The sequence below is a fragment of the Patiria miniata genome, unplaced genomic scaffold (genome assembly GCF_015706575.1).
Source record: "Patiria miniata isolate m_02_andy unplaced genomic scaffold, ASM1570657v1 HiC_scaffold_5, whole genome shotgun sequence".
Classification (NCBI taxonomy): Eukaryota; Metazoa; Echinodermata; class Asteroidea; order Valvatida; family Asterinidae; genus Patiria; species Patiria miniata.
The window spans coordinates 39478144-39739044 of NW_024037072.1; the positions used below are offsets into that span (position 1 = coordinate 39478144).

The 260901-nt window shown below is 40.3% G+C and overlaps 12 protein-coding genes and 2 pseudogenes across 20 annotated transcripts; 9 read left to right on the forward strand and 5 right to left on the reverse strand.

Moving 5' to 3' along the window:
* Window positions 1–5345: 5345 nt before the first annotated feature.
* On the reverse strand, window positions 5346–6161 carry LOC119740904 (leucine-rich repeat-containing G-protein coupled receptor 4-like). Its single transcript, XM_038216379.1, has one exon. The coding sequence runs from the start codon at window positions 6025–6027 to the stop codon at window positions 5398–5400; it is 630 nt and encodes a 209-aa protein (XP_038072307.1). The 5' UTR covers window positions 6028–6161; the 3' UTR covers window positions 5346–5397.
* Window positions 6162–12325: 6164 nt separating this feature from the next.
* LOC119740905 (amino acid transporter AVT1I-like) lies at window positions 12326–30871 on the forward strand. Of its 2 annotated transcripts, none has more exons than XM_038216380.1 (9): window positions 12326–12357; window positions 18150–18340; window positions 21677–21773; window positions 23033–23189; window positions 24033–24218; window positions 26068–26333; window positions 28147–28368; window positions 29039–29225; window positions 29802–30871. In XM_038216380.1, the coding sequence occupies exons 2-9, from the start codon at window positions 18227–18229 to the stop codon at window positions 29959–29961; spliced, it is 1389 nt and encodes a 462-aa protein (XP_038072308.1). In that variant the 5' UTR covers window positions 12326–12357; window positions 18150–18226; the 3' UTR covers window positions 29962–30871. The 2 variants fall into 2 exon arrangements, with proteins under 2 accessions (XP_038072308.1, XP_038072309.1); XM_038216381.1 differs by lacking the exon at window positions 12326–12357 and adding an exon at window positions 13973–14171.
* Window positions 30872–37227: 6356 nt separating this feature from the next.
* On the forward strand, window positions 37228–50307 carry LOC119742019 (amino acid transporter AVT1I-like). Of its 2 annotated transcripts, XM_038218025.1 has the most exons (9): window positions 37228–37500; window positions 39678–39817; window positions 40487–40583; window positions 41338–41494; window positions 43205–43390; window positions 44385–44659; window positions 46819–47040; window positions 47669–47855; window positions 48489–50307. In XM_038218025.1, the coding sequence occupies exons 2-9, from the start codon at window positions 39704–39706 to the stop codon at window positions 48646–48648; spliced, it is 1398 nt and encodes a 465-aa protein (XP_038073953.1). In that variant the 5' UTR covers window positions 37228–37500; window positions 39678–39703; the 3' UTR covers window positions 48649–50307. The 2 variants fall into 2 exon arrangements, with proteins under 2 accessions (XP_038073953.1, XP_038073955.1); XM_038218027.1 differs by lacking the exon at window positions 37228–37500 and having other exon boundaries at window positions 39424–39817.
* Window positions 50308–50562: 255 nt separating this feature from the next.
* Window positions 50563–60915, forward strand: LOC119741224 (annotated as a pseudogene).
* A 3089-nt stretch (window positions 60916–64004) lies between these two features.
* Window positions 64005–75699, forward strand: LOC119741225 (cholesterol 24-hydroxylase-like). The gene is made up of 13 exons (XM_038216963.1): window positions 64005–64474; window positions 64850–64927; window positions 68867–68948; window positions 69817–69977; window positions 70486–70624; window positions 71142–71255; window positions 72244–72478; window positions 72697–72769; window positions 72910–72994; window positions 73418–73528; window positions 73846–73934; window positions 74420–74486; window positions 75415–75699. Exons 1-13 carry the CDS (start codon window positions 64320–64322, stop codon window positions 75553–75555), a joined length of 1530 nt encoding a protein of 509 aa, XP_038072891.1. The 5' UTR covers window positions 64005–64319; the 3' UTR covers window positions 75556–75699.
* A 3131-nt stretch (window positions 75700–78830) lies between these two features.
* On the forward strand, window positions 78831–91059 carry LOC119741226 (cholesterol 24-hydroxylase-like). Of its 2 annotated transcripts, none has more exons than XM_038216964.1 (13): window positions 78831–79006; window positions 79383–79460; window positions 83039–83120; window positions 83795–83955; window positions 84236–84443; window positions 85278–85391; window positions 86064–86298; window positions 86553–86625; window positions 87117–87201; window positions 87682–87792; window positions 88229–88317; window positions 88702–88768; window positions 89263–91059. In XM_038216964.1, exons 1-13 carry the CDS (start codon window positions 78861–78863, stop codon window positions 89401–89403), a joined length of 1590 nt encoding a protein of 529 aa, XP_038072892.1. In that variant the 5' UTR covers window positions 78831–78860; the 3' UTR covers window positions 89404–91059. The 2 variants fall into 2 exon arrangements, with proteins under 2 accessions (XP_038072892.1, XP_038072893.1); XM_038216965.1 differs by having other exon boundaries at window positions 84305–84443; window positions 89263–91057.
* Window positions 91060–95669: 4610 nt separating this feature from the next.
* On the forward strand, window positions 95670–103027 carry LOC119741436 (cholesterol 24-hydroxylase-like). Its single transcript, XM_038217183.1, has 8 exons — window positions 95670–95771; window positions 96420–96654; window positions 96910–96982; window positions 97989–98073; window positions 98273–98383; window positions 98789–98877; window positions 101168–101234; window positions 101996–103027. Exons 1-8 carry the CDS (start codon window positions 95670–95672, stop codon window positions 102134–102136), a joined length of 903 nt encoding a protein of 300 aa, XP_038073111.1. The 3' UTR covers window positions 102137–103027.
* Window positions 103028–106166: 3139 nt separating this feature from the next.
* On the forward strand, window positions 106167–120571 carry LOC119741773 (cholesterol 24-hydroxylase-like). The gene is made up of 13 exons (XM_038217669.1): window positions 106167–106392; window positions 107151–107228; window positions 109911–109992; window positions 110864–111024; window positions 111799–111937; window positions 112399–112500; window positions 112646–112880; window positions 113446–113518; window positions 114174–114258; window positions 114554–114664; window positions 115119–115210; window positions 116686–116752; window positions 117751–120571. Exons 1-13 carry the CDS (start codon window positions 106238–106240, stop codon window positions 117892–117894), a joined length of 1524 nt encoding a protein of 507 aa, XP_038073597.1. The 5' UTR covers window positions 106167–106237; the 3' UTR covers window positions 117895–120571.
* LOC119741775 lies at window positions 118843–132520 on the reverse strand (annotated as a pseudogene).
* A 1108-nt stretch (window positions 132521–133628) lies between these two features.
* LOC119741774 (cholesterol 24-hydroxylase-like) lies at window positions 133629–144805 on the reverse strand. Its single transcript, XM_038217670.1, has 13 exons — window positions 144484–144805; window positions 143248–143325; window positions 142576–142657; window positions 141583–141743; window positions 140427–140565; window positions 139889–140002; window positions 138493–138727; window positions 137606–137678; window positions 136517–136601; window positions 136019–136129; window positions 135583–135677; window positions 134766–134832; window positions 133629–134510 (listed from the first exon to the last, which is right to left on the reverse strand). Exons 1-13 carry the CDS (start codon window positions 144630–144632, stop codon window positions 134328–134330), a joined length of 1572 nt encoding a protein of 523 aa, XP_038073598.1. The 5' UTR covers window positions 144633–144805; the 3' UTR covers window positions 133629–134327.
* A 1365-nt stretch (window positions 144806–146170) lies between these two features.
* LOC119740416 (cholesterol 24-hydroxylase-like) lies at window positions 146171–161967 on the reverse strand. Its single transcript, XM_038215716.1, has 13 exons — window positions 161709–161967; window positions 159092–159157; window positions 158019–158100; window positions 157038–157198; window positions 154668–154806; window positions 154215–154328; window positions 153081–153315; window positions 152262–152334; window positions 151802–151886; window positions 150784–150894; window positions 149009–149103; window positions 148518–148590; window positions 146171–147256 (listed from the first exon to the last, which is right to left on the reverse strand). The coding sequence occupies exons 1-13, from the start codon at window positions 161846–161848 to the stop codon at window positions 147113–147115; spliced, it is 1518 nt and encodes a 505-aa protein (XP_038071644.1). The 5' UTR covers window positions 161849–161967; the 3' UTR covers window positions 146171–147112.
* A 6122-nt stretch (window positions 161968–168089) lies between these two features.
* Window positions 168090–201539, forward strand: LOC119740344 (SPARC-related modular calcium-binding protein 1-like). Of its 5 annotated transcripts, XM_038215609.1 has the most exons (13): window positions 168091–168431; window positions 170206–171339; window positions 179542–179719; window positions 179896–180141; window positions 180509–180550; window positions 180721–181056; window positions 182482–182559; window positions 183130–183192; window positions 183459–183728; window positions 192748–192838; window positions 196033–196256; window positions 198115–198153; window positions 200071–201539. In XM_038215609.1, exons 2-13 carry the CDS (start codon window positions 171256–171258, stop codon window positions 200085–200087), a joined length of 1668 nt encoding a protein of 555 aa, XP_038071537.1. In that variant the 5' UTR covers window positions 168091–168431; window positions 170206–171255; the 3' UTR covers window positions 200088–201539. The 5 variants fall into 5 exon arrangements, with proteins under 5 accessions (XP_038071541.1, XP_038071537.1, XP_038071540.1 ...); XM_038215613.1 differs by lacking the exon at window positions 170206–171339 and having other exon boundaries at window positions 168090–168431; XM_038215610.1 differs by lacking the exon at window positions 168091–168431 and having other exon boundaries at window positions 170139–171339; window positions 196036–196256.
* A 12479-nt stretch (window positions 201540–214018) lies between these two features.
* Window positions 214019–230760, reverse strand: LOC119740918 (dnaJ homolog subfamily C member 4-like). 2 transcript variants are annotated; one of them, XM_038216398.1, is made up of 7 exons: window positions 230720–230760; window positions 227520–227638; window positions 226627–226720; window positions 225177–225409; window positions 223718–223879; window positions 222333–222419; window positions 214019–218498 (listed from the first exon to the last, which is right to left on the reverse strand). In XM_038216398.1, the coding sequence occupies exons 2-7, from the start codon at window positions 227603–227605 to the stop codon at window positions 218414–218416; spliced, it is 747 nt and encodes a 248-aa protein (XP_038072326.1). In that variant the 5' UTR covers window positions 227606–227638; window positions 230720–230760; the 3' UTR covers window positions 214019–218413. The 2 variants fall into 2 exon arrangements, with proteins under 2 accessions (XP_038072326.1, XP_038072327.1); XM_038216399.1 differs by lacking the exon at window positions 230720–230760 and adding an exon at window positions 230625–230644.
* Window positions 230761–237758: 6998 nt separating this feature from the next.
* On the forward strand, window positions 237759–254637 carry LOC119742149 (globin CTT-VIIB-8-like). The gene is made up of 3 exons (XM_038218189.1): window positions 237759–238754; window positions 251246–251471; window positions 253291–254637. Exons 1-3 carry the CDS (start codon window positions 238564–238566, stop codon window positions 253426–253428), a joined length of 555 nt encoding a protein of 184 aa, XP_038074117.1. The 5' UTR covers window positions 237759–238563; the 3' UTR covers window positions 253429–254637.
* Window positions 254638–260901: the final 6264 nt, after the last annotated feature.

Here is a 260901-nt window from a genome sequence, read left to right on the forward strand (position 1 = left end):
TCGCTAAATCGTGTCTCTTACGCTCCTCGTCGGCATCACTCTGTTTCAGACTTGAAAATAAAAAGTTTGAACCCGTAAAAGCTAAAGCGTTGACGATCGCGCCTCCAACCATCATAGCAAAGCCAGACATATTATTATTATAAACGTCTTTTATATTAAATAATATGCAAACATTATCTAAACTGTATTATAGCCCGAGTGGTTATTGGAGAGGTGAAAGTGCAGTCGACCATTTACACGATAAAACCAAAATCGATAAAAAGGTAATCAGAGATTGGCTTAAAAAACAAGCGATCTGGCAAATTTATCTGCCGGGTCCTGCATGTGTACCCAGGCCTACGAGTACTTCGCGAGAGTTTGAAACACCAAACGATTTTCACCAAATGGATGTGCTATACCTACCCTGGGATAAAGTAAAACGCAAGACTTATAAATACGCTTTGACGGTTGTCGACGTTGCGAGTCGATACCACGAAGCAGAACCTTTGGTTTCTAAAACGGCGGATTCCACCCAAGATGCTATCGTCAAGATTTACGCGAGATCTCCTTTGAGTTACCCTAAAACGTTGAGAGTAGACGCCGGTACCGAATTTAAAGGCGCATTTAAAAAATGGATGACCTCAAAAAACGTCGAGATAATCGTAGGCGAACCTGGAAACCACCGATCGCAGGGTATCGTAGAAAGATTTAATCGAACGCTAGCCGAGAGACTGTTTGGTCATCAGTACGCTCAAGAAATGTTAAATCCCGAGAGTAGAAACACGCAATGGGTCGAGCGATTACCCAGCGTGATCAAAGCTATAAACGATGAAACGACGAGATTAATAGCTAAAGCACCGTCAGAGGCGGTTAAACTTGAACAGGTCCGGCAATCGCCGGCTAACCCCGTTAAAACAAAAGAGCAACAATTACCGCAAGATGCCATGGTTAGATATTTATATTACCCGGGCGAGCAAGAGGGTGGAACCTCGAGAAGAGCCACGGATCCCATTTGGAGCGTAGACATCTTCAACGTGGAAAAAAGAACGAGTCAATTTAAAATGATTAACGGTAAAAAAGTCACGACGGGTCCTACTCTTTATTACCTTCAAAACGGCCCAAAAAGGAGTTTTGTGAGACAAGAGCTTCAAGTCGTACCCGAGGACACGCAATTACCGCCTAATTAATATCTAGATTGCGGTGACCAAAAGCCAGCGTGTTTATACCGTCCGGTAAAATGTACCTCTTTGTGTCCAACGGACTCAACGATAGTTTATTTTGAGATACGGTGTAAAGAATATGGTTTTCCGATCTAATGTGAGTCATGGTTTCATAATGAGATTTCTTGTTTAAGATGCAGTCGTAATAGTGTCGGTGTTTTAATTTCTTAGAGGTAACCGATTTTGTGACACCCTTGGCTTTTTTCAGGTTGATGTCAGCGGTTAAAATGGAGTACATTTTAGGTCTTATACAAACAACTTCTTTGACTATTTTACCTCCAAACTCGTCTTTAAATTTACCGATCACTTTCTTATTGGTTGGGTCGTACAAAGGATGATCCGTCGGATAATTCGAAAGGTCGTATTGTTGCCCGTTTTGCTGCATATCTTTGTACACGTCGTCCGTGTGCACTACGAGTACCAAACTGTCCGTATCTGTGTACATCAACCTGATTTTCTCTTTGTACTTGTCTTTCAAATGGTTGTAATAAAAATCGTACATCAGCGTCTTAGATAGATCCAAGATACTCACTCCGCAATAGATTGGTTTGTTTAACACGGTTTTAGTCTTGTACTTTTCGACAAATGACAATTTGCATTCTGAAAATGACGTCGTCGTTTTGTAGCTCGGTTTCTGTATAATTTTTTGGTATTTATCTCGATCGTCATCGTTATTGTCTCTGAGCAGGTAACCGTCAATCCGGTTTCTGACGTTTTCCATCGTCTTACCAAACACGCTGTTATTCATCAGTTTAAAAAAGTCTTTCTCAAAATCAGAGGTCGCTTTTGTTCGGAGTTGCGTGTTTTTGTCTATGTAAGATGCCATCCAAGGAGCTTGTTTAAATTGCAACACTCGATGTACCTTTTTAAGTTTCAAGCCGAGTTTGAGATACAACTGCAACGTGACGTAGTGCAAAACATATTTTTGTTTAGGATTAAGGGTACACGTTAATTTTTGCACGTTGCTACTAGGTTCGGTATCCAATAACTCGTTTTGATAATCAGACATCCATTCTTTTGGTATGACGATATTTTCTGGCGCTAGGGGATAATCGTTGTGCAGGTCGTGGAGATTATCCGGGTAATCGAGGTCTACTTCAAAGCAGTAACCGGTGTTTGACGTTTTCCTGAGAGATAATATCTTAGACTCGGTAAACGTTTTTGTAGACGCCCATTTAAAGTCTTTGTACGGCAGGTATTGACTCATGGCCCAGCCGTACAGATTGTTTGCATCGAGGTAGGTGATGTAACTCGACGGCTCGTTTGGATTATGGTCGGGTAGGTATTTGTTGTTGGCTTTGTGGTATCTCATACCACCCACGCTTGAGATACCACCTCTTTTTGCTTTTTCAAAAAATAAATGTTTGTCTACGTCTTGCAATAGTTCGAGTTTAATTTCCGAGTGTTTTAACAAGGCATCCCACGACAATCCTGGTGCTGTATAGTAATTAGCCGGATCTAACGCGTAGTTTGTAATGCACGTTTTCCTAAAGTTTTCAAATACGCATGCCAGTAATAACGTATCGGTAGTGACGTACAAATCGTGATATTCCCCCATGTTTGTAACTTTAAACTCGTTCCACGTCAGTTTAGCTCTGTCGTAGTCCTCTCGCGATATATTTTCGTCTTTTAGGCTGCTGTAAAATTGTTCGATGGGGGGTAGGCTGGTCTCTTGAAATCTGTCAAACGAGTCCATGTATTCATACGGATAAACTCCTTTTTGTAACAACGAGTCGATATTTTGACGATTAAAATGTTCTCTGAGTAGTTTAAACGACTCTCTTGGACAAGCTTTAGATAATCTATCCAACGAAGACGCCATAAAATTAAACGAGTCTATAAATCGCATATTTCCGATCGAAAACGAAATATACTTTTCCGAATTTCTAGCGATAACTTGTATTTCCTTTTCATCGTACTCTGAAATACTCTGCATGATCAAGTGAGCGTCGTAATTTTGCAGATTGTGAAAGACGACCGGTATGGGGGTAAAACCTGGTTTAACTTGTAATTTTAGATTGCAGTAGGCGTGCGCGGCACCTCTATATCTACCCGTGACGTGGCAGTGATCTCTCACCTTTCTAAATTTGTTGATTTTCTTTTTGCAGTTGAGGCATTTAGACTCTGTAAATCCATTTTTGTTTTCGTACTGATGTTCTTTTATTTGTTTTTCTGTTTTTGGTTTTTTGGGTTTCTGGCACTGACAGTTGCTCGAGTAATTGGGATAAATTGGTTTCTCGCAAATCCAACACGTGTTTGTTGTATCATGATGTTCTTTAGCTCGCTCATTAAATTTCATGGGTTGGGGTTTTTTAAATATGCAATTTATGTCGCTTTGTATTTTTAACATTTTATGTACAAACGTTGATGCGGCATCTTTACCTCTATAAGTCTCTTGATACGCATTGGTGCCGTCGCATCTAACTACTACCAACGAGTAACCGCTAGCTTTGTGAATGTTTGTCTTTTGCGTGTTGTTCTTTTTATCGTCCGAGTTTTTTTCTAATATCGATTCAAAGTCGGCGTAAACTACAAACGGTGCTTTTTGTTTAAACCTGTAGTTTTTAAATTCTAATGTTGGCACATCGTTTTCGTCGACTATCCACTCGTTATTTACATATTTTTGCTTAGCGGTAGGAAATACAATCTTTGACGGATGTGTATCTATACCGTTACAATCGGCCATGTGTCTATCTAATTTTACTTGCGTTCTATAATGACTCAGGCACCTTCGACAAAAATATTTCTTACTTTTATCTTTTGTAACGTTGTGAATCAATCTCGAAAAGTTATTTATCCAGCAGTAGTGATGCTTGTCGCCCTCAGAAAACAAAAACAGATCGATAGGTCGTGACTCTGGTTTGTAGTTTTTAGACACGTATAACGGATATATTTCCCCCTCATAACCGTATACGTTTATCGTTAAATTATTTTGTCTTTCTATCTTTGGTATCTGGTCGATCGGTGTTGGAAAGTCTACGCCTTTAAATTTGAGTCCGTCGTCTTTGGTGTATACAACAGGTTCTTCTTTATGAATTTTATATTTAGGATCGTTTTTTATGTTATTTTTTACTTTATCCGTATACAACCCAAGAGCAGCTCTCAAACACCATCTCAAACACTCGTCGTCTTTGTTTTTAATGTTAATCATCGCCGTTTTCTGTTTGATACATTTTGGTAGGTCAATATAAGAACTACCTCTCACAGGGTTAAACCTGTTGATGTTGATATACAACGCCATTATCTTTTTTAAAACCCAACCCGATCCTTGATTCGTATACCTTTCATCCTTTTTAAATATCTGGTCGATGTCTTCTTTTAAAACCTGTTTTATTTGACTTTGATTTAAAACGACTCTCTGATCGGTAAAATGTGTAGCTTCGATCGTTTCGATCGTACCATCGGGTTTGGTTTTTTCGTATTTTATTTTGATTGTGAGCTCCATTTTTAAACCTCTCAGCTCTCTCAATTCTGACTTGATTTTATTTACAATTTGATCTTTGTGCGTATCAAAAAACTTGACTAAATCGTCGTTAAAAAGTCTAGGAATCAGTTCCCAGTTTCTAAAGTTATTTCTAAATCTCCTCGTCGCTCTAAACTCAGCCTCTTGAAAATACTCGGGTTGCCTAGAGTTTTGAATCGCCGAGAGTAAATCTTTTTTCAAAAGTCGACCCTTATAACCCGACGGGTTATATTCTAGATCATAATCGTCTACAATCTGTTTGAGCTCATGTAGCTTCTTTTTCCTCAAGTTTCTAAATTGAGCTTCGTATTTTTTTATCCCGTTGATGTAGACTTTACGCGTAAGAGCAACATTTTGATCGTACGGTATATTATATCGCTGGACGTAATCGCGCAGCGTGGCTTTATTCCATCTAGAAAATCCCTTAACGATTGGCTTGATCATACTCATCATTTATATATATCAATATAATTTTTTTTAATTTTTTTTAAGAGGTCAGACTTTTGGATTTATAAGCAATCAGACTCACCGGCTGGTGAGGGAGATCTTCAAGACGAGAGATATTGAGCCCCGGTTTTGGCTTGGGGCTGAGATATCGGGAGGGGCGGGTGGGGTGGGGGCGTGGCCAGAGGGTGGGGGAAAGGGGGAGGGATAAAGTCTGGTACCTGCCCCTCTCCCCATTGGCCCTGTACTACCCCCAGACCTATGGCAAAGTCTGGTATCCGCCCTTCTCCCCTACTGGTCAGTCAAGTCCAGCAAATTTAAGGACAGGTCTAGCGTATGAACCTTCCTTAAAGGCACGAAAGCGTCAGATGGTAGCACGCTCATCGAATTGTAGAACAGGGAGAGTTGGCGTAGATTTCCAAGGTCTCGAAATACTTCTGCAGGAACGGAGATGATACTATTCTTGGACAGATCAAGATATTCCAGTTCAAGAAGCCCAGCGAATGCATTGGAATTCAACGACTCTATGTTATTTTGGGACAGATCGAGAGTCTGCAGCGTGACCAGATTGCGGAAAGTGTTGTTACCGATAGTGAGGAGGACGTTGATGGAGAGATTGAGATATCTCAGACGTGGCAAGTTGGTAAAATCGTGTTCGGTCAATTGAGCGATGTCATTTGCAGATAGATCTACAGCCGTTGCGATTGGTAGGAGTTCGGCTGGAACTGAAGACAGATTCCGCGCACTGCAGTCCAGCATGGTAGAGTTCCAGAACTTACAAGGTAGCACCTGACTTGCAGTGTTTGGTGGAAGCTGGGTGATTGCACCCTCTGACGGAGGCACACAAAGTAGGCCAAAAACCACCGACAAATGCAGCGCCACTGCGATACTTAAACAAGAGACAGCCATGCTGTATATCATGCAGTGAAGTAAGAAAGTGCACGTCAGTGCAGTGTATTTACGTGCTATTCAGTTATAAGATTCTGTGTTTGTGCCGAACCGGTTCATACAAAATAATGAGTGTATGGAGTCAGAATTTTGTAAGTTCGAGTTTGAGTGAGGCTCGACAGCTTGAGGGTTGGGCGACTACAGGTGAATACGGTCTTACTTGCAAGATGTCGCGCTTAATTGTTAGTGGCAGCGTTGCAATCATTTGTAACTGTTTCGTGACAATGTACTAGAGAACGTTTAGTTTCGCTTCCTCTTGATGTGAAAGGAAAACGAGGAAGTGAGTTCCTGGAAAGTCGGGTCATTGTGTACCCATTTTTAAAGCTCAATGCTGCAATTAACCGATGCCCGTGATCTGACCAGGTGCACAATTATTGTTCAGTGTTTTGCGCAAGCCTGGGAAATATCAGGAAATAACGGGGGGGGGGGGGGGGGGGGGGAGCCCGACCTGGAAAGTGTGTTTTGTCCAGGGTGTCAGTGTTAAAGTTGCGCATGTCAAAAATCCAAATTTCCGAAGTTTGTTTACCGGTTCGCTCTCTGCAGATCACGCACACATTACCGCAGAGTTTCCCCTTGACTTACAGCCACCGTCACGCCATGTGATTCACACAGGGAAATGCTAGCAGAGAGGCGTTCTTTATCATGTTACGAACTAACCACTCTGTCACATATACAATAGACGGGGTTCAAATATGGCCTGAGGGAGCTATACAGAAGGAAACCCACTTTTGACAGGAATTTTAACCTACTTACTTGACTTATTTGAACTGTTTTTTTTTTCTATAATGTAGTGAAGCATAGCTCTTTAACCATATACGCGGTGACAATAAATCTGAAAAAAAAAATCGCAAGAATAGTGATATTATGCTAATTTGAATACAAGTCACCAAAATCACTGTTGTCCACGTGTAAGTCTAGTGCAGTGGTTTTTTCTTCTTCAAATCAAGCTCCGGGGCTCAGTCAAGCGGATGGAATAAAGCCGTCCGTGGACAAACAGGCTCATGAAAATCGTCATTTATGTTTAAAGATCAATATTTTAATACCATTAAATTGAATTATTGAAATATGCTCAACAAGTAGGTGAAAATTGCTGTCAAAAGTGGGGTTTTCTTCTTTTTGCCCGACCTGAATTGCAGGTGCAAAACTTCTTAAAAGTTAATGCTACTTGTAAATACAATACGTCGGCCTATAATTTACTGACTTTAACTTTTTCGCTTCACTTAGATTTTTTGTTTTAACCGTTTTATCTGTAGTGCTTGTTTTAAAAGAGTTTTTTGTAAGACAAACAGAAACATTAAACCACGACTTGATTGTAAACAACAGAATAGTGTGTCTATAAAAATAACAAAATTGTATGTCGTTCAAAAGAGTATCCAATATCTAACTAACTTCGATTTGTTCGGCAGGACAATTGGGTTTGGTGTGACGGGTAATTTTTCTTGGGGAAGAAATGACCTCCAATTTGTTCGTTAAAAAACAGGTGAAAAGCGGTTTCGTCTTTCATCAAGCTTTACATAAACTCGTATGCACGTACGAACATCTGAATGAGTTGTATGCCCATAGTCCGAAGGGTCTGGGAGCAGAACGAGGCAGGTGGGCTCGAGTTGGCTTAAGGTTACAGCCCAATAGTCCGAAGGTTCGATAGTCCGAAGGTTCTTAAGTCCGAAGGGTCATTAGTCCGAAGGTTCAATAGTCCGAAGGTTCGATAATCCGAAGGTTCGATAGTCCGAAGGGCCCATTAGTCCGAAAATAGAAAAAAGGTTAATTAATCCGAAGGTTCGATAGTCCGATAGACGATACGGTTTGATAGTCCAAATCGTCAATAAGGTTCGATAGTCCGAAGAGATGATAAGGTTTGATAGTCGGAATATACGATAAGGTTCGATAGTCCGAATTGACAATACGGTTCGATAGTCCGAATTGAGAATAGGGTTCGATAGTCCGAATGGGCAATACGGTTCGTCAGTCTGACACTTCGGACTATCGGACCTTAGTGTTGATTCGGACTATCGGACCTTATTGCCGATTCGGACTATCGAACCTTATTGTCGATTCGGACTAACGGACCTTATAGTCTTTCCGGATTATCGAACCTTGTTGTCAATTTGGAATAATGAACCTTCGGACTATTGAACCTTATTTTCGTTTCGGACTTTTGAACCTTCGGACTAATTAACCTTATTCTAAATTCCGACTACCGAACCTTCGGATAAATTAACCTTCGGACTAATGAGCCTTCGGATTAATGAACCTTCGGATTATTGCATCAAATGTTCGGATTAACGAACCTTATTTCATTTTCGGACTAACGAACCCCCTCTTATGGAAATTTTGTGCATTCGGATTATCGAACCTTCGGACTAAAGAACCTTCGGACTATCGGACCTTCGGATTATCGGGCGGCCCCCGAGTTGGCGGCGGAGTGCCAGCTGGAGCTGCCGTATCCTGGAAAGGGAATCTGCCACATGCGAGTTTCTGGAGTCGAAATCTATGTAAACGATGGCCGGATTGGTCCTGGCTCTTGCCTTGACTTTGACGTTGGACCGTTCAGACTGTCTGGAACAGTGTCCTGGTTTGCCGCAAGTGAAGGAGATGTCAGAAGTGGACGTGCCTGGACAAGGATAATGATTGAGAAAAGAGACAGCAGTGTTCCCTCTTTTTGGGGGAGGCTGGGTGTAAAATTCACCAGAGAAATGAAGGGTAGGGTGGGCGGGATATGCAAATCAGCAAACAACGGTATGGTGTACTAAAAAGGACACCTATCTGTTATCGTCGTGCGTGTGGGGAGCTCCGCCGTGCCTGTGAGCAGGTCCGTCGTGCCTGTGAGCAGGTCCGTCGTGCGTGTGAGCAGGTCTGTCGTGTTTGTGAGCAGACCGTCGTGCGTGTGAGCAGACCGTCGTGCCTGTGAGCAGGTCCGTCGTGTTTGTGAGCAGAGCGTCGTACGTGTGAGTAAAACCGTCGTGCCTGTGAGCAGGTCCGTCGTGTTTGTGAGCAGAGCGTCGTGCGTGTGAGTAAAACCGTCGTGAGGTCCGTCGTGTTTGTGGAGAGGTCCGTCGTGTTTGTGAGAAATTCTGTCGTGCCTGTGAGCAGGTCCGTCGTGTTTGTGAGTAAAACCGTCGTGCGTGTGAGTAACAAAAATTATTTATATATAATTCATTATTTATTATATAATTCAGTTTTCCGGACAATTATATGCAAATAATTGTTTGGCATTTTGCATTATATGTAAATAAATTTGCCACTGCAATATTTATATATATAGGTTTTTTTGCAACCTAATTATTTACTTATAATTTTGGGCAAACTAGAATTATTTATATATAATTTATTTGCAAACTTATTGTTTATATATAATTTTTGCACATTTTTTATTTATTTATAATTTATTTGCTACCTTTTTATTTATATATAATTTTTGTGCACTTTATTTATTTATATATAATTTATTTGGTACCTCATTTTTCATATATATATTTTTTACACACTTTAATTATTTATTATATAATTTATTTGATAACTTATTATTTATATACAATTTTTTTCACACTTTCATTATTTATTATATAATGCATTATATAATAATTATCTCAGACCACACACAAAAACACCTTGGAACAAAAGTTTGACTTTTTGGCATAGTTTTTTCGAGCCGCTATTTTATTTTGTTTTATTCAAATGTTATTAACCCAAACAGTTTGGGCACATTGGCCAGAAAAAAACGGGGGCACGTACGTTTGCCCCAAATCCTTGCCATGATTGGCATCACTGGGCCCAAATCTTGAAACGCTTGCCAATCATTCACTGCGAATATATCCACCGCTAGAAACTACGGTTGGATACTAAACCCATCAGAACAAATGGGTGTTAGTCACAGTGTAATTTTTCACGTGACTTGAATTTATAATATGCCTAAATTAATTAAGAATAAACTTGAAAAATGCCAAAATTTCTTAAGAATAAACTTGAAAAAAGACACGGCGATTTTTCCCACCGTTGGAAAATACGGTTGGAATAAGCCCCACCAGTACTAGAGGGTGCTAGGCGTAGTGTTTCTAAAGATTAAAACGAACTTGTGAAAATTGATCAAAATTCAAAATCTTACTTAAAAACTATTTATTTCTTTTGAATTGAGGCACTGCCCGTCGTACCCAGTAACTTCTCGCCCTTAATTAATTTCTTAATGTTGAAGGCGAAGGGGAGGTGGTGGGTTTATTTTCCATGTGTAGCGGCTTCGAAAAGCTAATCCGAAGTGAACTTTCTGGGCCTAATTAATGAACTTGACTTACACTGTATCTGTGTCTGTGCCGAATGATGCATTATATCTTGTAGTGATAAAATAAAATAATGCATTATATAATAAATAATGCATTATATGATAAATAATGAATTATATAATAAATAATGCATTATTATATATCAATAAATAAAGTGTGCAAACAATTATATTTAAATAATAAGGTGCCAAATATATCATATAATAAATAATTTAAAGCGTGCAAAATTATATATAAATAATGAGGTACCAAATAAATTATATATAAATAACAAGTTTGCACATAAATTAAATATAAATATTACGTTTGCATAAAATTATATATAAATAATAAGGTTGCAAAAAAAATTATATATATAAATAATGCAGTGGCAAATAAATTTATTTACATATAATGCAAACTGCCAAACAATTATTTACATATAATTGTCCGGAAAACTGAATTGTATAATAAATAATGAATTAAATATAAATAATTTTGTTAAATAATTTATTTACACATGGCGCCTCATAGGCACGACGGCTTTACTCACTTGCACGACGGTTTTACTCACAAACACGACGGTTTTACTCACAGGCACGACGGGTTTACTCACAGGCACCACGGTTTTACTCACAAACACGACGGTTTTACTCACACGCACGACGGTTTTACTTACAAACACGACGGACCTGCTCACAGGCACTACGGATTTACTCACAAACACGACGGACCTCTCCACAAACACGACGGACCTGCTCACAGGCACGACGGTGTTTACTCACACGCACGACGGTCTGCTCACAAACACGACGGACCTGCTCACAGGCACGACGGTTTTACTCACACGCACGACGCTCTGCTCACAAACACGACGGACCTGCTCACAGGCACGACAGAGCTCCCCACACGCACGACGATAACAGATAGGTGTCCTTTATAGTACACCATAAAACGGTGTAGGATTCAGTCGTGCACGCTTGGCTTGAGCTGATGAAACACAATGAAGGTACTGTTTAACACCCACGAATAGTGTGTTACCGCACGGCATTATCCGACTTTTCAACCACTGCGTCAAAAGAAGTATTATTGTCATTAACGTTCCAGTGAGTGGAGATGAAAGACTTGCATATTTCGTGTCGAGTTGTTGCCATTTGGGTTATTTACAAGGAAGTTCTTTTCGGGGCTCTTATAATCAAGCATTTTGGCGAGTTTTACATGTGTATCGCCACCCCAGTGTAGGCTCCTTCCGTCAACATGAATAGTTCAGAGGACGATTTCTTTCTGACTCAAAATAGATTTTTGGCGAGCTGCGAAGCAGATGCAAGCCTATGTAATATCAATTTCCGTTCGTCTGTCCGTCTGTCCGTCCGTCCGGCCGTCCGCGTTCGGATAAAAATGTTGAAGTTTTTGGTTCTAGCTATCTTGGGGGAAAAATAATGCAGTTTACATGTATTATCTCTAAACTTCAATTAGGTTCATATCGTTGCAGTTAATTTTATTATTTTATTGAGGAATTTAATTCAAGGAAATGTAAAAGTTTTTAATTGTTACATGTACATTGTATACCGGTATAACATGTACATGTATGTATACCGGTATAACATGTACACTATGCAATTTGGGATATGCATGAACTTCTGGTTTGATCACAGATCCTAGACACCAGGATAAACGACTGTTCTGAGCTCTAGTACAAAATGCACTCAGTGGACTTGCCTTAATTGGTTCCCGTTGGCGCGTAACCAACGTTCGGTGTTATTATATTTCATGTGACTCAGGAATGTGTTTGAACCAGTCCCATATATCACACATAATAGACCGTATTCCGTTCAAACAAAATGTGGTCTGCACCGCCGCGATTGTATACGGGACAGGGAAGCCTTTTGTTGCGCGAACAATTCATTCAGATGACTGAGGATATAAATTGTTTGAACGAATATACAGTTCCTCCTCCGTTCGCCTTAACATTACTGTGGTCTGCACCGCCCGTTTTCAGCAACTCATAACTCATAGTTCAGACATTGAAGGAGTACTTTCCTCCAGTGAGGTAAGTCAGTTTGGATGGTGTAGTTGAATGGACACATATCGCATGTATAATACAGAAAACTTTCATTGGTTGGGGTGATCATAACGCTCCAGTGATCTCGGGACAACAGACAGCAAGAAACTGAGTACACAATCACTTGGCTTGAGAAAGTCCACAGGAGTGGATGAAAGCTGCCCACTAATTTTCAGGTTGCTAGAAGCTTAAACTACATCATGTACATGTTATATCGCATGTAGTACATGACATGCACCAGCCTATTGTCTGATATAACCAGTTTTGTGTATGCACGTTACGATTTGCAGAATTCTCGACTTTTTGTTTGTTTAATCCAACTTCATTATTGATGTAAAACTTGCCCTTGTGCTGTACGCCAAAGATGGAATTAAATTCATCATCTTCCGGAGTGCATCATCTTTCAAACAGTTCAAACTTAAGGGCGGATCGGGGGGGGGGGTGTGGCAACGGAGGGCATTCCTCCCCCTCCCCCAAAACGAAACAAACCCGGGGGGGGGGGGGGGGGGCCTCGTGCCATATTTTCAATGGGGACCGCTGATAAAATCCTACAATCAGGCACACTATACTAACTTAAAGTGCACAAATGCACCTTTCTCACGACTATTTATTTAGGGGGCGATCGAGACCGCTCATATGTAAGTCACATCCTTACGTTTTGCTAGTGCAATTTTTTTTATGGAATTTCTTCTCTTTTTTTTGGGGGGGGGGGGGCTAGACACAATTCCCCCCCCCCCTCGTAGAACCGCCACTGGAAGAACCCAGAAAACCAATATCGAGAGCGACACTTTTAAGTAGTCGGGCTTAAAAGCCTGACTTAAACAAACAGTTTTGGCCCGGGTTCATCACAGTCATGTTCTAGTAACTGGGCTCCTGTTTGGGAACAATTCACCGCAACAATGTAAAGACATCCAACAAACGAAAAAAAAATGGACTGAAAGTTGGATTCTCTACTGGCTCGCGGGGGACCGACACCGAGGGGTCCTTACACAGAGGGAACCTCACTAGTGCCGGTGTCACGGTCTCACTTCTCCGGCGTGCTGGCTTCTCCGCAGAGGGCCATTTCGCCTCAACACGCATGCGCAAATTGCGCAGTAGTGTACATTTCCGCCAACTTTATTTGTGTGCTGAGTTCTTTGGGGTTGTACTGGTGCACGTGAGATCTTAGGATATTTGTGTGTATACATTACAAGGTAACAGTCGAATCCAGAATCGTGGCGCGCACAACTCCCAAAACATGCAACCAAAAAACTTGAAGGATACACTTTTACTTTAAATATAACCATGGTTGCAAAAATAAAGACAACCACGAACGAGCAAGGAACACAGACCTTGCACAGACCAAGGAGCTCGTTCTTAATTATTCCTCCATGAACACACACACGACGCTGGGTACACAAATCAGAGTGCTTGCAAGACCATGGAATGCAATGACTATACTCCTCTCTATAAGCTCAATAGCTTGACCCACAGGAAGTGTTACATAACACATTATTGGGTGTCCCTCACTGTGTTACATATAATATGGACTTGTAGACTTCAGAACAGCCCGAGGAAAAGTAAGCACAGCGGACACATGAGTATGTATCGTGCTCATGTAACGTGCACTGTAACGTGCTCAATTATCCACCGCGTTCACCCGGAGAATCTAGCACGCCGGAGAAGCGAGACCGTGACACCGGCAGAATACGCGGTAGCTATTTAAACTACCAGCGTTACAGCCAGCACCAGGCATCTCGGTGGAATCACAAACCGCAGCCATCGGCAAAAGCCAAAAAGTAGATTTGCCAAGCAAAAAACTGGTGAGGCATTGCATTGAAAATGCATGTACCAAAATTGCAAGTAGATTGGCCTACTATGTAGCCAAATGGCGAACTGTAACCTCGGACAAATGGGTCCTAGAGGCAATAATAGTATTACTTTATAGAATTTACAGAACAACCTGTCCAGTTGTATCAGCCGAGACAAATGGTATTTTCTCAAAATGAGACTGACATTATTTCGGCTGAAATAATTAAGCTTCTACAGGAGCAATCAGGCAAGTTACCCGCATGCCTGGGGAGTTTATGTCTACAATTTTTATTCGTCCAAAGAGGACGGATCTTTTCGGCCGATTATCAATCTTCGAGAATTGAACAAATCAGTGGCCTATTTCCATTTCAAAATGGAAACCATTCAGTTTGCACTGCAACTTGTACGGCCTCAGTGCTTTATGGCATCAATCGACCTGAAAGATGCATATTTTGCCGTGCCCATTGCAAAAGAACATCGCAAGTATTTTGGCGATTTCAATGGCAGAACAAATTAAAAATGAAACCTCTAATTGCCTCCCTAAGACAGAGAGGCCATGAGTCATGTGATTACATTGACGATTCATTGATGCTAGGTTCAACCATTAACGACAAATGTTAAAGCTCGTCTGACCCCTAGGGTTTATTATCAATGCTCAGAAATCGATTCTAGAACCCACACAGAACATTCAGTTTCTTGGGTTTATTCTGAATTCTGTCAACATGACCATTTCGATTCCTGTCCTGAAAGTACAGAATATCGTTATAGCCATTGATAATTTGATCACGATGCCACAACCAAAAATACGGGACGTTGCACACGCTTTTGGTTTCTTGCGAGATAGCCGTGCCATACGGTGCTTTATTCAGAAGATCCATTGAAATGGATAAGAATGAGGCTTTATCTCTTAATGTCAACAATTTTGAGGCAAGAATGTCTTCATCTGACAGAGCCAAGACAGATTAAAGTTGGTGGCATGCTAATTTACAGTACGCAAATGCCCCCATTCACAGAAATAACCAAGATTTCTTTGTTGAATCTGATGCGTTCAAAAGTGCCTAGGGCGCTCTCTGCGATGGTAAGGTATTAGGCGGACAATGGTCTGCCACAGAGATTGATTTCCATATCAATTATCTTGAGCTAAAGGCATGCTTTTTTGCTTTGCAGTCCCTTTTCAATAAACGCAGGGACATCCACATTCACCTAAAAACGGACAACACAACAATTGTTTCGTATATTCAGTATTTTGGTGGCACACATTCCCTCAGTAAAATGAACTTGCGAGGGATATTTGATTATGGATACGGCTAGATCTGTATCGTATTTGCCTGGGGTTGATAATGTGATGGCAGACTTTGCCTCACGGAATTTCCATGAAGATATAGAATGGAAAGTACACCCAGACATTTTTGCGCAAAATCATTGCGAAATTCATGGTGCCTGACATTGACATGCTTGCGTCAAGATTGAATTATCAAATTCAGCCATATATCAGGGCAACCTGATCCGGGTGCATTCAGTTATGATGCATTTACACTGGACTGATCTGACTACAAAAACTATGCATTCCCCCCCCCCCCCCCTGTCTAATTAGGAAAGCATTGGCGAAAATTGAATTCGATGAATCAATCGCCAGGCCTACTCATTGCCCCACGATGGCAAACACAAGTCTGGTTTCCAAAGATGTTGAAACTACTCATAAACAAGCATTGCCTAAAAGGGCTGATATACTTTCGCTTCCTTCTTAAGGCAGACTCCATCTGTGGCAAGAGCGGCTACAACTGATGGCATGCCATTTGTCTGGGAAAACCTGCAACGTCAGGGAATTTCACAAGATGCTGCCGACATTATCATCGCCTCTGCTTTTAGTGACCAACTTTTAAGACTTGTGATTAGCGGACCTGCCCAACAACGGGGTAACGGCAATATATTTCCCCCAACATACGGTTAACTATTTGTATTATCCACTTCTTGCGTAAATTATGCTCAACTTCGAAGACTCTTGAAGTATCCAACTTTTGTATTTTTCCAACAACGTCAATTAGCCATAAATGGGGAAACATTGACCAACAATTGCGTCATATTTACCCAAAGAATCCATAATCCATAATGCTAAATTTAAAATTTATTTTTTGTATTAGGTTTGTTAGATAATAGGTATATGCACATTTTTTTTAAATTCGTGACGTCACGATGACGTCATCAAAAAAAAATTGCGATTTTCCAAAACACATATAAGAGTCAGTCCGAATGTCTTGAAACTTAGTGGGTCGGTAGGCACCGTTACTAATATGCAAATCCCAAAGTGACGTCATGATGACATCATCGGTTGATTTTTTTATGATTTGTTTAAAAATATTAAATGCTTTATTCCCCTTACAAACCTTTACACTTCCGTTCATCCGTTTGACTTCAAATTTCGTACAACCAAGACTACAATGAAAACGTGTGTACTGACAAATGTTGTTAAGATGACGTCATCGCAGGGCATGTGGCGTCATCATGAAAGTTCATTTGTCAAAGTCTCGTATTGAGAAAACTGTCGGTCCCATTTTGTCACAATTAAGTAGGAACGTAGTCTATACACGTGTTGTAGAGGCAAATTTACCGAGATGCATGATAAACGCCATCAATGAGATTTTATATCAGATTTAAAGTTAAACAAAGTCCATATTTGTAACCAGTCGATGTCGTCTTTCTGATGAACACTGCTGCTTGGGAAAAGCAAGCAGTGCCCTCGTGTGGCAGAAAAGAAATGTTTGCCTTTTCGGTCAAGTTTCCGTATTTTTTTCTTCTCACAACTGGGGGTGTGTGAAATATTTGAAACATCATTTGTCAGACCTGAACATAATAAAGGAACACAGATCTAATTTTGCTTTTTACGAGAATTGATAGAATAATCCAGGGTCTTAATTTTTGATATAAAGTGCACAATCGCGTTACCATTCTTTCCGGTTGAAACAGGAAGTGCCTTATTTTTGCAATTGGTAAAAGAAGTGTACTTGTATCAACGATGTAAGTCTGTGGAAAGGGTGGCTTTTCAAAAATCTGACAAGTGACCTCATGCACTATACCAGCGCACTCTGGTGACAGGTGATCACGGGTCTAGCGATGTAGTCTTAAAAGTGCATCTAAAGAACCATAGGTCCGATTCGATTGAAACGTTGTACATGCATAGCCAGGGACGTGTTATTGATAAAAAAAAATCCCTATGTTCTGTTGCAAACAGACATATATGTCTAGTTTATTTTACAGGTTGTTCGTTGCAAAGTAACAAGAGTACATTCACTGTTTATGCAGATACCAGCAATACTTTATACCAACTTCGTTTGATATAAAAGTATACACGGTATATAAAAGAGTCAGTATTGGGCTATCCCTGCATGACCGATCAAATTCAGATAAAATAGAGCAACAAATGACAATGCTCGCGACTGGAGCGAGGGAACCCAACAAAAGAGTAACTGACAAAGATTGAATATTTCAATATACTAGCCCAACAAGCAGTGGCACAACGGCAAATTTGCTTAAACCCATCCGCCGAGCTCTTGAATAAAAGTTATACAAAATATTCTATATAAAAGCAGCCATAAAATTGGGGCATTGAAGAGATATGGCAATGAACCTCTGACCCGGACTTGAAGCTTCCAATCCTGAGCATTTTGGATGCAATTGGGCTCGAAAGTGGAGCCAGTTTTCCATGTTGTGGAGGGATCGTTTTTCAAGAAGGCTACTTTTCCGCTTTGGGAAAAATAGGGGTCGTCTTCTTTGGGTGAGAATTTCTCGAAAAGTCATTGGTCAACCCACCCAGTAATGAAAAGAAAATGAAAGATGACATTTTGAACATCATTTCTCTGTGCAGCTTAACCGTACGTGAGAGTTCTGTGTATTTTAAACATAATTTTGAAGTATGGGCATTTAGCACTGGTGTCCATGGGAGTTGTCTGCTAATTTTGGAGTCTAGTTTGTTGTGCCATTTTCTGTTGTAGTTTGTTAACTGAAGGCTGAAGGAAGAAAGGGCTCTGAACTTCAGTGACGATTTTGCCTATAAGAGGAAAACAGCAGAATGGCCGAATCAACAGACGGCCAAACATTAAGACTGATCGAGAGGTTGCAACATGTCAGTACGGGAAATACGTCGGGAGATGGAAAGGATACCAACGACGGCGAATCTTCCAATGTAAGTTATTGGTCAACTTCAAGGGCCCATTTAATAGAATGATTTTGGATTGTGCCTTGATGCTTTTGGATTGTGCCTTGATGCTTGTTTGGTTTTCATGCTAATACCCATTTCCATATTCATGGCCAAAATTATGATCCATTACCGTCACAAAAGTCAGTGTATTATAGGTAGGCGCGGAAATCCGGGAATTCTTTGCATTGGCTGATCTAGCTCCCAGACCTATGTTCTTGAAAGTCAATGGTTCTTGAATCTGGAGTGTTGAATGGTAACGCATAGCAACCGATGAAAACTGGTGAAGCAAATGAATAGATTTGTTTATCGGATGACATCACTCCGTCCCAATCTATACAACAATTAAATAGCTTGTGCATCAAAATTTTTGTTTTATGTTTCAAATTTGTTGGTAATTCATAGTTGTTAGTAAGTCAACAAGCATTTTTGTGTTGACTAAAACCTGAAGAGTGTGGCCAGGCAGCAACAGCGCACACCGTTGATGTCTCATAGTATTTCATGCAATCAAAAAATATTTGTGAAATAGTGTAAAATTCGTGTGATCGCCCGTTAATGTTGTTTAGATACACCGGGCAGTGGATAATTTACAGTACAGGTCATAAATATTTATTTTGTATGGGGTAATTGAGTGTAGATAATTCAACGCTTTGTACATGAACAGAACTACGGAGCCCCTAAAGGGACATCCACAATTATCTTTTTTATCTCGTGCGCACGACATATATCTCGTGTGCACGACATCTATCTGGTGCATTAGTGTTATTGTATATTATACAAATATTGAATGCTTGGAGTTGGGGTAGTAAAACTAGCCTCCCGAGGTGATGCATGGACATTTCATTTTCCCGAGGCGAAGCCGAGGGAAAATAGAATGCTTCATGGATCACCGAGGGAGGCTACTTTTACTTCACCACGAGATAAAGCATTCAATATTTGTTTTATTTCACCCACAGATTCTGCTTGGTAATAATATTTTAAATTATTTAAATCTGAACACAGTTAAAATAAACTTCAATTTCATTACAAAATCGGTGGAAAATGTATTTCTCTCTTCCAAACTACCCCTTCGCGAAATGTTTGAACCCAACTCTGTGGCGCACTCTCTTTGGAACAAAACGCGCTGCGTGCAACGCGCAACGCGCACACCAGCATGCATTTGCACACGAATGCCGCGCCGTGGAAATAGTACTTTGGTTGCTAATGGTATAGTATACAAATATTGAATGCTTCGAGTGGTGAAGTAAAACTAGCCTCCCTCGGTGATCCATGGACCATTCTATTTTCCCGAGGCTTCGCCTCGGGAAAATAGAATGGTCCATGGATCACCGAGGGAGGCTAGTTTTACTTCACCACGAGATAAACCATTCTATATTTGTTTTATAACACTTCAACCACAGATTCTGCTTGATTTTAATATTTTAAATTATTTAAATCTGAACACAGTTGAAATAAACTTCAATTTCAATACAAAATTGGTGGAAAATGTATTTCTCTCTTAATAACTACCCCTTCACGAAATGTTTGAACCCAAGTCTGCGGCGTGCTCTCTTTGGAATAATACGCGCTACGCACAACGCGCAACGCGCACACCAGCATGCATTTGCACACAAATACCACGCCGTGGAAATAGTACTTTGGTTGCTAATGGTATAGTACTTTGGTTGCTATGCGCATAGTACTTTTGGCCGTGCACAGAAAAATAGCGAAATTAGAAAGTAACATGTGACTCGCTCTCGGCCAATCAAGACACAGAATCTGTGGGTGAGGTGTTATAATACTTTGGTTGCTACGGGTATAGTACTTTTGGCCGTGCACAGAAAGATAGCAAAATTAGAAAGTATCATGTGACTCGCTCTCGGCCAATCAAGACACAGAATCTGCGGGTGAGGTGTTATAAAATTATATATCTACTGGCATTAGATTTTGTGCGTGCATGCTAGCTCCGTTAATACCTATAAAAATCTCGTTCGGACGAGATAATTATGTCCTGAGCACGAGATTATATATGTCGTGCGCAGGAAATATTATCTCGTGCGTACAAGACATTATGTTGTGCGCACGAGATAAAAACTCGTGCGCACATCATACTTAACTCGTCATAAAACCGGTGACGTCATAAAATGTTAGAATGCCCTCGAGCGGCAGGTTGAAAAATGTTTAAAATGAATAACCAGTTGATGTGTGTCGCGATGTTTGCTGAAAGCACTTTATCTATGTATATAATCAGCTTTATGCTAAGAACAAGTTGAAGGGGAGAAACATTGATGACGTCACCAAACCGGAAGTAACAATGAAAAGACCTTTAGACCTTAACAATTGTTGAAAAATCAACCTTGCGTAAAATTTGCTTAACAACGCTAGATGCAAAGCCTTCGCAATTACAAGGCTGAGAACGTCTTATTTTATGTTAAAGTGTATTTCAAAGAATAGAAAAACCAGGAAAATGGATGTTAAATACCGTTTTCATGAATTTGTATTGTTTACACACCTTTTTTTAAAATTTAAATCAAGCTTCGCCCCCCAAATGGGCAAGATCCAAGATGGGGCCCGATCTTAAAATAATTTGTAGCCCCATTTTGACCCCACGTGCCAAATTCCATGCTTTTAACACAAAGTGCACGATTTGGGCAAAAAAATGAGCTAAGCAGCTTCACTATAAACACATCCATCGGAGTCTGCTTGGGCATGGCGAGGAGAATCAACAAACACCAACAAAAGAAATATAAAGCAGCCGGAGAAAGATCTGACCAATCCCGTAATTTTCAAAAAGCGTGAAAATATGGCAAAGAGTATCTTTCTTTTAGCTGAAGGCTAAAAAGCTGTCAATCATTGAACTGATTGCTCAGGGCCAGGGCCTTATCTTAATTCCCACCCATAGAAAACCTAAAAGTTGACCATCCTTCGCTATTCCCACTCATTCTTCATCATGAGACTTCGTTTAAAAATGGCAGGGAGAGTGAGACCGTCTAACTCGCATCCATTCCAACTGCTGATGCTGATAACCAATCCTCATTGCCTTCCCGTTTAAATCAATCTTGATTCACGTCGGCAATTTTCTTGTTATTCGCCACCAATTCCTTGAACCTTGCAGGCACGTAAACTTTTTTCCCTGAACTTTGCACGCACGAGATATTATGTCGTGCGCACGAGATAAAAAACAACAACTTTTGGATGTCCTTCTAGGGGCTCCGTACAGAACACATGTTTTAGCATTATTTGTTTTGTTTAATTTTTATTGGGCTTTTTTCTTAGACTACTCGACTGTTAATTTATAATTTATTCACCGTTATGAAGTTCTGTATTAATAATTTGACACCACAGGCAGATGGCATCAATATTTGGCAGACGGCTGTTTCCATATTGGGTATTTGTGCCGGTCTGGGTTTTCTAGCCGTCGACGTTCTTGTCGTTAGCACCGGTGAGTGACAAATATAAATCCAAGGTTTTTTTTAGGTTTTTTTTAGTACGTTCCTTTTTTTACTTGTTTATCGACAAACAGCTTGTCTGGACGATAGCAGTGGCGAATATTTGTTCAAAACTTTTTTTTGTGGGTAGTCTTACAGGATTAACTTTTGTACTGTTCATACGCACTTTTGACACCTTGTGTAACAAAAGCAAAATAGCGCCCTCTTGCATGTATTGATGAAAGGATTTGCTAATAATTGAAAAACTACCACTTTCTTGTTACTTTCAATGAAAACAAGTATTAAAATCGTGTATGTATGGTTGCAATACATAGTAAAGTGCACGAAAACAAGGTGAGCTGAACTGTATGTTTCCTTTAATAAATAACTTTTCCTGCACGAAAATATATTTTATTACATGCATTTTGAGCGGGGAAATGCACTTGAATATCCACAAAAACTACGGTTTCTTCCAGTGGTCTCCTCCAACTTCCTTTTTTTTTCTTACCGTTTAGGCCAAAAAGGTTGCCGGTTTCTAGTCTGCGCGCTTCGCCGTAGCCATGCGGGTCGGCAAAATTTTAAAAAGGGTTTTTTTCAATGTAAGATGATGTCTCAAAACTGCCAAACACACTGGTTTGACTGGAATCCCGCTGCTGCACAATTTAAATGTGTTTTTAGATGGATATGCGATCGAGTAAAAGCTTTAGGTGGCCTCTCTGGGCTACAATATATTTTGCACTAAATCTGGCTAGTCTGGCACTATTTGCAAACGAAGTTGTAATTTTGTAATTGTGCGTCTGCATCTGGAAGCCAAATTGAGGGAGTGATAGTTCGAACCACAACTGGAACCTGTAAACGCTTTTTAATTAGCGCTATATGTAAGGGAGCAGACTTATGACCAGCCTTGCAGCTCATGTTCGATGTCGATGTCGTGGTATGGTGTAACATTACCGTGATCTCCGATTTTTGTCGTGTCGGTCGATATCGTATTCTCCAGCCTTATGCCTCTTTTTGAGAAAGCTCCATATACTAGAAACCGAAGACTTTTTTGGGGCCTAAGGGACACTTGCGCACAAAGCCAATAAGGCATAAACTCACTGATTGGTTTTCGATTGTTCAAAACAAATTTTATTGAAATATCCACACACACAATTATGGTATTTCCCAGTGGTCTCTCTTTTTCTTATAAAGTTTAGGCCGCACTTGCGCAAGTAGCTCATGAAGCATAAGATAACTATTTCTTTTGGTTTTAAATGAATGATCTTTCCTGAAGGTTGGGTTGGCTTCTTGCTCTTCGGCCTTTTGTATGCCGCCTTGCTGTACACGTCGATCATATTGGGTCGCTGCTGGAATATGGTACGGGCGAAGTGGGGCAGTGAGCGGCATCCGTACGGCGCTATTGGCCAGGAGGCCTTCGGCGACTGGGCACGGTAGGAATTTTCTTTCTTCTCTCAGAAACTGGAAGGGGACAAATTAGTTGGACTTCGTTTCATGCTCTGAAACGTTTACCCTGAAATAGGTCCTAGGCTTGAATGTTGATGATATTCTTAATCTGCCTTAACCTATGCATGTTAAGGATCATTTGCTTTTCATGTGAATGTTTTTTCCTTTGCTTCCAATAATATGCCACTCAAAATCCAAAGAAAAAATGTTAAAAAGCTAACCTGTTGCAATTTCAGCTCAGTGGATAAAACGCTTTTCGATAAACAAACAAACAATGAATACCATGTGTAACCTTTGGATCACGAAACACAATTTCCTCCATGGAAGTCTTTTTCCCAAAAATCAGTCGATTGACTGGTTGTTGGAAATCACCTATATTTCTTGATTTCTTCTAAAAGATGTATAGAGCCGTGATAGTCTGCTAGTTACAGATATATGTACATGTATACAGTGTAGGTAGAGTTTTAAACACTAACTAGAATAACATTATGGCACAAGTTTTCGAAGCTATACAGCTACTTCATCACATACAAAATGACAGCAAGCCAGACGGAATAATCTCACGTGGCGCTTAGTAGCAGTTCCATCTTTAATCCGAGTAATGTTATTGACAATAATTCAGAACGTCACTTTTGGGATAAATAGAAATGATCCTATATGTCTTTAAACATGGCAATGAAACATTCACTGGTCTCCACCACCGTCCGCACCCAAGTCCCACAACAAAGCCGTAAAATAAGAAAAAAAAACGGAAGTGTATTGACAATGTCTCCCATTACATCATAATCTTCGTAATCTAAAATTGTTATTTATTAATTTTTATCCCTCAGAGGTGTTGTCAATATTTTGGTGGCTGTCGCTTGCTTCAACGACGGTACTGTTTTTCTCATGGGTTTCACTGAAATGATCCTAACGATAGGCGGGCCCGCACTGGAAGGTACTCTGTGCTACTGGCCTCCTGTGTTTGGAGTAATCATCTGTCCCTTTCTGTGGTTAGCTACTCCGAAGAATTTCTGGTTAGTATTCTCAAAGGATTTATTCATTATAAGATTCGTGTGTCCAACCTCTGCTGGAACGTTGCATTTGATCTGGATTTTCCGAGAATTATTCTGAAAACAAGTTCGATCGGAAATATCTCGGAAGCCTGCGGGCCAACGAATTCGTTCGTGTTTGTACATGAGTCACATGGAAGGACCATAGTCTAGGGGCTAGAAGTTAGTTGGTTACGCGACAACCTGCCACCGCGAGAGGGTGCTATCACGACCAACAAATATCATCTCCCACTAGCCCGTGCGTACCTGGATCAACGTCTAGGCCATCTCCTAAACCCCCCCCCCCCCCCTCCGAAAAATGGTGGAAACTAGTGCGCATGCGCGACCTCTGCAGGCAATAATTTTCAGTCCCACACATACTGTACGACACGCAACCAATTAAAGAGCTGGCCAGTTAAGTTGTACATACGTCTTGTTGCATATTTCACATTGCTGGAAGAAATTTAAGAGTTTGCTTCGGAAGTACCATGATTTGTTTGAATGCGCTCTGCATAATATTAGGCCAAACAGTGCGCGCGCATTTCACTTTCAGTAGGACGTGGGTGCATGCAGTGATATTGTTTGGTCTTGACATCGCCCTGTCGCGCGGCGGCTCGCTATTGCTGCGGCGGGTTATCGCATAGCAAGCCGTCTAGCCGGCCGCGATATATATTTGTTTTACACAACTATCTGGAGTACTTTGTGCGCTTTCCTACGGAGCATGGTTTTATTACCAGGCTTGAGTGGAGGCTATTGTTATTCAACTTGGTGCGGATAACGGACTTTATTTCCTTCTTTAAATAAAAATCATCCAGAGCCTCGAATCGGAAAATAAAAAGAACATTGCTGCTATGCAATTAGTAACCGACTGCAAAATAATATTTTTAAGATGAACTCAAAATTGTTGAAAAAAAATAGCAAATTCTGAAGACTACAGAGATTCGTGCGGGTGACATTGGTTGGTCTTGAAAGCATCCTCTCGCGGCGGCTGGTTATTGCTAAGCTGGGTGGCGATTTGTTTTTGTTCCAAGCAAGATCGGACTATATCAAAAGAGGGCACTCTCTCTCTACTTTATGCTACAGGCTTTAGAGAATAAGTTATTTAACAAGGAATAATGTGTATAAATCGCCGACGATTGGTAGCTGATTGGTGGACTGGTTGGAAGTAGTCTTGCCTTCCCTTCCCTTCAGGTGATCCGAGTTCGAATCTCCGTGAGCGTTTTTCACTTCTTCTCATTTTACCTTTTAAATAACTAAAAGGAGGTAGGAATATTTCTCACAAGACGTAAAGCCTATCTTGGGTTTGCGTTCTGAATTATGTATGACTTGGCCCCAACTCTCCTAAAACAAAAAATACGCGCGCCGGGTTATCGTGTATCAAAGCATAACAACGTCTAGCCCCTAGATTAGAAGGAGTGGTGATTTTAATAGTAAAAAGTGACCCCGTGATGACCTTTGACCCCAGTTTGGTCATGTGACATGTTGGTCTATTCATTTGAGAAGATTCGCTGGTTAATTATGCAAGACAACCGCATCCTGACCTCTAGATTTTAACCAATCAGCGGGCGCTTTCTATTTCGGGTCTTCGGTCATTCAGCCGTTGTCACGTCATAGACATGGATAAAAAAAACCTGTGTCACGCGCTCTGTATTATGTTACGCGATATGCAATTATTTTTAAAATTTGTTTCCACCAAAATTGTAGCTATGTAGAAAGGGTTATGGTTATCAGGCTACCAAGCCCCATTGCCCGTGCACTTCCGATAAACCAAACTGTAGTGTTTTTTACCAGAAAAGAAACCGAATGTTGTTTTAATCGTTTTTCCGTTCGACAGGTTGGTATTAGCAGGCGGTTTCTTCGCTATCATCCTGTCTGTGATTCTCGTCATCATGTCAATATTTGTTGCTGGCGAATCCATGTCCAGGGGGACTAGCGACACCACAAAAGGAGCGCATTATGAAGAGAGCGATTTTCTGCACCTCGCTGAAATAGCCGGGACGGTTTTCTGGCTGATGGGACAGCACAGTGTTATTCCGACTTTGCAACAAGACATGCAACAGCCACAGGGCTTCACTAAAGCCATCATCATTGCTGACCTACGTGAGTGCAAGCGTACTTTTATCAACCTCGACCCCAGGGTGTCGATCAGTACGCACCCATGACTACCTAATCTCTCACCCTGGTATTGGATCATTTGCATGTGCAAGATTTTTGAACACGTATGCAAATGAGGAATAGTCTGGTGCCTGCATGTGCGTTACATTATCGTTCGTTTTTGTATGCGGTGTCTGGGGTAAAAACAGTGTCAGCGCGAGCACAGCGTGAGTTACGAAAACACGATTTATTTAATGAAACTGTTACGACCTTATCGAGACAATATGCAAGAAGGCGTGGACGAATGATCGCGAAAAGATGTACTGCACGTTGTGAATAACAACACCAAGTACACGATAAAAATCCATTACTAGCCAATTGCGATATCTAATCAGGATACAGGAAGAAAGTTTCCTATCCAGGGCTTACTATTGGAAACAAGGTTGGAAATAAAGTAAGCACTGGGGACGAGGTTGTACTACAATGTATATAGAACTGGTGTCTTCGTCTGTCTGTCCTATGAATTTCCGGTTGTTTGTCGGTGTTTCCTTTTATTATTGGCGAATCCAGAGTGAGGGATAGAATTGATGACAAGTACGTAATTTCTAGTGATCTCCAAACTTTAACCCACTTAAGCGATTATAAACAAGGTCTTTAATTGTACCTTCCAACAATAAACATGAATGGTTTCCATTGATATTCCCGCATGCGTTATTGGACAGATTTGATACGGGGCTGTCGTTGTTTGCCTTACTTGCTCGTGAACTCTGTTGTTTTTGGATAAATTACTTTTGTCAATTTTGCCTATGCCGTCAGCCACTAATTAAAGGCACCAATTTTCAAAAAAGAGTTTGATCACAGAAACTGACTGGAGCGGGACCATAACGCTAGGATTACGGGCTTCTGGGCTTGGGGCAATTCCATAGTAACTCACGTTGCATTTGGGTCAGCTGGGTCACGTTGCATTTGGGTCCAGACAAAGACTTAAGGGTCGATTTTTTTTCACAGAAGATCCCTTGAAATTAAGTGAGTAAACTATTTTTAAAAAGGCAAACAAAATGTACATCTGTTGGTTTGGCAATAATTTTTCTCTCTTTTATCGGTAACTCACGTAACAAGAAGATGACTTACAAAATTAAATACCTCGCATTTGAATGTGTGAGGATGTATGCTACCATTTCAGTTTTAAAAATTGATCAGGCGCAACACGATCAACATCTCTATAAGATATAAATTTTGGTAACTCACGATATGGTAACTCGCGTTATACAGTTTGTCCGCCCATTTTTGGTACCAGTTGAAACATATGCGAAATTAAAAATCAAACAAAAACTGAAAAACTAAAACACATAATACTAGCACTTGCATTGTGCATGTAAAAACAAGGTGCAATATCTAACTCAACTCCATAATTTTAGCCCAAGAAACTAAAAAAATTTTGAAAAACACAAATGAACTTATATCTTACTCCTTCCATCTCACTGCCACATCACCCAAATGAATGCTGTTCCCTTTAAGATTACCACATTTAAGGTTGTGATGCTTGCAGTTTTGAAGATTTCATAAAAATGTTCAATTTTTCAGCCATTCACGCTTTACATTCAGTATCTCATTGGTACGGCTATTGCGCCGAATTCATTAGCTATAACGCTTGAAGTACAGGCGCAGAAATCCTAAGTAAGCAGTTTCAGTTTCTTAGTACGAGGCCCTACTATTTTGCTTAGCCATATGTTTTCCCTTATTATTTTTCTCAACAAATGTCTGTGCTTAGGAAGCTCCGTTAAACTCCCCTTGTTCTTGTGTATCATAATTATTGCAGTGACGTTATTCCTCGCCCTGCCGATGATGCTGGTCTTGTTCATCATTTTCGGCAACACGCTGACCAACGTGACGGGCACCGCCATCGTCTTCGACTTGCTACCAGTGGACGCCCTCAAGAAAGTCGCTGCTCTGCTCATCTTGGTCAATCTGGCCGGTGGCATCTTGCTGATGAACAACCCACTGTTCCAGTACTTGGAAGAGGTTCTAAATATACCAACAGGTAAGCACATTGACCAATTTCTTTACACATTTCGTGTCCAGTCCCTGTAGTATAAAATCAATGAATATAGCCAATCAAAAAGTAATGGTTGCATTTATCAAGGGACAGCAAACTTGAACGACTTTTTCTGTGGGCCTCATGTCGGCCTTGCGACGACACAGATCAGTCGGCGACTGACTTTTCAGGATCAAGCTGCGTCGACCGTCGGGAACAACTCAGTCGCCGATTTTTTGCGACCTGAGTGTAGCTGCGACGATATTAAGATGATCGGCATCAGCCGGCGCTCAAAAGAATAAACAGTCGCAAGAGTAGAAAATTTCAACTTCTGCGACGTGTTCCGCGACCATCACACGATTTCTCAGTTTTGTGACCTGAGCATTATTTTTGTGCTTGATGGCGACGGTTCCGTCGTGGCGCAAAAAAATCGTTGGTCGACCCGAGGCCGGCTTTAGGTCACATACGCATTCCTGGGCTTCCACAAGCAATAACACGAGCACATATTGGGATAGAAGCAAAATTCCAGAGACGATTGTTAGTAGTGCCGGCTGGCCGAGCCACTAGTAGCTCCAACGAGGCTAGCTCAGATCGGCTTGCAGTTCCAAACTGGTAATTGAACATCCACAAAAACGGTCCAAAATTTTAATGGAATATCCCTCCCTTTATCCCTCAGATTTTAGTTGGAAACGAGTGGTTCTTCGCTCCTCCGTTCTCCTCGGGCAGATCTTCGTCACAGAGACACTGCCTCAATTCACGCTCTTGTCTTCCATCTCTGGCGGATTCCTTACGCCCATCCTTTCCTTTCTAGTGCCTTGCCTCTGCTACCTACGCTTGCGGAAAATATACCAAGAAGTACCCTCGTTTGTATCTCATTCAGTCTTTTCATAATGTTTTCATTTAACTCTTCATTGCATGAAGGCAATTCGATAATCGAGATCTTTATCATAAGTAAATGTTCTCAAAATTCTGTGTTGTTCGTACCAAAATCGTAGGTTTGATGATGATTATTATTTTTACCAACTGTAGCCGTTACAAAATTATGCAGAAATTAGCGATTGAACTATTGTTGTAAACATTCTATCTAAGATGTCTCGCATCATATCCAATTTCAGCAATTTCTCATGTTTTTGTATTTTTATGTCTATGAAAAGCATTTCCTTACAGATCCCTTCTTACACTAGCACGATAATTCAGTGTTAATTATGTCACGTGTGAACGTAGAATATTTTGAACGGGCCTAGGATGAAAGGCTCAAAATTGACAATATTATTTGTAGCCTCAAGTAGGTTTGATTGGTTCATCAAGGTCTTTAGTTGACTAGTGTCACATGAACCGACAGTCCTTACACGTGCATTATTTTCTTTTACCATGCCACTCCAAACAATCATAATCATTTAACTTTTATCTTTCTTTATATATAATTTCGATTGTTCCAGAAAATTCTCCACTCTCGAAACAGTCGTCTGCGTCATCATCATTGGAGCAACTCCTTGCCTCATAGGAGCCATTTTGTTCGGCACTGGGACATCCATCATCCGTGGTGAGACGACCTTCACGGTGCCGTGTTACGTCAACGCGACCCAAGCTAGACTGTGAGAAGAGAGAGCTTTTACCCTTTTTCGCAAGATCGACCCTTTAAACTTTTAACCCTCTTTAAAATTCTGTTTTTGTGTTTTTAATAAAACCTTTGTAATCTTTGTATGATATTACCGACTAATGAAGTTGTATATTTCAGGTAACTGGGACTCTGTCAACAAAACACACTGGGGCTTCCCACGTTTTTAGAAAGTATATTGTCTGCTTTCTTCGACTCAGATTTCTGCAGCATGGAGCTGATTTCAAGGATTAAATTCATTGAAGTTGATGTATACGTGCTTTTTGACTGTGGCACCTTCACAAATATATTGTCAAATTTAATTGATACATTTTTAGCATGCATGAGTTATGAGCTTTCCAATGAGACATCGTACGAAAAAGTCGGCCAATGACAAGACGACTTTTTAATTAAGAGTGGGACACTCCTAATTCGTTCTGAATAGTGTGCGCAATTTCTGAATTGGAGCGCGCTATTTAAAACCACTTTTTATAACTGTATAAAGGCCTGCAAAAGAAAAACCAGCTGTGTTTGTTATAGGATATTATACTCCTTTAAATTCGTTCGGAAAAGAAAATGCACGTATACACACATGATAGTACTGATGTGTTTGTACACACGAAATATACACTTTAGTTAAAAACCAGTTGGCTTTGCAATCAATTCGGCATTATCAAGCAATTGTTAAGTGAATGCTTCTCCGAAATAGTAAACAATAATTCATATGTATTCAAGCATTTGGATTTCTTTAATGCTTAATTTCCTTACTCCAAAGTAAACTAATAACTAGCATTTGCTTATTTTGTTTAATTAATATTTCTCTTTCTGACTGATGTTCTATTTTGTATTTAAGTGTACATAACATGTATCAAGCAGTTGTGCAAGTAAAATAAAACTCTTTCCAAAATTATATGTTATAATTTGTTCATGTTTATGTATACAAATAGTTCCTTTTATGTAACGTTTGGTTCATATTAATATTCTTCTTCTTGCGTGTGAAACAAACAAAAAACAAGAAAGTAGTTAGATCTGTGGGTGCTTGCTGAGAAGCCACTCTCGAGTTGCTGCATCTGCATCAACATCAATCATACCATGGTACTTGTTTGGTGGGCGATAGAGGGGGCACTCGGAGATGATGTGGTCAGCAGTCTGTTGCTCCGCTCCACATTCACAAGCTGGGCTCCCCACCTCCACATGTCAGCATTAAAACGCCCGATTCCGGTGCGAAGCCTGTTGACTTTAACCCGTGCCTGTCGTGGGAGATCATATCCTGGGCAACTTTGGGATGGTATAGGAATATATCTATGCAGATGGTTAGAAGATGACTGCCACTTCTGTGTCCACATCCTAGCTGTCCAGCGGGCCTTTGACTCAGTGGGTTGGATAGTTGACAGTATATCTTTTCCATTTGAGGCAAAGGGGCGCCAGGATTTGAGTCTGGGTTGTGTCTGTTCCCTGCTGATGGCTTGGTATAGGAGGTGATCTGGATCCATGGCGCGTCAGGCCAGTGCCATGCTTGCTGCCTGCCTACGGAGCTCAGCTGGTGGAATGCCTGCAAGCAAAGGAATCTGCTCAACTGGTGTAGGTTGTACGTATCCAGGGTGGAGATAAGGCTCACATCTACCAGGCTGGTGTGTCTGCTCCTACTCCATGCTGGTGCGCGATACTCAGCCGATGCGTACACGAGTGCCAGAGCGGAGGTGCGGAGTGTTGGACTTGCTCCCCATCCTGTGCCCACGAGTTAACGGATGAATGAACTGCAAACCATGACCATTTCTAAGAGTCCAGCAAGATGTTGGTGGCAGGAAAGTGTCCTATCGAGCTTGACGCCAAAAAATGTGGTGGTTGTCTGGAAGTCCAAGCGCCTCTTGTTGATGTACACATCCAGCTCACGTTTTGCTTCTTTCTTAAAGGTGGAAGGCTGTAGAGACTGTCTTACCCTCACTAAGCTTCAGTCGCCACTGTCTCAGGTATAGCGCCAAGGTGCTCATGTCCTCGCTCAGGGTGCTTTCTATCGTCTTCCGCTCTCTGTGTGTTGTCAAGATGACCAGGTCGTCGGCATATCCATACTTATTGGAGATTGTATCAGGGAGGTCATGGATGTCACGTTGAACAGCATTGGAGCCAGGACAGATCCCTATGGAACACCATTTTTGAGCCGGCGTAGCATGCATTGTTGCCCGTCGCTGGTCTTGAGCACGAAGCTGCGGTTTGAGATCAGCTCCAACATTAAGTGTACCATCCGTCTGTCTGGCAGCATCCGTAGCAGTTTGAAAGTCAACTCACGGTGCCATACAGTGTAATAGGCGGCCGTCAGGTCAATGAGTACAGCACCAGCTGTCTCCTTGCCCTCGAAGCAGTCCTCGATGTCCTGAGTGAGCAGGGCTACCTGATCCACGGTTGATCGTCCTTTGCGGAAGCCATGCCTGTTCCCGGGGTAGCTGGGGATCAGTGATGGGATTGATCGTCCGTGAATCATCCTTTCAAGCAGCTTGTATGGAATACACAGCAGTGTAATAGGCCTGTAATTTTTACGGCCGTCCCTGGGCTTGTTGGGCTTCGGGAGGGCGATGACAGTTGCCTTGCGCCAGATTTTGGGGAGTTTACATCTTTCCATCGAGGTAGACAAGTACTGATTTAACCACTCAGTTGCATCATCTCCTACATGTAAGAGGAACTCTGGGTGGATGTCGTCTGGTCCTGGGGCCTTACCCGCCTTCATTGACTTCAGTGCTTCTACCAGTTCTTCTGTGGTGAAGGGGTTGGTAATATTCACATTCCTACCATCAACCTTCCATAGCTCAGCTACTTCTTTTCCGACCTGTCTTGAGAAGTTTCGGTCTGGGTTGGTAAAATGACCATTCTGAAGTAGTTGCAATGCAAAATTTGCATTAGCATTTGACAGGCTTAAATGTGGTCCTTCCTGTGAGGCGGTTGATGGTGTGCCAGGCTTTTCGGCTGAAGTGTGTGTGAAGTCAATGCATTCAACTGTCTGTAGCCAACGTTCTTGGCGTTTCTTATCCAGGCGCTTCATCAAAATGTTAGCTGTGGCTTCAGATCCCTCTTTGGGTGTAGTTACTGTGTGATCTTCATACAACTTCTGCCATTCTGCGTGCCAGCATGGGATGTAGTTCCTCTGGTATCCATGGGGGGGGGGGTAACTGCTTGGCTTCGTTGGTGAACACTGATGTTACAGTATACCTTGTATGAGGTGTCCGCGTCTGTGCTGTCCGGTGGTGAACTTGTCCCAGTCAGCTTTTTTGAAAGTTCCATCGTCTCACTGGTTTGCTTGAGGTAGGAGCCACAAGTGGTACCGGTGTAATGAGTAATGGTGGGGGTTGGGACTTTTGGAATTTCTCCAGCATGTGACCGGAGCTCCACGGAGTTGGTTTGTGCTGCTAGCAAAACCTAGGTCTGGGTTCGAACCTGAATTCCACTGGGCAGAATGAAAGCTATCGGGCTCCTTTGGGTTGTGTAGGAGAGTCAAGTTGTTGGCAAATGCCAATTCTACAAGACAGGTTCCGTCATTGTTGGATCTGGAGAAACCCCATTCAGTGTGGTGGCAGTTGAAATCGCCGGCGCAGGGATGAGTGACCGCTGGTAGGGATGCTTTGGACAGGCGTGTTTGGGGTGGCTTGTAAACGTTGATGATAGTTACATCCTGAGCCTTCGCAGCAAGCCATTCCAGTTCAGAGTCATCTGCGGACTGTGCCTACAGAGACCACTCTTTATCCTGTCTGACAAAGGTAGCCAGGCCGTGATGTTTGTTCAAGATGTGTGCAGCGAGTGTGAGTTCGGGAATCGTTAGTTTCTCCGCTGTTTCACAGGGTGTTTCTTGCATCAATATAACACAGGCTTTGATGGTTTATGCAAGGTGTTCAATGATGGTGAGTTTAGCGGTGGTGAGACCCTCGACTTTTAACTGCAATATTGCGGCACCCTCGCCTTCGACAACAGCTGCCGTCCACTCTGAAAAGAGCGCCAGCGGGGCTCGGGGCCCCGGTCCTGAGTGTCCGTCCTATGTTTGGTTTATATATTTATATTCCGAGCAAAGGTGTAGCTTATCTATGGTTAGTAAAGACTTGTTTAAAATTTAATTTCGAAAAATATTTTTGCTTTGTTTTATCTCGTTGTTGCTGAATATTCCCAGCTAACACATTGATGTTTTAATGACGGGGTATACATGTTTGTTTAAATGTTGTCATGATAGTTTGCAATAATGTTATGGCGACACGGTCTTAGAAACGTTTTAACACCTTCCTGACACCTGACATTAATGTAAAACGTTTGTCTGATGTTTTTATTGACATTATGCTTCGACATCAAAATAATGTTTGAATGGCAACTAATGTCATAATATTTTGCAAAAAATGTTATGGCGACATGGTCTTAGAAACATTATTACTTTGTTCTTACGACTTTCCTCAAAACGCGCGTTGAACATTGTAAAAACATTACTCGCACATTTTGCAGGAATGCCATGATAACATCACAAAGACCATGTCGCTATAACATTATTAAATAACATAACATAAAGACCTTAAGATTAAGATAGTGTTACGCACATTTTTTCAGGAAAAACACAATAATAACGTCACCAAGACCATGTCTTGGTTGAAGACTTGTTTAAAATTGTATTTCGGAAAATATTTTTGCTTTGTTTCATCACGTGGTTGCTAAATATTAGGCGTATGGGATGTAATTCTTCAACATAGCTCCTAATTTTGATTTTAGATTGCAGAGTTTTGGGTCTTTGTAATTTGAACTAATATAAAACCATTATAGTGGCAGGACCTGGACCAATTTCATAAAGCTGCTTAAGCACAAAATTTGCTTAAGATCAAAAAACTTTGCTCAATATAATTAGGTTACCGGCGAAAACTCCATGCGACGTACATTGCTTGTGACTGTATTTAGCTGTTGTTTACTTGGCGTAACAATCGCATGGAGTTTTGGCCGGTATCCCTATGTTACTAAGCCAGTTTTTTTTGTGCTTAAGCAAATTTTGTGCTTAAGCAGCTATATGAAAATGTGGTGTTTGTAATTGGAACTATAATAACCGCTAGAAGTGGCAGGACCAGAGCGCAGCGTCTGACTAACATGCCGACGCTAGTATGACATTGGACACTTTACACGGTAAATTAATATGGTGCACATGCATATGGAGTCGTACGTAATACAGCTTAGCAATACAGATACTAGAAACAAACATATGGGTTTTTTTGCAGTTGGCAAAGTGTATCCGCATTCGTTCCCATTGACATGGGCTTCCAGTATCTGGGGCACTTGCTAGGAATTGGTTTTGGGTTTGTGTCCAAAGAACACATACAGAAAATAAAAATAAAAAAACACCCCGCTCGAAAATTTGGTGAAAGCTACGGCGACAGATGCTTTTACATGTTAAAGCTATTGAAAATGTTCACCTCCCCAGTGCCACTTTCAATTGGAGCCCAGAACGTCAGAAGCCTTCTAGAGATGTGATTGTCACAAAATGGGTGCTATTTGGAGGGGGAAATAATTTTGTATTTACCAAATTACTGATCAGGGGCGGATCTAGCAATTTTTACAGGGTGGGGGGTTTCATCAGCAAATCAATGCTGAAATGTAGACAGGTTTTTTTGTTATCTCGGCTCCGTAATCAATGGGTTAGGGTGGGGCTCGTACCATACTTTTAATAGGGGCGCTGTTCAAATCCGACGATTATTAACATTATAGCCAAATATCCCCTAAACCCAGCAGGCCCTGTCCATATTTTGTGCACAGGCGTATATTAATATCAGTATAATTTTTGGGGGGTCACAGCAGGGAGGGGGGGGGGGGGGAAGCATTGCTTTTTATGAATTTCTATGGACCCCCCTCCTGGATCCGCGTCTGAATGTATTCCCTCACAATAGCTCCCTATTTTTGTGTCCGCCATACAATGTAATTATATATCCGACGATTAAGATCCAACACGCCGTGTGTTTATAGTCGAAAATCGATAAATTCGCCACCAATTAATGCTTGACAAGGATAATACAGGGCGCCATCTGTTTTTTTTTACAATGAAGGTCGTCACCATTTTGTTGAACCACGAACATAGTGACGTACCTGTACACAATTGTGGACAATGGTTGTCGTTAAGTTCTTTTCTACGAAAGCCCGTTGGTGCCACCATTTTATTTTTTTTCCAGAGCAAATTTTTTCTCCAGAGCAGCTATAATTTTTTTTCAGAGCAGTTATTTTTTTTTTCAGAGCAATCATTTTTTTTCGCCGAGAGAATTTTTTTCCCAGAGCAGTTATTTTGTTTTCGAGAACATTTTTTTTTACCTCAGTAAACACACGTTTCGCGCGCGAACGCCTAGACTGTGCCTGTGCATGCGCATGCAGTCAAAGATGGGAGTCAGCTCACAAAAGTGAAGCAGGAAGTACTAGCTCAAAGGTCACGATGGGGAAGGGCGCCTCGCACGGCAGGTAGGTAAAAAACAAATAGATTTTCCCCATGCACTGAACGTGAAAACCTAGTTTAAGCCGCTTAACTGGTTTTTTGTGTGTGTGTGGAAAATCATGACAATTTGTAACATTTAAAATCAGTTAATTCTGTGATTAATAGGATCACACCTACCTGTTTCATTAGGAAATGCCTTATAGTGCCTATTATAAAAAGTTTTTTTTTTCTGTATTAAGCTTGTGAGCACAGGATATGAGTATCGACAAGATTCAGAATTAAGGTTGGTAATGTAAACAACAATTGACCCCGATTATTTCCATCACATTTATTATTGTTTATGGCTCAACCGTATTTTTAAGTAAACAATCCATTTTAAATAAATTGTTCATTTAAAAATGAAATTAATAAATGAAATTATGAATGAATTTATTTAAAAACCTGTAGCTGGTTTCCATTCAGGGAAGTTGGAGACTTTTTAAGCATTCGCCGCTAGAGTGTTTTTTTATCGCTTGCCTCTTCCCGGAAACCACCCCGCCCCCTGGCCCCCCTTCTAAAATAATATCAACTGCTCTTGAAAAAAAAACTGCACTGGAAAAAACAATTGCTCTGGAAAAAATAACTGCTCAGGAAAAATAGTAACTGCTCTCTTAAAAAACCCAATAAACTGCTCTGAAAAAAAATCACTGTTCTCGGAAAAAAACAACTGCTGCCAAAAAAAGGGGATGGCACTATCGGGCTTTCGTACTTTTCAGCAGGCTGAGTGGAAACCAACGTTCGGTGTTATTATAATTATTTCATGTGACTCAGGAATGTGTTTGCACACGCACCCGTCCCATACATCACACATAGTAGACCGTATTCCGTTCAAATCACGGTGGTCTGCACCGCCGCGATTGTATACGGGACAGGGAAGCCTTTTGTTGCGCGAACAATTCAAACTCATTCAGATGACTGAGGATATAAATTGTTTGAACGAATATACAGTTCCTCGTCCGTTCGCCTTAACATTACTGTGGTCTGCACCGCCCGTTTTCAGCAATGATTAACTCATAGTTTAGACCAAACGGTACATGTGCGACCAGACATTGAAGGAGTACTTTCCTCCAGTGAGGTAAGTCAGTTTGGATGGTGTAGTTGAATGTACTCGTGTCCAAATTATTTGGTAATGTGTGGAACCACATAAATCGCAGTGCGTGGCATGCCCCAGCATAGCTAGGCCAAGTCTGATGCAGCCAGTTCATTTATGTATTGATTAATTTATTTCAAAATCTTTATACAGGACACAAACAATCAGCTCAAAGGCTGTTTTACATTATGGTCCTGTGATAAGAAATGAAAACATTTAACAATAGTGAGAGAAAAATAATATAAAATGGTAAAATAGTAAAATGAACAATTAATATAACAATAATAATGATTAATTATTAAGATGGTAAAAATGTACATTAGGCCAAATAAACAAAAATATTCGGTGTCTGGTCAGACCAAAGTTCCAGAATTGACGCGGGGACGCGGCTTTTTTTTTTTTTTTTTTTTTTCCTTCAAGCTTGGATTGTACAGACAAGGTGGGGTACTATTTTGCTTTTTTGGTGTCCTCATGAACATTGGTGTCCTCCATAATTTGCCTTGGTTCTCTCGATCATTTGCCTTGGTGCAATTTCCCATTCCTCGGTGCTCTTTGGTAAAAAAAAATTGAGGAGGTGCGGCAATAGAGGGCGCTGTTGGAGCTACCGCGGAACATCTTTGAAAAAAAAAGATTGACGCCCATGGTTAAAATCGACGCGCGCGCTGACCAGAGACCGACTTATTTATTTTTTTTGGCCTTAAAGAAATATTTTTCTTCAACCCCCTCCCCGCCCATTACGTTTATAAAACCGTTCGTGATTCATTCTTGACCCAAACAGGTAAGTTGTTCTGTAAAATAGCACTGGTAAAAATTAATGGCAAAATAAGCAATTATGAACATGAAAAAAAAAAGACTTTTAACATGAAATTTCGTATTTACGTATATCAAACCATCAATAGAAGATCCATTCTGGACCTTAGCAGGTTAGCCGTTCCATATAACCGCACCAAAATTGCTGAAAACTGTCAAAGTTAGGTTTAGGGAAAACAACATAAAGTTTTGTGCACGTTGCAATTTGCAGAATTCTCGACTTATTTGTTTAATCCAAATTGATGACAGATGTAGAATTTGCCCGGGCATTTGATTGTTGCGATATCTCCTCATCATCTTCCGGAGTACATCATCTTTCGATAAATTCAAACTTAGTACTTGTCATTTTTAAAACAGCGTGTTTCCGTCATTTGGTAAAAGCGCAGTATATGGAATAGCCTACACTTAAGCTGTATTCATTTGTTACAAACGTCAGTGAGCAATTGTTGTAAATCGAGAACGCGTTTTCTAAACCTAAAATGTTGTTTTTTTCATCTCCCTCTTCGTCTTTGGCTGGCCCAAGGATTATATTTTAGAAGTCCTCAATGTCCACACAAAATTGAAACACTCGAACCGTTCGCCTCAACAAGTTTTAGGAATTGATGTTCCTAAATCATGAATATACATGTATATTGAGCTGAAGCCAAACGTTTCCTGAAACCCAAGCCGGAGACGGAAGAACCAAGAAAACCGATACCGAGAGCGACAATTAAACCATTTCTTATTTCAAATATGTACAAATTCTGTTCAGAACAAAATTAGAAATATTCTTTTCTTTAGCTACCCTTTGAAGACTGGTCACTATGACATTGTCATGACAGGATAAGTAACCAGAAAACAGCTCAGCCACACACAACGTTATGGATTCTGGCTGGTCCGACGGTTACAGTTAAAAGTTCATACTCCACTCATTATATCAGTGGTATTTATTATAACGTTTTCTCTTGTGATAGCTTTACAAAAAAAATGAAACTTTTTAACTGATCTGAAGATATGTCATTTTACAGGTTGTTCGCTGCGGGGCAAAAAAAATAAGTACGTTCGCTGTACATGCAGGTATACCAGCAATAATTTACACCTACTCAATTTGTCGTTTGATAGAAAAGTATACACAGTATATCGCAGACAATATTGTTATATCCCTGCATGACCGATGATCTGTAAATTCAGAATGAAAGGAGCAATGCCAATGCTGGCAACTGGAACGAGAGAACACAACAAAAAAGTAGCCGATCACAACGATTGAATATTTGAACTCATAGGGCCTACTTTATATTGCCTAACAGGCAGTGGCACTGTTGTAGGGTCTGCTGATTTTGGAGTCTTGTTTGTTGTGCCATATTCTGTTGTAGTTTGTTGATAAGAGGAAAACAGCAGAATGGCCGAATCAACAGACGGCCAAACATTAAGACTGATCGAGAGGTCGCAACATGTCAGCACGGGAAATACGTCAGGAGATGAAAAGGATACCAAAGACAGCGAATCTTCTAATGTAAGTTATTGGTCAAGTTAAAGGGCCCATTTAATATAATTTTTGGATTGTGCTTTGATGCGTGGTTGGTTTTAATTCTAATGCCCGTTCCCACATTCGTGGCCAAAACTGTGACTCATTAAAGGCGTAAAAGACAGTGTTATATACAATTACATATAGCTTCTGCTTACAAATATGCCAGAATCTTGCAATTTTTTTATGCTTCAAACTGTTGTTTTAGTACATGGCAGTAAGTCAACAGGCGACCTCTCTGCATGAATGCAGTTAATGAGAAAACAGAAAAGTGTGGCCATGCATGCAGCAACAGCATACCCAGTTGATAGTGTTTCATACACTAGAAAAAAAATATGGATATTTGGACACAATATGTGAAACAGTAAGACATTCAACTAACCCGGGTGAATCACACGAGTGTGATCTTCTATTATTGTTTAGATAAACCCTACAGCGGAGAATTTACAGTACAGCTAGACCATACACTTGTTGGGGGTTTGAGTGCATTAACACGTAGCATATGAACATATAAAACTACAGAACACAGGTGTTAGCATTATTATTATTATTTTTTTTTTATTGTGCTTTTTTTTTAAAACCAACCAGGACCACTCAACCGTTATTTCCTAATTTATACACCGTTATCAAGTTCTGTAATAATATTTGACACCACAGGCAGATGGCATCAATATGTGGCAGACAGCTGTTTCCATATCGGGTATTTGTGCCGGTCTAGGTTTTCTAGCCGTCGACGTTCTTGTCGTTAGCACCGGTGAGTGACGTCGTGAATCATATTTGAACTTTGGCATTACACAACGGATATTTTATTCATTTATTTATTTAAATAGGCTAAATTTGTTGTTCTATTTCTGGTTACGTGTACTCTTGTCAGTTTTTTTCCATATTGTTACGTCTATTTGTACATACATGTATATGTTTTTATGGTTTTAATGTGAAGTTTTTAAATGTGTATATGACTATACGTGTGCAGAACGAGGAGACAAGTTTCATGTTTTTACATGATGAGAATAAATAAATTGAATTGAATTGAATTGAAACCATAGTAAAATTAAGCCTAATAATTGTGCACTGCATTGCAGCCACAAATCCAAATCAATGCAGCAGTGCTTTCTACATCATCTGTGGGAATCACATCATAATTTTGTATGCTCATGAAAAGATATTTTATTATTTGCATTCGAGCGGGTCAATGCATTTGAATAGCCACAAAAACAACATGGTCTCTTCCAGTGGCCTCCTGCAGCTTTCTTTTTCTTACCGTTAAGTGGGCACCTTTGCACGAAGCTCATAAGACATTCTGGCATAGACTCATGGGGAAAATTGTTTTAAATTGCCCAAAATCAATTGAATTGGAATATGCACACAAACGATTATGGTCTCTCCCATTGGTCTCCCCAACTCTTATTTTCTTATCGTTGAGGAGGTACCTAAGCACGAAGCCCATAAACCATAATTTATAAACAAAAATTGGTTTGAAATGAATGTTTTAAAATCTTTCCTGAAAGGTTGGGTTGGTTTCTTGCTCTTCGGCCTTTTGTATGCCGCCTTGCTGTACACGTCGATCATATTGGGTCGCTGCTGGAATATGGTACGGGCGAAGTGGGGCAGTGAGCGGCATCCGTACGGCGCTATTGGCCAGGAGGCCTTCGGTGACTGGGCACGGTAGGATTTTTGATTCTTCTCTCAGAAACTGGCAGGGGAGAAAATGAGTTGGACTTTAGGAGTCAATGAGAGCTTTATGTTTCATGCTCTGAAACGTTAACCCTGAAATAGGTCCTAGGCTTGAATGTTGATACTATTCTTAAACTGCCTTGAAGGAGGCATGTATAGGATCATTGACTTTTCATGCATTTTCTTGATGTCAAAATCCAAAGAAGAAGGTTAAAAACCTAACCTGTTGCAATTTCAGCTCAATATAGATAAAACACTTTTCGAGACATTAGTACCATGGGCGTCCCCAAGATTTGTTTTCTAGAGGGCGGGGGGGGGGGCAAAACACGTTTTCCCCTACAATCCCTGTATTTCCCAACATATTCTCGATTTATCATTTTCCTCTGTTTTCCCCTCTTTTTTCTCTTTTTTTTGTGGGTGTCTTTTCCGGGGGGAGCAAGCGCTCCCTTGGCCCCCCCCCCCCCTTACGACGCCCATGTGAAGAACCGTGCACAATCTTTGGATCACGAAACACTATTTCTTCTATGGACTCTTTATTTCCAAAAATCAGTCAATTGACTGATCGTTGGAAATGAACTATATTTCTTGATTTCTTCTTAATGACAAAGATGAATACAGCTGTGTTAGTCTGCAAGTTACATATAGATAGTGAAGGTAGCATTTTAAAGACTAACTAAAACAACATTATGGCACAAGCTATCGTAGCTATACAGCTACTTGTCATTATGCAAAATAACAGCAAGCCAGACGGAAGAATTTCACGTGGTGTTTAGTACCAGTTCCACGCTCTGCGCCCCTTTTTAGACAATATAAAACACTGAATATTTTTGAACTGTACAAATACCATCTAGGAATCCTAATGTTTGAATTCGAAGGCAAACTACTACCTACAAATATCAGGTCCATGTTTGTGAGGAATCTAGATGTCCATTTACATAACACAAGATCAGCCAAAAAAATTCACATTGGCAAGGCTAGGACCGCATCATTCATGAAAACAGTTGGACACCAAGGCCCTCTTCTTTAGAATCAGCTTACCCCTATACCCTTCTTTCGGACTGTGCATAAATTCAAAAGATATCTAAAAAAAAACCTACTTATTTCCGGTATTATATAAGACGTGCACCCATAATTCGCATTTGTATAAGTCACACTCCATCATAATCAAATGTTATATTGTAAATTGGTACATGTATATTTTAATTTCCTTCAGTTTTTCTACTATTATGCCAAGTAAATAATTAATTAATTAATTTATTGACCACTGTTTTAAATTATAGCTATAATTGTTGTTTATTTCATAAGTTATTCACAAACGGGACCAGGCTCTGTATAAGCTTAGGCTTTTTTCCTGGTTCCCCCATCTGTCACCATTTATGTTTAATTGATCAAAGTGTTTTACATGTATTATCATTCTATTAATTTTAGTTATTGTTGTAGTAAATAATCTGTTGCATTTGCATTATATTAATTTGTGACAAATGGAAATAAAACAATACAATACAATATTTAATCCAAGTAATTTTTTGACAATAAATCGGTAGGTCACTTATGGGATAAATGCAAATGATCCTATATGCCTTCAAACATGCTAATCAAAAGGGAAGGGTCCCTTATTTAAAATCGACACCGATTGTCTCCCATTGCATCATAATCTTCGTAATTTAAAATGTTATTTATTATTATGTTTTTATCCCCCAGAGGTGTTGTCAATGTTTTAGTAGCTGTCGCTTGCTTCACCAACGCCATTGTTTTTCTCATGGGCTTCACTGAAATGACCCTAACGATAGGCGGGCCCGCACTGGAAGGTACTCTGTGCTACTGGCCTCCTGTGTTTGGGGTAATCATCTGTCCCTTTCTGTGGCTAGCTACTCCAAAGAATTTCTGGTTGGTATTTTCAGCAATATTTATTCGTTAGAAAATTCGTGTGTCCGAGCTCTGCTGAAACGTTTCATTTGATCTGGATTTCCCAGAGTCCCAGAGAATTATTCTGAAACTGACAAGCTGGATCGGAAATATCTCGGAAGCTCGGGCCAACGAATTCGTTCGTGTTCATGCATGAGTCGCATGACTGTGCCATGTAATTTCTGAAAGGAGCAGTGTTTTCAGTTTAAAAAAAAATCAATTTTTGACGCTGGTGACCCAATAATGAACTTTGACCCCAGTTTGGTCATGTGACATGTTAGAGCTGGGGTACTGATACTTTTGACAAAGTTCGGTTGAAATCGGTCAAATATATAATGAAGTGCAATAAACAATTGTCAGCGTTTTTTTACTAACTATCTCTAACGAACTAACAGAGAGACATGATGATTCGTTGAGCCGCTATATCCCGCAGCTAAAATCCTTTATTGTGAATAAAAAAGCACTTACCACACTTTGAACTCTTCTTGGTCTTTCAAAATTATTGCCTTTATTATGTGTTTCGATAGAGGAGTGATTTCCATTAGGTTATAAAACTGCATAAAAAAACACCCCTGTTGCAAATTCGCAATTTATTTCATCTGCTTGTAAAGTTGATCTTTTTATGTATTGTACAATTGAAAAACATGCCGAAAATAGCACTGCCGAAAATAGAACTTCAATGAGAATAAAAATGTACGGCCTTAGGTTGTTGCCATGTAAACATGTAGGCCCGAGCAAGCTTCATGCCCGCCTCCCTTATTTTTTAAAATTTATATATTTGCCATATATTTTGTAAATGTACTGTCAATGTTATTTTTTTGATTTTTAAATTTTTGTCCAACAAAAAATGTTAGCTGTATAAAAAGGGTTACAGCAGGCTTTGAAGCCACATTGCCCGTGCACTTCCGATAAACCAAACTGTAGTGTTTTATACCAGAAAAAAAATGTTGTTTTTAATTGTTTCTCCGTCCGACAGGTTGGTATTAGCAGGCAGCTTTTTCACCGTCGTCCTGTCTGTGATTTTCGTCATCATATCAATATTTGTGGCTGGCGATTCCATGTCCAAGGGGACTAGCAACACCACGGTCACCACCCATGGAGAGCTTCACGGAGAGAGCGATTTTCTGCACCTCGCTGAAGTAGCCGGGACGGTTTTCTGGCTGATGGGACAGCACAGTGTTATTCCGACTTTGCAACAAGACATGCAACAGCCACAGGGCTTCACTAAAGCCATCATCATTGCTGACCTACGTGAGTGCAAGCGCAATAATAGAACCAGTGTCTTCGTCTGTCCGTCCTATAGATTTCCGGTTGTTTGTCGATGTTTCCCTTGTTATTATTGGCGAATCCAGAGTGCGGAAGGGCTTTGTTTTAACTGCGATATTCAGCTTTCTTCAAAGGGCGAGTGAAACATAATTTGTTTTCATGCAATTCTTGAAAATGCACCTTTGTGTCCCATTATACCTTACTTTCAATTTTCATTTAATGATTAAAGAAGTGCACTTCTTAGTAAAATTAATCATAAAGTTATGTCAATTAGTTTTCATACACTTAAGGGTATTATAAAGTAGCACAAAATAGTTCCTAAGAAATATTCCCATCTTAGGCCATTTCATCCTTTTATTTTGAATAATTTTGTTATTGTGCCTGGAGAGCGCGCGCTTGATTCACTTCTTCAATTCTGGCTCCGACAATTAATGTTTGTGCCTACTACATCTGCGCTAATTTTTGTGGGCAAAATAATCATCACAAATAACTGTTATGCAGATATGCATCCAGTCATCATTATTTCTTCCAGTGTGATCTGATCCGAACAAAATGCTTCCTATTATAATATAGGCCTATAATTGCATATAATTGTAACCTATAAATATTCACTTTTGTTACACTAAACTGCCCCGATAGTTTGTTTTTATGGCTTTGCCATCTGGTATTATATTTGCATTATTGTACATGTACACTGGTATAATAATAGCATGACTTGTGTATCACTGGTATAATTATATCATTGTACTATATACATTGGTTAAAACACTCAACCGCAATGGGTGTTTTTAAAGGGTTTGGCGTCTGGTAGAGCATTTGCATTATAATTGTGCACTGGTATAATATTTCACCAATTCAAAGCATAATGAGCTTCCAAAAATGGATTCCCAAACTCGTACAACACTCTCAATCCGTTCCGTTGCGTTCCTTGCAAGCAGGATATTTTAAAATGAAGTCATATCTTCAACGTATGATCAGTGTACGAAGATATGGATCAACCTGTATTTTTTGGGTCCAAAGTGTGATCTTTGTCTGTCCCTGTTACCTAGGTGCTTTGTATTTTGCCACTGAAGTATCACTACGAATGGCTTCAAACATTTATTGTTTATTTGCTGGGTAGGTGGTTTGCTATATTCACAATCACTCTTGGAGGACGATTGCACTAAGGAGTGCACCAGAATTATAAAATCATAGATGTCAGATGTAACATGGACAGGAAACAAATTAACAAAAATTCAAATACCCTGTATTTGAAAGTTCCCCATACTGTGCATGCGCTTACATCATTAGGGTGCCAAGGGCGGATCCAGAACACAATTTTAGGGGGGGGGCCAAAAAAATTGGTCCCCCAAAAAAAGTGGGTCAAAAAAATTACGGCGTGGGGTTCGGGGCCCGCTTAAGGGCCCCGAAATTTTTTTTGGATTCTAGATGCTCTGTGGTGCGATCTGAGGCAATTTCTGACCACTTTAAACCAATGTTTTTTTGAGGAAAAGATGGTGGTGTACTCATTGCCTGCCTTTATTGCGATGTTACATAAAAAAAAAAAAAATGGTTTCGTTTTTTTTTGGGGGGGGGGGCATGGCCCCCTTTGCCCCCCCCCCCCTGGATCCGCCCTTGTAGGGTGCAAGCCACAGTTTGAAAAAAAATAAAGGAATTTAACCATACTCCATCCATCTCACTGGCACATCACTCAAATGAAAGGTTGTCCTCTTTAATTCATACCACATTTGAGGATTGCGATGCGTGCAGTTTCGAATATTTCATACATTTTCCATTTGTTCAGCCAAATGCCCGCTTGCATACATCCCGTATCTTGTCTGTGCTCATTGGTATACGGTAAGCGCAGAATTCATGTGCTCACGCTTGAAGAACAGGCGCACAAATCCTAAGTCAGCAGTTTCAGTTTCTTGGTCCGAGACCCTACTGTTTTGTTTAGCCGTATCTTTTCCGTGCTCAGCAAATGCTTGTACTTAGAAAGCTCTGTTAAATTCCCCTTATTCTTGTGTATCATTGCAGTGACGTTATTCCTCGCCCTGCCCATGATGACCCTACTGTTTTGTTTAGCCGTATCTTTTCCGTGCTCAGCAAATGCTTGTACTTAGAAAGCTCTGTTAAATTCCCCTTATTCTTGTGTATCATTGCAGTGACGTTATTCCTCGCCCTGCCCATGATGCTGGTCTTGCTCATCATTTTCGGCGACACGCTGACCAACGTGACGGGTACCGCCATCGTCTTCGACTTGCTACCGGAGGACGCCCTCAAGAAAGTCGCTGCTCTGCTCATCTTGGTCCATCTGGCTGGTGGCGTCTTGCTGGTGAACAACCCGCTGTTCCAGTATTTGGAAGAGGTTCTAAATATACCAACAGGTAAGCACATTGGCAAATTTCTTTTCAGATTTCGTGTCCGGTTCCCGTAGTATAAAGTTCATGAATATAGCCTGTAATAAATTTCAATCTCCCAATCCCAAACTGCCATTGTAAACGAATGATTTGAGCAACTAAAAATTTCCACACCAACTACATATAGGCCTAGATGTAATTGTAATCGTGAGATACTGTCTGTATCTTTGAGTGTAGTATATAGTGATAGAACATACATGGGCTAGCCTGGAAAGTATGAGGACAGATAACGGGAAAAATGTGGCATGAAACTTTTCAAACATTTTCAAGAAAAGCTTTAGGCCTATATTTCATATTATTATAATAATAATAATAATAATATATTAACAAGCAAAGGTTGCATTTCTCAAGGAAAAAAGCTAAGGACTTTTCCTGTGATTATTAGCTCGCTTCCGAATTTCTTGGCTACCACAAGCAATAGCGCAAGCGTCTGAATCTACAATCGAGAGAGACGTGTGTTAGTGCCGCCCGGAGCCAATAGTAGTTCCGACTCGGGAAGCTCAGTTCGGCTTGCAGTTCGAAACTGTAATTGCACAGCCACAAAGCGGTCCAAGAATCGCTTTTAATTGAATCTCCCCTTCCCTTTATCCCTCAGATTTTAGCTGGAAGCGAGTGGTTCTTCGCTCCTCGGTGCTCCTCGGGCAGATCTTCGTCCAAGAGACACTGCCTCACTTCACGCTCTTGTCTTCCATCTCTGGCGGATTCCTTACGCCCATCCTTGCCTTGATAGTGCCTTGCCTCTGCTACCTACGCTTGCGGAGAATATACCAAGAAGTACCCTCGTATGTATCTCATTCTGTCTTTTCATAATGTTTTCATTTAACTCTTCGTTGCATGAAGGCAATTCGATAATCGAGATCTGCATCATAGTAATGTTCTCAAAATTGTGTATGTCTATATGAAAAGCATTTCCTTCACATCCCCATGGGCATCGCCAGGAATTTTGATGGGGGTGGGGGTGGGGGGGGGGGGGGGGTGGGCAAAGCACATTTCCCCCAAAAATCCCTGTACCTTCTCTAGCATATTCTCAATTTATCATTCTTCGAGAGCGGGCGGGGACATTTTGTCCACCCCAGCCCCAATGACACCCCTGCGGGTGCCCATTTTGTTAAATGTGTATTAAATTCGAAGCAATATGACTTCACACCTCTTTTTTTGTTTTTCTTTCGAGTTTCCTCCCCCTTTTTGGGTTGCTTTGCCGCCCCCCCCCCCCGCGTCGCCCATGCACATATCTTGTTACACTAGCACGATTATTCAGTGTTAATACAATATGTTACGTGTGAACGTAGCATATTTTGAACGGGCCTTGGATGAGAGCCTCAAAATTGACAATATGAGAGCCTCAAAATTGACATGCCACTCCAAATAGTCATAAATCATTAAACACTTTTATTATATAATTTCAACCGTTGCAGAAAACTCTACACCCTCGAAACAGTCGTCTGCGTCATCATCATTGGAGCAACTCCTTGCCTAATAGGCGCCATTTTGTTCGGCACTGGGACAGCCATCGTCCGTGGTAAGACGGCGTTCACGGTGCCGTGTTACGTCAACGCGACCCAAGCTAGACTCTGAGTAGAATTTTACCCTTTTTCGCGAGACCGTCCTTTTAAACTTTTTAACCATTTTTAGTTATTTTGGTTTTGAAATAAAAAAACAAACTTTGTAATCTTTGTATGACATTGCTGACTGATAAAGTTTGATATTTTGGGTAACTGGGACTTCGTCAGCAGAACACATTGGAGCTTTACTTGTTTAGAAAGTATAGTCTGTTTTTTTTAACTCAAAAAAGCATTTAGCAGATTACATTCATTAATGTACTGTTTTGTGTTTGTACACAAAAAGGACTCCATTTTGTTAAAAAAAAACGGCTTTGCAATTAATTCAGCAGAATCAAGCGTTTGTTAAGTGAATGCTTTTCAGTAAGAGCAAAAAAGAAAACCCAAATGGCAGGACCATTTACTTAATAAAGTTATGCATTTAGCGTTATAAACCCAACCCAAAAATAAAGGTTCTGTCCACGGATCAAAAAAAGGCGTGTGTTCTTTTCAGCAAAACGAAAACAATTCACATTTTCGTTTTTCTGAAACAACATCCTTTTTTGTAATCCGTGGACAGAACTTTAAAACGGTAGTTGTGTTTAAAATTCCGAAACTGAAAAAGTACGTAAGTGATTTGAATGATTCTCGTACTAAAAAAAGCTTTGTATATAATTGGGCTTATATATCCTAGATTTTGATAGCGCTACATGGAGAACTTCGTTAAAACAATTGGTCCTGCCATTTGGGTTTCCTTTTTGACTCACCCTGTAGAAAACAATAATGAGTCAAGCATAATGCTTTTACTAAAAAAAAATGCAATTGTCGTTTGTGTAGACTAATAACTGGCATTTGCTAGTTTTTATGAATATTTCTCACTCTCATATTATTATGTTCTATTTTGTGTTTAATTTTACATAACATGGAGAAGGAAGTTGTGCAAGATAAATATTATTTATTCCAGAATTAAATCTCATATATAAGTCATTTTATGTATACATATAGCTTTTTTCTATGTAACGTTTTGCTCATTTTCATATTCTGAGCAAAGATGTTGCTTATCTGTAGTCAGTAGGCTAAAGACTTAATTGAATTTCGAAAAGATTTTTAGTTGTTTTATCACGTGGTTGCCAAATATTATGGGATGAAATCTTCAACATAGGTCCTAATTTTGATTTAACATGGCAGAGTGTTCTTTGGTGTTTGTAATTAGAACTTTAATAACCGTTAGTAGTGGCAGGACCAGAGCACAGCGGCTGACTAACGTTGCCGACGCTAGTATGACATTGATCACTTTAAACGGTGAATTAAAAGGTGCAAGTGGATTCTTACGTAATGCAACTTAGCCACACAGATATAGAAATAATCAAATTTATTTTTTTTATAACTGAAACTTTGGAAATGTTATGAGGATTTAAACCCCTTCCAAAAGCTATTTTAGACAAGAAAACAGTAAAAATATATTGTTTTATAGTCACCGACTATTTAGTTCTGAGTTTCGGCCTTCAATCATTGTAGTTTGGAACCACCGAGGTTCGAGAACGTTGAGTCAATCACAAGAGATGGGTGATGAAGTGTTTTCTTTTTTTTTCAGCGGATGTATTATTTTTGTGAATATTATTTGTTGTTATTTTAATTAGAAGTCAAGAAGAGGCCTACCCACACAGGCGCAGATCCAGAGGGGGATTTGGGTGTCGGAAACCCCCAGCTGTGACACATTGTTTTCATAGAAGTATCTAAAAATTAATGTGGAACCCCCCCCCCCCCCCCCACTGTGACACTCCCCCCCCCAAAAAAAAAAAAATAAATAACTAGGCCCTACTGGTAACAATTAATCTCCTCCTGTGCACAGCATTCGGACAGAGTACAATGTACATGTATATTGGCTTTCTTCATTGTGTTCATGATCGTCGGATTGAACAGTACGTGCCCCCATCGAAGTTTGTCATGGTAAATAATTGTAGGCCTACGGTTGGGCAAGTCCTTCATTTTCATTTAAAAAAACAAAACAATAGAGATGTATTGAAAACTTTAAAGAGCAAATCAAACTTGAAGTTTGACCCCGTATTGCCAACAGACCCGAACGCGTTTTGGGGCAAAGTGCAATGCCACCAATTCCTCACTTATTTGTGCGCATTCAAACTTTGACCTTCGAGGCACAATGCCTGTGTTTTCATTTCTTACGCTTGATCAGCTGTTGATAGGAAACCGCGTAATAGCCCAAGCAAACTGACTGAACACGAAGCCTGCTTCCGCGTGCAACATGGCTGCGCCGGCTCTCTCAATTCTAACCTGTCTGTTCGGACTGTTGGTTATAATACTGGTCTGCGGTGGTATATTGTTGATAGCCTTCGCGTTATTTGTCTACTACAAGCATCGCAAGTATGCGCATATCCCTTCCGCACCTACGAAAGGCTGGAAAGGGTAAGTATAATATTTAATCTATGTACATGTACCTTGTGGCATAGAACGAGTAGATCATTCCTGACGGCTGAATTATACTCATTTATTGTGTTTCCATGTAAGAGAAGCACATTGCACTGTTTGCCCTTGTCTTAGCCCCATAAATGTGGCCTATTTACTGGACTGCCTCCGTAAACATAGGCCACACATCCACATGTACAAAAATCGTGTCGACTTTGCCCAATTTTGATTTTCACATTAAGGCTTAGTTTGTAGGTTTTTTTTGCTTTAGAAGCATACTCACCCTCTTTATAGGCTAATCAGAAAGTGCTGCCTTTTTCAGATGTATATTTTTCGTGAAATTTCCAGATTCATTTTAACACGTTTGCGTATCAAAATTTCAACATGAAATTTCACAAAAATTAGACATCTCAAAAAGGCAGCACTTTCTGACTAGCCTATAAAGTGGGTTAGTATGCTTTTAAAGCAAAAAAATCCTACAAACTAAGCCTAAATGTGAAAATCAAAATTTGGCAAAGTCGACACGATTTTTGTACATGTGGACGTGTGGCCTATGTTTACGGAGGCAGTCCAGTAAATAGGCCACATTTATGGGGCTACCCTTGTCTGTGCAGGCTACTGGACCATGGGGGAATTCCTCCATGACTGGACCAAAGTACATGTAATTATATAATCTATAATTAGATATGGGTTCGGTACTTCTAAAGTATAGACCTACACTTGTGCATACCATATGCACTATGCTTGCATGGTGCAAACAGACTATGATTCCGCCAACAATGTCACTATATGGCCGTGCGTGATCTCCAGCCCTGTGGTTGCGCAGGCCGATCTCTAAAGGTTACGTAATACTTTATTTTCAATGAAACAACACGCACACAGGCATATTCACGTTGGCGGGCGAAATCTTTGCAAATTAATTTCACCCGTTTTGGAAGACGATATCTTCATGCAACTTTCAGGGTTGTTTCCCTTATAATGATCCAATTATGTGCTAAAATCGCTTTGATTTATATTCAGTACTTTTCGTTTCAAAAAAAAAATTAGGCATGTGGCTACGTGCTCTTAACTGTATTACACTGGCGTTTACAATATCTGTCAATCTTTTCAAGGCTCACGAATATTATTAAGGTTCCTATCCAGTATGGTGTGCAGTAAAAAGTTGCAGAATAGCCTCCTTCAGGAGTTATTGATTAATAAATATCACCCTTTTTGCTGGCTTCCATTGGTCGATACGAGACTCACGCGAAGTCACGCCGAGTCACGCTGATGAATATGCTAATATGCGCTTGTCATTGTTGTCCCGAAATTGGCCGAGCTATGAACCATGCACGTGAGTTGGTCTTGTATGACTACAACTTTTGGTTGAATTTAATAGAAATTCTTACCCAAACAATTGGTTGTAAAACAACCCATTTTTGGGAAGTTGCAGTTTTCACCCTTTCTTGGCCTTGTAAAATTAACCCAGGCAATTTGGTTTAATATTTTTTTTAAACTCGATATTTGTTTTTATTTCCAGGTTCTTTCTCGGACATGCACCGATGATGATGGAATACCATCGGAAGAATCAGTGCTTCTCCGATGCCATCGTTGACATGTACGTTTATGTCGTATATCTCAGTTTGAAGTTTCAAATACGCACCCGAGTGGGATTAATTACACCCGAGTGGGTACGCTTACCACAGGAGCGGATCCTGGTTTGTCACGGTTTTTTTTTGGGGGGGGGGGGGGGTAAGCATCAAGAGGAGGATTAGCATTCACGTATTTTTGTCACTGGTATTTTCATACATATTTTTGACGGCCAAAGGGGATGGTTTAGACCCCTACCCTGAGGATCCGCGACTGATTTAAGAAAAAGCATTTTTCCCCAATTGTTTTCAGGATGCGCCAATATGGACCTGTTTTAGTGATCTTTTTCTTCTTTCAACCGGTGGTATTTGTGATGGTTCCAGACTTTGTCAAGGTGAGTGCACAGCACTAATGTCCATAAATCATGATAGCTCGGGTGCCCGAGCTGTACAAAAGATATACAAAAAATAAATAAGGTACAAACTGGTTCCCGATCTTTCAATACGAATGTGGGGGATCAGCCTTAACTACCCATTATACAAATAATTAAAACAAAATCATCTAGGTATACGAAACCTTTTTTTTGGAAGGATATTGTATTAAACAAAAAAAATGGTATTGCCATTGACAAAGTCCAGGAAAGATGTCTGTCCGTATATAGCCTGTATTATGGTATATATTTTGGTAAGTTTCGTAAAATGTGTCTCATTTCAAAAGTGGGAGTCGAATTGAAACCAAACTTGAATCATGGATGCAACGTAAAAACCTTCGTACGATAATGATGTCAAAGATCACTTTTTAAGGTCAAAGGTTTTCTGAGGTCAAGTTGTAAAATAGGCTAAAAATGTTAAATTTGTCCCATTTGAAAAGTTGAAGACCAATTGGAACCAAACTTGGATCATAAATGCAACATGGGAACCTTCACATGATAATGATGTCATAGGTTACTTACCAAGGTCAAAGGTCGTCTGAGGTCAAGTTGTTAATAGGCTTAACATGTCAAATTTGTCGTGTCAAAACTTGAAGTCCAATTGCAACCAACCTCGGGTCATGGATGCAACATGGGAACCTTCACATGATAGTGATGTCAAAGGTCACATACCAACGTCTTATCTTTAAAGATAATCGCGAACGCAAGTGAGACGCGTGATTGGAGAACCGCCTTTTTTTTGGAAAACAAACAGAATAAGTGCAATTTTGATATTGAAGTATCTTCGATGCTGCTTGATGATAAGCTGTCCAATGCCAAACTGTTTGAATTCTTGTATACTGACTTTCAGAGCTGTATAGTCAAGGCACTATAAGTCCTCACAAGTCTGTTAAACATAACCGTTTAACGTAACCATTAATACATGTATTACAATTTCCAGTTACATCACGAGTACTTAAATGAACAGATGGACATTCCCAAAGTCATTCCTTTAATAACAACTTGACTTTATTTAATATGACTTTATTTGTGATTTGACTTGTGGTTTACTTTTCGCTTGACCTTTGTTTGACTTGCGATAGACTTGGAACTGACTTGTGATTGACTGGACTACAATGTGGAGCTAATTATTCAGTTTATTGGATTGTTTCATATCGTCAATTGGGTGACTAATCTTGAATTTTCCACATATTTGGACGAGTTTTGTCTTTTGGATGGAAATAAATTCTTTTCTTGTCTCTTGTTTCTGATTTTAAGGAAATTCTGTTGACCGATACACACCGGAAGCCTTACTCATTTTATAGGACCTTCATGAAGGTCCTTGGGACACGATTTATGGGGAATGGTCTCGTGTCTGTCTTGGATCCTGAGATACATGCACAAAAACGGGCGCTTATCAACCCTGCCTTCCATAGAAAGTAAGTCATCCAGATATTAAGCAACGGATATGAACTCGGGCAAAGGCATTTGTTTGCCCTTTTTTTTTCATCTTAATAATTGAATCACCTGTTACCTGGCTTGTGATTGGATATGTGATTGAACTGACTACAAACTCTGCAATGAACTGAGTCAAAGTTGTCTTGTTAGTGTAAGGGTTGGGGTTAGGGTTTCTTTCTCTTCGCCTGTTAAAGAGGATCCTGTTTTTATTACCGATGCGCGCGAGGTTCGGTGAATTTGCCCCTTGGTAAGTGCCTTTCGCAAAAACAGCACCCAGTTTGCTCTCACTTGTCTTGACTGAGTTCACTGGAGAAAAAACACCAATTGAGTAACCAATAACGCGAACAATACGAAGTACTGAAGGAAATTGTAGTACGAAACAAAACACAGATACAAGTCAAAAGCGTGCCCCAAAATGTTTGACTCTTCGTGTATATATTGAACCTTTATCGCTCATTCGAAAACTATTTTCCATTGTATATTCAGGTATCTTCAGGGATTGATGGGGCAGTTTAATGCAGGAGCAGATGTCTTGATCGAGAAACTAAGCCACAAGGCTGATGGGAAGACGGAGGTCGCCATGTTGGATGAGTTGAACCGAACAACGCTTGACATCATTGCAAAAGTAGGCAGTCAGTCGTCATTGCCGCACGATACACAGTTTTTACTCTTTATTCAGGAATTATATTAGTGTTTTTAGGTTGGGCACCGGACACCATTAAAATAAAATTGAAATTCGTCAAAGGAACCACAAAGGAGAAGTGATTAGGTTTGCTTTTAGTCAGCATGTCGAGGTATTAAAAACAGTGAATAGAGATGGGATTGAAAATGCAAATTCCTGGGTCAATTTGTTTGGTCGAAAAATGTTTACGAGTGTCTCTAGTGCTGCCCAATTGCAAAGAGAAAGGCGCTTCTGTTTGGGTTGAACTGTTGTTACAAACATCATTTATGCTGAGCCCAAACGGCCAGCATATATGTCCTCTACTGACCGACCAACCAACCGAGTGAGTAAATGAGCTACTGATCGAGTGACTGAGTGAGTTACTGAGTGTATTATTTCCTAATCTGAGACCTTCAGGTCCAACTCAATCTTCTAGGTAAGCCTAGTGTTTTTACTTTATTGCCATTTCATTTGGCGCCACTTGGAAAATATTAAACGAAACGCTTAAAGGTTATAGTACTCAGAATGAGCACAATAAATTCGGTCTTAGGGGAATTTTCTTAGATGGTCGGGTTTTTTTTCATACAACATTTTTATCGCGAGACGATGTATGATATAAAATTTAACCGAAGCGGGATTTCCTTCAGACACAAATTTTAAAGGTTAGTGAAAGAAATTAAACTTGCACAATCTGAACAAAAAAATATGTTTTACATCATGTATTATGCACACTTTGCGGGTACGGGTGACCGGGGTAGTGATTGAGAAATTTTGATAACATCAGAGGGGACATTTACTTCAAAATGGTAATCAATACGTGGCAATATCTTTCAGCTTTCACCAGGAGCTTCAATGGTATCCACGCACTTGTGCCAATTATGGTCACAATTCAAAGACTCTTTATTTCGAATCTCACATGTTTGTATTAATTGTTAGTCTTTCACGAATGATTGCGCAAAAACCTTTTCGCCGACAGGTCGCGTTTTCGATGGATCTTAACGTCACACTGACGACAATTCCCCCTTTAAAAAGGCGGTGGCCAAGTGCTTTGAAGGAGCAGATAAAGAGCGAACTAGCCTAACGTCATCGGTGAGTATGTTCAGAGGTGTAGCAAGCAAAATTGTCGGGAGGGTCCACCCTGATCTCGAGAGAAAGACGCTCAGTGTGACACCGAACTGCGGCATTGTCCCAATTATAGTTGAGACGATTCCAACTACAGTTAGGAATTCCCCAACTATAGCTGGGACTGTGCAAACAATAGTTGGGACTGTCCTAACTATAGTTAGGACCATTGCCATAGTTGGGGCATAAGTTGCGTGGGCACAGGTACCGTAGATGTGTTATGGCAAAGCCGCTGTTCTTTAGAAATCTTCTTTTTAAGCGGATGGAAATCGTTACAATTTTGCTATAACATTGTTAGTGTGGAATGATACGTTAAAAAACTGATTTGCAGAAATGTCCTTGATAAAGTCAAAAACTAGCTACGGGGAGAATTCTAAACACCGAATATTGATGTGGAATATGAATTAGAGAATTCCGTTGGTGGAAAGAGTTACGAAGTTACTACTTGACACTAAAACTTGCGATGACCAAATTATGGGTCGGACTGGCACCTGAGTATTTGGATAATTTCTGGTTCCTCTGAATTGGTCCTTTTTAAATCCATGTGTCTCTGACTATATACAGTCCCTGTTAGCAAATCTGATTTTGAATGACTAATTGGCATCTTCGTTGTACTAGATACTGTTGTTGTCAAACCATTCAGTTATAAGGGGTGTGCAGTGAACTTGAAATTGAAATAACCAATACAATGTTTGGATTTTATTTTAGTTCAGCCCGTTTCCAGCAGCTCGTAAATACAGAAAGGAAGTTGGAGACAACATCAACTTTCTTCGGGAGACAGGCCGTCGGTGCATTGAGGAGAGACTGCTGGCCATGGAGAAGCAGGAGGAGGTGCCCAGTGACATCCTGACTCACATCTTGAAGGCAGTAGATGGCTTCAAGAAAGAGAGTGCCATCGATCTGGAAGGATTGATTGATGAGTTTGTTACTTTTTTCATCGCCGGTGAGAAGTTGTTGCTTCAAAAGAAAAATGTCTTCTGTTGAAATTAATTTTGTTGATAATAATATCCAGTTACCTAAATTATGTTGCAGGCAAACCCTACTCCAAAAAGTTCTTCCAGTATCATATAATTATTGTATCCCTTCATAACCGATCCTTTTGCTTTAAACAATACTGCGATTTATAATGACTGGTGTCTAATTGATTTGCTGATTTCAATTGTGATAGTTTCATTTATTGATTGTTTATGTTTACCGATCTGATTTATCTCCACAGGTCAAGAGACAACTGCCAATCTTCTGAGTTTCACTTTGGTAGAGCTTGGTCATCACCCAGAGGTCATGCATAGGTACTCGCAACATATAATTGTTGGTGCTAGCAGGGGTGTGAAATCTCAGCTTTTAAGCTGATTTCAGCCTTGTTTGTTTTGGATTTCAGCTTTTTTCCACTCACTTGCTGTGAACAAAGGTATAGAAGATTTCCACCCAAAGTTAATCTTTTTACAGCTTTTCCAGCTGTTTTCAGCTATTTTTATCAGTGGTCACTCCATTGCTGGAAGTGGAAGCTGACCAAATGACTAGCTCTTAGCTCGTTAGGTTTTTTTAGTGCTGATGTGTGGGAGGAATAGCTGCAAGAAGTCGCACTAGCCAAACCTTTGTAACATTAAACAAAAAGGGACCTAACTGGTGGTTATCAAATCGCCACCAATCGTTCATGACGCATCTTTTGTACGTACAAGTTTTCGTCGAAGAATGTTAAAAATAGATATAATTACGTCTCTGTCTTACCAAAACTCCTTTCGCAGAAACTGTCCTTTCTCCTGTTTCCAGTCTAACACTCGCATTTGAATGTTTTTGTTGCAGACTGAAAACTGAAGTCGAGGCAGTCTTTGAAGACAAGGATTTTCTGGACTATGCAGACATCAGTAAGCTAACCTACATGATGCAGGTCAGCAAACGAAACTTGCATCACTTTAAACCCTGTGGATTTGGTCACAGTGATAAATTCCTTTTTTGTAGTTACTTTAATTATTACGGAATGCCTTGTTTTCAATAATCGAGTTTTTCTGAAAGGCATGATTGCATATAAGATGGAGCGTTCTTAGGCTGTTGAACATTTTCATCCTGTTAATTTGAGGCATTGGTGTTTTTGTTACTCTGTGTATGGGGTTATTCATTAGAAGTAGATAATGCTACTTTTGATGGATTATGAGAAGGACCGTATACAGGTCGCCTTGTGTTCACACTGTACACATGTTAATTAAAAACATTCGTTTTACATTGACCGAGTTTTAAAGGGATATTTTATCATTTGTTTGATTTGTCAGCACTACTTTTGTACTCTCTTAAAAAGGTTTTTAAAGAATCCCTTCGTCTGTGGCCGCCAGTGGCAGGTACATCTAGAGTTATGGCGTGTGATGTCATGGTCAAAGGATACAAGATACCCAAAGGAACTTCTGTATTGGTGAGTTCCCATCAAACTAGTATCGTCGCATCATGTTGGTTAATCGTCTTAATACATACTCCGCAGGGTGTCTTAATAATTAAATAATATACATGTACCAGAGATCGATCAGCTTTAAGTCTGCGTGGCACCATCGTTTTATTTTAGTTGTAATCCACCAGAGTACTGAACTTTCCAGTATGATAGTGCATGAGTGTTACGGTCTAACGCATCCCTTCAGCAGGCGTTTTGATGAACATTATCCCTTCTCATAGTGTCCAATTAAATGGATAGATTCCCTCTTTGCGCAAGAAAAGAATTTCAAAACAAGTGTATTCGTCAGTACGCGTGCAAATAAAGTTCAAGTTTTATCTCACTAGTTTTTGCCTGGCCACCCCCCCCCCAACACAACAGCCGAAGGCTATGAGGACCACCCGTTTCCAGGGTTCAAGACTGCGCCGAGTGACAGGATGATTGATGGCCTTGTAATAACAGCAGCTATACTTACAATGCATAACAATAACAATACTATGCCGGACAATACAAATCCTATGGCAGTTGTCCTGGGTCTGATCTTTGCCTCTCTTGGTGAACCAGGGTTAAAGGGGCACTCACGATGCTTTTAAGCTGTGTCTCTCAATTGGGTGTATTAATTTGTCTTATAAAAAATGAGGAGTAATTAACAATTATGTAAAAGTGTACTGACGATGTCAGTACTGTCGCACACCACAGAATTAATGAAACCTTCCTGTAAACTAATTACGACTGCCAACTTTTGACATCCGATCTTTTTTTTTTATATTAAGTATTACTTTTTATCATACGGACAATATATGCAAGCTGTTGTGATCGTTTTAAACTAACACTACTTGAAATTGAGGATGTTCCCTTTGTTAAGATTCAGTGACCACTTTGTTAATTTCATTCTGTAGCTGAGTTCGTACGCACTGGCACGAATGGAAGAGTATTTCCATGACCCATTTCAGTTTGAACCCGACCGCTTCAAGGCTAGTGATGACAAGTGAGTGTTTCTACCTTCATTGCGATTATTGTGATGTACGACAATATGAGTCTTTACATTTACATGTGTCTAATATTGAGGGTCCATCAAGTGAAAATGTCAGAAACGATTTCTTCCCAAGTGAAGGATTCATTAGCACACTATAGGCAGGGTTTTGGGTACTACAAGACAGTGCAGATCGTGACAAGGTTCACTGAACAATGGCCCTAGCTTGGCACCATCATTTTCAGGGGCATTGTCCAAAATTGTAAAGTATTTGTACGATCTAATAATTAAGGAATTGAAGTCACCAGACTTGACTCAAGTCGGATTTGTGTGACTGCGCAACATTTACTCTGAATGTTAGCCTTCGCAAACCCACTTTCATGTTGTATGCTGCTTGCGAGTTTAGCCTTAAAACAGTTAAAACCAATGGTTGTGTGTGAGACTAGTTTTGGCTGGTTGATGCCGGCTAGCTGACTGACCGACTTGCTTGCTTGTTAACCTTCTGTATATATACATTTGTATTTTTGTATTTAATACATTTGTATTGTATTTCTGGCAGATCGCATTATGCATATTTTCCGTTCTCGTTGGGTAGTCGCAACTGCATCGGCCAGCAGTTTGCATTAGTAAGTGTAATATGCTTTTATTATGAACCTACTTAAATATCTTTAAATCATCCAATTCTAAGAGACTGTACTTATATTAATTTGATGAGTATGCACATCAACGAAGCTAGAATTAAAAACAGTATAGCGCTACTACCGAATAGTCAAACTAATTTGATTTTTGTTGAGATATATTTCCTAATAAATCAAAATCAAATTGAACTAAGTCATTTTAAGACTGGTCTTTTTTATTTGTCACTGAATGAGTGTAGATGCCACGCTAATCATACACGTGCTTCGTAAACAAAAACTTACCATAGTGCATATTGATAAAAAAAAATACTTTGCGCTGCTTTTACCAATTAGGCGTTTTTCTTTTCTCAGATCGAGGCTCGTGTTCTGCTGGCCAAACTACTGCACAGGTTCAACTTTAACTTTGTCCCAGGACAAGGTTACGGGGTAGTAGATGAGATCACACTGAAACCTGCGGGGAGATGCAGAAACTACTTGACACCTGTGGAATAGAGGATGGAAATAATCCTCCCACAAGTCGGAATGTTTTGACAAACATGATGCGTTATCATATAAAGCAATGTCAGAACTTCATTGAAATCCATGACAGTCCAAGGGCGGGTCCAGGGGGGGGGGGGGGCCAAAGGGGGCAATGGCGCCCCCCCCCCCAAAAAAAAAACACGAAACCATTTTTTTTTTTTTATGTGACATCGCAATTAAGGCAGGCAATGAGTACACCACCATCTTTTCCTCAAAAAATCATTGGTTAAAGTGGTCAGAAATTGCCTCAGATCGCACCACAGAGCATCTAGAATCCGTAATTTTGTTGACCCACTTTTTTGAGGGACCAAAATTTTTTTTGGCCCCCCCAAAAAATTTGTGTTCTTGATCCGCCCTTGTGACAGTCAAGCAGTAATTTCCGTTGAAAGTTAATAGGCCTACATAAGTGACGTGGATGAAGAATTAGAAAGAGGGAAAGGCTAGTATTGTAGATAAAGAGTCAAAACTAGACTGTCTTTTGGAACACAAGTTAGGTCTAATCAAGGGTTACTTAGAAGAGAAATATAGGACACTTCGTACAATGTTTTATGAGCACATTTAGTAAAGAGATATATTTTGGTTACTTGGCCAGTCAAGGTTTTCCAACCCGTAGAACCCTCGGAAAGGTGATGTTTTCAACGTTTTGAATGTCATGAAAATGCTGTTTTCCTGATTGGTCGCATTTGAAGTATCGACTACATGTATAATATGACTTGTACACTTGTATAACATGAGTAATATTTTGTATGTTTTTACATTTTTCGTTTCCTGAGTTGGGAAAAATTATATTAAAGATGCTCTTCATGAAGGAGTTTGTTCTCATAACGAAAATTAAAAACCTACTTTATCCCAATTATGGGCGTCCGCAACCATCTGAAAATGAATATCATTTTGCGCACAAATGAACCCGACCTCTGAGAGCTCATTTATTGGCTGACTGTCAATAATTCGATTTTTATGAAGAAATAATTCAATAATTTAACGTCGGATAATTTTTTTGTTCAGTGTTTAATTCAAATATTGAAAAAATTATAAATTTTCGAGTTGAAACTCAAGAATAGCAATGGGAAATTATCTTTAAATGCAGGTGAAATTAGGTGGTAAAACCTGTTCGATAATTTTCGAGGAAATGATGTCCTTGGACAACTGATTTTAGATTGGTCCCTTCTAAATTAAGTATTATACTACTGTCTCATGTCCATTTTTTACCACATCTCTGAGTAATAACAGATACGAATGCAAAGACAGTAGTGAATTAGTATCGTTTCGGTTACCGGTAACACCGTGTGGTAATAACTACTGCTTAGAAGATTTAGTTCTGAAAAAAAAAACTTGTCCTGCTTATTATCAACTTTCGCTAAGTAGTTTTAGTTCTGATAAGAACAGTCCAGCTTTAAGTTATTAAAGAACTTGTCTTTAGAACTTAAGAACTTAAAGCATTTCTTATCAGAATTAAAAGAACTAAAATTACTTGGCGAAAGTTGATAATAAGCAGGACGAATTCTTTTCAGAACTAAATATCTTCTAAGCAGTAGTTTTTACCACATGGTGTTACCGCAAACTGAAAATATATATCGATACTCCATCTTATATCAGTAGTGAATTAGTTGTTCATTGTACGAGTTTTCTTTTGCATTCATTCTTTTGAAAGTACATATCGAAGAAATCCCCAAAAAGCAGAGTATGTCCAGTAGAAACCCCCGCTAACAAAATGACATATTATGTACATGATTGTTTTTGTAAATTAGAAAATTGATGACATGTACTTATGACAAGAATAAACCATTAAAACCAAGTTAATATGCCAGAATAGTCACACTCAGTTAGTAACCCAATGAGAAATTCAGTTACCTGATATGGAAATAAAAGGTCAATAGTTTAGTCTGAAGTTTATGTCTAAGTAATGAAAAGCCAGGAATGTTTTAAGGAGTTATACAGGGTGACCTCCATAGCCTGGGACCTTAACGTCATGAAATGTTGCGAGCGGGGCACTGATTGTGCTTTCGAGGGGTAGTTTTCCATCTCGAGAAGGTGCACAATCTTGTTAATGCGAGAGGGGTATACTTGTGTTTGTGAAGGGCCGTTTTGCATAACAAGAGAGGAGACAATTTTATTTGTAGCGCGATCACATGCTTTCCTACGTGTGCGTTTGACGGGCAGTTTTGTTTTCATCTAGAGGGGGCACATCTATAACCGCGGGAGGGGCACTTTTGTTGGCCTGGAAAAAGGGGGGGGGGTATTAAGTGGCCCCTGCCCCCCCCCCCCCCGGTTCCACCGCCCTTGGCAGGTTATGACTTGGTTTAAGTTGGTACTAGGGGGTTTGTAAACCACACTGATAAACAGGTTCTTACATTGACGTGGGGGGGGGGGGGTGATGATTTCAACAGATGCATTCAAAAGAATTATTACCTAGGTCATTTACATCAGGCCTCCGAATACATTGAGTATATTTCACCTCCCATTTTCCCCTCCTCATTTTTGAGTCTTCAAGATGTAGCCAGGTGCGTTTAGATTTAGATTACATGTGGCAAGCATAAATTATCAATTTTTTTTTTACTTAAGCTTCATTTATATTCAGACGCAAGAGGGAGAAATTATCAGGAGGATTTTGGTGAAAGAAATCAACAAACCTTTCAAAAGAAAAGAAATGTGTATTGTTCAGAGTCGGGGTGAAGTATTATCGGAGTCTTCAATTTGCAAGGGCTAGGCCAACATTATCCAGGGCTAGATCTATAAGGATTTCCTAAATTAGTAACTGGGTGTATGTCGAACTACTTGTATATCAATGTTAAAGTTCTAATGATTTCCCATGTAGGTTCTGATTGTACTTGATTTGTTCTGTCTTGTCCTGTTTGCGTTGGTCCCTTGTCTCTGTATGTGTAACTTAAAGTGTGTACTTCATTGTGTATAGTAAAGTTAAAGGAACAAATGTAATTAATATATACTTTTTCTACACACAATGGACTTCTCCACTTGACAAGCTTGCTTTTTGGAGAAGCCAACCGCTTATCCGTTTACCTAAATTATTGTCTTAACCTTTTCCCGTCAAAATGATTAAGTGGAAATAAATATGAATGAAAAAAAAAATGGTAAAGGCAGAAATTACTTGAGCCTGGGTTTAAAGATGAATCAATCATGTGTATCGACCCTGATTCGTACACAGTGTGATATCCGTCGTACTTCCTGCATTGTCTCTGCTCTGGAAATCTCAGTTGACCTTCAAAGCGAATGAAAACATTAATCATTAAATGAAATTTTCTTCCGTGCACCATAGTCGGTGCCAGGCAGCAACGCGACTCTTAATTGTTATCATATGTATCAGTAGGCTACTAGCATTATTGTGTCTGCTCGACAAAACTTTGACCTTGGCGAATGAAATCATTGTCGTTTCTTCCATGCACCACACTCAGTCGATGCCGGTCAACAACACGACTCTGACGGTCACCGCAGCTGCATTAGCGCACAACACACAAAACCCAGCGAAATACGTAGTATACTTAGCCAACCACTGCAACTAAAATGGCCGCTGTCACTATCGCAACTTGCCTGTTTGGGCTAGTGGCTGTCTTCCTGACCTGCGGTGGTATTATGTTGGGCGCCTTTGTTTTGTTTGTGCATTACCAGCATCGTAAGTTCGCCCATATACCCTCCGCACCAAGGAAAGGGCTGAAAGGGTGAGTAGCAAACAGTGGAGCTTTAAGTATTGGACCAATGGAGACGGGTAGGCCTATGTCAAAACATTGTAATGATCTTAACAAGCTTTTAAATTAAAACAAACCGCTTTCAACCAGCAAGCCAATGTTGTTGACATAATAACCGTACGCTCACACATTGCTCATATAGTAACTTTTGCAGTAACTAGGCCGATACGATACTTGAACAGTTCTGAACTAATGGAATTTCACAAATCTAATACCATATGGTATAACAGCGGGCTTTGCTGACCAGAAAATCAGTTAGGCTACGGCTGTTTGTCAATACGTGGTGTTTAGACAGAATTCATAATATACGTGTTTCACAATAATGATTCTTCACTGGATGGGATACAGGTTCTTTCTCGGCCATGCCCCAGTGATGGTAGAATACCACAAGAGGAACCAGTCGTTCAACGATGCAATCGTTGAAATGTGAGTTCATCGCAAAATTGATTGAATCAACATTAGAATTGAGGAGTTGGCTTTTGTATTTGATTTTGAAATACAGTTTGAGAAATGTGAAAGTGAGACATTAAATTGGGAAAGGTGGTCATCTATAATTTATGTAGCGCACCTGGAAGTCTAAAGCTCATAACTTTTTTATGGGATGGGAAAAGCTAATACATTAGATAAATAAAACCTGAATGAGAAAGATTAGAGGGATGTGCAACATGGAGGGATACACGGGATGAGGGATGTACGAGATGAGGGATAAACGAGATGAGAGGGATATACAAGATGACGGATACACAAGATAAGAGGGATATACAAAATGAGGGATATAAGAGACGAGGGATATACGAGATGAGGGAAAAACGAGATGAGGGGTATACGTCTTGAAGGATATACGAGATGAGTGGGATATACGAGACCAGTAGGATATACGAGATGAGGGATATACGAGATGAGAGGGATATACGAGATGAGAGGGATATACGAGATGAGAGGGATAAACGAGATGAGAGGGATATATGAGATGAGAGGGATATACGAGATGAGAGGGATATACGAGATGAGAGGGATAAACGAGACGAGAGGGATATACGAGATGAGAGGGATAAACGAGATGAGAGGGATATACGAGATGAGAGGGATAAACGAGATGAGAGGGATATACGAGATGAGAGGGATATACGAGATGAGAGGGATATACGAGATGAGAGGGATAAACGAGATGAGAGGGATATACGAGATGAGAGGGATATACGAGATGAGGGAAATTCAAGATGAGAGGGATATACAAGATGAGGGGGGTATAAGAGATGAGGGATATACCAGATGAGGGATTTTCAAGATAAGATTTCGAGAGGGATGTAAGAGATATACGAGATGAGGAATAAACGAGATTAGAGGGATATACGAGATGAGGGATATACAGGATGAGAGGGATATGAGAGATAAGAGATATACGAGATGAGGGATATACAGGATGAGGGAAATACGACATGAGAGGTATAACCTACATGAGGGATAAACGAGAAGAGCGATATACAAGGTGACGGATATACATTGTAAAGGATGAGAGGGATATACAAGATGAGAGGGGAACACAAGATGAGGGATGTAGGGATGAGAGGGATGTACGAGATGAGGGATATACGAGATGAGGGATATACGAGATAAGAGGGATATAAAAGATGAGGATATGCAAGATGAGAGGGAAATGGATATACAAGCTGAGAGGGATCTACGAGACTAGGGATAAACGAGATGAGAGGGATACACAAGATGACGGATATGCAAGATGAGAGGGAAATGGATATACAAGATGAGAGGTATATACAAGCTGAGAGGGATCTACGAGACTAGGGATAAACGAGATGAGAGGGATACACAAGATGACGGATATGCAAGATTTGAGGGATAAACGAGATGAGAGGGATATACAAGATAAGAGGGGAACACAAGGTGAGGGCTTTAGGGATGACAGGGATGTACGAGATGAGGGATATACAAGATAAGGATATGCAAGATGAGAGGGAAATACAAGATGAGAGGGATCTACGAGACGAGGGATAAACGAGATAAGAGGAATATACAAGATGACGGATTTGCAAGATCAGAGGGATAAACGAGATGAGGGATATACGGGATGAGACAGATATACGAGATGAGGGATAAACGAGATGAGAGGGATATACAAGATGAGAGGGGAACACAAGGTGAGGGCTTTAGGGATGACAGGGATGTACGAGATGAGGGCTATACAAGATGAGGATATGCAAGATGAGAGGGAAATACAAGATGAGAGGGATCTACGAGACGAGGGATAAACGAGATAAGAGGGATATACAACACGACGGATTTGCAAGATCAGAGGGATAAACGAGATGAGGGATATACGGGATGAGACGGATATACGAGATGAGGAATAAACGAGATGAGAGGGATATACAAGATGAGAGGGGAACACAAGGTGAGGGCTTTAGGGATGACAAGGATGTACGAGATGAGGGATATACAAGATAAGGATATGCAAATGAGAGGGAAATACAAGATGAGAGGGATCTACGAGACGAGGGATAAACGAGATAAGAGGAATATACAAGATGACGGATTTGCAAGATCAGAGGGATAAACGAGATGAGGGATATACGGGATGAGACAGATATACGAGATGAGGGATAAACGAGATGAGAGGGATATACAAGATGAGAGGGGAACACAAGGTGAGGGCTTTAGGGATGACAGGGATGTACGAGATGAGGGATATACAAGATGAGGATATGCAAGATGAGAGGGAAATACAAGATGAGAGGGATCTACGAGACGAGGGATAAACGAGATAAGAGGGATATACAACACGACGGATTTGCAAGATCAGAGGGATAAACGAGATGAGGGATATACGGGATGAGACAGATATACGAGATGAGGGATAAACGAGATGAGAGGGATATACAAGATGAGAGGGGAACACAAGATGGGGACTTTAGGGATGACAGGGATGTACGAGATGAGGGATATACAAGATGAGGATATGCAAGATGAGAGGGAAATACAAGATGAGAGGGATCTACGAGACGAGGGATAAACGAGATAAGAGGGATATACAACACGACGGATTTGCAAGATCAGAGGGATAAACGAGATGAGGGATATACGGGATGAGACGGATACACGAGATGAGGAATAAACGAGATGAGAGGGATATACAAGATGAGAGGGGAACACAGGGTGAGGGTTTTAGGGATGAGAGGGATGTACGAGATGAGGGATATAAAAGATGAGGATATGCAAGATGAGAGGGAAATACAAGATGAGAGGGATCTACGAGACGAGGGATAAACGAGATAAGAGGGATATACAAGATGAGAGGGATATACAAGAGACGGATAAGCAAGATTAGAGGAATAAACGAGATGAGGGATATACGGGATGAGACGGATATACGAGATGAGGGATAAACAAGATGAGAGGGATATACAAGATGACGGATATGCAAGATCAGAGGGATAAACGAGATAAGGGATAAACGAGGATATACGAGATGAGGGATACACTGTAAAAACGTTGGGTAAAATACTGTTGGGCAATGTAATTTACCCGACATTGGTATGAAATTACCTCATATTGGGTTGAATTGGGTAAAAACTGTCAAACTATTGAGAAGAATTTGCCCAAGAGTGTAGGCAGTTGATAATTCGACCAGCACTGGTCGAATTATCAACCCATTTTGCCCAACTTTTTTTACAGTGTATACAAGATGAAAGAGATGTTCGAGACGAGGGATATGCGACATGGGAGATACAGGGGATGAGAGGAATATACAAGATGAGATGGATATACGAGACGAGGGATATACGAGATGAGAGATTAACAAGACGATGGATATACGGGATGAGGGATCAACAAGATGAGGGATATAAGAGATGAGGGATATACGAAATGAGTTGGACATGCGAGATGAGAGATAAACGAGATGAGGGATATACGAGATGAGTGGGATATGCGAGACGAGGGATTAACGAGACGAGGGATATACGGGATGAGGGATATAAGAGATAAGGGATAAACGAGATGAGTGGGATATGCGAGATGAGAGATTAACGAGACGAGGGATATACGGGATGAGGGATCAATGAGATGTGGGATATAAGAGATGAGGGATATACGAGATGATATACGAAATGAGGGATAACGAGTTAAGGCGTTTACAAGACGAGAGGGATATACGATAGACCTTACGTTATGAGAGAGCGTAAGCGTAAAAGATCAAACTGGACCGAAGGTCTGGTGCAGAGAACACTTAAAAGCTATGCTTTATGTGTATAATATGTATAACAGTTTAAACAAGTTTGTGTAACTGTGGTGTTCTTTCATAATGTGAATGCTAACTTACACCATGTCTACCCGGTTTTGTTCCATCAGGATGCGTGAATATGGCCATGTTGTAGCTATATTTTTGCTCTTTCAACCGATCATACTTGTGTTTGATCCGGACTTTGTCAAGGTATGTGATTTACAAATGATTCTGGTTGGTCTATGAGGGGAAATATGACATTGTCAAACCATACGTTGTTCTTACATAATTCGTTATATGAACCTAACCCATTGTTTTTAAAATACGCTAATGTGATATTGTATATCACTGCGTATTAATCATGCCTATTAAACACCCTGATACATTGAATGTTTAATCACACAGAGACACGGAAATTGATAAGATGAACAGCAATAATTGTTACATTTAATTTAACACTCGAGACACATTTTCTTTAAAACAAAAATGAAAGCAGAAAAAGGCCCCGCACTAAATGCTTCCACGCGTTGTTCAAAGAGTTGAAATGAACGGGCCTCCTGAAAATCTACACAGAAAAGGGAATTTGTTTGAAACTGATGTATGTTTTTTTCCCAATATTATTGGGTCAATTGGGGGAGCTTATATTTTTGAGCTGGGGCTCTCAATGCGTTTTTTTTTTTTACAATAAAAAGTGTTTCTTTCCATAACTTCTGAATTGGGGCACAAATGGTAGGTAGATAGAGGCGTCTAGCGAGGGGCGGGGGGTTGTTGTTGTTATCGTGCCCCCCCCCCCCCACACACACACACACCACTGAGAAGAGCCCCTTGCCATTTTCTGCAAGAAAATTTAAATTTAAAGGACTTTGAAAATAATTATCTCGTCCTGTCTCAAGTTAAGTGACAAGCAGTTCAAAAGGAAACTGACTGAAGCAATTCTCTGCCACTGTTCGTCACCGGTCCCTACTTGTGATTTGACTTGTGTTGACCTGTGCTGGACTTGCCAGCAACACCATTCGTTGGTTAAGTGAGGGTGCTTGGAATAAAATCTTTCATTATGCCCTCTCGTTTCTGATTTCAGGGAATCTTGTGTACCAACACGCATCCAAAACCTTACAAGGCTTATAAGCTCTTCAAGAAGATCCTTGGAACGCGATTCCTGGGAAATGGCCTAGTGTCTGTTCTGGACTATGAGACACACGCACCCAAACGGGCTCTTCTCAACCCTGCCTTCAATAGAAAGTAAGCCAATAGACACAATTTATTTAAACACAAATCCCACATGCAACCACGAAGGAGTGCAACGACACCAAGCCGAAAAGGGACATCTGATCGCGAAAGTAGTCACTTGACCGCGCACGTTGCGGAAAATTTGATATCGCACTTACGATCCGAACACTCCTCGTCTACCCAAGGACAGCTCAATGTCACATTGATCAGGTTTTTTTTAACTGCCTACCCAATATTGGGGGTTTTTTTTGACTGAAAAAAACAGAGAGATTTTTCAGAAGAGCTCTGACCCCCCCAATGCATTTTACATTACGGATTTTCAGGCTTGGTTAGGTGACACCCCCCCCCCAGCCATTGTGCAAACACGATTTCAAGCAAGATGGCGGTATCTGCTAGATGGTTTATGGTGTTACCGCAAAGCTTCATTAGTTCAGAGATTTGCCACATGGTGCTACCATAAAACTTTATCTTCAAAGTATGTTCTCGATGTATTAAAATCTTTTCATGATGACTTATTAAGGTATCTGCAGGGTATGATGGGGCAGTTCAATGCAGGAGCAGATGTCTTGATTGAAAAGCTGAGTCACAAGGCTGATGGTAAGACGGAGGTCGCCATGTTGGATGAGTTCAATCGCACGACGCTCGACATCATTGCTAAGGTAGAGAGTCATCAGCATGGTCCCATCAATGATGTTAAAATTGTGGCAAGAGCTTAAGACAAGATAAAATTGTGGCCAGGGTCATCTTATAGTTGATGCTATGAAATACCATGACCCATTTCATACAGCGATGGCTAGTGGCGTAGTCAAGTTTTTTTCTTTAGTTTGGGGAGGGGCGGGGGTGGGGGGGGGGGGGAGGGCAGCAGCATTTTATGAGGGGGCACCGAGGGCGGACCCCACAACATTTCCCCAAAATTTTCAGGCCATCACAATTGCTGCAAATCCGAAGAGCGGAGGGGGTCGCTTCCTTGGCAAGCGCCAAATTTCTATAAAAAAAATTGGTGGGGGGGGCACCTTGAGGACACTGGTAATGTGTTTGCCCCCTCCCCCTCCTCCTTCCGGGTTACGCCTCTGCCGAGGGCATGAAATCGCCAGACTTACGGGCCGATGTAATCATAGTTCAAAGACTCTGTGTTTGGCTTTTACGCAAAGCACTATATACTCTTATTTCTGACAGGTTGCGTTTGGGATGGACCTGAACATAACTCTGGACGACAACTCTCCCTTTAGAAAAGCGGTGTCCACTATCTTTGCAGGTGCAGATTTAGAAAAAACTTACCCAACGACGGCGGTAAGTGAATGAAAAAAAAAATAAAAAAAAATAGCCATGAGCTCTATGGATGTGTCATTGTCAAACATTTGTTCTTAAGGTGCCATCTCATTTTTGTGTGCAGCATCCTCTGCAAAATGATTTGATTTACCTGCACTGAACAAATTTAACTTGAGGGCCGATAGCTCTAATAAGGGGGCCATAGTCTTATAATAGTTCAGGACCGATAGTCCTAGTTATCATTGCATGTTTTCTTTCTGTAGTGGTCCAAAATAAATTAGAGATCGCCATCCTAGATGGTTGTCAATTCTTTTGAAGGAAGAAAGGCAAGCGGTTCCGATCTACACACAGCCGTCAGCTGTCTAACGACCACAACCCAATTCCTTCTATCAAGGATCCCAAGCCAACCAAAATGAACAATAATATTGTATTTGTATAATATTTGTAAAGTAATGTACTTTGTATATATAATACACAATATTATTGTGTATTATATACAAAGTACATCAGATCTACGTGCAAGTTCCGTTCATGGAATGACCCAATTACCCCTGTAAGTACAGTTTAAACGTAATGAGTCAGTTTAAACGTAATGAGTGCAGCATATACAAAAAAAATTGTCATTTCACACATTTCCTCTTCTGATAAAAACATATCTTCACTGTTCAAGAACTGAAACTGCATGTTACAGATTAGTGGATCATGTTTTCTTTAAAAAAACCCACTTTCTGACGAAATTCATTCTCGCTTGGTTTTCGCACGAATAACATAACAGTTTTTATGGGGACGTTTATATCCTACTTTTAAAAACATCTTTTTGTTTGAACGCGTTTTGCGTCCCAATGGGGCGCATTCCAGGACGTTATGTCCCTTTAACTTCGGATATTACTGAAGGGATCACCACCATACATTATTAACTATGAAGTGTTACAGAATATCTCCGAAGAAACAGTTCTCAAGGTTGCGATAATACTGGCTCAATAAAAAGTCACTCTCTCGTTGTTTTCAGTTCAGCCCACTTCCGGCAGCTCGTAAAATGCGGAAAGACGTTCGAGACAGCATCAACTTTCTTCGGGAGACGGGCCGTCGGTGCATTGAGGAGAGACTAAAAGCCATGGAGAAGCAAGAGGAGGTGCCCAGTGACATTCTGACTCACATCTTGAAGGAAGTCGATGGCTTCAAGAAAGAGAGTGCCATCGATCTGGAAGGATTGATCGATGAGTTTATTACACTTTTCATCGCCGGTGAGAAGATGTTTCAAGTTCCTTTTTTTTTCATTGTATAAAATTGGTTTGAAAAAAAATCATTTTCGGTTTGCAAATTATCACAATAAACAAATCGTTCTCGTTAGAGATCCTCATGCTTCAAATAATCAGTGTTGAAGAGTGTAAATAAGTTGCTTCTTATTGATTTGCTGATTGGATATTTGATAGGTTCTTTACTTGATTGATGCCTACCACAGGTCAAGAGACAACTGCCAATCTTCTGGGCTTTGCTTTGCTAGAGCTTGGTCATCACCCAGAGGTCATGCATAGGTATTCACACCATTACATCTGTCGTTTACCGTTGATATCATTGTTTTGGTAAAAGCCTATAGTTATAGCTCATTGTATCGCGGCTAGGGCCAACAATCCTCACTATGCTAAATGACTCTCGTTTGAACTTGCTTTTGCAGACTGAAAACTGAAGTGGAGGCGGTCTTTGAAGACAAGGATCTTCTGGAGTATGCAGACATTAGTCAACTAACCTACATGATGCAGGTCAGCAGACGAAACTTAAATCACTTTAAAATTATGACTGCTGTTTCATCGTATGGATTTGGTTAACTGATGAAATCTATTTTATATTAAGATTTTGATTGATTCAGAATGCTTATGTTTTAATGGAGTTTTTATTCTTAAAGGAAAGATCGGGATAAGATGATGCGTTTCGAAGCTCATGCTTAACACTTGCTTCTCATCAAAGGGAACATTAGTACACTCATCACTGTCAAATTAAATCATGTTCCTACTTTCTGAAGAAAAGGACCGTATAAGGGTCACTTTTTTTTTTTTTTTTGGACAATGTCAGGAAACCAAACTGTTCTCATGGTATTAAGCCTTCAGTCTAATTTGTTTGAGTTTTGGAAGAATGTTTACGATCATTATTTTGTTTAGTTGAAATGTCTTACTCTCTTAACTAAGGTTTTGAAAGAAACCCTTCGCCTATGGCCGCCAGTGACAGGTAGCGCTAGGGGGTTGGCCTGTGACGTCGTAGTCAAAGGGTATAAATTGCCTAAAGGAACTATAGTGTCGGTGAGTTTCGTTCAAATTGGTATCGTCGCCTCATGTTGGTATTTCACAGAGTGTATATAAAACCATTATTTAAAAACAGATCGGTGAAATTATTATTGAATGGAAACCTCCCTGTCCACTACCTATGATTTACAGGTTTTGAAATCTCTGAAGAATGAACTTTTGGGGATTGACTTACAGGTTTTTCCCCAGCTTTTTTTATTGAGTAGACAATATAATTATATGCTGTTGTAATCGTTTGAATAACAAACATTACCTGTACCGTTGATGTTCTCTCACGTCAAATTGAAATAACTTCTTATCATTTCTATCTAAAGGTGAGTTCGTACGTAATGGCAAGAATGGAGGAATATTTCCACGATCCGTTGCAGTTTGAGCCCGACCGTTTCAAGGCCAGTGATGACAAGTAAGTAATTCTGCCTTTACTTTTTTTGTCTTTATATTAAAAAAAAAAGAAAAAGGTTTCAATGTTAAGGGTCCATCAACTGTTTAATTTTTTTAATATGATTATTGTAACGGACCTATGCGACCTTATTTACCTTCAGTATTCGTGAAACCAATGAGCAGGAGACGTGAGTTGTTGAGTACGGTAATATAACTACTGATCACGAAAAATGGTTCCCTGAACAAGGCTCCTTGGCCCAATATTATGCAACAGTATTGTAAGAGAATTTTACGATAAAAAGTGGTCGCCAGGCTTGACTGGAACTCGAGTTTCTAGACTTGTCTCAAGTCGGATTAAAGCCTGTTAAAGCCTATTAATCCTAAAAGATGACTTTTGGCTCGTTAATGGATGACTCACCCTTGCTCCCCGACCAGCTAACTGGCTGGTTTGCTTATCTACTGTTTGAGTTGTTTATATATATTTGATGTATGTTCCCCTTCCTGCAGATCGCATTATGCGTACTTTCCGTTCTCGCTGGGTAGTCGTAACTGCATCGGCCAGCAGTTTGCATTAGTAAGTGAAATATGCTGGTATAAATAACGTACTTAGATTTTACAATTAAATCATGGACTAATAAATCAGATCGTAGCATATGTGCATATTATGCATATTTTTTATTATCGGTCATTTTTATTGGCGGGTAAAACCTTCGTGAAAAGGGCACTCGCACATCCGTGCTCAAAAAGTCAAATGTAGACAGTGGGTTTTTTTTTCTCCGGACACTTGGCCTCCGTAAAATCAAATGTTGGGGGTGGGCGGGACGGGGAGTGGGGGGTCCAGGTACCATCTTCCAATGGGGCGCTGTTCATACTGGACGACCATGCACACTATCGGAAAATAAATCGCGCTTTTCAGGGAGGCACAGTTGCCGACGGTCACGCGAAATTACAAAAAGGGCACTCGTACAAGGCCGCTGGTAAAAAAAAAGAGGCACTTTTTTATAAAAAAAGGGGGTTGTTAAAAAAAGAGGATTGTTTTTACAAAAAGGGCACTTCACAAATATTGGGATATTGAAGGGGGTGTTAAAGGTTGGTTAAAAAGGACACTTGAATGGAAAAGGGTAGTCTTTACAAAATATTGGGGGACCCCCCACCCCCCCCCCCTCCCCCTGCTGGCTACGCCTCTACATATACATGTACATGTACAAGTAAATGTGTTGTCTCAAGGTCTACAATGAACAGACATTTTTATAAACAACTTTCCTTCCATGGAGTTTGACATCATGTCCAGAAATTACAAACAATTGGAGAAATACTAAGTTGTCAGACTCATTAATGTATCCCTTTCTTACAAACCAACTGTTTCAATTCTGCTATTTAGACATTATTTTGAGAGAGTTCACTGAGGAATCGTGTAAAGCTTACCCGAAAGTGCCGCTGTGCATCTTCATAAAGAAAATGTTGTGCCTTGGCAATCAATACAATATTGTTTCTTTTCTCAGATCGAGGCTCGTGTTCTGCTGGCCAAACTACTGCACAGGTTCGAATTCAACCTTGTCCCAGGACAAGGTCACGGGGTACTTGATGAGATCACACTGAAGCCTGCGGGGAGATGCAGAAACTACTTGACACCTGTGGAATAGGAGTTTTACATTGCAACCAATTTTGTTTTCATCAGCAGGCTCAAAATGCCCTGGCCCCGATGGGTCAGTGGGTTTCTTGAGGTAGGGCCGTCCTGTAAGCTGATTGGCCACAGAGATAAAGTAGAAAGATTGCAGGTAACACCATGTGGAAAGTAATCTCTTCTTGGAAGAAGTGTGGTTCTGAAAAGAACCGGTGAGTTCTACACTCAACCAACCGGTTCTTTTCAGAACCACACTTCTTCCAAGAAGAGATTACTTTCCACATGGTGTTACCCGCAATCTTTCTACTCTAAATGAAAGCTTCTTAACTTATCCTACATAGATAAATATCCTAGATGTGGCAAGTGCTACAAGCAGAATTTCTATTAAAAAAAAATAGGGGGGTACTGTTGTTTTCTTTTTTATTTACTCACCTTTTATATAACAGTCGTTCAAAAATGTTTTTTTTGGGGGGCTGCGATTATTCTCACTGCTATGCTTACTTCTGAAGTCCGTTATTACGTTGAATTATTTCATCTGTTTACTTGGATCTTGAGTTGCATTTGTGTTATAAAAAAATGAGGACTTCCAAGTGTTCTGTCATCTTAGCCCGTGTTGGGAGCATGCATTTCAGTTAATGATAGTTAATAATTATAACTTCAGTTTCTTTAGTTAATAATCTTACAGTTAGTAATCAACCTGCAATTGATTTCCTTACTGCTGTACTATAAACGTTGGCATTGCTATTCTGTCTCTTAGTTGCGGACCTCACATGCGCTTATTTGCTATTATGTCATTTGACTCTTTAGACTTATGTATCTTAATTAAATTTTGATGTATCTTTAGTGATTTCCCTTGTTTAGCTTGTTCAAGATTACATGCACCAACCTGTTTACCGAGTTAAAATAAAAACGGAACTGCCCTTTGCAAGCCAAGAAAAGCTGTGTCGTAATTAGAAAAGGAATTTGGGAAAACTGTTGTATGTCTATGGGCAAAGAAGGGGTTGCTAGCACTATTATTTTTGGGGTCGCCGTAATGTTACGGTTTTTCCTCAACGGTGATTATCGAGGGGCAATTCTAACAGTAAGAAAGAAAAAAAGCCAATTCCGGTGATGTAAATATTTTACACACGAAAAGAAATATTTCAATGAACACTTGACAATAATTGCAGTGAATAGTGAAAGTATGTGATTGGTTTATTATAGCAAGATTGCTCCCTCCTCAACTTTGCAGAAACTTAACACCCAGTCAACCAATTTCCACTTCAAATCATGTTATTGCCCTTTTAAAGTTAAATGTCAACATATGGCAAAATTGATTCGAAATTTTCCCAAGCCACGGGCCCAATGTGGCTCTATTGCCCTTTCAAGCACTTGATAATAATCGATATCACAAATTGCCCAACCCCGAGGTCTCATGCAAATTCTTTCATGAAGTGGTCTCCTTTCTTAGAATATGCACAATATAGCGTCTCGATAACGCAGTTTCCAGTCAAGTCGGTTCTGGGCAGGTCTCCAACCGGCTGGCCCCAGTGCCCTGAGATCTTCCTCCAAGTTATCCGTCCAACGCAAACAGGGGCGACCCCTTGGACGGGGCACGTTGAGGGGAGGCTCCTTCAGCAGAAGAGCAGGCTCCATCGGGGGGTCGGCTCGAGCAATATGCCCAAACACCCGAAGAAGCGTGAAGCACGAATGAGATGCGAGGCCGGGGGTTGGTTGGTGAGAAGACGGAGGTCTGTGTTACTCATAAAATCCTGCCAGTTCATACCCTCGATATGGCGGAGGGCTCCAGTGACGGGGGGAGGGCTAGGGCGGGCCTTAACCCCCCCAAACATTTAGTCTAGCCCCCCCCCCCAAAAAAAAAAATTCCATAAAAAAAATTGCACTAGCAAAATGTAAGAATTTGACGTACATGGGAACGGTCTCCCCTAAATGAGAAGGGTGCATTTGTACACTTTTAGTTAATATCGTGTGCCTGATTGTAGGATTTTATCAGCGCTCACCATTGAAAATATTGAATCAGCCCCCCCCCCCCCCACACCCCATGTATTGATTTTCAGAGGCTTAAGTGTCCGGAGAAAATAACCGGTCTACTTTCAGCACGCCTTCCTCAAAACAAATCTAACCTTGCTAGCCCCCCCCCCCCAAAAAAATATAGTGGCTCTAGAACCGCGCCTGTCCAGCTCGATCGGTGAAGAGGGTCCATGACTCTGAGCAATACAACATGATGGACAGGACCAGGCTATAGTATGCAGGCTGAGCTTTGTTCTTCTTGAGAGACAGCGTTCCTTCCAGATGGTATTTTGGCGGGATTGAGCAGATGTGGCGGGGGGGGGGGGGGGGGGTTAGGGGATGTTCCCCCCCCCCCCCCACCCAATATTTTGTTAATTTGAGCCCTTTTTTCAACAAGTGCCCTTTTCTCTGAACAAGTGCCCTTTTTAAACAGAAGTAATTCCCTTTTTTTGTGCCATCGGCTGTTCCGGGTGTTTTTTTTCCTTTTAATTTTACGCATGTATCCCCCTAAAATACACCATTGTATGTTTCTAGTGTGAATCATCGTCGATTTTGAACAGCGCGCCCCAATCGACAGATGGGGCCATGCGGCTCCCCCCCCCCCCCCCCCCCCCCACACACACACCCAAACGTGTGTTAGACGTCGGTCGTGGACGTCCTATATTGCCCCTCAGTTTGTTTGTACTCTATCTTTTTAGGAAGACTCCCATAGGTTTCGTACACAACCCCAATCGCGGACGTATGATGGGAATCGTGGACGATATTGTTCTCTTTTGTTCTCTGGTATTTTTCGTCCACGGTTTGAAAATATGAACACGTACACCCATATTTATGGTGTAAATCGAGGATTTCCTTTTGTTCCTCTTCCCTTTTCCTTTTTTCTCAACTTTTTCGGAACAGCTCTCACTCGTTTTGTACACGTTTTCTTATCGAGGTCCGCGTCCTCGATTTGGTTCCTGTAATCGATTCACCGATGATGTTGCCTGTCCTCGATTTACCCCATAAACAAACGCACATCGACACTATTTGATTTTACGGAGGCCAAGTGTCCGGAGAATAAAATCGTGTCTCTACATATTTTCACCGTGGATGTGCGAGTGCCTTTTGCAAGAAATTTTTAACCCCGACCACTAACAATGACCTTGCTACGCCACTGCATCGATCATCGGGCCATGCCCGCCTTTTACCAAAATGATTTACATAACAGTTGCATACTATTGCGGTCAAGGTTCAGTTCATTCAAAGGGGGATTATGTCAACACAATATTACTGTGTGCAGCGCTGCAGCCAATAGTCGAATGCATACTAGACAAAATGGCCGTCCTGTCACTGACAACCTGTTTGATGTTGGTCGTTATTACGCTGGTGGCTTGCATTGGTTTGCTGCTTGCTGCGTTTGTTCTATTCGTCCATTATCAACACCTCAAATATGCCCACATTCCATCGCCACCCAGACGAGGGTAAGTGCAAACCAATACCATTTTACTTCAACTTCAACGGGTGGCAGGGCTTAAGCCGCGAGCGAATTTTATGGGGGTATAACATTTTGGCAAATTTCGAAAATTCTCCCTTCCTTGGGAATTGTGTATGTGATGAAGGGCAGGGATTCCAAACCACTGAGTTCATGTTTGTTGCAATTAGTTCAAGGTCTGTTAAAAGAGGGAGGCTGATGCAATGTACCGCAGTCAACTACATGCACTTATAAATAACATTGAATCATAAGCGTCGATCCACATATATATTCTCTGAGTTACAAATGTAGAAGAAACCTCCGTTTAAAAATTTTAAATTTTAGAACACGCGAAACTGGCTAATTTTGTTTTCTTTGTATTGCAGATTCTTTAACGGTCATATGGACTTAATATCTTCCTATAAAAAGAGGAATATGGCAATCGCAGAAGCATTTGCTGACATGTAAGTACGCTTATGCACTCTTTCTGAAAAAAGTAGCTTGTTTGTTCAAAAGATGTTCAAGCTAATTCGTACAGCTTGCAAAAAAAACCTGACCAATTCAGCCATAGAATTCCCAGAGCCGACTAATTCTGCATAGAATTCCTGCGAAGTTATTTCCTCGGGTTAAAGTACTACTCTCAATAGACCTTTAAGTTACGCCATCTTGAATATAATAGCTCCGCAAATAATCCAAACAAACATGGCGGCCTATTGTGTATATACGGTGAACGAGTGACTTTATATTACTCACAAAGTAACACTTATAGCTCGAAATTACCCGAAACATCGATCTTCTTTCTAGGTCATGTCATGTATAAATAGCAAGTCTTGATTGTTTCTCACACATAAAGCCGCCATGTTTGCACGGATTCATTTTGTCTCGCTACGGTTTTTCAAGGTGGCGTAGCCTGATGCAGGGTACACCCAAGCGAATACGTTCCCAAAGACATCGGTTGGATTGAGCTTGTCTTACATACGCAGTGTGGACTTCCGAACAAAAGACGTCCACATAATGTAGGTAGCACCGACGTTGTGTGGACTTGCCCCACGTCCACACAGTGTTTCCCCATTTCTGGAAAACAGGTTTAGAGGCATTTTTGGGTTAGGTTTATCTGTAGCAGAATGAAGAGAAACACTAAAGGGAATCATAGAAAAAAAATTGGGTTGAAAGCGTTTTCACAGTTTGAGAAAAATGAGTTTTTTCACTGGTTTTTCTTAACTACACGAAAGCAATGGAAAGTCCACACTAGTCATGTGAAACAAGTATGGGTGTGTCAACCAGTTTAAGTGGCTCAACAATCACGGAGGATACAAGATCTGTAGCTGAAATCAAAATAAGGAGTGCAACTGCCACCTCAGCCTTAGCCAAATTGAAACCGATCTGGCGTGATAAGAACATTGGCATCAAGAATGCAGCTACTGCGGGCCCTGATAACATCTATCTTCTTGTATGATTGTGAGACCTGGACAGTACTGAACAGCAGAGATGGAGAAGAGAATCAACGCCTTTGAGATGAATTGTACACGGAAATTGCTCCAGCTTCATTACTCAACCACACCACTAACGTGAGCGTGAGCTAATGGACAGCTACATTGGTAAACAAGACAGATTATTCACAATTGTCTAAAAGAGAAAACTGCACTGGTTTGGACAAATGGTAAGATGGAAGGGAGTCTCGCAAACACGATCCTGGAGGGTGGGACAGATGGTAGCCGCAAAAGGGGAAGACAGCTGAAATTGTGGGTAGACAACATCAAGGAGTGGACTGGTCTTAATTGGGCACAACTTCTCAGAGCAGCAGAAGACTGAAACAAATGGAGTAACTGTGTGACAAATGCCATCATAACGTCGCCCTTACTGCCGGCCGTAACGCTATGGGACAGAAGGAAGGAAGGAAGACATCTGTGTTAAATCCCCGGCCCATACTTCAAAATTCTTTTTAAAATACTCAAAAAACTCTCACAGGCATTCAGGGTGCACAGAAAAATGATGATCAACATGCCATCATTCATTTTCTGTTAAATTTTTGGTGGGTTGACCGATGACATTTCGGGAAATTCTTACCCAAAGAAAACGACCCCTAAATGAGTGATGTTTTCCAAGTGGAAACGCAGCAATCTAAAAAAAAAAAAACTCTCCTTAAGGTCAAAAAAAAAATTAAATCGGTCTCTGGTCAGCGCGCGCGTCGATTTTAATCATGCGCGTCGATCTTTTTTTTTTCCAAAATGTTCCGCGGTAGCTCCAACAGCGCCCTCTATTTCCGCAGCTCCTCAATTTTTTTTTACCAAAGAGCACCAAGGAATGGGAAATTGCACCAAGGCAAATGATCGAAAGTACCAAGGCAAATTATGGAGAACACCAATGTACATGAGGACACCAAAAAAGCAAAATAGTACCCACCTTGTCTGTACACTCCAAGCTTGAAGAAAACAAAAAAAAGCAAAAAACAAAAAACAAAAAGCCGCGTGGCCGCGTCAATTCCGGAACTTTGGTCTGACCAGAGACCGAATTTTTTAGGGGGCCTAACATGGCTAAATAGTGCCACTTTCTGGTTCCCTTGCATTCAAAATACTCGAAATTGGAATACACAAGTCAGGCCAGAGGTTCGTTGCCATATCTATTCAATGTTCCACTTCCATATGGCTCTCAGACTCCCTAATATAGAATAATTCTAGTGTTTAACGTTTACTCATGGGCAAGGCGGACGGGTTTTGCCTATTTACTGGGTTGCATCCATCAAGGTCGATCATGGTGGTGACACTATTCCATCCCCGGCCCTTCTTAGCAGGGCACCCTCCTTCGGCTCGCCTTCACTCTACCTCCATGATGGCATAGACAAAATCTGCATAGGTAATCTGCTGAAAAGCATAATCAGATTTGTTGTATGAGCTCAGTTTTTAAACTATTACTTCAGGGACTAAAGGACCCCGTGTCTGGGTTCCAGACTTGAAATTAAAGGTTTCCTCTGCATGGGACACAACATTCTGTGGGATACTAGTATATCCTAGTGGGGACACTAGAGGCTAGGGGAAACTGTCCGGGGCACAATATCCAGGCAAAACCAGGAATATCATCCGGGGGACGGAATATCCTGAGAGGCCATGAGCATCTCCTTCCGCACCGGCTTTAAAAACGAGTATTTTACATTTGATTGATTTCTGTGCATAATAATTTGATCAATTATTGTGTTCACTGAAGTAGAATCCATCTTTTCTTCTCGCTTGAACTTCCTGCTCGACTTGCGCCGACAGCTGTGGCATGCGCGTCACGGTTGTCAACTGGACTTGGTCGTAAAGCAAATGCAGCTGCCATGTTGCTGCAAGGGGCGCTATATAGTTTAACATTATGCATACTTTAATAATAATACCGGAGTCCTATGGCGCACGTATATCTACCAACAATTAAGTACTGAAGGCGTTGGAAATTATGTATATTATTTGAGACAGGTAAATGAAGTTTATGAGAAATAATTATGTGACCCATTATGTAGCACCCTACAAGGGTATAAAAAGTGTTGTGGAGCATATTGCAGCCACTGCCAGAAAACACAGGGGCAAACACTTCTTTTAGCGATGAAGGTTACTTGGTACTTTAGCATGCATTACACAACACATGGCTTTACTTCCATCCGAAGTGCCTTGCTCAAGAGAGCAAACACCATGTGCCCACAGTCAGGATTCGAACCCATATACCACGGTACACGAGTCGAAAACCGTAACCATTGGACCACAGCACCCCACACTTTGATCTTATATTTAACAAACGAGTTGGCAGGCTAGACTAAACAAAACTTGACTAAAATTCACATCCATCTCAAGGTAGAAAGTAAAGATACCACCTCAGTTTAATACAAAAACATAAATTATTGAACAAATAAAGAAACAAATATACCAATTTTCGTGGAGTACAGAAAAAGCAGCCGCTCTTCAAGAAAATCAGTTTTACCGCTTGAATCCCACTTTGTATTTTCTTTCCAAAAGAAACCAAAAACTAACAAATGGAAAAGACTTGCAATGTATATATTTCTGTTTTGATTTAGCATGCGAGAGTGTGGTCCAGTGTTTCACATCTTTTTCTACTTCAGCCCGATGGTGGTGGTTCTTGAGTCCGATTTCGTAAAGGTGAGTTCTTAATTGACAGTAAGAACATCCAATACCTGAATGAACACAATTTTATTTTTGTGAAAGCTCTGCGTAGAATATGAGTAGGTAATAACAAAAACAAATTGGACGGTTAAGTACTAATGAGTGCGTTCGATTACGTCTTTCAGCTTACTCACGCCTGGCTCCCCGCGTGATGACAGAAATGCGCAATGGAGCTAAATAAACGAACGGTTTCGGGTAAAGTTTCGTGCAAGAACTGGAAAGTTGAACTTTGACATGACACACGCTGCATCCAAATCAACTGTCTAGAGCTAGGTCTAGGTCCACGCCCATTGAAAATACGCGGGGCGCGCTGACAATAGACGTAGCCGTAGCTCTGGAAGCGGGTTTCGGACACGGCCTGAGGCGCCCGCCGGACGTCACGTTTTAGCAGCCATGTTTATTGCATGTCCCTAGTGACTTACCCAAGTATTAACCGGCTCGGCGAGTCGGTTACTTGGGCCAGGCTCGAGTAAGCGCGAGAAGTCACGTGAGAGGTAAATTGAACGCTGTCGCGCTTGCGCGAGTAAGCGCGGGGGAAGTAATCAAACGCACTCTAATAGTTGAGGGTCAAAGCATCGTTAAATAAACTAAAATTGTATTCGCAAAGTATAATACAGTTTTATATAAGTTAATTTGTTTCCACCTTCTAGGACATTCTGTGCACGTCCACACATCAGAAGCCGTCCTCTATTTATAGGATTTTCGTCCGGGTTTTTGGGACGAGATTCCTTGGCTCGGGGATTGCAGCAGATACCAACCCTGTCACCCACGATGCCAAAAGAGCACTCCTCAACCCTGCATTCCACAGAAAGTAAATCTGATGTAAATTATTTGTATTATTTGCGACGTGATTATGGAAATTTTCTGATGACAGACAAGGTGTTGCTGGTGATAACCGTTTTAAAGTGAATTTTCAAATCGTTTTAGCGAATTTCAAACATCATATTATTCCTAAAAGCTTTAGATTGAAACATTGCAAAATGCAATTTGTATTATTTAGGAGCATCCCTTTACTTTATGTATAGCACATTGTATAACACATAATAAAATATTGTATTCGACAATTTCTATAAATATTCCCTTTTTTTCAGCGGAGAAAAGATGAACTTTCTCTTTACGCATTGGTTTCGTGACTTCCAAGGTTTAATGTGTTTATCCAGATACCTTCAGGGTATGATGCGGCAGTTCAATGCAGGAGCCGATGTCTTGATTGACAAGCTGAGCCACAAGGCTGATGGTAAGACGAAGGTCGCCATGTTGGATGAGTTCAACAGAACCACTCTGGATGTCATTGCTAAGGTAAAACTGTTTCACAGATCCTCGCTGTGGTGGTCTTACTCGTGTATGTCTCAAGACGGTGCCTTGGCAAACCGACATTATACTTACAATTTTGACCTTGCGCAAGATGGCGATTGATTTTTCAAGACGCTTCCAAATCCGGTTCGTAAGTGCGACGTCATTTCAACTTAAAACACGCCGGCTACACACGGGGTAGCACTCGAAACCACTAGGAGGGGAAGAAGTACAAAATGGCATTTTGCAGCAAATGGGCGCTAGTGCGTGCACGTGTATATGTAGTCACTTACAAACCAGATAGGCCCATTAATCAACACAAATTGTGGGTAATCAGATTCCTCCAAGGTACAGTCAGACAACCTTCAGGTTACCGTCTCTACCTTGGGCTACATACAAGGCATGCCTTAGCTGCTGCCACCGAGTAGGACATGAAGCAACTCATGGCCTACCCAGTCCTCACTCTTACAAACAATATCCCCATTAATTAAGGGCATTAATGGAAATTCTCTTCCAAAAAATCCTCGACATTTCGTTCATAATTATAGGTACACAACGCTCGCCATATTTTGGTAGCCGAAAAAAGGCACCTAATGCTAACACCTTTTCCTACCAATGAACAAGCCATGAATATTCAGTGCGTGGGAAAGCGTCACACTACGCAGATAGTCTGATTGGCTAACAACAGGGTGTCAAATTTAGTTGTGGGGACTTGATTTGCCAAGGTAGTCTGATACTTAGTAAGACGAACCTCGCTAGCGAGCATGGTTTGTATGGGAAATACGAGTTTTCGTTGTTTCAAGTACTGTAGACTCATCAACACGTTGTCTTTGTCGCCAGGTTGCTTTCGGGATGGATCTCAAGGCCACACGTGATGATAAGTCGATATTCAACCAAGCGATTACGATGAGCTTCAGGGGATTGGCCGTCGCTATGACTTCCCCTATGACCGAGGTATAGGCCGAAGATTTGCAAACCCGACCCGAAACCAAAACCAACCCGACCGTAAAATGTCACTGTCACACATACTAGCTATTCGAGCTCAATCTCGAAAGGGTGTGAATACTAATTGCTTTTCAAGGCAATGATACATTTCCACCATGCACCCATGCACTCAGTGCACAAGGCGGATCCAGAACAAAATTTGTTTTGGGGTTTTTTTTCGGGGGGGGGGGGTCCAAAAAAAAATACGGTGTGTGGTTCGGGGCCCGCTTAATAAAGGATTCTAGATGCTCTGTGGTGCGAACTGAGGGAATTTCTGACCATTTTTACCAATGTTTTTTTTTTGGAAAAGATGGTGGTGTACTCATTGCCTGCTTTTATTGCGAAGTCACACACACACACAAACACACCCACACACAAATTGATTGTTTTTTTTTGGGGGGGGGGCATGGCCCCCTTTGCCCCCCCCCCCGGATCCGCCCTTGTCAGTGCAGGAGTGCGAGAAGCTAATGTCTTCTGCTTGAATCCTGACCGAAGCAGTCGGGAGATTTAGCGCTTTTAATTAGTTATTAATGCATGTATTTTATCATTTTTATTTTGCTAATTTATACTTTCTGTAGTTGTTTCGCAACTGCCTAAATTTGACTTCATCGGTTCCTTGACACCTTTGCCAATCGGTTGCAGATCAATCCATTTCCAGCTGCCAGGAAAATTAAGAACGAAGTCCGGGAAAGCATCAGGTTCCTTCGGGAGACAGGACGTCGATGCATCGAGGAGAGACTACGAGCCATTGAGAAACAGGAGGAGGTGCCCAACGACATACTGACGCACATCCTGAAAGAAATTGACCAGTTGAAGGGGGACGGGCAATTCGATATGGAAGGTTTGGTGGATGAGTTTCTAACGTTCTTCATCGCAGGTATGCATTCTATGCAGTCCATTTTGCTTATGTTGGTGTTTATCAAACCAATTATTCTTGAAGTCAAATTCTGATTTAAAAGGTTTTCTCTTATACATACATGTATTGTAATCTCGTTTTTTGGACAAACGTCTCTCCAACGCCCTTTCATATTTCACATTTCACATGAAAGCTTTGGCAGCCATTGTTGTGGATCTCGGTGTAATGCAATGCTGATTAAATTCAAGTACTATTGAATTTGATTTAAATATCAGGTCAAGAGACAACTGCCAATCTCCTTAGCTTCACTTTGTTGGAACTTGGTCATCACCCTGAGATCATGCACAGGTATATAACATTTGATTTACGACACACATGGCATTAATGTGGGAGTTTGGTAGAAACATAACACAGGCCTTTCACACCGTTGTCTGTTGAACAACACGGTTCAATAGTGCGGAGGTTCATTAATCCGAAAGCACACTATAGTCCGAATTGACAATAATGTCCAATGCTGTCAATTCGGACAGTTGAACCTTATTGTCAATTCGGAATATCGAACTTCATCGTCTATTTGGACTATCGAACCTTCGGATTATATTCAACCTTATTCTATTTTCGGACGAATGGGCCCTTCGGACTATCAAACTTTCGGACAATCGAGCGGTCACCAAAGTAGGACTTGACCTTTCTTCCAGTTTCCGAAAATGACCGATGTTTGCGGAACGTGTAAAATGACTTTTTGAATTCCACGGCATTTTGTTGTCGTGTTACAAACAAGTACATGTTTTATCGCAGGTCGACCTGTAAAACTAACGGGTAACCTGTTTGTGTTGCAGGCTGAAGACTGAAGTGGAGGCCGTTTTGGGGGACAAGGAATATCTGGAGTACACTGACATCAGTCAACTCACGTATATGATGCAGGTGAGATACAGTGTGGTTTGTTGTTCATGGAACGCCAAAGGCGTCTTCAATAGTTCACTCGCTTCGTCAGATCCATCACTTAGTTCGGCAAACTGATTCTATTCGGAGCAGATAATGTTACTTTTGGCGTTTTGACAAAATAATATCGTATAATAAATCTTACTTTGTTTAATATAGGACTGTACAAGCTTGACTTTTGCCACCAAAATCAAGTTACTTTGTTATGTTTACAGTACGTAAGCCACACGCTTATAGTTTCTTTTTAGTGTCTGTAGATGAAGAGTGCCTGGTCCTTCGGAAGTAATTTTCTAGTCGATGTGTAGACGATTTGTTTTTCAACTTAGCTTGAGGGTGCGTCAATCTATCATGGGCAAACACCACAGATTTGCAATAAACTTCACATTAAGTTCCAAGAATACCTTGTCATGGAAAAATAATACCGATTCACATTTACTAAAGTTCACTTCCAATTTTACAAAGGTGTTCAAAGAGGTCCTTCGGCTGTGGCCACCAGTAACCGGGACTATGAGGGAGATGGCTGGTGACGTCAATGTCAAAGGTTACAAGATACCTAAAGGAAGCATGGTTATGGTAAGTACATGAAACTGTCTTTGTTCAAACTGTTGTAGATTTCCTAGAAAGTCTTCACTGAACAGTATTGTTTATGATTGCTTCTTTGTATTTATGTATACTTCAAAACCACATCATTAATAATTAAACGTGGGTTTTCTTCCACATTTAAGTCTCAATTGCTTGTATGCGTGGACGAAATCTGTCTTGCTAACTCATGGCACATTACACATGAAGTCGTGTGTTATGTTTGATCGCAGTTATCATCTCAAAGTTGTTTCCTTTTCTTTTTTTCTTTTTTGTGCCGGAACCTTTAAAGACAAGCAAAAAGTTTTTGCTGCTCGACAGAAGAGCCTGAACAACAATTGAGCAGTATTTTGATTTATTTAAACCTTCATACTAAAAAGAATACTCTATTGATAAGCTCGGTTTTTTGTATCAACACTGTTTGCATCAGGTCAACACCTACGTTATGGCAAGAATGGAGGAGTATTTTCACGACCCATTGCAGTTTGATCCCGATCGCTTCAAGGCCAGTGATGACAAGTAAGTACCTTGTATGCGTCATAAATAACAAGGCCGTTAATATTTTATCGTGGTAAGGGTCCTAAATAATATAAGAGGCCTATGCCGAACTGGATACTAGGCCCTTTCAAGTTAATTCATTATGCAAGTGTCAGAAACGAATTTAATTTAGTAATTTTATTTATTACAGATTTGCTGGTCAGGGACCATCAAGGAAAAGATGGGAAAATCCCATCAAATATCCATCCCTATAAAAATCCAGCTTTATTTCGAAGTCTAATTATTCTAAGATGTAAACTGTGCCGAATTGCTCCGATGGGCAATGACGTCTCTGAATTGTGCATACTGCAAGTCGGTCCCCACTCCCCAATGATGAATAACAATAATTATTATTTTGTTTCGCAGACCACAATATGCATATTTTCCCTTTTCACTGGGACGCCATAACTGCATTGGCCAGCAGTTTGCATTGGTGAGTATTCGGATGATGAATTACGAGTCTCAACGGAGAATTTCAACAGTGCAGCATTAGATAACTCTAATATCAGTTAACAGATTTGGTTTTTGTCTCTCCATGATTTCTTTGAAGGGTTGTTGAGGCTATTCACACCCATCTGTTGGTTTCTCTTTAAAAGAAAACGAAATCAATTCTCCTGAAACATATTTTTTTAAACTGCCAATGTTAGGGGGCGGGTCGCAATTGTATGTACCATACGGCATTAATGAATAAAAAGTGGTATTACCACTTTGTAAGTGATGTTTCGATCTAATATGTCTTTCATTTCGGGCGTATCATCGAATAAATAAGAAGAGAAAACAGTACATATCATCCTGCGACACAAACCCTTTGTGGGAATGAGAATAAACATATGGCACAAACTCTAGCATCACAGATATTATCGTATGTCGTATTTTTTATAATAAAGACATTTTTGTCTGTTAATATTTGTCTGATTTTTCCTACAGATCGAGGCTCGAGTTTTATTGGCCAGATTGCTTCACAAGTTCAACTTTGACCTGGTGCCCGGACAAGCTCACGAGATACTAGACGAGGTCACTCTGAAACCGATGGGCAGATGCAGGAACTACTTACGACTTGCGGAATAGAACTTTCGGAGCTCAAAAACAGTCGCATATCTCACAGTTATAACAATGACTCAACATAAGAATACGTAACGTTTTATAGTGATATATTAGGTTTGAGGAAGAATTTGTACTGAGACCGGAGCTTGAATTTGAATCAGTAGTCTGTAGTTTAATAAATATTGTTAGACCAAACATCACAGTGCGGCAAGCACCACTAGCACGTACTTTAGAAGTATATTTCATAAGTTCCATTAAGTACTCTTAAGGTTTGGTAATTTTTAAGCTGTGATTTTATACTATTTCACGTTGATAACCGGTAAAGGATTTTTCTGTATAATCGCATTTTGTTTTTAGTTCAAGAAGGGTAGTAAATAAAGAAGCATAGGTTATATTCCTTTATGGTTGTTTTTAATGGTTGAATAACTGTCCAAACTATATTAGACGTGGTGATATTTAAAACCAGTTTCGGTCTCTATTAGCTAAACAATCCGTATGTTGTCAAGACATGACTTGCACTGGACGATCCCTCCGTAGTACCGTTTGTGGTGGTTAGGTGGGTAAAGTTACAGTCTAGCCTAGTATCTACAAGATTGCACCTTTTTTGTCGCCACAACAGTGAATTTATCCACTGTTATCAAAACTTTAAGGTGCATATTTTAAGTCCTAAATGTACAGAACTTTATGTCCGATTGGGTTGAATCTTAGTATGTTGGTAGACCGGGATGTGTTATAGGTTAAATTACGTCATGATGACGTCGTCGTAGGACATCTGACCCCATCTGAAACGTACATGATATTTTCAAGTCCTATATGCAGAGAAATGCGAGTGCGATTGGGTTCAAACTTGGTATGTATAGTAGACCGGAATGTGGATTAGGTAAAAGGTGACGTCAGGATATACTATCACCGTGTGTGTTTTTTAATGATTTTTAAATTTTAGAACTTTACAGTCATGTCTCACAAACAGAACATGCTAAATTCAATATTATTTTGGTAATAGGTCTGCTATTTGCACAAAAAGAATAAGTCCCATCCTCCTTGAAACTTGGTGTGTTAATAGATACTGCTACTAGTATGTAAAATTGGAAGTGACGTCATGATGATGTCATCAATTAATTCTTATATGTATTTTCAATTGGTATAATTTGTTCAGCTCTCATAATTAGGCATAAAATAATATTGGATTGACTTTAAACTATGCAAAGACAAATACTCCACACCAAAGTTGGTTCTAGACAAGTGACGTCATGATGACCTAAACATGGGTCATGTGATGTCATCTTAAAAGTGCATGTTTTTTAGATTTTATATAGTGTACTGATAGTCAGATTGGATTAATTTGTAATACGTACCTAGATACGGGTGTGTTATAATAAATATACGGGTGTGTTATTATAAATGTTAATGACATAATGACTTAACGATGTGAATTGATGATTTGTTTATTTTTAAACCTAAGACATATCTCAAAACCAGATCATCCTAAATTCAAAGTAAGGTTGTTAATACGTTAGGTGATAAATATTTGCACGAAGAATGACAAATGTGTATCGTCGTGATGACTTCATCAAAACAAAATTCACTATTTGAAAACACGTGTAAGGGATGGGTTGAATCGTCATAAAACTCGGTGGGTAGAAAATGGTTCTAGTATAAGATTTTATTTAGAGAGCATTGTCCTACTTGTATATAGAGAACTGCACAACTTAACAACTAAATAAGTTTATATAAGTCATGGAACTTTGTTCATACATATAATTGAACATCAAACTGACTGCACATGGGCACAAAATAATCAACTCTTTAAAACTCGTAATGCGGAAAAGCCCTGTGTTCTGTTCATCAAATAGATCGATATACATCTAGTTTGTAACTTGTGCTTAATGTTAGCTTTCTTAGGTTGGGGTTTCTGCAAAGTTGCGGAAAAGCTTTGTTTTTATTCCCACATTGTTTCTCTTCTTCCTCCTCTTTTTGTTCTATCCGAAATCCCGCACTTTCTTTGGCTTTTTTACCCATCCACTTTCGGCATTCATGTTTGTCAGACGGATCCAATTATGGCAGACTGTGATATTTTTTTTTTTTTCACTACAAGTAACTTCTTAGAGGCTGCTATAATTATCATCTGAATTTTGGGAGGGTCAAAAGTCTGTTCGTACTGTTTTTCGTACTATTTACGGATCACTTGCATATTTCGTCGGTCAAGGTTTAAGATTGTTTGGTAGAGCGAGTCATGCAATGGAGTACCATGGGTCGACACGATATTATTGTGTACAGGGCTGCAGTCACAATCTCTGTCTAGTCCCATGCATATACAATTCAAAATGGCCGTTCTATCACTGACAACCTGTTTGATGTTGGTCGTTGTTACGCTGTTGGCTTGTATTGGTTTGCTGCTTGCTGCGTTTGTTCTATTCGTCCATTATCAACACCTGAAATATGCCCACATTCCATCGCCACCCAGACGAGGGTAAGTGCAAACCAATATCATTTATATAGTAGGCTACACTGAGTCCCAAACTGAAATATAGTTATAAAGCGTGTACTTTAATGCGGAAGTGGGGCAATTTAGAATAAAGATCAGTTATCAGTTTAGATTCCTAGTACCTAAGTTCATTTATGGGTAAAGACAATTTTGGCAGTTGTATTCTTTTTTTACTTCTGCCCAGAGAATTCCTTGGGAATCTGTGTATGCGAAATTGGACTTAGAGTCAGAAAGACGCTAGCATCATTGAATAAAATTCTATTTTTGCCAAAATGTTCGTGGGTGTGGGTGTATGGGTTGTTTGGTGAGCACACGAGAGCATTAATTTCTATTTTGTTTGCTTGATTTCTATGTTTTTTGTTTATTATTTGAATATTAACTTCCTTTTTCTGGGGTGGGCGTGGTTATCTAGAAAAGCAAATATCTCCAAGGGTGGGGAGGAATTGTTTCATTGTCATGGAAGGTTATATTTAGCAGGATCATTGTCTTTAATGGATTACCCCCCCCCCCATCCATCCCCCATCCACCAACCCCACCATAGCGCACGAAGTTTCAACAGCAACCCCCCCCCCCCCTTTCAACCATTCCAGTTAGGGTTACGTTTTATTAGGGTTACCCTCCGTTAGGGTTACGATCCGTTAGGGTTGCCAACACGTTAGGGTTACGATCCGTTAGGGCTCAGTGCCCTCAGCTAAGGTTAATACCCTCCGTTAGGGTTAAAGTTGGCCTGAGCTATCGTGCCAGGGTTATGTTACTTCCAAGCCTACATGCAGCCATTTTTAAAGAGAAAGAGGTCAGGGTAATTTATCTATGAAGATAATCATGGTGACAGCACCTGAAGCATCAGTTATCTCTATTAGTGCTATAACAGGCAAGAAAGTCGCATCATACAAAATTACAAAAACCGAGAGTTAATAATAAAAAAAAAATACTGCTTGGGGCTGCAAAAGTCATATTGGAAAATTTGACAGTATTTGCAAAAGTCATTGTTGTAGGGAACAAGGACAAAAAGGGAGGTGTCCTAAACTGTTCCTGTTTTAACTGGTTAGTTTTGTTTTCTTTGTAAAACAGATTCTTTAATGGTCATGTGGACTGGGTGTTTTCCTATAAAAAGAGGAATATGGCAACCTCAGAAGCATTTGTTGACATGTAAGCACATTGTTTATGCACTCTTTAACATTCCAAGGATGATATGTAAACAGGCTTTCCATGCATCATCATGGAAAAATCAACTTGTTACCAAAAGGTGTTTAAGCTTCGTAGCTTTTAGAGCAGCTGACCGAATCAGACGCACTATTGCTGACTAAGTTGGGCATAGAATTAATGGAAGATCATTTTCAAGGATGTACTCCCAAACATGGTGGTATCTTTATTCCAGCAGAATATTACATGTAAAACCAAAAGCAGTTATCGGGCGGTTGCCTTCTCTATTAATGGGCGGGTGTTTTAAAAGCATATAGGATCACTTGAAATTTATACCAAAATAACCTTATACTTTCTACTCAGTGCCTTTGTGTAAAAAGTAAAGATACCAAAGTTATCCACCTCAGTTTAAAACAAAAACATAAATAGGTGGATAAATAATTAAACCAATTTTCGTTGAGTAAAGAAAATGTAAAGCAGGCACTTGAATCTCAATTTTTTTTTAAATCAACTTTGAATTTTTATTTATCTATTCACTTATTTGCTGGTTTGATTTAGCATGCGACAGTGTGGTCCAGTGTTTCACGTCTTCTTTTACTTCAGCGCGGTGGTGGTGGTTCTTGATGCCGATTTTGTAAAGGTGAACTTTCTTAAAATAATAAGCGTTTTACTTTTTGTGTGATCGATTGACGTAGAGGGGTACTTAATTAATATTACACAAGAAAAGTTGCGAGAAAAAACCCACAAATGCCCCGCAACCGTGACATGCACTGTTCCCATAACATGACACCAGGATCACATGGAACGTTCGTTATTGTCTGCTTTAGGTTAAACTACATTGATGCATATGACCCCATAAAAATTTCTTTTCTATTTGGAGGGCATTGTATGTTATTTGAAAAGGTGAGTGAATGTGCAAAGGTCATACAAGAAATTTGAGTATACAAAGGGACAAGACCAGTGGGTACACAAAATGCGAAATGTATGTTGACAAAATGTGAGGTATATTAAATTAATCACAGTAGGGTCAAAGCATTTGTGAATAAAGTAAACTTTTTTAACAATGTCACGTTTCAATACTTTTTGTAGGAAATTCTGTGCACGTCCACACATCTGAAGCCGTCCTCTGTGTATAGGATTTTCGGCTGGGTATTTGGGCTGAGATTCTTTGGCTCGGGGATTGCAGTAGATGCCAACCCCGTCACCCACGATGCCAAAAGAGCACTCCTCAACCCTGCATTCAACAGAAAGTAAATCTGATGTACAAAGTATTTTGTTATTTGCGACGTGGTTATGGTGATGGCTGGAATGGTGTTACTGGTGCAAACCGTTTCAAAGTGTACTTTCAAATCAACTTAGCGAGTTTTCAACTGAAACATTGCGGAATAACATTTTAACTATTTAAAAACATCCCACTCCTTACTCGAACATCAATGAAATAGTTGATTCGACAATTTCCATAAATACTTTCATTCTGTGTTATCAGCACAAGATAAACCGCCTTTTTACGTCTGATTTTCGTGACTAATTGCGCCAAGGTTTAACGTGTTTATCCAGGTACCTCCAGGGATTGATGCGGCAGTTCAATGCAGGAGCAGATGTCTTGATTGAGAAACTGAGACACAAGGCTGATGGTAAGACGGAGGTCGCCATGTTGGATGAATTTAACCGAGCCACCCTGGATGTCATTGCTAAGGTGAAACTCACAGCGTCTTTTGTTACGTGCATCCCAAGGGCGGATCTGGGGGGACAAAGGGGGCCATGCGCCCCCCCCCCCAAAAAAAAACGAATCCAATTTTTTTTTTTTTTGTGACTTCGCATTAAGGCATGGCAATGAGTACACCGCCATCTTTTCCTAAAAAAACATTGGTTAAAGTTGTCAGAAATTGCCTCAGATCGCACCACAGAGCATCTAGAATCCAACGGGTTTTTTTCGGGGACCCGAACCCCACGCCATAATTTTTTGGGACACCCTATTTTGGCCCCCCCCCCCCAAAAAAAAATATATATTGTGTTCTGGATCCCCCCTGAATCATTCTCGCCTACCAGGGTAGTCTCACTCTTGTTCGTCTTAAGATGGAACACTGGCGAACATGTGTGTCGAATCAGATTCCTTGTTACAAAAGCTGACCACCAACGTGAACTCATCGGCCGGACAAGCCGCACAAGCGTCCCCGCATTGCGCTCGGCTGCCACTGAGTAGGCCATGAAGTACATTCATAACCTACTCAGTCCTCACTACGACAAAAACATCGGAATGGAACATTTCTGGTGATCATGTACACTGTCTGCTCCGAAAACAACCCTCAACATTTTGGTCTCGTATACGTACACAACGGTCGCCATTTTCTTGTGGCCTAAAAAAAAACATGAACCGAAGGCTACATGTAACGCGCTATCTCCTATCGATGAACAAGTAGGATTCATGAATATTCCGTGCGTATAGGAAATCGTCACAAATGTCTACGCGGGAAATCTGATTGGCTGACGACGGTTGTCAAAATCATAATGTGGACTCGGTTTGCCAGGGTAGACTAATGACGTACAAAAGTAAGACTACATTGGTCAGCGAGGGTGGATGATATGGAAAATACGAGTTTTCGTCGTTTCAAGTACTGTAGACTCATCGACATGTTGTCTTTATCACCAGGTTGCTTTCGGGATGGATCTCAAGGCCACACTCGATGATAAGTCGGCTTTCAACCGAGCGATTTCGATGTGCTTTAGGGGATTGGCCGTCATTATGTCTTCCCCTATGACACAGGTAGGCTGAAGATGTGCAAACCTGACCCGAAACCGAAACCATCCCGACCTCAAATTACTCCAACTGGCATTGCTATTCGAACTCAAACTCGCAATAGTGTGAATCCCTGGATTGACACTTCAATCACCTCTCATTAAAGGCGATAATACATTTTTACTAATCGTGACTTAAGCGGTTGGCAGATGTTCAAATTTAAATTAGTTTATTTTTCTCCACTCACGATAGCACTAGTTCCCCGGGCAATTAATTGAAGGAGATCGAAAAGTTGCAGTAGTTTAGAGTCTGTTTACAAATCCAGTCTCACTACGCACTGCAAAAAACATGGGATGTAAATTTAACACCGTTGCATATGGTATCTTAAAATTCATTAAACGTTTTTCTCGGGGTATTTTTTTTTCGATACGGAATATCAACCGTAAAAATGGTGGTTGGATGGCGAAAGCTGATCAGGGCACACATTGGCTTCGTATAACATGTTTGATCAAAGTCGGAGATATGCGGGATTTGTTCGGTTTGGGTCGGTTTGGGTCGGATCGGGTCGAGTTTTCCCATATTTGTAAGGGCTTATTTAAGGTCTGATCGGAATCAATTCGGATTAACTTTGTATTATGATAAGAGCAAACCCACAACTTTGCCAATCGGTTGCAGATCAATCCATTTCCAGCTGCTAGGAAATTTAAGAACGAAGTCTCGGAAAGCATCAGGTTCCTTCGGGAGACAGGACGTCGATGCATCGAGGAGAGACTACGAGCCATGGAGAAACAGGAGGAGGTGCCCAATGACATACTGACGCACATCCTGAAGGAAATTGACCAGTTTAAGGGGGACGGGCAATTCGATATGGAAGGTTTGGTGGATGAGTTTCTAACGTTCTTCATCGCAGGTAAGCATTACGTGCGCTCCCTTTTGCTTCTGTTAGTATTTATCAAACAACTTATTATTGAATTTTTATAGTAATGTTCCGATTTAAAAGTTTATTCTGAGACCTGTACATATTGTCATTTCGTTTTTGATCACACTTCTCTCAAGCGCCCTTTCAGTTTTCACATTTCACATTGGCAGCCATTGTTGTGGGTCTCAGTGTAATGCAATACCGATTAAATTAATGTACCATTGGTTTTTATATTTAAAAAATCAGGTCAAGAGACAAGTGCCAATCTCCTTAGCTTCACATTGCTGGAACTTGGTCATCACCCTGAGATTATGCACAGGTAGATTTATCTTACTCTAAAGATGGCAACAATGCATGATCGAAAGATAGGAGTAATTATATGGTTGGCATTGCAGAGCAATGAAACTGGGCTATTTTCTCATACGATAACGCTAAAACCGTCACTAGCATCATGGGCCGATCTAGCTCTCAGAAAATGGTGTAGCTGGATGATAGTATACAAATACAACATGATTTATGGAGAAATAGTGAAAACTAATGACCCCGAGGTGTTGGATGATCTCCCGAGGCGAAACCAACACCGAGGGATCATTTGTTTTCAGTATTTCCCCGCAAAAAAAAATGCTGTATTTGTTTTACTATACCACTATATCATAAATATTCATCAGGCAGCTGTGCTATTTCATTCGTCCATTCCACCATGTTTTTCATCGTGCAATATTTGGATAAAGTGAAATATTATTTTCAATTTAAGGAGACAAACAGAATACAAAGTTAATTTTGTGTCATTTAATAACTTTAACAATCACACAAAACACTGGATTTATTATTGTTGTGTAAGAATTCACCCAGTTCCTCCTCGGTTAAAATCACAAAGTGAGCACCAACGGTTGCCATTTTGATGTATGCCGTAACAGACTGGCACATGACAACTGCCCTCACTGGTGATCTCCACGGTACGCTCGTAAAGCGCATGTGTCATTGAGAGAGAGATAACACAGTTCTGGAACAAATCTAAGGCTGCGACCCAGGTGTGTGATAGTACCTCCATGATTTTTGCGCGTACGAAGAAGCGGGGAAATAGTACAAACTTTCACACGGTTGAGTTGCTGGAACGGATCAATGAAACGCCGCGGTTGCCTGATGAATATTTATGAGGTATGGTAATAGGATGTGACCGATTCTTCTACCTTCCGAAAATGACCGAAGTTTGCTGAATGTTACTAGTTCAATACCTCGGCATTTTGTTGTCGTGTTACAAACAAGTACGTGTATTATCGCAGGTCGACCTGTAAATCTAACGGGTAACATGTTTTGTGTTGTAGGCTGAAGACTGAAGTGGAGGCCGTTTTGGGGGACAAGGAATATCTGGAGTACACTGACATCAGTCAACTCACGTATATGATGCAGGTTAGAGTTCCTGGTCCTTTTTTAAAATCATTTTCAAGTCAATGTATAGACGAGTTTTTCTTTCATCTCAGATTCAGGCTGCGTCAATGTATCAAGGTCCAACACTAACACTTTGCAATACGTGTCACATAAAGAATACATTGAGAGTGAAAAGAATACAGACTCACATTTACTAAAGATCGCTTCCAATTTTACGAAGGTGTTCAAAGAGGTCCTTCGGCTGTGGCCACCAGCAGTTGGGACTTCGAGGGAGCTCTCATGTGACGTCACGGTCAAGGGTTACAAGGTACCTAAGGGAAGCATAGTTGTGGTAAGTGCATAAAACGGTCTTTGAAGATATGAACTGATGTTTTGTAGATTTCCTGGAAAATCTTCACTTACCAGTATTAAGGATTGCTTATTTGCATTTATGTATGCTCCAAAACAACATCATTATAATTAAACGTTTTCTTCCACATTCAATTTCACAAGTGCTTGCGTGCTTTGACAAAATCTGTCTTGCTACCTAATTGTGCATCAGTACACAAGATGTCATTTTTTTATTTTTCTCATTAAAGTTGTTATCTCAAAGTTGTTTTGTATTTTTTTATTCACTTTTTCTTTTCTTTGTTAAGTTCAGTCTGTGCTTCTAAACAGAAGACCTCGATCAGTTTAGCTGTATTTTGACATACTTAAACCTTCATACTTTATTTTTGTTTATCAACACTGTTTACAGGTCAACACCTACGTTATGGCGAGAATGGAGGAGTATTTTCACGACCCATTGCAGTTTGATCCCGATCGCTTCAAGGCCAGTGATGACAAGTAAGTACCTTGTAGGCGTCGTAAGTTTCTTGTATGCGTATAACAAGGTTGTTAATATTTCATCGTGTAAGGGGCCCAAATAATGTAAGGGGCCGGTGCCGAACTGAACACTATCAAGTTTATTATTTGTTTATGTGCCAAACAAATTTCTTCAGTAATTCTACTTTTGTTTTACAGACTTGCCTGTCAGGGGCCGAGGAGGAAAAGATGGGGAAATCCCATCAAATGTCCACCCCAGAACGTTACAACCCACCTTTGTTTGAAATTTAATCATTCTAAGGCATGCACTTTGCCGCATTGCTCAGATGGGATCTTAGCAATGACGTCTTTGAATTTTGCACACTACTATTCAGTCTCCAAGGTGTGCGTGACCGATTTTAAACACTATGTCAGGACGCTGATAATTACCGAGCCAAAATTCCCACACTGTAAACACGTTGGGCAAAATGGGTTGATATGTAGACCAACGTTGGTCGACATCAACAGGTTAAACTCTTGGGCAAAATTTTCCCAATTGCTAAAAAAACTTACCCAAATGGTTTAATTCAAACCAATGTTGGGTAAAATTGTATCGCCAAACAGTGTTTTAGGGGCCATTCAGAATTTTCAATGTTTTAAAATTTCGATCTTTTTTCCAAATTGTGGTCGGGTGGGTCAAGCTAAATAATTGAAAATCGAAATTCACTTTCCATGGAAAAAGGATAAAAAACAAAACAAAGAAAGATAGATCTTTTGACTTGCCTGAACAACACGCAAGCGTTCCTATATTGCGATGCGTGTTTCTTTTCCAACTTGGTCCCCTGTACATGTATGTACTGTACATGTACGTCATGTACGTGTATATAGACCTACTGTGGCATGAGAGGGAGGTGGTTTTTCAGTAGACTTGGATGCCGGGCGTTTCTAGCGGTTAGGCCGTGCAGAGGCAGCAGGGTACCAGGTGTACTAGATCGGCTCTATAACACGCCGCGGGTGTCGATTACCAATCGCTATAAAAACTGGACTATTCAACCACTGGACTTCAAGACTACGAGGACCGCAGCCTGTGATGTGATGACTGCCCAAACCTGATGTTTTTCTTTCGCTCATACCCCCGCCCTGCAAACAGGGCAGGGGGTACGAGGGAATGTTTTTCTCAGCTACCTCACGTGTCAGGCACAACCTCGTATGTCACATATCATCCACCTCATCCAGAAATAGCCCCATAAATGTGGCATATTTACTGGACTGCCTCCGTAAATAAAGGCCACACTGCCACCATATACAAAAACATGTCGAAATTTGTCAAATTTTGATTATCACATTTAGGCTTAGTTTGTAGTTCATTTTTGCTTTAGAAGCATACTCACCTTTATAGGCTAATTAGAAAGTGCTGCCCTTTTCAGATGTCTATTTTTCGTAAAATTTCATGTTGAAATTTTGATGCGCAAACGTATGCAAACGAATCTGGAAATTTCACAAAAAATGAACACCTGAAAAAGGCAGCACTTTCTGATTAGCCTATAAAGAGGGTGAGTATGCTTCTAAAGCAAAAATAAACTACAAACTAAGCCTAAATGTGAAAATCAAAATTTGACAAAGTTCGACATGTTTTTGTACATGGTGGCAGTGTAACCTTTATTTACGGAGGCAGTCCAGTAAATTGGCCACATTTATGGGGCTAATCCAGAAAATGACAAAACCACGGTCATCTTTGTGGCTTCCAAGACTGCAACCTGCCTTTCCAAACAGCATATCAGCTGGTAAAACACAAGAAAACTGAAGGCCACCACTGCAAAAGAGGAAGACCGACAACTTCACGCCGTCACTGAACTAGACACACATGTACATGGGTACACATGTACATGTACATGTACAGTGTGTACATGTTCAAGTAGGCCTATATGTACACATTGTACATGCGAGTGCATGTACATGTACATGTTCAGTTTTTTTATTAATCGAAATTAGGGGTGGGTGGGTGGGTCAAAATAATTTGGAAAAAAAATCGAAATTTTAAAACATTGAAAATTCTAAATGGCCCCTTACCCATTATTTTTTACAGTGCATTCGTCAATATCCTTTTGGTCAAATTATAAATGTCAAATGATTTTGTTCAACAAGTGTACTTCATGTTTTTTAACACCCCTCTAGCTATGTTATGGTATGTGCCTCTAGCAAGTAGTCACAAAAAACTCATTATATGGAGATTGGCGCGCGCTCGTTTTACCAATCGTTTAAGACCGGCCACGTGACGGGCTCTCGACCAATAGGAATGGGTAAACTGTCAAATTATTATTTTGTTTTGCAGATCACAATATGCATATTTCCCCTTTTCACTGGGACGCCACAACTGCATTGGCCAGCAGTTTGCATTGGTGAGTATTTGGAAGAGCCTAAACGGAGACTTCCAACGTCATTCAGAAAGAAAATAATTTGCTATATAACCCCCTCTGCAATTTTTTGAAGGTTTTTTTTATGGATTTGTCATCGAATATGCGCTAAGCAAAACAGTCCAGATCATCCTGAATATTTTATGTATTAACTTGCTTGTTATTTGAATGAGAATAATCCGCCTGTCGCACCACGAACCGGCGTATCTTGATTATTTGCCGATCTGAGTTCTAATTAACTAAGAATAGTAATAAGACTGTGCGGCGTATCTGTAAAAAAGAAAATCCCCCTACCGCTGTGACGTAACTCATAAGCACCATCTTGAAAAGTGTGAATTCATCGTTACGCGCGTTGTATGAAATACAATAAAGAACGTTGTATCTTGGGAACTAAAATATCCTAAAACTAAGCAACCCAGAATCAAACGAATTGCATACGATTAAGTCTAGCTGAAACGAAACCGACTAAATTCTTATACAGGAAGTAAAAGGAATGAGCCTAGCAAAATATGACCACCTTTAAATCTGGTTTTTTTCTCAAAACACCAAAAATCGCGATACGTCGGTTCGTGGTGCGACTGACGAATTTATTGACACATGCATTTCCGACTTATCTTTGTTTGCACATAGCATATTTTGTGAGTGTTGTATCAGTAGCGTTTGTTTTGTATGCTATTGTATAAGAAAGGCGAGAAAGGAGAAATAATCACTATTGTCTGTTAATACTTGTGCTGTTTCCCCTACAGATCGAGGCTCGACTTTTATTGGCCAGATTGCTTCACAAATTCAACTTTGACCTGGTGCCAGGACAAGCTCACGAGATACTAGACGAGGTCACTCTGAAACCGATGGGCAGATGCAGGAACTACTTACGTCTTGTGGAATAGACACGTGGGAGCTCAAAAACAGTCGCATATCTCACAATTATACCAATTACTCAACAAAAGAATACGGGCAGTTTCATATTGAGATGTTAAATTTGAGGAAGACTTTGGACTTAGCCCGGAGCTTAAGTTTGAAATCAGTGGTCTGTAGTTTAATAAATTGTTAGACCACATACTACGGTGTATTATTTTACAAGCACCGCTAGAATGAACTTAAGAATTGGATTTTACATAATTTTTTTTTCAAAGTTCTCTTAAGGTTTGGTAATACATGTATTAAAGCTGCATTTTAGGCCTTTTTACGTTGATACCAGGTAAATTATTCTTCCCTCTAATCGCATTTTGTTTCAGTTCGAGAGGGCTATTATAGAACCGTAATCTTATATTCCTTTTGGAAAATGTTTTCCGTGATGGTGTTATTAGTTGATTGTTTTTAAAGGCTATAACTATTCAAACTAGGCGTGGTGATATTTAAAACCAGATTTGGATCTTGCTCTTAGAGAGGCACGTGCTGAAATCGAATCAATTCGGTCGCTAACTGAACAATGTATGTGTATGTAACTTCGTGAATTTGAGCTCATTAATAGTGTGGTTTGGCAAAACTATACTCGGGAAGAGGTAAATGCGCGCAACTTTACGGTCTAATGGTAGCCATTGTAATCATTTGTAATTGATTGGGTACAAACATCTGCAACAATTAAATTACCTGTTTGTCGCAAACAATGAATTGATCCTCTTTTACTCGCTCTGTTGACGAATATAATATAGGCTAACATTTAAAATTGTTGTTAGTACAGTGATCATTAGATAATCCTTGTTGAGTTAGTTATTATCCATGTGATCAGTCAGTCCTGGGTCAGATTTGACCCGAAAAAGGGTCATGTAGGGCCTGACCCTTTTCCGGGTCAAAAATAACCCTTTTCCGGGTCAAAAATGACACTTTCCGGGTCAAAATAACCAGGAAAACGAGTTACACAGTAATTTTGACCAAGAGAAGTGTCATTTTTGACCCGGAAAGGGGTCAGGCCCCACATGACTCTTTTTTTAGAGCGTAGACCTACACTCTTGGTCAAATTGTTCCTGATTTGTACCCGAATTATCCTTATGAATTTCATACAAAATAACTTTGCCCAGCTGTGTTTTACTTTTTTTTTTACGGTGTATACTATTGAACCTGCAAAGTAAGCATTGCCATTTTTTCCCCCAAAGTTGAAAGAAGTTTTTCAGAACTTCTTGTTTAAATGATAAAGCAGGAAAAGTCTGAAACTGTATTCACTTATTTCCACACACACGCGAATGCGGTTGCGTTCGTTATATATTAGCTATAGGGGCCCTGCAAACATGTTAATCCCAAATGAAACGATAGTGTTATCGAACAAAAATTGTCAAAATGGCAGCACCGTGTAAACTATGCAAATCCTACGAGTGTCACTGTTTGGTTAGCAGCTTTTAACCTCAAGAGGTTTGAACCAAAGTCTAAAAATCGAGCCATGGAATGGTTCTAACATTTAAAAAAAACAACACTTTTCATTAAAGTTCAAGTATAACCTTGTCTTTACTTTGTCTCAATAAAGATGTTTGAACAAACGTCTAAATTTAGAGCGTCGCATTGGTACGGTAAATATACAAAGCAATTGTGAAGTAATCGTGCATGTTTATCAGATGGAATATAGGCTTTTTGTCTGAACTTGTAACATTTGGCCGAGTTAATTCTCGGCTTTTATCACTGGACTATCACGAAATTGTGTATCATTCATGAATAATAATTCACTTTCAAAACAAACCTCCTCTTCACTTAATCACTTACACATTGGCTTTCAGCTGTTGATTTCCGTCACTGTTACAACTCTCAATTTTATCACTAAAGGATCAAATTATTTATAAGCAGCAAAATTTCCATTGATCTTCTCCTGTTGGTTATATTTTTTGTGTTGTGCAAAATGTAGGTTAAACAAAGCACAGTGTGCAACATTATGTAAGTAATTTAATGAGTAGTTAGTATTTTATTGTTGCTGTCAACATGTCTTCCCCTGAGTCAGTACAACAGGGGAGGATGAACCGTTCTGTCTTCTGTAAGTTCAAACGAAGAAAGAACGGTGCATCAAAATCTTTTGTGGACTTGGCATACAATGTAATTGTACATAGAAACAATTTATCATAAGCTTTGTGGTGATATAAAGTTTACTGGCACTTTCTTAATAGATTTTGAGTTCGGCCTATCGTAAATAGGTCATTTATTGCATTGATGATTGAGCTGTGGTGCTCCGAGTCAAATGGTGCTTGGAGCTGCCCTTGGGCCTTTGTGGGTGCCCAAAAAAACGGAAGAGCTATGGTCTCCGAGTCAAATGGTGCTTGGATGAGCTATTGGTGCTCTGGGCCTTTGTGGTGCCCAAAATGTGAATATTGACAATAATAATAGTGTGCTACATGGATGATGGGTCGGCTGCCCAGATTTCGGTACCCGACATTTTTGGATTAAAAACCTTCTGGCTGAGGCGTAGACACACAAATTTTCTGTGTTGTTTGTGATTTTTAATTTGTCTGCTTATAAATCTACTGCCAATCCAACTAACTTCACCCCAAACTCTGTCGCCCGCTGGCGTATGCAGGAATTTGCTTATACGCCCTTGAACCCATGCCTCAAGCATCTCATGTACCCAATCTTCATTCCAATTCCATTCGGCTCCAACCATTACATACGATACTCCCATCCAGAGTTCACCCTTAATACTGTCGAGCTACTTTAAGGATTAAAGTTGAACGACTTGAAGCAAATGACGTCCGTGCTACACCGCCTCAACCCGCCGGTGCTATGGGGATCGGGTGGCGGGTTGGTTGAACTTGAGTCAAGGGGTCCTTACCAGCCTTTTCGTTCACATTTTCTTTTTAACAAAAATAATATATAATGTCAATAAAATGAAATGCAAACTTTAATTAAATTCTTGAAAATACACCTTTGTGTCCCATTTAACCTGATTTTCAATGTTCGTTTTGCCATTTTATTAGAGTGGTTTGGTGCCTTTTTGTTTTTATGATAATGCGAATTTCCATATTCATGAGCAAAACTGTGATGCCATTCCGGGGCAGAAACCTCAATGTTACAGCTATTTCAGCACAAAATTTTGTTAGAATTTTTGAAAGTTTGGGGTCGTTTTGTGGTTCGTTGTTGTGTCAGTACACATCAGTAAGCCAATGAGCAAAATACCAAAATTTCAATGAGCAAATTTTGGATTCACAATTTGAACAGAAAACCCCTAAACTGAACAGTGTCTTCCTAAAATTACATCACAGCAAAAGCGCCTTAAGTTGTCCGTAAAAAGCATATGGGCAATTTTGAGTGTTTGAAGAAGTGCACTTTTTCAATAAAATTTTCCAAAAAGGGATGTGAAATAGTTTTCATACAATTTAAATGGAGTAGAAAGTTGCATGACCCTCACCAGCAGGGCAAAGTCCCTGAGCCCTACCGATATTAACGTCCTTTTGTTTGATCAGATCGGTCCAAAGGAGTCAACTTTAGGGTCAACTTGTTAGCAAACTTTATGTACAGTTTTAGCGTGCACAAGTCACGCTTATTCACTAGTAGGTATTGGTATGGCGCGCGAAAGTGACATTTACTCAAGTTAAACATCTGATAATTGCAAGAAATCTATCATTTCAAGATGCCTCCAATTACTTCATTCAAACATATTAAATGCTTCTGGATTTGGTGAATTTTTTTATCGATTTCAAGATTTCGAGATATCCCGAAATGGAAATGGATTTGCCCCCCCCCCCGGACATTGTTATCACCAATGCTTCGAAACCCGTTCTTTAACAATGCCCCATCCTGGTTGCAAAAACAAAAAATGCCACCCTTTTTTTCAGAAAAAAAATACCAAGTTTGCCAATCGTTCACCCTAAATCTTGATTCACGATCATACACGCTGCAGCCGTCTATTCCAAACGTACTTGCCACCACCTGTGATAAGGGGTCTAAGGTTATTCCCAAAGATTTCAAAAGTTCGTGTTCAAAGTCTGTAGGTTTATTGCTATAACTCGCAGTGCAGCTGTAGCCGATGGGTCCTGGTAAACATTGACTTGCAGAGTCACATACGAAGCAACATCATGGAGATCGGTGCAGGGAGACTGTTGTGGGAGTGCCTTGTGGCCCTAGCGGTCATCGTGCCGACTCTGATTGTCGGAGCCATCTCAGTGCTGGTCCTGTATCTCGTCTATCAGCACAGGAGATTTGCTAACATACCTAGCCCACCGAGGAAAGAGTAAGTCATAAGTGGACCAAAACAATGGATCACTATTTTTTAACATTGTTTTATCATCATGAATCCGAGCTTTTTCCGGAATTGCAATGAAATGGGGTAAACGGAAATTACCTATACTGAACTTTAAAAAAAAGAAGTGCGAGTGCACAATAAGCTCCGGTGAAAAATACGATGCCGATTGCACAATATGGAACACAATACTTTTGGTCAGTTTTTGGCGACATTTCCTCCTTCTGTGTCCAACCTCTACACATAATGGCACCCTCCTTGTTCGAGGAAGATGTTATACAGCGCTAGTGCGAGTGTACATTACACAATAAACGCTGGCCGTGTTGATAAAAGTCTTACATGAGAGGCTTGCATGCAATCGATCAAACGATAATTATCAGCAACCCCTAAGCTGGTAGTGAATAGGTAGTGGCAATTTGTACTCCTTAGGAGGATAGAAACAAGTGCAAATGCACAATATTAAGCTCTGGCCGCGTTGCAAGAAATCTTGCGAACAGTCTTTCATGAAACCGATGAAAATGATCCCTGCCAGAGCTAAAAACAAAAATTGAATTCAATCACAATGATCCCTGCCATGCAGAGCTTAAAAATGCGACGGCGATGACACATGTGAAACAGAGGCAGAGACGGACAGACCGACTATCGTTTTTGGGGTTCCATTCACAATTCCTTAAATAATGTGAAATACTATTTCTCCCCATTTCCAATAACTAAATAATAGGTTTGGCTCCTTGGGTTTTCAATTGCAGCTTCTTCACTGGACATGCCAGACTGGTAATGGAAACGATCAATAAAGGCTCATCATTTTCAGACTTCGTTGTGGAGCAGTGAGTATTCTTATAGCACAGATTCCCACTCTGATCAATCTTTGTGCATTTTGAGAGCAAGAACATAAAGATATTTTTCCTTTGTAGGGGGGGGGGGGGGGCGGGGCGGGTGGGGGAGTGGGCAAAGGATACAGAACATACGTAAAAAGGCAGTGAACGAAGCACCACCGTGACTGCAGTTGCGCACCCAGGATTTGGCTTTGGGGGCTCCATTTTCTTTTCTTTTTTTTTGTTCAAACAATGTTGCCCAAAAAGGTTTTTTTTTAGCGGGGGACTATATTGACGTTGGTGGTGCCACTTAAACCCCTATTATACTACTCAAAAATAGGCCACATTACACATCAACAAGGTCAAATCGTGAGACAAAAAAAAATACGAAAAAATACAAAAAAAAAACAGTCTCCCCCCCCCCCTTGGGTGCGCCACTGCACCACCGTTCATCGACTGGTATGTGAAATATGCCCCACGAATTTAAAAATATATATCGAATTTTCATTGAATAAAAGCATTTCGTTTACCCCTCATGACTGACCCTAGAATTGAAAAAAAAAACCTAAATAATAAAAAAATATATACTTAAAAGAAAATAAAAACAAAGATACAAGATCCGAAAAAAATTATTAGGTTTCATATTTGGACAAAATTGCCACAAAAACAGGTGCCAAGATAAAAGTGCGTACACCTTGTTGACAATTAGTATCTTTGTGTGCTTTGTGGCTGACCTATCTATACAAACGGTTAACCTCTGTCAAAAATATACTCATCAGTCCAAAAATAGTATTTATGACTATAAATAGTATGTTTGCTTCTGATAAGGAATATCATTACAGCATATTCATTATATTGTTGTTACAAAACCTTCCTCGTATGTACTGCACCCACATATTTCCCCGCACCTTAGGTTTACATTTTGGCAAAGTGATCATTGCAGTTGTAGATTCAATCCGGATATAAAGTAAATTTCATACACAAACGAGTTGTGTGTCTCTTTACACTGGTTGGAGAAATTGGGAAATTGGCTATTAATTAAATAATTATTAATATTTTATTTGGCTTCTGATTACAACCCTTCGAACAAGGACGTTGATTCAAGGGCGGATCCAGAACACAATTTTTTTGGGGGGGGCGAAAAAAAATTTTGGTCCCCCCCCCCCAAAAAAAAGTGGGTCCAAAAATTACGGCGTGAGGTTCGGGGCCCGCTTAAGGGCCCCTAAATTTTTTTTGGATTCTAGATGCTCTGTGGTGCGATCTGAGGCAATTTCTGACCACTGTAACCAATGTCTTTTTTGAGGAAAAGATGGTGGTGTACTCATTGCCTGCCTTTATTGAGACGTCACATTAAAAAAAATGGTTTCGGTTTTTTTTTTGGGGGGGGGGCATGGCCCCCTTTGGCCCTCCCCCCGGATTCGCCCTTGCGTTGATTAAAGGGGGAACCGCCAACATAGATCTGAAAAGCTTAGTCGGTGGAGCACCGGAACAGCAATCTGAAGGTCGCACGTCCAACCCTGCTCATGTTATTATAATAATGTTTCCCTTTGTGGTTTTAAAGGGCTTTTTATTTACTTCCAACCATACCAAGCTAATTCCCGACACTTACTCTCGTGTTAATGTTCTGGTATCCCTTTAGGCATTTCACAGTTCGATTTTCTGCACAAACTTATGAACCTACACACCCAATCCTATTTTGAAACTTGGGTTTACGAGTTTGGTATTGTCTGCCTTTACTGGAACGCTTACATGCTAGAGCGCCCATTGCACATGGGCTCTGCAAAGCTCTGGCTACGTCACTGAAGATGAGTGCATTGTTGGAAATACTCAAGCGAGCTAAGGGTACATCCCAGTAAATAGGCCACCAATCAGTCCGCCGAGTTCACGAATAAAAGTTATACACTTAAGTTATTCTATAGGGTTCTGTGAGCCATGGAATTGGGGAAATGAAGACATATGGCACTGTACCTCTGGCCTGGACTGGAGCTTCCAATTCTGAGCATTTTGGATGCAATTGGGTCCGAAAGTGGCGCTATTTAGCCATGCTGTGGCGAGACCCTTTTCAAAATGGCTGCTTTTCCAGTTTGGGAAACATTGTTTGTTTAAGGAACGGTCTTTTATGGGTGAGAATTTCTCCAAAAAGTCATCTGTCACCCCACCAACAATTGACAAGAATATGAAAGATTATAAGATGGAATTTTGCGTCGGGGTGATATAAATCAAATAAGGTTTTTTGCCCTTCACCGACGTTTTTTAAACACTGTTTATTCAGTGTGTTACCTCCCGAGTGAAAGTTGGAAAAAAATATGAAAGATGACATGTTGATTATCATTTTTCTCTGCAGCCTTAAGTTTTGGGTATTTTAAAAAGAATCGTGAATTATGGGCATTTATTACGGGTGTATGGGATTTTTTTTATACTTGGGTGCACCCTTAAGGAACGCCCCATTATAGTGGTGGAAAGCCACCCCCTGCAGTAATCACAAAAAGTGGGCAACTCGGATGGGTCTACTCAATCACTGAATGTTATGCACTCAGTACAAAAACCGACTAACGGACGAACGGATCGTGATGACAACCGAGGTAGCCTGTAAAAAGATGACGAAAATATAATAATGGTACTGGTAGTGCCAAATTATTAATACCAAGAACGAAAGCCGTGTATTTTATTTTGCCTTTTTTATGCCTCTCACAGGATGAGAATCTACGGCAGCATATTTCATCTCTTCATGTTCACCAAACCCTCTATCATCTGTCTGGATCCTAGCTGTACTAAGGTAGTTCAAATAATGTACGAATTAGCCCTTTTGGTCTTAATTACCAATTGATTGGATTTCTTAAAGACTCAAAATCTTCAGACAAAAGAGAAACTCATCAATGACTACTAGTGTCTGTTTTTAAAAAAGCTGCTTCTGCATAACCGAAGGGTTGTTTAAAGAATGAGAAATGGCCGCTGAATGATATCTGTTTATAAAATTAGTTGTGCTTACTCATTGGTGAATATAGATCAACACTTGATACCATCTACTTTGCTTTTTGATAAGAGTCTAAAGTTTGCCACTTCTGCTATTTATATTAATCAATATTCAAAGGTCAGTGCAGAAATGGGGAAAATGTCAAACGTTCTATCGCAACCTGCAGAGACTGACCTGTATATAAGTCATCTACAGCTGTAGATGAATTCATCGTGGTTAGGAGCAAGCAAACACAATCGAATAATAAAAGGAAATTTGGAACAAGAATTAGAAAAAAAAGGTTTGGTAGAATATTTGCCGTTTATGGGGAGTCCTGTTTGAATGGAACTTTTCCCGATTACATTGAACCGAATTTTGTAAGAAAACTAGTTAAAGAAATGTGATTATTTTATCAATAGCTCTCGGAAAGCACTGCCACTGACATAAATAACATCCTGGTGGGGTGAAATGGGCTTATAATTTTTTTTTAAAACTATTTCTACATGTATTAAAAACATACGCAGACTAATAGGTAACATTGTCAATATTTGGATGTCGATATGCGAAAAAGGTACTCTAAGATCTGGGGAAAGGTTTATCCACTTGTATAGGTGTAGTGTAGTGTAGTGTTGTTTTCATTTAAGTTTGTTATTATTTACGCCATTGCATATTTTTGTTATATATTTTCTATCAGCAAATCCTGCATTCTACGACTCATTTCAAACCACCAGCCGAGGTGCAGTTTTTCTGGAATGTGTACGGTCAGCGATACCTACACCACGGGCTTCTCACCGAGTCTAACGTCACCAAACACATGAAGCGAAGGGCGCTCTTTGATCCCGCTTTCCACAGAAAGTAAGATAGATTCAGCTCTTCAAATGTTGGACGGAAATTGTTCAGCAAGCTGTTAGTTTTAGCTGTTTCGGAGTGCATACTCCGAAACTTCTCTTGTTTTGGTTAAAAAAGAATAAAAATCCTCTTCTTTTCCGTTTTCTTTTTTGCATTTTGCTGAGGCCTTTATTTAGAGAAGTAAAGTCCGGTTCAGTTGTACTTGGTGTTATAGTTTGATATATATGAATTCATGATATTAAGTGCCATCATGAGGAATCATTTTGTCTCCACATGTTACAGAGCCATTTCGAGAATAGACGAAACAGCTTGTGTTCGTACGAGAACACATTTCCAGTTTCATTATTTTTAATTCACCTGGATAAAAAAAAAGTCAGAAAGGGCTTTCACTAAAAAACGAATTAGGTCGGAGTATGATCCATTCCTGAAAAAATATACAACTGAATATCTCTTTTTATGTTAAAAGAAAAACATTAACAAGGAAAGTTACCGACTACGTACTTGTTGGTTACTTATAAAAGTGACTACAAGTGCAATCTCAAACAATAGATGGAATTTGAGTACGGTCTACTGCCAATCAAAAAGAAGTAACGTAAACAATACCAGCGTCACTGCTATATGCTTTGTTGTCCAACCTTATAAACATCGGGCGCAACAATAATATATGACAATTGATATTGTAAAGTTTTGTTTATAACACTTATAATATCAAGAGTGTCCGACAAATGGAAGCTTTAAACCTTGGCTACAAGTGCCGGCTCTTTTTTTCTTCGTATCTAGATACCTGAAGAATTTGATCTCATCTTTCAACAAAAGCGCCAATGTACTTATTGACAAGCTGGCTAAGGTTGCAGACGGAAAGACCGAGGTTCTCATGTTGGACGAGTTCAACAAATTTACCCTCGATGTCCTCGCAAAGGTATGGGTATATATAGGGTCTACTCTAATAGTGTTCGCCTGTTTGGTAACTGAAGAAAGTTTTATAGCTTTCTTAATAAGTTATAATATTGAACAGTTTCACATGGTGTTTGCATGGTGTTTGCATGTACTGTTTATCTTTTAGGCCTGGCGCTCTGGAAATAAACTAAAATGTCTTATGTAAAAATTATGTGTGACATTTTGTGCGTATTTACTAATACTAGTGTTAATAATAAGATGTATTTGAAACAAAAAATATGAAAAAAATTATATATACATAAAAAAAGTTAATGACTCCTGATTTCTAAGAAGAGATCAGTTGCATTTAACGGAAGTGTTCTTTCGGAAGAGTATATGAGTACCGCATGACGAAAAAGCATGTAACTGCTCTAAATCGGAGCTAATGGAGGAAATTCTTTGAATCCACTTTGCTGATTCATAGAATTAATTACATACCTGCAGGTGGCATTCGGTTTGGATCTTCTGGAGGACAAAGGGTTCAACAAGGCCATTTGCAAATCACTGGTTGGAGTTGAGATTTGCTTCTACAAGCCATGGATTCAGGTAGTAATTAATCTACCAAAGTATATATGTGGGGTTGTAAATAAAAGAAATCAGCAATGTCCGAATTGTCTGCTCTCTCGTTTTGGATTATAATGATGTTGTGCAAAAAGAATGGGGACATTTCTTCGTTATTGTTTACTTGCAGTGGAGTCCCTTGGCCTCCGATCGCAAGTTCAGGCAGGAGTGTCGTGAGAGTGTCCGACTGATCCGCGAGACGGGACGCCAGTGCGTTCAGGATCGGATCGACGCCAAGAAGAGAGGAGAGCCAATCCCCAACGACATACTGACCTATATTCTGCAGCAGTCAGACGACTTGCAAGGGGACGAGGACTTCAATATGGAAAACATGCTGGATGAATTCTGCACGTTCTTCATTGCTGGTAAGTTTCCACACTTGCCCGTGAAGTGTGGAAACTTACTTGCCCGTGAAGAATTTCTGGTGTTTTCGAATCCATGGCTTCTCATGCGGCTGTGGCTCTAGGTGATTCAGGCCCCTGATCATTTGGACCCCGGCTCGATAGACACCCTTGTATAAATGATTCAGGAACATACAAAACAACACGAGAGGGAAAAACTCTACTTTCCTATCATTAGTTAATTTGACATTGAAGGTTTCAAAATGATACTGGAGGTATAGACGGAGACGGCTCCGGAATGCGGCCGATGTTTACAAAATATACCCGAGTTTCTTGTTTATGATATAAACGTGCACGTGCACTGTATTTGTATAAGCCAATGGAGAAAGGATGAAAGACCATGAAGAATCGTGGTTTTTTTCTGACATTCGAGAAAAAAAACTCAAAGAACTATTGATCTGACAATCTAGCCCTTATGTTGGTCTGCCTTAGCTAGCCAGCTCGCTAACAAAAACAACCTGGGGGGGGGGGGGCGTCCCGGAGTCGTGTCCTTTGTCCGCAATTGATTTGAGCTAATTTACTATTACAGGTCAAGAAACTACGGCTAATCTGATGGCGTTTATGCTGGTCGAACTGGGACACCATCCCGATGTGATGCACAGGTAATTTCACAAGTTCTAATTTCAGATATGAATGAAATCACTTGGAGTATAATATAGTGTTATCACTGTGACCTCTCTGTATTGACCATACTGGATTTTCGGAGTCTGTTGAAGTCCAGTCTCTCGAAAAGATATTAAGGTCATAAAAGTTAAGTTCACCACACTGAGGATCAAGGGCGGATCTAGAACACATTTTTTTTGGGGGGGGGGGCAGAAAAATGTTGGTCCCCATCAACAAGTGGGTCAAAAATATTACGGCGTGGGCTTCTGGGCCCTTGAAAAAAATTGGATTCTAGATATTCTGTGGTGCGATCTGAGTCAATTTCTGACCAACTTAACCTCATTTTTGGAAGGAAAAGATGGTGGTGTACGTAGTGACTTTGTTTTTGGTGTTTTTTCGTTCTGTCCTTGCTAAGGATCTACACCGGCAGTAACCATTCTGGGTTTGTGTTCAGATGTCAAAAATGTGGACTTCTTTTGAAAATGGGCCCGGAAAATTACTTAGTCAGAAAAAAAACAATAAGGGGGGGGGGGTCTTTATCATTACAGGTTTGACATGTTTGTGCTTTCAATCCCTCGATACGTCATTATTTACAATGATTGCACATAATTAATTTGCACATTGAAATAATGTTGTGTATCATGAATATTCCAGATTGCAAACAGAGGCCAAAGCTGTTCTTGGAGATAGTGACTATGTCAAGTTCGAAGACCTCGGGAAACTGGAGTATATGATGTTGGTGAGAATTTGAGATTAATTTTGTATTTTAATTGATGGAACAATGCACCACGTTTACCGACCCCACATAAGTCCTACACCGGCACCACCAGAGGAACAGAAGGTTTAGTGGAAAGGACATTATTTATTCTAATTAGAGGAATACAGAAATTTTGAATAGGTCTCCTGCTCACATAATTCGGTGTTTGTAACCTCCGATAAAATATCAAACACAAATTGTGACATGTAATTGAAGGATTGCCCCTTGGACCTATTTATTTTCGTGTAGCACTATTTTTCTGTGGTTCCCTGTGTAGGTAATCAAGGAAACTTTGAGACTGTGGCCGCCCGTAATTGGGACGAGTCGTCAATTGGCCCACGAGGAGACACTGCTTGGCTACAAGATACCTGCTGGCACCCCTGTATGGGTACGTATTGATCAGTCACTCGTCTGGGAGATCAGGTTGGCGCAGTGGTAATTAATGTCCCTGCTTCTCCGTGACCCAGGTTCGAATCCCAACTACGGGATTAGTTTCTCAGTCCCTACTTTATTTCATGGATTAACGAGGTGTATCATCCTACCTCTAATACTTGACAATTCTTCGTTTAATGTCTTCAAGCTTGCAAGCTCTAGTTCCTGTGCATCTTGAAAAACTCTTGTTTTTTAACACGACATTTTGTTAAAATATAAACAATACATGTAAAAAAAAATATTCGTAATTTTCGATCCACTTATCAGTTAACAATTCAGAAAATGAGCCTTTTCAAAACCCTACAACGACTTTCGACCCCAATATTTGGATTATCTCTGGTACCTTGAAACACTATATGAACAAAGTATTTTAATTAAGATGTCGAAACTTGTTTGAATTCTTTTTGAAGCTCAATACTTACACCATGGGAAGAAATGAAAAGTACTTTCCCGATCATCTCGACTTCAATCCTGACCGATTTATCGATACTGGGGAGGACAGGTGAGTTATGGCACAGTTCGGCTTTTGCAGAATCGAAAACGAACCGCGAAAACCGAATTCTAAATAGAAATCTTGGGCCTATTGAGGGTTAATATACAAATTGTGTGTCAGGCTGTTTCCCAACTCCTTCTGGCTTTCGTCTGTAGCGCGTGGAGTCGTTTCGAAAATATAACTAACTCGAAAAATATGGATGCAATTTCTGCAAACTGCTGACTGACTGGATTGACCAGAAATATACAAAAAAATGAAAAAAAAAATTGAAGGGGCCGCTGTTCATGATAAAGATGTGCATCTTATGTATACTTACACCGGCCCTTAACCTTACATCAAAACGGCGCATTTAACGCTTTCGTACTTTTTCCTGCCTTTTTTTTGGTACTATTGAATACATTTCGGTTGTTGGGAAGTTCGAAACATGCCTTAGAATCCACCTTTTTTTGTTTCTCACCAACCGATGTCAAGGAAAATCAATCGCGCATTTTCTTTTAATGTGGAAATGCTTCATCATGTTCATGATGTGACGATCTTGTTGCCTTTTACTTTCTGTGTTTCATTTCTTTTCGATTTTAATATGCATCAACTGTTTTTTTTAAATTTATTTCAACAGCTTGTTGACTCAAGTTTGTATCTGATGAACCGCATCATCGATTTTCCTTGAAATCGGTTGAGTTTTTGACATGCCTTTATTTGAACATGAATAATTTCAAACCCCTTTTAAAAATCAAAGCAATACTTTTTAGATATAAAGTTAAGATTCAAAGCTTTAAAACGATATAAAACAAATAAGTCGGTACGTGTTTCCGTGGCGACGCCAGAGCCTCGCAAAAAGAATGTTGCGGGTATGTTGGTAGCCGGCGTGTACAATTCTGCACTTATTGTGTTTTTAGCTGCAGGTTATACACGTCTAACACGAAATCTTCCGTGAATTGTTGTAGAATTGCGAACATTTGCAGGGGCGGATCCAGGAATTTTCGCAATGGGGAGGGGGGGATTTCATCGGCAAAAAAAATCTAACATGTTGACACGTTTTTTTTCTCCGGACACATGGCCTCCCTAAAATCAAAAAGCGGGAAGAGGGGGAGAGGGGTTCGTACCATACATGCAATGGGGGCGCTGTTCAAATCCGACGATTATTTACACTATATCACAGGGGGATACCGGAGCAGGGTGAAGGTCGCATTTTTTCCCATGAATTTCTATGGAAAAAAATCGTTTGACAGAGCTGGGGGGGAGGGAGGCGCCTGATTTCTAAAGTTCTCTTCATGAGATAAAGAGCAGGATATTCCTACGACAAGAATTAAGATGAACTTAATTCTGCAATACTTCTAGAGTGAAATAAAGATTTGACAGCAACTTGTGTGTCTTATCATATTATGGCCAGCGCATTTTAGTCGAGTTGAACAGAATGTAATGCTAACAAAGAAGATGTTTAAAATGTGTTGAATTGGGTTTGTCGTGTTTGTTTGATTGTGCAGGCACCTTTTCACTCACTTCCCTTTCTCAATGGGTATAAGGTCCTGCATCGGCCAACAGTTTGCGTTGGTGAGTATAATAATGTTATACCAGTGTATTACCCATTTGATGTCAAGATGTTCTACACCTCTGATGTCCCGTGGGTTACCCCCCCCCCCCCAGCCCCACCACACATCTCCTTATCCGTCTGACTGTTCTGCGCTGATTTGTCACTGGGTGATGCTTTATCAGTGTCCCGTTGACACGTAATTCCACGGGAATTACATTTTCAGCTTCTTCTTTTTTCCAAATCCTACAATGATTGTTTTATTCCAAACTTCAAGTTCAGGCGGGATAATTTCACAAGGTATTTGGTACAAGTGTTTTGTCTCTTTTTAGCCTTTTTATATATGGGTAGGTTCGTGTCCGGGTGATTATATGTGCCTTTTAACATGTTCAAGGTAAACTAAATCCTCACATTTTTGAAGGTGTTTATGATGCCAAAAGTGAAGTTTTTTTTATTTCCTCGCATATCCTAATTGGGCGCCTTTTTATGAAGCTTGAATTGGATATCCATAACCCCAGTGTTGTTTCCTTATCCATACTGCAGTCAAATACCCAATCACACCCGCTACCAAGCGACCCTACACCCTCACAAAACTGTCGATGCATTTCGCCAAACCACGTGGGCCTAAATTCCACACCAACCGTATCTCAGAGCACGTCCGCAGCTTTCAAATATATGGGCATATATAAACCTTGCCATCCAGTGCATGGTTGACATTTTTGCCAACCCGAAGTTGCCAAACTATCAAATGTTTACATTGCAAACGCTTCTGTGGATTGTTGGAAATCCCAAATCAACACACGCTACCAAAGCCGTAATAAAAGATCTCTTTCTTACATCACAAGGGTGTTAATGTTTGCTTAATCTGTTGCCAACCGCGGCCTAAAAAATATGCCCTTGTGGTAGGCCGTACGAAATGGCGCTAAATATTTACAAAGGAAAGAAAAGCCTAAGAGGTTTCGCCTACAACAAGACCATAGTTTGAAGTTAACCAGCCCGTTCTTGTTTATCTGACGCACAGATTGAGGCACGACTGATCATGAGCCGACTGCTGCAGACGTTCAACTTTCGTCTGGTTCCCGGCCAACCTAGGGGCGATGTCCTGCAGGAGATTCTGATCAAACCCAAAGGACGCTGCAAGAACTACATCACTCTCGCCGAATAAGTTGACATTTAGGGTAGGTCCGTGATTAAGAGAAGCAAATCTCATGTCATCAGTAATTATTGTGACAGTCAACGAAGCTTGCTGTACGCAAGCGCAATAGACAATGTACATGTTTATAGTTGATTTCCGTTAAAAAAATATTTTTGTTTCAGAAGAATGGCATTGTCACGTTTCAGTCAATGAATACAATTCACAAGCACCAGGCCCCACCCGTGTGACGTAATATTTTCAAAGAAATAGGAATGCGTTTGTGACAGTTTCCTTGAATAGCTTGTGACTTGACTTGAGACTGGATAGTGACTGACTTGACAATACTACGAATGCAGGATATTTGCATTATAGACCGTATCACACCTGTTACCGTAGTGAATGCTGTGGTCACGTGATGTCGACTTCGCCTTATCTAGTCTGCTAGGCACGTATATCTTTTGAAATATAGGTGGTAAAAAATTGTTGACATTATCTGTGTGGGCAAAGTGACAGGAGAAAGATGCCTATTGCCTATATACGGGCATACGTCTTATATGACATGGCCTATACCAGGGGAAAAAAATAACGAGACAGGTGGATTCAAGCGAGGATTTCCCCTATTGATGTATTTTTCTCAAATTGAATGGTCTGCGTACGAGGCGGGAGATATAAACGGCGTACTAAGTGGCTTCATTAAGTAATCGTTTAGTGACAATTTGAACCAAAAATGTAAAAATAATGTTAATATTATTTTTCATTATCAATATTGCATATCAGCAATAATCATCACATCTTTTAATGAACGATGCAGCAGCAGATGTAAAAAAAAAAATGCATTTTCTCCCATTATTTTGTAAATGTGTAAACACCGTCAAAACAAGAATGTTTACTGATCTTCAAAGAACGCGTCATAATTCTTGAAAATTTCCCGTACAGCGTAACAGTTCTTGCTTTTGCGTATTAAAGTAGTTACTCCAATTTCAAACAGTTAAGGCCTTCTTTAATCGAAAAAAGATAAAAGTTGTTTTTACACAAATCCACATGGAAATTAAAGGCCAAGATACATTGTAATTAGATTAGTAACTGTGAGGGTAACTTCGTGTAAAACATTGAAGTTTCCACATTAGTTTGAGACAATTTGTACATCAGTGTCTTAACCCAAATGGGGTCATCAAACTAATTTCACACTTAAAAACAAATTTCTCAATCACCTTTTTCTGTTTTGAGTACACGTATTTCTAAAAATTCACATCAATTTACCTTTTGCAGTGGCAGTGCTTTTGGGCCAGTTGCACCCAAAAATCCTGTACATAATCCAATGACACTGGGCGTTTTAAAGAATTCTTCGTAATCACCCATAAGTATTTGCTTTCAGATTTCGTTTGTGGCAATTAAAATCTGGCTGGATATGGGCCTTTTCTATATACGATGGACCAGGATTTATGTGTTATACATGTAGACTACTCGGAAAATAACGTTACTCCTATTTTTAAGAGTATTGCTGTTCTACTCCATTTAATGATCACCTGTACAGTTTTGTTGTGAAATTGAAGTAACAAACATAATAAAGATCAGTTTGTTTATGGAAATAAATGGCGTGAATACTTTACAATCCTCGTTTATTTTGTTTAATAATAATTATCCCTCCATAGAATTAAATTGAGATGACAACCTGTACGTATTTCATTACAATCAAATGTTATGTATTTTAATAAATTCCCTTACATTGCTTTCAAACTATAATGCTTTTCGTTAGAACATAAGTGACAACTATGATTGAGACGTTGTTGAGATATTTTTAAAACGATATCAGTAATGGGGTTAAGGAAACTATAAGACGGAGTTTGTTGTAATACGCTTTATAAAAAAAGTTATTTACAAAGCAACAAGGAGTGTTTTCACGGAATTATGAATTCCCTTCTCAAGCTATGACACATGATCAGTTAATGTCTTCCTGAAGTTATAAGCTTCATTTGTAATTAATTCATGAATGAAGAGAAATTAAAATATAAAACTCTGATTGATTGCCTTACAAAGGAGTGTTTGCATTGATATTTTTACGCTGATGAAGGCTTTCCCATAATCAGAAATGTGTTTCGATTTTCGTCAGAATTTGTTTTTAAATATCCGACTTCATTATAGTGTTACATTTTTGTTCGCTTCAAATTTCTTACGACTTTGGTATTATCACCACCCTCAGAATCCCGAAATTTATTTTGTTCTACAACTAGCTTTTGTCACTCACTATACTAAAGCACGGTATATCTCAAGTGATTAAAGGATTATATCAAGTAATTTAAGGGGTTTTTAATGAGGTTTTTTGTTTGACGACAATTTGGAGTGATGTGGTATAGAAGTTGACAGGTTCCCCTTATATGCGATTTTTCCCTTTAATGTAAACAAGTCCTATACAAAATGAAACAATTTCACATTTTCTGATCGCTTTTCCATTGACAGTTATATGTATAGGCCAATCCGGGCACGCTATCAATTCCCTCACAAAGGCCCCCTCAAATGGCGATAGCACTGTGTATGGCTATTGTCTAGATAATCCGACGCCAGACAGTTGCTTTGTGCAATAGGCTAGCGTGCACAATGGTTTCGCCATTGAAGGGGGCTCGTGAGATTATAAAGTGAATACCTGCCCGGATTCGTCGATACATGTACATGCCTTGTGATAAGTAAATAAACTTGGTTGAAGAAGAAACAATATGTTTGTGTAGCCGAGGTGGACCGGAAAGTGTCAGCTTAGACCACTTAATACTCAGCAATAAGTAAGTCGGCCGGTCATCATGTCAGTCACTCAGTGACTCAGTTATTCCGAAGACAAAAGGCTAGATCATCGGGCCCAGCAAACATGATAGCATGCCAGAATTTTTTTTAATGTTGGACAGGTGTAAGGTAATTCATGCATCGGTCTCGGAGCTGGAGCGACACGTGCTGAACGATGTCCCCACGGGGCTGACCAGGACACAGCTTGAACTCGAACTTGTGAAGCAGTCTGGCCATGATCAATCGAGCTTCAATCTAAAAAAAAAAATGGAAGAGGAGGCAACAATATTTATTTTATCTCATGAGCAAAATTGTCTTGTCATGGAAGTATAGGCTTGGTGCTACTCGTCCATAACACTAATAAAATCAAATCAATGCACTCACTTTTCCTTTTCACGAAATGAAGCTATCGCTATTTTCGTCTGTGAAGATCTACAGTCAATTTCTTTGTTCAACTTTAGAATTAAGATTAAGAGTGGGGCATCTGGACCAGTATAGCAAATCAATTTAGCTTACCAGTGCAAATGGCTGTCCCAGACACGAGCGAGTACCCATGGAAAACGGAAAGTAAGCGTACAGCGGTCTGAAAAAGAAACGAATGAAGTACAGTGACCAAAGCGTTGAAATAACAACTCCTTTGGTAAAGCCATTTCACATGGTGTATCTTCCAAGAGTTTTTAGGGCATTTCTTTCTCGGATTTGGTTTTGGAGTTGAAGACTTGAATAAATTTGAACATTTAACTTTTGTAGGAAGTAGATATGCAAGTACACCGAGGATAAATCGCTTTAGTGAGGAAGTGTTGGCTCGGAAGGCAGCCGGTGATGAGCGTAAGGTCTCTACGTTTTCGAACAGTAAACTCTGTCCGCCTCCTCAAGACGAACCGAGTTAACGGTTCGAAGCATCCGCAGACATTACTCTCACCACCGGCTGCCTTCAGAGCCGAACACTTCCTCACAAAAGCGATCTGTCCATTGTATACCGGCAAACAAACTTCCCTACTTATCGCAGCACCATACAAAGCTTCAAAGAACACTTATTTGTCTTTTGGACTTATCAATTGAATTGAATAATTAACTCACCTGTCCTCACTTCCGGATTTGTGGAACCGGTCAGGATCGAACACGAGCGGGTTCTTGAAGTGTGACTCCATCCGTCCCATTGCGTAGGTATTCAGCTATAAAATACAATATAGTTAACAGAATAGAAATACTTCAATTCAACAATAGAAAAATTGCATCTGAATGCATGCCCACTATAATGGGCTACCGGTTATGGAATCCCCATTTACATTTATTTGAGTTCCACGGTTTTCGTGATCAGGTTTTTTATGATAATATTGTCCCCTAATTTTTGGAGAGATAAGTTGGATTTGCGTGGGTTTTGCTCCATTAGTTGGACCTATCGTAAAAGGGTATTCCATGATTAATATAATTATGCTGTAGTGGGTTTTTAATTTTTCTGTTTATATCTTTGTAGGCCTAATTCCTTTTACAATGAGAAAATTGTAAAAAAAAATGTCTTTACCCAAACAACTGTTCCCGCTGGGATTTTCAATCCTTGCACGGTGACATCAGACGCCATCAAGCGGTTGGTTCCAAAAGCTGGCGGCCACAAACGAAGCGTCTCCTTGATCACCTGCATGGTTGAGTTGGAGGAGTTTGGATTATGTCGATGAAGTGTGAAAAAATGCCCCCCAAAAAAATGTCTGAAGCTCTTCTATATACCGGGACACGCCCTACAAATTTTGCACTGGTCTTAAACTTCTCGTTCATCATTGGGTTAAACAAACATTGCTAACTTCAGGCAAGCCTTTCCCAAAATAAGGTAATAATGATACTCGACTAAACCAATTAATGAGTTTCTTTCATGCCAGTTGTCGGGTGAAATTGTACTAAAAAAATAATCATCAAATCTTCCAACATGCCCACTGATTCCGAACCGATGTATGGACAACGGTTCTCTGTTGCTCAGTCCAGCAAGAGTTGGTGGTACGGTCCGTTGATGTTTTGATCTGTATGTTTTATTTCAAATGTGTACCTACCTGCGACAAGTATTCAAACTTTGCCAGATCCGCATACTCGACGAAGTCTCGATCCCCGAGAACTGCGTTTACTTCAGTCACCACTCTGAGGTCAAGCACAAAATATCGTAGAGAGCTTTTTCTTCAATTACACTTCTTATGTAAAAGTATAAGCTTCTGCAACGCTTACCTTTTAAAAGGCATATAGGATCATTTGCATTTATCCCAAAAGTAACCTAGCGAATTGTTATCAAAAAGTTTACTTGGATGAAGGACCGTGCGGGTACTTCACACCCTGTGAAATTATTCCGTCTGGTTTGTTGTCATTTCGAGGAAATCCAGAAGTGTAGGTGATTTCTAACGATCATCAGTCATTTCACTTATTTTGGAATAAAGAGTGTTGGTTTTCACCTTGCATGGTTTTTCACCTCGAAAGTGTAATGTCCCCTAAGCTGAAACTTCAACAGGTTAGATTTTAAAAATTTTCTTTGGATTGTGAGTGGTGTTATAATTGGAAACACCGAAATGCATGAAAATCATTGGATTAGATGACTTGAAAAGGATGATTTGGTGCGCGCCAACTGCAAGTTCATGGACCATCCTTGTGGGGAAAAAATCCTGTTTGCAAATCATTTGAGATAAGCCTATGTTGTATTCAGGAGCTGAAGCATGCGGGCAATGAAAAACAAGCAGTAACAGCTTGTACTTAATCTGGTCAGCAACAGGAGACTGCACAATTGGTGTGGTATGGGCTCTAAAGGTAGCCAGAGTCACATTACGAGCAGCAGAATTTTGGAGTCTTATAGACGAGCATGTTGGTTACGGGGTGCTGATACAGCAGCGTGTCGTTTGACTAAAAGACATTTTGATTTGAACTCCTCCTCCTCTTAAAGGAGGAGGCGAACAATCTGAGTGACGAAACAGTTGATGATTTTGAGAAGGCTATCGTTGAAGCTCCAATGATAAGAAAATAAGGTTTGATACCCACCTGTGCATGATTTCAGGGTGGTGTCCTAGCTCATGTAACATAAAAGCCATCAAGTTAGATGTTGTCTCTTGCCCTAATAAAGTCAATGGTAAAAAAACAATTCGATTATTCACTGTCATCGTTAAAGATTTCGATAAAAATCGAGAGAAGTTTGCGGGGCACAAAAAAATAATGTCTCAGCATCACCAGTCTACCAAAATGTCCATCAATGTTTATGGTCTGTGAATGGTTTGAAATTTTTTTGCTTCACACATAAATTCTCACTATATTTTCTACTTCGCAGCACGGGAAAATGAGTCCTGATTCCCACCTTATCACAATAAGTTGTTCAAATTTAAATGACATTTTGTTGTGATCATAATCACAAGTAATTTCACGTAAATCGAGACTTGATATGAAAATAGGTGTGCCCATGCAACCATAAACATGAAAACAATGCGTTTGTGTTATACTGTCGATTTCTTTTAAGAGCATTGTTACGAATGTTATATTTATATGTGACCAGCTAAAACAAATCCATTGCCTAACATTTCTGTCTCAGTGATAATTAACGACAAACGATACAATAATTGCAATCGATTGATGCAAAAAAAAACGACAGCTGAGAATGAACGCGTTGGGTATGCGCGTATTCTGGAATACTGACCGGCCAGGAAGAAAGTGACAAACTCATCCAGCATTTCCTCCATCTTGAAGTCAGCATCCGCCTGCAGGTCGTTGGATGCATCCAAGATGTAAGTTAAGATGTCGTTGGGGAGTTTCTCGCCTCTCTTCTTGGCTTCCAATCTCCCCTGGACACACTTGCGTCCTGTCTCGCGAAGATGATGGATGGAATCCCGTACTTTTTGCTTAAACTGGCGATGGGAGGGCAGGAAGCTGTACTGTTGAGTAGAATTGAAAGATAAAACATCCTGTATACAGATATGTTTTCCATTAGACCAAAGTGACAATTTTGAGTTGAGCACCGTTTCATGAACACAGTCAAAAGGGAATATACAACATTTGCTTTTGCTGTAATTGGACGGATATGAGGGGTTAGTATAATTATATAGACCAGCGTTGGAAATTGATACAAAAATACTACTTTTTTGAAAATGACAGCACAGTACACCAGGTGCCATGATTACAAGGGTGCTTTAGACTTTCGTTCATCAACAGTTCAGAAAGGAATCTCGTTTTTGTGTTTGTTTGTTTGTTTGTTTTTATGTTTGCAAATTTTGTATACATGTATTCTCTTTAAGACACGGAATAGCTTTCACTGGTTGGATATCTAACTAGAGATCAAGTCGCAACGTGAAACTTCTCCGTTCGGTTTGTTTATTTGACTGAAGTAAAGCCAATGTGTGATAGCCATTGCAGCCAATAAATGTCTTGCACGGTTTTACTGTTTTAAAGTCAATTCTGATTACATATTCTGTAAGAGCGTTCGCTACTCAAAAAAATATTTATTTTTCTCAATGTGCCCGTCGTACCCGGTGGTTCCTTGTCCAAGAGAATGTTTTTTTTGTACTGAATGGCTCAGTTTACTAGAGAAAGTTTCATTAAAATGAGAGTGTCTACGCAGTTCAAGTCCTTAATCAGTTTAAACCGAAACTTACCTTTATCCAGGGCTGAAGAAAAGACGCGTGGACGCCTTCTAGGGACGTCTTAACGGCTGTCGTGAACGGAAACTTGCTGTCGGCAGTTTTGTCGAGATGTAATCCAAAAGCAACCTATAAATGAATACAAACAGACAAACGAACTAACTTGTTATTCAATTTTAATAGTAACAGATATATAGCTTAACACTGCCACATCAGATTGTGCAGTTGTGCTCGTATGAAAAAAAAGTAAAGAAACAACGTTGCGAGAGGTTTGCTGCAAATTCTATACCATTCTACTCATTGAGATTTTGCCATACCAAAATAAGCATTTGCCTTTAACTCGCATCGTTTTTCAATTCAAAACAGGAAAAACAAATGCCTTGGCACAGTGCTTATTCTTAACTTCATCCTTTAAACATAATTTTATGTTAACTCAAGTTCCAGAAATAAAAAGGCCAATACTGAGGTTGATACCTTTGCGATGACATCCAATGTGACTTGGTTGAGCTCATCTAGCATGTACACCGTCGTCTTGCCATCATCCTTCTCAGCCAGCTTGTTAATCAGAATGTCGGTACTCTCGTTGAAAGAACCCATCAGGTTCATCAGATAACTGAGGAGGAAAAGGGATTTCCTATGAGTTTTAGAGGAGTTGTGGTAACATACTTGGAGGGATAGGTTCTATAAATGGAAAATGCACCTGGCTGGGAAATGGGCAAGATTCGCGATAAACACTTTGATAGACCAGCCAGTGGGTACATTTCAATACATTACCATTGATCTTGTTTTGTTCTGCTGTATAGGCCTAAAGGAATTTAATTAAAGAAACGATGTGTGTTCTTCCGAGCACCATCAAATTAATGCTCCAATCCCTAATCACAATGCAGTGAACAATACGTTTTCAATTAATTTGGAACAGGACAGTTTGTTATGCAACTATGTGCGTGTGCACATCAAAATAAGAGGTTAAGTAACGACAAAGAATCGTGCTTGTTCCGATTTACAATACAAAGACGAGATCCCGCCCCCTGTGCAGGGACTCAGTGGCGTAGCCACCGGGGGGGGGGGGGGGGGGGGGGGGGGCCGTGGGGGCGACCGCCCCCCCCATGAAACCTTGTCGCCCCCCCCCCCCCCCCACTGAGATTTTGAGTTTCTAAATAAATTATCATTGATCTAAATCTAAATAGTTGCTAATTCCACATGATGACCACTGAGAAACGACCCTTCGACGGCGACCGCGGACCAGTAAGCTGACAACCGGCGTGACATAGCGCATAATGATTAACTAAAATGCGTATTAACACCCACTGCACTGCTCGCTCACACCACGGAACACGTATTATAGACAGGTGGTCCGTGGGTCACACAGTTTTCAATCAGCGATATCACGCGAATCGGCCACGCACAAACTTTTTCCTCCATTCATTAGCTAAATAATAATAATAGACCAATTAAAATTCCTTGAAATCAGTGGCGTAGCGACAGCCCCCCCCCCCCCCCCCCCCACTGAGATTCTGAGTTTCTAAAAAAAATATCATTGATCTACATGACGCCATGGGCGTCAATCCTGGGGGGACAGGGGGACTGGTCCCCCCCCCCCCACTTTTGAAGGGTGGGGGACACAATATCAAATGTCCCCCCCCCCCAGATTTTTGAACTCGTGTCTCATTTACAGGGCCCTATTATGTACTACAATGTATCTTTGCTTAGAAAATATTGGTTAGCGGGCCCCGAACCCCACCGCCTATAGCTCAGAATTATGGTAGCTGATTCAATGACTCCAACCTCGAAACAATGTTCAAAAAAAATTTCGTATGCCTTTAGCTGAGAAACTTCGAAATTATGTTTAAATTATTATCTTTGTGCTAAGATAATTATTGGTTAAAGTGGTAAGAATTGCCTCAGATCACACGACAGAGTATCGAGAATCCAATTTTTTCGGGCCCTTAAGCGGGCCCCGAACCCCACGCCTATAGCTCAGAATACCGATAGCTGATTCAATGACTCCAACATCGAAAACGATGTTCAAATAATTATCTTTGCTAAGAAAATATTAGTTAAAGCATGGAGGAAAGTGGTAGAAATTGCTTCAGATCACATCACAGAACATCTAGAATCCATGTCCTTTATTGATGAGGGCATGTGCAGTTGGCCTACCGAACCTGCTCATGTCGAATCAGGAATCGAAAAAGTTACAAAATTATAAAAACGTGCAAAAATTACAGTTTTTTTCCCTCCCAGACCCATGGTAACAAGTATTCTACTTTCAAAAAAGAATGCATATGAGAAGAGGTCAGAGTACACATACCACATTTAGATGTTGTTGTATGTTTGTTTTGTTTTTTTTTTTTTTGCTGATTTACCTTCGATGGAAAGCAGGACTGAAGAGCGCTCTCCTCTTGAGATATTTTGGAATGTCTGTTTCCGTCAACAGACCGTGGTAAAGGAATCTCTGGCCGAAGACATACCAAGGTACTGGCCTCCTCTGGGGGTTGGTGTGTGTCGTAGAGTGCATTACTTCCTGTCCAGGAATGAAATATAGCATGGGTTTTTCTTTGCACAGATATTTCTTAATTTAGGTTGATCGTTGGTAATATATTTCGTAGAAAGTTGACAGATGTATTCAAGATGTTTAAAACTGATCAATATTGTTTGGAATTTTTAGTCAATGTTCTTTAATTTAATGATAAACTCTATTTGATTTTCTTCACTTGACTAAAACTTATTCATCTCACACTTTATGCACTGCCATACTCCTTTGCCCCCCCCCCCAGTGTCATCCCTCCATTATCAACCCCCCCCCCGCCCCCTTTCCTTTCTGCCCCTTCCTTCCCCTTTGATCTTCACCCACTGTCACACTCTTTTGGTCCATCCCCTGTTTAATTCCTCTTTTGTGTTTCTCCTTCCTCCCTTGCCCGCGTGTTTGTTTCTTGGACCACTGTCATTTGCCTTAGAAGCAGGTCTTGTTTATAACGAAACATCAGGCCAGCTATTAAACGTAACGTTGTTCATTTGTCTAAAGCTTTTCTATTTCTCCTAACTTTGCAGATTTTCTAATAAGCCATTTGCAAGCCCTTCTAGCCACGCAAATAGGTCAGGGAAGTTTTTATCTCATAATTATTGACTTTGGCGTTATAGACCACGGTACTATGTCCAAAGTACCTTTCAAATCACCATTTTTTCATAACATCACAAAATTTACAATTATCTTTTTAAGATCGATTAGGATAAGAGGACGATTTGTGTCTCTCTTAAAAAAGGTCGGAAATGTCGATCTCTAACATTTTTTTTTCAAATAAAAGCAGTTTTGAAGAAAAAACATCACTCAAAAATGACTGATAAACAAACCTTTAAGAAGTTGGGCTCCAGAACCACTACCACAGTTTATGGAACATAAAAAGATGGTAGACTTGTCCGTATGCTCTCATTCTGGAGGACACAAAAGAGACATTGGCGCAGAAATGGTGCATTTCAGACTAGGTGTACACGTGTTTGCCTACGTGTTCGCACATGTAGCAGCAACACAATCCACCATATCCTGATTTTCTACATTATCAAATGATTTTTTTACTTTATATAGCTTGGCTGATATTTTCGGAAGAAAACTTAAGGGACGACATTGTGGTGTCATGTCGGTGACAAATTGACATCTTATGCCACAACTATTTATGAATCTATTGTCAGTTTTATATACACAAGATACCAGAAACACTGAGTTTAGATCCAATTGAAATTTATATCTTATCGTCCAAGTTAAACTGAACTTGTATGCAAACTAGCAACCCCCAAAAAGAGAAACAATATAAAAGAACAGTGACTTTCCGGATGGATACGAGATTATGCGTTTGTCTTAAAATCTTCCCTTAACTTTTTTTAAAAATTGACTTTGAGTGACTGTCACGTCTTTTATTGGTAACAGACGGGTCTATCCGTGTTACAGTTCGATTTTTTATTACAATTTCTCAGCGAGATAAAAGGGAAGTTCTCAAGACTTACTGGTCCGTTAGATATTCTGCCAGCGAGGAGCCGGTGTTGATACGGTCAATCATCTGCCTGACATGGCCGGTAAAGAAGCTGTGAACAATAATTTGCGAAGGCAACATTAAGCTTTCAGTTAAAAGAAGCGCATCTTGGTGCATGCGTGGTTTTTGTTCATTTGTTTTTCATTTATTCATATTTATATTGTATACATTTTGTGAAAGATCTATTTAATTATTGTGTAGACATTTCGGCATGGGTGGGCAGGCCTTAGGGCTACAGTGTTTAAGTGCACTTTTGCTTACCCTGGCCGGTTTGGAATGTTTTATTGTCCTTGTTTTCTGTCCCTCTATGATGTATCTCCTCTCTCCTGTCAAACTGTCCACCCTCCCTTCCTTTCCCCCTCTCCCCCCCCCCCCCCTTCCTTCTCGCATCCTTCAGTCCCATCTGTCTTGTCTGGTAATACTTTTTTAATTTTCAGTTTTTGTTTACTTTATGATATATATTTGCTTTGTCATTGTACTTTTGTTCATTTGTTGGCCGAATAAATAATAATAGTAATAATTATAAAAATCAGTCAATTGACTGATCGTTGGAAATCACCTAACATTTCTTGATTTCTTCTAAAAGACAGCAAGCCAGACGGAATCATTTCACGGGGTGTTTGAAATCAGTACCATATTTTATCCAAATACGTTTTTGATCTTTATTCGCAATGTATACTCGTGGGATAAATGCAATTGATAATGCCTTTAATTGAAAATAGCTAATGGTAGGACGGTGTGTGGGAGGAATATCTTTTCACTTCGTAAAAGCAGTGGTGAAACGGTACACCAAAACAACTGCCCAAATCCCATCCTCTCCATATCTTCAAAATGTTGCAATTAAACTTGATATTTTCATCGTCAGTTGTACATACTGTTTCACCATTAATTGGATTTTTATCATCCTGCCACCATAGTAAATGCACAAAAAGATGGGACAGTACGTGTGATGATGTTTTCTTGCCTCGATGCACGAAATGCATCTTATTACCTCGTTAGGTAAATAGTTTTAGGTGTTGACTGTCCATCATATGTCGAACAGGGGCATAAATCCCGGGCGATGGGGGTATCTATCCCCCACACTCTTTGAGCGGGGGGGGGGGGGCTACTGGAACATCCCACAGTTTTGTGGGTTTAATATTTTGTGGATTGAGAGGTTGTTTTCAAACTTCCCAACAACAACGATGTATTCGATAGTACTTTACTAATAATGTACATGGTACAAATAGTAAGGGGAGAAAAAGTACAAGTTATAGCTTTATATTCGCCGGTTTGATGTAAGGTTAAGGGGCGTAAGTATAATGTACATCTATATCATGAACAGCGGCTCCTATTGTCATGCTGTTTCCAGTACCCCCCCCCCCCCCCCGCCCCGCAGTTCAAATGTCCACGGACAGGCAATGTTTGATTGTAGTCATCCCCCATCCCCCACCCCAAAGTTCCCTGCACAATACGCCACTGATGTTATCGAACACAGAATAAGAACAAAACATGAGGTGGTTTGTATATTTTTTATACTCAGCTCTGCCTGTTAGCATGCACTTACTCGCTTCGTGGTGGACCCGGGAAGTGTGCAAACCGTTTGTGTTGGTAGAATAGATACAACACAAACCCCACAAATCCTACCAGGAAAATGGCTGGCACAAGAGCAGCCAAGAACACTGTGATTCTATACAGTATTGAAGCCTCCGCCATTTTGTTGAATTGGAATACTGGAGTTGAATGCAGCAAAGTTCGACTGTGTTGTACTTCTGCTATATTAATACCCAATGGTGCACCCCAACCTGCAAGTGGCAATGGAGGTCAACTCCTACAAAAGTCCCTTGACATTTTCAGGTCAGCTAGCTGAGATTGCATGTCCATAGGTTACATTTTTATCTAGTACCTATTTGTGCATCGATCGCTCACGGGCTTTTATTGACTCTCATTTCCAACAGATGTGCCTTATAAGGCATTGTCGCTTATTTTTGATATAGATATGAGATATTTTTGGCTTATACAAAGCTACCGCTAAAGATTTCGTTTGTGGCAATTAAAATCTGGCTGGAAATTGGCCTTTTCTATATAAGATGGACCAGGATTGTGTAGGCTACTCGGAAAAAATGTAATCCTATTTTTAAGAGTATATTGCTGTTCTACTCCAATCTAATGATCACCTGTACAGTTTTGTTATGAAATTGAAGTAACAAACATAATAAAGTTCATTTTGTTTATAAAAAATAAATGGCGTTAATACTTTACAATACTAGCTCGTTTTAGAAGAAAAAAAAGCTATTTACAAAGCAACAAATAGTGTGTTTACGGTAAAATATGAATTCACTTGAGCCTTTGTTCCCTTCTCAATGAAGATAGCTAATACACATGATCAGTTAATGTCTTAATAATTCATGAAAGAAGAGAAATGAAAATAAAAAACTCTGATTTATTGCCTTAGAAAGGAGTGTTTGCATTGATATACGCTGATGAAGGCTTCCCCTTACTAAGAAATGTGTTTAAATTTTCGTCAGAAAATTACATTTTAAATATCCGATTTCATTCAGTGTGACATATTTTTGTTCGCTTCAAAATTTCTTACGACTTTGGTATTATCACCACCCTCAGAATCCCGAAACAATGTTATTTTGTTCTGCAAGTAGCTTTTGTCACTCACTTTACCAAAGCACGGTATATCTCAAGTGATTAGAGGATTATATCAAGTAATTTTATGTTTTTATGAGGTTTTTTGTTTGAGGAAAATTTGGAGTGATTGGGTATAGAAGTTGAAAGGTCCCCCTAAATGCTTTTTCTCCCTATAATGTAAACAAGTCCTATACCAAATGAAACAATTTCACATTTTCTGAACGCTTTTCCATTGACAGTTATATGTACAGGCCAATCCGGGCACACTATCAATTCCCTCACAAAGACCCATTGTCTAGATAATCCGACGCGAGACAGTTGCTTTGTGCAATAGGCTAGTGTGCACAATGGTTTCTCCATTGAAGGGGGCCTCGTGAGATTATAAAGTGAATACCTGCCCGGATTCGTCGATACATATACATGCCTTGTGATAAGTAAATAAACTTGGTTGGAGAAGAAACAATAGGCTTGCGTAGCCGAGTTGGACCGGAAAGTGTCAGCTTAGACCACTTAATACTAATTAGCAATAAGTTAATTAATGTGTTCGCTGCGACATTGGAGTTTCGTTTATCACAAAGTATAGTGGAAGGGTATCAGACTATTATGTTTACAGCGTGTATTACACTTTCTGTCTGACACCCTTCGCTCGTACCCCCGCCCTGCAAACAGGACGCTGGGATACTCTGATGAATCCACGCTCTGATTGGTTGGATTTTGCGTGACCAGTGACCTGCGCGTGATCAAGGTCATGACTCTGCAAGGTTTGAAACGGCCGTTAAGACTGATTCATTACTCTTTTATTCCAGTTTAGAGATGTTTTTTTCTCGTTGAAAAGCGTAATAATGTTGGAAATTCTGTAAAACTTATCTGTGTTGTTAATTTACAATTCCTGTCACTCGCTCAGGCTCCGTTTCGATTCACGAACGGTCGGATTACATTATGCGACGCTAAAATTTTGTCCACATGGTCCGCAATGACACAGATATCACATCCAGTATGGAATGTGCGCAATTTTATGGGAAGTTTTCGGATAGCATTTGCGCACATTGTCTAACTGCGGTCTTGAACAGCTGCAGCCAGATGCTTTATACATAGGTCATAGGCCACTTCCTTCACAAGATTCTGTGAAGCTCATCAGAGTATCCCAGCGTCCTGTTTGCAGGGCGGGGGTTAGGTATAACCCCGCTGCGCTGTATGTATTCGATATTAAGACATGAGGAGACCGTTCATAATGACAAAGAAGGTTTCTCTGCGCTCGCTTGACGCCAGGTCCCGTACACGGACGAGCACGTGGTCCATGCAGTAGTCTTTCACAAGTTGTAGACTTTTTGTGAATAGACGTGAACACAGGCGCGGTTCTAGAACCAATTTTTTTTTTTGGGGGGGGGGCTAGCAGGGTGGATCCAGAATTTTTTTCAGGGAGGCGTGCTGCAATGTAGACCGGTTATTTTCTCCAGACACTTAGGCCTCCGAAAATCAATAGGTGGGTGGGTGGGTGGGGGGGTGGGGGGGCTCATGCCATATTTTCAGTAGGGAGCCCAATAAAATCCTAAAATCGTTCACACTATATTAACTACAAATGCACCCTTGTCAGGACTATTTCTTTAGGGGGAGACCGTTCGCATGTACATCACAATCCTTCTTTATGCTAATGTAATTTCTTTTTACGGAATTTATTTGGGGGGGGGCTTGACAAATCTTGGGGGGGGGGGCTAAAGCCCCCTAGCGCCCCCCCCCCCCCCAAAAAAATATTCATACCGATCGGGGGCCCAGCTTCTATTCACAAACGGGTATCAGACTTTCCTGTTTCAAATGCGTATGAATAAACGTGAATAAGGGGCAAGTGCAGTGTCGTCAAAAACATCAAATTATTACCACAGGCAAAACAATTCATGTTCGTCATAAAGGGAAATATACTACTTCAATATGAGGCATTTCATACATTTGATCAAATCCGAGAATATAGATTTCAACGTTCGTATTACGAAAACGTCAAAGAAAAAAAAACCCTTGCTCATGTAGCTTACAACCATTATTTATATATGGAACTTTGCAAACTAGGCAATTGTATCAAGTTCATTTGTCAAATGATTTCATGCAAAAACGAAATACTTGCATTCTATGAAGCTCAAATAGAATAAAATTCAGCAAAAATATAATGATAGCCAGGTGTCTTCCAAACCAACCTCGACTGAGTTGGGCAGTGTAATCCTCGAACAATAACCACTAATCCGTTGATAGCTGCTATTGTTGTGACCCAGAGTGCCACTCCAGCAGTCAACTGAGCGTTACGCTTGAGTAACCGGGGTGCACAGTGTTCGGAGTGGCGGCAGCTTACTAGGCGAGCCCACTCGCCCGGTTCTCGAACGGTCCCATTCAGGATCTAATCCCTAAGTCGGCCGGTCCATCATGTCGGTCACTCAGTGACTCAGTATTCCGAGGACAAAAGGCTAGATCATCAGGTCCAGCAAACATAATAGCATGCCGGAAAAATTCTAATGTTGGACAGGTGTAAGTAATTCATGCATCGGTCTCGGAGCTGGAGCGACGCGTGCTGAACGATGTCCCCACGGGGCTGGCCTGGACACAGCTTGAACTCGAACTTGTGAAGCAGTCGGGCCACGATCAAGCGAGCTTCAATCTAAACATGGAAAAGGAGTCAACAATCTTTATTTTATCTCATGAGCAAAATTGTCTTGGCCGTGGAAGTACAAGCTTGGTGCGACTCGTCTATAACACTGATAAAATCAAATCAATGCACTCACTTTTCTTTTCACGAAATGAAGCTATCGCCATTTTCGTCTGTGAAGATCTACAGTCAATTTCTTTGTTCAACTTTAGAATTAAGATGAAGAGTAGGGCATCTCGACCAGTATAGCAAATCAATTTATCTCACCAGTGCAAATGGCTGTCCCAGACACGAGCGAGTACCCATGGAAAACGGAAAGTAAGCGTACAGCGGTCTGAAAAAGAAACGAATGAAGTACAGTGACCGTACCAAAGCATCGAAATAACAACTCTATTTCTTTTCATTAACCAGTTTCCTATGTAAAGCCATTTCACATGGTGTATCTTTCAAGAGTTTTTAGGGCATTTCTTTCTCAGAGTTGGTTTTGAAGTTGCAGACTTGAATAAATTTGAACATGTAACTATTGTAGGGAAGTATAGGTTAGCGGGTACACCACGGACAAATCGCTTTTGTGAGGAAGGGTTGGCTCTGAATACAGCAGATGGTACGGTGAGAGTACGGTCTCGACCTTTCCTAACAGTATACTCTGTTTCCTGAAGACGGACAGAGTTTTATGGGCGTCGCGAGGGGGGGGGTAAGGGGGCACTTGCCCCCCCCCCCCCGGAAAAGCAACAAAAAAAAAAAAGGAAAAAAAAAAAAAAAAAAAAAAAAAGAGGCGTGAAGACAGTGGTGTAAATTTAATGAGTTGGGGGGGGAATGTCCCTGCCCCCTCTCAAACTGATAAATCGAGAATTGTTGAGAAATACAGCAATTTTTGGCAAAAAAAAAAATTGTCCCTCTAGAAAAAATCCTGGCGACGCCCATGACCATAGGCTCTATTCAGAGCCAACACTTCTCACAAAAGCGATCTGTCCATTGTGTACCCCACAAACAAACTTCCCTACTTACCACAGAGCTTCAAACAACAAAGCTTCAAACAACACTTATTTATCTTTTGGATTTATCAATACAATAATTAACCCACCTGTCCTCACTTCCGGATTTGTGGAACCGGTCAGGATCGAACACGAGCGGGTTCTTGAAGTGTGACTCCATCCGTCCCATTACGTAGGTGTTCAGCTTTAAAAGACAACATAGTTAATAAAATAGAAAAACTCTTTCAGTTCAACTATAGAGAAGTCGTGTCTCAATGCAAGTCCAGTGTACCAGTTTATATCCCCATTTACATTTATTTGAATTCCACGGTTTTCGTGATCAGGGTTTTCATGATAATATTGTCCCCTAATGTTTGGATAGATAAGTTGGATTTGCGTGCATTTGCTTCATCGGTTAGACCTATCGTAATGCCTTCGGATATTCTATGATTAATGAATGGTGATGTAGTGGGTTTTTAGGTTTTCTGTTTATATCTTTGTAGGCCTAATTCCTTTTTCATGACAACATTTTAAAAATATCTTTACCCAAACAACTGTTCCCGCTGGGATTTTCAATCCTTGCACGGTGACATCAGACGCCATCAAGCGGTTGGTTCCAAAAGCTGGCGGCCACAAGCGAAGCGTCTCCTTGATCACCTGCATGGTTGAGTTGGAGGAGTTTGGATTATGTCGATGAAGTGTGAGAATTTCTGCCAAAAAATGTCTGAAGCTCTCCTACCGGGACACGCCCTACAAATTTTGCACTGGTCTTAAACTTCTCGTTCATCATTGGTTTAAACAAACATTGCCAACTTCAGGCAAGCCTTTCCAAAATAAGGTAATATGATACTTGACTAAACCAATTATTGAGTTTCTTTCATACCAGTTGTCGGTGAAATTGCACTTAACAAATAATCATCAACATGCCCACTGATTCCAAACCGATATATGGACAACGGTTCTCTGCTGCTCAGTCCAGCATGGGTTGGTGGTACGGTCCGTTGATGTTTTGATCTGTATGCTTTATTTCAAATGTGTACCTACCTGCGACAAGTATTCAAACTTTGCCAGATCCGCATACTCGACGTAGTCTCGATCCCCAAGAACTGCGTTTACTTCAGTCACCACTCTGAGGTCAAGCATAAAATATCGTAGAGAGATTTCTTTTCAATTACACTTCTTATGTAAAGTATAAGCTTCTGCAACGCTTACCTTTTAAAGGCATATAGGATCATTTGCATTTATCCCAAAGGTAACCTAGCGAATTGTTATCAAAAAGTTTACTTGGATTAAAGAACGTACAGGTACTTCACACCCTGTGGAATCATTCCGTCTGATTTGCTGTCATTTCGAGAAAATCTAGAAATGTAGGTGATTTCTCTATAAACGATCAGTCAATTGACTGATTTTTTTTATAAAGAGTGTTTCGTGATCAAAGGTCGTGCGGCATGGTTTTCACCTTGCATGCAGTGTTTCATCTTGAAAAGTGCAATGTCCACTAAGCTGAAACTTAGGTTAGATTTTTAACATTTTTCTTGGATTGTGAGTGGTGTTATTATTGGAAACGAACAAAATGCATGAAAAGCAAAGGATTAGATGACTTAAAAAGATGTCATGGTACGCGCCAACTGCAAGTTCATGGACCATCCTTGTAGGCTAAGGAGGAGGAGGCACACAGAGACACACTTGTAAACCAATCCGGCCTTACAAATACTTTTGATAGAACCTCCTGTTTGTAAATCAATTGAAATAAACCTATGTTGCATGCAGGAGCTGAAACACGCGGCAATGAAAAACAAGCAGCACCAGCTTGTGCTTATCTGGTCAGCAACAGGGGGCCAGTGCATCGACTGCAACATTTGGGGTGGAATGGGCTCTTGAGGAGCCAGAATCACAGTACGAGCAGCAGAATTTTGGAGTCTTTATATAGACGAGCAAGTTGGTTACGGGGTAGCTGATACAACAGCGTGTCGTTTGACTAATTGACACATATTTTGATCTGCACTCCTCCTCCTCTTATTAAGGAGGAGGCGAACAATCTGAGTATCTGCACAAATATGTGCCCAATTACCAAACATTTGAGCAGGCTATCTTTTAAGCTGCAATAATTAGAAAATAAGGTTTGATACCCACCTGTGCATGATTTCAGGGTGGTGTCCTAGCTCATGTAACATAAAAGCCATCAAATTTGTTGTCTCTTCTTGCCCTAATAAAGTCAATGGTCAAAAAAACAGTTCAATTATTTACTGTCATCGTTAAAGGTTTCGATAAAAATCGAGAGAAGTTTGCAGGGCACAAAAAATAATGTCTCAGCATCACCAGTTTACCAAAATGTCCATCAATGTTTATGGTCTGTGAATGGTCTGAACATTTTTTGCTTAACACACAATTCTCACTATATTTTCTACTTCGCAGCTACGTGAAAATGAGACCTGATTTCCACCTTATCACAATAAATAGTTTGACATTTTGTGTGATCATTATCATAACTTCATAAGTTCATAAACGTTGCATTGGACGATTTCTGAGTTCACGAAATCGAGACTAGATATAAAAAGGCGTTCCCATGCAACCATAAACATGAAATCAAGGCTCAAACACGTTTTTGTTTTACTGTCGATTATCTTTTAAGAACATTGTTATATTTAAAATATTACATTATAATAATGTGACCAGCTTAAAGCTAAAACAAATCCATTGCCTAACATTTCTGTCTCAGTAATAATTTACGACAAACGATACAATAACTGCAATCGATTGATGCAAAAAACCGACAGCTGAGAATACGTTTGTTTATGGTGTAAATCGAGGACACACATGCGCAACATCATCGATGAATCGAGGACAGAAACCAAATCGAGGACGACCTCGATTACAAACGTGAACAAAACCAATGAGAGCTGTTGCAAAAAAAAGATAGTACAAACAAAGGAAAAGGGAAGAGGAACAAAAGAAATCCTCGATTTACACCTTAAACAAACGTGTATGAACGCGTTGTGGGCGTATTCTGGAATACTGACCGGCCAGGAAGAAAGTGACAAACTCATCCAGCATTTCCTCCATCCTGAAGTCAGCATCCGCCTGCAGGTCGTTGGATGCATCCAAGATGTAAGTCAAGATGTCGTTGGGGAGTTTCTCGCCTCTCTTCTTGGCTTCCAATCTTCCCTGGACACACTTGCGTCCTGTCTCGCGAAGATGATGGATGGAATCCCGTACTTTTTGCCTAAACTGGCGATGGGAGGGCAGGAAGCTGTACTGTTGAGTAGCATTGAAAGACAAAACATCCCGTATATAAAGCGTTTTCCATTAGACCAAAATGACAACCTGAGTTGAGCAGTGGCGTAGCACGGTCATTTTATGGGCGGGGGTTAAATTTCTTTAAAATGGCACTTTGCACATGTATATCCGTGCTGAAATGTAGACATGTTTTTTTCTCCGACACTTGGCCTCCGTAAAGTCAAATAGTGTGTATGTGGGTGTGTTCCTGTCTTGTAGTACGCTCGAGGACAGACACACACAAAGGAGAACAAAAGATCCTTTCAGTCCTCGAACGACGGTGCTTTTGTTCGAAACTGTCCTCGATCGTACGTTTACGTGCTTAGTCTATGGGAAGTGTTAAAGTACAGGGACAAAGGGAAACACAATAGGTTGTCCTCAGGCGTATAGTAAAACACGACTGGGTGTGTGTGTGGGGGGGGGGGGGCAGGGGGGGTGGGGCTGATACCATCCGTCGATGGGGGCGCTGTTCAAAACAGACGATTGTGCACAATATATGGTGTTTTTTCAGGGCGATACGTGCGCAGAATTAAACAAAAGGCACCATGAACGGCCGATTGGACACATTCTTTTTAAAAGGGCACTTGTTCAGAAAAAAAAGGCCCTTGTTAAAACAAAGGGCACTCTTTACAAAATATTCGGGGGGGGATAAGCGCTGGTGAAAAACAAGGCATTTGAACGGAAAGGGCATTCTTCACAAAATATATACCCCTTCCCCCCCCCCCGCAGGCTACGCCTATATGTTGAGCATACCCCCCTTTCATGAACACAGTAAGTTAAGACACAGAATGGTTCCTCTTGTTGGAGATCTAACTACAGATCTAGTCACAACGAGAAACCTCCTCACTCGATTTATATACTTAACAAGAAATAAAGCCAATGTGTGATAGCCACTGCAGCCACTAAATGTCTTGCAAGGTTTTTACTGTTTTTAAAGTCAATTCTGATTACATATTATGTAAGAGCGTTTGCCACTCACAAAAATTATTCATTTTTCTCAATGTGCCCCGTCGTACCCGGTGGTTCCTTGTCCAAGAGAATGTTGTTTGATCTGAATGGCTCAGTTTACTGGGGAAAGTTTCATTAAAATGAGAGTGTCTACGCAGTTCTAGTCCTTAATCAATTTAAACCGAAACCTACCTTTATCCAGGGCTGAAGAAAAGTCGCCATGACGCCTTCTAGGGACGTCTTAACGGCTGTCGTGAACGAAAACCCGCTGTCGGCAGTTTTGTTGAGATGTAACCCAAAAGCAACCTACAAAAGAATACAAACAAACACACAACCCGAACTCCAACAACCCAGCAAACGAATAAACAAACAGACAAACAAACAAACAAACTTGTATTCAATTTAATAGCAACAGATAGCTCAACACTGCCACATCAGATTGTCACTATAGTTGTGTTTGTATGGGAAAAAAAGTACAGAAACAATGTTGCGAGAGGTTTGCTGTAAATTCTATCCATTCAACCCATCGAGATTTTGCTATACCAAACTAAGCACTTGCCTTTAACTCGCATCGTTTTTCAATTCAAAACAGGAAAAACAAATGCCTTGGCACAGTGCTTATTCTTAACTTCATCCTTTAAACACAATTTTATTCCCCAACAATGTAATTTGGGGGAAAAAAATGTTAACTCAAGTTCCAGAAAAAAAATGACAATACTGAGGTTGATACCTTTGCGATGACATCCAATGTGACTTGGTTGAGCTCATCTAGCATGTACACCGTCGTCTTGCCATCAGCCTTCTCAGCCAGCTTGTTAATCAGAATGTCCGTACTCTCGTTGAAGGAACCCATCAGGTTCATCAGATAACTGAGGAGGGGAAAAAAAGGATTTTCGATGAGTTTTAGAGGAGTTGTGGTAACATACTTAGAGGACCTGGCTGGGAAATGGGCCAGATTCGCGATAAACTCTTTGATAGACCAGCCAGTGGTAACATTTAAATACATTACCATTGATCTTGTTCTGCTGTGGGCCTAAATGAATTTAATTAAAGAAACGATGTGTCTTCTTCCGAGCACAATCAAAATTGTTTCCTTTTAATGCTCCAATCCATAATCATAATGCAGAGAACAATACGTTTTCAATCAACTTGGAACAGGACAGTTTGTTATGCCAACTGTGTGCGTGTGCACGTCAAAATATTCGGATTAACCGTAACGACAAAGAAACGGTCTTGTTCCGATTTACAATACAAAGACAAGATCATGGGCGTCGCCAGGATTTTTTCTAGAGGGGGGGCAAAAAGTATTTTGCAAAAAAATGCTTGTATTTCTCAACACATTCTCCATTTATCAGTTTTAGAGGGGGCAGGGACATTTTGCCCCCCCCAAACTCATTAAATTTACACCACTTTGTCTTCGCGCCTCTCTTTCTTTTCTTTTTCTTTTTTTTCTTCCCTTTTTTTTTTTTTTTGCTTTTCCAGGGGGGGGGCAAGTGCCCCCCCCTTTTGCCCCCCCCTCGCGACGCCCATGGACAAGATCCCGCACCCTGTGCAGGGACTAAAACCCAATATTTTGCAAAACTAATGATAACCGTCTACGTCTTTCTGAATGCACAAAAGTATGCAGATTGCCAGTTCAGTAATCAATGTCATTTATTGATGAGGGCATGTGCAGTTGGCCTACCGAACCTGCTCATGTCGAATCAGGAATTGAAAAAGTTACAAAAATATAAAAACGTGCAAAAATTACAGGTTTTTTACCTCCCAGACCCATGGTAACAAGTATTCTACTTTCAGAAAAGAATGCATATGAGAAGAGGTCGGAGTACAAATACCACATTTACATGTTGTTGTATGTTTGTTTTGTGTTTTTTTTGCTGATTTACCTTCGATGGAAAGCAGGACTGAAGAGCGCCCTCCTCTTGAGATATTTTGGAATGTCTGTTTCCGTCAACAGACCGTGGTAAAGGAATCTCTGGCCGAAGACATACCAGAACGTACTGGCCTCCTCTGGGGGTTTGGTGTGTGTCGTAGAGTGCATTACTTCCTGTCCAGGAATGAAATATAGCATGGGTTTTACTTTGCACAGATATTTCTCAATTTAGGTTGATCGTTGGTAATATTTTTCGTAGAAAGTTGACAGATGTATTCAAGATGATTAAAACTGATAAATATTGTTTGGAATTCCAAGTCAATTTTCTTTAATTTAATGGTAAACTCTATTTGATTTTCTTCACTTGACTAAAACTTATTCATCTCACACTTTATGCACTGCCATACTCCTTTGCCGCCCCCCCCCCCCCCCCCAGTGTCATCCCTCCCTTATCAACCCCCCCCCCCCCCGTTCCTTTCTGCCCCATCCTCCCCTTTGATCTTCACCCACTGTCACACTCTTTTGGTCCATCCCCTGTTTAATTCCTCTTTTGTGTTTCTCCTTCCTCCCTTGCCCGCGTGTTTGTTTCTTGGACCACTGTCATTTGCCTTAGAAGCAGGTCTTGTTTATAACGAAACATCAGGCCAGCTATTAAACTTAACGTTGATTATTTGTCTAAAGCTTTTCTATTTCTCCTAACTTTGCAGATTTTCTAATAAGCCATTTGCAAGCCCTTCTAGTCACGCAAATAGGTCAGGGAACTTTTTATCTCGTATTGACTTTGGCGTTATAGACCACGGTACTATGTCCAAAGTACCTTTCAAATCACCATATTTTCATAAAATAACAAAATCTACAATTATCTTTTAAGATCGATTAGGATAAGAGGACGATTTGTGTTTCTCTTGAAAAAAGCCGGAAATGTCGATCTCTAACATTTTTTTTTCAAAAAAAAGCAGTTTTAAAGAAAGAAAAAACAGCATTCAAAAAGGACTGATAAACAAACCTTTAAGAAGTTGGGCTCCAGAACCACTACCACAGGTTTATGGAACATAAAAAGATGGTAGACTTGACCGTATACTCTCATTCTGGAGAACACAAAAGAGACATTGGCGCAGAAATGGTGCATTTCAGACTAGGTGTACACGTGCTTGCCTACGTGTTCGCACATGTTTAGCAACACAATCCGCTATAAACCAAAAGCTTTAATGTCATCCTGATTTTTCACATTATCAAATGAATTTTTTTACTTTACATAGCTTGGCTGATATTTTCGGAAGGAAACTTATGGAACGCCATTGTGGTGTCATGTCGGTGACAAATTGACATATTATGCCCCAACTATTTATGAATCTATTCTCAGTTTTATATGCACAAGATACCAGAAACACTGATTTGAGATCCAATCGGAATTTAGATCTTATCGTAAGTTAAACGGAACTTCTATGCAAACTACCGACCCCCCCCCCCAAAGAGAAACAATAGAAAAGATTGACTTTCCAGATGGATACAAGATTATGCGTTTGTCTTAAAATCTTCCCATAACTTTTTTTTTTGAAATTGACTTTGAGTGACTGTCACGTCTTTTATTAGTAACAGACGGGTCTATCCGTGTTACAGTTCGATTTTTTATCACAATTTTTTTCAGCGAGATAAAAGGGAAGTTCTCAAGACTTACTGGTCCGTTAGATATTCTGCCAGCGAGGAGCCGGTGTTGATACGGTCAATCATCTGCCTGACATGGCCGGTAAAGAAGCTGTGAACAATAATTTGCGAAGGCAACATTAAGCTTTAAGTTAGGAGAAGCGCATCTTGGTGCATGCATGGTTTTTGTTCATTTGCTTTTCATTTATTCATATTATATTGTATACATTTTGTTAAAAATCTATTTAATTATTGTGTAGACATTTCGAGCATGGGTAGGCAGGCCTTAGGGCTACAGTGTTTAAGTGCACTTTTGCTTACCCTGGCCGGTTTGGAATGTTTTATTGTCCTTGTTTTCTGTCCCTCTACAATGTATCTCCTCTCCCCTGTCAAACTGTCCACCCTCCCTTCCTCCCCCCCCCCCCCCCCCCCCCCCCCCCCCCATTCCTTCTCGCATCCTTCAGTCCCATCTGTCTTGTCTGGTCATACTTTCTCAATTTTTAGTTTTTGTTTACTTTATGATATATATTTGCTTTGTCATTGTACTTTTTTTCATTTGTTGGCCGAATAAATAATAATAATAATTATAATAATAGTAATGGGTGTGTCGTTAGCTATATCAGCGACTTGTTAGGGCTCTTTGAACATTAGCTAATAAAGATCATTTCCTTTGCGGCTGTCAATGAGAAGTGTGCTTTCGTTCCACGGGGATTTGCATGAGTTCTCTCCGAATTTAATTCATTGTTTCTGAATTAAAGGCACATGGGATTATTTTTTTGCATGCATTCTGTTCGTTTTCAACAATAACAACATTCAAACACTCTTCAAGTTGAGCGGGGGGGGGGGGGCTACTGGGACATCCCACAGTTTTTTGGGTTTAATATTTTGTGGATTGAGAGGTAGCTTTCAAACTTCCCAACGACGATGTATTCGATAGTACATGGTACTAATAATGTACATGGTACAAATAGTAAGGGGAGAAAAAGTTATAGCTTTATATCCGCCGGTTTGATGTAAGGTTAAGGGGCGTAAGTATAATGTACATCTATATCATGAACAGCGGCTCTAACCCCCTAACCCCCCCCCCCCCCCCCCCCGCAGTTCAAATGTCCACGGACAGGCAATGATTTATTGTAGTCATCCCCCATTCCCCACCCCAAAGATCCCTGCGCAATAGGCCACTGATGTTATCGAACACAGAATAAGAACAAAAACAAAAGGTGGTTTGTATAATTATACTCAGCTCTTCCTGTTGTTAGCATGCACTTACTCGCTTCGTGGTGGACCTGGGAAGTGTGCAAACCGTTTGTGTTGGTAGAACAGATACAACACAAACCCCACAAATCCTATCAGGAAAACGGCTGGCACAAGAGCAGCCAAGAACACTGTGATTCTATACAGTATTGAAGCCTCTGCCATTTTGGTTGAATTGGAATACTGGAGTTGAATGCAGCAAGTTCGCCTGTGTTGTACTTCTGCTATATTAATACCCAATGGTGCACCCCAACCTGCAAGTGGCAATGGAGGTCAACTCCTACAAAAGTCCCTTGACATTTTCAGGTCAGCTAGCTGAGATTGCATGTCCATAGGTTACATTTTATCTAGTACCTCTTTGTGCATCGATCGCTCACGGGCTTTTATTGACTCTCATTTCCAACAGACGTGCCTTATAAGGCATTGTCGCTTATTTTTGATATAGATATGAGATATTTTTGGCTGTACAAAGCTACCACAATTGTGAAATAGCATCCTCGAACTTTGCACAGTGAGGGTTAACCCAGTAAGTCACTTGTTCCGCATTTAAATGAAGCCTGATGACAATTGGCAGCTCTTTAACATTCCCAACAAAACTACGATTCTGAAAAAGCACAATTTTGCTTTATTTAAGTTGACACTCGCATGCAATAAATGACATCGAAACACTAATCAAGTGTTATTTTATATCCATAGGGATTATTTTATTTTAATACACACGCGGACAAAGACAACAGCATAAAGAATATGTATGATAACAGTATAAGTGTACCTGGACAGACAAAAGCAGCTGGCCGATCTGCTCGGATATAAAGTTAAAGCAAAGCAAATGCACTGCACGAACAAAAAGAGCATTCACTGGACCATTTCTAAATCGAGTGTAGGAAACAAATAATTCACATCTTACGATCTTTGGTGCAAAGTACATTGCTATCGCCCGGCCATACAAGATTGAAGGACATCCCGGCCAAAAATGGAAAATTATCTTGTTGGCAATGAAGTTCCTTTGTTTCACTATGTTTACAAGGGCATTTTACCCGCACACATTTTCCAACATAGCTTGTTTGTCCTTTTTTTCTCGCACGCGCCCAGCCCATGAATAAAAGTTACACACTCATATTATTCTATATTTGAGAGTTCTGAGACCAACGGAATTGGGCAATTAAAGAGATACGGCAATGCACCTCTGGCCCGGACTTGGGGTTCCAATTCCGAGCATTTTGGATGCAATTGGTCCCAAAAGTGGCGCTATTTAGCCATGTTGTGGAGGGATCGTTTTTCAAGATGGCGACCTTTTTCGCTTCGAGAAATCTCACTCGTTTTAGGGGTCGTCTTCTTTGCGTGAGAATTTCTCTAAAAGTCATTAGTCAACCCACCGAAAATTGGAAAGAAACTTAAAGATGACTTGTTGACCTTTAGAGCTCTTTTAGTCCGCAAGTAAAAACAACATCTTCATGCACCTTTTCGAAACACAACGAATAAGTGTAGCATACTATACGACTTTTATGTCACACACAGAATATATTTCCTGACAATTCCCCCTTAAGTTTTTTTTAAGTATTCATAACACAAAAAAGATTAATTAAAGTTGCATTTCCGTGCTCTTCAACTAATTCGTGGGTTTTTTTTCTCATTCTCTATTAAATACATTTAAAACTTGCATTTTTTGGGCGGGGGGGGGGCACAAACAGATCCGCCTTGAGAGCAGACTGGCTGCCGGTCCGTACATTATCGATACTGATTATGGGGCGGGAACCAGCCTATCCCGCCAGAACGGATGATTGTGAGGAAGTAGTTCAACAACTAAAGGTGAGCCATTTCAACGTCAAATTATCATTCCAATTTGAGGAACTTTCGTATTGCTAAAAAAATAGCAATTTAGAATAGCAATCTAGTTTCGGGGATTAAGCTAGAAAATAGCACGGGAATGCAAATTTAAGGTTGCTACGCTGAAATGGTGATTTCCTACTTCAAAGTATGTACAATGTCATCAGAACTACCTATACTTCTAACAGTCATTATTATCGTAATCTGAAACACAGCATCTTAACATAGCGTATAGCAGAATAATCATGATGTTAAGGTGGCAAATAATATATACATAGTTAAAACATTGTAATCGGCATCCTCTTCAAACTTCTCAGGTAATTGCTCGATTAATTAATGTCAACTATAAACAAAATCATGAAAACATGATTGTCCTTAAAGCCAAATAATTCAAACAAAGGGGGCATACGAATAATAATGTAATGGATTGATTGCGGCTCTAAATTCGAGCGAGCGCTTGTTGACAATCAAATTACGTAAGCTTGATTTTAAGCCTACATTATAATTGTTTTGATTCTTCAGCCTCTGAATCAGGATTGACAACAACAGTAGTCAGGACAAACATCATCAATAAAAAAAATATGTTAGTCATCACGATGTTCTACAGGTAACTTCAAAATATAAGGAAGAGGTTTATATTTAAGTAGTAAGCGGAACTACAGTAGTCCTACATATGTATTTACATTTCAACTTGTATAAAATAACCCCATTCTGATTTGCTTAACACAAATTGAGCGAAGAATATAACTTCAGCAAAATATTGTGTAGGGGGAGAAGGCACTTTCTTGGTGCAATGCTCTCGCTATGATAATGACTGTTTAGCGGATAGGTGTTAGGTAGTTCCTACATCTTTGGCGCGGCTTAATCGTTATCTCTTGCAGGACTTCATCACGCGGCTGGCCTGGTACTAGAGTGAACTTGAAGTTGTGGAGAAGACGACCAATGATGAGGCGAGCTTCGATCTGAGCCAAAAAACAAAGGACAAGAAAAGGCCATGACATTAATATTTCTACAATGATACTCTCTGATTTCCAAGGAGTGAAATTATAGGGTTTATGATTTAGAGTGAAAATCACAATAGTGATTAAGATTGAAACACTTTGAAAAAGATTCACTTAAGTCGAGTGAAAATAAAGGTTTCACTTTTTATAATCGTCTTGGCTCCACTTTTGGTGGGATGGAGCAAATTTTCACTCAAATATAGTGAATTTTCACTCTGAAAGAGCAAAAAGCTGGAATAAAAAGGTCCATGAACCTTAGGCTTTACTTCCAGTTTAACCTTTAAATTCCGTAAAAATCATCAACCAATTTTTTTTTTAATGTTTAGAAGAAACAAAGACAATTGATGTAATCTGTCAAGCCTTAGCAATGCAGATAATTATGCCTAAACTTTTGTTGAGGCTAACTCTGTGTTTCAAAGTGTGATTATTTCGATAGTCGCAATCTCTGTAAGAATTTAAAACCTCAAAATGAGATTGAAAACCACATTATGATTTAAAATAACCTCGTACAATTGGAGCAACTGATGAGTAAAGGGGCATTGTAAATTGTGCCAACAGCACGCGGGCTCAAAATATATCCGAACCGATGTGGTTCGCAAGTTCAACCAACGAACACACACCTAACCTCCGCATGGGTTGACTTTTGGAAATGCAACGGTGACTCACAAAACAATTAAGAATATGCTAATTATTGTTTCGAGTCTTTGCATTCATCAGCCATCATTCAATCACTTTGTGTGTTGACTATTGGAAATACAACATTGAATCACAACATTGAAACACTTTGTGTGTTGACTATTGGAAATACAACATTGAATCACAACATCGAAACACTTTGTGTGTCGACTATTGGAAATGCAACAATGAATCACAACATTTAAACACTTTGTGTGTTGTCTATTGGCAATGCAACATTGAATCACAAAAATGAAACACTTTGTGTTTTGACTATTGGGAATGCATCAATGAATCACAACATTGAAACACTTTGTATGTTGACTATTGGAAACGTAACAATGACTCACAAAATAAGAATATGCCAATTATTGTTTCGACTCGTTGCATTCGTCAGTCAACTTGGAGGTGAATATTGCACAAGAGAGCTACTCATAGTCATACCTATCCAAAACACGCAACCTAAAGATGGCGGCAAAGCAAATTAGGTCCGACTTGTGAGATAGAGTGTATTCTTTCGTCATAGAGAAGAACTATGTGATCTTACCAGTGCAAAGGATTGTCCAATACAGGCTCTTGTCCCCATTGAAAAGGGGAAGTAGGTGAATAAATTCTTCTCCCTGGAATAGAAAGAAACAATGCAAATGGGTTTTGTTTTATTGCCATTGGGATTTACCAAGCCTCGGCTTCGTCTCCGGTTCGGTTTTATCTTCACCCGGCGCTTATAGCACTTGACATTCCTGAAGCATAAAATGGACCAACTGAGCCGTTGTTTAAACTTGTTTCCATAGCTAGCAATAATTGTGCGAAACACAGTGGATGCAGAATAATTGTTACTTCATTTTGGATTGGACACCTGTGAACAAATTCAATTTGGAAGGGATTTGATTCGAAAGCAGTATCTCTTACCTCTCTTACCGAAAGCAGTATCTCTTACCTATGCTACTCCTATTGCTAATCACAAGGGTTGCCAATGTAAAAAAAAAAATCAACTCTAAAAGTCTGGGAAACTCGTTTGCTCTAAAAGATCTAGCTCACCTTTGCCCCTTGTCTGTCTTGTTAAATCTTTCCGGGTCGAAAACCATTGGATTCTTGAAGTATTGCTCCATCCTTCCCATCACGTAAGTATTGAACTGTAAAAGACATTATGGAGTTCAGATGGATGGGGTTTATAAAACTTTTTCTTTAAACGCCAGCCAAAGACAGGCCCTCGTTTATCTATATGAACCAATTCAGGGTAAAAAAAAAAAGTGTTTCAGCTAAGCCGCGTTCGCATTAGACTTATTTTTGCAAACAAAGTTACCGCGAGTGATTGTTAACATTCCATTGTGGTCCATGGTTGTTCTACCGTGCGTTCGCTCTTGGATTAATTTCGGCCAGCGGAAAGTCATTCGTTGCGTAAACTTTACCGTACCGTGCTCGCTCATTATGTTATGAGGGCGCCCTGCTATAAACCTTCTAAATCGCAGGTCGACCTGAGGGCGTCTTTAGGGTTGCAGACCAGTAAATAAACCGCCATGGACCCTAGTGATAAATACCCCCACTTCCAAAAATACTCACAACTCTCCATGGTATTTGAGACGCACATCAAATTAAAGCTTATTTCATCATCTTTCATTTTCTGTTCAATTGTTGGGGGTAATCTGATAATATTTGGGAGAAATTTCCATCTAAAGATGATCACCCCTATAAGTGGTCCTGAAGCCCATCGCCATATTAAAAAAATATGCCTACACTCTATTGCAAAATAGAGCAATATTAGACCTCTACTTCATCGAAATTTCACAGGATACAAGCTCGCAGTCCTGTTCACGGCTTCTATGGTCAGCTTTTGTTTTTACAAATCCTCAAGTTTATGGCCCACAAAATACTCTAATAGCAAAGAATTTGAGGGCATACAAATCGTGATCTGGCAATGTTGGGCCTATTTACTGGCCTGCAACCTATAAATACCAGACATTTTGCTATTTTGCTAAATCATATTACATCTAACAATTGAGGAAACAATACTCTTAAGTCAGTAACAGGCGGGTCTGAACATGAGGACTGTGTTCAACAGCTTTTCTGCCTAATTGTCTGCCTGTGAATTGACGTTTGTAAATATCCCCTTTCCCACTGAAATTGCCTTTTCCCACTGAAATACTTTGTTTGTCAATAATTGTCTAAACAAGTGGTTTTTTTTATTTCATTGTCTAATCAACACATATTTAGACAGCAATAGCCCCACAGACGCAGTATGATGGACGCCACCATTTTCAAATTAGACCAGTATATGCCATAGACTCCAGTGATAAATACCCCCACTTCCAAAAATCAGGGAAAATACTCACAACTCTCCAAATTGTTTGAGACACCCATCAAATTAAAGCTCATCGTCATTCTTTCATTATGAAAGTTCTATTCATTATCTTTCATTTTCTGCTCAAATTCTTTACAAACCCTCAAGATCATGGCCCACAAAATACACTGATAGCAGAGAATTTGAAGGCATGCAAATCGTGGTGTGTATGCAATTTGGGGCCTATTTACGGGCCTGCAACCTCAGAAGACCCAGAAGGAAAGTTTAGATGCGGCACGACTTGTGAACTTTTAATGTAGCGTGCCTCCAGCAATGCCACAAAGATACTCGTATCATGCGGTCTCAAAACTATAACAAAATCACTTATGTTTGCATTGCTCTGAGTGATGTACCACGAAAATGGTCTCCGAGGGACATAAGGTGTGGCGTGCAGCCGTCTATATAGTTTATTAGACCCCAACGGAGAGCCACATCTTGTAGTTGAAGAGGGAAGCATCTGCTCCTAAAAGCTTACCCAAACCACAGTTCCCTCAGGTATCTTGTATCCAAGAACAGACATGTCATAAGCCATTAGACGATTGGTACCGAACGCTGGCGGCCACAAACGAAGAGTTTCTTTGATTACCTGAGCACGTGGTAAAACATAAGTTTTAAAAAGCTGCATTAGGTTTTTCATACACTATGTCGTACACTCGGTGGCATTCCTGAACCGAGCTTAAAGTCACGAGATAGTCTTTGTTCAAGACTGCATCCTGTTTTTTCCCCTGATGCAGCTGGTCCCCGATGAGCGCACTAAAGCCGCCGCAGCGATAGAGGTTGCACTCCAACACACTGAATCAAATTCAGTCTTGGGTAGCGTTGCCGAAGTTCCCAAAGCCTAGATTTGATTCATCTCGTTTGACAGCGACCTGTACCGCAGCAGCGGCTTTACTCCACTTGTCAGGGTGTTTTAGTGAAATACAATCAAATGGATGGATAAGGGCATTATACAAATATTGAATGTTTATGAGTGCAATGGTGAGAATAATTTCATGAGGTGACAGATGGAATGTACCACTCCACGAGGCGAACATTCCATCTGTCACCAAATGCACAAATGTGAAATATTCATTATTTGTTGTATACAACGCCTGAATAAATTCTTGTCCTCTGATTGGTCAGAACCACCAAGCGCGTGACCGTGCAATGGAAATTCTATTTACCGTGGAAATCGAACTTCTATTTTTGCGGTGGGTTGGAACGAACAATTCAATGACGTGATCAACGACCCACCAATAAGATTTATTCAGACGTTGTATGTATAGTTCCATCAAACAAAATTCAAAATTTACTAAAAAGAAGTTCCATTTGATTTTGCATACCGCTACTCTTTATCTCAACCCCCCCCCCCCCCAGGCATCCGTTGCCATTAAATTTATTCCACCTTACTGTTATCTGAAATGGTTTTTTTTAATATTGTCTCTACACGAGATAGCCTACCTTGAAAAACAGCTGTGATATTGAAATAGAGAAGAACACACTGAAGTACTTACCATGGACAAATACTCCAGCTTGCCGAGATCGGCATAGTCAATCCTATCCTTGTCACCAAACACAGCATTGACCTCTGTCATCACTCTACACAGAAATTAGTATTTGGAAAATTAAAAACGGAAATCTTTTTTAAATATCAATAGTTGAAAGACGTCCGGTTTGGCAAATGTCTGCATCAAAATTACGTTATAGTAGAATGTTGGTTTACTAAATTGGGGGGATTTTGTGTTTAGGATTGGTGTTTAGGATTGATGTTTTTTTTTGCGTGTTTGTTTTTATTTTGTTGGTTAGCTGGATACTCGCGTAGCCGGTCGTGCATTTTTGTGTGTTAAGGTTTTGGAAGTTTGAGGGTGTTTCTTTGGCGTGTATGGGGTTCAGGTTTCGTTCGTTAGTTTTGGGTTTTCAGTTATTACAATTATTTGGATTGTATTGGGGTTTGGGGTATTTCTATGGATTTACCGTTCGTAGATCTCTGGATTGTGTCCTAGCTCCACTAAGATGAACGCCATTAAATTTGCGGTGGTCTCCTGGCCTATACGAATCAAACACAATTTTAAAGAACACATTATATAACATTGTTGCTGCCTAATGTCTTAAAATTCACAGCAGCAGACAGAAACCATGCTGAGACTCAATGGGTATTCGTGGAATGAAGTAAAACATTTCGGTTGCCAAAATTGTCAAAATGTATAGAAACCACGTTGTTTTTTACTCTTAAAATTGAAAATGTGAATAAAATAGGTGTGAAATGAAAGCATTGGTGAGGCAACGGGTGCCATGGCTGCACCCAATTAGTATTATGTATGTGGTTTTTTGTATCGGAGGAGTGCAAACACCTTTTTGTCTTAAATTTTCAGGAAATAAATGAAAAGTTTGCGTATCTCCCTCGTTAGCCATCAGCTATTCATATATTTTATATATTTGCCCGCACATTTTAAAAGTTTAAAAAGTTTACTTCAATTTCGTCTGGAAAAGTCATGATCTTGCATACCCCAGTTCAATTTCGTCTTTGGTCGCTCATTTTCGCACTTTGTTCAAACGATTTCATACATTAGCCATACTTTTTCGTGAAAGACATTTCAATTTCGACGTCTGCAATTGCCAAGCGTACAATAGACGAAGCAACTTCGTCAGTTTGCAATCAATGTTATATAACAAATCTTTGATATTTTTTACGTTTTCATCTGTTTATTTCTACTTTAAACATATTTATTGATAGGGATGGGGGGTGTTCCCCCCAAAAAAATCACCGCCGATGCACGAAACTGTATACGGTACCTGCGAAGAAGAAAGTGAAGAACTCGTCAATCATTTCCTCAATATGGAAGTCTTCATCAGCTTGAAAATTCTTGGATGCCTCTAGGATGTAAGTCAGAAGATCCTTGGGCAGCTTGTCTCCTCGTTTCTTGGCCTCCATTCTAGCCTCGATGCACCGACGCCCCGTCTCCCGGACGTACCTGATAGACCGACGGACATCGCTACGGAACTTGCGGTCGGCCGCCAGTGGGCTAAACTGTGAGCGGCAAGAATGAAGGAAAAAAACTCAAATTATGATTGATGCACATAACCAATGGAATTATCTCACATCGCAAGGCTCAATTTTGCCATACACTATTTGCGATCTCTCGTAACCCATACAGTTATCCTCCTAATATATGATCTGGTACAGTGATAATAATCTTCACATTGCTCAGCCGTAAACCCACGGCTGAGGATTGTGAAGATTATATCACTTGCCTTAATCATGACCTTCCATTCAATTAATGTATATCAAAACAAGAGAAATGTGAATAGGACCCTTCTCTCTCGAGTTGCCTTTCGCATTGTGGTTATCGAACTCCATAAAAATTACGACATGTCTTGATTATATTCCCTGGGAAATATCATTTACCAAAAGAGCAAATTTTAATAAGTGATTCATTGTTGTTTCCACTCATCTTTCTTTAGTTTAAAACTATTTGACTGCATAAGTTTCAACCATGGTCGGCAAATGTGCCTACGACATGTCATTTTTTTGGTACCCTCGGTATTTAAGAGGCAGGCTTCTGCATTTTGGTTTTGGCTTTGTCTGATTTAACAAAACTTGACTGATAAATGTTACTACACTGTCAGTCAACTTTCAGTAAATTTTTGTTACATCATCGGTTGTGACTAATAATGTGACAACAGTTATTGACTGATAGTGTAGTACATTTTACGACATTATCGGTAATTCGTTAGTGATATAGTTTCGGTCATTTTTGTGTGACGTTATCGGTTGGTGTAACACGTTGTAACAAGCCATCTTTTGACAAATACAAGTGTGGCGTGAAGAAAGGTCTCTTTGTGACGGAGTCTGGGAACTCCCCCTTGCCGGCCCAACCTCCAGAGTTTCCAGGCGGCCAAAGCATACACACTTATTGTGATATTTACCCGTTTCCATGGCTCGAAAAACTGAGACTGAACCCCGAGCAGCGTCGAGACGATGGCCTTGGTGAAGGGGGAATCTTTTTCCATGACATCGTCTAGCTCCAGCCCAAAGGCAACCTGGTTATTAAGCAGAACAACGGTTTCCTTACGGTTTAAGTGAGCCGTTTAACCCCTTCAGCCCCCGTCTGTACCCGCCCCAAAACTCAAGTGATTGCAAATGAGCTCTCTACCCCTTTTAATATATGCAAAATATGGTCAACACTAATCTTGCAATGCATTTTTCCACAGAAAATTGCTCACGCAAATATCACTGTGAAAACAAAGTACATGAATCAGATATTGCGAAATACTGCATAATAATTCTGTTTGTACATTGCATACAAAAAAATGGGTAAATAGGCCTGCTATTGTATCACCAGGGTGCTCCCCACACAATTGTATAAGTTCTCAAATTACCTTAGCAATTACATCCAGTGTAATCTTGTTGAAAACATCCAACATCTTGACCTCTGTTTTTCCATCTGCTGCAGGGGAGAGTTTCTCAATAAGCAAGTCTACACTGTCGTTGAAGGCGTCCATGGAATTCATCAAATACCTGCAAAATCGATGTTTGTCAGTTAAGTTTGTGTTACCCTTTTCTGTGGGTTTGGTTTTGTAAAAGGCAACATTTCAAAGCACCTATTTTATTTCAAGGGAAAGTGTGATCTAATTCTTATTTGGGCTTTACCTCCCAACCACCACTAAAATTATTTTAAATAGAGTTGCGGACACCGTCAGGTTAAATTGGCAAGGTACTGAATAGCAACGGAAGATCCCAAGTAATTCGGCGTTACAATTTGTATTAGCCACCTTAAAAAGATGTAACAAGTAGATAAAGACGCTAACTTATTATGACTTAAGGCTTTAACTTATGTTAATCCGTTGTCATTGTACATTAAGAATGACAGGCTCAGGAACGGCAACAGGCTATAGACGGTGTTGTAACACATCCACTTATATCCCGAATCTAAATATTTTAAATCCACCAAGATTATCACATGGTGCATTAAAGTACTATTTCTGTATTTTCATATACTGATATCTTGGCGGCTCCCCTTTGATTTGCATTTCTTCCCACATTCCAAACGCCCCAAATGTCCCTGCCAAATAGTCACGCCCCCTCCTCTATTCAAGCAGCAGCCTCGGGTGTGTTCATGATAGAGATGATGCGAGTTTGGAAGCAGTATGCAGCTAGGGGGAAAGTCGCTCGTTATCACCGCCTTTCGAGCACATTATCCGCAATGTACCTCTCACATCAAAATATATAGAAATGTGGGTCTTGTGAAATAATGCGCGAAATTGGTTCTTTTCAATCGGCAATTTTTTTGTCCGAACCGCATTCCTTTCCGCATTATACAACACCTGAATAAATCCCCGTCATTTGATTGGTGGATCGTTGATCGAGTGTCATTGAATTAACGTCTTAAACTCCTGACTCCGGATCACCGCCTTTGAACTCTGGCGACGATCGACTGAAGTCTTAAATTTATAAGTCGCATTGCACTCCCACTTGGTATATAATATTGTAATTGTCACAGGAGTTGGTTGGTCTCGACAAAAACGGCTGTGTGCCCTTGTAAACCTGCCCTCCAGATCGCTGAAATAGTTTGCGGGTGATCTGACGTCTAAGTTTGCTTAGCCTAGTCAAATGTTGATCAAGCACTCGTCATATGTGTTATCAAGCAAACTTTAGACTCTTCAAAATAGTCCCAAGTTAGCCTCCAGTTCGAATTCTCCATCAGTGAGATCAGATTTATTTAAAGCTCGATCGTTTGTCTGATAACGCTCATCGTACGTTCCTCGTGGGTGTCCAAAGCGAACTTTTGTTACACGGAGTCAAAGCAAACTTTTGTTACACGGAGTCATTAAGAGAAAATAAAATGTGACTGTGCCAGTGGCCTATATAGGATGCACCCCTGTATTAAAATTCCCATAGACACCAGTGCTAAATGCCTATACTTCAAAAAATTTGTAAAAATACTCAGAACTCTCACAGGGGCTAGGTATTTAAGCTGAACAGAATAATGGTGATCAATATGTCATCTTTGATTTGCTTTTAATTTTTTGGTGGGTTGGCCATTGAATGTTCGATAAATTCTCACCCAAAGAAGACGACCCCTTTTTTACCGAAGCGGAAAAGTAGCCATCTTGAAGAACGATCTCTCCACAACATGGCAAAATAGCGCCACTTTCGAGCCCAATTGCACCCAAAATGCTCAGAATTGGAATCTTTGAAGAGGTTCATTGCAATATCTCTTCAATTCCCCAATTTGATGGCTCTCAGAACTCTCTAATATAGAATATTTTGAAGGAATAATTTGTATTCATGAGCTCGGCGGATGGGTGGACGCCTATTTACAGGGTGCATCTACAACGTGTGTAAGGGCATTTATTAAGTGTAATGACTGGGGCCGTCCATTCGATGTCATTAACTGGGCATTTCGAAAGAAAAGAAAGCATTGCAATTTACATATTGAAATTGAGAATTGATGACTTTTATAAAATTACATTATTTAACCTCAACTTTCGTCCAATCGATCACGCAGAAAACAATTTGGTAAATTAAAACGCGAGAGTCTGTGACTAGACTAGTCAGTGTTTGGTACCAAGACGTTCACATACAAAGTGAAGGTGGATTGGCGAGACGGCCGTGTCCGAAACGGGCTTCCAGAGCTACGGCTAAGTCTATTGTCAGCGTGTCCCCGCGTATTTTCAACGGGCACAGACCTAGACCTAGCTCTAGACAGTTGATTCGGATGCAGCCGTAGATACACGCTCTAAACGTACCTTCTGTGGAAAGCGGGATTGAACAGCGCCCTTCTTTTTAAGTACTTGGGAACGTTTGTCTCTGTAAGCAGACCATGGTAGAAACATCGTTTGCCGAAGACATGCCAGAAATTGGCGTGTTCCACTGCCGGTTTAGTGTGCGATGTGGAGTGCATGACTTCCTGAGAAAACAAATCATTTATTTTTCATTTCTCATAAAGAGGCAGATTTGTAATCAAGGCAATCACAAGTAAATTCGCGAGTCGGATCAGAAGAAACACGGGATGATCATTCGATAAAAGGAATGTCCAATAGCGAGTCATATGATTTGAGAATAGACTATAGCAATACGACTTGTCATTGGCATGATTGCGACGACTGGAGAGGACTGGATTGCAACATTTTCAAAAGATTTCGTGTTTACAGGTCAAATATTTGAAAGACCAATAGGATAAAGATTTTCACAAGTATTCTTCGGTAATGGTGAGAAAATAGCGGTTTCTTGTTCCTGCACATGCGCATATCGATATTTGCTATTTTCCCTCGGGATATACAACACAGGAAGGTACCACGAAATGAATCAACCTCGTTCTGACGTAAGCACATAGCTATCAAAATGTTTAACCGTATATTAGATTTTTGTATGCTTCAACATAATGCGCAACATTCTGTCCTCTTCTTTCAATTCACTGAAACTGAAGATTGCAGTTACATTTACCAATGCCCCCAGTAGACTTTCGCACATGTATTTTACCTCGTCTTAGAAATCATCAAATCTTGATATGCATGATTGTACAATTTCAATATCGGACTGGCTTGTTCGTTAGCGAAGAAATAATTGAATTTTAAGCAGGGAAAGGATATGTTTTGAGCTTCTTCAAAATGGCAGCATGTCAGACGGAAATGTAAACAGTACTTTCTTGAGAATAACTTTTAGGAAAATATAAATGATATCATTAGGTTTGCTATCAGCGAGAAGGCATGCTTGGGAGAATAACTTACCTTCAAGAAGTTTGGTTCAAGAACGACAACGACGGGCTTTTGTAGAATGAACATCTTATACACTGCACCATACGCGAGCATCCTGTAAAGGCACATAATTGTTCGGGGAAAAGCCACTGAAAATCATATTTTCCTTGAAAGGGCGCGTAACATTTCATAGTCGGTGGGGGTGGGAATATTCGTACATTTGGATTGCTCATAACGTTTTCGTATATTATTGCTCCTGCTGTTGCTGTTGCTGCTGCTGTTGCTGCTGCTGCTCCTGCTGTTGTTGCTGCTGCTGTTGCTGCTATGCTGTTGTTGCTGCTACTGCTGTTGTTGCTGCTGCTGCTGCTGCTGCTGCTGCTGTTGTTGCTGCTGCTGCTGATGCTGATGCTGCTGATGCTTCTTATGCTGCTGTTGCTGCTTATGCTGCTGCTGATGCTCATGTGCTTGTAATTAGTGTTTGGCAATACTATTGTAATAAGTGTTTTGATCCATCCTTTATATTGATTCGTTAATCGTTGTAAGTTCAACGGTGCGTCTTCGTCATTCTCACTGACAGATACAAATCGGCAAAACATAACTTGTCGTCCACTTTGAAAATATCAGTTTTGAGTCAGCAGGATCATTTGCATTTTTTTCATTGGTATCAACCTACCGATTTATTAGGAAGAAGCTTACTTGGATTAAAGATCATACTGGTACTAAACACCCCGTGAAATTATTCCGTCTGGCTTGCTTTCATTTCGAGGACATCAGGAAATTAGGTGATTTCCAACGATCAGTCAATTTACTGATTTTTCAAATAAAGAGTGCTATCGACAATTTCCAGATCAAAAAGTTGTGCGTGGGTTTTGAAAAACTTTAATATCCTTTGAGCTGAAACTACAACAGGTTAGGTTTTGAACATTCTTCTTTGGATTTTTGGGTGGTGTTTAATTATTTGAAACAAAAACAAATGCATGAAAAGCAACTGATCATTTTATGCCTTTAAACAAAGTAGGCACCAGCGGGTACTAACGAATAAAGGGTGGGCCGGTGGGGGTCGTATTCAATTTGATTATGACATAAGTTCAAAGAAAAAAACTTACTGTTCAGTGAGATAGTGAGGGAGAGAGACACAACCGGTTATTTGTCGCAAATGTCCAGAGAAGAAACTGTTTAAAGAAAAAAAACGATTTTGTTTGAAACATGTTAATAAAAATGAGGTGACGTTATAACAAATAACGTTTGAAACATAATTGTTTGAAACATAATTGTTAAAGCTTATCAGAATGAAACAAAGTTATGGAGAATCCCTTCAGTTTCATGCATGACTTATGGACTAAGTCCCTGCCGGTATCGGCCAATCAGAATCAATGTTTCAAGCTCACGTCTCCCAACACTGATCACAATCTTTCCTGTGGACCTGATGAATGGTACCTTTTTTTCTTCAAAAGTTAAAAAAGACTGATTCTTACTTTAAAATTATATTTCTTGTGTTCTGTGCATTGATAGGTGAATTGATGATTAGTTAATTTTGGAAAAATACCAAAGGAAAAATATTTTAAAATTTGACTGGTTCACTGCCCCCATAGGTTTGTGCACAAACTGTATTGCTTGTTTGTCATCCAAAACCAAGATGCAAGGCAAAGTAAAAAGCTTTATTTGTTTGAAAAAAAATCAAAACAAAATAAAAATCTACACAGTCGTTGGTGTTTGAGCAGCACGCCACCCCTTTGTAATTCTCTGATAGATGTGCTACTCAATTATTTCTTTTAAATAAGGTGTCCGATGTGCAAGACTGAACTCGTTTAAATTTTCCGTCAAATCAGGAAAACAAGCTATTTTTCTTTATTCTAAAAATGACAAGGAAGCAAAATATGGGGAATCGATTTTTTTTTTGAAGATGATTTATCGGCATGATTTGGGAACAATTTTCGTATACACGGAACGCTCGTTGAAAATTAAAATCACCAAGTACACAAAACTGAATCCATGAGTAGTTTAACTAGTAAGAAAACGGGAATTAGCCCGTTACCCTCCCGGAGTTTGCTTTTAAGTTGGAGGGAGACCCTGGGATAGAGGTTGTGATTGGGGACTATCAGCGTTTGGCATCACGACCTGGACATGACCGTTCAATGTCAGGTCACGCCATTTCGCAGTGCAAATAATGCTTTACAGTCGAGGTCGTGTAGCGGCCTAATACGGTCGCTAGTTCACGTAAGCACCTCCTATAAATATAACTTTAATGCACCGGGTTCAAGTTCAAAAATAAATCTGTCTTGGCTTAATAAAGTGACTTTTGAATACGATACTTTGGCCTTGATCAGATTAGGCTTGATATCAGTTCGAGTAGGTCGTACTAACACCGTGGGTGGCTTGATACCTCGAAATTTGGAAGTCAAATATCGGGATATTTCGTGACGTTGAGAGTCTCGCGGCGCTCAGAATCATTGCATGACTTTGAAACATATACTCTGACCTTGATTAGATTAGGCTTATATCAATTCGAGTTAGCAGTTAGTTATATTTACACCGTGGGTGGCTTAATGACACTTATCTCGAAGTGTGGCATTCAAATATCGGAGTGTATTTCGTGACTTTGAGAGTCTGGAAGTGCTGAAAATCATTGCATGACATAAAGAATCTTAAAATATTATGATTCTATGCTCTTCTTGTTGTTTCTTCTTGTCGTTAAATACAGTGTGAACCCAAACCCCCCAAATTATATTTCATATTTGAAAAAAATATGTAGCACCAAAAATAATAATGACTGAAAAGCCAATTTCATAAGCTACTTTCATGGGCGTCGCAAATGGGTGGGGCAAGGGGGGCGCTTGCTCCCCCCCCCGGAAACCCCCCCCCCCCCCAAAAAAAAAGGAAGGGGAAAAAAGAGAAAAGAAAAGAAAAGAAGAAGAGGCACGAAGTCATAGTGGTGTAAATGTAATGAGTTGGGAAGGGGCAAAATGTCCCTGCCCCCTCTAAAACTGAGAAATCGAGAATATGTTGAGAAATACAGGACTTTTTTGGAAAAAAATATGTTTTGCCCCCCTCTAGAAAAAATCCTTGCGACGCCCATGGCTACTTTTAGTTGAGATGAAAAAAAATACTGAAATTGCTCAATCCGTTCAAACAATACCATTTAAACACAATGTAAAACCTGCCTCGTCTATAAAAGCGATTTCAAGAATTGTCGTCACAATCGTCTTCAAACATCACCAGCGATAAAACCTCCATTAAAATTGAAAAAATAATTAACAAAGTCCTTCTGAAGGCCCGTCTATTAAAAGCTATTGTGTATTACAGTTGTTGGAACAAGTTTTCTCTGTCATTTTCTTTGTTGTTCCAAACAGTCAAAACACACAATAAATTGCTGTTTAATTTTGGCGCGGCAGATTTTAGGGGTCATTGCGTTTAAAAGGTGAAATTTTTCGAATGGCTTGAGCAATTTAAGTTATTTTTTCATCTAAAAAGTAGTTTATGAAATTGGCTTTCTAGTCATTATTATTTTTGTTGCCTCATATTTTTTTTTAAATATGAAATATATTTTTAGGGGTTTGGGTTCCGCTCTTTTTGTCTCACCCTAAGACACTTTGAAATAGAGGGACACAAGATTCAACGTTGCACATACAAGAAAAAACTATCGTTGACCCCCGGACCTAAGTTGAGTAGAGTTGTCCAAACTTAAGGTTTGTAGGACTTGAGAATCACGAATATTATACTTACTCGCTTCGTGGAGGACCTGGAATATGGGCATATTTGCGGTGTACATAAGCTAGGTAAACCGTAAGCGACAGGAACCCGACCAGGAGGACGGCTGTAGAAAGGAGAGCTAACAGACTCAGGACTTCAACTGCTTCCGCCATGACTCGCGAATTCCCAACTGGAATCTGTATAGCTTCAAGGGAGATGCCAATGCAACTGCTGCGATCGGTGCTGATTGTTGTATTTGTTCGGCTGGTCTTGCTTGGATATCAAGCACACGACGTATTTTATAGCACGTTTTTAGAACTTTGACCTGGCATTGTGAATTAAAGTGCAACGATCGGTCAGCATTATTAGCATGATGCATCAACCGAATTATCGGGGGCGAGCCGCCAGGTACTGGTTTATACCAGTACATTGCGGGGGAAACAACAATGAATTGTTCTGGAAGTTGTTTTAACCTGAAATATATTTATTTTTTTTCTGTGCTGAAAATGTTCACCAGTAATCGTTTGACGGCTGCGCACTCATTTGGTGCACTTTCGGTTGAAGATCATCTTCAACTTCATCTTCAACTTTATCTTCATCTTCATCTTCATCTTTAACTTCATCTTCAACTTCATCTTCAACTTCATCTTCAGCTTCAACTTCACATCTTCAACTTTCTCTTCAACTTTATCTTCAACTTCGTCTTGAACTTCATCTTCATCTTCATTCATTTAGTCAGCTCAGCAAAATATCCTATCTGGATACATCACGCTAACCTGCGCTGCGTGTGGATGAGTTGAACTTATAAATACAGTCGTTGTTTTTAAAAGAGTGATGCTGGAGACTGGACTTGAATCTCTCAATGGTAGGACCGCTGACTATATTTGCTGGTAACTTGTTCCAATCGATGATGGTGCAAACGAAGAGTGAGTCCCTGTATGCCCTCAGCTGCCGAAAATTCTGATTGTAAGCCCTTGAAATTCTTGATTGTGGATGAAGATATTGATTGAGTGGAATATCTATATTAGTCCCGTCTGTATTTTGTATAGCATACATTAATTTAAGAAGACCTCTTCTGTTTCTAGTTCTTAAAATTGATTAGACAACCCATTTCAAATTTCCGAGTCAAAAGAAATCCATATAATGTTTCCAGATATGGAGATAGTGTTTATAAAGACCTGTTGAATATTTACATCTGACGCGGACATCAAATGTTGTCTTATACCTAGACGTATTTGCAGCCTGTGTATAAAGCCATCGAATAAAAGCTGTCAACATCAGATTGGAGCAGCAATTCATGACAAGTACGAATGACAATCCATTGTGGAATATCAGGTCCACCGTCCCACGACAGGGGGGTCACGTTTACCTAAACGGACAATGTGACCGGAATCAAGACTATAATCACTTTAAACTGTGACGACAATGTCTTGGCAGAGGCCTAGTTAAAGGCAGTAGCAAACACTTAATTTTAACTTTCAAAGTCATGCGTTTACCTTAATAATTAGTGAGTATTATGCCCGCTAAATTCCCTCATTCATTACTCAATTTGTAAAATCATCTGTTTGGCGTTCCTTAGTCCTGTACCATAGAACGGCAAACTCGATATCAAACACTGCAATGGGGGCTTATAGTAAAGATATCAGCGCATCCGGGTCTAATTATGATATTCATTTCTGCATGTGAAAAAATACTGGACAGCTGTTCGTGGAATTGTACTGCCCGAACGTCATGTGTCAGCACAAACTTGAAGCCTATGGCCGATAGTTCTGGAGCAAACAAACTTTTTCCCTTTGCGTCACGAGTCCTTGCCAAAGCTTATCAGTCCAGCTCTATCCCTGTGGTCTAAGATAAATATGCCTTAATTGGATTTTTATTTCGAAACTTCGAGTCAGTCAATCAATCAGAATGTTTTTGTGATCATGTCACGTCTCGGATCACATGCGAATCAAGTGTTCATGAAGCCTGAGATAACATGAAGACTGAGATAAGCATAATGCACAAACGCTACTGACAAGATAACTGCAAATGCAATTCGACTTTGAATCATAAATATCGTAAACCGCAATAAGATACAATTGTTTGATTCAATCTGCACGGCTCTGAGTAATGTGGCTTTCGAGACCATTAAGGGATGTCACAGCCGGCACTCATGCAGGGGCGTGTGACCTATGACTTTCAGGCGCGGCCTATACAAGACAAATTCTGCGAGCTGCATGAACTTAGACGCTTGAAAACAAATAGCGTCTTTCCTTGTTTTTTCTCGCACAAAACATTGAACAGGTCAGTGGAACGTTGCACATTACCTTTAAAATGAGACTAAGAAGTTGATAACTCAGCCTCAAAAACTGTAATGGCGGATTGAAAGTCTGATTATGACCAGCGCGTCGTTGCTTATCCCTTTCATCCCCATTGTGCCATATCTGCTCAATGTCTCCCAGTTCTATACCGTGATGTCTTTTTTTTTTGTCACACTAGTTTTCCCTCCTTGCATGCCGTTGAGCGTCCGCGGCACAAACGTCTAAAGCTTGGGACGAAAATGATATAGCGCCCTCACTTTTGGCAGCACTTTCTGATTGGTTGGCAAGGGAGGGACTCGATGGTGGGTTTGCTTGGTCGAGTCATCCATATGCCATCATGGAAGCTGATGAGAGTGCACACATTTTGGAAGAAATCTTCGCTGATAGTCGTCTGAGGATCAGAAAAGTTGGCAAAGTCACGGTTGAACGTGTGATATCAGAGCACGTAAAATGTATGCGACCCCGCTCCAGCCAATCGGAGTGGTCTTTGGAGGACGGTGACGTCTTTTCGATCAGAAATGTGGACTAAGCTCTTGATTGGTCAATTTGGATGCCACGTTTTTGTATCACAACAACGGGTTCTGGAGGACCCGATAGAAGGCGCCCGCTGAATGGTCAGGATCTCAAGGTCAAGACGGAGACTTATTTTGCATAATTAATCGTCGAATGTGCTCGGATATAGTGATGAGGAGTGCCTCCCAATCGCATCTTCATCTGAAAAGCTCAGCTGGATGGCGTGCGGCAAGCGCCTCTTACTAATACAACAAGCGACCGCCCATGAAATTCAGTGAAGACACCAGATGTACCGAAGATTTCAGTCACTTCTCATCCATCCATGATCTTGCAACTGTAATTCTGTCAAGAAGTGTTGGAGTTGATGGTGAAAGAGAGACCAATTCATATGCCGACCAAAATGTGTGTGCAGACGCAGCCATTCAGCAGCCTGCGTGGGCTCCAAATGTTCCTGAAATGATGGCATTTGTCGCACTACTTTATATGTTTGGGCATCAACAAAATGCCTCAATGCGCTGGTCCAGATCCGAAGTTTTGTATTCGTCGACCATCTCTCGCAATCGTTTCAACGCAATCCTTCGATTTTTCCACCTTCCAACAACAGAGCTCAAGTAGACGACTCTCCCCATGATAAACTTTCCAAAGTTCGCCTTCTACTCGACATTGAACTGTACGTCGTCATTTCCTCGCATTTACAGGCCAGGACGAAACCTGGCCGACTCACGTCACAACAAGCCAGGTAGTCTTGGACTATACAGTGAAAGGACCAGAACATAAGGGTCATTTCATCTAGCCCGGCTCTGGTCTCCAAGTTGTCACATAGATTCGGAGCTTGTGGAACTGTGCGCTAAACCACACAAGGGATTCCAAGAAGTTCCCCAAGAAAAGAGGAGTTGATCCCCAGTTTTCTACAAAAGCAGGCCAACTGTTATATTATGCGTCCTTTTGCAGGCCCAGAAAAACGTGTAACTCTTCTGACAAATTATGGTGATTGCAGTGTGACCACTAAACAAATTCGGAGCAGGAACAGTTCGACCGGAGATCGAAAAACCTTTCTTATACTACAGTCAACGATTATAATAAATGCATGGGAGGAAGTGATCTAGTACAACTGTGTCGGTACTACACCCGCGATCACATCATCACTCAAATGGTGGAAAAGAGTATTCGTGACCATTCTTGACATCTGCTTGGTGAATGCTACCGTCCTGTACAACTGCATCCCTACAAATAATCGCTTGTCCAGTTTAGGTAATATAAGGACAAGGACTTCTTTCCACCTGGTAGTAGCACAGCATGCCAGCCAGCCAACTCTCGTGTTGTTTCAGCCCTTTTTCGAGTCAATTTACACACTGAATCCTGGAAGAATTGTCGCCGGCAAGAAACGTGACTGTGTTGTCTACAGTACTAGGGCCATTAGAGAACGCACACACGCATGATCAAGCAAGTGTAATAATAACCAATTACAATGTATTGTGTTATTATTCCGTGCTCGGAGAGGTATCACAGCCAATTAGTTATAGGCATTTCACTCAAGTACTTTTGAATCCGGTTTCAACCTCCCCCCCCCCTCCCACTTCAATGTTTTTGTGATGATGCACACACCGCCAACCGCCAACACTGAAACGCTTAACTGGGTGTGCAGATGAATTGTCACCTTTATCTTTGAAATGCATCCAAATTGAACTAATTTTACAGGTTTGTGGACGTATTAATTCATTAAACCCCCAAAGAGTGTTACATTTTCGTAGGCCAAGATAATTGTACTAATTATCTGGTTTTGTACAGGTTCATGGACCAGAGAGTATTTCATTTCACACCACATAGAAATGTTGCCTTTCAATTTATTGTCGTGTGAGGGCGCTATACACTAAAACATGTCAAAAATCCTGTAGTAAAGAACTGGTCATGCCATTAACATGAGTGTGGTTACAAACCATAAGGGACAAATATCTTCTGGTACTGAAAGGGTTAGTGAAAATGTCAGTGGCGTAGCCGGGGGGGGGGGGGGGGGGGGCTGGGAAGGGGGGAACGTCCCTCCCCTCCCACAAATATCCAGTGTCCCCCCCCCCCCCTCAAAGTAATCAAACCAGAAGAGGTATGTAGCTGAATGGTTTTTAAGTAGATGCTAATCCCCTTTATCCTACATATTTATAAAATATGTATCAAGTGATCAGTAAAAAAAGCCCCTCTAGCACCCCCCCCCCCCCGGGTTTGCAGCAACCGGCTGACCTGTCGGTCCTTTCCTTTCCGCGTGAAGTGAGATATTGGCGCCAATCGATCGGCAGAGGGCGCCTTGCTACATCCTCCACCAGCAGAGTTTGTGCCGGTGTGGACGGTAATTCTGTCCCCCGTTAAAAGTGTCCGGGGGGACAGAATTACCTAGGTAAAAGTGTCCTCCCCGGCCCGTTAATTCTGTCCCCCTTCAGGTAATTCTGTCCCCTCCAGGTTTTTTTGTCCCCCTAGTTTTGCAGCGCAGAAGGCCAGTAATTCCCTATAATTATTGTTTTAATGAATTCATACAAGCTATACATTTTTTACTTTTTAGTCTGCCCTTCATGAAGATGAATAAAATTAACTTTTTGGTCTCTTTGTGAAATGTGAACAATTATGTTTCGATCGACTCGGACTCGGAGTACGGTGAAATTACAGCAAGGTCGTGCACTACAGTAGCCCTATTCTACGGTGGACGCCTCATTGATATAACGACTACTTGGATTGGTCTGCGTTCCCATCGTAGCGCGTAACGAAATTTCTCATTGGATGAATTTCTTTCGTGTAGAGGGATACACATGCGATAAACGCTGCCACAAATCTTGCAGCATGTACTTGCGGCGATGCGCGCGCTCACGAACACGACTCGTATCACCGCATGCATGCACGGGGACACATTTACCAGGGGGGGGGGGACACATTTAACGTCGTGCAGGGGGACAGATTTACCTAAAGGGGGACAGGTTTACCTAGGTAAAAGTGTCCCCCCGGACAGATTTACCAGGTCACGAGCCGGTAAATTTGTCCGGGGGACACATTTACCAGGGGGGACAGAATTACCTGCCACACCGGGACGTGCTGCAAGCAAATCCTTCGGATTGAACTCTATCGACAGCCAAATACATTTTAAATAAATTATAAAACATTTTTTTCATATGCATGATGGAGTAAAATGTGCATAATCGTAATTGTTGGATAAGAATTTGGCACTCGTATTTACATCTGCACCGACATAATCACGCAACATACCAATGAAAACAATATTCTCATCACCCCCCCAAAAAAATTGAAATTATAATCTGTTCCTCATTGCATGCTGACATAGACAACCTAGCCTCAACTTAATAAATCAAGTTAAAGCACAAAATAAGCTCTTTGTACAGTTCATCTCTCAAGAATAAAAAAAGAGGGCTTACTTGGAATTAGAAGTGTTGCTTACCAATTTGTCTACTGCTCTTGCAGCACCCCGCGTTTTAAACGACGTCGTTGGATGAAGTTCTCGTTACACAAAAATTGAAATGCATTGCGCCCTCTGTTGTTCCACTGAAGAAGCCTCTCCTATTTTGTGCAACTGCATTGCGAGCCTAGATACGAGTCTACTATTACAGTGGCAGCTGTTCGTCTGCATGTCACGCACAATCTCGCTTGGCATACTGGGTTAAGGTGTCAAGGTGTTTATCTTTGGTTTGCATCAATTACAGGGGGTTATTATCGAGGTGTTGGCACTAACACCCTGGGTGTAAACAATCACCTTGACATGGGCTACCGATGATTGGGCTGAACCACTCCGGAATGGGCTGACTGGATGGAACACACAATATGTGGGACGTGACATGGGGAAAAGGCTCAGCCCACCGTACACCTGCCTTAGATTTCCACCTGCAGTTTATACCCTTGCCAAAACGAGACATGGCTTGTTTTCTGGCCTATGCCATGGGACAAATTAAAGGTATCTGATATCACTTAGAGCTTTCCATCTTGGTAAACCAAATATCCAGTGTGTAAAAAATATATATATATTTGTCTTTCTCCTAGCCGAGAGCATTCTCGAGTTAAATCCGTAAAATATGTCATTTTGTTGTCCTCAACTTTCGAGGTTGACGAATGTTGGAAGAGCACCATCCGATACATGGTGTATGGAATTTCAGTCACAAACACATTTATTTCCTCTAAATGGCAGAAATGAAGAATAATACAAGTATTTGGTTAAGATATAAAGTCCTGTAGAAGTGGCAAAACCTTGAAACCATAGCTTGTATCAGGCATGCCATTACACATAAAAAGACGACATATGACACTTAACAGAAAAACAATTATAGGCCTACTTGTAAGCAGTATACAAATTTATGAAAATAACAATAGGCTACGAGTAGGCTACATAAGGTACAATTTAAGTTTGGGGTAACATTGGCTTACATTTCTCAACTAACCCATTCTTAAAATTGAAGCAAATCAAACGAACTTTTTTTCACAAATGTACTTCGGCCCCTTCCCCCTCCCTAACGCCCCTCCGTGTGCCCTGATGTAGTTTAAAAAAAAAAACAATGTGTAGTGTATTGCGCACTTAATTGGAAAAAATGTAATGTTGATGTCAACTTGAAAACACAGTCCTGCCCCAACCCCGACCCACTAACCACCCATGCACCCCCAGCTTTTCTTAATACAAGGCGTCCTTTTTAGGTTACATGGTATAATCTGCAGTTACTTCAGTTGGCAGATTGCACACGGTTTAATCTGCCAACTGAAGTATCCCCACCTTGATGATTACTGTTGGAATTGAGTAGCCCATCGCAAATTGTATCTTAGTTCGACTCTGTTTGCAGTGTATGTGACTCAACAATCTCTCTTTGGAATAAATGTGTATCATTCCCACATGAATTTGTCCCATTCCAAGCAGTAACTTTTGTAAGTTTGACTCTATTTATCTCTATTGCAAGTTTGATTTCTAGCCTTAGTGTAATAAAAATGTTCTTACTCATGGGGAAGCAGAGAAGTATTTCGTTTTATCCTATTAATATTTAGCCATGGTTGACGATCATGTTTGGTGGTATACACATATGAAAATTAATTATAAATGAGCATGTGAATTGAGTTCTCCTGAATATGAGGTCATGTCTTTAATCTCTTTACACCGATGAAGGAACTATCGATGTCTTGTGTAGGGGAATTTACCGAAGAAACCCCAGTTGGTCCAGGCTTGCCTGGTCGACCTGGACGGTCAGTCAGTGACTCACTCAGACAGGCGGCAATCGGCTGGCTCATCGGTTTGGCCACCTCTGAACCATCCCCATGTGTACCCCCATCCACATGCAGTTAAACTTTATGAAACATATGGATTCTGCGACAGGACAATTCAAATACCTGTTGTGCATGTTTTGTGGACAATGGCATTTAACTTGGGTGTGCTCATGATGCGTGCTACAATCATGCAGAATGCATCATGATTACTCACGTCGCCCGTTAAACAGATAACTAAGCCGGCTGGATTTGGGGACTGCGCTAATAACAATTAAGCCATCAATGTCCATTGTGATCCATTAATGGCCGTAATACTAATAGCCTAGTTGCCACCATTTGTTATTGGACAAAGGCAGTTGGCTGAGGGTCCACTTTAGACGTAATGGATTATGAAAGCCAATGGCCCCTCTTACTAGCTTTGAATGAAGCGTAAGGGTGTTTGTCCAAACTACGTGAATGAATGTTTCTCAGTGTTTTCTCCACAGCAAAGAGGAAGTTCGACAGCATACCAGGACAAAAACCAAAAGCCAGTCGGTAAACCCAAAACCGGACCATCGGATGAATAGCTACTGGTTGAAGCAAGCTCACTCGGCGGAAGGCAGGCAGCCCAAATCGGTGTGAATAGAATCATCATTGGGCCAAGAGTCCAACCATAATAGCTATTAAACAAACACTTATCCGCGGTGACAAACCTTCAAAAAAAGCAAATTGGCCCGTTCGGGTGCAGATTCGCCCCCCGCCTTATCGTAATTGACTGCGGAGCAAATTTACATGAGAATGCGCAGGTGTCGAAGAATTGGTTGTTGCTTCGCACTCTAAACCGAGGCAGCTGGTAAGTCAACATCAGATACATCCCGATCATGTACGGGCAACCGCGCTGATGACGAGCATTCTCGCTAGACAGTTCGTGAACACACACGCACCGAATGAATGAAGGAGCAACCAGCGCAAAGTACATGCACATACTTGGAAAAGTACAGTAGGAGTAATCGACCAATCAGATGCCAGTGCACTCATTTCACTTGGCACAGAATAAACCTGCTCCACACGATTTGACAGATGCACGGCAGTCCGTCTACTGGCCACACTAAATGGTTAAACGCCGGCATCTCTCTGTGATCACCAACCTGTGCCCTATGTGGTCGACGTCCACGACTTAGGCCAAATTACCCGTGTTAAGTCTCACCGTAACAACACTCCGCTGGAACCAAACTGTGATTCATTCCGTCACAGACTAAACTATGGTCACGATGAACAATTACACCGTCTCGTCGATGCAGTAACAACGGTGGCGCTGCATGGATATTTGATCGGTAATACTCGGTTACATTGATGGTAATTCTGCCATTCTACTTCTCGAGCCGAATTTATTCCCTTCAGTGATCAAATCAGGTGGACCTTAAGGAGTTGCTTTTACTACCCGAGAGGGGGACCTGTGTGTCATTTCAATTACTCCAGACGATACATCATTGTTCACCCTGTTGCGAGAACTTGTTTCTATTGAAGGCCAACATACCATCAGTACACGACGCAGCATGGCTGCGACAAGCAGACAGTTCTTCGCCCGCCTTGCTCTGGTTTTATTTCTAGCCTACGTTCAGCTATCGCTCGCCAGCAGGGTAAGTCCACAAATAGCCAAGTTTCGTTTCTGTAATGTTTCTGTGATTCAACAGACGTGAGTGAATTCATGGTATGGAATTCTCCTGATTCATTGATGGAACACGTGCTGTTGCATAGACCTTCCTTGTTCTTCAATCGTCTATTGCCTACGGTGTCAAATTAATTTCTACTTGCAAGGATTTGACCGGAATGTGTATTTATATAATGTATTGTTCAGGTAGATATACCGCACAGCATTCAAAATCTTCTAATTCAGATAAATCTAAAGGTCATTTAAGACTTTTAAAATAAATGAATTTGTAATCGATTTTTTTATTGTGCCGTGACAAGTTTTGTTTATACATCCAAGACATAAAAGTAACGAAGAAAGTTAGAAAAAGGCACATTCACCTAAACAATAATTGTTCAATTTGGAGGGAAAACACACAACTTGAAGGCCTATTAGCTGTGTCTGAAATGTGTGCATTGACGAGTGACTATATTTTAATGCATACACCTTTTTGACTTTTCTAAATAAAGCAAGTACAACGGGATTTCGCAGGTCACTTCATACAACTCAGTGTACGCCTCAGCACGTCCAAAGTATTCCCGTGGAATATTCCTCACTTTGGGTGTTGGCGTCATCAATTCAGGCAGAAAGCTCTATGGAGTCGGTTAATTCACGTGTTACCTTTTGCCAACTGCGGATTAGCGGTGTTCAGCCTAGCTAATAACAATGTTGGGGCTAACCTACCGTCCTGATGGTTAACCTATACCACACCATCGGAGTTTGCACGGGTTGCATGCTTAAGCCACACTGTATTGTCTGTAAAGGTCCATTATTACGAAAACTGCCCCAAGGGAAAAGCTCGGTTTCCTCTGAACGCCTACGTGGACCCACTGCAGTTGAATACAAGGCGAACACAGTCTGAGCATACAGACTTTAGAAATCAAGATAAAAGTAAAGCCTTGGGCTTTGAGAGATAGTCATCTTGCTCCAACCTGCCTCCTCTTTTGTCAGCCAAAATGAAACTTATGCCAATCCGCGTAATTTCATGCAAGGCAGTCAGTGGTTTATGCGGTACTGCCTGCCACAAACACCAAATGAAGTGAAACAAAATCTCATTTCTGAAAGATTTTTTTTTTTAATTTGGCAATCAAATCCTAGCCTTGGTCGGTGTGTTTTCATCTTTCGCTTGTGGAATCCATACAAGTCATATCCCACCAACATGTTTTGAAATCCCACACATACTTTGGGGTATGGATCATCAGTATGCCTGGGGCCACCATTGTCGCTGGGTGCTCGCATCCGTTTTGTACGTGCCACATCGATTCATGACTAGCCGACAACATTGCCGCATTTTATACGGCTAATCGACCACCAGCTGCTACGGGGTCCCTCAAGGGTCGTATGAAGGCCGATTTACACATGATTTCATTCAGGTTCGTTGACGTCACTTACATGTATAGGCCTAACTGGCTATACCCACGCGATCATTGTTTGCACACGTAAAATATCGGTGTTATTCATCTTTCGATATGATTTGTGTGTGAAAAACCGACAAAATTTGGCAAACTACAACATGTAATTGTCACATTATCAGTTCTAAAAATTCCCCAACTTTCTCACCAAAAGATTCATCTTTGAGCCTGTTGCAGTTTTTTGCAGTTTTCTACTGTTTACTATTGTGAATTCAGTATATCTACAGTATGTTAATTGTTTATAATTTGCTTATGAAGCTAATTTTAATGTACATGTGTCCAAGTTTAGCACAACAATAACAAAGGTTTTGACTAAGGTGCGAAATATGTGTGGACCTTTTCTTGAAATGCGCACTTTCAGTTAAATATTTGCTTGCTTCACCCTAACTTATTCTCTGATCCTTCGAAATCCATCAGGTTTTGAAACAACTTGTTGCAAAATTGGGAGAATGTACAGCCCATCCTCTTTTACTTTACATAAGGCTTGATGCGCCCTTGGAATCTATTTTTTTTAAATGCTATTGGTTTCATGCTTGATGATGGAATGCTCTTTGCTAACCAGATTGATTAATTTCCTCTACATTTTCCGAGATGCCTAGTGCTTCCGATTTAAAATATTCACATTTCAAAATGTACCGATTGTGGCCTTTGCACTACCACCCATCTAAGGATGCCAAAATCCGTCCGCCGAGCTCATGAATAAAAGTTATACCCTCAAAATATTCTATATTAGAGAGTTTTGAGGGTCATAAATTGGGGAATTGAAAAGAAATGGCAATGCACCTCTGGCCCGGACTTGGGGCTTCCAATTCTGAGCATTTTGGATGTTATTGGGCTGGAAAGTGGCGCTATTTTGCCATGTTGTGGAGGGATCGTTTTTTCAAGACGGCTACTTTTCCGCTTTGGTGAAAATAGGGGTCGTCTTCTTTGGGTGAGAATATCTCGAAAAGTCAATGGTCAACCCACCAAAAAATGAAAAGGAAATGAAAGATGACACATTGATAATCATTTTTCTGTGCAGCTTGAATACCTGTGAGAGTTCTAAGTATTTTTAAAAGTATTTTGAAGCATGCGCATTTAGCACTAGTGTCTACGGGAATTTTATTGCAGGGTTGCACACCTAGTTTGTCTGGCTCGATAAAAAAAAACGCGTGCAAAGCCGGGAGGTACACATGTCCATATGTCCACAGCAGGTGGATGTGTGTCGGTCGACCAAAAATATTGAGAGAGCTTCATGGGGTTTAGATATTCGAAGTTGGTCTTGCAGCATCTCTGGAGTTATGCTTTAACACCCAAGTGTTCAGTGTATAGGCCACACGCGCCACAATCACGAACCAATATACAGCTATCAAAAACGCCTTCTTTATGTCGATTACGTGACAAATCGGGGGCCATCAAACATGTAATTGGGCGGCTTTGCATCTTATCCCTTGATCCCTAAAATCCCCGGTGAGGGAAACCTGGGGGTGCTAAAATGTTTTCCCTGAGTATTTTTTTTTTACTATGAAATACCTGTTGACATTTATGGGCCCATTTATTGTGTCGGCGTGTGTACTTCAAATCACAGCAAGAGCTCATCACTGTAGCCGATGTCTCTTGTTGGTGACGATGTATGTATATATGTTTGCAGTAAAAGCCAGCCAACTTCTTTCGTTTCAAGAAACTGTCTCAAGCTAAATCAAGACACCATTGTAATACTCACTTCACGTGCTTAGCCAGACAGCAATAACATGTTTTATAGCTCAACGGTTCAACCCCCTGAACGCCCTAAAAAGTCGACATGCTTTTGCGACTAAAATAGTTGTGATTCACCAGTACCAATGTATTCAATTAAATAATGACATAATAAGACCGGGAACGGGCAAAATAGGCTTTACCCATCCCTTCCCCTTACCTTATCACCCAGAGGGGTATCCATTGAATCATGGAGCTATAAAACGGAGGATGAAGGCTTTATATGTACCGTCGTTTTAATTAAATAAATAAAAAGTAATTCTAAAGAACATTCGGCCCATGACAAGTATGTGGGCGTTCGGTCCAATTTCCCCCGATTTTGCGTATACCGACCTGACATATGTACTACGTGTCAAAAAAAAAAACATGTCCTACTTTTGATCCTAAATAAGTCTGTTGTTTACCAATGCAATTAAACTAAAATTTGAGGTCATGTTAACAAGGGATAACAAATTTTATGGAGCGAGTTTCATCAGCTTTGTGCAAGAGGGTGAGATTTAAACGCCATACGAAAAAAAATACTCACTTTCAGAAAGCTTCTGAAGAAACGCAGGATCAATCCTGATACCATTCCACAGCTCCTCGATCGTGTGTTGCGCCAAACGATCGAGGAGGTGTGCAATAACATCAGGGGTGATCCTGCATTCCTTCAGAAGCTTTTGGTCGCAGCACGCTTCTTCCGCCACCGTCTCCAGCGATGTGCATGTATCGACATTGGACGATGCCAAGTCAAAAGTGGCAGATTCTGAAAGTGAGTATTTTATTCGTATAACGTTGAAATCTCACCCTCTTGCACAAAGCTGATGAAACTCGCTGCATAAGATTTGTCATGCTTCGTTTACATGATCTGAAATTTTGGTTTAATTCCATTGGTAAACAACATAGCTATTTAGGATCAAAAGTAGGATATGTTTTTGACATGTATATATAATTACCGAGAGAAGATTTCGGATACACATTGTGAAGTGACATATTTTGTTTCTCCTGATGACGGTCAGAGCATATTGACTGAAACGTTTAGTCGTGCACATGATCTTCTCCTGGGAACAAAACTTCTCATATTGGTTAATGTTATTGCTTGAGAATCGTGTTGCAGTCAGGCACTGAATTACATTAAATTGACAGTAAAATTGATCAGTTACACATTATAATAGAGTAACATTGACAATTAGGCCTAGTTCATCAGATTGCTTGTGGAGAAAGAAAAAAAAACATATAGGCCTATTAGCTATACCTATATGAGAAAAAAAACACTCAAACGCACCGACACAAAATAGTGGCATGAGGGAAAATGCATTTTCTTCTTATTCAATATAACTTATAAATGTTATTCACATGGCAATGGTGTACCCCATATCTCTCCCCAGTTGTGTGTTGCAAAGCCCCAGATCACATTATTTTATGTGTCACTTGATATTAATATGGTTTATGGAAGGACCCCATTGAAACGGTTTGGATATTCCAAATCACTTCATTTATTGGAACTCAGGATGTCGGGATTGAATGGTGCTGTGACATGTTACATGAGTGTTCTAGATGGTAAATGCTTCACATTTCACGTCCAGTACTAGACATTCTATTGCATCGGAAGATGTGACACATAGCACGCACAGTCAGCTTACAGTACGGCCATGGTAGGACAATGAAGCAGCACAGTAATTCAAGATTTCAAAGTGATACCGTGAATGTTTGTTCATGTATTCTCATTTTGACAATCCAAGGCTAGTTGATATAAATGAGGCTCATCTACAAGATTGCCTTTTAGAGTCTCTTACACAGGCTGTAAGACTTCTGGCGACACCGAGCCAGACTAGTCTTTTTGTGAGTTGTGAGAAAGCTGGAGTATAGAAAGACCGGTCATCAGGTTGATTCATATACTCCACCGCTTCCACCCTCCATGACCTCGTGTTGTTTCCTTGCTGCTGTAAGATGGAGAATTGGATTTTTAACTCCTCGCTTGACCACATTGGCTGTTCGTCCAACACGTGTTAATGCCATTTCTTTGATTGTCTTTGTTCTAAGAATCCCAATATCATGTGAAATTTTGACTCCTACAAAACCTGGTCTCTTTCACCTTATATGGACTCTAACCCTCGCACGACACCTGCCACTTGTCCTAATTATCTTCCGATTGGGCATGCGCGATACAACCAATGAGTCCGTATTTCAAAGTGTCCAAATCTCATACCACACTGGTCTAGCCTTCAATCATTGGGTTTGCAGAGTCATTTGGCTCCTTTCAGTGAATGTTGAACAAGAGTCTATGGAGGGAAGATGTGCAAGGGTGAACCATGGAACTTTCCTAACTTCACATCTTAAAATAAGAGGATGGTTGTTCTTAACATCTAAGCAGATGGTCATATGGACATTTTGGGGAAAATGTTGTTGATCATGTAGGTACTCATGTTCGCAGACATCAAACTGAATGCTGACATCAATGACATCGATGACATCAGTTCTTGTCGAGGAAATATAGACCCCCTATACATGAACGTTTACCAATCTCCTTGATTTTCTTATAAGTTATACCCGGTTTGGTCCAAATCGATTGTCCTGCTGATTAACATAGGAGACAAAAATGGGGTGGGAAATACATTTGCTACAGAGGATTGTGATGTTTTTCTATGTTTCATTGTAATTTGAAGGGGAAAAAAGGAAGGCCTATGTAAAGATAGGTACTTTATATTTTACGCGAAAATTATTATGGATGCCAATGTCAACCCCCCCCCCCTTTACTTTTTTATCGTTCATTAGAGTGGACGCTAAATGGACGTGTAGATTGTTGACGCTACTTGTTTGTTTTGTCCCCAATGAAAATCCCATTTTCAAACATTTTCTTAAGCCTTTTAAAGTGGCGGGTAATTTAATCACCCCGATTAAGTCACACTTATCACACCTTTGGAGGTGTCAAGATTAAATACCTTTGTGGACTGTAATCTGTAAAATCAACTTTCCGCTCGTTCAATTTCAAGGTTTGCGTGCCGGCTTAGGCGGTGGGCGTATATCGGGGCCACGGCAACAATCTATTACAAAGACACTTTTGTTAATTCCCCTCCGCAGGACCGGAGATTTATAACGCGGGAAAGTTCCCGAGGGGGTGTAACTTGTAATGGATTTCCACCCGCACCGAAAATAATCGCAATTCGCCGGGGAATAATGCAATATCTTTGTCTGTCTGGCAGCTGACCTACTTCAGTCTCTAATCATAACACCCAGCAGGCTTTCTTGTCCTGTCCGGCGTTAGGTTTCCATCTTGTCCTGATTTTTTGGTCTCTTGGAAGAAAAAAAAAACCTGCAAATGAACAGGAATATCAAATTCGTCTTTTTGAGCGAGACCAAATTACATTGAAATTAGTATTGATCAGAACACAATGAAAATCATGGAAATGATTGTCATATACAAATTCAGTGAAACTTAGCGAACGGACCACACATTTATGTACAACATTTTCTTCTGGTGTGCGTCATTTACCACCTCATGTATTTAATTTGAGTGGAAAAAATGCGAAACGTGGGAATTCAGATTCAAATGGTAAAAATCACCTTCCATCGCATTCCCTTAAACAAGCAAAACTTGTTTCGTTTGGCACTGCTATTGTAGCCTCAAATATTAGCAGTGTTTATGCGTTATTATACTGTTATTTTCTTTTTATCAATTTCGACCCATTGTCTCGGCTTCGTGTAGGCCTACACTGGCCCATCAGACCGCGCTGCCTATCAGCTGTGTACTCGAGAATTGCAACCGTTCGTGTAATCAAAATGTGTACGAGTTTTATGTCGTACACTGTGCACTAATGATGGATTGAAAGGCAGTCTTTAAAATGCAGCATGTTCAGACAGACAGACGTAATTTGTATTAACTGTCGAGCGGCATCGCCAACATGGTGCAACATGACTTAACGAGGAATGTCTGTCTATGCGAACCCACATCTGAAAGACCGCCGCATGTCGGCCAAGCTGGAAAAATATGCCCTGTACAAATTAGCGGACGCGTTCGCCGCTCGTTGTTTGTCAGGGTTCTGAGTTGACATTAAATTCATGCCGTCCTAATAACCAGCATGTACGTAGCATACGTATAGTGGAAAACATTCAAAATAGTCTGAGCTTAATGTAACTCAACCTAGTTTCCCGACCCTGCCTCCTGCGATAGTACTTGAACGTATAAGACTGCGGCATAATGTCTGACGCCAGTTCACCGGACTTTGCCTAATAATATTTCCCCCAATTTGCCCATGGATCTTAAGAATGCAACTTCTAAGAAGTTAAGAGTCTGTTCACTTGAGTATCCGTGCACATGTTTGACCGATTTTTTGGGTGCAAATCAGGCCAATAACATTTCAACTGAGATTTTGAACCAACATTCTACATTATGCTTGGGTCTATTCTTCCTCTGCGAAAGAACTAATACCCCAACTGTTTTGATAAACATGGAAGCCATGAGATTGTTAAACTTTACAAACTTAGATGTCCATTATGTTTCCTCTGTACTGTTACCTGTACTGTCACACTACTGTCCATACAAAAAAAATGTTCCTTATGGTGGTCATTCGTTATAGGGATTGTGCATTGTAAAAGAATTTACTACTTCGGGAGCGAAAGAGGATGTTCGTTATAGCCAAATGTTTGTTAAAGCGGTGTTCGTTATAGCGTCGTTGCTTTGTATGTTAGTTTGTGCTGCGACACGTCTTTCATCTTCTGTCATCAATTCGTGTTAAACATATAAGACGAAATTAATTTCGCTCTATACATCAGTCGGTCATGATGTCTACAGATAAATGATTAAAAAATTAATGCTATACTTTTTGCATAATGAACCACAACCCGAAGCTTTAAACCGAGAAGTATTGTAGGACCGGATATAGCTCTGTACCTGTTGGCAGAGCGACGGTGGACTGTTTGAATATGCAAATCCCGCTCCAGTCACTTAGTTTTGTTGTTCAAACTGCATATTCAGTTTCCCATCATGTATGTATTTGAAAGTGTTGATATTTTTTTTTCTTTGGCAGTTCCCATTGGCGCACGAGTTGACGAGCCGAGAAAGGGATTGTGATCCGGACTGCCTGATCGCCAAGCCACGGCCGGTCTGTGGCATGGACGGACAGACATATAACTCTCGCTGCGAGATCCGAAGAGCTCGGTGCTTCGGCAACTCAGTCCAAATCAAACACAAGGGACCTTGCGAGGGTAGGTAGAATGGTATTAAATTGCCGATGCCCGTGTAATGTTCCTGCACATATTTTGGATAAGTTGAAGATTAAGAGAGGCTCCTGACAAAACCTGCCCGGGGAAGGGTTTATGCTGAAGTGTAGTCGCTAATAAACAGGGTTTTTCAGTAGAGTTTATCCTCGTCTCGTTTTCAGGTCTGACCAAATGTCAGACGGAGCAGGCAGCGAGCAGGGTACAAGCCTTGACATCGACGGAGGGCGTGTTCGTACCCCAGTGCGAGGAGGACGGAAGTTTCTCCAAAGTCCAGTGCCACCAGTCCTTCGGCTATTGCTGGTGCGTTACGGAGGACGGTAAACCTATACCAGGATCCTCCGTCAAACAGGCCACCAAAATGACTTCTCCTCGGCCGTCGTGCAACGGTGAAATCGCGCCACAGTCAGGTATTCACTGCAGTACGGTTTTATTTTGCACCTGTGATATTTGGCGCACCGGTGTGTGCTTTTCTCACATAATACGTTGTGATTATTCGATTGCAACTGCGCACACAGTCATGGTGGATTCATTCAATGACGTGAAAGACACCCGGCGCAATTAAGTTAGAACTTATTTTGATTTTATTAATCTATACCGAGACAGCCTGTGTCCACTGTATTCTTAACTTGCATATTGTTTACATGCATGCATATTGTTTACCAGTTATATTATAGGTTTTTAAAATATATTTTATATTTAGGAAATAAACAGTCACAATAATGTATGAAGCATTTTTATTATTGTTTTGTTTTGTTCTGTTTTCGGTTACCGCAGCAACATTTCCTCCAACAAAACGGCCGCTTCTAGATACTAAAGGTAAATGTTTTATCGAACTATGAGCCTTAAAATTTGAAAGATTTTACATCAAATACGGTGAACAACAAAGGTTTTACTTTGAGATCTACTTTTTGTTGATCGTTTCTTTTAGCAGGAAGCAGTTAATTTGGTAAATTATTCATTGAGCTACTTTTGACCAACTTTTGCAGGCTGTAATCAAGATGCGAGGATAGAATTCAACACAAATCTCAAAGACATTTTCCGGGAGGAGTTCCACCGTCTACCCACGACGCAACCCTCGGAAACGACGGGCGGAGTGCAGAGAATAGAAGACTCGCAGAAAAGAGTCATCGAGTGGAAATTCACGGAGCTGGACAGCAACGCGGACATGGAGTTGGACAGGAAAGAGTTGAACTCCCTGAGAAGGATGATGAAGAAGATCTTGAAGCCGAAGAAGTGTGCCAAGACGTTTGTTGAACATTGCGATTTGGATCAGGACGGGCGAATCGCTAAGACAGAGTGGTCTTTTTGTCTGGTGGATAATAGTGAGTATGCGTTGGAAGAATGGTTCTTGTACTTGACCGTCACATCATGAGGACATTTCACCTTCCACAGAAGTTGCTAGCAGAAATTTTTGGTCGGGACATTCTCATCAATGTTGCACTTTCATGACTGTGCTTTTTTTCAGTATTTGCGGTGATTGAAAAACGAAGAGATTGTGGGAAGGTGAAAGTCAAATCTACACACCTCCAAACTAAACTTTCATTTTCCTACTACCTCTAAGTGCATATAATATAGAGTAGCCAAGTAGACTTGTTTTCATGCTTTTTCACCCAAATGAAAAAAAATAGCGGCGTATTTCAGCCCATTTCCCCCTTCTGCTGAAGCTTCTGGCCACCCATATCACCTGTCGGGCATTTCAACACACATTCAATGAATGAAAAAACAACTTCACAATAATACTGTTTGCTTGTCGGACTCAGCTTACATACCTTGACACCGCACCTGTTGATCTTTCACTTTGCATGTCTTAACTGCATTATGAGTTCTAACCATTGTTTCTCGTATGTGTCTTTGTGGAATTGTTGACTGTGTGTAAACTGTTTGCATGGTGCCATTTTATGCGAATGCTGCCTTTTGTTGAAGTTTTTCACTACCTAAAAAAATAATTCCCATTCAAAATGTTCTTTCATCGTATAATCCTTAAACACACTTAACCCATTTCAGCACTGCCGTTGATCATGCTGTTTTCATAGTCCTGTGTTGGTAAACCAGTTTTGAAACTTGGGGGTTATACACGTACACAATCGGGAACCATAGCCTGTATTCTCCGCGGCCTACTTATGCAGGATTGCCAATTCTGAAAGAAAATACAAAAAAAGAAGGAATACGCCTGTACGGTACAGCAGTACTATGTACTTCCCTTTTACCTACTTGTTCTTTGTAAGATCGTTTGCATTGCATCTTGCCTGTGTAAAAATTATACGAAATGTGCCTTTGACGTGTCTGTCTACATGATCCTGCTTTGCAGCTAGCCACTAAGCTAAAACTAAATCCACATCTGAAGCCGTGATTTCTTTCGTTTTCAAGCTTTTCTTTATCTCTCTCAAAAGCTTTTCCTTTTGCCTTCAAGCTCTTCTCATTCCCTCCCATGCGTTTTGTCATCCTAACCATATATCCCTGAAGTTACTCTTTACCTCTTGTCAGATTTCCGATTCCATCCTTCTGACTCTTTCAAGGTTTAACCTTATTACTCTGTCTGCAAGCTCTTTTCGAACCTTTGTATCATTCTCTATACCGTAGTCGATGCATGAGCATGCGGGCTGCTTGTAGTCTTAGTTGGTTTCTTCTTTTTTCCCTCCAAATCTTTGGTATCTTCCGTGTAGACAGCCATGATTTGCCGGGCAAGTGCAAGATTGAGGTTTTTACTAGGTTCCAACCACCGACTTTAGTACTCCTGTAATTTGTAGTTTCGTTCCATCTCTTCTTATCCCTCAACTCAGATGAGCAACCAGAAGAACCAACAGGTGACACAAACTTACAGGAAGGTAGGTCAAAGGTCACGAAAACCCAAGAAAAATGTTTTTATTGTAGAGAGATTGTTTATTTCTGTATTGTTTTGAAAGCTGTTTATGCATGCTTGTAATAGTTTGTCTTTGGTGGGCGTGGGCGCTTACATTTGTAGGAAGGGTGCTAGATATCTAACGCACATTTTTTGACAGTCTAGGGAAGTTGCATATGATGGAGTGCCATTTTCCTTCTAGCAAACCCAATTTATTGACAGCCTACGGACTCTGCATGATGAAGTACCGTTTTCCTTTCCAGATACTATCTCGTATGTTCGTGTGTCCGGTTGTCTGACAGCCAAAAGACAGTGCATTTGACGAAGACGTGCTGTTTTCTTTTTTAGATGGCACACTTATCAAGTTGCATAAAAAGTCTTGAGAATGCACCACAGAGAGTTTAAAGTGTTCGTCATCAAGGCGGGCGCCATATTATTGCTTTGACGAATTCTCATTATCCGTCACGTCGTATTACATGTTGACGTGTGTACGAAGAGCACACATTAAGTTGGTCGTTTGGAATTTGTATGAAATAATGTGAAATTGTTCCAACAGGTCTCCCTCCTCCAGTTTTCCCGGCGCCACATTTGCCAGCCACGCCCTTCCCTCCAAGAGTTGGTAAGCCCGCATGCAGGATCTGAATCCACTTTTATAGTTAGTTTGTCCCAACGAACACATAATAAATTGTCTAATAGATAAAAGATGGATTTTATAAATACGCGTAGTAACACTATGGGAATATATACATGTATTTACGCACAAAACGTCAGTGATAAAAATAATTGACCGGTTGCACTATGGTACACTACTGTTAAGGACATCTACATTACACTCTGTCAAAACACTAAGTGAAAGATATGTCGTTTGTCTTGGATATGTATTAGACCCCCCGATAGTCTCATGCGAAGCGGAGAGACAACGGGCCACGAAACGGGCCGAGTTACTCCCGAAGAGCGGCGTGTTCATTCCGCAGTGCCACGAGGACGGAGCGTACAAGGCCGTGCAGTGTCACGACGAAGCCGGCTACTGCTGGTGTGTCTACGTGGACACCGGCAGGCCCATACCCGGTACGTCTACAGCGGCCTCCACGCAAGAGTTCAACTGCAACGCGGACGCTATGTCCAGGGGACCTGCTGGAATCAGAGTCTTTACAGGTAAGTAACACGGTCAATATGTTTCGATACTTTTCTTGACATCATTAATTACATATTTTAAGAGTCTGACTTTTATCATACGAGATGTCCAGTAAGTCCCTATCCGAAGCAGGCGTCCAGCTTGTTCATATGTAGTTGTAATTGTCGAAGACATAATAGACACGAGTCAAGACAGGAGGTTCGGATGCGACCCGAACTTCGGCTCGTGGTGACAAACAAATAAGCCACAGCGCTTTTTTTTTTTAAACTTGCTTAACTTCCGATTTATATGCCGTCTCCATGCGTTACTGTGAGATATTTTGTGTGTTTGTAGACGCTTCTAATAATTGTACTGCAAGACTTTGTTGGGCTACTCCACTGTTCCACTGTTAATTTTCAGAGTTAACCAACCGTTATACATCGGTTTCTGTTCCACGGTACCAATATCGTCTGTATAATTATTGTAGGCCACAACGCTAAACGCACAAGTCTGTTTGTGTGCAATATTCATTTAAAAAAAACAATGAAAATGTTTGTCTTATATAATAATTCGTATTTTAACGAATTTTGTTTTCATTTGGAATGCATGTCTATGAGTTTAAGTTTATACGAGTTGAAATATTTTTAATTCAAACGATTGCGTGTCAATATTTTGAAAAGAATAATAATATAACATATAACAATTATATCGCGACGCATTCTTCCATACAAGCCATCTAATTGAAAATCACCGCAACGACCAAGAAAAAGACACAGCGTGAAAGAATTATAGTTGGCCTCTCAGACAGACTTGAAAAAAAGAGCACAATGCCCTCTCATAAATTCCTCACATTGTTGAGAAATTGCAACCTCTGCCACGAACATCCCCAACAATGGAGATGGTTTACTTTTCAAACACTTTCGCGAAGACTCTTTACAATTATGAAGTGGTATCAGGTGCGCTAACGTTGTCCTAAGTGTTCACGGGATCCCTTTTTCGCAGCCATGCACTGTCTGTTGCCAATGGATGCAAGCCTCTTGTGCCGTCCTTGTGGTTAGATATTGTGTTCCAAGGTGGATATCCCTCTCGGAGACAGGAACTGCAAGTCCTTAGAGCAAACATTGGCCTGCAGGTGCGCCGTCTCCAGCCTGTCTATCAGCAGGTGTCGGCCCCGGTGCATGCCCCCAGACAGACTGGCCAATGACACTTCAATTCAAGCCCATCGTCTATATATATACATGTATATGGCAAGTCTGCGGGGATATTGGACTGGAAAGTCGCACTTCCCTAACACCAGCACGACTCGGGGATTTATAAAGACACAAGGCTTGGTTGAGATAGGGGGAAACTGAGGGCATTTACCTGTAGATGTGACGTATGTACAATGAACACGAAGGTATAGAAATGTCACAAATTCCGACTACCTTCCGCTCAGTCTTATTAATATAGGACATTTAAGAAGGCAATGACACAGAAACCGATTACACTCCTTTGTCCGGTTTGATTTATGGAAGACTGGCGCGTTAATGTCACCATACGAAGTTATAATAAAAATTGCATGAAATACAATCATGTAATGAGGCACGACATTTCAAGCATATTTTAGTGCGACCATGGGAATCGCAGGGTCGTATGGTGATACGTGCGGCATGCACATGTGTCAGTTAAGGATGCAGTGATTGATAGGCGATCTGCCAGGTACATTGATCTCTAGTTTCATTGAGCTGTCATAAGACCAACATTAAAATACCATAGTTGTGATTCAGAATTAAGTACATGTAAGTGAAGCTTTATGTTGGCCTTGTAGCCATTCAAAAAAATATCTAAATTTAATACTTCGGACATTAATTAGGGATTTAAAAACGTGTTATCAGTAGGTGCCCTTCTCAACATCCTTATTACTGTATTCAGATAAGGAATAACATTTCAAACCTCATGTAACAAACGCTTAACAGTATGCACACATGATCAATGCATGATATACATTATACAATGATACTTTTACTTCCATTTAAATGGACGAAAACAAGTCAAGAAATGCCGACGTCATTCAATTCCAATTATTCAATCAATTAATTCCAATTCTTTTCAGATATTGACAACCCAGCAAAACAAAGAGTTCGTAGTTGTCCCGGCTTGCCCCCTATTTGTCCCTGAAAGGGGCAGGGGGAGATGTAATCATTATATTATGTCTTGTTGAAGGACAAAGATATGATTCTCATCTCTGGGTTCGAACCCATTCGCCTGAAGACAGAAAACCGTGAGATCGGCATCTTTTATATGAAACCCTGTAGTACCAGGATGTGGTGTCCAAATTAAGTTAGTTTGACGTTATGAGCGTACTTTGGGGGCTGTTATTGACAGGGAAACTAAAGTCAATGTCATACAGGTGTAACAAACAGCTCGCCCCCTTCCGAGCTGATCGGCATCATCTCCTAATTGTGTTTGAACAAGCCACCTCTCCTAACTGCAAAAATACCGTGTCATTTTGACAAGACCCCGTTTTCTGTTATTCTTCAGGCTGGAGGTGGGACCTTCCTGCCACCTGTGTTTGCCGATGGTATTTGCTCAAGTGTTCAGTGCAGTTATCAGAGATTCGAGTCTGTGGGCTTGTTGTAATTATATGTTTCAATGATGGGTATTATAAACCCTGGCTGTAAATGACTTGCATGCACACGTGCGCTGTGAATCTGTTATCGTCCCGACATTTGAACTATGTCACCGTGCGGATTGTTTGCACAGTAAATTAATGGACTTTTATGCCTCATTTGATGATGAACTATGATGATAAAGTGGGCCAACAATCTCTTTTTCGCAATTCCCTGCCTAAGGTTAATGGAGTTTTAATAAGGGGGGAGGCTGAAATCCGGTTATCACTTTTTGAAACATGGCATGGAATTGTTTTCGGATCCTTGAGAAAACTGCATTCCGGTTAGGAATTTAAGATACAGTTGATCGCTGTGACCTACTACCTGTTTGATTAAACTGGATTCGGCTCTCGATATTGTATACTTCGCCCAATCAGGCACTTCATGTCCCATTTAAATTTCTTGCTCCCGGCCCGTTTTGTAAAAGTTCGAGCTCTCAGCTGAAGGGGTCTACCCGATGTTCCCCAATACCTATGTTCCCAAATACCGATGTTCCCCGAAATCTTATAGGATTAGGGTTAGGGTAAGGGTAAGGATTTCGGGGAACATCGGTATTGGGGAACATAAGTATTGGGGAACAAAGGTATGCACCCCGGCTGAACGTGCTGAAGGTATCTTATAGGATTAGGGTTAGGGTAAGGGTAAGGATTTCGGGGAACATCGGTATTGGGGAACATAAGTATTGGGGAACAAAGGTATGCACCCCGGCTGAACGTGCTGAAGGTATATCCCGAATTCCTTAAAATTATATGCAGTTCTCGTTGACGCGAGAAGGAGGGACGTTCTGTCGATCGTCTTTGCATAGGGCTACCGTACCCAAGCTCTACGATATTTGCACGGGACTTTTTTGTGCCTAAGTAAAAAGTGGCTCGGAGGATCATGACTTTCGATAATGCCTCCCATTCCGTTGTGTATTCCAAACTTAATCGTTCTTTTCAAAGCATACTTTGAAATATTTAAAATATGTCCACCTTTGTTCCCATATTGTATGCTCCGTCATTATCATACCTTGTATTTATTTGCGTGTCGAGTTCAGCAAAGTTCAAACTCTTGTTCGGGTAACTACTTTTCACATCATGGATGTTTCCATAGTTTGTTTTCTTTAATGCTGAAAAATAAAGAAGGTAGGCCTAGTCCTATATAGCTCCTATCGTTTACTGGAACGTATCTTAGGATGGCAAACAAAAATGCTCGCGGGTGTAAAAGAGTTGGAGTTCGTTCAACTTTCAAAATGTTGCCCCCTGGCCATGTAGCCCACGAAAAGAACCTGTTGAGGATCACTAACACTTTATTTTTACATTCCAAGAATGCGGGAAATTAGGCCCAAATCCCAGTTGTCCCTTCAATCACGAAACATAGTTACCACGGGCCGCCTCCGCGGATATCTCGTATTAATGCTACTTTAAATTATTGGGCTTATAGCGAGAACATCCTGGATTTATTAGCCTCGGGAAAAGAAAAGAACTTGCATGTTGACAGTTGGGCCATTAGGCCTATGCCTACAACGTCTGTATACAGTCGTACAGATTTAGACAATACCATAAAACAAAATATAGTCTGGTTCACACCACACCAATCCACACGTGTTTTGTTTGCCTTGCCAGCCAATATTTCACTCCTGTTTCAGAAACTTTAGCACCTCTGACAATGGCAGGAACACGATAACAGATTTAATGTGTACTTTTGCCCCTATTTACTGATAACGTATCGCGCGTATGGATGTTGATAACCTAAATGATCGGCCCGAAAATAAATGAAGGAATTCTGCCCGAACAATGGAGGCGAATACCTCAAATAATAGTGTACTTCGTGGTTCGGAATGTACATGTACGTGATATCCGTATATAATTATACGCACATAATGTGATACGTTGGAGTGGTACTTATATGCAGGTCTATACTGTGCGCGTCGGATGTGGGGTGATTCTTTTACAGTCAATAACATGATTGTTGAAAGTTTGCGCGTGGAGCTAATACTGTCCAGGCTCTTCAAAGGTTTTTTTTCAAATTCGAAAATAATAAGGATAAAACATCTTTAATTCTTTTAGGTTTAAGAATTCGTACAAACAGATATCTGGGAGTATTTTTGTATTTCCATCACAATTCAGCACAATACTCCATCTCTCAGACCGCTCAACTACTTATTATTTTAAACAGTGCTGGAAATTGAATGTTCAGCAGAAATAATTGGAATTGTACATGTATATAGGACAATATATCATGCCTGTATGACTCATGCCTGTATGACACAAGCTTCTGCGGCACATTCATCTGTACTGTTGTCGATTGTCTGTATTAAGAGGGACATATTGTTAGTTGGTCTTAAACGACAATAGAATCAATTCACACAATTATTTTAAAAGAATTTAATTACTAGTTAGATAATTTAACTTGACATATAATTTTTTATAACCATAACTGGGTTCGCGCCAAAATGTGGGCATCGTCTGCTATCTTGGAGTTATACAACTTTACAATGAAATAAATATAAATGGACAATCATTTGTTTTCTTTCTCGCAACTCTCGGCGAATTTAAAGACACATGGAATAGGCCCAGCTTACTCAATGGGTCGAGGCAGTGTATTTTCCTAACTCTACGGTAGAATGTCGTGCTGATAGTTATACACTGATTGCATATACTTTCACATCGCTTTACGCTCCATCTATCAACAGACTTCTTTTGTCTATAAGTAAATTTAACAGCCGCAGCTCAACGCCGTGTCTAGAGTTCAGTCTTTGCGATCAAGTCATGAGAGAGGCAGCTGTGAAGACAGCTGCCTGAGCAATGATTGTCTGAACATGGACCAAGGATGTCGTGCAAACTTCTCTGATCAGGGAGTTGTATGCGTCAATTACAAGTTTCCCACAAGTTCTGTTACAAATCAACTCATACGTCAAAATTAATGACAGGTAACGGGAAGGAAAACAAATTCAAAAGAATGGACTAAATTTGTCATAGCCTAATATTCATGTGAATAGCTTGTGACTTGATCTGAGACTGTGTGACTTGTGATTGACTTACAACAACCATCGCGCATTGTAGCAACATTGGATGAAAATTGTTAATAATTTACAATGTCAATCAATATTAGGTTTTGCCCTTCTCATCCGAACTCGTTTCGAGGGAGTCATTTTTCTTGATGCATTCACAGTAACTTTACCTAAGATTTACTGTCCACTATTGTAAATCCTAATTACATTAAATTACATTCAGAAAAAAAAAGTACATTCATGTGGGCATCGCCCTTGGAGATACTTCGCATGAATTGGACTATATGTCAAAATTCATCTCTATAACTCGATTGGACAGGCCAAAAATAAAATGCATTCCAATGTTATTTCCTGTAATTTGCATGCACATGATTCCAGGGTTAAATTGTTTTTTAAATCTGGACACGAAAGGTCAGTATCAACTTTTGCTAACAACCTAGGCTCACTTTAGGTAATGCATGCACGCATGCACCCCTGGTATTTGTCGTAAAGTGCACAGCTCGAATTCTTGCCAATTAGCATGAAATCCGATTTGAAATGTCACCGGACGAGAACAAGAGCAGTGATTCAACGCCGATGTGCGTCAGTGACACAAGGTTGTGAAATGTACTTTTTATCACCGGTAACCTTTCAGTGTGCTGGAATTACGCGAGTCTCAAATTGCGCAGGCTTGCGATTTTGGTGATTGTTTTCACAAATCACCTTGAATCTTTATGTTGTCTTCAAGTCAACCAAGATACGTAAATTTGAAGTTACTTTTAATTAACGAAAAGCCCTTCTCATGTGAAGAGAATAAAACAAATGCCCTTCTCCGTTGAAGAGAATAAAACAAATGCCCTTCTCATATGAAGAGAATAAAAGAAATGAATGATTGCGACGCAATTTTACATTTTTAACCTTCCGTTTGATAAAGATGGAATTGAGTATAATGTTGTTTGTGACTAACTATAGTGGTTTTTTTTTTTTTACATATTCCAATTCCAGTGTGAATTCATTAACGTAATGTGTCTCCACTGACTTTTATTTCATAAGGTAACATATTTTTTTCTTTGCTTATTCTACTATAATTTCTGTTTATTCAACTACTTGTTAATACATGCAATAATGGCAAATGAACAAGTCATTCAGAGACCATTTCTCAGCTTCCACGGTGTAGGAGCGCCATGTTCGACCTCGGGCTGGTTTGCAATTTTTTTTTTCCCCTGCAACCATAATGCGCTCGCGTCAATGGGTAACGAAATGGTTCTCAGACTTAAAGTTCTCTCTAAAATAAATCCTCCAAAGCCAAAGGTGGCATTTGTTTTTTGGGTTTTTTTTTCGATCAGTATAGGACTTGATTAAACTCAGTCTAAGAAAGCAAATTAAGGTATTAAGGCAAATGACTTTGCTAGTGCAGAAGACACATTTGCGGCCGGTTTATACACCAAGTGAAGGCGAAAGTGGCGCCAATTTCATGCCGTCAACAATTGCAGTTTCATAATGACGTTCACTGTTCCTCTATAACGAATTTGTTTCGCTCTGAAATTCACGTGAAGTACAATATATGAACCGACCTCAATTGGATTTGACGCTTGTTGCCACACCATCGCCCTCAAGGATTCAATTAGCTCCTAATTGGTTGGGGAATGATGAATTGCATCAAAATATCCTGCCCAAGGACATACGTGTATTGCATCGTGATGATGCTCTTCTGTTTGCTTGACGGTCTGACGGTGTAAATAATGAAGCTTGGTGGTTGTTTCGGGGTTGAAAAACAGAGATGTTTCATTGTGCAAAACAAATGACAAGAACGTAATTTATAAGCATTTTTTACGAATTACATATGATAGCTACTAATTAAACTGTTTGTGATCTCAAAGGGTGCATCTTAGAAATCTTTAAGAATCATCGTTTATTTATCATGAATGATGAAGTCCCTGTTTTAATTAAGACATGGTCAATATCGGCGCCCAACCTTACACATAGTAGACCTTATAAAGACGTTAGTTAACTGTATATGAGTTGATGTAAAAATGAGTTAGTCTGAGGTCGCAGGTTCAAACCCCGCTCCAGTCAATTTCTTTGTTCAGCTCGGGGGGGGGGGTATATATCAATTAGTGTTTTGAAAGTATAGATAGACAATATGTAAATCAAACCATATTACTTAAGTCATATCCATTCAAGTTCAGCCTTGAAATGATATCACTAATTTTACTTTAATGCGCTAATAACATGCATCCCTAAGACGTCAATCATCAATATAATCAGTCTTCCTGGCGATGTCAAGACAAATGAATATGCTAGTGTTAAGCATTAAATATGTATATATGTATATATGAAAGATAAATATGTACATGTACATTGAATACATGCCATAATTCATCGGAGTATGACATCACTCCGGTCCAGAAAAAGAGCATGAGTCATGCTTAAGCAAACAAAACAATTATAAAAAAAAACGTTTTGTATTCTACATTAACTATTTTGTTTCATTTGAGCCCACGAACAAAAAAGACATTTCCCTACAACCAATGCAGGAAAATATCAGTGGTTCCATTATTTTCAAATGTCATCTCCCGCAATTTTTTATTTCGTCGTGAAAAGGTAGATTTTCTGATTTCCCCCTTGATTCCTGTGGATTGTTCTGTACTGTAGAAATGTAGTGGTGACATTCATCGGATGGCAACACATTTTGTGGTACCGCTGTAGTTATTTGCGCAGGCAACTACAGATAGGGTCTCTATTTCTTTGTTCAAAGTATATTCATAACGCACAAAGACAAATTTAATAGTCCATATTTTCCGCTTATCGTTTTATGGTTCGGCCAGCAGCCCGTTAACGACAGAAATGTCCGATAAATGAATCGCACGAAGCTTTAATGTAGTCGCGGGGTTGTGCCCCCTCATCGTTCCAGCATTCCACACGTCCCGGTGTTTTATGATTTACTGACGAAGTGGAAAAAAACAACAAGAGTTTTCCTTTCCAGATGTAACACAGTCACGAATCCGAAGTGGCGTGCCAGGATGTCCGAGAACTGCGTGAATGTCTCAGCCGGGCTAATTGCGGAAACAATCCGTTGTCGACATGACTGAAACTCCCGGTGCGAGTTCAACGAAACTGGCACATTATCTTCACCTCCGGTTCCCCGTGTCTTAGCAAACTATACAGCCGGCCTGCCGGTGACAGTTGCAGGAAACTAGGCACCAACATACAGTTCGTCAGCAGAGGAGTTTGGGTGATTGGCGATGCATTCAATCAAGACGCCAAGGAGAAAAGTTATTGATTAACCCATTTCCCAAGAGGCACACGGAGCCCCTGGTATTTTTTTTTAACACGTGTGTCATTCTCTGTATGATTCCTACAGCTAATGTCACAATTTATAATTCATGAATTCGTTATAAAATGTTTTTTTATTTTCGTATTTCCTCTGTGCATTAATAGATTGTAGCGGTAACAAGAAGGAAGAATTCTTTGAGATTTTACTGGACATGTTTACTGCAGAGATGTCGATAGATGACTCTATAATAGATGGGTAAGTTCATCCGGGCAAAACCTTTGACAATTAGGTGTGGTTCTACGGAGAAGGGGCACAGGACGGGCCAGAGCCCCCCCCCCCCACCACCACCACCACCACCGCCAAACCTCCCCATGCCCAAAACTTTGACAGATTGATTTCTGAACTTAAAATACAACTACTGTAGATTTTAAATTTCCTCAATCGTGTCTGGAGCATTGATGCCTCGAGCAGCGAGTTCGGACGCTGATGCTGACGCTGATAAATCCCTATATAATTATGCGAATTGTTTTCGTTTTGCTGAAAGAACACTTGTCGTTGTTGTGATCTGTGGACAGAACCTTAAAACGCTGTTGGTGTTCAAAATTTTGTAACTTGAAAAGTACATGAGTGATTTGAATGATTCTTGTACTAAAAGAAAGCTTATTAATTGGACTTTCATATCCTAGATTTTAGAGGTGCTACATGCAGAAGTTCATTAGGGGACCGAATTTTTTTGGATTCTAGATGCTCTGTGGTGCGATCTGAGGCAATTTCTGACCTTGACCAATTATTTTTGAGGAAAAGATGCCTGCCTTGATTGCGACGTCACTTAAAAAAAAAATTAAGTTCGGTTGTTTGGGGGTCAGTTTTTTTGGAGGGGGCATGGCCCCCATTCACCCCCCCCCCCCCTGGATCCGCCCTTGTTAAGATCGCTCTGAGATAGGAATGAGTAAACCCTTTGCGCATTTATTGTAAATAATTAAGGTTTATAGTCAATATCTGAACACTCACAACTCGGCTTTGCATGCAGAATGATGTATTCTTGTTTGTTGTTTCGAAAAGCGTTTAAGTGATTACAGGTGAAAACTTACTCTCACCTGTCCGGGCTTTGTATGAGAATAATGAATAGGCCCATCGTACACCGCGCTTTGTTTATCGATCTTGGCATACAGCCGGTCTAGACACCCGTCAGCACATCGTGGCCTTTTGTCTCCCGTACCATTTATAACATGGCTATGTTTCAAGCTCTCTGCAAACCAATCCAATCTACATTTTTTTTGGTTGAGGTATGAACAGGTGTTAATATCAGTGACATTGACTTTAAAGGCAATGGGCAACATTTGCAAACATTCAAAAACGAAACTTCCAAAATATAAAATATCCAACTTGACTGTGCGTAAATAATAGCATCAAGCATCCTGTCATCCGTTGCACCTATTATTCTGTAATTTTCAAGTCAAGAGGAATTAAACATCGCGAGAAGAAAAAAACACAAGCTTTTTTTCAAATACTGCCCCCAATTTTTCGAATTTAGTTTAGTTGGCAATCGGTTACGTATCCGTAAATGACATTTTTTCCCGATTGACAAACTGGGATCATATGCCACAAGAGGGTGCAAGTAAGAACGTATTACACTATTCATAAGATGGAATTAACTTCGGGGTGATGTAAAACCTAATAAATGTACATGTATTGATAAAAACGCATTAATTAACATTTTGGAAGGGAGGGCCTTGAACGAAAACCTTGATTTACGTCGAGAAAATGAAGATGCATTTTCACAGTTTTCTCAAAAAGTATATCCACTGAGCTGAACTTTCGACAAGTTAGTTTTAATAACCTACTTCAGTTTTATTGTATTATCGTTCCAAACATGACTTTTGTTTGCAAATGTTGTCCAAAATACCTTTAACTATCTATGGTCGTGCAGACATGCTACTGGAATGGCAAACATGTCTAGGCTGAGAGACATACTTGTATTGATAGAGTGCAGAGAAGGTGGAGTTGGTATGGGGCCGACTGCGAACCCGAACAGGTCTTGACATTCTGCCTGTTGACACGTCCACATTAGTGGCCTGTTACTGACAGACCAGATTCAATAATAGCAAGTTATAGTTTGCACTACTTAGTCACGCATTCCGTGGAAGCTATACCTTTGGCTCCCGGCTGTGATTTATTGTTTTTAATATTGAGGTGGAAGTAGGAAAAAGTGCCCGCAAAATATGTTATGAACTTGGAGCAAACGTCAAGAGCGAGGGAGCCTGCTGCGCCGTGATGCATGAGTCATGGAAGGTGCAACCTGCTGCCAACTTGTGAACTTTCCTCGAGGGCCCATAGGGGCCTTTATGCTTTAAATTAAAAGTCATTATTTACGTTGTCTCAAAGGCAGCACTTTCTTGTCATCGAAGATTTTACAACCAATAAAGAATTACACGAACTCTCTCTTATAATACCTGAGTATTGTTGATTTATTCGTGGGAATAAACATCGTTGCCACTCGAAAAAAGACGGTACTCGTTTTATGCGAGGTAAACAAAAAATGGTCGCGGCTGGTATTTTTTGCTTTATGCATTAGCTAGGGCATGTTCATTAGGCCTGCCCCAGTTTCTGATGCGCCATGCGCGCCCCCTCATGCATTATTGAAATGACATTGAACATCAAGGCCACACATACACATGTGTGAAACGAATCAAGATATCCATTTCGATTTGTAGTTCTCTTTGCGATGGAGTCGTCACACCTATTTACATGTATATCGCATGAAATAGTCAAATAGAAACAATATGGATGCGTGTGACCAGTCGGCATCATTTGGACCACGTGGCGATGAAAGATACCTTAAATAAAAGTCTCATGTCTGTCAAGAAAAAAGTGCGATGAGTCAAAATTAGTGTATCAAGCACAAGTCCAGATGTACTTATGAACTAGTATAAGTAAAACGTGAAATAGTTACGTTTAAAAAATGAATGCGTTTCGAACTCAAGGATATGATTAGTTTCAGCTTCCCCCACTCCACATGTTTCCATCCTCAACTTCGCAATAATTAATGTATTCACCACTTTGTAAAAACTACACGAGAAATTTCGTCTGGCAACCAGCGTCAACGTTTGTTTTAATTTTTTCGGTTGATTTATTTATTTATTTATTTTTTGCGGTTGATTTAGATTTATTTATAAATCATTTATTGATATTCTTCATTTATTTTAAGGGAAATAACATAATACCGAGAAAGTCCAAAGAGCAAGTAGTATATTGATAATATATGTACATCTGTCGAGTTGTAATGAATTCTGACAACACTACACTTAAATTTGACTAGATTTACATTCAGCTGACCCTAGCAGTAGTCAGCTTGGGTGCAAGTTTGACTGTTCTAGTCAAATCTAACTAGATGTTTTACAGAATATTTGTATTCGATTTTGACATATTGCATTCTCATATTGGCACAGCAGTACGTCGCCCGAACGAGTGGCGCGCTGGAAGTTCCAGCAGATGGACGTGAGCGGTAACAACCTGCTGGAGAGGAGGGAGTACCTGGAGTTCAAAGAGGAACTCAAGAAGATCAACGCCGCCTCCAAGAAATGCCGGCGGAACTTCATCGAGTTCTGCGACGAGGACGACAACAAGGACTTGTCTATGGGAGAATGGCTGACGTGCCTGGAAGTGAGAACCGGTAGGTGTCTGTCACAGATTTGTAAATCGTTTCTCATACATCAAAAATGTGGAGCAGGAGACGTTCAAAGGTTGCAGTTATTTCGAGCGTTGTTCCCCCCCCCGAATATAATGATCATGTCAGACGACGGAATTTACAGACAGAGAGATTGTTTTACCATATCCCCGAAAACAGAACAACAAAAGTGAAGTAAAAGTCTATCACGAGCCAATGTGGTCCAACAGGCCGGCGTTTATCTCCGGTTTCAACAGCATGAAACACTGAAGTGTATGTATGTATTTCTATTCGCCCTGGACGGGATGCTAGTCCATCGTAGTTTACTCGTACCCATGTACAAAATGTATACTCCTGGGTGGAGAGAGGCAATTTGGAATGAAGTGGCTTGCCCAAGGAAGCAACATATGGCCAGCAGCTGGATTCGAACCCCTGACCCTCTGATCACGAGTCCCAAACTCTAACCACTAGGCCCCCACTGTAACACCCACCCAGCCACCCACCCCCCCCCCCCCTTCAACCTCCCCCACCCCCACCCCTATGGTGAGAACACTTGCCACGCCGCTGGAGCTTTAACCGAGAACTGAAATCATTGAGGAGTATAGCAGAGGAAATGGTTTTCATATGAAACACTTCACCTTATCTGTCTTTTCTGCTGTGGTCATACATGTACTTTCGTGCATGAATAGTGTTAGGCTATCTACTTCCATTCTGTCACATTAAATTCATTAATGCTTTTCTCATTTAGATACCAAATCGAAACATTAGAGCCATTCATTTTTAACAGATAACCCGACGTCCTTCACCGCATGCTAGATTGTAGATAGCTTAAAAGGGGGGAGGGGGGGGGGCGATGCCCAACCATGCAAATTGTGTATGGAGGGATCTCCCAAGTGCCAATGGCGATAAAGAAATATTGATAACAACGAGAACAGAGCATCTGAAACACCGTGATGGCCCTTCTAATCCGTTCACTCTCAGTGCTCATCAAACCACGTAGAACTTCCTTTGCAATCTGTACAAGTGAAGATTTGAAATTCGTTCCAAAGTTGTTGAATTTCCGCACGGTTCGATTTTTGTTTTTCAAATTGAAAGGCCGTATTATAGGTTATTGTGACGTTAGTGAGGGAACTGTGTAAAAGTGATTTTCATGGCCAAATACAGGGCGGTGCTAAAAGAAGGAAACCCCGTTTTGAACAGCAATATTCACGTAGTTGTTGAGCATATTTCAAAAATTCAAGTTCATGGCATTAAAATATTGATCTTCAAACATACAAGTGATGAAAAAATATTGCAAATGCAAATTTTTTCTCTGAAATATGAAAACATTTCATGTGCCAAACATGTTTGTCCACGGACGGCTTTTTTACCATCCGCTTGACTGAGCTCCGGAGCTTGATTTGAAGACAAAAAAAACATGACACTAGACTTATACACATGTACAACAGTGTTTTTGATGACTTGTATTCAAATTAATATCACTATTTTTGCGATTTTTAAACGTTTTTTTAAGAGCTACAGTTCACTACATTATAAAAAACACAGTTCAAATAAGTTTTAAAAGGTAGGTTACAATTCCTGTCAAAAGTGGGTTTCCCTCTTTTTGCACTGCCCTATATACCAAAAGTATTTTTCTCTTCCCCCTACCAAAATCGATGACGGTCTCTTTTAAGGAGCAATAAATGAAGCAGATCCATTTTAAGCGAAGGATACTGTAGCCTCTTCTTTGTTAAATAATTCATTTTGTGAGACTTCCTTGTTCATCATTATTAACACAGTCACAAACCCTTGCTTAATGTCCCTGCATGTTTCATATCCCTGGCTAACCAAGCCCAACTGCTCTACTTTGTTTCTCGTTTTCCAGGGAACCCTTCACAACTTCCATCTGGCCCCAACCCTTTCAGTAAGTATCTTTATTTCCATCCATCATCCCTTGCCACCGTTTGTAAAAGTAGAAGCATGTGCTCCTCTTCTGAAACACATTCTTCTGTAACAATTTCCTAATCTCATTTAGCATCTGTTAGTCTCCTATCCTCGAATTCACAATGGATGTTTTGATTCATGTTTGATCATGACGAAACTCAAAACGAAATATTTAAAATATTAGTGTCTCAACCACAGTGTTGCTCATCACGAGTCAAGCACATGTCATATCGCAAGTCAAGTCTCAACTCAAGTGAGCTTTGCCAAAGCCTTAATTCCTTCTTGATTGTTCAACTTGTGACCCGACTTGAAATTTGCCATCAGTGATTGATTGCTGATGGGCTTGATTGCAACTTCTCTGAACCATCGGTATGGATTGTAAAGTCGCAACGTATTTTGGTGATTCGATAGATTTTTACTTTGCCACTCGTGCATTGTTTCCTCTTGACACCAAAAATGCAACCCTAAAACATTTGCCTTTAAAAAAAGGGATCGGTGGAATTTTTTTTGGGGGGGGGGGTATCAGATTAAAGCTAAGAGCGTTTTCTTTAAAATACTGGGGAAAAAAACACACGAAAATAGCACTTTGGGTTACTGAGAAAATGCCAATTATGTAAAAGTAGTCATTTTTCATCCTGTAGGCCTACACAAGTACTTTAAGCAGTAAAACATTTTACTGTAAGCTTACTATGCAATTATCCTTCATTTGTGCAATTTCTTTAGTATTTTGACATGTTTATGATGCCGAAAGGGTTTAAAATAGGACTGAAAAGGATGAGATATCTGTTCAGGTGGAAATAAAAGGTATTTCCATCAAATGTATTTGTTCTCGTCATATTATGTGCCGTGTTTATTGTAAGGATTAGGACATGCACACATAGGTACAATGAAAATCACTTACTGTGGTAATTTTTTGTGTACAGGATGAAAAATTACTACTTTTACATAATTGGCATTTTCTCAGCATCCCTTGGTGCTATTTTCATGATTTTTTCAGTATTGGAAAGACAAAGCTCTCAGCTTTAATCTGATACCAAAACCACACAAATCTACTGATCCCTGTTTTTTTTAAGAGGCAAATGTTTTAGGTTCGCATTTTTTGGGGGTCACCCTGTACATGAATTGACTTTAAAGAAGACAAATACTCCAAATCTATTCCATTTCACTTGGAGAAATATCGTTTTGCTTGACCTATATTAGCCAACAACTGGTACATTTTGTAGAAATCAAATTATTCCGCATGTGCGATCCATTATGCACGTAATCTTTAGCTCAATTTAGCATGTTTCCAGTATCGCGAGAAAATATACTACATGTACACAGTTACGTATGCACTCCATAAACACACGTCAGGTTTGACAATGATACAGAGGTTTACGGTGTGTTTTTTTTTGGGGGGGGGGAACTAGGATTCTAGCTGTCTAGTCACCGCGTACCGACAAATATTCACAAGAATTCACCCTTTTCATTTAGGGATATCTGCTTTACTTGAATACGGTATTCGTGAGTGTAAAGCGAGTCATAATATTTAGGTAATCGCGACAGAGCAGGCGTGGAGAGAGATACAAGCGAATGATTTGTCACATAATTAAGCGCAGATCTAGCCATAATGTTTGAGGATCTGGTAGTCATTACTTTCTGGGGAAAATCTGATTTGTGCCTTCAGTTTAGATTTCGTGTGTTTGGAATAACAGTAATCACGCTAGGAGGATTAATTGTCTTGATGAAGTTAGTTTATCATTCTCGAATGTTAGAGTTGGTGTGTAGCCCCTTTCCGAAATCTATGCTTCAAATAAGTTGCTTCACTGAATTCATTTGCTTATATCCTCGAATACTGAGAATACAACTCCCTTGTTTGCATTAACTTATATTTTTTTTGCAAAACTCTTATTTTCAGTTGACCGACTGATGTGATGGGAAAGGGTGCTGGTCCTCGTATAAGGGAATGCAGAGTAAGGACTCTCTTAAAATGTTATAGCAACTGGCTGGCCGATCTTAAAGGAACGTTTTTTGACATGACTTTCAAGAAATCCTCTCCAACTTTCCAAGCATTATCACGGCTTCGTCTAGTCAGCAGGCCAGCCAGAATTGTATTGTAACGACAGTGACGTTCAGTTAACAGACTATTTAAAACACTCCTGATATGGAAGACTTGTGGATCCAGTGGAAGCGGTGTTGCTAGGGTCAATTAGAGACAAGTGCTTGATGAAACGTTGAAGTGTTCAAGTTTGTAAAGTGGTTGACGATGGAGCACTGTGCACGCAGACTTATTTAGTTGCTTGTAATGACAGCGGTATCGGTAATGCTAGGAAAAACTAACGATTTTGGAAGTTAAGTGTGGAGCTGTGGAGTGTATCTTGATTCGCCGTGATAAGAGCGCCATGCACAGACGGTGGCCGCCGAAAGTCGTGGAATGTCTTCAAACAAAGTCAAGCAAGGATGCAGTTGGATTTTGTTGTTACTGAGAAGCTATGTTAGTCAGAAAGCCAAGTTGTTGTTTGCGAGGAGAGGTACATCGCTTGAGGCTGGGTTTATCGCAGCTGTGGAGTGCAAGATTATCCGCTGAGTGCTGGGGATCAGTAGACGGAACAAGTGGACAACGTAGACAGCCACTTGAACACACACACACAAATACATGTAGTTCTGTTTTAAAGGGCTGTAGATCGACCATTTGCGTTGCAGCCATAGTTGAGGTACTTCCTTTTGTTAATAGTGGATAGCAGCAAGAATAGTCATCTTGTGCATTCTTTAATTGGTAATGAATGAAATTAACAACAGACACCTCAATGATGGCTGCTTCATGCAATGGGTCTATTCAAGACATGTTGCTCGTCTGTCGCAATTGGATGGCAATTTTCAGTGTCATGTTGACTCTTCGGTATTTCTGAAGGATTTTTTTTTATGTAAACAGCGCCCAGCATTGTGACCAAAGGTATTTTTTTTTTACATGGTATAACAGCATTTTGATATAAAGTGTAAGCAAATGTTTAGGCCTATACAGTGAGGCATTTAATGAAAACTCTTTGATTCAGTGGTAAATAATACATTTTTGCATATACAATGTATCTTAACCTTTTACGCCTGTTCCAATGCATCGCAGAGAACTACCTTTGCACTCACCAAAGTTGATATGCCAAATCAAGTAGATAATTTTTAGATCATTATAAAGTTAATGCATCTTAGCTTATACCATTGTATTGAATGAGCACGGCAGCAGTTGCAGTGTTTTAAGGTAGATAAGTATCCACTGAAAGGCATCATTTCTATCTAAGCATAATCAATCGTTCTGGTTAAAAGGTTCATTTCATGAAATAAAAGCATAACCAACACAACATGGTCAAGCTATCAATAAAAAGTTAACGGCGATCATCACATCCTGCAAAAACAAAATCATTCCATTTAGTGTTATTTAAATATTATAACAGGTCAATTAAAATATGCCATGTACTTCTGCAAACTGATCTTGCACTTCACTTCACAAATTGAGGGGTAAACTCGATTGAGATGGGCCTTATATACGAGTTGGCCATTTTTGTCGTGTTCCCTGAATGTATTTCAGTAATTGTGCACTGTTGAATGGGATGGCGCCAGACTATTTATTCACTATAGCCTCACTTGCAGTTTATTTTTAAATGTGGCTTAAAACATTAGAGTTTGTTTAATCACAAATTTTAAATTATTCATCAGAGCAGACTGGTATTAATTTGTAACGTCATTGCTTTCATTTATCTACACAAGTTTCAAAAATGAAGATTTTTACCTCACTCTCAATCCAATATGGCCGACTCCTGAATAAGGCCCATAGTGTTCCATGTTTTCGAAAATTAGTAACCTAATATTTCTGTACATAACCCTTGAATACAGAGAGGTGTAAATTGATGTAAGTGTCGAAAAGCAGTTTTGTAATTTGTATTTATCTGGAGAATGTGTATTTAAATGCATGTATTTTTTTTGAAAAAAAAAAAACGGCTTTGGATTATTGGCACATGTATTGCGTACCGAGACAAGTAGGGCATGCAAGCTTTGTGTTATGATAAAAAAAAAACGACGCAAAAATGTCGTTATATATTTCACAATGCTCATCAGATTAGTTTCTGAATTTAGTGGGGTTTTTTAATACGTGAAAACTCTCATTTTGAAGAGAGTAAATCAATTATTATCCAAAGTTTTCAAGAGAAGTTTACCAGTCTAAAGGTAAAATTATTTTGTCATGAGAATAAAAAATTAATCATTGTACAACGCTTGCAGGCTATATTGTCCTTAATGTAATATTTTGCAATTCGAGAAGCGCTCAAATGGTTGTATACAAAGCCAACTTTAAAAACAGCAAATTTAACAGATATGCGGTCATTGTGTAAACATTGTATACGACATGCTTTTCAAATACCCTTTTTATATTTGTAGAATATTAGTGATAATGTCTTTTTTAATTAAAGAGAAACTATGAATTTTTGCTCTGCTTGTAAAGATTGTAAGTATCATTGAGAAAATGCATTAAATTGAAAAATACATTGTAGAAAGTATGTGGGGATTTTTTTATGGCGTGCATGCCACAGTTCCGTAGGACTCAATAACATGCTTAGCATATATATTTAGACTGGTCTTTCACAAACACATGGCAAGCTTAAATAAGCACAATTATATTTAGCCCTTTTCCTTAGAGCGCTGCATATAGCAAAACAATGTGCTTATTGTTTTGTATTTTCAACTTAGAAGCAAAACAGTTACCTAAATGAGACAAAATATAGCTTTATCTGCCATTGGGCTAGGTTAGAGTAGTACATTATGCCGTCGTGTCAATTGGATTTTTTTCTGTTGGAAATCCCTTCATAGGCGATAGCACCACGACAGTTGGACTGGGGGAGTGAGCGCTAGTTTTTGTTTTGGGGAATTCTTGGAAACATCGGTCATATTTTTGTCGATGCATGTCAGCAAAGATAAGGACTTTATTTAATGGAATATATTGGAACGTTTGTATTCATTTGTGTATACTCTTTATATTTATGTGCCATTTGCGAGATAGAGTTACTTAATTAATAAGAGGAATAATGATTACAGGGATCATGATTCTCGTGTCCTAAAGCATGTCAATTGACCGCAATTTGCGTTGGTCCTGCCTCAAGTACATAGGCCTACAAGTAGTTGGTACTCGGGCAGTAGTGGCAATGATGGTCATTGCTGATCTCTCTGTAGACAGGCATCTCTAAAACCCCGGCTTCGGCCGCAGTTCCCGATTCCTCACAGATTTATGTTTCCTGCGATTTCACCTTAATATGATGTTTTTCTCCTTTTCACAGAAAGCCACATTCTGGCATCTGTTTATATTAGGTTCGATCATGTTGGGGCCTTAAGTTACAAATGGTTAAGAGGCAGAATGGAATGGGAGGCGAAGCCAAGCTTTGAGAAAAGGACTGTGAAAAAAAAATCGTATCCAGACGCCACTTCTTAGGCTGTGTACAAAGTCTACGGACATGATGGAGATTTGGAGTGCATTTTCGAAATATTTTCTAACAAAATTGGAAATATTTCTCAGTCCCAGATTCATATCTTTTCGACATCTTTGCGATGACTGACCTTCAATGAGATAATAATCGATGAAAACAAGTGGCGTCAGGACGCAACATTCTTACCATGGACTGTTTTCTAGCCTTTAATGCAATATATAAAAATGGCCCAAAGCTGTTATTATTTCCGCGACTTCACGCACATGGATGTGAAATTTGAGCCGTCAGACAAGCTGGCTAGGCACATGCATCCCCACCCCTCCTTCGCTGCTTGATGAGGAAGTCCACATAAATTGAAATTAATTGAGTTCATTCTGTCAGGATGTTGCTTAAGCACTATTGGGATCCGCATAAATTAAGCCATAAGTTAACCTGTCAGTTTGGGTTAGTGGAGCTAATATCACTATGTGACTCAAAGTAGGAACATGTGTTTTCATCTGTGCCAAATGTAACTGTATACGGGTTGATTTTTATTTTGGAGGGGGGGGGTTGCAATGTTTTGCAGTTTGATGAGAACTTGCATGGAATTCAATAACAGTTATCGCCTTTTTGTACCAACGACATGAAAGTGAAATTTAAGGGGGTGTAAAATATTCCGAGGTTTGCCAAATCATTATTACCTTTCACACAATCCAGCCACCAATTCCCTCCTTGAAATTAACATTTGTTTTCAAAAGAGATTGCAATGTATTATCTTATAATTATGTCCTTGCTCTTTGAACGAAATACGGGGGGACTTTTTTACCCCCAAAGAAAAACATTTACTCTGCTTTCTGTTGGGTCCTCTTGAAGATTTTCTTTTGCTGTTCACAAAGATTGGTATACATTAATAGTGTAAGAGACGCCTTGATTTAAACTTGGAACTTTACTATGTGACATCTGTTACGTTGGGTGATATCACATGGAAAGTTCATGACTTCTACACAGTATACCAAGTACTGAAAAACAGCCATTCTATTCAAACATTAATAATAGGATGCCACAACAGAAAACCTTGCGGGCAAACAAGCGTTTGATCCCGTTTGTTAAGTTGCTTGAGATTGCAGTGACCTATCATGGGCATATAAGAGCATAGGTAATGCCAAAAGAGGCATTTGCTGAAGTTTTTTTTTTTTACTAACCAACGTAGAGACATAATCATATCTTGAGCTGCTTTCTGCAGCAAGAAAAGATATGGTGCATCACTATACTGAACCAAAATGCTCCCCTGCCAATCTTTCTTTACACCATATTTTTGAGTTCCGCAAACACAATTTGGGATTTTGTATCTGATCATTTTCTGTCAATGTCAAGGGATGTTATGTCATCATGCCAAGATACACATAAGGAGGAAGATGTAGATTATTCATTGCAACAATGATGAAGGGAAATGAAGTAAATAGCCCGAAGCTGTGCGTTTTTTGACAGAAATTTTGGTAAAAAAAATCGATATCCTTCCGACTGAGTAACATCCCTCGAGCGTGTGAAGGGGACCCTTGGGTGACCTTCGGTGTCCTTTTTGACGAGAATTCCCGGAGGGGATTCAGAGAGGCAAAAGAAATATACATGTCCTCCCATGTCGAAATTGCTGCTAGAAGAAAACTTCTTTTTTTTGCAGTGTGCATTTATAGTTTATAGGTTTATTGTATTGTGGCCCTTTCTATCAGATTGAATTGACCTCAGCAGCAAAAGTTAACGATGAAATGCAATTTTGATTTGTTCAAAAAATTGAGTTGCATCAGACATAATGTCTTCAGTCCCTCCTTAGTTTTTCATAGACGAAATTAACATTGAAAACGAGGGCATCAGTGCTCTCTTTGTGGTGAGGATTAAAAACAGGAAAAAAACGTCCCCAAACCTCCCGTTTAGTATTTAGAGCCTCGGTTTGGCGTGTCATTTGAAATTCGTCAAGAGTGGTTGTGCGAATTCCGAAGATAAAATTCAAGCACATCTGTATGGCTATGTATACTGCCAAAAGTTTGCAAACCTAAGTACATATATGGTATTCAGACATCAAGGATAATGACCGTTTTCGTGGCTTCCACTGATCCTGTGTCAAGGTATTTGAGGGTGTACATTTTTTCAAAATAGTAATCACAGGTCAGGTCAGAAGTAGCAGGTTTGATGAACAATAACAAATGAGTGTTTCATTCAAAGTTGGTATATACGTGTTTTTTTTAATTTCGATTTTCTTTTCCGAACAAAATTTAAAGGAAAACAATGTCCTGCAACAAATAAATTTGCTTGGTTGTTTTGCAGGCCTTTATACAGTTTTGAAAATTGGCTTTACAGTTCAGAAACTGGTAGGTAAAGGTCTCATAGCCATTACTGGCCGTAGGGGTAGTGGGATGTTAGAGGTCCACTGTGTCTTGGGCGCGGCATATGAGTGGCGGTGCCTAGTCCACTCCTCTTGCCGTCTTACCTCCCTGAACCAATCAGGTACCCATTTTACTGTTGGGTCGTCAGGGAGAGTTTTCCAGTTTTTGGTCCGAATGGGATTCGAACCGCCAACCGTCCGCTCCGTAGCTCCACGCTCTAACCGCTTGGCTACAAGGCCCCACTATATTCATAACGAATTAGGAGCGTCCCGCTCTTAATTCAAAAGTTGAAAATAATTAATTGATTACTTGTCATGCGCTGATTTTTTCGTGTGATGTCTCATTGGAAAGGTCATAACTAATGTAATGCTAGAAAATTATCAATTCAATTTGAAAACATTTTTTTTATTATGTGCCACACCCAAAAAGCACGTATACACCAACTTTGAAGGAATTGATTCAAGCATGTGTTCCATAGGCCTATGCAACAATGTTATAGTAAACTAGAGCTTCGTCTTTTTGTTGAAAGCGTTACTCTCCTTTGCTGTATTTTAATAATAGAGTATGTGTTCTTTGCAAACAAAATAGAAATAAGAATACCAGTACTTGCGCCATATTAATTATAGGCCATTGGAAAGCGTAGAAAGGCCTTTTTATTTGTTTGTACAGAAAAAAATGCTGTCAGTTGTGAATTTCTCATGAATATGATTCTTGTCATGCACGTCTAATAAAATATGAACAGCTTATCGATTCAAGTATTAACTACTCGTTATTACACAATTGCCGTTATCAGGAGATTGGATGTAAAAATGAACAAGCTTTTGCATCTTTGTAGAGATTGTTCTAAAAATTGTCCTACATGAAAGAGTAGAGCTTGAAGTTTGTCCGGTGAAGTAAACCCGAGTACGTTCAATTGAGCTCTATGGGATTCAGCAGAAGACTTTGCCCTTAATTGGTGGGAGGGGAGGGGCGGGATAGGGGGAGTTTTCTAACTAATGAAGAAGGTGGGAAATTCCTAGGAATTTAAATCCCCTCCCCCAAAATAACGACTCCTAGGAATATTCTGTAGAAATATTGATTTTGACACGGGAAATTGTTTTGACAGGCGGAACTATCAAATCTGACGGTCTTCCAAAATAAATCACGAAATTTCAGGCCCAGCAAATTTATTATCAGATGCAGTTGGCTGGCAGGGAATGAGAGAGGGGGGACGGGGAAATGTCCTTCCACTTTGTGCTCAGGGGGGCCAAACCACTCAGCCTATATCCTTCCTGGGTAATTCTGCAGGCTCCAGGTTTCTTCCTGAAAATATGACTGGATGGAATTCAATCATTCCTCGGCTGGGCCCGTGTGCCGCCAACTTGTGTCCTTGCCTCGCACACTGGTGACCGGCATTTGCTGCTTGCTCGGGAAAAAAACTGGGTCAGAGCGAGAGTCATTCGGTTGTGGAATGGGACGGGGTTCCAAGTACATGCATGTTTTTTTTGCACACGATGACATGTTGTGAGATGAAGCAATTTTGTCTATCAACTGAGCGCGCAAGAATCACGGAAGAAAAGGATGTGTTGGCATACGGGATCGACGACGTGTGCAGCATCATCAAAACAATTTTGAATTGCACTAAATGTTTGGGTTTTTTTTTAATCAGAAACAAGCTTGATCAGAAATATCTCGGAAGCTGCGGGCCAACGAATTCGTGTTCGTGCTTGAGTCACGTGATTGTGCCACGTTATTTCTGGAAGGAGTAATGTTTTGAATAAAACAAAATCAAGGTTTTGACCCGAATGGCCGCATGATAACCTTTGACCCCAGTTCGGTCAGGTGACATGATGGGGCTGGGCTACTGATACTTTTGACAAACTTTGGTTGAAATCGATCAAAATATGTAGGAGCAATAGATAATGTCAACGCTTGTATAACTAACGGACAAACGGATACCGGATAGACGTGATTACTTATTGAGCTGCTATCCCGCAGCTATAAAAAAAAAAAACAAAAAAAACCCACCGAATTGAATTTAACAAAATATTGAAAATATTATAAAATAATGACAAAGATAAAACTGACAACTTTAACCCCAATTTCCCACGATTCGCTCATCAGTGCCACGCGGCAAGATGTGTTTTCTATATAAAGACCATCATGCATAATACAGCCAAGCTAATTCGTGACTAAAAAAAATCATAAGAATTTAAGCATACAGGTTTTTTTTAATCGAATTTCCGGTTGAATATTTCGAAGTTGATCGGACGTATGTAGACTGACTGAAGACATTTATATCAAACACAATTAGAAGATATCCATACAAAATACGAAGGTCAATTCTCATTACTATGTCGCCACCAAGCAGACTGGGTAAAAACTGATATTGGTTGAATTACCCTCTTTTATCGGTGGATCTTCCAGAGCCAGTATCAATCACTGAGACCTTACCGTACTAATGCAGTAAGATTCATGGCTCCACACATGGTTCACACTATCTTTACTCCCACAACGTAATGAGAACAAATCACATTTCCGGATCAGCCATGCTGCGGACACCTAGGGGGCCTCGCATCATCATAATCAATCATCGGAAAGATCCATCAACAAAAAAAGTTGAAGAAATCAGAAATGAAAACCTGACCTAAGCCGATTTGTTTTTGATAATGTTCATCACTTTCCACAGAAATCACATTCTGTAAATGGATATTTATTGCTAGAAATTCAAAATGCATATTACCCCATGCTCTTAAAAAAAGGATCTTTATAACGAAGTTTAAATTTGTGTGAAAAACTACTTTGTCCCGTTTTTCGGCGTCTGCAAAGCTCTATAGAAGGGCTTTGGTTTTGTGCACAATAACCCGCCCTGCGCGCGAGAGCCGAATTATTGTCTGGCAGCCAATAATTCGAATTTTGTGAAAATTAGCCAATAACTAAACGTCGGTGGATTTTTTTTTTCAATGTCTCATTCAAAAGTAAATACCGGTACCTTTTATATTGCTAGGAAAATAGCAATGGAAAATAAATCTATTTTTTCAAGAAGATACTCGAAAATGACACAGGGAATCCATCTTTAAATGAACATTTTGTTTCGGGGAGGGGGACAAGAATGATGCTCCCTAGTAGGCCTGTGTATTTCTTATCTTTGACATATGCCAGCAAGTAGCACCTGGCCCACATTATACGACCTTTCATCTTCAGGACAGAATGATTCATACGTGAAGAGCAAGGTGCATTTTTACCTTTCGCTGCCAGTATCTGGTAATATCACTCAGAGACAATAGGACCCGCAAAGGGGTCACTACCACCCCCCCCCACCCCAACACACATTATCAGGAAACAGAAAAGAAACCTTAAATAACCAGACAAAAAGGAAGACAAGCTTAACTCTTGGGAGATATTTAACAAATATAAGAACAAGTTCGATCGGAAATATCTCAGAAGCTGCGGGCCAACGCATTCGTGCATGAATCACGTGGTTGTGCCATGTGAATTCTGGAAGGAACAGTGTTTTGGGTTTTAAAAAAATAACAGGTTTTTGACCCCGGTGACCTCATGATGACCTTTGACCCCAGTTTGGTCATTTGACATGTTGGGGCTAGGTTACTGATACTTTTAACGTTTGGTTGAAATCTGTCAAAATATGTAAGAGCAATAGACAATGGCAACGTTTGTTACTAACTAACGGACTTAAGCCCGGATCATACTCCACGCGAATGTGATGCGAAGCGAATTTGACGTCACGAAGCGTTCGCTGCGAAATTAGCCCGAGTTGAATTATGTTCAACTTGTACGAATTCGCAGCGCGAATACTCCCCATGACGACACAAATTCGCGTTCGCGCCGAGTATGAACCGGGCTTTAAACTCTCTCCTCGGGACATTCAAAACAAATGGAGATATATTTAGTTGTCGTTGACTGTTCAATCCAACCACAGGTGGTAAAATGTCAACCCGTCCATTCCAGGAAAGTCCGAACAAAAGTGAGCAGGTGTACACAAGTGATCACGGCGATACGTCCGCTTCGTCACGCAATTGTCTGTCAGTTGTCTGGACTTAATTGGAGGGCGTATTCGAAACATTAACCTTGTTCTCGAGCCGTGACCCGCTGTTACAACTGATAATGTAATAACCAACCGATAATGTAACAACAGTTGACCGATACTGTATCACTAACCGATAATGTAACCAAAATGTACCGATAATGTCACGTTAGAAATCAGTAAATTTGTGTTACATTATTAGGCCTAACCGATAATGTAACAAAACTTGACTGATAGTGCAGTTACATTTACTATTCACTATCGGTAAATTTTGGTTACATTATCGGTTAGTGATACACTATCGGTCAATTGTTGTTACATTATTGGTTGGTGATACGTCATCTGATGTTATTACTTGTTCAGTTGTAACGACACCTGTGGACAGTTTTCTCGGGACTCAGGTTGCCGACTGCGAACGCTTAAGTGCGTGTGGAGTGCAGCTGGGCAAAAATTCAAGATGGCAGCCGCCGTATTAATAATACGCCGAATGAAAAGAGGGGACAATTAATTGAATTAATATAAAGATAATTGAATTCCCGGAACAGCTATAACAAATGGCAAAGATATTATTAAGGCTGACAAGCCCACTCTATAACCACGTACAGTTTATCGTTACGGCTCCTGCACTGAATGAGTGCTTTCATGATTTTATTCACAAAGATTAACGCAAGTTCAGGTATGGGCCATCTTTGTTCTTGACGTTCTTCATTTACTCCCCAGTATTAAGTGGTTAGTGAGAATCCTGTTCGCGAACACTGTTCGCGTGTTGGTTCCCGTCATTCGGAAACGAGAACGGGGTTTCGAATACGCTCCCAAAACATTATGGAGTTTGTCCAGCAAAAAAAAAATCTTCTAATTGCATCACGTCACAATTTTTTTGAAAAAAAATTCCGACAGTGCTTAAGGCAGTCAAAAAATGTCCGTCTCATATCTGAAAAGGACATTCACTGCATTTTAAGAGCCTGCAAAACAGTGCTTCTTATTTCTTGTTGCGGTTAATGTAGTACACAACAACATGCAGCAGAATTGCAAAAGTTTGCAACATTTTATTTAAAAACATTCCCTGAATTTCCTGAACTGTCAAGCGACTATACCCGTGAGTCACAGCAACAACATGGCGTCAGAGATTAACATCAACGATGTGAACATTTATTTAATTACTCCCGCCGCTCACCATGCCGACAAGCAAATTATTCCATGGCTCCAAGTTTGCAGCTTTGATCAAGGTCTCGAAGATAAATTTCATGTCTTTTTTTTTTCTTGGTCTATGAGAAATTCTGAGGTCAGGGCCAAATCTGAGGAGGGATCGGAGGAGGAAGCATTCCCCCGTCCGGAAATATCACTCCCTGAATCTTTGCATACTCGGGTTTCTCTGCTTCCACGTACCCTGGATCAGTTGCACTGTCCGATCAGTTGCTCCGCATCCGACCCCCATCACACCATCGAAGATCTTAATCATCAAGTGGGGAAATACAGCATATTCGTAAGAGTAGAAACAGTAATTTACTGCTGTATTCCGCCAACGGAAAAGACAATCTCCATTTTAACCTTTTCAACTGTATGTTCAAAGTAGCCCACATGTAACTAGAGCACAGCGCTGCAACGGGGATGTGCATGCGGCGCATAGGGCATATACCCAGACCCGTACCCCTTACTATAGTGTATACCCCACCACTTGTTTGGGTCTGAAAGATGTGCCCTTTAGCATTACATCCGCCTTACTTCCGGCAAGGATGGGGATCCCCGTTGAAAGACATGACGTCAAGGTGAAGGGGAACAGCCAAATTGGACCGGGTCGGACACCCTCAGAAATAACGACAGCTAATGTTTGCTTTCAATTACACGATTCAGTATACGGAGTTATGACTCAGTGCAACTGAATGATTTATTGATCAGAAACAATAACGGGGTTCATGTATCACACACTGGGTCTTGACGCAAAGCACAGAGATTCTGTCGGTCGTATCTTATCATCAACTGCCACACAGTTGTCCCGAAAGTTTGCCTGTCCACGCCTCCGCTCGTCAAAGCTACAGATACAGACCAATTAACGCAGTTTCCTCCTCACATACAAAATAATACGCAACATACACGATACACGGAGAAGTTGCTGTGATAAACTGAACAGCAATAATACCCCACATCGGAAAGGGGACGTCCACGCTCGGATTTCGAGACATATTACACAAAATACAACTCATCTGCATTATATATCCCGTTTTGTTTGACAGATGGTATGTGTTAAAATTCTCATTTGCAGGTAATGTATACATAACCTTTTTATGCAATGGGTAATATAATCAGAGATTTTATGAGCCGTTCGCCGATTTCTCGGAATCAAAGAACTAGTTCCGCTACCAAACAGTGATATGCATCTTACACGCGGTGCACAAGACTTCCAAAGGTCCGAAACGTTCAGACTTGAACCTTTCTTTACACAAATCGGTTCTCAACTCTCAACTGTGATTACCCATGAATCTCAAAAAAGGACACAATCAGTGCAATAGAGACATTCGACTCGGCACCAGTTTCCTGGGTTATTTATTCATTTGAATAACACTCTTTTACATATCACACTTCAATATCGTGGTCTATAATTAAAAAATAGATAATGTATGCACACAGTTATTCCGGATTTTTTATAAAAGAAATCAAAACAAAGCTGCAGACAGAATACATTTTAAAAATTAAATCTAAACTGATCGTTTCTTGTAAAATGTACACTTGGAATCCATCAAAAATAATTTAGAGGTCATATTTACAGTAAGTTACAGTAGTAAGATATTAATGCTGAAACAATTTTAAAATTGGAAGACACCTTAAAATCCAGTTAATACAGGTAAGTAGGTTCTAAGTTCCACACTTAAAGTGGGGCAGATAGGGGAAATATTTGGGGGATTGTGCCTTTGATGATACAAGCATGGCATTTGGCACACATCACAGTATGTCATGAGAAAGATATTTGGCTATAGGACCATCGCAGATATGTCCTTTGAACAAATATAGGTAGAATAACAAGTAATTTTCAAAATTTTCAAAATAGCTGCCATTGCTTGTTATTCTAACAATATTTTTCTCAAAGGACAAATCTGCGGTGGTCCTATACCCAAATATCTTTCTTATGACATACTCTGACTGTGTGCCAAATTCCATGCTTGTATCATCAAAGGCACAATCCCATCACCTATCTGCCGTACTATTAGTGAGTTCTTTACATAGGTTCGCATAAAATAAGAGATTTGCTGCAATTTAAAAAAAGAAATTACAAAATGTTCAAACCACTTTTGAAAAAAATATAATTCTCTCACAAACTCTCTGACAGCACTTACAGAGTGCTTGTAGAGGAAACTAAGCACTCTTGCTAGGCGGCCTAAGCTTGGAATATCCTGTCAAGTTATACTCCCTTCATATTGCTGCAAAAGTAGTTTTATTTACGTTTCATGAGGGGGAAAGTACACTTCCGAATGGAACCCGAAAAGGAACATGATAGTCTCCGCATTTAAGGACTTCAAACCCTCTGGGTGTAGAGAATCTATTCAATCAACACAGTATACGGTTTTGATACATTCATGTATACTGTTTGCATGTTGCGTGCTAGCCTCTCATTACAGCGGAGCGCAAACACCTATCTCTAGGGGAATATATACACATCACCTATTTCAGCTGTGCGCCAACACAACACCGGTTCGTGGGGTTAGGCCACGGGAGAAAACTCACCGGGCGCCGGGGGCCGGGGTAAGCAAGAAGTGCACAGACGGCGGGTCCCACAACCAACGCGGACCTATCACTCAACCGATACCCGGTGAATTTATCACGTGTTTGTGATTCAATAAGATCACAGGAAATGTTCCATTATGGAGCATGGAACCCATGTGACTTGGGCAAGTGTCAAGGGAGATATTCCTTAGTATAGGAGGACAACAAAAGAAGCTAGAAACAGGTGTTATAAAGGCGTATTAAAGTTGTCCTCTCAGCGGTCTTCAACAAATTCGATCCCCCCTTCGAAAAACTTTTTTTTAAAATCATAGGCAGCTGCAACCCTCTGAACAACGCTTTCATTCCGAGTTGCTATTGCGCCTCTAGCCTTCAAGCACATAACAAAAGTTGAACACAGTGGATTAACAAACATTAATCCACTAGTGAGATTTATTATTCAAATCTTATGCAGATATTTAAGTCACCAAGAGTATTAGTCACTGCAGTATCATGTGGCCACTTAAAAAAAAAAAAAATATTTAAAAAAAAAGACGCCTGACCAGTTATTATGTTAAAGGAAGTAAAACATGTCTCGGACAAAACTTAAGTTACTAACTAAGGCATGTTAATCAAAACTAAAATGGGGGTTAACAATCCTCATTACAATGTATTTTCAAGCACGTGCTTGATATCACTCTTGGGACACCTCAGTTATCCAGTGTATATGTCGCAGTTAATTTTGCAATAGATGCCACAGTGCCATGGCCAAAACTGCGGTGTCCCAGGGGTGTGCGGTGATAAGGCGCCTAATAGGACTCGATCCTCAGCCACAGGGAATTAATCAGTTAATGCCTCCCTCATACACCTCTTGCAAAACACCCCCTTCTGCGAAGTTACAGGCCTAATGATAAAAAGCTGACAGTGCTGATGACGAGTCCGTTTAGTGGGAATTATATCCCCAAATTCCCCCGAGATTTCTCGGGGGAAAATACACTGAACTTGTAAAGTCCAGTGACACAATTCATAATACTCTTGAGGCCAATTCATAGCTCTTAGCTTTTAGGGAATTAAGCCAGATTTCATCGAGTCTAAGCTTGTCTTAAAAGCTTGTCTTGAAAATGAAGCGCCTAATTTAAAAAAAAAATGTATAACAGCGGGTCTGTAGAATATCCCCTTGAACAGCAAGGATATATGACATATGAGCACCCAGATTCGGCTATTAGCTATGTGCCTTGATCTCGAGATTGTGACCGTTCAGCGGGCGCCTTCTATCGAGTCTCCAGTAACCCGTTGTTGAATTACAAAAGCATGGCAGCAGAATTGACCAATCAACAGCTTAGTCCACATTTCTGATCGAAATGACGTCACATTTTCTAAATTCGACTCCGATTGACTGGCGCATGGGGTCGCATAAAATTTGCATTGCTCTCATAATATATCGGACGTTTGTTATGGAGAGGGCTCCGTGAACAACGGATGATACTCAGACTAGTTAAAAAGACAGAAATGTTGTGTGCTTTCAAGAAAGATGTTGACTTAAATCTATAATAATAATAATAGTTAAAAAAAAATCTGTTTTTTTAGTGAGAAATGTGTTCAAAAAAGGTTCACCAGATGATGTCATGCACAATAGGGAAAGGATATCACACATCACCTATCCAAATGTGAATGCACCTCTACAATTCCCAAGTGATGTGAGTCACATGCAGCAGCCCAATTTCTGAAAAGATCCTGATATTTCTCAGTGTCAACTCCTGTCAAAATTGTCATACCAGACACACATGCAGTTTTCTGAGCCAGAAAAAGGTTCATATCAATGTTGCATGAAGTTATCTACCATTAGATGTAACGTATTTCAGAGGGACAATTGTTTTATGAAAGAAAAAAAAAGGCTGAACCCCTCAACAAATTGAAACAACAAGATCGGATTCAAATATTCTTGAAGTATAATAAAAACTGCAACAGCTTGTTAACAGTAATCCATTTTTACTGGGGAGAAAAAAGAAAGAAAACCGTTCAGGCATCAGTAAACTTGTGTACTTTAAAGCATTTTTGTTAGATTGGAAACAGGCCTGAAGCCACGATTTCATTAGATGGCTTCCTCTTGCCAGTGGTCGCCAGTGGAATCATTGGATTCGAAACCGCACATCTCATCACAGATGTATATGGGGTGCATCCGAAAGTGACAAACGACGATCTGGAAGTGGCCTGTCACTTCTTGTTGGAAGAGCAGCAATCGAGATAGTCTTGGGTTCAGCGAGTGTTTATTCTTCCCAGTGCAGATTTGGGGTGGGAGGCCACACAGTATGTCAACATTGGCAGCTTGATATTTGGCTCGATTCTCCAGAGGCGTTAATCCAGGACGGGCTCTTTGTTTGATGGGATGAGTCAAAAAAGCTCGAGCCAAAACAACACACAAATAACTCGAAGTTGCTATAAAAATCACACCACTGACAAATGATGTGTGACAAGCCCGGTTCTTAAGCTGTTACTGGTGCCAAAGACATGTCACTTGCTTTTCATCGAATACCATGATGGCTTGGACAGGAGAATGATTTCCCCTTGTCGCGGAAAGATGTTTAAATCGCTTTAAATCACGAAAGTCTGGAACAGAGATTTTATCTTTAGTCATAGATTGTGAATCTGATGACAAGACTATACAAGATTGCTCAAATGAGCCATTTGGACATGATGGAGAGGAGGATGCTCCTTGACACAATTAGGAGCTTCGCAAGCTACGCAACATCTTGGACTCATCATCAACACAGCACTCTCTAGTTCATTCAAAAGTTTCACTCCTACCCACCACCTTATCCAACGGCACTGCAGTGACTATTTAATTGCTTAAGCACTCTGTGGATTAATTCTCTGTAACAGGCGATCTTGGGTCGACACCTCCATGTGCGCATGCCTCTTGCGCACAGAATGTACATGCATGGACCATGGCGATAACGTACCCAAAATACTTTGAGTTTTCTCAATATAAAGAGATTTGCCAACGGCAAAGCCCTTTGGTTGAGTGGTTAGGAACAAGCAGACGTTAAAAGGGGAAAGAAATTCCAGCACGGTGAAGATACTGTGCCAACTCTCGTAAACAATGCATTTTTGGGGGTTAAAACAAAACACCTCACACTGTGTCATAGTCATATCCCAATAAGGCAGTTTAGTATCTCGATGAAGTAGTCCAGATCAGCAGTTATTTTGATAAAATCGTTGACACGATGTTATGTGATGTCACGCGTTCATGCGTCTTCGATGACAGTATAGTTTTGAACCAATGGTTATTATTAATCAACAATGCATCATATTACTTTCTTTAAATTAAGCTATCCTGAATGCTGGGCTGTGCCTGAACTCTTTAGCATTAATGTGTAGTTGTATGCAAACAGATGTGGAAATCAAACTAAGTGACTCCCTGAAACAAATATAGAAGTGGGGGCATGAACTTTGCTTTGAACTACTGTGAGTAATCATCTCTGTGACAAAAAAAGGAGAATTTTCTCTTCAGGATTGGAAACAACTTGACAGGCCAGTTTCCTTTTTAAAGTGGCTTGTGTCATTGAAAGGTCCGTAGCTGATGGGGAAATGATATGACACCCCCTCCCCTACCCCCCCCCCCCCCCCCCTCTTAGCAAGGCAGGGTAGGAGAACAGATGGTGACTCAAATAGACAAGCGGCGAAACAAAATCTGGTAAGTGTAAAGGAAGTCTAAATTCCTCTTGAAGTCAATTCCAATGTGCATTTACATGTGCACACCATCCTTCAAATAAAAAAAATGTGAATTTATTGTTTTAATAATCTTAAATATCACTGTGGCATATAAAGAATTGTTCACTTCCCTTAACATTCCTACTTATGCGTTATGAATGGAACCCACGGATGATTAGTGAAAAGCCTTTTGGGCAATATATGAATACAAGATTATGGATTAGGAATTCCCCGTATCTTAGGAATTCCTGTATTCCGTTCTATTTTGTGGAGAATAATTTTGGCACAGTGATGCTCTCATCTTCCTCCTGTGTGATCCAATCCAGGCTCATATGTCAATTTTATAGCCTGTGCCTGACACTGTGAGGTTTGCCCAGAATATATATCTGGAGTTTTCCTCTGACGTCCAAATTGAATGCTTCCAGCTTCTTCGTTGTCTTCTCCTCACAGAAAAGACAACTGTGGGGAATCAGGTTGGCACGGTGGTCCTTTCCTCGCCTTCTGCCTCTGTGGCCTGGGTTCGATTCCTGCCCTGGTCCACACGTGGATTGGGTTTCAGTCCCTACCTGATTCTGTGGGTTTTCCCAGAATATTTTTCTGGGGTTTTCCTCCCACATCTAAAACTGTCATTTCTTCATTGTCTTCTCTCTGCAGATTTCTTCAGGCTTGCAAGCTACAGTGCCTAGGGCACTTTTGAGGAATCCTTGGTTTCATTACCAGAAGTAAATTACAGTAACAGACTTCTCAAAGCATGCGGGCAACAGCGGCATGGGCAGCTTTGAGGAATGCTTGGTTTCGTTACTAACAACAAGGAGCATTCATAAAACGAAGAAAGACTAAAATAATAAATCAGTTACATTGCTACTGTTAAAATATGCCCAAAGAGGTTTAGGTCACATGCACATGGTCTAACTGCTGGTGGCAGCTCAAATGATGGCGAGAAATTCTGGTGGGAAGAAAAGAGGCAGGCAATGTGCAGCTCACTTATCATTGGCAGACACCAGACAGGTATCATCTCTGATCGTCTTTGCGCTTCAGGTTGAACTCCTCTTGTCTTGCTCTCAGCAACTCAATCTGTTTCTTGTTGCCATTTTGCCTGCGATGCAAATCAAAAAATCAGAGGGTACTATCAGTCCCAGTAAACTTAAATTTGGGGCGCTGTGGTCCAATGGTTACACTGTAATACAGTGTTCGACTCGTGTGCTGACATGGTACGTGGGTTCAAACCCTGACGGGGAACATGGTGCTTGTGCTCTAGGGCAAGGCACTTCACTATGATTGCCTCTCTCCAAACAGGAGTATACAGTCGACTCTCATTATAAAGAGCACTTTTATAAAGAGGTTCTGCTTATAAATAGCAAATTCTGAGGTCCCAAATCTCAGGTTCTCTGTGTGTTTCTTTGTTTCGCTGTCCTTTTATAACAACATTCCTGTTATGAAGCGGTAATTTGGCTAGTCCCATCGACCTTGTTATAACGAGGGTCGACTGTACATAGGTACCTGTGAAGGTAGAGACCAAGTTGCACTGATCTCGAGCTGCTGCAGAATTATGATCTCATTTCTGATGAACAGGGATAACAATTGATGTGCAATGATCATATTCATATGGAATTTGTGCAATATAAATGTTTAAATAAATACCTTGTAAATGGCTATGAGCTCTGATGTCTGCACATTGTCTCAGTTCCCTATGCAGAGTGTGACATATAAATTGGTTCAGGCTTCAAAGCTTTGCTGGATTGTGTAATTTTAATTGGAATATTTTTCATTTCTCCTGAGTATTTTAAACTTTTCGGAAGGGTCTTCTCTTGCCTCTTGTAGTTTCTTTTGAATGGTAACCTTCAGTGACTTTCAATATTTCAGGGGTCCTTAAAGGTACTGGACACCATTTGCAAACACTCAAAAATGAAACTGTCAAAACATATCATGAAACATCCTACTGGACTATTAATAATAGGATCATGCATCCTGTGAAATCATTGTGCCTAGCAGTGTTTCCCCTGGCTAATGAACTGAGCGAGGTGGTAACAATTCAAGTTGATGATTGAAACGAAATTTACAGTCTGCAAACTGAAAAGAATGCAGCGCTCACAAAAATGCGCGATGATTCCAAAAACACATCGAAATTGTGAGTTCTTGATACATGGAGGTAAAGGAAAATGCTCATATATTACACAAAATGAAAATTTTTCAATTGATATTTGCTTTTTTGCCAATCTTCACAGCGAGGTGGTGATATTGGCAAAAATTGAGAGAGGTGGTCACTGAAAGTAGCGAGGTGGGCCACCTCACGTTTGAATGGGCAGGGGAAACACTGGTGCCTAGAATGTTGCCATTTTTGAGAAAAGAGGAATTACCATCAATTCCTCGCGATGGTTAGGACCAAGCCATAAAGCTTGCAACAGAAACCTGTGCTTTGCGTCAAGCAAATGAAGACCTATGCAAGTTCACAGTTTTCTCAAAAAGTACATCTTTTGAACTGGACTTAAGACAGTGTACATTTTATAATAACCTGCTTCAGATTTATTGTACTGTTTCTTTAAATCAGCACTCAAAAATGGTGTCCATTACCCTCAATATTAGGTTTTATATGAATCTTGGATTTTGCACTTATTGATTGTGTGGGATTGTTTTATTTGGGGGGGGGGGGCTAAGGAGAGTGAACACTGAACAGTACTTCCGAGGTTACATCAACCAAACACGAACATGTACTGAACTTTCTCTCAACCCCTCTCTACGTCTCTCTACAATTCATTCAAGTTCACATGCTATCTTTTCTCCCATGCATGTACGTGTCTTCCAGCATGTCTTTCATGTTCCAATGTCACGCTATAAAGATCTTGCTAGGGTTAAGACATGCTAACATTATTTACACTAGCGCACCTGTCCATAGGGAATATCAATCAATTATCTGTCCAACCAAAAAAGTGAAAGTAGGATATTTGAACAGGTGTTCTATGTAATTTATGATGTAACTTACATAGAGCCAATAAAAAGATTATAGGTAACACCTATTAAATAATAAGCATAACTCAAATCGAAACTGTTATGTCAACTCATCCACTGACAAATACCAGTTCATGTGTTGACATCAGAAATGAAAAAAAAAATGTACATTTAAATGAGATGGAGCCAAAAGTAATAATTCAATCACATTTATATAATGACTAAGCCTTCTTGAAAATTTCAATGCACGCTAGGCACATATGACAAACAAATCCGGTAATTTATGCGCAAATGTTTGGCAGTGAGACAAGTTAACCAGTCCTTATTTTCTCTATGTAGTTGTATATTATTCTATTATGAGTAGATTATTGTGTCTGAGCTGGGGAGATAATTATTTTCACACATTGTTGCACAAGTCAAAGGATCTTATACAGAGTGATTCGGCGACGGCCATTTTCTGAGGTAGCACTGTGGTACCAGGCTCACGCGAGTTGCGCTCAGGTAGTACACATGCACTCCGGGCTCCTTCAACCAAAAGTGTTACCAAAATACACCTGCGCCTTGTCTTAAAGAACGCATGCCGCGTGTACGCGAGCATGGCACCACTTCAAAAATGGCTTCCATTTTTGTTCGCCAGACTACACTATATTTTGTAAATGGCCACATTTAAAAGAGGGAAGTCTCTGAAGTGTATCGGACGCAGAATGCATAAAAACCCTGGAATTGGAAGAGCATCCAGTATTTCTGGTTTGACCAATCAGAGTGAGAAGCATAAGCATTCACAACCAATCACATGCAATCCAGTGTTCCTGATCTTCTAATCCCAGCAGGATTGACAACAGCCGTTACCCAAACCTTGGCTTCATCTCCAGCTTCAGCTTATAATCATTTAGAAGCCTTTAATGTCCAACCCATGGGGTGTGTGTGGCCTAGTGGTTAGGGTTCGTGACTCATGATCAGAGGGTCATGGGTTCGATTCGAGCTGCTTGCCATATGTTGTGTTCTTGGGCAAGCCACTATAACCCACTTGCCTCTCTCCGCCCAGGAGTTTAAATGGGTACTGGCATTAACTGCGGAGTAACCTGTGATGGACAGGCATCCCATCCAGGGGGAATAGAAATATTCTAAGTCAAGGAAACCAGAGCTAAATGCTGGCCTGATTGGCTTTATTGGCTCGTGACAGACTTTATTGCTACTACTTTACTAAGGTCCAACCCAAATGCTCATAAACATTGGTCTCATGCATACGATTAGATGTTACTGGAGACTGTGCAAGTTGCTCAACATTTCAGTTATGACAGGTATCAAGAAAGTTGTACAATGCGCGAGTCCACAACTCACCCAACAGATCATTACGTAAATTACGCTGTTTTGGCGAGTGATAATTTACTATTTTACTGACTAATCGTGATTGTTGGGGAGCTTGTTTTTGTCCAACTTATCAAGGTCAATATAAGAAACTAACAGCTTCGTTTTTGAAATAAACGAATTACTATTTTATCTGCGACAAAACTTTTAGAGCTGTTCATATTTCTGATGAAAGTTGCTCAAGCTTGTTTCCAAAATGGCAGGCTGAGGTGATTCAACAAATGTTTCGTTAAAACATAAATCATATACAAACAGATGCTGTAAAAGCTGTTTTTATCATCGTCCAAGATGTTTGAATTATGTAAAATGTTGTGCAGCTACACCAAATTTTATGAAATCCATCGCTAGTAATTTGTGCAGCTATGCAACAGATTTGTTGCATAAATCCTACGCATGACGTAAGCTGCGAACTGTTTCGTGAAATGGACTGCTGAACCTGTTCACATGTTGAGCCGAAGTGTCCCAAGTCAGAGGGTTTGACATCCCCCAAATCAGAAACAGGCAACCCCTGTGTTTGTCACTGATACATTGTACAAGTGTATCAAATGTACAGTGTAAAGCTGTGCAACATACATGTACCAAAGAGGTTATTGACATCCAAATATGAGCCACTCACCTTGCTCTGGCCTTCGCTTCATTGTAAATGGTGGCTATTCTTCGGTCTTTCTCATCTAACCTGCTAATGACGTAGTCACTACTTTGCCTATAAAGAAAAAAAAAACACATGAGAGATTCCTCTCGTTTCTCAGGCAACTCTTCCACCTCCCACAACTATTGACCAGGTCTGTGTATTGAGACGCTTTTGGAGACAAGAGGGCGCTATTTAACTAGTCCAGATATGACTAGTATACAGGGTGAAATTGTATCAATGTGGTGCATAACTGTGTGTCATCAGCATAGAAGTGTGATTGAAGGTCATGTTGTCCAGCAATGTGTCCCAGTGGGGAGGTGTAAACAGTGAAAAGTACAGGACCCAGGACAGAGCCCTGGGGAACTCCATAAGGAACTCCAGTCTCTGCTGACGTGTCTCAGAGTACCTGTACAATCTGTCGAAAAAGGTCTTTAAGATATGTTTGGAAACAGCTAAGAGCTAAACCGGTTACTCCAAACTTACTGCACAATCTTTGAATCAATAACTCATGATCGATTGTGTTGAAGGCAGCTGAGAGGTCGAGCAGGACAAGTAACACAGCCTTTTTGCCATTGACTGCATACATTATATCATTGTGGACTTTCAGAAGTGCCGTTTCAATACTATAGAACCTTCTGCAGGCCGATTGTCGGGCTTCATGCAGATTGTTCTTCAACAAATGTGCGTTTAACCTGCCTGCTACAGCCTTCTCGACTACCTTCGATACAAAACACAGGTTTGAGATCGGGCGATAATTGTTCATGTCATTGCAGTCCAGGATTTCTTTTTTGATGACAGGAATGATCATAGCAGTCTTGAAGAAGCTTGGGAACAGACTACTTTATTTCTAGCGACATGATGGTTATCTGAGTTATTGGCTCTGCACGGGAAACGCAAGTTTAAGGCAAACATCAAGTGATAAAAAGATCTGAAGAACAGCTGTATTTAAAAGCATATTTCTGTCAAGCACAGATGTTACAGGTTTGTGAACATTCATTTCGAAATAAGCCATAGGTACTCCACGCCATATGTGCATGAACTGATGTGTGTCGGTGTGTTTATACATATAGGCCTTATGGGGTACCAGGAATGAAGAGCAAAGATAGGGACAATGTGAACTTTATTTTGAGTGGGTCTTCAGAAATCTCAGTACCCCGCTAGTCGTGTTTGAGATTACAATAGACACAAAGAGTACAAAAGTAGGAAAGTAAATGTCTACAGAAGTGGTACCCCATGTCTACCCTCATGTAGGTAGAGATGGGTGTGTTCATCCATTTATCATGGCAGTTATTCCCAGCAAAGTGGGCATGGTGGTAATTGTAAGCCCACTTTACACAGACTTATACGTTAAACAATGGAAATGCACTTACTTGAAAATAATGAAATGCACCATAGCTCCTACTACCAGGAATAAAATACAGCCGTAGACAACGTAGACACTTTTGACTCTACGGACACCCTTTATACCGTAGTAACTATCCCATGATCCAGCGTTCTGGGTGCCTTGATGGAAAGAACCCAGGTCTCTGTACCTACACATGGGTGAACATCAAGAAACAATCATGAATGGTTTGCAAATAATTCATGGACAACATGCTGGGTTTTATTTTAGTGAAGTTAATCACAAATCAATCACAAGTCAATCACAGGAAAATCATTTTACAATATCCCATCAAAAGCCGATCACAATTCGATTGCAAGTCAATCCCAAGTATCTGAATCGGGTACCTGAGTATCTGACCACTGATGTCAGGAACCGGTTCCAGATTATGGGATCGGGTACCTGTAACCAACTGTACAAATTACTTAGTTACTTCTCAGACAATGAAAAAAAATTCAGACAATGAAACAGAATTTTCAAAATGAAAACCAGGCTAACAGATTTCACGTTTATGTGCATTTTAATGCGCGACAGATGAAGCTCGCGAAAGTTGCAATTTACACAGTGAAGCTTTAAAGCCCTTCAGACACTTAAAGGGAATGTACAACATTTGTTTTTGCTGCAATTCTCAGAATTAAATGGATTTGAAGGATCAGTATGTTATAGCAAATATTGTTAAACTGACTTGCTTCACGTTTTGGGTTCGGAGATGCTGGAAAATCCAAGAAAACCAACCATGTTTTTGTTGTCTGGTTCCCTGACCCCACGTAAGATGAAACGGAGCAATTTACACAGGTGTGTAATCAATTGCAAAGAAAATGCGGAATAACTAAATATGAAAAATTAGGAAAACTTTTTGAAAAAAGGTCAGTTTTCTCCAACTTGGAAAAGTACAAGTTTTCTTGAAAATGTCAGCACACCAGGAGCCACCATTTGACAGGATGCTTCAGACTGTCATTCCCTAACAATCCAGTAAGATATTTCGTGATAATTTGATCATTTCGTTTTTTGATGTTTGCAAATGTTGTATCTTCCCTTTAACAATATTCTCACTGTTAAGTTTTGTTAATTAGGTACTACAGTTCCTGATAATAGAGGAAATAGAGGTTGTGTTTTTTTGTAGTCTTCAGTTTTGGTAAAACCCTCTTTTACGAATACCTGGGTACCCGTGTATTACTTCAATAGGGTACCCGGTTCCTGTACTACCCGTAAATGCACAGTGCACACCACTAATCACAAGTCGATTACATATCAATTACGTCAAATCACAAGTTGGGTTCGAGTAATAGTGGATAAACAATGACTGGGTTCAAATAAACAGCTTGTCTCTTGAATAAGGAGGACTGAATGACTTGTGAATGAATGCTTGTGACTTCTGAGGACTTGTGATGGCTTGATAATTACAACTCTGGAAATCACTACACCAAGGACTAGTACAATGCCTTTACCAATCATGCTCTCCCTGTTGTGCCCCGTACGGATCATCCGCTGTGGCGTGTGCGGCTCTCCTGACGCGGACACCGACCGTCTGGGTACCGGGATTACTCAGGCTGAAATCATACTCTCGTCTTGACAGCGACTTGCTCAATACTGCATAGGCTTGGTTGAGTTCAACAAAGGAATTGTGCTGGTCCTGCTGTTCACCTTGATGCAGTCTACTCAGACTAGCATCAGGATGTAACTGGAGCAAAAACGTGTTGATAAATATATACACTTGATCATAAATGCTTTTTTTTCCCTGATAGCCACACCCGAAAGTGTTCTTTGCTAGTTAGGCCAAACAAAAAAATAGTCGGTCTCTGGTCAGACTGAAGTTCCGGAATTGATGCGGCGAAGCGGTTTTTTTTTTTTTTTTTTTTTTTGCTTTTTTTTTTTTCAAGCTTGAATTGTACAGACAAGGTGGGTACTATTTTGCTTTTTGTGTCCTCATATACATTGGTGCAATTTCCCCATTGCTTGGTGCTCCTTGGTACAACAATTTGAGGAGGTGCGGCAATAGAGGGCGCTGTTGTAGCTTCTGTGGTATATTTGAAGGAAAAAAAAGGTTGACGAGCATGATTAAAATCGACGTGCGCGCTGACCAGAGACCGACTATTTTTTTGGGGGGGCCTTAGTGTAACTTCCTGAATCCACTCTAATCCAACACTGTGTTAAAAACAAATGGAACTGTCTGTTTCAATAGGACACCATTAAATGATCAAGCCTCGTGACAAATGATAATGACTGGGATGTAATGGCCTCTGTGTATAATCATTCCCTCACCTGTGAAAAATACCCATTACCACTTTGACAACCATTCGCATTGTGCATTGGACACCCATCCACAGAACATTCCTCTCATGCAAAGATGCTACGTGGATGTGAACATTCACATGGGAGACTTTTGAGATGCTTGGTGAAAGCAAACACACTGGTCCCTTTTTATTGTTTACATCATTTTGAACCTGCGCACATAGGGGTGTCCATCGGAACCCGGTACCCAAGTACCCAACCGCTGATGTCAGGTACCGATTCCAGATTATGGGATTGGGTACCCGAACCCAACCTTACAAATTACTTAGTAAATTCTCAAACAATGAAGAAGAAAGGTTTTGAATGCCATTTGTGGGGGATTTTCAAAATGAAAACCAGGCTACACGGAAACCTGAAACAGATTTCAAGTCTGTGTGCAGGGAACCATGTTTTACTTCAATGGGTATCCGGTTCCCGTACCGCCCGTAAATGCACACCACCATGCGCATATTAGCTTAAAGATAACGCAAACAACTGGAAAGGACCGTTGTGTTTGCTACCAGCATCTCTAAGGCTCCCAATGAAAAGTGGTCAGGCACATGCAGACTTTTATTGACACAACTTCATCAATGAATAGCTCTCCCTGGAGGAAAGTTGTGCACTCACCTTTTTTGATAGATCGATATACGCTGCCTTTATTTCACTTGGCGTGGCAGCCCTTTTGACCCCTAGAACCTGATAGTAGTTCCTCTGTAGCAAGCTTCAATACAAGGAAAAAGAGCGGATAGGAATTGTCCAATGAATTGATAGAAATCACACATTTATCCAAAAATCCTTTTTGAGACAAAAATTGATACACAGGTTTTTTTTTTAATTTTGAAGAACTAAGGTCTTATGTTGAGATTCAAGACAAAAACAGTTGTGGCACAAAACAAGACACTGACAAAACTTGGGAACATTATTAATCGAGGCTGAATACTTTGGTTGATCATCCTGATGGAGCACCAGCATGGTATTCATCAAGAGGTCACTGTGAGGATCCTGCTTAATTCTTTATTCTTGTTAACCCTTGCTCCAACTAAAGCTTATCTAGAGTTGGGTAGTCCCAACTCCAGTTTGGCTATTGTTACGCTTGCCCAACTGCATGGCCAAACTATAGTTAGGACTACCCAAACTATGGTGGAGCCACAGCTGGGGCAGTTGCACAGTTGGAATGTAACATTCTCACGAAGTGCATTCCTAGTTTTGGGTTACTTCACTCTGTTTTTTTTTTCTTGAACACATATTGAAACCTAAGAAATGCATTTAAGTTCATGTCTTTCTAGATGTGGTGTTTCTACAAAAGCTAGGATTTCCTTATCCCATCAGTATGTTGTTGTGTGAATTCGAAATACACTTCAACACACCACTTGTACTCAGCAGTTTCTTTCTGGAGCACCATGTCTGATTTTGTTTATAAATGTTTCAAACAAATTTTGATCTACTCATCTGAAACCAGCTACACCTACATACAGTGCAGACTCGATGCATCTACAGAGGTTGTTGTCTTTATGGCTCACCTGTGATTGTGTACTGAGAACGACCTGCGAATAACTCTCCCAAGACGTCGCTGGCATTTGACACATATCATCAGTGCTGAATCCATAGCGGCACTCTATCAGTTTAATGCTAATATTCCCTGATGTCGAAAGTATGAAGTGGACACTATTACCTTGTGAAAGTAAGACTTATTTTTTGTTAAAATGCGACATTGAATCATTATAAAAAAAAGTCACTGATCTATCCTTTCTCCATCCTCAACTCAGACAGTCTCACTCAGTCTGCTGCTGCTGGCATGGCTGGGGTCAGTTCACTGCCGGGTATCTATTATTTTTATTAATTATCTAACGTTGAAATTAACGGTTCAATTTTCGTCTGGTGCGTTGTCTTGCTTTCTGATTGCTTTTCACGACAACGCACCAGACGAAAATTGAACCCACTAGCGGCGCTTGAAGCGGTGTGGTACCCACATACATCGCGCAATTTTTTTCTTCTGATAATCATCACGTGATGCATTTATTTGAATAATTATTTAAACAAGATGGACGACAGCCGTTGGAAATGGACATTTTTTATGAACGCCGAAGAAAATCGTCAAAAAAATTCACATTTAAAAAAAAATTAAGTTGTTTTGGTTCTGTTTCAAGTCGACCATTAGGTCCCATTAGCTTCGTGAGTGACTGCTGAATGGTGTGAGGTATGTCCATGGAATCTGGGGTGGGATTATAGAGGTGAAAATGGACCATTTTGTAGAGGCCCTCTTACTTCCACACTCTCACACATAGCCTATGTAGATTATGTCTCCAGCGCTACATGTGAATGAATATGAGCATTGTCAGCTGTAGCCCCACTAGTGTGGCCGCGGTATGCTGCGCTGAACCTCTGGCCACACACCGTGGTACCGCGCACTACTGAGGACGTTTTCATACAAATTACGGTCCGTTTCTTACATATGGTTGTATTCTATGATGTCCCATCTATCACTTCTGGGATGCTTAGGAGTAATGCTGTTCAATTTTCCGAGATATTCTTGAATCTTTCTGGAGCCCATATGCACTCGTGAAACGTCTGGTGATGGCAGCCATTTTGAATGTGACAAGAGATGACCTCAAGCTGTGACGTCGTGTTTATGCAAATTGCTTGTCGAGCGAGGGCGCGAGTTGCAAATGCGACAGCTGTTTCCTGTGCCGTGGATCCTGAATAGAGATCAGTGCACGTGGCCCCCAGACGATAAATGCATGGTACAGGAAACAGCCGTCGCATTTGCAACTCGCGCCCTCGCTCAACAAGCAATTTGCATGAACGCGACGTCACAGCTTGAGGTCATCTCTTGTCATATTCAAAATGGCTGCCATCACCAGACGTTTCACGAGTGCATATGGGCTCCAGAAAGATTCAAGAATATCTCGGAAAATTGAACATCATTACTCCTAAGCATCCCAGAAGTGATAGATGGGACATCATAGAATACAACCATATGTAAGAAACGGACCGTAATTTTTATGAAAACACCCTCAGTAGTGCGCGGTACCACGGTGTGTGGCCAGAGGTTCAGCGCAGCATACCGCGGCCACAAGTAGTGGGGCTATGTCAGCTGGATGGAGGCTAGTCCGAGTAACTTGGACCCAACTTATTGCCTTTTTTAACATTTGGACATGGTCTGGCGATAGTAAGGTCCAAGCTAATACCGAGACCTAGACAACACAGTCCCAAAAACCAACATTTTCCAACAAAAAACATCAGATTTCACCTTCAAAACGGCCTCCAAATTACTAGATATGTCACCTGAGGTACAAGTAGACATAGATGATTAAGATGGTTGTACTTAAGTTTACTTACGATCCGGAAAAAAGTGAAATTTTCCGTTCAATTCTGAAGACCCCCTCTGCCTAGGTTGTCGTTGTTGTGCTCACATTCAAAACTGCACGATAATGGCGTCTGACCTCGACCTCATGCAAATGTCGTGACGACACGGCAGATTCCCCTGCGCCGCGCCGACGACTGTTTCCTGATGTAGAGTGCTGTGTAATTTCGCGGTACGCCTAGGAGTCGCGCTGGCTAGCCAGGCGCATGGCTGGCGCTCTACATCAGGAAACAGTCGTCGGCGCGGCGCAGGGGAATCTGCCGTGCATGCAGTGCATTATGCGCAAGCGCGCCGTCCCGACATTTGCATGAGGTCGAGGTCAGACGCCATTATCATGCAGTTTTGAACGTGAGCACAACAACGACAACCTAGGCAGAGGGGGTCTTCAGAATTGAACGGAAAATTTCACTTTTTTTCCGGATCGTAAGTAAACTTAAGTACAACCATCTTAATCATCTATGTCTACTTGTACCTCAGGTGACATATCTAGTAATTTGGAGGCCGTTTTGAAGGCGAAATCTGATGTTTTTTGTTGGAAAATGTTGGTTTTTGGGACTGTGTTGTCTAGGTCTCGGTATTAGCTTGGACCTTACTATCGCCAGACCATGTCCAAATGTTAAAAAAGGCGATAAGTTGGGTCCAAGTTACTCGGACTAGATGGAGGCTAGAGTAGAAGTAGCCCCATAAATGTGGCCTATTTACTGGACTGCCTCCGTAAACATAGGCCACACATCCACATGTACAAAAATCGTGTCGACTTTGCCAAATTTTGATTTTCACATTTAGGCTTAGTTTGTAGGATTTTTTTGCTTTAGAAGCATACCCACCCTCTTTATAGGCTAATCAGAAAGTGCTGCCTTTTTCAGATGTTTATTTTTCGTGAAATTTCCAGATTCATTTTTACACGTTTGCGTATCAAAATTTCAACATGAAATTTCACAAAAATTAGACATCTGAAAAAGGCAGCACTTTCTGACTAGCCTATAATAAACAGATAAAGAGGGTGGGTATGCTTCTAAAGCAAAAAAATCCTACAAACTAAGCCTAAATGTGAAAATCAAAATTTGGCAAAGTCGACACGATTTTTGTACATGTGGATGTGTGGCCTATGTTTACGGAGGCAGTCCAGTAAATAGGCCACATTTATGGGGCTAGAGTAGAAGTAGAACTTAAGCTAGCATGGCTAGAGTGCAACAAAATTGAACATGTTTCTCAGCTCAGCTCAGTTTCATGTCCTTTCAACATTTTTGCAATGACTGACCTGTGGCGTCAGGATGCAACATACATTCTTTCCAAAAAAAGGAAATTCCGTAAATATGGCTCAAAGTACTGGATTACGGAAATAATTCTACCTACCAGAAAGAAGAAGGACGTCCACACTACGCCGGCTTGACAAATGACGTGATGACCTTTATTGATATTTTTACGTAACGGTCACAGCGCATGCGCAAAATCATGTACCAGCGTATATAGTCGCATTATCAGTCGTTGGTTAATTTTTTCTTGTCTACTACATGTACATCCGAAACAAAATTTAATAATAAACCTTTACGCTCTTTCGTGGCAGTAGAATTTACATCAAGGACTAAAAAAAGAGGGTAACTCAGCAAAAGATGGGCTTATTTATATGCTTTGATTTTAGGACGGGTACACTGAGGGCGCTATTTAACAGATCATACAGACGCACCATTGGGGTGCAGACCAGACTGCCATAGACCAATAACGCGCACTTCCCAAAATTACTACTCACAACTTTTTGAGGTGTTCAAGACACGCATCAACTTATTATCATCATCTTTTATTTTCTGTTCAATTTTTTTGGGGGTAATTCCATGACTTTTGGGAGAAATTTCCATTCCATCCGAAGATGATCACTTAATAGTCCCGAGCCCATCGCCATTTTGAAAAATGATGTCTACGCTTCATTGCAAAATAGAGCGCTTTTAGGGCCAAATTTTATCCAAATTTTACAGAAACACAAGCTCACAGTCATGTGCACGGCTTCCACCCTTCTTTTTTACAAATCGCGGCGTGCTTTGGCCGGCGTAGACAATTTTTACTGGTCTGCACCCATTGGGGAACTGGGCAAGGGACGGTTTCCCGACCCCCTCCCCCCTAAAAAATATGGGGACCAGCTAGCTCCCGTTTAAAGCCATTGATCACCTCTGCGCGTGCAGCATGATTTTTAATTTTTGAATCACTATCCAGCTCATGGACCCAACTTGAACACACATGGTTATCAAATACTGACTCTTCTCTTACCACAAAATGTACGCAAAATCACCAGTGTCTTCATAAAGACAATTTTCAAGTTTTCCAACTGCATATGTTTTAAACACTGAACGGTAATACCCTTCTCTTTATTGGTAATTACGATAGACTGACTTTCGAATTCAGCAAAATAGAAGCTCAAACCTCCGGAATTGTACATTCGTGGCCTCTGTTTTGCACAAATATTACCGTTGTGATTTTGAATGCATACCAGGAGGCGGAATTCAGACTTACGGTCCGGTACATGAACTGCACACATTACACCGAATTCCGTATGCAGGGGAGTAAATCCGGGGGGGGGGGGGGGGTATATATCCCCCCCCCCTCACTTTTAGACCGGTGGATGGGCTATTGAATCCCCCCCCCCCCCACACACACACACACACACACACACCCACACACACACATACATAGGTATAGAAGTGGGGTACTTCATTTGTTCTCGTGTACAATAATTTTGCAACGTCGCACACTTATGTCAAAATGCTCTTATTTTAACCATAGTTAATTTCCTGGGCTGAAATTCGGACTTAATATCCCTTTTCTAAAACTCTTCCATTTGCGACGGATCAACCCACCTTGGAAATTCCTAGTTTTTGAGTAAAATCCATATATCTATTTCGTGGAGTAGCAAAACGGTACCCCGCAAGTCGGTGGGCATTCCTTGTGGGGTACCTCCCATTGTTCCGGTACCCCACAAGGCAGTGTTTGTACACGCACACTTTTTCGTGATTGGAAAAACATGTTCGAAATTTTTCAAACATCCCAACAACCCAAAATGTATTCAATGGCATTTAAAAGTGGATAAACAAAGTACAAAACCTTGCAAATGAGTGTTTTGATGTGAGCGCGAATATACATGTTGATATACATCTATATCCTGAAGAGCGCCCCCCTAGTCATGTGATGTCCAGCGCCCCCCCCCCCCCCCCAACACGATTTTTTTTTCAACGTTTAAATGTTACAATCTTCTCCAGCCAATATTCAGTATCACCTTTCATAATACAAATTGGAAAGGAAATGATTGGGGTTGGTTTTTTTTTGGGGGGGGGGGGAGGTGTGGACGCAATAATTCAAATGAACGTGAAAACACATTATGCACATTGGAAATAACAACACTAATATAAGTACACGATATAATCCCATTACTTGCATATTGCGGTATCGAATAAGGATACAGGAAGAAAGTTCCTATCCAGGGCTTACTATTGGAAACGAGGTTGAAAATAAAGTAAGCCCTGGGGACGAGGTTGGCGCGTGGGCAACTTTTCTGGTCTTGTATGAACTGTCTTCCCGGTGTTTGAACAAACAACTCCGATGATGACCCATAACGAAATTATGCATGACGAATTTAGCCATCAATTTAAAAAAACGTCTCGGGACTCTTGTTTACTATTCATCAGAATTCTATACATTGCACATAACAACAAAAGCAAATTACTAAATATTCTACGATTTTATCATTGTCATTATACGTCAGTGCGGCTATAAACGCACGCGCATGCGTAACGAGAGTAAATGGTGAATTTATGAAAATAATCAGTGTTCATAAATCGTGTGCCTCGGGCGATGCCGGCTATCCAGCTCTGCAATTTGATCACTCTACCGTGGTACTTTGTTTGGTTTTATTAAATAGATGTCCCAACGCAGAAACCTCAATTTCATTCCTGGGTGACATGATGAAATTTGCAATCACATCAACATCTGGTTAAACGAATTAAGCCAATTAAGAAATGTCAGTACCGTACCGTGTTACGTTCCATTGCTATACCGTAAACCATTGAAAACCTTCCATCGAGGCAGCAATCGAAACGGTTTAAACTCGTGTTTATCATAGTTCGATCCTAGAGCGAAGGCCAATGCACGGCCGCGATGGCCAATGTACTTATGTCACCACTTAACGCGTATTGAAATGAGTCGATCATGACAAACGGAGAAACACTATTCGTTTACTTTCTCAATAAATAATGGAAAATATTCAAACACCAAAAAATGTCATTTTGATTGAAAACAGTCCACTTTTTTCATTTTTTTCAAATACCACGACCCCTCAAAATCTTACTTCCTTAATTATAAATTTAAGGGAAAAAAGTGTCACGTGTAGCCTATTTCTAATAACGATTGTTCCCGTTCCGCTAAATTCTGAAAAAGGGGGGTCGCATTAATTTTGTCTGCCCCCGAAATATTGAAAAGGGGGTCACGCGTATTTCATAATTCCCCGACCCCCTCCTGGAAAGGGGGGGGGCGTGTTTTTCTATGAATATTTTTCCCAGAGGGTCGTGTGTATTTCAAATGATATACGTTCTTAAGTCGCAACTGCCATTAGTTTTGAAAAACTGAGGTCAGGTGTAATTGTAATGATGACTTTTTTCCGACCTCAGGCTTCTAAATTTAAATTGAATTTATATTCCTTTTATTTATATACATTGTTTGATTGTAAAGCGCCATATGGGAGCGTTTTTTAAATGGATTTGGCGCTATGGAAATTTCCATTATTATTATTTTATTATTAAACCCTGCAAAGGGACATATTTATATATGTATTTCTGATGATTTTTCCGACCTCCTAAATTCTGAAAGGGGGGTCGCGTGTATTTCTAATGATGATTTCCCCGACCCCTAAATTCTAAAGGGAGGGCGTATTTCTGATAATGCAATTGTCCGACCCCCTAATTTAGAAAATGGTGGTCGCGTGTATTTCTTATGAAATACATTATCCGGCCTTCGAAATTCATAAAAGGGAGTCGCGTGTATGTATTTCTAATGAACAAAAATTCCGACTCCCTGAATTCAGAAAAGGGCGGTCGCATATATTTCTGGGGTTTTTTTAATGCAGTACCGAAGCTCATAGTCCATGAGCCACTCGATTATTTGGTAACAACTTGACGGACTCATACTCACAATGGTTTATATTCGTTATATTAACGAAAAATACCTTGGGAAATTTGGGGAAATCTGACAAACCCTATAAAACGGCAGCTTAAACGGTCCATGAGATAATTTTTTTAAAACTTTGTATGAAAACTATTTGACATTCCTTTTGGGATAATTTTATTGAAAGTTGCACTTCTTTTAAAAAACATTTAGAATTGTCCATGTTTTTCTGGACAACTGAGGGCGCTGTTGCTGTGGTGTCATTTCAGGAAGACACTGTTTTTATTTAGTGGTTTTCTGCTCAAATTGTGTTCCGAGAAATGTGTGCATCGAAAACATTTGTGAGAAAAGTTTGCTCATTGGCTTACTGAAATTTCATTGTTTAACAGGAAAACAATCGTATACTTATTCCCGATGTTTTTGTGATCATTGTGTGCCCCGCGAATGTAGAAAAGTTACACGAAAGCCCTGCTTTCCGTCGACGTTTGCGAAGCCATGCAATTTTCACGAAAGATATTACACTTCTTGGTACCGAGGAAGCGAAAGAGCGATTAAACCCATCCACTGTACATGTGCTACATTAGTGCAACTTGCCCGGCGGAACTGAACTTCTACGCCGACCGGGAACTCAACGACGGGGCTTGAGAATTTCAAGGAAGGCCGGTTATTTGTGGTGATTAAAACGACATGCTATCACAATGCTTTTTCCAAACATCAGTAGGCTTTAGCAGGCCACATTCAGCAATGCCCATTGCAGGAATGTATAGTCAATCCGGGCACGAAGCAAAAATATTTCCAGTAGGCCTATATGTAAAAGCATATTTATTTCGAGTTATAAGCCTATCACACTTCTTTTTCAAAGGGCAGATTCAGGCATGAAGCCTGGCCTTATGTAATTTTAAATAATAATAAAAACAAAGTAACGACTTGTTGTTGTATCATTTTGTCCAAACCCAGTCGTTTCTTAATGGTGTACATGATGTACCAATTTAAATGCAGCTGTCATAAATACTGGGAAAACCAAGAAAACAAGTGCTGCTCTTGTAGTCTGGTTCCCATGACCCTACTTCAGACGAAACGGAGCCGTTTATAGATGGTCAGGTCAGGGAACCAGACTAGAAAGCTTGCACCTGTTCACGCGTGCGTAACGGATTGCAAACAAATTGTGGACTAACTAAATTTGGGAAATTGGAGGCAGTATTAACAAAACAAAAATCAGGTTTGTTTTTCCAACGATGGTCGGCCGACCATCATTTAAAATTGATACAAACAGTCAACTTTTCTTGAAAATGGCAGCACACCAGGTTCCATGATTTCACAGGATGCTTGAGACTACTATTCACAAACAGTTGAGTAAGGTATTCCTAGCTATTTGGCAGTTTTGTTTTTGTTATGTTTGCAAATGTTGTATATTGCCATTAAGCAACATCTCTAACATACCCTCTTTTATAACGCACTGTCCACAGCGACAGCGCATTCATCCGACAGCTTAACTCACCACTTATTCAGCAAACTTTGAAACAGTGGTTTGTAGGCCTTTGTTTTGAAATCAATGATACTCGGTCATCCATGACTGAAGAGATGCAAATAAGATATCAATGAAAAGCTAATGAACTACCCTTTTAAGATGGGGCCACTTTGACAGTGTTCAAGTTCATAACTTTTACATTTATTAACCCATTACTTTTTTTCTTTTTTTTTTGGTGTGATACACCCTGTGTATTCTGCACACATGCAGTGTTTCAGCACTGTAGCTTCGGGTTTTGCGGTCAGGCACCCTTATCAGGGTGCAGACCAATAAATCAAATGCCATAGATCCCGCAGTGATAAATACCCCGACTTCGAAAAATCACCAGAAAAAATACTCACAACTCTCCAATGTGTTTGGGACACCCATCAATTTAAAGCTTATTTCATCATCTTTCATTTTCTGTTCAATTGTTTGGGGGTATCAGATGACTTGTGGGAGAAATTTCGATCCAAAGATGCAAAAAGTAGTGGTGGAGCCCATCGTCATCTTGAAAAATGATGCCTACGCTCCATTGCAAAATGGAGCAATTAAAGGCCCGGATTTCATCCAAATTACACAGATATACAAGCTCGCAATCCTGTGCACGGCATCCTCACTTCTTTTCACAAAACTTCAAGTTCATGGCCCACAAAATGCTCAAATAGCAGAGAATTTGAGGGCATGAAAATTGTGATTTGGCAGGAGTAGGCAATTTTAGGCCTACCCTTCAACCCATTTCGCCACTTGAAGGACCGACCCGGGTATGCAAATGACTTTGCCTCTCGTCTCACATTGGAGACTTTGGTTTTACACTGAAAATCCTGGCAGCCCAAGGTTTTGTGCATAAACTCTAAAATTAATTACCAAAAGCATCGAGGCTGTCCCAGTAATGTGACATGTTCACTGTTGCCAGTTGTTTGGTTGAAAGGCGTCAAAACTCCAATAAATCACCCCCGTAATGTTTTTAAGTTTGTCGGTTGTGTGTCGTTTCCATTTTCTAGCATCTTCAGTCCAACTTTGTTTTCGTTCGGCGTAATTGCTCGTGACATGAATGTAAATGTTTGGCAATGACATATCGATGAATCAATCAATTATCAAGTGAACAAGAAGTACAAGCAGGTACTGGCAAAGAAGCGTTCAAACCCGAAGTGAACAGCCGAATGCAACTTGATCAGATTTAAAGAAAAAGATGATTTATAATTTTCCAGGCAGGAGAACAGTGTTCCAATCGATCGCCAATTGAATACACATCCCCTTACGTTTACACAGGTGTAAAATATTCATTTTATACATATTGACTACATAAATTAAACTTCAAATGCAAATAACATTTTGCTGATATGAATCCTCCCCCCCCCCTAATTTCAGTAATCGGTCACCATCTACAAAAAAAGCTATAAATAATGAAAACGTCATTGGTTGGTCCATGTGAAATGTTTTTATATGCCAGAGCGATAACATGCAAACTGCCATCCAACCGTTACAAAGCGACTTATTTATTAACCGTCAGCCATATCGTATCCCATTTGCCTAATAGTGAGCGACATAAATGATGATGGGCAGGTAGGTACCCGTTGAAGACAACACCAGTGATGGTTTTAATAAAAAGCACTGTTTGTATACTGCGCCAGCGTCACGTGAGGAAGATGCAGATGCGGCTGGCGCTGGGGTTGCGATGGCAATGGAACACCAAGGAGAAAACTGGGGATAGTGGCAATATATTACCTAGCAACCAAGCCGGCAACAATAAGCAATGTGAGCACGCTCCACTGCCGCTCGCATATTAGGCACGGGAACACATAATAACGCTCCAGCTCATTGGGTAACGGAAGAGGATGGAGTGACTGGTAGAACGCTGTTGGTTTATATTGGACGGCAAATTGTGTACACGACCACTTACCACTGTCAAAGCTTCTCTATTTTCTTATCATTTTTGAGGGACTCTGAGAAAGGTAACTACGCAGTGGATCACTCTGTGTACGATAAAGTCACCCTTCAGGACGAGGGGTACGGGTAGAGAGATTGACAGCTGAGAGGCAACACAGGCTTGGGGTTCATGGTGGCATTGCTAGTCAGCGTCGCTAGGCAGCAAGTCCAGTGCTGAAGCCTGTGTATATAATAACGCGCGTGGGTCTTTACTTTGATCATTAATAGGCCGCATCAGCTGGTCGGTAAAAGGCGGCCTTCGACTCGTATTCAACGTGAATGGAAAACATCATGCTGCGTATATAGACGGACCCAACATCTCCTGTAAAGGAATATAATGGAGACATGATTTAATTTGATGCGATGTCCAACGACACTGTGGCTGCGCTGTGTCTGATGATAGCCTAGCCTGTGTGTGTATATACCTCGATAGCACCACTTTGGTATACACGACAATCGCGAGTTAAAACAGGAAGATATGTACCGAGGGTTTGCGAGAGTGTCGAGACTGTAATAATGGCGTCTTCTTTGATACACCGTCTCCTGTCTGGAAGAGACTTGGTGCCTTGTAGCGGTTCAGTGAAATAACTCCGGTGAGGGAGAGGGGGTTATACTCCCAATGGGTTGTGCTTCATCAGTCCAGGAGGAGCGGACTAGGAACGGTACGGCGGGCGGTATACCCGAGCCGGACGCCCCGCCACCCACCGACCCCAGACTGCCCCTGACGGCCCGCCAAAAATTCAGCCTGGAAAAATCATGGAAGGCCGTTCAGCGGAGCTTAGAGGCAGTCGGAATGAATGCTCTCATAAGGTAGGTACATGAAAACTAAATTTACATAAAATGGAATTCATTTTAAAATTAATGTATGGGTCCCTATTACTAGTGCCACTTGACAGCCATAATTGAATTCACAGCATTTCTCAAGTGATAATCCCTGCCCAGATGATGAGTGGTATGGCGTTTAATTTCACATGATTTAATGTTCATTTTAAACACGTGGTCTTCTTTTTAAAACATTCAAGGTTTGGGGAAAATTTCCCTCAGGCATCTGTGTCATTATTACTTGAAGGTGATACCGGAGACAATACGGAGAAGAAAACTTAGCAGTAAAATAACCATAGACCTAGGCTTACATCATCCTCTTTCTTTGAGAAACTTATACCAATTTATACTCATGGCACCTCATAATGGGCACAGCCGCATAATTGCAATCACCGATCGAATTACAGGTGTGAAATTAGTATGTAGTTTATTTCATTCAACTCGTGCCCCTCGGGCCAAATGGCAAGAATGTTACAGTATAATAAAAACATGTAGCCGTGCTTTTATCATTCTAAAGCGAACGATTGGACTTAAATTTAGATTTCTCTTCTGCATGAAAACACTCTAAGCATTAGAAGTGATTTCATTTTAGATGCTGTGAGTTCTTCCAACTTGAACTATGCAGTTTTATGCAAACGCTGCTATTCAGTACTCTGTTTCGAGATATGTTCACGGTGATCAGTCAATAGCAAACGCTAATGACACTGACGGTGTGTGGCCCATGCATTCTCCTAAATCCACATCATGCATGACAATCGCAAAACTGGGACGTACATCTATCATTTGGGAGATTGGTATTGCTGTTTTTCACCACAAGCATCGTTAATTATCTATACGATTGATGATTAAGGTATTATTATAGCTCTTGGCTTAACAGTAGATTCCGTATGGCAGAAATTTAGGTTATTGCAAACAAAATTGTAAGGGTTTTTATTGCGATGTTGATACACTCTTGATTGCAATGTGCGCAAATGGGTCCAATCCTTTTCTAAGGGCGACGGTTCCCCTCCACTCCTCCCAAACAAAACATTCGGCAGTCAGTTGTTGTTGTTGTTTTTTTTTGCTTATTATTTGGCGAGAATTAATGTTCCGAAATCATTATCCACCCCTTCCCATGTTCTATTTGGAGCCAGTAATAGAGGAAGATATATGTAGGCCTTTGGTAGCCTTGTAATGAGCCTGTCAGGTTTCCTTCTCAGAATAGTTAGAAATGGGAGGGGAAAGTTGCAACCTTGTCTTGTAATTGCTCAATTAACCATACTTTCTGTTAGAAATCAACGCGAAAATAGCAGCAACCGCACGGACTATAACCTCGGTCGAAAGGTGAACGATATAATTATCTCCATAACATTATTACTCCGAACAAGCATGAAAAGATCATTCTCCCGCCAAAATTACGCTCCTTGTAGGTTTGAACTTTAAAAAAGGCTGATTTTGCTTCTGTTTGTCAACAAATTATTGTATTACAATACCAATGGAGCAAATCAATGGTTAAAATACGATCCGCTTTCTTTATTCCGATGATATCAAATAACCAGTCGAACCTGCTTAAACCAGGTCCTTGGTATTCATCATTGTGTACAATATGGCTTGGAACACGGAGTTACATTATGCAAACGATTGTTCACTGCATGTTAACACAGACACGACGATCCACGACATGGCTGGAAAATTATATCGCCCTTCAGCTGCAGGCCGTTCCGGTGCGGATTCACTGGATACTCGGAAAAGACTATATGGTGATTAAATATGGCCAAGCCTTGAACTGCACGGACTGCTTAGCATGGGGGGGGGGGTATTTACATGTATTTAAAGTCGTGTTTCGAGTAATCTTGAATGTTGCTAACAGAACTCGTTGTGCGGTGATCCAAAGTCGTAAACTGATCGCCAGCTTTACAAGTGCAAAACCACGCATGCATGTACATGTAAAAAGAGAACATGTCCCCAGCCAATAGGCCAAAAACAACATTGAAATAGTGTGAAATAGAACAGTTAATAATAGAAAGTGCAGAACTAAGGGGCCCAATGATAGCGACTTTTTAACATGTATCTGTGTGTGTACCAAACATGTATGTGTGTTCGTACCAATTTGAATATTGAACAGCGCCTTCAGTGTCATAATAATCCCATCCCCTGTGCCGGGATTTTTTTACTGGCTAAACTCCCGTGACAAATCTTCCGCTTCGCTACTGCCATTCGTTTGGGGTTGACAGTCAGCAGGTGATAATATCGATTTTATGCACTCTGCGTGTGTCTGCAGAATAAAGATACAAACCGTCTCCTTCTGATCCGATCTGGTTCCAATCACGATTTTAAGACTTTTTTTTTGAACAAAACTCAGAATGCTTATTACTTCAACACATTGAAACCTCTGATGAGTCACAATCTGTCATTTTAATTCACATTCATAAATACCTAAGACAGTTTACGCATTCCTATTGGTCGAGAGCCCGTCACGTGGCCGGTCTTAAACGGATGATAAAGACATGGCTAGCTGGTCTTAAACACTTTTCCAGTGTCACAATAAAATGTGGACTCCTAAAAATAAAGTGCCTCTTATCGTTTCATTGGTTGAACGTTCACAATCCTCACGTAGGCATGCGCAACACTACCAGGAAGTCAGAATTTTAAAGTTCTAAATTCAAAACGCAACGCGCCAGGTGCGTTCTGCGCGACATCGCGCAGAACATGATACGCGCGCGTCAATCTCCATAAAAGGGTTGTTTACATCTTACTCGCCAGCTGAACACTCCATTATTTTGCAAGAGGGATGTTTCAAAAAGCATAAAGTGAATTTGTTGAACAAAATCGGGATGTTTTGAACGAATTATATGATTTTTTCTTACCGAAAAGGTATTTATGAATGGGAATAAATATGTGCTCCGTCAGTATTTATCACTCTGTTTAAGACCACTTAGAGTCTGGGTGCTGATAATTACCCGAGCCGGAGTCTGGGTGCTGATAATTACCCTCGCCTCCGGCTCGGGTAATTATCAGCACCCAGACTCTAAGTGGTCTTAAACAGAGTGATAAAAACCTCCGAAGCACACAATTTTATTCCCTTATTATTCCATGTTTGAAACTGAGCACAAAACCAAACATAGGGGAACCTGTACATCTTCTTCATTGTGACCTTGCATGTGCAACATGCCTAGTACGGCAGATAATGATGGGATTGTGTCTTTGATGATACAAGCATGGCATTTGACACACAGTCAGAGCATGCCATGAGAAAAGTATTTGGCTATAGGGCCATCGCATATTTGTCCTTTGAAAAAAAAAAGAATAGATAGAATAACAAGCAATGGCAGCCATTTAGAAAATTTTGAAAATTGCTTGTTATTCTATATATAGTTTTTTCAAAGGACAAATCTGAGATTGCCCTATTAGGCCATCAGTCTGGGGGTTTGGTCGGTATCAAATGAGGGGAATATCAAATGAAGGGAATAATAATCATCACGGTATGCACCCCTGTGGTTGGAAAATATGTGATAGCATTGCAGCGGTGGCAGCTTTTTGGGTGCTTTCACTGTTTTTTTTTTTTTAATGGCAGCCAAAACATGCCACATATAATTAATCCGGTTCACACATATTGGCGGCCATTTTGAAGAAAAAAAATAAAAGTGATAACACCAAAAAAACTACCACCACTTTCACTACAAAGCTATCACACATTTTCCTATTTTAGATTGTGTTTACCGTGTCAAAAATCGCTATGAACATTGTTCTTTTCGATATTTTGATACCGGAGGCCCAATTTTTGGGCCGAAGCCAAATATCTTTCTTAATACATATACTATGATTATGTGCCAAATTCCATGCTTGTGTCATCAAAGGCACAATTTCCCAACTATTTCCCCTATCTGCCCCACTAGCTTTGTTGATGTTGTCAGTGCCATTTCATTAACATAGTTTCATTATTTAACCAGGAATTTATTCTAGTACTGGCTAAAAATTTGTTGCCGAAAATTCAAGTCTTGGCGATAGACGACTCCATTAAAGGAGTCCCATTTTATATCAAACTAAGTGAAAATCGAAGACCAACAATGAGCCTATTTTCATAACGATAGGTTTATAATAAAGGATCAGTACGCGGAAAAGTAGAACCCGTTAAAGCATTTTAAAAAGACAGTTTGGTTGTGTATAGAAGTGGCCTCGATGATTTGAGATACTATAGTAACCATTACTGCCATTGCGTAAATAGATTACCTATTTGTTAAGATTATGAACATGTAGCGTAATTACGTGCTTGGTCCAACCAAGGACCATTGGTCCAACTGCTTAATTATGCGTGCCCCGTGCTGTTCACCGAATTCGATCCTTTCTTTTCTCTTAATACATTTTAACTTGTATGTTTTATTCCTACCAACATTTTAAAAACCTTCTGAATAAAAAGGTTGTAATTTTTGGCACAAACAAATACGCTTTACGAGCAGACTGGCTGCCGGTCCGTATATACATTTATATCGATACGGATTGTGGGGGCGGGGACCAGCCTACCCCGCGAGAATGGAATTATTGTCTGGATGCCAATATTTCGAATTTTTACAAGTAGTTATTCAATAATGTTTGTATTGCTAGAATAATAGCAATTTAGAACATTTTTTTTTCTTTCGGGATGATACTCGAAAATAGCACTTTAACTGTACTTTCTTCATCCAGGTCAAAGTACGCCGTGCCTGCGGTTTAATGTATAGTTTCCGTTTTAGCTGGCCGGCAAGCAGCACTGTACAAGACTTCCAACGAAACCCTGCACTTCAGTTGATCGGCAGGTTTAATGTAAAGACGTCACAGCCTTGGCTTGAGCCCCCTCTCTCGAAAATAGTAATTGTTGACTTGCTTATCCCCTTTGATTAAAAAACAAATTGGCAATCAACCATTGTGCATGCATGGCCGCCATTGTCTACCACCTATAGGGTTAAATGAGACCAGTATTAAAATAGACTGCCATAGACCTCAGTGATAATAATTACGCGTACTTCCCCCCCAAAAAAGACTCACGAGTCTCCAAGGTGTTTGAGACACACATCAAATTAAAGCTTATTTCATCATCGTTCATTTTCCTTTCACTATTTTGGGGGTTAACCGATGACTTTTGGGAGAAAATTCCATCCAAAGATGATCACCCCTAAGCAGTCCTGAAGCCCATCGCCATTTTGAAAACGGACGCCTACGCTCCATTGCAAAATAGAGCAATTTTTCACAAAATTTCACAGAAATACGAGCTCGCAGTTCTCTGCACGGCTTCCATCCTTCTTTTTTTTTTACAAATCTTCAAGTTCACGGCCCTCAAAATGTAATTTAACTAGGGCATGCAAAATTTGCAAATCGTGATTTTGCCGGCGGGGCCTCATGATTTACTGGCCTGCGGCATCCAGGGTTTGGTACCACGGACCACGCCACGTTTCCGACCACAGACTCGGACCAGCCCATGGTGTGAGGTTTCAAGAAGTGTTTTGTCGAAGTAAAATATAATTTTCACATCGATTTCCATTTTTAGGGACCTTTATTCAGGATTGACATATATTTATCGGATTTATTTCAAAACACCCACTCGTCAAAATTCTGAATATAATAATATAATGAATATAATAATATTAGTACGAATATGATGAAAAGTTTGCCAAAAATCGTAGCGTTATATCGTGTTCAAATGACATGAATCCATGAAGGTATTCGAAACCACGAGAATGACGAGAACCAAAATGCGAACGATGTTCGCGAACAGGATTTTCACTCCCGACTTATCGGGGAGTAGATGAACAACGCCAAGGACATAGATGGCGGACGATAGGCCTCTATCACAACTTGCGTTATTTATTGTGCATAAAATTGAAAGCACTCATTCAATGAGAAGCAGTTATGATAAAAAAAAAAATTGTACCTGATCATAGAGTGGGCTTGTCTTTGTCAATTTTTGTAGCTGTTCCGGGATTCTAATTATTTCGCAAGAACATTAGTTTCCCTTCTTTTCATTCGGCGTTTTAATATGGCGGTTGCCATCTTGATTTTTCGCCATTGCATGCAGCTGCATTCCACACGCACTTGGGCGTTCGTAATCAGCAACCCGAGAACACTGTTCGGGTCACTCGAGAACGGGGTTTCGAATACGCCCCATATCATAATTATGTAAATGCTTATAAGTGCATTCGTACCATATCCACGCTGTGACTAATCAAAGAAAAATTACAAGAAAAACAAATCAGCAACAAACTAATGGGCTAAGTGTGCTTGGAAGTAAATTTAAGCACTTTACCGCAATGTAGGTAAGATTCACTCTCAGAGAAATACGGTGAAGTGTAAGTATCAAAATATAAATAGTGTATGGGTGAAACGTGAAACATGGGAGGCTATTTCCAATATTGGTGCCTCGGACTTCACTTGCAGACTCAAAGAATTTCTTAAGATGTTTTGAAGTAACTGTTCTTCTGTTCTCCAGGATGAGAAAGAGGCCAGCGAACGTTGTCAGGAAAGCGATTTTCATTATAGCTAACGGGTTATTTCTTTTCAGTAGTTTCAGGGGGAGCTGTAGAATGACAAAGCAATTTTACGACGATTTCCAATTTTATTTTAAAAAATGCAAAATGTTCGAAACCTGCATGTAATTGGAAACTTTGAGAGACATGTGACTCACTAAAGAAATGCTGATAGTGTCCTAATGTTGTCCAGATTAATGAAATTCTGTATTTTCATTGTCTTAGCCAATCGTTATTAATATTCGGTATCGTAAATAAAATTATCAGCACCGATTAACGGCATTGATCTTGCCTGTATCTATAGTAGTTTAAACTGTTCAGGCAGTTTTAGCGCATTTGCTTTTGCTGTTTTAAAATCGATAAATGTTACATTAACTCAGTAGTGGTAGAAAAATATCTGGGTCAATAAAATAAAATAAAATCATCTTTTTTATGGCTCGAAAAATCAAGTATATATTAACGTGAATTCCATGTTCTGGATCATTATAAACAAACGCAGTCAAGGGATGATTGTCGTAGATGCATATTCCTGTTAACCGGATTTCGTATAAAATGAACTTGTTCAAGAAATCTAACCTTTTAACTTTGGTCGAATACACAAAAAAGGAAAATATTCTGAAATACTCCTTCCGATTTGTCAGACGATTTCTGCCCTCTTCTTGCCAAAGAGGGTTAGTAATTCTTCATCTCCCAACGCAATGCGTTATGCGTAGCCAGCTGGTTACCACAGAATATAGACAATAATTATGCGTGTAGCGGTCATCTTATAGAGGGTATCTTTTGTTATTTTAATTCAGTAACAATGAATGGAAGGTTCATTCATGCATATCAAAGCAAAACAAAGACATTGCCCTCTAAGATGGCTGTAGCAGCCATCTTAGAGGCATAAGGTCTATAGCCTGCAGTGTTCATTCGAATCTCCGCTTTCTTCGCAAAATGCTTACTCGACACGCAATGCTTACAACGACACTGCCAACATGAAAATACCTGTAATAGGCCTATGTAAATTTCCACGAAACAGTTTACCATGAATAAGGCACCGAGCAGCGTATATTTTCCTATCGTACTCAACAACGACTTATCCTGTATTATAACATTTGCGTTCGGTCCAATTTGCAGTCTTCGTGGAACAACAGTTCAAAGGCGCAGGCCACCTTAAAACTGGAATAAATCCATTTGCCTCGGGACTCAATAATAGTCCTCGGCTCTGCACCTCTCGACCCTTATCACCGATGAAATAAAGGGTATAGGCGTGCATCTTGTATCTGGCAGGCCTAGGGCAAGCACCGGCCTAATTGTTCTCGGCGAATTGGCACGGATTTCGTATCAGGTGACGAAGATATATACACGTTTTTTTCGGAAGGATTGACACACGACAATAACGAAGTATCTAGTCAATTTCCTACCTTTGTGGCTGTGCGCGTAGGTTTTCGGATACGTTTAATGATGCATTTGGGTTGTAGTTCTGTCATTTTAGCATTTAGTTATTTTTTAATCCATATCTGCGTTGTGAAGGCTTCCAAGTTATATTACTCCTAATTGTGGAAGTGTAACAGGAAGACCTCAGAATACTTAGTTCCCCATATTTTATCTTTAAAAATGATTATGAGGATTCTTCAATATTTTCAACTTTGTGATATTTCTCTACATTGCGTGTGTTCAACTCAACGTTGCACAACGTTCACCAACGGGGAATCATTCGCAAAAGTACAGCAATGGCATTATTCGTTGATTGGAACGCACAAAATGGCCTTGCGAAATACTATGGTATGGGCCAATACTGATGTATAATTATATGATTAGATACTTTGGTCGCATAGCTCAACAGTGCAGTTAAGTACTATTACATTAGCCTCCCACCCTGCAACTAAATAATGCACAAAGAACGGCAGGTGATCTTGAATTCGGAACCATGCCAACCGGAATTCCCAATGACAAGGTACTCTCGTAATATAACTCTGGAACAATATCACAAACACTTTAATCCTTAATATACATACACACAAATATAGGCCTATTCATCATGAAATAAAATAACTTCTTCATTCCTTCCGTGTATACAAAGAGATGCCTATTAACTGGGGCTTGGTTATCAGCAACAAATTGATCAAAACGTGATATATATGTTGTGGAAAATATCTACTTACTCCTTCTGATATGACTGCGGTATTTTGTCGTAAACGAGGATTTGAATCCGAAGTAAGTTCTATCGTCAATACGTTTAAAGCAGTTACTGACGAATATATATTGAAGGAATTAATATGTACTTTAAACCCCTTCTTGGCAGAGAGAACTGAAATCTCAAGTACCCCCAGTTATAGTCCAATCCAGGCACGCTATCATTTCTATCACGGTGGCGCCCTCCCATGGTGATACCATTGTGTTAGCTATTGTTCAGATAATCTGCCCCCGGGGCAATTGTTTTGTATAAGAACTAGCGCAATGTTTTCGTCATTAAAGGGACACGCATAAGTGCGCGGCGATCACGTAACCTACCAAATAAAAACGTGAGAAAGTAGAAAAAAGGCCATGACCCTTTTCTTTAATAGTTTGAAACCACCGGTTGGGAACATCTTTCACACCTCTTTCTTGTGTCATGGCTTTTCCATAGGGATGAAGTCAGTTTTTGATATTGGCTTTGCCCCTTCAAAGGCGTAACCTTTCCGGCCCATTGTAGTTTACTAAACCCGTTGTCTTTATTTTAAAACCCTTCTGTGCTTTTCACACGACACTGTTAACTTGATGACGATAATACATGTATTAACAAAGGTACAAAAGAGTAAAAAATGATACCTTTATATATTTGAATAGCTCGATTTATCACGTAAGGCAACAGCCTCAGATTTTTTTTAGGAGGAGGTGTTTTTTGGTTGTTGTTGGTTTGTTTGTCATCGAAAACCGGCGGATGATGAAAATCATATCATAATGGAAAGATTGAAGATTTCTAATGTCTTATTTGATTGTTAATTCCATTGCTTTTGGGGGAGACCCACGGAACTTAGTCAGTGGGCTTGTGGGGGCCCATATGCATTTTTGGGTACAATCTGTGAAACTCTCAGGATCTCCTATGGATACCTCAGCAAGTTCAAAACCACTTGATGCCATTTTTTCTGACCCTTTGATGGGCGGGGCCATGACATTAAAAAGTGGGGAGCTTCGCGCGCAAAAACCACTTTGGTAGTTTCACTTTTCTTTTTGGCATTTGGACAGTTCACCCAAACGCTACATCACTAGAATAAAAACAAGTGCGAGCGCACAATAAGCTCTGGTCGTCTTGCATGAAAGTCTTGCATGAAATCTATCAGAATGATCCCTGCCAGAGCTGAAAAATGCGACGCCCAAAAATGTGACGCCGATGGCACATATGGAACACCAAACTTTAGATTTATAGCGGTTTGTGATAAATCCCACGTGACTATAACGTTACTACACACATTTTGCCTCCATTTACAAACTTTTCATAAACATCTTTCCGAATTGTTACAAACAATTTTTGTTAAGTATTTAATTTATTTTGTTTGCTTTTTTGAAACTTTAAATTTGGGGCCTTATTTTGGTCAATTTTTGGTCAATTTTCCGGGGACCGACTGACCACCAAGTGACATGTAGAAGCTCCTGCCAGAGCTTAAAAAACTCCTTTTTTCCCCCTCTTTTGGGGGTGGTACCACTTTTTATAAAAATGGAGGCAAATGACGTTAACAGAAGAGTTATATGTAACGGGCAATCTTGGTGGGTTTTTTTTCATCCAGTACAGTGAACGGGGGTGGATAGAATGTGTACATGTCAAATCATAAACTTGTTTCCCCACTTGGGGGGCGTGTCACAATTTTTTTCATAAAAGGGGGACGCATCTTACATATGAACAAAAAAACCAACAATCTAACCCATATTTATTTTTTTAAGACATTAACTTAACAAACCTATGAAGCTCAGTTTTGTTTCTATGAAATTTTAGCTGGTATGTCATTGTTTTAGGCGTAAAACTAGAATTTCCAAAATGGTAGGAAAAGAGTGATTTCACATTAAATAAAGCCACAATGATGTGTTTTTTGGGGTCTGAAATCGGCAAAATAAAAGTGTGTATTACTATGTGTGTATTACTATGGATATTCGATTGCACATTCTTCATTTCGGCTCAAAAACAGTACCCCGAAAACCATCTTCTAGGGTAGGGGGAAACATGGCATCAAGTGGATTTGGGTTTTATAATGTGGATTAACAATACCTGAAATGTTCAAATAATGTACCGGAAATTGCATATCGGAGATGATTTTTGACCATAAGCCAACTGACAGACTTGCCATAGCCAGACATGTTATCTTCATGACGGGAGTAATTATGCTACTTTCATTTCGACAAAGCACTAGTTTCCGTCCCACCTACGCTCTTTCTGCGTTTAATCTCCGTATGTTATTAAAATGCACAGGGCTTTTTTTCATAATGTAATAAACCGCATACTATTCATTTCCCGAGCCTTGCCTTCTTTTTCTGTTATCACAAAGCCAGTATTTTACTCGTATGTATTATAACTCGCATAAACGCACGTGGGATAATATTAATGGTTATCGAAATTTGTATGGCTAATAAGAGTGCATAATATAGTTGTTATTTCCTGGATACCAAGAATTTATGCGTATAAGAAGCGAATTGAGGACACTCTGTGCTGAGTTTTTTTTTCCAGAGCAACGTTCTAATGAGCCCTGTATAACCTACAATGTGCAAGGAGCGCCATGTAAGACGCATCGGCGCGGTCCAAAGTCTGAAATTTTGATTTATGTTTGGTTTAAGAATTGTGAGTCAAAGAGTTGGTTTCTTTCAAAGGTCACCAACTGCCTTGAGTTTGTACACCGCATATACATACAGATATTGGCGGGCTTTCTGAGTGTTGTACAAGCTGACTCAAAAAATGCAACCCTGAAACATTTGCCTTTTTTTAAACCGTGATCTGTGAATTTATAAGTTTTGGACATCAGATTAAAGCTGAGAGTTTTTTCTTTCAATACTGAAAAAAAACCCATGAAAACAGCACATTGGATTGCTGAGAAAATACCAATTCTGTAACACAACTCCTTTTTGGTCCATTCCAATGGCATTGCCACAGTTAAGGGATTCACACTGTACCTATCTGTGCATGAAATGCATGTAGCGCATCGTGTCACAATCCAGCTGTCCTTACAAACAACACGGCACATAATATGACAAGAGTGCAAATAAATTTGATGGAAATACCTTTTATTTTCCACCTGAACGGGTATCTTATCCTTTTTAGTCCCATTTTAAAACTTCAGTTAAAGCATCATAAATATGTCAAAATATTAAAGAAATTGCACAAATGAAAGACAATCGCTCAGTGGGCTTACAGTAACATGTTTCACTGCTTGAAGCACCATTGGAGAAGATGACCCTTTTTTTAACTGGCATTTTCTCAGCAACCCAATTTATGGGGTTTTTTTCAGTAGGCCTATTTGGAAGGAAAAACTCTCAGTTTTAATCTGATATCTAAAACATAACAATTAGCAGATCACGTTGTTAAAAAAAAGGCAAATGTTTCAGGGTTGCATTTTGTTGGGTCACCCTGTATAAAGGTAGGCCTATACTTCATAATTCTACGGTATTGGACGCGGCCTCCAATATTCGGATGTTGCAGGGAGGATGATCTACTTGAATCAAACTACACGGCGTTGTCAAGTAGCGGTGGTAAACTTGACAAAGGGATGGTGCTTGCGTCCAACATCTAAAACAATGTCTGGGTTGTCACTTTGTAAATGGTCGAGGTTCAGGAAGTGCTGGGTTTACTTCTCGGTACTTTAAGCCATCTCTGACATATTATTTCTCCAAAGTTCACTGTAAAGTTCAAACTTTTGATTAAATCTCATATTTCAAGTAATATCATGCAATGTTTGTTGTGACCACAACATCCCATTTAGTATTAAAACCAGTGTGACTTACTGGCTATGCACTCTTAATCATGCAAAGCCTCGTTTTTTGGTTCTGCTTTACCAGATTATTCAAGAGGTCGCCTGAGACACAGGACTGGTTTCCCTCGTTCAAGGGCAAAACGGAGGAGCAGCTACGTGACGATGATAACTTCGAGACACACGCCTCTGCTGTGATGGGCGTGTTCGATGAGACGGTGGAGTTACTAGGCGACGTGGATGCATCTATTAAATTACTGACTAAAACGGGTAAACGGCACGCGAAGCTGGGCTTGGAAGCCGACCTTATATGGGTGAGTGTGGCACAATGGTTCGAGCGCGAACAACGAGTCGCCCATTTTCCATCTCGCTTTCCAACGGGCATGCGCAATTACTGTACTGCTCGAGCAACGCCACGACTCCAAGTGTAACCGTTATCTAAACCATTCCCGCAGCTCGCCATCATTTTGCACGATTATTTTCGTGTCTGCAGGCCTGTGACTTGAATGCGAAATAGACTACGTGAGCCAGTGAGGTGGGTTGAGAGTGCTGTTCCAACAAACCCCAACCATGGGGGACGCCAGAAATGGGCAGGGGGGGGGGGGGCGCTCCCCCCGGAAAAGCAAAACAAAACAAACAAAGGAAGGAAAAAAGGGGGAAAAGAAAAGGAAAAGTGGTGTGAAGTCATATTTGCTATTAATTTAATACACATTTATCAAAATGGGCGTCTGCAGGGGTGTCAATGGGGTGGGGTGGGTAAATGCCCCCGCCCACCCTCGAAAAAATGATAAATTGAGAATATGCTAGAGAATACAAGGATTTTTTGGGGGAAAATATGCTTCCCCTCCCCTAGAAAAAAATCCTGGCGACGCCCATGACCCCAACCGTCCTCGACTAGCCTGCGTTCAAGTGCATGCTTGGCTATTATTTCGCGCTCTACTTCTTATTCCGGACCTTCGTCGATTAGTTCCCTGTAACATTGTTGATTAATAACAAGGCATAGGCCTACAGAGTTAAAAAAAAAAAAAAAAAAAAAAAGTAAAGTACCCCTCTCTAGTAATAACTTTGCATACGGATAAATGTAGCTTTTATAAAGTAGAGTGATCGTTTCATCAAATGTTTTGAGAGCACAGACTGTTACTTTCGTAGTCTTAGTGATGAAGCAGCGGGTCTTGTTCAACCTGTGCAGACAGTGAAATGGATTGGAGCCCTTTAAAATCATCAGTTTTATCAATCAAAATGGGCGCCCTATTTGCGTTGTTTGACGTAGACAGTCTACGTAATGGTCTCAATGTATGTTTTGCTTGAGCTTCTGGCTCATAACGGAGCTGTCCCTTAAGTCGACAAGATGGATCATTTCGTCAAAAATTTGAGCCGGACAGGATACGGTTTAGCCAATCATTAATGGACATCGGTCGATAATACGTTGTGCGTAGTAGACAGAGAATCCCTTCCGGTGCATATTTATCGCATTGATTATGCTCCGCATAATCCGTCACGACGTGTATTAAAACAAGAAGTTCATCGTCCGTTTCTGAACTCCGATGACGACTCGGCGTGGGTGGAACTTAGTGTCCGTTCAAAGACTGTTTTATTTCACATTATGTATTGATGGGTTTTATTTTACATCTTCAGGTATTCATAAAGACATTGAAAATATGACAAAATCAAAGATGATAGTACATAGTTTTTATTATAAAAACTACACTGGGGCTCTCTAGAAATAAATAAAAAGTGGGAGACGGATAAAAAGTATTTAAAAAAGAAACTAATAAAAAGGTGCAAACTTAACACACTACGCACACCAAATGAACACAGATGCAACCCTTAAAAATGGCTTTCCAAACACCTTGAACTCAACCGATTGTTTAAGCCTTTAACGATGATCCGCCCGAATCAACATTCGGCAAGGCATCCACGCTGATTTTCACTAAAAAAACAAAATCATCCCATTTATTTACAAGGCATGACCTGTATTTTTCAGTTTTATTTCAAGAGTGAGTTATGAATGGAAAGTCCAATGCCATGCATCACACAATACACTGCCATTAACAAGATCCCAAATCGCGAAAAAAAAGTGGAAGACCGTAGTAGCTTAAATTATCATCTCTTTATTATTTCCTTTGCCTGCAGACGTTTCAGAAGCCCTTACTGGAGGCGATCGAGGAACTTTTGGACACGAGGTACAGTGAAAAGATCGAGGAGATCTACAAACTATGGACGACATTTGCGATCGAACACATGACCAAGGCAATGCAGGCCGAATCTTAATATACAACAGTGGAGGGGAGATGGTTTACTCATTGACATCAGCAATATTAAGAGGTATCATCCTGAGCCAGACGGCTGTTTCCGGGCTGTTTCATCCGGCCACACGTTTGGACGCATATTGTGGAGTTCACTCGGAGGGCATCGGTCTTGCTTGAAATCACGATGTATGGAGCGCCTCTCGATCAAAACACACGCCCCAAGGAAGATCTTCGATTCTTCAAACGCTCCACGACAGCAGCTCAATATATAAAAAAAAATACACAATTCCACGAACACCGCGTGTGCCAGTCTTTTGTAAGGTTAAAAATAATAGTACATTTTATTCTGTCCTCAAAGTTTTACCCCCTCCTCTTTTCGGGCAATGAATAATGTACTGCTGCCGCGGCCATTTGCTGTTAATTTATGATAATCCACATGCTTCGGGTTTTGTTCACACAGCAAGTGAGTTTTGCTTATTGTTATCGGTAGCAGAGATTACTCTTTTAAGCTGTTTTGAAAATGTAGAGAAGGATTAAAAAATATTCCTCGGAGGCGTAAAGTACCACTATATTTTCTTAAATGCCTATACTTATTTATTTTTTATCCCTTTGTACTTGTAAGAGTTAGATTCTTTGAGGGTCAATGTCTCTCATGTAATTAGATTTTATTGTCCCTAGCGCTCATTGTTGAGACTTACAATATTGATCACGCCTGACAATAACTCATTCAACCTGTCCTTTGTGTACAAGCACTTGATTTTATGCAGGTTTTTTTTTTAATCTGATTAAGAGGTTCATAAATGAAGCTATTTCAATGAATGAACAATGTGCGGAGGGAAGTGATATTGCAAATGACTGCAAGGAATATGAAAGTCGATGCTTGTGTATAAAAGAAAGTAGCTACTCGCTTCTTACACTGATATTCTTTTTGACAAGGAGCACTCACGTTAAGTTCCGGGGAGGGGATACCCCCCCCTCATTTTCCCCCCAAGAAAATACACCTGAGCCTATAGTATTATTGCACCTTGAATTGATTAATTTGACATTGCTACAGTAGAAATTATTGCGGGTCTGTATATTATTTTTATGCAAAGGTTAACATTTATATTTTACAACGACAGAAGGCGCTTAGTTTGTGAAACTGAAACGTTTTTCGACCTTTCCGATATCGTTAGGGGAAAGTCAAACTTTTGCCCCCTCCCCTTCCCGGCTCAGAAACTAGATACGCCGCCGAAGACGAACGTCTATTTAAACATTCCTTTGAATGAAATGAAATCTGAGTTACGTATGCGATGTATAGGTGAGGCAATTTCTAATAAAGAAATGGAAATTGTAGTCGAACAATTTAAAATCAGTTTCCCCTTCATATATTATCGTTGGAAACCTATTTCACTGCTGAGCGATTTTGTTTTGTCATGTTTAAAACTCCGTAACTTGAAAAGTACATGAGTAATTTGAATGATTCTTGTACTAAGAGAAAGCTTGTGAATTGGGCTTTTATATCCTAGATTTTAAAAGTGCTACATGCAGCACTTCATCAAAACAATGGTCCCGACATTTTAGTTTCGTGTTGTTTTTTTTTTGTTTTTTTTTACTCACCCTGTATATTTACATTAAGGTCCAAAAACGTTAGGAATTTGTGGTACTGAGCCATAATCATCAAAAGTGCCATATACATCCGGGTTCCAATTAATTTCAAGGGGGTCGTCAGATAAGAGTGTCTATATGACATTTTTTTAGATCACGGATTTGGTTCAACCTTGTTTTACATAAGACAATACCTGACCAGTACCTGACCCAGTCACACTATTCCGTTTCAACTGCACATAGAAAAGTTAATTAATCAGTGAAAATATGTCCTTAACACTCACGTAGTGCAATCCCGTAATACACGCAGGGTGTCCTCCCCCCCCCCAAAAAAAAAAACCCAGTTGTGCAAACAGATATCCTTTAATTATTCAAAAACTACTTAACATGAGTATTTCATCTTGATGGAGCATATTAATTATACTCTTGTGTATAATCAGTGAAAGTGCCATGGAAATCCGTTCATGCAAACCAGAAATCTAACAGATTGTAAAAGGCTATGGGTTTTTCACCCAATTCAATGGGATTTACACAGTTAGTGATATGAGTGCATCAGATTGCCACGGGCCTTTTCACTCGGATGTGAATTAAGTTAACTGTGTAAACCCCATCCCATTGGAATGGGTGGGAAACCCCATAGCTTTTTATAATATGTTATATCTCTGGTTTGTATGAACGGATTTCCATGGCATTTGTACGGAATATGCACAAGAGTATAATTAATATGCTCCATCAAGATGAAATACTCATGTTCAGTAGTTTTTGAGAAATTAAGGTATAACTGCTTGCACAATTTTGGGGACACCCTGTATTGCTTTGCTCCGCACGTAGTAGTGTCCTTCTGCAGGACTCGACTTCGGTTACTTTGGTATAATTTATGTTTAAACTGCCGATATTATATCAAGAGCCATATACCGATCGTTCTTGCTGTAAGTGCCTTATCACATTATCGGATCATAATAATGTATACACTCGTTAATGATTTCCGATGGGTGGATAATGTGCTCTTATCTTCTAGTTGATATCAGTTCTGGCCATGAATTGTTGCAAGCAAGCGAACATCAAATTGTACACGAGAGAGCCCTTTGTGTCTGCTTCTGTAGTAATACTGCCGAATGCCGATGAAATGAAGGGGACAAAATCAAATATCTATTGAGGCGTGTTGATAAAATCTTTTGTATTGGCAAATGAGCAAACCGAACAAAAAACCTAAAAGTGAAGTGTATAAACTTGGTGTCAATGACGTGTGTTTATATCCGACCTGGATCAAATCACTGTTGGCCTGTGCTCTACAAATCACCTCCGAAACCTAAGATCAGAACGAGTATCAATCTGCTAATCTTCTACGTCATGACATGGAGCTAAAGTTCCCACGGGCGTCGCAAGGATTTCCGATGGATGAAGCACGCACCGACAGGCAACTCAGTGAGAAATCAACGACCGTGCTAAAAGATTGAAAAGTGGGGGAAGGGGAAAGGGGTATTACTTGATGCTCGGGGCTCGGTTTTTGGTTAGACATCATTTAACGCTTTGCCCCCCCCCCCCGCGATGCAGTGACAGTTCCAATGGTCATGATGCGCTGGGTCCTTGCTCTATGCTTTAAGTGTGACGAAAGATTGTGCACTTCGGATGTGATTTTGGAGAGGATAAATGTGTTAGGTCCACAGAATAACTCAAATGGTTTCAAAAAGTTCGTAATTGTTTATTTTTCATTTTTTTTTTAAAATAATGTGAACCTCGCATTTAAAATGCGGTGTTCTATGTTTATTGTTACCAATGAGGCCATCACGGCACAAACTAAACTGCATCAACTGTGTTTAGCAATTAAACATTTTTTTCTAAACATCTTCTTGTCATCAGTTTGTAAACATGTTCAAATACTAAACATGTTCAGAGTAAGGATGGATAGTGTTTAGCAATTGAACATTGATGTTTAGGAATTGAACACATAATATTTAGCTTCTAAACATGTTTACAAAGTGATAGCAAAATTGTACATGTATCGCTTTACAATAGAGGACAGACTCACAGAGGGAGATGAACAGATCCTTTCAGTCCTCGAGCGTTGGGTCTTTTGTTGAAAACGGTCCTTGATCGAACGGTTATGTGCTTAGTTTATGAGAGAGTGTTATATTACAGGGACAAAGGGAAACACAAAGCATTGTCCTCGGGCGTTTAAAAATACACGACTGTATGTGTTTAAACAGTTTTTAGAGTGTATCTCATATCTGGCCTGAGGTCCTCTTGATACAATTGAAATGACTTGCACAACTTTTTGATACTTGTGAATATGATATAACTGACACGAATAGTATATAGACGGAACACGAGGGTACATGTAGTTCGTTGAGCATATTTTTCGGATTTTCATTCTTGAAAGAGGCGTTTTCCCCCTGTTAGACTTATAGCTTGTTCCTCAAATGAGTAACAATTTCACACGTCAGGCCTTAGCACAGACGCCAGAAACGCCATCAGTCGATTGCCTTTGGCCGTTTGGTATAACTTGAAATTAAAGCAAAGATTTGAGCAAGTAGGTGTAACGAAGTGGGCTAGAATAGGACAGGCCAGTGTAAGGCAGCATCTTCAGACTAAAGACCTTTTATTTTTAATATAGGTTTTCCCGGCCAATTTCCTGAAATATTCATTCACTTCTGAAAATCGGTCATTCCATTTCAATTCAACGAAAGTTCAATCGTTTTCATTGTCCTTGCATTCGGTTTTGAGAAACAGACGGCCAATTACGTTACCTGTGCATTCATTTACGCAATACCTTTTCGCGCAGAGTTCTGGAATACAATTTCGTGAATGTGCAATCAAAAGTACGTGTTTCTCATTCAAAATAGCAGATTACATCTCAGAACATAAACTAAAAGTGAAATGTTTGAAATCGCCCTCTAAAAGCGAAAAAGAAGTCTTGTAAACGAATCTGAATGGACATAATGGACATAAACGAAAGGTGCTGCTCAATCACGTAATTGATTGAACTGAAATGGAATCAAATGCTCTGGTAGCGAAAATGAAACGCGTGTTCAGAACGATTCTCAAATTCAGACGAAAATGAATGACCGATTTTCAGAAGTGAATGAACATTTTAGGAAATTGGCCGGGAAAAGCTGTATTAAAGAAGTATACCGTTTTTTGATGGGTATTATGTATACGTTTCCTTCGTAAAGTGAACCGGTGCAGTATTTGCGGGTTGGTTCCAATCTATTTTGAGAATTACTTTTCATGCAACACGGCTCAAATTGCCCTCCGAGGGTGCTTGTCTGCAGAGCCCACGCAGCTGCGGTGATTAAACCTCAAATCCCTAGCTGTGCAGGTGTTTTTTAATACCTTACCAAGCCAATCTTCATTAGCGAGAACCCATTTGCCCCGCTTCGCCTGGCGAAATCGACGTTTAATATCAAACGAATAAGCCCTGCAGGTACGTCATGCATGTGTATAGCCAATTCGACGCGGGTTCATAATAACTTCTTATTTTTTGGCGTTCCATAAATCGTAATCAAAACGGTCTCATAATTTGATTTAAGCGGTGAAACTGCGCGAATCGTGTATCATTTTCTTTGTCAAAAACTGACGCGGCCAAGTACGGTAGTACATCGTTCTCAGAAAGAGCTTCAAATTTGATTTTCCCTTTCAAACTAAGGTATTGCTTGAGGCAAGCGTCTATCCGACGGTGGTGGAAGTGCGAAAATACGTCAATCATCTGATTTTTGTGTTCACAGTGAGAAACAAATATATGCTATGTGGCCGGGAGTCAGCTTGGCGTATATAGCGGTATACTTTCCTCGACTTCCACCGCTAGCGCTGTGACCGGGGTTCGATTCCCGCCTGGGCCAACATGTGGATTGGGTTTTCAGTCTCTGCCTGATTTCGTGGAGTTTTCCCCAAAATATCATTTTGGGGTTTTCCTCCCATACTTCTCTCTAAGTTTATTTAGGCTTGCGAGCTATACAGTGCCTATAGGGCGCTTTTGATGAATCCTTGGTTTCATTACCAGAATTAATTAATAATAATGATAATAATTGTAATCTCGACATCTCGTTGTGTTTTGCTTTGGTCAAAGACGATCTAATAGATTGCAGTGTGCACTTTGAATGGGATATTAGGAAGGGAGATAATTTGGTTCAGGACGCGCCTCCGAGAAACACAAGCAAAGGTTTTCACAGTGCGGATGTACTTATGTATGCAAGGTTTATTTGTTGGAAGAATCAGGGCCTATGCAATGTTGATAACTGAATGTTTCAAATATTATAACTTTTTATGAAATATCTTTAAAATACCGAAAAGGCAAGAGTACTTGAATTTGTTCCTTTAAAGAAGGAGGTTGCTAAATTCTCCTTAATCACTAATGGTTCCTATGAGGAGAAATTGGTTTACCAATTTGGGTCACGTGTTCACCATGGTACGAAACTGTCGAGTATTTATCTTTTAATTGTAAGGTTTTCCATAATGTACATTTTTTTTCTGTTTCGTATTTAGTTGATGCTAATTGGTTAAAATCAATATGGCGTTTTGTGTTCTTCTACTATGATTTAAAAAAATTCAGTCTCGATATATTCTCTCTAGTACAGAACCAAATTGTATTACGGAATACGATTACAGCGAACATCACATAAAAAACTCATTGACTGTGATACTCTGCATCTCCAATTCTTACCAAAACAGAATATTGTTTCAAGTAACTATTGTCTCACTCTCAATTCAGCAGTATTTTAAGTTTTGACCACAACAGTTACAAAAGTATTCTTGCGAAAAAAATATCGATTTTCTTTTTCCGTACATGGTCTCCTGCAAATATTAGGAAGGCAGACATAAAGAGACCGACGTACGTGTCGTGTCTTGGGCACTTACGGTGACTGCATGGTTTTAATGCACGTGTTACAATGCATATACACGCTTGCATGCATCCCGTCGAACGACTTGTGTGACCGGAAATTAAATTACATACGGATTAAGTGCCGTGCGGTAGAATACGTAATTCGTCTTAAGACTGTCCAGTAGGCCTACAGTATACAGTAATCTTCACTTTCGTGATGGAAAAAAATCAACATACAAATGCGATCCTGTGGCCGAATTCAATTAAGTTCATTGCTTTGTTGCATTCGGACCCATGGATGTAAATCATAACTGCAATTGCAAGACTTATATAGAAATACCGTATTGTATTTCATGCATGTGATATTTTGTGTTAATTACGTATTTGGCTTTTTGGAATATGCTGCTGCGACTCAGAATATGAAACTGATATCTATGAACTTGTTTTGATACCATAGTATATACGAATAAAATTTTCAAGGATACATTCCGTCAGTGATATGGCTTGTGATATAGATTACTTGGCTCACTGAGTTCATTTCCTATTGCTCGTTGTATACAATTTTTGTACCTGCAATGTTACATCAAGTCATGGAGCGCGTACATGTATATTGGTACGGCCAATGTAATCATATGCATCAAAGGAATACGTTTACTCAGATCAGAGGCCCTTATTCTATTTTCCAGTGCGTTGAAAATATTTCATTGTTGTAATTCAGTTCAGAACTAGGCCCACTATAAATTATTTTTAAACTAGTTATTTATGCTAAACAAGATTGATTTATCTAAATTGATTATGCGCAAATTGACTGCGGTCACACCATTACTTACATTTTAGTCTATCTGAACGATTGTAATGTGATTTTGTTTATCATTCTACGCCGTTAAGCTCAGTGGTGTAATTACTAAAAACTTGTATAGATTATCACATTTATATATTTATGAACGAAGCGAGATGATTAAACGAATGCAAATATGAAAACTGTTAAGTTGTCTTCATTTGTATTATTATATGTTTATGAGATATCTGACTACAATGTGGCTATATGATTGTGAAATGTTTTGAAATTTGAATTAAATTAGTTACCGA

What these genes read in the sequence shown, in the direction of transcription:
- LOC119740904 (XM_038216379.1), bottom strand. Translation starts at nt 6,027, where the DNA reads ATGATATACAGCATGGCTGTCTCTTGTTTAAGTATCGCAGTGGCGCTG.
- LOC119740905 (XM_038216380.1), top strand. Translation starts at nt 18,227, where the DNA reads ATGGCCGAATCAACAGACGGCCAAACATTAAGACTGATCGAGAGGTTG. An exon ending in CATCATCATTGCTGACCTAC is followed by an intron (nt 26,334 to 28,146) that starts GTGAGTGCAAGC and finishes TAATTATTGCAG; the next exon opens with TGACGTTATTCCTCGCCCTG. An exon ending in GGTTCTAAATATACCAACAG is followed by an intron (nt 28,369 to 29,038) that starts GTAAGCACATTG and finishes TTTATCCCTCAG; the next exon opens with ATTTTAGTTGGAAACGAGTG.
- LOC119742019 (XM_038218025.1), top strand. Translation starts at nt 39,704, where the DNA reads ATGGCCGAATCAACAGACGGCCAAACATTAAGACTGATCGAGAGGTCG. An exon ending in GCTACTCCAAAGAATTTCTG is followed by an intron (nt 43,391 to 44,384) that starts GTTGGTATTTTC and finishes TCCGTCCGACAG; the next exon opens with GTTGGTATTAGCAGGCAGCT. An exon ending in GGTTCTAAATATACCAACAG is followed by an intron (nt 47,041 to 47,668) that starts GTAAGCACATTG and finishes TTTATCCCTCAG; the next exon opens with ATTTTAGCTGGAAGCGAGTG.
- LOC119741225 (XM_038216963.1), top strand. Translation starts at nt 64,320, where the DNA reads ATGGCCGCTGTCACTATCGCAACTTGCCTGTTTGGGCTAGTGGCTGTC. An exon ending in AACGATGCAATCGTTGAAAT is followed by an intron (nt 64,928 to 68,866) that starts GTGAGTTCATCG and finishes TTGTTCCATCAG; the next exon opens with GATGCGTGAATATGGCCATG. An exon ending in AAACTTACCCAACGACGGCG is followed by an intron (nt 71,256 to 72,243) that starts GTAAGTGAATGA and finishes CGTTGTTTTCAG; the next exon opens with TTCAGCCCACTTCCGGCAGC.
- LOC119741226 (XM_038216964.1), top strand. Translation starts at nt 78,861, where the DNA reads ATGGCCGTCCTGTCACTGACAACCTGTTTGATGTTGGTCGTTATTACG. An exon ending in AACTCACGTATATGATGCAG is followed by an intron (nt 87,202 to 87,681) that starts GTGAGATACAGT and finishes AATTTTACAAAG; the next exon opens with GTGTTCAAAGAGGTCCTTCG. An exon ending in TTCAAGGCCAGTGATGACAA is followed by an intron (nt 88,318 to 88,701) that starts GTAAGTACCTTG and finishes TTTGTTTCGCAG; the next exon opens with ACCACAATATGCATATTTTC.
- LOC119741436 (XM_038217183.1), top strand. Translation starts at nt 95,670, where the DNA reads ATGGATCTCAAGGCCACACTCGATGATAAGTCGGCTTTCAACCGAGCG. An exon ending in CACCCTGAGATTATGCACAG is followed by an intron (nt 96,983 to 97,988) that starts GTAGATTTATCT and finishes TTTGTGTTGTAG; the next exon opens with GCTGAAGACTGAAGTGGAGG. An exon ending in TTGGCCAGCAGTTTGCATTG is followed by an intron (nt 101,235 to 101,995) that starts GTGAGTATTTGG and finishes TTTCCCCTACAG; the next exon opens with ATCGAGGCTCGACTTTTATT.
- LOC119741773 (XM_038217669.1), top strand. Translation starts at nt 106,238, where the DNA reads ATGGAGATCGGTGCAGGGAGACTGTTGTGGGAGTGCCTTGTGGCCCTA. An exon ending in CCTAGCCCACCGAGGAAAGA is followed by an intron (nt 106,393 to 107,150) that starts GTAAGTCATAAG and finishes TTTCAATTGCAG; the next exon opens with CTTCTTCACTGGACATGCCA. An exon ending in TCAGACTTCGTTGTGGAGCA is followed by an intron (nt 107,229 to 109,910) that starts GTGAGTATTCTT and finishes TGCCTCTCACAG; the next exon opens with GATGAGAATCTACGGCAGCA.
- LOC119741774 (XM_038217670.1), bottom strand. Translation starts at nt 144,632, where the DNA reads ATGGCAGAGGCTTCAATACTGTATAGAATCACAGTGTTCTTGGCTGCT. An exon ending in GCAGAATATCTAACGGACCA is followed by an intron (nt 142,658 to 143,247) that starts GTAAGTCTTGAG and finishes TGTGTTCTCCAG; the next exon opens with AATGAGAGTATACGGTCAAG. An exon ending in TTCTTCAGCCCTGGATAAAG is followed by an intron (nt 138,728 to 139,888) that starts GTAGGTTTCGGT and finishes GCTACTCAACAG; the next exon opens with TACAGCTTCCTGCCCTCCCA.
- LOC119740416 (XM_038215716.1), bottom strand. Translation starts at nt 161,848, where the DNA reads ATGGCGGAAGCAGTTGAAGTCCTGAGTCTGTTAGCTCTCCTTTCTACA. An exon ending in CCAGGTCCTCCACGAAGCGA is followed by an intron (nt 159,158 to 161,708) that starts GTAAGTATAATA and finishes TTCTTTAAACAG; the next exon opens with TTTCTTCTCTGGACATTTGC. An exon ending in AATCCCGCTTTCCACAGAAG is followed by an intron (nt 154,807 to 157,037) that starts GTACGTTTAGAG and finishes TCGATTTTGCAG; the next exon opens with GTATTTGATGAATTCCATGG.
- LOC119740344 (XM_038215609.1), top strand. Translation starts at nt 171,256, where the DNA reads ATGGCTGCGACAAGCAGACAGTTCTTCGCCCGCCTTGCTCTGGTTTTA. An exon ending in AGCTATCGCTCGCCAGCAGG is followed by an intron (nt 171,340 to 179,541) that starts GTAAGTCCACAA and finishes TTTCTTTGGCAG; the next exon opens with TTCCCATTGGCGCACGAGTT. An exon ending in GATGACTCTATAATAGATGG is followed by an intron (nt 192,839 to 196,032) that starts GTAAGTTCATCC and finishes ATATTGGCACAG; the next exon opens with CAGTACGTCGCCCGAACGAG.
- LOC119740918 (XM_038216398.1), bottom strand. Translation starts at nt 227,605, where the DNA reads ATGGATTCAGCACTGATGATATGTGTCAAATGCCAGCGACGTCTTGGG. An exon ending in ATATCGATCTATCAAAAAAG is followed by an intron (nt 225,410 to 226,626) that starts GTGAGTGCACAA and finishes TTTTTGCTCCAG; the next exon opens with TTACATCCTGATGCTAGTCT. An exon ending in GTGCATTTCATTATTTTCAA is followed by an intron (nt 222,420 to 223,717) that starts GTAAGTGCATTT and finishes TTTTCTTTATAG; the next exon opens with GCAAAGTAGTGACTACGTCA.
- LOC119742149 (XM_038218189.1), top strand. Translation starts at nt 238,564, where the DNA reads ATGGGTTGTGCTTCATCAGTCCAGGAGGAGCGGACTAGGAACGGTACG. An exon ending in GGAATGAATGCTCTCATAAG is followed by an intron (nt 238,755 to 251,245) that starts GTAGGTACATGA and finishes CTGCTTTACCAG; the next exon opens with ATTATTCAAGAGGTCGCCTG. An exon ending in TGGAAGCCGACCTTATATGG is followed by an intron (nt 251,472 to 253,290) that starts GTGAGTGTGGCA and finishes CTTTGCCTGCAG; the next exon opens with ACGTTTCAGAAGCCCTTACT.